The sequence below is a fragment of the Oncorhynchus gorbuscha genome, linkage group LG16 (genome assembly GCF_021184085.1).
Source record: "Oncorhynchus gorbuscha isolate QuinsamMale2020 ecotype Even-year linkage group LG16, OgorEven_v1.0, whole genome shotgun sequence".
Classification (NCBI taxonomy): Eukaryota; Metazoa; Chordata; class Actinopteri; order Salmoniformes; family Salmonidae; genus Oncorhynchus; species Oncorhynchus gorbuscha.
The window spans coordinates 68,820,401-69,108,758 of record NC_060188.1 but is presented as its reverse complement, the minus strand read 5'-3'; the positions used below and the strand labels follow the sequence as shown (position 1 = coordinate 69,108,758).

Here is a 288,358-nt window from a genome sequence, read left to right as displayed (position 1 = left end):
ATGTGCACCACCAAGTCAGAACAGTAGGCAAAATTAGACCAAATTATTAGGGTGAGGCACATGGGCTACTAACAGCTTACTACACAACATACACTTATTACTTTTTTAACTACAGTAAACATATCTCCTTGGCATAGAACATCATTTATGCAGCAGCATACAGAACATTTTTGGACTCACCTTGTTGTGCTGTGCTCACTTGAACAGGAAGGTGGCGCAGCGGTCCTTCGTGGGCAAATTTTGTCATCAAACTTTGTCATCAAAGTCTGGTACTCTCTGGATTTATGGTGTTTTCAAGACAACTGGGAACTCTAAAAGAATCTGGGTCGAATCAGGTTGCCTTCGGGGATCTTCAGGTCGTAGCTCTAGAAAGAGGCCCAAGTTCCCAATTTGCAATTCCGAGTTGGATGAAAGTTCAAAACATATTTCCTAGTCGTAGCTTGTTTTTCCCAGAGTTCCCAGTTGTCCTGAAATCACTAAAGTCATATTTTGCAGTTCTGAGTTAAATTGTTTTGATCATGGCACAAATCATGCTTCATTGACAGCATGTCCATGTTGAATGTTGATAATTTTAAACTAGGAAAAAAGACCCTTAATCTTAGACTTGGCTAATGATTGCTTTGCAATGCTTGCAGTTAGCCACTGGTTCCTTCCAAACCACTCATTGTTGAATTTGCGATTTCCAACTTGTTGTGCAATGTTTGTCCAATGGCCGATAAGCACCGATACGTTTTATCTATAATTTCTCTTCATATGACAAGTATTAAAAAAAGGATTTGCCAGTAGATTGTTGACTTGATACATGACTGCTAGCTTAGATTTTGAAAGTATAATGTTGACATGATCAGTCCAATCAAAGGGACTGTAGATATAACGTAATTTGACGTGATTTTCTGTGGTCAATGACCTTGAGCCTTCTTGGATGGGCACTTCTAATGTAACTCTATGGCAGCACCCAAGGGGCTAGAATTGTCAAGCTCTACGGTTGGACTTGGCGGTGACGTAGTGTCCCCATAAGTGACAGAAACTGAACCAATCACAGCGCAATGCGCCATATTTTCTACTGGCTTGCCCCATCATCACTGAGCTAGGCTGAAACAACTGCATTTTGGAGGTCCCTTACTCAAGAAAACAAAAGAGACCATGTTTGTATGCGGCTTTATTAACTCAACATATTTTTTACATTGTTTGCACGTTGATATGTGACACGTATTAATGCCAAAATAACATGCAAAACAGGCAAGCTCAAATGTTGGTCTCAATGAACATAATGGGAGACAGAGGGCTGGTTTCAATCGCAGGGCGCAGCCGGTGTTTATTTGCAAAGGACCACAGGAAGAGGCAGATAACTGGGTCCAGGGGCAGGCAGAAGGTCATACACAGGGGGTCCAAAAAGGCAACAGTACAGGCAGGGAATAGGCAAATGGCATCGTTAGTTTTGGCCTGCCTCACTATCATACACGGGAGGATTAAGTCACAGGAAAAACAGAGCTCCGAATAGAAGTGTGTCACAAAACAAACAATACCTCACAATGATGGGGTGCAAAGAACTGAACTAAATAGTGTGTGATAATGACATACAGGTGTGTGAACAGGTGATCAGATTTCAGGTGATTGGGATCTAGAGAGTGAGCTGCGTTCAGGGGATCTACATGTTTGAGAGTGTGAGTTGGAAGCAGACGTTACAGTAGAATAATAGTGAAGACATCAACACTATGAAATAACACATGTGGAATCATGTAGTAACCAACAAAAGTGTTAAACATGTCAATCTATTTTGGATTGTTTAAAGTAGCCCCCCTTTGCCTCGATGACAGCTTTGCAGAATCTTGGCATTCTCTCAATGATCTTCATGAGGTAGTCACCTGGAATCCTTGAAAGAATTCACACATATGCTGAGCACGTGTTGGCTAATTTACCTTCACTCTGCGGTCCAATTAATCCAAAACCATCGCAATTGGGTTAAGGTAGCGTGATTGTGGAGGCCAGGTCATCTGACACAGCACTCATCACTCTCCTTCTTGGGAAAATAGCCCTTACACAGCCTAGAGGTGTGTTGGTCATTGGCCTGTTGAAAAACAAATGATAGTCCCACTAAGTGCTAACCAGATGGGATAGCATATCGCTGCAGAATGCTGTGGTAGCCATGCTGGTTAAGTGTGCTTTGAATTCTAAATTAATCACAGATAGTGTCACCAGCATAGCACCCCATCACCATCACACCTCCTCCATGCTTCATGGTGGGAACCACACATGCGTAGATCATCCGTTCACCTATTCTGCATCCTACAAAGACATCTTACAAAGATATCAGACCAAAGGACAGATTTCCACCTATTTCACCGATTTCCATCGAATGTCCATTGCTTGTGTTTCTTGGCCCAAGCAAGTCTCTTATTCTTATTGGTTGGTGTCCTTTTAGTAGTGGTCTCTTTACAGAAATTCAACAATGAAGGCCTGATTCACAGTCTCCTCTGAACAGTTGATGTTGAGACGTGTCTGTTACTTGAGGTCTGTGAAGCATTTATTTGGGCTGCAATTTCTGAGGCTGGTAACTATATATGCCATTTTAGCAGACACTTTTATCCAAAGTGACTTACAGTCATGTGTGCATACATCCTACGTATGGGTGGTCACGGGGATCGAACCCACTACCCTGGCGTTACAAGCGCCATGCTCTACCAACTGAGCTACAGAAGGACTCTAATGAACTTATCCTCTGTAGCAGAGGTAACTCTGGGTCTTCCATTCCTGTGGCGGTACTCATGAGAGCCAGTTTCTTCAAAGCGCTTGATGGATTTTGCGACTGCACCCCTCCACCTTGTTACAACTGATTGGCTTAAATGCATTCAGAAGGAAAGATATTCCACAAATTAACTTTTAAGAAGGCACACCTGTTAGTAATTGAAATGTATTCCAGGTGACTACCTCATGAAGCTGGTTGAGAGAATACTAAGAGTGTGCAAAGCTGTCATAAAGGCAAAGGGTGGCTACTTTGAAGAATCTATTTTGATTTGTTTAACACTTTTTTTGGTTACTACATGATTCCATTTGTTATTTCATAGTTTGATATCTTCACTATTATTCTACAATGTAGAAAATAGTAAAAAATAATGACAAACCTTTGAATGAGTAGGTAGTGTGTCCAAGCTTTGACTGGTACTGTACACTATCTTTTTTTGCCCCACCAAGGTTTACATGCTAATATCGCTTGCTGTGTCACTGTCACTTGTACACTCAAGCTTAACATATCTGACAACAATCGGCCACCAGGTGCCCTTAGAGTTCTTCAATGAGCTTGACACCTTGATAAGACCATTTCCAGATGATGGCTCGTGCTCTTCGTACTTAACGACTTCAACCTCCTGACGTCTGCCTTCGATTCATTTCTTTTTTCCCCTCCATGCCTATTGTGACCTAACCTTTTTCCAGTCCCCTCCCAATCACAAAGCAGGCAATACCCTTTTCCAGTCCCCTCTATTTGCCTACTAATCTTACTGCTAATGCCCCCTCCCAGGTCTTTGATCACTACTTTGTTTCCTTTTCTGTCTCCCTTTCCTCCAACCCTAGCCACTCAGCCCCTACCCCGCAATCTTCACTCGCTCTCTCTCCACTTCTATCCTGTCAGCTCTACCTTCTGCTAAATCCTTCGCCTCCCATCTCCTGACGTCCTCTTCAACCCTACTCTCCTCCCTTTCTGGATCCTATGACTTACACTGTCCCCTTTCCTCCCGGCCGGCTCGGCCCTCCCGTCCTGCTACGTGGCTGAGTGAATCATTGCAAGCTTACAGAACAAGGCTGTGGGCAGCTGAGCGAAAACTTGAGGAAAACTACACTTCCAGAGGACCTATCATCCTTTCACTCCCTCCTCTCTACCTTCTCTTCCTCTATATCCACTGCTAAAGCCACTTTCTGTCACTTTAAATTTCAATCTTCTGCCTCTAACCCTAGGAAGCTCTTTTCCACCTTCTCCTGCGTCCATAATCCTACACCCCCTTCGTCATCCCTCTCTGCGGACGACTTTGTCAACCACTTTGAAAAGGTTGGCGACATCCGCTCCTCATTCACTCAGTCTATTGCGTTCACTGGTCCCACTCACACACAACTGCTCTACACCTTGCCTTTTTCTCCCCTCTCTCTCCAAATGAAATCCTGTGACTAGTGAGGTCCAGCCATCTGACGACCTGCCCGCCCGACCCCCGTCCCCTACTCCCTTCTCCAGACCATCTCTGGAGACCTTCTACCATTCCTCACTTCTCTCATCAACTCATCCCTGACCAGTGGCTGTGTCCCCTCTGACTTAAAAATGGCCCGAGTCACTCCCCTCAAGAAACTAGCACTGGAATCCTCTGATGTCAACTACAGACCGATATCCCTTTTCTTTCCAAAATGCTTGAGCATGATGTCTCTGACCAACTCTTTGGCTTTCTCTCTCAAAACAATCATCTTAACCCAGCCAGTCAGGCTTCAAGACGGGTCACTCAACTGACACTGCTCTTCTGTGTCACGGAGGCTCTCCGCACTGCCAAAGCTGACTCTCTCTCCTTTCATAGATAATTAAGTGTTTTATTTGCATAATATGCTTATGTGAGATACTTGTCATTAGAATGGACTATAGTGTTGGCAGTTGCACTTTGCCCTTAGCTGAGGCTCAGTCACTTGGGGCCCAGAGAGGGGAGAGGTCAGGCTTGTCTTTCACATGTCCCTGGTGCTATGCAGAATATCAGAAAGGGAAGAGAACAGAATGGAACATTGTCTTCATATGTGAATGTGTCTTTACCTATTCTTAAACCATGTGAAGGGATGGCGTGATTAATGGGGAACCAATTACTTTTCGCCACAATGTCTGTGTGCCAGTCACTCCCTCCTTTTCCCATTGGGGGGAGGTGTATGGCAGTGTCTGGAAACATTGTATGTCCTCTCTGATCTTACACTTATCCTGGGATAGTGTATGACCTAGAAGCTCACTCCCCTCAGTGAGTTTGTCCAGGAGTGGGGGTCAAGAGGGGGTTTACTTGAGATGGGAGTATCTAGAGTTGATCATTGATATATGCCATTGGATGAGTTGGTGTTTTCGTACTATGAAATACCAGGAACGAGATTAGAACCTCGTCTGAAAGACCAAACTGAATGATAATTTATAGCGATTGTTATCTGGCTAAGGGATACTCCTTTCTCAAGAAAAAAGTCTTTATTTGTGAACAGTTCCTAAGATCTGTGGTTCGTCATGTAAGTTGAGAAGGGTGTATCTTGGCTATAAAAGATCTTTGTATTTTTCTGACGTCTATTTTCAATGGTTCATTGGAGATAGCGCATCATTGAAAGTCAAAAAGGCTATTGCAAAGCTTATTATTGAAAAATATGTAGTATAAGTATAACTCTGACTGGTGTGTGAAGTTTGTAACTCTCTCCTCATTTGGTAAAGCAGGAATATGCCACCACATACCTTGCACAACACCCTGTCAGTCTTTGCAAACATCAAAGTAGTGACTTGTTCATGCTTTACAACATCCGACCCTACCTCACACACAGGAAGCGTCACAGGTCCTAATCCAGGCACTTGTCATCTCTCGTTTGGACTACTGCAACTTGCTGTTGGCTGGGCTCCCCGTTTGTTCCATCAAACCCCTGCAACCTATCCAGAATGCTGCAGCCCACCTGGTGTTCAACCTTCCCATGTTCTCCAATGTTACCCCACTCCTCCACACAATCCACTGGCTTCCAGTTGAAGCTCGCATCGACTACAAGACCATGGTACTTGCCTACAGAGCAGCAAGATGAACTGCCCCTCCCTACCTTAAGGCTATACTCAAACCTTACACCCCAACCCGAGCACTCCATTCTGCCACCTCTGGTCTCTTGGCCCTCCCACCCCTACGGAGAGCAGCCCCTGCTCAGCCCAGTCCAAGCTTTTCTGTCCTGGCACCTTGTCACGACTTCCGGTGAAGTCGACTCCTCCCCTTGTTCGGGCAGCGTTTAGCGGTCGACGTCACCGTCTTTCTAGCCATCGCCGCTCCATTTTTCATCTATCCATTTGTTTTGTCTTGTTCCCTGCCCATTCGGGCAGCCGAGCGGAAATGGAGGAAAACTCGCCTCCCTGCGGACCTGGCATCCTTTCGCTCCCTCCTCTCTACATTTTCCTCTTCTGTCTCTGCTGCTAAAGCCACTTTCTACCACTCTAAATTCCAAGCTTCTGCCTCTAACCCTAGGAAGCTCTTTGCCACCTTCTCCTCCCTCCTGAATCCTCCTCCCCCCCCTCCTCCCTCTCTGCAGATGACTTCGTCAACCATTTTGAAAAGAAGGTCGACGACATCGGATCCTCGTTTGCTAAGTCAAACGACACCGCTGGTTCTGCTCACACTGCCCTACCCTGTGCTCTGACCTCTTTCTCCCCTCTCTCTCCAGATGAAATCTTGCGTCTTGTGACGGCCGGCCGCCCAACAACCTGCCCGCTTGACCCTATCCCCTCCTCTCTTCTCCAGACCATTTCCGGAGACCTTCTCCCTTACCTCACCTCGCTCATCAACTCATCCCTGACCGCTGGCTACGTCCCTTCCGTCTTCAAGAGAGCGAGAGTTGCACCCCTTCTGAAAAAACCTACACTCGATCCCTCCGATGTCAACAACTACAGACCAGTATCCCTTCTTTCTTTTCTCTCCAAAACTCTTGAACGTGCCGTCCTTGGCCAGCTCTCCAGCTATCTCTCTCAGAATGACCTTCTTGATCCAAATCAGTCAGGTTTCAAGACTAGTCATTCAACTGAGACTGCTCTTCTCTGTATCACGGAGGCACTCCGCACCGCTAAAGCTAACTCTCTCTCCTCTGCTCTCATCCTTCTAGACCTATCGGCTGCCTTCGATACTGTGAACCATCAGATCCTCCTCTCCACCCTCTCCGAGTTGGGCATCTCCGGCGCGGCCCACGCTTGGATTGCGTCCTACCTGACAGGTCGCTCCTACCAGGTGGCGTGGCGAGAATCTGTCTCCTCACCACGCGCTCTCACCACTGGTGTCCCCCAGGGCTCTGTTCTAGGCCCTCTCCTATTCTCGCTATACACCAAGTCACTTGGCTCTGTCATAACCTCACATGAATCGCATCTCTGCATGTCTGGCAGACATATCAGTGTGGATGACGGATCACCACCTCAAGCTGAACCTCGGCAAGACGGAGCTGCTCTTCCTCCCGGGGAAGGACTGCCCGTTCCATGATCTCGCCATCACGGTTGACAACTCCATTGTGTCCTCCTCCCAGAGCGCTAAGAACCTTGGCGTGATCCTGGACAACACCCTGTCGTTCTCAACTAACATCAAGGCGGTGGCCCGTTCCTGTAGGTTCATGCTCTACAACATCCGCAGAGTACGACCCTGCCTCACACAGGAAGCGGCGCAGGTCCTAATCCAGGCACTTGTCATCTCCCGTCTGGATTACTGCAACTCGCTGTTGGCTGGGCTCCCTGCCTGTGCCATTAAACCCCTACAACTCATCCAGAACGCCGCAGCCCGTCTGGTGTTCAACCTTCCCAAGTTCTCTCACGTCACCCCGCTCCTCCGCTCTCTCCACTGGCTTCCAGTTGAAGATCGCATCCGCTACAAGACCATGGTGCTTGCCTACGGAGCTGTGAGGGGAACGGCATGTTATGCAGGTGAATGAGGACCCAAAAGCGACTTGGCGAAAACAGAGTCTTTAATCCAGTAAAGTAACTTTACAATCAAAAGGCATAATTCTACTCGTAATGACGAGAACAGACTAGAGACTTGATCAAGAACTGCAGGTTGCCTCGGGAAGGCACTTGAACGTAGCAGACTCAGACACCTGCTCACCACGCAGCATCTGAGGGAAACACGACACGACAGGGCGATACATAGACACAGAACGGTGAACAATAGACAAGGATCCGACAGGGCAGGAACGGAAAACAAGGAGAGAAATAGGGACTCTAATCAGGGAAAAGGATCGGGAACAGGTGTGGGAAGACTAAATGATTGATTAGGGGAATAGGAACAGCTGGGAGCAGGAACGGAACGATAGAGAGAAGAGAGAGAGGAAGGGAGAGAGAAAAGGGGAACGAACCTAAAAAGACCAGCAGGGGGAAAATGAACAGAGGGAAAAGCAAAATGACAAGACAATCTAAGACAAAACATGACACGGCACCTCAGTACCTCCAGGCTCTGATCAGGCCCTACACCCAAACAAGGGCACTGCGTTCATCCACCTCTGGCCTGCTCGCCTCCCTACCACTGAGGAAGTACAGTTCCCGCTCAGCCCAGTCAAAACTGTTCGCTGCTCTGGCCCCCCAATGGTGGAACAAACTCCCTCACAACGCCAGGACAGAGGAGTCAATCACCACCTTCCGGAGACACCTGAAACCCCACCTCTTTAAGGAATACCTAGGATAGGATAAGTAATCCTTCTCACCCCCCCTTTAAGATTTAGATGCACTATTGTAAAGTGACTGTTCCACTGGATGTCATAAGGTGAATGCACCAATTTGTAAGTCGCTCTGGATAAGAGCGTCTGCTAAATGACTTAAATGTAATGTAAATGTATTTATTCCTCTATTCCCCATCATGTCTTTGTGTAGGATTGTTTGTGTTACGTGTATTTTGATATTGTGGATATTGTTACGCACATTACTTTTTGTCTATGTTCCGTGTTTTGGGCACGTTTTATGTTATTTTGTGCTGCATTTTGACTGGAATAAAAAGTGTGCCTGTTCACTACACTCTGCTCTCCTGCACCTGACTTCGCCTCCAATACACACTCCTAACAGAATCCTACACCAAACATGGAGTCAGCAGAAGCAGGTACCCCAGTCAGAGGAGTCGAGGAACGTGTCCAGGAACACGCGGCTATGCTACATCATCTCGGTGTCATGATGGATCGGGTTTGTCCAGACCATGGACCGCTGGGAGAGACAGGAAGTCTCTTTTGCGCCTAGACCAGCTCAACCGGGGTTATCTCTACCTGTCCCGTCCAGATCCAGCTCCAGTGGAATACGTGTCTCCCTTCCCAGGGAGTATGATGGGACAGCCGCACAGTGCCAGGGATTCCTTTTACAACTGGACCTATACCTGGCCACTGTTCACCCAGCTCCCTCAGGAAGGGAGGGAGTATCCGCCCTCGTCTCATGCCTCTCGGGGAGAGCTCTGGAGTGGGCAAACGCCGTGTGGGGAGAGGAACACGCGGCATGGACCACTTAGAGGAGTTTACCCGACGTTTCTGGGCCGTCTTTGACCATCCGCCCGAAGGTAGAGCAGCGGGTGAACGACTCTTCCATTTGAGGCAGGGGACGAGGAGTGCACAGGATTTTGCGCTGGAGTTCCAGACCTTGGCTGCCGGAGCAGGATGGAACAACAGGGCCCTCATCGACCACTATTGATGCAGCTTACGTGAGGACGTCCGATGGGAGTTGGCCTGCAGGGATGCCACCACCACCTTTGACCAACTGGTGGATATGTCCATCCGGTTGGATAACCTGCTAGTCATCCGTGGACGTCCTGAGGGGGCTCTGTCGGTTCCATCTCCCAGCACTCTCACTCCGGTGCCCATGGAGTTGGGAGGGGCTTCGCGTAGGGGGGCTGTAGGAGGGGCCTTCACGTGCACCATCTGTGGCTGCAGAGGGCACACTGCCGGTCGGTGCCGGGTTGGTCCCTCTGCGAGTCGAGGCAGCAGGCAGGGCACTCTGACGTCACCCCAGGTGAGCATGCACCACTCTCATCCAGAGTCCTCTGTTGTCCACCTGTTTGTTTCCCCGAGTTCTCCCCACATTCCCAGGTTAAGGCGCTTGTCGATTCAGGCGCAGCAGGGAATTGACAGAGTGTTAGCACTTACGTTAAGGATCCCCATTATTCCTGTGGATAGACCTTTTCCGGTTCACGCTCTAGATAGTTGATCATTAGGGTCCGGAAAAAATCAGGGAGGCCACTCCCTGGCCATGAAGACACAGGGGGGACACAATGAGAGAATCCGTCTCTTTCTCATTGACTCTCCTGCATTTCCCATGGAACTAGGCCTTCCCTGGTTGGCTCGTCATAACCCCACCATTTCCTGGCAACAGAGGGCTGTCACGGGGTGGTCGTGCATATTAATTACTTAAAAATCATATAATGTGATGTTCTGGATTTTGTTTTCGATTCCGTCTCTCATAGTGGAAGTGTACCTTTGATAAAAAATTACAGAGCTCTCTCTACATGCTTTGTAAGTAGGGAAACCTGCAAAATTGTCAGTGTATCAAATACTTGTTCTCCCCACTGTATATTAAAGATGTGAAAAAGATTTTAGCATATGCCAACAGCTATACAAAGCTTGGATTAACCGTTGAATTCCTGGACTGCCTCCGATTATGACATGTAGGAGACATCTGTCATGGTGCCTTAATCCAGGTCAACTCTCTGCTCCGTTTGGTGTGCTTCTGTGTCTAGTGGATGCAGAGAGCTACACAGTGCACACCCACCTCAGGCAGTCCATCTCCCAGGGCTGTGATTTACAGCCAGAAGAAAGAGTCATAGGCCGGTTTAAAACACTCTGTTAACAGACCAGCTTCCCAATGCCACATATAACTCAGCCTAGCAGTTATTCAATAAGACTCCTAACTGCCGTGACTCTCATAGATATTCTAAAGACTCCTACTGCTGTGACTTTCAGAAATATTCAATAATATCATTACTGCAGTGATGCTCATATATTCAATAACAGCTATTTCCCCAGACTCCTGGTACATTATCTCTCAGAGGTGACATACAATAACATTGGCTCTCATAAATATTCTAAATACTCCTACTTCTATGACTTTCAGAAATATTCAATAATATCATTACCGCAGAGACGCAGAGACGATCTTCAACAACATCAATTTGCTAGACTCCTGCTAGAGATACAATAACAGTTTCCAGTGGTGTAAAGTACTTAAGTAAAAATATGTTAAAGCACTACTTAAGTAGTTTTTGGGGGTGTATGTACTTTACTGTACTATTTATATTTTTGCCTACTTTTACTTCACTTACATTCCTAAAGATAATAATGTGCAGTACTTTTTTACTCCATACATTTTCCCTGACACCCAAAAGTACTCGTTACATTTTGGTCCAATTCACACATTTATCAAAAGAACATCCCTGGTCATCCCTACTGCCTCTGATCTGGCGGACTCACTAAACACACATGCTTCGTTTGTAAATGGTGTTGGAGTGTGCGCCTGGCTAACCGTCAATAAAATTCAATACAAATTGCTTAATATACGGAATTTGAAATGGTTTATGCTTTTACTTTTGATACTTAAGTACTTTTTAGCAGTTCAATTTACTTTTGATACTTAAGTACTTTTTAGCAGTTCAATGTACTTTTGATACTTAAGTATTTTACTGGGTGACTTTTACTTGAGCCATTTTCTATTAAGGTATATTTACCTTTCGTCAAGTATGACAATTGAGTATTTTTTCCACCACTGATCGTTTCTACTGTGACTCTTACAGATAATACACTCTACAGTAGTGTCGTTCATACACACATATATACTTGGTGATATTCAATAAGGGAGCACTTCGGGCCAACACAAATGGTCTCAAAGTTCTCACCTTGAAGAATTTGTTTTCGCAAGTAGTCTTGATTCCCAAAAAACCTGTCTCCTGTCCTCCATGCTTGATTTAAGGCACATCTGGGGAGTTAATTTCAAGTTTGCTAGTGCCTAAATGAATCAAAACACAGAAGGACTGAGCAGTGTAGAGTCAGTTACAGTAGGAGCACATACATGTATATCCTTCATCACATTCAGTTTCAGAGGAGAGGTCAAACAAAACCTCACAAGCATGCACGCACGCACACACACATCATATTGGTTTAGAGCAGATGAGCACCACTGTAGAACTCAGTAGTCTGTTAGTACTGCTGTTAAAATAGTAAGTGCTTACTTAAAGGAGAAGTTAACTTTATTTGAACAAAATGTCTATTATCGATATAAATGGCCTGTTTATAGAAGTGCCCAGACACTTGTTTTTGAGAAACGTACCTCATCAGCAATATACTTCATGCTTGTTCAGCAGTTGAAGGGGCACAGAAAAACACAAACAAAGGCTCCAAAAACACCAACATACATCATTTTAAGAAATGACAACGCTCTCAGTATAGTGATGCAGGTCTTTATGAAATGTTGTACACATGAACGTGTATAATGCTAACTTTATCAGCAACGTTATATTCCATTTTGTGCTGGAAAAGTATTGTGGGCTACACAGAGAAGTATCGCTCGAGTTGCACAAAATGGAATATAACTTACATTTACATCGCAAATAGATTTGGTTAAAATAAAGTCAACTTCTCCTTTAACCTCTCTATCTCTCCTGTAAGATCTTCCACTGACTGTAAATGAGATCACCACAGTGATCTGGGGAAAAGGTGGTCGAGGTAGGATGGATGGGTGGGGAGGGGATTGGGTGGGTGGGTGGGGTGGGGAGGGGATTCTTGTGCTGCTGCCAGCACTGAAGAATGTCCACAGAAGAGCACAGGCCAGCACTTTTCAGAGAGATGCTGTAGTGTTGATCGGTGATCTCTCCCTCCCCCATCAGCACCAAATCATGGGCTTCCCATGGGAAGAGCCTCCTCTCCCCTCACATACAGAGCAGGACGACCAGGCTGAGCTCAGCTCCCATGCTAATTATCCATATGTTAATCTGCAGCAGCAGTTCATCTTTGGCACGGCCACATGCTGCTGTGCTGTGCTGAACTAAACCCTGCTACCTCCAGCATCTCTACCCAGTACACACGCCTTTCCATGGGCCACTAGCTGGTTGAAATTCATTTACTTTGCCATTTTTTCTAAAACCTTTCCCTCCAATCACTAAAACCATCCCCCCCACACCAGAGGAGGCTGGTGGGAGGAGCTATAGGAGGACAGACTCATTGTAATGGCTGAATTGGAATAAAGGGAAAGTATCAAACATATGGAAACGACATGTTTGACTCCATTACATTTATTCCATTCCAGCCATTACATTTACATTACATTTAAGTCATTTAGCAGACGCTCTTATCCAGAGCGACTTACAATGAGCCTGTCCTCCAATAGCTCTTCCCACCAGCCTCCTCTGCCCCATACATTCACCTTCCAAATCAGTACATGGATGGAAGCTGGCTGCATAAATTAGATGCGGGCTAATCTTATTTCCTAATTTTCCTTGACAGCAGGTTGCTGCCACCCACCAGCCCTGTGCTACTGCTAGCAGTACCATTAGCACGGGCAGCAGACGGAGCAGCACAGAAGGACCTGCCAGGTTATGCCAGGTTATGGCAGTGGTTGGTCCTCTTTCTTCTTCAGACTGACACAATGTCCGTCAGACCATGTCATTTTCCTCTCTATCACTTCTTTCACCTCTGTTGGATGGTGATGCTGGAGGTGAGAATTCATTAAGGTGTTATGATTTGAGTGTCTCTCTCATTCATTCATATACACACAAACACACACACACACACACACACACACACACACACACACACACACACACACACACACACTTGGCGAAAACAGACTTTAACACACACACACACACACACACACACACACAAACACACACACACACACACACACACACACACACACACACACACACACACACACACACACACACACACACACACACACACACACCTTACTCACCTTCATACAATCCTCTGCATTCTCTGACACACAGTTATTCCTTAAGTTTCTTTGAACACCTTTTCACACAAAATGAACCATGAAATACAATAATCATGTCTTGTAAGCATCTTTCTTTGCTGAATTTCCTTATTTTCCTTTTGGCCTTTTTCTGAAATTGAATATTTCATACCGTTATTGCATTCAACAAATTAGTTGCAGTTAGTAATGAATCCTGAGAAATGATCTGCTTAAAGATTAAAAAGAGGAATTTAAACGTGGTTTTCGTGTACACCTCTGGCGCCATCCTGTGGATATGGATATGATATCCTTCTAAAATCCATCTGACTTTTAGTGTTGTTGTTTTTTTACACCAGATCTTTGTTCATTCAGTGATTATAACAGTTAATACAATAAAATGAATTGATGGTGGTATCAAGTATTAAGATCATTTGGACTATTATCCGCTTAAGAAGACACACACATGCAATTTAAAGCAGGCTTTCAGAGCAAACCCAGCAATTGTCTGTAAAGTAATATATTTATTGAGATGAATAAAGCCAAAAATGAAATGAATAATGTATTATCTGACTATCTCGCTGTACATATGAAAAGGCCATGTACAGTATTTGAGCTCTGCTGGTAACTAACCAGGTTTCCCTTTTTGTCTGTGGTAGTACAGTAATGAAGGACCAATTGGATATGCAATTACACGCATGCGCGCAGAACCTACTTTCACTGTATTTTGATCCTTCTAACATTAGACTGGAGTGGCTTGGGAATTCCCCAGGACAACTATTTTAGCAAGGCGCCTTGACTTGAAACAGCTTAAGACGGTAACATTTATTTTACTCCTTAAATAACCTTTTAAAATATTAACTTTATCAGTTAGAGTTTAGGTGCAGCGCCCTGCGCTGTTTTCTTAGCCTGGTCCTAGCACTTTAGCTTGCAAGCTAGCCAACTGCTACTGTCAAGCTGCCCGCTTGACAGCACAGCTAACGTTAGCTTGTTACTTTTCTTTAGACAGTTTGCTATCAGGATAGCTACTAAAAGTAAATATATATCCATTTTAACCAGCTGTTATTGCCATTATTGCAGAGGAATCTTTTTTTTAAAAGTGCATAGCTAGCTAGCAACGGTATTCGTAATGGCTGGTATTCAGCCCAGGTGCGATTCTGGAAAGCCGCCTACACGGCCTGAACTTCACTTCGGGCTTGAAAAACACGACGCTCTGTGTACTTCTACACCGGAGGATTGGTGCGACAGTGGGTTAGATTGTCTGAGTGGAGCAGCGCTGAGTCTGGATGACCCCTTCAGCAACGAGGTCTCCCAAACATGGGTGCCCGGGTCCCCTCCGTACACGACCTCCTACCCATCACTGGATGACACTGACAAGCGCCCCATGGACTGTAGTTCACCGGGGGGTGAAGAGAGGTTGGACTCTGCTATAGGGGACTCAATTACAGATGAGACTATGGGGAGTATATCACAGGGGCTGGGGACCATGCACCTGAATGAACCAGTTATCAGTGACACAGTGGATGACAGTGGGAGGCAAGCGTCACTGATCCCAGAGGAGGAAAGACGGAGAAGAGAGATATTCAACACACTGAACTTTGTGTCTGAGGATGGAGACACGTGAGAAGCCTCTCCTTACTATTCACATGGTGAACAGCAGTTTGTTGGCTATTTGTACTTCTCTCAAACACCTCCTTTGCTTATAGGGCTCTTCACTTGGCTCTTATCCACGAGCACTGGGCCTTCGTACAGTACCTTCTGGGGGTGATAGCGCTGGACAGGAGCTGGGTGCCTTACCTGGACATCCAGAACCACTTGGGACAGGTAAGCACAAGGACACAGCTGCATTTGCAACACTGGAGTATTTACGGGGAAATTTGTGACAAAATATCTAAAGAAACGTATTATTAAAGACTTTCCAAATGTAGGTCTGTTGTAGACCCACTTCTTCTCTGCGAACCTCATGTCAAAATACAAGTCCTGCCAGTATGCCATATGTGGACAAAAAATCTAATAAAATTGTATTGGTCACATACACATGGTAAGCAGATGTTAATGCGAGGGTAGCGAAATGCTTGTGCTTCTAGTTCTGACAGTGCAGCAATGTCTACAACAACTACCTAATACACACATTTAAGTAAAGTGATGGATTAAGAATATATACATATATGGATGAGCAATGACTTAGCAGGCATAGGCAAGATGGTATAAAATACAGTATATACATATGGGATGAGTAAAGCAAGATATGTAAACATCATTATTAAAGTGACTAGTGATCCATTTATTAAAGTGGCCAACCTATACTGACCTCGCCTTCTGGATGGTATCGGGGTGAACAGGCAGTGGCTCGGGTGGTTGTTGTCCTTGATTATCTATTAGCCCTATGGTTGCAGGCAGTGCAGTTGCCGTACCAGGCGGTGATACAGCCGACAGAATGCTCTCAATTGTGCATCTGTAAAAGTTTGAAAGGGTCTTAGGTGACAAGCCAAATTTCTTCAGCCTCCTGAGGTTGAAGAGGCCTTCTTCACCACACTGTCTGTGCGTGGACCATTTCCATTTGTCTGTGACGTATACGCCGAGGAACTTAACTTTCCACCTTCTCCACTGCTGTCCTGTCGACGTGGATAGGGGGATGCTCCCTCTGCTGTTTTCTGAAGTCCACGATCAATTAATACCTTGGGGGATTTATTTTGACATGATGTAAGCAGAGAGGAAGTGGGTCTACAACAGACACACATTTGGAAAGTCTGTTAAGTAATAATAATATGTTCCTTTCAGATGTTTTAACAAATTCCCCCCCCCCCCTTTTAATGACCTGCCCACTAGCACAGTAAGTTGAAATGGAATTTTATTTAACTTCTGGCTTCCCAAAGACTGTTATTGTGCAACTCAATACAATAGGGAGCAACGCTGTAGGTTAAATCTATTTGAATTCAATCACTTGACAGCACCTCTTTTGATTTGAACAAAACCTTCTATACATATTTGCCCAGTGTAGAAGTGCTCCGAACACTGACTTTTTGGACCTGAATGTCAAAACATTCAAGAGACAAAGGTGTTTAAAGTTGACCCATTTTTCCATACCCCACCATACCATGAAACATCCATGTCTTCACCACTGTAATGGATAAACAGTTGAGATTCATATAATTTAAAAGCTTACAAACAGGGTTGTCAAATTATAAAAAACAATCTCTTACAAAATAATATACACACACTACTGGTCAAAAGTTTTGGAACACCTACTTAAGGGTTATTATTTTTACTATTTAATACATTGTAGAACAATAGTGAAGACATCAAAATGATGAAATAACACATATGGAATCATGTTGTAACCAATAAAGTATTAAACAAATCAAAATATATTTGAGATTCTTCAAATAGCCAAATAACGACAACAGCGTTAAACAGTTTAAAATATATTTAATATTTTGGATTATTCAAGTAGCCACCATTTGCTTTAATGATAGCTTTGCACACTGTTGGCATTCTCTCAACCAGCTTCATGAGGTAGTCACCTGGAATGCATTTCAATTAACAGGTGTGCCTTGTTAATTTGTGGAATTTATTTTCTTAATGCGTTTGATTCAATCAGTTGTTGTGATGTGGTGGGGGGGTATACAGAAGATAGCCCTATTTGGTAAAAAAAACAAGTTTGTATTATAGCAAGAACAACTCAAAAGCAAAGAGGAATGACAGTCCGTTACTTTAAGACATGAAGGTCAGTCAATACAGAACATTTCAACAAAATTTAAAGTTTCTTCAAGTGCAGTCACAAAAACCATCAAGAAACTGGCTCTCATGAGGACCGCCACAGGAATGGAAGACCCAGAGTTACCTCTGCTGCAGAGGATAAGTTCATTAAAGTTACCAGCCTCAGAAATTGCAGCCCAAATAAATGCTTCATAGAATTCAATTAACAGACACGTCTCAACATCAACTGTTCAGAGGAGGCGGTGTGAATGAGGCCTTTGTGGTTGAATTGCTGTGACGAAACCACAACTAAAAAGACACCAATGAGAAGAAGATACTTGCTTGGGCCAAGAAACACCAGCAATGGACATTAGACCGGTGGAAATTTGTCCTTTGGTCTGGAGCCCAAATGGGAGATTTTTACTTCCAACAGCTGTGTCTTTGTGAGACGCTGTGTGGGGGAATGGATGATCTCTGCATGTGTATTTCCCACCGTGAAGCATGGAGGAGGTGGTGTTGGGGTGCTTTGCTGGTGACACGGTCAGTGATTTATTTTGAATTCAAGGCACACTTAACCAGCATGGCTACCACAGCATTCTGCAGCGATACGCCATCCCATCTGGTTTGCGCTTAGTCCCACTATCATTTGTTTTTCAACAGGACAATGACTCAACACACCTCCAGGCCGTGTAAGGGCTATTTTACCAAGAAGAAGAGGGATGGAGTGCTGCATCAGATGACCTGGCCTCCACAATCCCCCAACCTCAACCAAATTGAGATGGTTTGGGATGAGTCGGAGCGCAAATTGAAGGAAATGCATCCAACAAGTGCTCAGCATATGTGGGAACTCCTTCAAGACTGTTTGAAAAGCATTCCAGGGGAATCTGGTTGAGAGAATGCCAAGAGTGTGCAAAGCTGTCATCAAGGCAAAAGGTGGCTACTTTGAAGAATCTCCCATATATATTTTGATTTGTTTAACACTTTGTTACTTCATGATTCCATATGTTATTGTATGTTATTGTTTTGTCTTCACTATTATTCTAAAATGTAAAAATAAAGAAAAACCCTTGAATGAGTAGGTGTTCTAAAACTTCCGACAGGTAGTGTGTGTATACACGCACACACACAGTGCATTCAGATAGGATTCAGACCCCTGGACTTTTCCCACATTTTGTTACATTACAGCCTTATTCTAAAATTGATTAAATTGTTTTTTCCCGACCTCAATCTACACACAATATACCATAATGACGAGCAAAAACGTTTTTCTAAATTTGAGCAAACGTATTAAAAAAATACAACTCAGTTACATAAGTGTTCAGACACTTTACTCAGTACTTTGTTGAAGCACCGACCCTGACTAGTCTCCCAAGCACCTTCGGCAGTGATTACAGCCTAGAGTTTTATTGGGTATGACACTACAAAATTGTATTTGGGGAGTTTCTCCCATTCTTCTCTTCTCTGCAGATCCTCTCAAGCTCTATCAGGTTGGATGGGGAGCGTTGCTGCACATCTATTTTTCAGGTCTCTCTAGAATTGTTCGATCGGGCTCAAGGACATTGAGAGTTGTCCCAAAGCCACTCCTGTGTTGTCTTGGCTGTGTGCTTAGGGTTGTTGTCCTGTTGGAAGGTGAACTTTCACCCCAGTCTGAGGTCTTGAGCACTCTGGAGCAGATTTTTATCAAGGATCTCTCTGTACTTATTTGCCTTGACCCTGACTAGTCTCCCAGTCCCTGACACTGAAAAACATCCCCACAGCATGATGCTGCCACCACCATGCTTCACTGTAGGAATGGTGCCAGGTTTCTTCCAGGTGTGATGCTTGGTATTCAGGTCAAATAGTTCAATTTTGGTTTCATCAGTCCTTTAGGTGCCTTTCGGCCACTCCAAGCGAGCTGTCATGTGCCTTTTTTTTATTAAGGAGTGGCTTCCGTCTGGCCACTACTAAGGCCTGACTGGTGGAGGGCTGCAGAGATGGTTGTCCTTCTGGAAGGTTCTCCCATCTCCACAGAGAACTCTAGAGCTCTGTCAGAGTGACCATTGGCTTCTTGGTCACCTCCCTGACCAAGGCCCTTCTCCCCCGATTGCTCAGATTGGCTGGGCGGCCAACTCTCGGAAGAGTTTTGGTGGTTCCAAACTTCTTCCATTTTAAGAATGATGGAGGCCACTGTGTTCTTGGAGACCTTCAATGCTGCAGAAATGTTTGGTACCCTTCCCCAGATCTGTGACTTGACACAATCCACTCTCGGATCTCTAAGGACAATTCCTTCGACCTCATGGCTTGGTCTGACATGCACTGTCAACTGTGGGACCTTTATATAGACAGGTGTGTGCCTTTCCAAAACATGTCCAATCATGTGAATTTACCACAGGTGGACTCCAAGTTGTAGAAAAATCTCATGGAAAATCAATGGAAACAGGATGCATCTGAGCTCAATGTCGAGTTTCATATCAATGGGTCTGAATGCATATGTAAATAAGGTATTTCTGTTTTTTTTCTATATAAATTTCAAAACAGTTTTTGCTTTATCAAGGGGTCTGAATACTTTCCAAAAGCACTGTATATGTTTGTAAAGTACATTATTGCACCTACACTGTATTCAAAAGTATGTTCTGTCTCAACTGATGGCGGTTACAACATAACCTCAGATGATGTAAACCAGGGTCTAAGTAAGCTAAAACATATGAAAAAAATCAGTTTACACATTTTTGGACAATTGATGTTAAAGGTTACTTTATTATTACAAAATATTTTACAACCCTGTTTGTAAGCATTTAGATATCAATCTCAACTGTTTATCTTTTCCAGTGATGAAGACATGGATGTTTCATGGTATGGTGGGGTATGCTAAACTTTGAGCACCTCTATCTCCTGAATACTTCGGCAATCAGGTCCAAAGAGTACATTTCTGAACATTTCTTCCATGGGTAAACGCATATAGAAAGTTTTTGTTTAAATCAAAAAGGATGCTGTGAAAAGTGATTGAATAAATACACCAGCATTGCTAATGGCTAAGGGTTACACTGCTCTACTGAGCCTAGATCCACCACGCCAGCATATGGGGATTTCACAATGGGGGATTTATTACTGCTAAATAGCTAACAAAATGGCTATATGGACTATCTGCATTGATCCTCACATTGACACGCCAACACACACACTTGTGTGCACACTTCATTTGTTCACACACAACACTCTACACACACACACTATACACACATGCGCACACACTCTCATACAATCATCATACTCTGCTGCTACTCTGTTGATCTTATATCCTGACGCCAGGTCACCTTACCCCTATACCAGCGGAGGCTGCTGACGGGAGGACGGTTCATAATAAATGCTGAAACCATGTGTTTGATGTATTTGATACCATTCCACTAATTCCTCTCCAGCCATTACCATGAGCCCATCCTCCCCGATTAAGGTGCCACCAACCTCTTGTGTCCTCTCCATATCTAGCCCTACCACGCCAGTATTCCTGCACATTGTAAATATGGTATTGGTACTGACCCTGTATATACAAAAGTATGTGGACACCCCTTCAAATATGGATTTGGCTATTTCAACCACATCCATTGCTGACCGGTGTATAAAATAGAGAACACAGCCATGCAATCTCCATAGACAAACATTGACCTTACTGAAGAGTTCAGTTACTTTCAACGTGGCACTGTCATAGGATGCCACCTTTCCAACAAGTCAATTTGTCAAGTTTCTGCCCTGCTAAAACTGCCCTGATCAACTGTAAGTGCTGTTGTTGTGAAGTGCAAACCTCTAGGAGCAACAACGGCTCAGCCACGAAGTGGTAGGCTACACAAGCTCACAAAACGGGACCGCCGAGTGCTATAGTGCATAAAAATTCTGTCCTCGGTTTCAAAACTCACTACCGTGTTCCAAACTGCCTCTGGAAGCAACGTCAGCACAATAATTGTTTGTTGGGATCTTCATGAAATGGGTTTCCATGGCCGAGCAGCTGCACACAAGCCTAAGATCACCATGCACAATGCCAAGCGTCGGCTGGAGTGGTGTAAAGCTCGCTGCTATTGGACTCTGGAGCAGTGGAAACGTGTTCTCTGCACTGATGAATCACACTTCACCATCTGATAGTCTGACGGATGAATCTGGGATTGGCGGATGCCAGGAGAACACTACCTGCCTCAATACATAGTGCCAACTGTAAAGTTTGGAGGAGGAATAATGGTCTGGGGCTGTTTTTTCATGGATTGGGCTAGGTCACTTTGTTCTAGTGAAGGGAAATCTTAACGCTACAGCAAACATTGACATTCTAGACGATTCTGTGCTTCCAACTTTGGCAACATTTGGGGAAGAAACTTTCCTGTTTCAGCATGACAATGCCCCCATGCAGAAAGCGAGGTCAATACAGAAATGGTTTGTTGAGATTGGTGTGGAAGAACTTTGACTGGCCTGCACAGAGCCCTGACCTCAACCCCATTGAACACCTTTGGGATGAATTGGAACGCTGACTGCGAGTCGGGCCTAATCGCCCAGCATCAGTGCCCACGGCAATGTTCCAACATCTAGTGGAAATCCTTCCCAGAAGAGTGGATGTTGTTTTTAGCAGAAAAGGGGCGACCAACTCCATATTAATGTTCTTATTTCTCATGTTCTTATTTATGTTTCTTGTGTGTTCTTGTTCTACTTTATTTTATAGTATTTATTTTTAATTTTTACTACTGATATTGATTACTGCATTGTTGGGAAAGAGCTTGCGCACGAGACAATAAAACTTGAAACTAACATGTAATTAACACTTCACTTTCCATTTTCTTGTCCCTCTCGTCCTTTCTTTGTCCACTTTTCTTCCTCTGTCAGACTGCCCTTCACCTGGCTGTCATAGTGGACCAGTCTCAGTTTGTGCAAGGGCTGCTGTGGGGTGCTGCAAGCGCTGAGCTCCAGGAGAGGGGAGGGAACACACCGCTGCACTTGGCTGTCAGGGAGCTGAGGCAGGACTGTGTACGAGAGATCACCTCCAACTGCCAGAGCACTGACTACCTGCATGTCACCAACTACTCGGGTACACGGATCACCCCGAGGACATGGAGCCAGTTATTTTAACGTTAGAAACTCTACATCCCTGCTTACCTTTGTTTCTCTATTTGTAATGTCAACCTCCCTTCTGCTCTCTCTTCTCTTTCAGGGGTGAGTGCACTGCATTTGGCAGTACAGAGGGGCAAAGAGGACATAATCAGCATGCTGATTGATGCAGGAGCCAATGTTAACCAGAGGGTGAGTAGCCCACATTAGTTACTGTATCAGACTGATGAAGACAGGGTGGGTCCTCTATGCCCGCTGGGTTCCAACATGCCTCAGTACTTCATTAATCAAACTCATTATTAAAGGTCCCCTTACCTAATGAGCAAGATAATTACACTTAAAGGTTATGATGATGCCTCTCTCCCCTCCTGCCCCCCCAGGACCTAGGCTCAGGCCGCTCCCCTTTACACTGGGCTGTGGAGTCCCAGAGCCCCAGGCTGGTGCAGCTACTGCTGCAGGGGGGGGCCAATGTAGACCAGCCCTCCTATGCAGGCCACACGGCCCTCTACTGCGCCCTGCACAGGCCCAACAAGGAGGTACAGGCCCTGCTCAAGGCTAGAGGGGCCTCTGACACACAGGTCCGGGATGAAGAGGATGAGGAAGCAGAGGAGAGGGAGAGCGAAAATGTGAGGGTGGTCTGGGGCAGTTACAGTTAGCATTGTACATGTTTGATCACACATTGTCTATCATGGCTGTAAGTGTTATTATTGGGTTTATGACTCCATCATGAAGATTAACACTGCTGTTCTGTTTTCCTCCTGTAGGAAGAGTTTGATGACGTTGTTATCAATGGACAACGAGTGCACTAACCATGAACATGGACACTAAGCCACATGGAGTCATGGCGCTGCTGTTGGGCTAAGCTATAGATGTAGATTGTGTGTGTGGTTCGTGTATGTATGTGTGCCTGTAAATTGTAAATATCAAGGCTGCTGGGGAACTCCAGTTCTCAACCCAGTCAGGAACTAAGTTGTTTGAATTAGCTGATCACAGTTGTTCCTGCTTCAAATTAGTTCCCTTAAATTGTGCAGAGGGCAAGCTAATATTAGTTGGATCACATGGGTTTTAATGTCTGTCTGGAGCTAAAAGCTTGCCAAGACTAGTGTTGTCTACTCTAAGCATGGGAGAATGATCCAACCATGGACTCAGCTGTGTGCTGTCAAACTCAAATCATGGCCCCGCCCACTAGTGGCCACATCTTTTGTTCATGTCCCACCCCACCGTTCGCTCACATTCAACTCCACTGCTCAGATGGGCTGCTGATACCCATCTTCAGGGTAATCTATGGTGCAACGTCAGAAACGGTTTTGATGTCTAAATACCCAGTAACACATTGATACTGCAGTGTGCTGTAAAACAGACCAGTTGGATTTGATTTGTTTATTTTTTATTTTTAAATATGTCTCTATAAGCTAAAGAATTGCAGCTCAATTTAACTTCTCAAATAACCCATACTGTATGTTTTAAATTCAAGCTATTGCTAAGGGGCAGAAATAGCTGGCATTTTGGGACTTTAAAAAAAAATCCCCCTTTGTTTAAATAACCACTTGATCATGATTTTCTTGCCTCTGATGGTGATCTTTCGCTGCATGGATATTTTTATTTTACATTTCCAATGCTAATCGTGAAATTAGGCTATAGATAAGAGATGTGGGTTTGGGATTAAAGTAGTTGGATTATCTGAGGTGTTTGCATTATTAACAGTTCAGGGTTAAGGGAAGATGTGAATGTACATCAGGTAGAGGTTAATGCATGCCAAGGTAAGTAGTTCATTTGGGATGGAAAGAGAAAGGAGGGGCAAACTCAACACATTGGTACTAAATCATCTTTGCTTCCAGTTGAAAAATAAATGATAATTTCACGTATTCCAGAACCTCTGCAAATCCACATGAATTAATATTTGACCTATCACATGGGTGACGTGATCCAACTATTTCAGTAATTGATCAATTCCTGAATAGGAGTGCTCTAACCAGGGCCTGATTGTCCCTGGAGTGATGTTGTCATTTAGTCCATTTTATGTACAGTTCACCAATTAAAGACGGAACTACAAGAAGCAAACACAGGGACCCACCCAGAACAAGGTTTGGAGATCCCTGGTCTAAAAGAATCTGGTGTATATTTGCTTTGTGCATTTTGATTATTTTGAAGGATTGACTGTTGATTTGACAGGTTAGGATGCCTCTGTTTGCTCATCAGCAGGAGCATGGTGTCTACATGATTATTGTAATTAAAACTAAAATAAATACAGTATTAAGAGGCTATGCAGTGTCTGCTGTTTATTCTCACTAAACACGCAAAAGTATAGATTCTGAATCAGTTGTAGTTTAACTTGCATGCACTACTTTGATACAGTTACAGCATCTGGAAGCCGAGGCTACGTTATACATACTTTCATGGTTTAACTTGCAAAGAGTTTGACGGTTTTGCAGGCTGTTGTACAATCCATTCGGCTGTTTCTGATCATCTATCATCTTTACAATCTCATATGGTACCTGCACTCACATTTGTCACACTCGTCAGGGACCCTTTGTCCATGGACCAAAAATGGAGTCTGTGCTTATTAACATTTTAATTATGGGGAAGCTGGTGTGGTAACCCTGGCTCAAAATGTTGCTAGATTCATTTGGAGAATAAATCATGTGCACTCAAGTAAGCCTGATGTTTTTAAATGTTTATTGTTGAAATGTATTGTCATTTAGTTAGCTGAAAACGGCAACATTCAGAGTAAACCAGGCGAACACCCTATAACTTAAATTCATAATTTCACAATTTTTGTGAAAACGGCGTGTTTCAATGTTTTATAGTAAAAAAAGATGCACGCCAGATGATATCAGAAATACTTTTGAAATAATCTGGTGTGCATTGTGATTTTAACCAACTACGAGCAGGCAAAGGTTTGTAAAAAACTAAAAATGTTGTGTTATAGCCTGAATTGTTTTTGCACTGGCCCTACCCTACACACAATACCCCATAATGTCAGAGGAATTATGTTTTTCTTCTTTTTGTTTTTCAAATTAATTTCAAATGAAAAGCTGAAATGTCTTGAATCAATAAGTATTCATCCCCTTTTTCATGGCAAGCCTAAATAAATTCAGGTTAAGCAAATACTTACTCAAGTCATATAAGTTCCATGCACTCTGTGTGAAATAATAAGTTTCACATTATTTTTGAATGATTACCTCATCTCTGTAACCCACACATACAATTATCTGTAAGGTCCCTCAATCGAGAAGTGCATTTCAGCCACAAAGATGAGGGAAATTATCCAATGCCTCGCAAAGAAGGTCACTTATTGGTAGATGGGTTAAAAATAAAAAAGCAGGCACTGAATAGAAATGTGTGCATGGTTAAATTAAAAATTACACTTCGGATGATCAATACACCCAGTAACTACACAGATACAGGCGTCATTGCTAACTCAATTGCCGGAGAGGAAGCAAACCGTTTAGGGATTTCACCATTAGCAACTTAAAAACAGAGTTTGACAGAGATTGAAGAATTTTTTAAAGAATAATGGGCAAATGTTGCACAATACAGATGGGGAAAGCTCTTTCTTTTTTCTTTTTTTCACCTTTATTTAACCAGGTAGGCTAGTTGAGAACAGGTTCTCATTTGCAACTGCGACCTGGCCAAGATAAAGCATAGCAGTGTGAACAGACAACACAGAGTTACACATGGAGTAAACAATTAACAAGTCAATAACACAGAGAAAAAAAGGGGAGTCTATATACAATGTGTGCAAAAGGCATGAGGAGGTAGGCGAATAATTACAATATTGCAGATTAACACTGAAGTGATAAATGATCATGTACAGGTAGAGATATTGGTGTGCAAAAGAGCAGAAAAGTAAATAAATAAAAATGGTGGGGATGAGGTCGGTGAAAATGGGTGTGCTATTCACCAATAGATTATGTACAGCTGCAGTGATCGGTTAGCTGCTCAGCTAGCTGATGTTTGAAGTTGGTGAGGGAGATAAAAGTCTCCAACTTCAGCGATTTTTGCAATTCGTTCCAGTCACAGGCAGCAGAGTACTGGAACGAAAGGCGGCCGAATGAGGTGTTGGCTTTAGGGATGATCAATGAGATACACCTGCTGGAGCGAGTGCTACGGATGGGTGTTGCCATTGTGACCAGTGAGCTGAGATAAGGCGGAGCTTTGCCTAGCATGGCCTTGTAGATGACCTGAAGCCAGTGGGTCTGGCGACGAATATGTAGCGAGGGCCAGCCGACTAGAGCATACAAGTCGCAGTGGTGGGTGGTATAGGGTGCTTTAGTGACAAAACTGATGGCACTGTGATAAACTGCATCCAGTTTGCTCTTAGAGACTTACCCAGAAAAACTGCTTCTGTGAAGCATTGACTCAGATGTGTGAATACTTATGTAAATGAGATATGTCTGCATTTATTTGCAAACATTTCTAAAAACATGTTTTCACTTTGTCATTATGGGTGTAGATGTGTGAAAATATACAGTGGGGCAAAAAAGTATTTAGTCAGCCACCGATTGTGCAAGTTCTCCCACTTATAAAAAGATGAGGCCTGTAATTTTCATCATAGGTACACTTCAACTATGACAGACCAAATGAGAGAGAAAAAATCCAGACAATCACATTGTAGGATTTTTAATGAATTTATTTGCAAAATAAGTATTTGGTCACCTACAAACAAGCAAGATTTCTGGCTCTCACAGACCTATAACAACTTCTTTAAGAGGCTCCTCTGTCCTCCACTCGTTACCTGTATTAATGGCACCTGTTTGAACTTCTTATCAGTATAAAAGACACCTGTCCACAACCTCAAACAGTCACACTCCAAACTCCACTATGGCCAAGACCAAAGAGCTGTCAAAGGACACCAGAAACAGAAATTGTAGACCTGCACCAGGCTGGGAAGACTGAATCTGCAATAGGTAAGCAGCTTGGTTTGAAGAAATCAACTGTGTGAGCAATTAGGAAATGGAAGACATACAAGACCACTGATAATCTCCCTCGATCTGGGGCTCCACGCAAGATCTCACCCCGTGGGGTCAAAATGATCACAAGAACGGTGAGCAAAAATCCCAGAACCAAACGGGGGGACCTAGTAAATGACCTGCAGAGAGCTGGGACCAAAGTAACAAAGCCTACCATCAGCAAGGGCATTGAAGATGAAACGTGGCTGGGTCTTTCAGCATGACAATGATCCCAAACACACCACTCAGGCAACGAAGGAGTGGCTTCGTAAGAAGCATTTCAAGGTCCTGGAGTGGCCTAGCCAGTCTCCAGATCTCAACCCCATAGAAAATCTTTGGAGGTCCGTGGTGCCCAGCAACAGCCCCAAAACATCACTGCTCTAGAGGAGATCTGCATGGAGGAATGGGCCAAAATACCAGCAACAGTGTGTGAAAACCTTGTGAAGACTTACAGAAAACGTTTCACCTCTGTCATTGCCAACAAAGGGTATATAACAAAGTATTGAGATAAACCTTTGTTATTGACCAAATACTTATATTTTCCACCATAATTTGCAAATAAATTCATAAAAAATCCTACAATGTGATTTTCTGGATTTGTTTTTCTCATTTTGTCTATCATAGTTGAAGTGTACCTATGATGAAAATTACAGGCCTCTCTCGTCTTTTTAAGTGGGAGAACTTGCACAATGGGTGGCTGACTAAATACTTTTTTGCCCCACTGTACATTTTTGATGTTGGGGTGGTACTGGAGATTAATATGAAGGTCAACAATTTCGAAAAGTCCCTTTTAAACAGATGTGTATTTATTTATTTGGGAACAGATGAAAACTTATATAGTTACAAAATATGGAATGCTCCGAGTAGGCTGGGCAAACCCAATTTGTTGATTTCTTTCATATCATCAAAATGAATCAATTGCAGCATGTTTTTTGACTCATTCTGCAGTTTACCTGCTTAAGTACAATACCATTAGAAATTAATGTTGAAAGTTATATTAATATTACTAAAACGCAAATAGAAAATTATGCTTTCGCTGCTTCCTGTTGACAAGACATTTTGATAAATAGACCAATGTCAAAACACAGCTTTAAATGCCTCTTAGATGTAAAGTCCCCCTATTTAGGGGACCTACGTGGTTTCTGGTACTGGTTCCATTCAACATTTTCACTTATAGATCGATCTGTGAACACCATCGATCAATAGCCATCGATCAATAGCCCTGGTTCCCACGGACACAGTAGTACTGTATATTTTTTGTGCCTGAAATCTGAAACAACTTGACGGCTGGGATGACCTTCCTACCGTTTCATTCGCTCTTCCGACTCTCCTTCAACTCCTTTGCTGATCCCTATGTCACAGCCACTGACAAAGCACATGCCTGCAATCCTTTATTGCATGAATAAAAACTAATTCATAGATTTTAAGACCCAAAAAACACGTTCTGTTTGTCATAGATGGACAAGATTAATATGATATGAAAGGAACGTTCCTAACGAATTCAGGAAGCCACACTATAGCTCTGTGTGACATTCACAGCGGTGGGGGCAGATGTTTTGATCAAGAGAGACCTCTAGAAAATATGTACATTTTCTCTAACACTAAATATATATGTATTTTACAATTATAAGCATGGTGAAATCTTATAGTTATGAGTTTTATAATTGTATTATACTATATTTAGAAAGAATATGTCATTTTAAGCCTTATTCATACAGTTTATTTTAAAGGAAATGCATCATTAAAAAAATCATATTTTTTATCATATTTGTACTGTGTACTTGAGCTTGTGTCCTCAAAAGTCACTACACCTCAGCAATTTATAACTATTTTTTTACCAGAAAGGTGAGATTTTTTAACCTCTCGGAGTATGCAGCATTACTAGTTATTGTTCATAGTCCTCTCATTATAAGTAATTACTTTCAAGGGTAATGTAGATTACATTTTAAATTACATGTAGTTACAATTAAAAGGTTTTAACGTGTCCAAATCAATAACAAATATGCAGAAATGGTTTGTGATATTGAAAACCTAAACATAAAATGTACTATCTATACAGACTGTACATGTGCAAAAGTAGTACTGTTGACCGATCACCGATGAAGGGGCATAGACTTTGGCTACCGAACTTCGACTTGCCTCAAGAAAAATGGTTGTGTGCTCAAACAGCCAGGAAAAAAAACTGCCGAAGACCAAAACTAAATAAAAATAAATACATGCTCAAACTGTTTAGAGTAGTATGCACACGGTAAAGCTTACTGTATGCCTACCACGCTCAAACTGTTTAGAGTAGGATGCACACGGTAAAGCTTACTGTATGCCTACCACGCTCAAACTGTTTAGAGTAGGATGCACACGGTAAAGCTTACTGTATGCCTACCACGCTCAAACTGTTTAGAGTAGGATGCACACGGTAAAGCTTACTGTATGCCTACCACGCTCAAACTGTTTAGAGTAGGATGCACACGGTAAAGCTTACTGTATGCCTACCACGCTCAAACTGTTTAGAGTAGGATGCACACGGTAAAGCTTACTGTATGCCTACCACGCTCAAACTGTTTAGAGTAGGATGCACACGGTAAAGCTTACTGTATGCCTACCACGCTCAAACTGTTTAGAGTAGGATGCACACGGTAAAGCTTACTGTATGCCTACCACGCTCAAACTGTTTAGAGTAGGATGCACACGGTAAAGCTTACTGTATGCCTACCACGCTCAAACTGTTTAGAGTAGGATGCACACGGTAAAGCTTACTGTATGCCTACCACGCTCAAACTGTTTAGAGTAGGATGCACACGGTAAAGCTTACTGTATGCCTACCACGCTCAAACTGTTTAGAGTAGGATGCACACGGTAAAGCTTACTGTATGCCTACCACGCTCAAACTGTTTAGAGTAGGATGCACACGGTAAAGCTTACTGTATGCCTACCCTGCTCAAACTGTTTAGAGTAGGATGCACACGGTAAAGCTTACTGTATGCCTACCCTGCTCAAACTGTTTAGAGTAGGATGCACACGGTAAAGCTTACTGTATGCCTACCCTGCTCAAACTGTTTAGAGTAGAATGCACACGGTAAAGCTTACTGTATGCCTACCCTGCTCAAACTGTTTTGACTGGGAAGCATACGGTATGGTATGCTTCCCAGTCAAAATAGTTTGCACAGATATTATGACAACATTTTGTGATGTTTTTGTATGTTTTGGTCTAAAGCAGGTTTTTTTTTTTTACAACTGTTCATGATTTATTTTTGAGGCAAGTCGAAGTTCGGTAGCCGAAGTCTACCTCCCTTTGTCATTATTGGTCAACAGTCCTACTCATAGCAGGAGTGGAAACATAATGAAGTGTTTGTTGTCATTCAACGAGAGACTAGTTTTCATGCATTTTTTCATGCTAGTAGATACCATAGACTTCCAGTCATTGCGCTAACTCTAGTTAGCATTGGCTCGCGAAACTACCTCTAACTCATGAATACATACAAATGGTATCCATGAGTTCATCTGACTCTGGAAAAGTAGGTAAAGTGCTTAATTGACAAAATCCTGTAGTGTCCCTTTAATTAAAGGATGACAGTAAATGAAGCAAACATACTTTTTTCAATAATCACATATTTCTTAATTTAACCATTTTTAAGATTAAAAAATGATCTTTTGCACAATCTAACCGGGCGCTCTAGAAAGAGCTCCCATAGTGACTGTGCATCCGCCCATTCATTCCACTTTCCTACTCTGAGGGTGGTACTGACTTTCTTTGCAACCAATTATTTTAACTAGATGGTAACTTTAGATTAAGTAAAGTTGTGGGACTTGTTTTAGCTCTTTAAAAGTATTTTTGTGGAATTGGAAGAAGTTTAAAAAAAGTTTATTTAAAGCAAAGCAGTTACATATAGTCAGTTAAATTTAGTAAAATAATTGGTCTGAATACTTCGATAGACTACTACAGTATATCAGCCTTATAACTTAGGGTTGTGGGACAGTTAAATCGCCAAAATGTCTGAGTTACAGTTGTTGCGTGTGAAAATGGAAAGAAGAAAGACATACAGCTGGACAAAGCAAGCTTCTGTCAGAAGATGGGCGGCAATAAAAGGCAGGATCATGTGGACCACAGAAATAGAATTAATTCCATTTCTATAACACTTAAGAAAGCAAAGCAACTCTGAATCATTCATACTGGGCGGCAATAAAAGGCAGGATCATGTGGACCACAGAAATAGAATTAATTCCATTTCTATAACACTTAAGAAAGCAAAGCAACTCTGAATCATTCATACTGTGGGTCTCATCTAAATAGATGCACACTTCACTTTTTTATTGTTATGTTCTAGGTAAATAAAGTTTGATTTTAGTTGAATGATGATGTAATGATCATTCATAGGTCTGCTGCTCAAGGTCAGATAGAAACTAACATTTTAGTATAGTTTTTCAAGTTAAGTTTTTAATGTAAAATGCACAAGTACAGTGAAATGCATTTATTGCAAGCTCTAAACCCAACAATGCAGTAATCAATATCAATGTAGCACTAAAAATAACACAAGGTAGAACAGAAAGACACAAATAAAAATAAGAACATTAGAAAGTAAGAAGCTAGATACAGGGTCAGTTTAAATACCATATTTACAATGTGCAGGAATACTGGAGTGATAGAGGTAGATACACTGTATATGCAAAAGTATGTGGACACAAATTAGTGGATTCGGCTATTTCAGCCACACCTGTTGCTGACAGGTGTATAAAATCGAGCACACGCCATGTAATCTCCATCGACAAACATTGGCAGTAGAATGGCCTACTGAAGAGCTCAGTGACTTTCAATGTGGCACCATCATAGGATGCCACCTTTCCAACAAGTCAGTTTGTCAAATTTCTGCCCTTCTAGAGCTGCCCCGGTCAACTGTAAGTGCTGTAATTATGAAGTGGAAACGTCTAGGAGCAACAACGGCTCAGCCGGGAAGTGGTAGGCCACACAAGCTTACAGAACGGGATCGCCGAGTGCGGAAATGCGTAAAATTGGTCTGTCCTCGGTTGCAACACTCACAACTGTGTTCCAAACTGCCTCTGGAAGCAACATCAGCACAAGAACTGTTCGTCTGGAGCTTCATGAAATGGATTTCCATGGCCGAGCAGCCGCACACAAGCCTAAGTTCACCATGCGCAATGCCAAGCGTTAGCTGGAGTGGTGTAAAGCTCGCCACCATTGGACTCTGGAGCAGTGGAAACGCATTCTGTGGAGTGATGAATCACGGTTCACCATCTGGCACTCCAACGAACAAATCTGGCGGATGCCAGGAAAACACTACCTGCCTGAATGCCTAGTACCAACTGTAAAGCTTGACGGTGGAGGAATAATGGTCTGGGGCTGTTTTTCATGGTTCGGGCCCCTTAGTTCCAGGGAAGGGAAATCTTAACGCTACAGAATACAATAACATTCTAGACGATTGTGTGCTTCCAACTTGGGGAAGGCCCTTTCTTGTTTCAGCATGACAATGCCTCTGTGCACAAAGCAAGATCCATACCGAAATGGTTGTTGAGATCGGTGTGGAAGAACTTGACTAGCCTGCACAGAGCCCTAACCTCAACTCCATTGAACGCCTTTGGGATGAATTGAAACGCCGACTGCGAGTGAGGTCTAATCGCCCAAAATCAGTGCCCGACCTCACTAATGTTCGTGGCTGAATGGAAGCAAGTCCCGGCAGCAATGTTCCAGCATCTAGTGGAAAGACTTCCCAGAAGAGTGTAGGCTGTTATAATAGCAAAGGGGGACCAACTCCATATTAATGATCTGATCTGGCAGACTCACTAAACACATGCTTTGTTTGTAAATTATGTCTGAGTGTTGGAGTGTGCCCTTGGCTATCCGTAAATAAAAAAACGTGGCGTCTGTTTTGCTTAATATAAGGAGTGTGCAATGATTTATACTTGTACTTGTACATTTGAAACATTAGTATATTTTAGCAATTACATTTACTTTTGCTACTTAAGTATGTTTAAAACCATATACTTTTAGACTTTTACTCAAGACGTATTTTACTGGGTGACTTTCACTTGAGTCATTATCTATTAAGGTATTTTTACTTTTACTCAAGTATGACAAATGGGTACTTTTTCCACCACAAAAGTGTCCACATACTTTTGGTCCTATATAGAGTATGTATCAGGTAAGGTGACTAGGCATCAGGATATATGATAAACATAGTATCAGCATAAATTATGATTGTATGGGAGTGTGTGTGTGCATGTTATGTTATGGACTGTCAGTGTGCATAACTGTGTAGAATCCTGTGAGTGCATAGAGACAACACAAATAAAATACAAGGGTCAACGCAGATAGTCCGTGTAACCATTCTGTAAGGTATTTAGCAGTATTATGTTTTCGGGATAGAAGCTGTTCAGGAGCCTGTTGGTGTCGGACTTAATAAACCGGTACCACTTGCCATGCAGAAGCAAAGAGAACAGTCTATGGCTTGGGTGGCTGGAGTCTTTAAAGATTTTCCGGGCCTTCCTGTCACACCGCCTGATATACAGGTCCTGGATGGCAGGGGGCTCGGCTCCAGTGAAGTACTGGGCTGTCCACAACACTCTGTAGCACCATTGCCATCCAAACAAAACATTTTGCTCATTAAAATTCCTAGAATGTCTCTTTATAATAATATGTAAACTACCTAAATATTGCTCACACATTATTATAAAAATACATTTTAGGAATTTTAATGAGCACATTTTTTTCTGAGCTGGGGTTGAGTGACTTGGGGATTGTGTCAAATATCACTGATGTGGATCAGGCCCTTAACCCTTATTTTTTAAATATCCCTGTTTAAGGGTAAAAGACTGATGTAATCCTTGGTTTACGCATGAATTGTCGGAGAAATTACAGGAAAGAAATGTAGCTTGGGCTAAGGTTAGATGGAATGATTCTACATCTGATTGGCAGTCCTTCAGAGATTTGAGAAACACATGTCTATCCCTGGTTTCAAAAGCAAAATCATTATATTTCTTGAATTGTTTTTCAGAGTGGTGGCAGCCAAACTCTGGAAAGTGGTCAAATCCTTTAAACAAAACTCCACCCCCTCGTTGCCTCAGCAGGTTGACAGCCTCTGGTCCCATTCTAGACAAAATTGACATTTATGATGCTTTTAATAACCATTTTGCTTCAACTGGCCAACTGTTTGAAAGGATCATCTCTGAAAATGAATCTCATCCCACTAGAGGGAGTCCTTTAGTCACCTCAGAACAGATTGTAGAGAATGATGCACGAACAGACTCATACTTTATTTTCATTTCAACCCTTTGATGTCTATGATGTACTTTGCTAAAAAACATAGAGGCTGATTCACTTGATTTCTTCTTATTGCAGCTCTCTGCCCCACTTATTGCAGAACCACTGACCTATATGTTTTACTTGAAAATTGTTTCTGGTGTTATCTCGAAGATATGGCAAGCGGCAAATGTTCTCCCACTACATAAAGGAGGAGATCCTTCTGACTTAGTTAACTCCTGTCCAATTTCCAAATTATGTTGCCTTTCCAAAGTTTTAGAATCCCAGACTAACTTTCAGCAAAAACTTTAACTTCTCCCTCTATTTTTAATGTGCACCAATCCTGTTTTAGATCTGGACATAGCACAGTTTCAGCTGCTGCACTTGTTTATGATGATGTGTTAAAATTGTTAAATCATTGTGCTGCCTTATTTATAGACCTTTCCAAGTCATTCAATACTGTTGACTATCACATTCTTATTCAAAGGTTGACTGAATAGGCCTGGATCAAGCTTCTTGCAAGTGGTTTGAAAACTTTCTGTCAGACAGGACTCAATGTGTGATCTCTGGTGGTGTTAAGTCTAGTTTTCTGGATATTACACAAGGTGTACCGCAGGGGTCCATACTAACACCTGTTATCTTTACTATTTATTTAAATAATAGTCTATCTGTTAAAACGTGTAATATTAATCTGTACGCAGATGACACTGTTATGTATGACATTGCCCCAAACTGTTGAACAGGCTATATTAGAGCTGCAATCTGACCTTGTTACCATTCAGAAAGCCCTGGTTGGTTTAAAACTTGTACTTAATGCGATCAAGATGAAATACATGTTGTTCTCTAGTTCTCGCAAGAATATTTCAGATGGACTACACATTTATTCATTGGATGTTTCTCCCATTGATCACGTTCCCACCTACAAATATCTGGATTGACAAAGTATTTCATGTTTAAAAAACATACGGATGACCTAGTTAAAAAGCTAAGATTTAATGTGGGCTACTTTTTTATAAATAGATTGGCTGGTCCTCATTAAAGTCACGTAGATCAATGTATTACTCCCTTTTTGTTCCCAAAGTCCTCCTACACAAGCTTCCAAAGGACCTAACTTCGTTGCTGACGTATTACAGAATGAGATTAGCAAACCAGTTTACAGGGTTGGTTATCTTCAGAATCCTCAGATCTCCACAGAATTAGGTGAATCTGCTTTTAGTTTTCACACTCCACATTTTTGGAATCAATTACAAAATTCATTACATTTGAATTCCCTGGTGCTACTAAGGCATTTTAAAACCCAGATGATAAATGAGTTTGAGGTGTACAATTGTTTTGATTGATTTAGTAACCTGCTTATGATGGCTGTGATTTTAGTGATGTTCTGGTGTAGTGTAATATTTTTTTAGCTTTGTGGTCTCAGTGCACCATTGAAAATGAAACACTGGTCTCAATTGGGCCCACTGATTAAATAAAAGTTTACAGTAAAATAACAAGCAAGCAGGTAAAATAACAAACAAGCAGGTCCTAAGCTTGGTGATGAGCTTGGAGGGGACAATAGTGTTGAACGCTGAGCTGTCATCAATGATCAGCATTCTCACATAGAAAAATCTCTTCTTATCTAGGTGGGTGAGGGTGGTGTGGAGCGCAATTGAGATTGCATCGTCTATGGATCTGTTGAGGCAGTATGTCTGGTGTCTGGGATGAATAACCTTTCAAAGCACTTCATGATTACAGATGTGAGTGCTATAGGGCGGTAGTCATTTTGGCATAAAGCTTTAAGAGTTTTTGGAAACAGGAATAATGGTAGTTATCTTAACACATGTGTGGATTACAGACTGGGACAAGGAGAGGTTGAAAATTACAGTGAATATGCCTGCAAGCTGATCTGTGCATGCTCTGAGAACAGGCCCGTAAGCACTGTGAGTGTTGACCTGAATAAAGACCTTCCTCACGTAAGCCTCGGAGAACAAGATCACCCAGTCCTCTGGGTTGGTGAGGGCCCTCAAGCACAGTGTTGTTATTGTCAAAGCATGCATAAAATCCATGGAGTTTGTCTGCAAGAGAAGCATTGTTGGGCAGATCACGGCTGTAGCCCCTGCCACCTGCGGTGGGCGTCGGAGCCTGTGTAGTATGATTCCACCTTATTACTATATCATTGCGGGACTTGAACTTGTTCCTGTCCTTAGCCGTGGCCTCAGGGTTGTCTGTGATAGCCCTGTGTGTGGTAGCCCTGTCCTTTAGTATAGCACCAACCTCAGTTTTAATCCAGGGTTTTGATTGAGGAAGAATATTCACCGTGGGGACAATGTCACCGATGCATTTCCTTATGAAGCTAGTGACAGCGGTGCTTAACTCCATGTTATTGGCGGAGTCTGGGAACATATTAGAATAGCAGTGTAGAGGAAGATGTCATACACTAAGTGTCTGTCAAGCCTGATGGGAAAGTGGTTAGAAGTTTGAAAGAAAAAAAAGCAGAAACCTACCCATGGCGTCGACGTTCAGGCCCTACCCTACCCTGGCCCAATTGCTCAACCCGAAATTAGAAATACAATAACTTTCTCCGCTAGTATCCATAGCAGAATTGTCTCCGTCTGTCCTTTGCTTCCTGCGATGCCCCATGTGCTCCTCTGCATGTGTGAGTATCCATAGCAAAAGATATCTCTAGCTTGAACGGTTCAACAATTACTGTTGGTGGGTTATTTTATGCAAATGTATATAGTTATGCAAAGATTTAAAATTTAGGATAGCCTGAACATGCGAAAGTTGGTTGTTCTCTCTAGCTTAAATGGTTCAATAGTTATTTTATGCAAATGAATAAAAATGTATGTAGTTAGACATTTCAAAGAATTTGAAGTTAGGATAGCCTGACTGTCTTGTAGCTTAATTGGCCAGAAGCGAAACCATTTTGAATATCTACCTCTGTATTTCTATGGTTCTCATTAAAACCCATGTAATTTATGCACATTTAATGGTTATAGTAAAAAAAAAAAAAGTATGTATATAGTAAAAAAAATATTTTGACAAGCAAATCTAAGTATGGTCAGACTGAACATCTCATCGTTGATTTGATGTTGACAGCTTAAACAGTGAAAAATGATATATTTTTTTCATTGTAGTCTATGACCCCTTTTCAGCCAATGAAATGCATTGGTATCCATAGCAACGACTCTGTTTGGGCTGAGAGAGCTTTTAGCTGATGTTAGCTAGCTACTTTGTCACTAAACTCTGACAAACTGCAGAAACTCAGTAACTATTGATTGGTAGAAGATCGTTCTGTTCTTATTCCAGATTTAAATAGCTGAGTCCAAGATGTTATACTCTCTACGTTTTTGCGAGTATCCATAGCAATGGCTCCTTTTGGTCTGCTACATTTTTTAAATTTTACCTTTAGGGAGTCCCCAATGACCCCAGGGTCTCTTTCACAATGGAGCCCTGCATATACAATTTGACGTGGCATGAGACAGCTGTTAGTTGGCGTTAACTAGTTACTTTTCGCCACTCAACTCAGACAAACAACTAACTTTTGATTGGTAGAAGATAATTATGTTCCGATTCCAAATGTGAATAGCAGAGATGTAGACCAGATGTCATAACCTTTAAGTTTTTGCAAGTTTCCATTGCAATGGCTGTTTGGGCTGCTCAATGATGAAACAGAGAGCTGTTAGCTGGCTGCTTTTCATCACACTAAACTCAGACAGCTGTAACTTTTGATTAGTAGTAAATAATTTGTTCTGAGTCCAGATTTGAATACCAAAGAAGTAGACAAAGATCTCATACGCTCTAACTTTTTGTCTAACTGGGAAAGTGGTCCAAATTTAGGTTGTTTATAAAAAGTTAATAGAAATGTAATTGATGCAGTTAGTAAAACAGCTGTATTGTTTGATCGGTATGATATTTTTGTTCCAATTTCAGATTTGAATAGCAAAGTAGAGGAAGATTTCATATGCTCTAACTTTTTGTCAAAATGGTTGAGAAAGTGGCATCAGGTTTGTGTCAAAAGTTTAATTGTTCACGGTAAATGGAATGCTGGAGGTCTGGGAGTTGATGTCACAATGGGACATTTAGAATGTTGAAGAAATCACATGAAAGTGAAAAAGGACAAAAAAGCTTAATAGTTTAAAAATAATAAAATATATCAAAAAGTTGAATGCAAGCACACTGGTCTTGACTGTTCTGCACGTTTTAAAGTTTGAATGATGTTTCTAGCTTAAACAATGTAAGAGAATGCTTCACAAGCCCCACTAATAATAATTATGACGAAGATTTAAACTGGGACGTCGCAAGTCTCACCAATAATAAGAAGTATGTTGAACATTTTAAGTGGGGACTTTTTTAAAATAAGAGTCAATTCCAAAAGGGCCTAGGTGAAATGTCTCCATTCTTATGAAAACTCTGATCTCCATTGAGGTACATGCTTTCATCATGCACCGTCCTCAGATGCCTTAGCAAGTCGTCATTTAGTTTAAAACTCTTTCCACAGCGAGTACAGAGGAAAGAGTCCTGGGAGTGAAGAAGCTTATGTTTTGTTAGGGTGTGACTGTGGTGGAAGCCCTCCCCACACACACTGCAGTGGAATGGCCTTTCTTCTGTGTGGATGTTCCTGTGCTCCTGCAGCCCTTTCAGCTGAGCAAAGACATCCCCGCAGTCTGTACAGGTATAAGGGGACTCACCTGTGTGGGTTCTCATGTGACATTTCAGATTATACTTGTCCCTAAACTGCTTTCCACACTCCGAGCAGCCTAGAGCCTTATTATGGCTCCTGCGGTGGTGGGTCAGGCATTTCTGAGAGGCAAAGACTTGGGCACAGTCAGGACAGATGAACTTAGGGAAGGCACTGCAACTGTGTTTGCTGAGAAAAGCAGCCCGTTTGTAGCTCTTACCACAGTCATGACAGCAGTGGCTTGGTCTATGGAAGGGATCTTCTTTGTTTTTCCGCTTCAGGCAGCAGGGTGTTCCTCCCTCTTTCTCGGCTGTGTTAGGGCTGGACGAGATGACAGGAGCAGATACACCTCTCTTGGCCCTTCCAAAGACGGGCATCTGATTTGCTATGTTTCTAAACTGACTTCTCTCAACATTATCAGTATTTCTATCCACATCAGTAGACTGTCCCATCTCAGAGGCTGACCTGATCTCATCCTCTACCTCAGCCTGGTTATTGTATTTTATCTCCTCCTTAATCCAGTCCTCATGTTCAGAAAAATTGTCTTCCTCAACCAAATCATCTTCTCCATCAAGTCTCCTCTCCTCACTGTAAATGTCCTCCAGATGTCTGGCATCTATATTGAAAGTACTGGACTGACAGACTTTAGAAAATTCTATCCTCTTCAGAAACAACCCTGGTCCTGTGACTTTCATCTTCTCACTGTTAACTTGATGTTCAGCAGGTCTGAAAATAAACGGAAATAGACAGCATAATCAACAAATGCATTCCAATAAACACACACTATTTGTCGTCAACATATTTAACACTTCCTTAATATCTTTGGATGTGCAAGAAAGAAACACTCAAAACATGATCTGGCCCTACCCTGCTTCTTCCTCTCTCAGTTGGTCTGCAGGGTATCCCTCTCCATCAGTGTGGTTGTCCATCTCACTGCACTTATCCCCAGGTGTGTTGTTCAGGTACTCCTCAGCCATGTAGATAGCCTCCTCCATGTCCTGGGGGCACTGTTTCAGCACACAGTCTCCAACATGTGTGGGCAGGAGTGACACAAACCTCTGCAGGGCCACACACCTCACCACCTCCGCAGCCGTTCTCCTCTCAGGCCGAAGCCAGTGCTGGGCAGCACTTTCCAGTCCCTGCCCCAACTCCCTGGGCCCTCTCTCAGGGTCGTACCTCAGATAGCTGAAGTCCTCCTGCCGTCGGCTCTCTTCTGCCCTGACTTGGCTCTGCAGGCTAGCCCTCAGTGTCTCGTAGTTTGGCTCTCCTGATCTGAGGCACTCCCCACCAAGGAGCCCCCACTTCACATTAGAAAGCCTGGAGTTGGAGTCTGCCTCCTCCAAAAGCAGCAGGTAGGCCTCAGGATCCTTCACCTCCTCCAGCTTCACATCTGGCTCCATTCTCCTGAGTTCCTCCCTCTCCAGTAACTGTGCCAGAGCCTCAGTCTGGATCTCCCCCTGTACAGCCAGAGCCTGTAGCTGCTGTCTGTGCACTGCTAGTAGGTTTGTAAATAACCGCACCACATCCATGGTTCCACTCTTGGAGTCTCTAGCAACGGCCTGTGAAATATGAAATTATTATAAAAATTTGGTAATGACAGTACCACTGGGCAATGACGATATCAATTTGGGTGTATAATAAATCCTGTGAAAACAAAATATGTTGATCGCCCAACTCTCAATGACGTTTCTAACACGTGATCCAAGAGGTAGTGTTTAATGTGTTTATAAGGCTGTACATGTAGCTATGATCTAAATTATAGCGTCTAGCTAGCTTGTTAATCTGTCTGGCACCACATTCAGATGTGTGCCTCATTTTCTCTCTGGATGAGGGCTAGCTGGCTAGCTAACGTTTGGTCAGTTAGGTGGGCTAGCTAGCCACGTTAGCTGACAATCCAGGCAAAATAGGCAAATTCCACCATAAAATGTGATTATCAAGCTGAACAAAACCACAGGTAGAAAAATAACGTTACTTACAGAGCGACTGGGCGTCTTTTTGTCTTTTACTCGTATTGTATTTCTTGCAGGTTAGCTAGCTAGCTACGTACACAGTACGTACACAGTTTTTATTGTTGTTTCCAGGGGTAACATTTGATCGTGACAACGTCTGAGTCTGCTGTGTGTAACATGATAAGAATTCCCGTCGTCTATTGTCCAAACGTTATATGTAGCTAGCTAACGTTAGCAAATTGAAACGTCCACGGCAAGTAATTAATCATCACAGGTAACTAGTAATTTATTCGTTATTTTCCATTCTTTGATAATCAATTTTGAGATAATATGTTCATTTTGATAGCGTTTTTTATTTTAAATCACCCACCAAGCTAACAACTGAGTCCTGGAACGTTTGTCCACCTTGCTGACGTTAGCTAGCTACATGGCTAAGTTTCAGTGATGGTACTGGGAATTTGACTCAAATAATTAGCTAACAATTATTTTTCAGTGGTATTAGATGCCTTTGTGATCGAGCTGGCCATTCTGACCCTGCCAGCTAGTGAAAAGTATTCGTTTTTACTGCCATCGCCATTGGCACCTGCAATCATTATGGATGTGGTTGAGTTCCTGGTGTCCCTGCTGGATGTGCATAAACAACAGCTGAAAGCGCTGACCAGACAGGGGGAGATCCAGGCCAAGGTCCTCAGCCAGCTTGTCAAGGATGGTTTGACCAGAACCCTTGACGGGCCTTCACCCCAGGATGTAGAGGAACAGAGAAGGCATCGGTTGACACCAGGGAGAGATAAAGACCCAGAGGACTGGGGTGCTAGGCTTGATGGTCTGCTGCAAGAGGAGACACAGAAGAAGATTCAACTGATCAGACCCCAGGGGTTGTCCAATGTATTCCAGACCAGGGTACTGGGACAGATGTGGACTGTGGAGGACCAGAGCAGGCAGGACTTCTTGTCTCTGCGGTATGAACCCCAGAAGGGAGCCAGAGAGCTGGGGCAGAGGCTTGACTCAGCTGCTAAGCACTGGCTTCGGCCTGACCTAAGAACTGCTGCACAGGTAGAGCAGTGTGTTGCCATCGAGCAGTTTCTGTCCCTCTTACCAAAGGAGGCTGGTGCCTGGGTGCAGAAGCAGCAGCCCAGGGATATGGAGGAAGCGATCAGCATTGCTGAGCAGCGACTTGGGTCTGGTGCCTTCACCGTCTCCTCGCCTTCCCCTGACCGTACACAGACAAACACAGCACAGGGCTCAACAGAGACACAAGAACAAGGGTAGGTAAATGTGTGGCAGCTATTGAACTTATCATATCTGCAGTTATTCTATCATCCTCAGTGTCTTTAGTTTAATTGTTCCGTCACATGCAGATCCTAAGAACGATTCACTATGATTAATCTCATTTTAATTTACAGGAGTGTCAAGATGCAGAGCACCAGTGATCACCCAGATGCTTTGACCAAGTCATTTCTCAACCAGCTGGAGACTGTTAAGTCTGCCCATTTCAGTCTAGAGATTCCAGACATGGGAGTAGCCAGCTACCAGGAGGAAAAGGATGAGCATAAGGTGGTCCCAGAGGAAGGGTCCATCTTTGTGTGTAAGCAGGAAGTGGAGGACCCTGACTGGCATCAGGAGAGTGCTCCTCCAGAGCCTATCCAAATGTATGGGAGCACAACAGGACATGAGAGCATGTCAGTGGACACACCTTACATCTCCCCTCCCAGACACAACTCTATCTCCTCCACCATGTACACTCATCCAACACACAGAGTGTCCAGTCAGATCCCCTCCCCACAGTCGCCTCCATCCCTTGCTCCTGATGTCTATCATCCACAAGTTCAGGACAGCCCAGTGACAGACAGACTGCAGAGTAACAATCATTCTAGTGACGAGACGGAGCTTACTGCCAGGTACACAGGGCTTATCTCTGAAGATGGACAGCTGACCTGGGGGACCCTCCCGAGGGTTCCCTCACCCTCCTTCCATGCTCGCCCGCCCTCCCCCTCACCCTCCCACCAGTGCCCAGACTGTGGCTGCTGCTTCACCCAGCAAAGGAGCCTGGAGGAGCACAGGAACATTCACACGGGGGCGAGGCCCTTCGTCTGTGGGGTTTGTGGCAAGGCCTTCTGCCACCGCCGCACTCTGAACAAACACACACGTATCCACTCCTGGGAGAGACCCTTTCAATGTACTGACTGTGGACAGACCTTTAAACTCAAAGACACCATGAAGAGGCACCAGGTGTCCCACAGCAGGCCAGGGACAGGGCCAGGGGCACGTCAGCTCTCTCACTCACCCTGATACTCTATCTAGCAGCTAGCTGCTCACGCAGCACTTCACCTGGCTGAGAGGAGGCCTCGTAGTAATCAGTACACAACAAGGACTTGAAGTAGGACTGGTCAGATGGCTTTCTCTGTAAATGTCCTAAATAGGCAGATTTGTGTGAGAACGCTAACAGTGTTTTCTGTTGGCGTGTTCCATAAACAGAGGACACTGCTTTGGATTTTGGTTGGTGGAACATCTCTCCCATGTTTCCATGTAAACAAGCTCAAATTACTTGTGCTTCATTGCTCCCTTTTTGTTTTTGTAGAATGCCCTGCCATGGTTCAAGTGAGAGGTGTTTCATGCATTTGGATATTGTGATAGTTACTCTTGAATAATTATTTGTTATGCAGAATCATTTTTTTTGTATTTAATTTAATTCTTCAGAAGAGCAGAGATCAGAACATTGTGTAACAATGTACTGTACTGCTTTATGTATTTGTTGTTTTATGCATAGGATATATATGTATATATATATTACACACAGTTGAAGTCAGAAGTTTACATGCACTTAGGTTGGAGTCGTTAAAACTCGTTTTTCAACCACGCCAAAACTATAGTTTGTTAACAAGAAATTTGTGGAAAGTTGGTTAGGACATCTACTTTGTGCATGACACAAGTAATTTTTCCAACAATTGTTTACAGACAGATTATTTCACTTATAATTCATTGTACCACAATTCCAGTGGGTCAGAAGTTTACATACACTAAGTTGACCGTGCCTTTAAACAGCTTGGACAATTCCAGAAAATTATGTCATGGCTTTAGAAGCTTCTGATAGACTAATTGACATCATTTGAGTCAATTAGAGGTGTACCTGTGGCTGTATTTCAAAGCCTACCTTCAAACTTAGTGTCTCTTTGCTTGACATCATGGGAAAATCAAAAGAAATCCGCCAAGACCTCAAAAAATACATGTAGACCTCCACAAGTCTGGTTCATCCTTCTGCGCAATTTCCAAACGCCTGAAGGTACCACGTTCATCTGTACAAACAATATTACGCAGGTATGAACACCATGGGACCGCGCAGCCGTCATACCGCTCAGGAAAGAGGCGAGTTTTGTCTCCTAGAGATGAACGTACTTCGGTGCGAAAAGTGCAACTCAATCCCAGAACAACAGCAAGGGACCTTGTGGAGAGGAATCAGGTACAAAAGTATCTATATCCATAGTAAAACGAGACCTATATCGACAACCTGAAAGGCCGCTCAGCAAAGAAGAAGCCACTGCTCCAAAGCCGCCATAAAAAAAAGCCAGACTACGGTTTGCAACTGCACATGGGGACAAAGATCGTACTTTTTAGAGACATGTCCTCTGGTCTGATGAAACAAAATAGAAATGACCATCGTTATGTTTGGAGGAAAAAGGGGAAGGCTTGCAAGCCGAAGAGCACCATCCCAACAGTGAAGCACGGGGGTGGCAGCATCATGTTGTGGGGGTGCTTTGCTGCAGGAGGGACTGGTGCATTTCACAAAATAAATGGCATCATAAGGAAGGAACATTATGTGAATATACTGAAGCAACATCTCAAGACATCAGTCAGGAAGTTAAAGCTTGGTTGCAAATTGGTCTTCCAAATGGACAATGACCCCAAGCATACTTCCAAAGTTGTGGCAAAATGGATTAAGGACAACAAAGTCAAGGTATTGGAGTGGCCATCACAAAGCCCTGACCTCAATCCCATAGAGAATTTGTGGGCAGAACTGAAAAAGCGTATGTGAGCAAGGAGGCCTACAAACCTGACTCAGTTACACCAGCTCTGTCAGGAGGAATGGGCCAAAATTCACCCAACTCATTGTGGGAAGCTTGTGGAAGGCTACCTGAAATGTTTGACCCAAGTTAAACAATTTAAAGGCAATACTTCCAAATACTAATTGAGTGTATGTAAACTTCTGACCTACTGGGAATGTGATGAAAGAAATAAAAGCTGAAATAAATCATTCTCTCTACTATTATTCTGACATTTCACATTCTTAAAATAAGGTGGTGATCCTAATTGACCTAAAACTGAATTTTTACTAGGATTAAATGTCAGGAATTGTGAAAAACTGAGTTTAATTGTATTTGGCCAAGGTGTATGTAAACCTACAACTTCAACTGTGTGTGTGTGTGTGTGTGTGTGTGTATGTGTGTGTGTGTATATATATATATATACTACCGTTCAATAGTTTGGGGTCACTTAGACATTTCCTTGTTTTCCATAAAAACATACCTGAAATGAGTTGCAAAATGAATAGGAAATATAGTCAAGATGTTGACAAGGTTATAAATAATTATTTTTAATTGAAATAATAATTGTGTCCTTCAAACTTTGCCTTCGTCAAAGAATCCTTCATTTGCAGCAATTACAGGCTTGCAGACCTTTGGCATTCTAGTTGTCAATTTGTTAGGTAATCTGAAGAGATTTCACCCCATGCTTCCTGAAGCACCTACCACAAATTGGATTGGCTTGATGGGCACTTCTTACGTACGATATGGGCAAGCTGCTCCCACAACAGCTCAATAGTGTTGACATCCGGTGACTGTGCTGGCCACTGAATTATAGACAGAATACCAGCTGACTGTTTCTTCCCTAAATAGTTATTGTGCTGGGCTTTAATTTGGTGCTGTGCTTTAGGTCATTGTCCTGTTGTAGGAGGAAATTGGCTCCAATTAAGCGCCATCCACAGGGTATGGCGTTGCGAAATGGAGTGATAGCCTTCCTTCTTCAAGAATCCTTTTACCCTGTACAAATCTCCCACTTTACCGCCACCAAAGCACCCACAGATCATCACATTGCCTCCACCATGCTTGACAGATGGTGTCATGCACTCCTCCAGGATATTTTCATTTATTCTGTCTCTCACGTATGTTCTTATTTGTGATCTGAATACCTCAAACTTGGATTCGTCTGTCCAGTGTCTGTGTTCTTTTGCCCATCTTAATCTTTTATTTTTATTTGTCAGTCTGAGGTAGGGCTTTTTCTTTACAACTCTGCCTAGAAGGCCAGCATCCCGGAATCGCCTCTTCATTGTTGATGTTGAGACTGGTGTTTTGAGGGGTACTGTTTAATGAAGCTGCCAGTTGAGGACTTGTGAGGTGTCTGTTTCTCAAACTAGACACTAATGTACTTGTCCTCTTGCTCAGTTGTGCACCGGGGCCTCCCACTCTTTCTATTCTGGTTAGATGCCGTTTGCGCTGTTCTGTGAAGGGAGTTGACACAGCGTTGTACGAGATCTTCAGTTTCTTGGCAATTTCTTGCATGGGAATAGCCTTCATTTCTCAGAACAAGAATAGACTGATGAGTTTCAGAAGAAAGTACTTTGTTCCTGGCCATTTTTATCCCGTAATCGAACCCAAAATGCTGATGCTCCAGATACTCAACTAGTCTAAAGAAGGCCAGTTTTATTATTTCTTTAATCTGCATAACAGTTTTCAGCTGTGCTAACATAATTGCAAAAGGGTTTTGTAATGATCAATTAGCCTTTTAAAATGATAAACTTGGATTAGCTATAACAACATGCCATTGGAACACAGGAGTGATGGTTGCTGATAATGGGCCTCTGTACGCCTATCTAGATATTCCATTAAAAATAATCTGTTTCCAGGTACAATAGTAATTTACAACATTAACAATGTCTACACTGTATTTCTGATCCGTTTAATGTTATTTAAATCAAGAAAAAAAAAAGATTTTATTTTAAAAACAAGGACATTTTTAAGGGACGCCAAACTTTTGAACAGTAGTGTATATAGCAGATACTATAGCTGGAGGATATGCATATTTCTTAACTTGCACAGTTTTGAAAGAGAACCTTTGACAGATATTGTCTTGCAATGAACATGTCATGTTATAAAATTGTCTGGAGAGATGGATAATTCATCACAAATATATATTTTTTTCTCAGATTGGTCAAGATAATTTATTGGACACATTTCCAACATAGGTAAACATTTTTACAAAAATCACATGTCACAGTACTGAAGTCAAAGGCATATTCTCATTATGAATCATTACTAACTTCATTCATGCAGTTTATATTTTTATTGAAGTCTATTGAATTTAAATTATTCATAATGATTGTGTGCAACATTAGCATTGTGTAGTTTACATAGTCCTATTTACATTGAGTAGATTCCCCTCAGTCTGTTGTCACCGTGCTCAGTAAGGTTGGAGGTTCTCCTTTAGTTGGCAGAGGGACACAGAGGAGCCCACTCCAAAGCCTGCATACAGAGGCTCAGAGAACTGGGCCTTGAATTTGTGGATCAGCTCCATGGCCTCGGACACAGAGTAGAAGGCAACCGTGTTGGCAGCGTAGTCCAGGTATACTCCAATCCGTGTGGCCCGCGGGGCCTCTGGCAGGTCTTTGTCCATCTTGTTGTGCCATGCGGAGTAGCCCGAGTCAGAGCAGAGCAGGCTCCAGGACTTGTCGTTGTAGCCCAGCAGACTGTAAGAGTTCTTACCCTTGCGGCTGATGCTCTTATAGGCCACTCCGATGGAGAACTCCCCACTCCACTCTGCTTCCCAGTAGTACCTGAACCCACCCAGGCACTCCTTGCATAGAACCTGGGAGAAGCCATCGAAGCGTTCGGGGTGATCTGGGTAAAACTTGACTGTCTTCTTCCGCATCACTTTGTGGTTCCCCTCAGACAGAACCAGCTCTTTGTAGGCTGTGTTGGGGTCAAAGGTGAGCGGACAAGAATCTGAAGAAAAAAAAAATTTATTGGCATTATCAGAAAATTATATGATTTGAGTTGGTATAAAGAACAGACAAGAACAGACCACTCACATCTCAAGAAGTCTGCTCTAGTTTTGGGTTCCTGAAAATCTGCCCTGGTGGGAGCTGTATTAGAACAAAATATGGATTCTATCACCAGAGATATTTGGATTACAAACATGTTTTTTCACAGATAATAAACCAATGTAAACTTCATCAATATGTACCTTTGAATCGTTTGTCTCCTCCTCTTGGTGAAAGTATGTATACAGGGATATCACTTACTGTAAATGTAAATTTACAGTTGGTTATCGCAATACTAAACTCTTGCTGTACATAAGCTATGTTGTAGGCATTTTAGTCACATTAATAGACTAACCTAACTTGGAGATTTTGCTCAGCTCCTTCTTACAGATGTCATCTAGATGCTCCTTCATGCCGGTGACAGTCTTGGTGACCTCTCCGAAGGAGAACTGAGGGTTGATTAGGACTTTGGGAACCATGGGCTCAGGAGGAACACACAGTGTGGGGAAGTTCTACACAGCACAAAATAAATGGATCAGTATCGTAATGCAAATGCTGGATTCATATTTCTACCAGTCTATTATCAGTACGGATCCTGGTTCTTGTCTCAGCCCAATGTCTCTCCCCCCTCCAGTCCAGTACCTGTAGGAAGTGGATGTTGTCCTCTGTGTCGAGGATCTGGCGCAGCTCGACGTCTCTGCGCTGCAGCTCCAGAATCTCCTGCTCCAGCCGCTCCACATATCCCTCGGCCTGTGACATGGCTGCCTGCATGTTGGCCTTTATCAGCTGGCTCACTTCAACATGCCAGCGCTCCACCGCCTGTAGCATCTCACTGAAGATCTTATCACTGTCTGACATCGCCCGCTGGGCATTGCTCTGAGGTTAGGGGAGGGAGATACTACAAATTACACAATTATCATTGTGTTATTATATAATTAAAATCAAAACATTGCAAACACAATTGTAATGATTGATTTAGTGCATCTATGGCAATATATGGTCCAAAAAATGTATAATGAATGATACTATGGTGCTAAATTGAAGGGATGTAGTCTCATAAAAAGTACCAGAAATTGACCTAGGAAATGGAAATGGACCTAACCTTGAGAACGTCAACATTGTGTCTCAACTCCTGCAGTTCCTTCATCCGCTCCTGAATGATGTGCTGGACCTCAGACTGGGTCACCAACAGGTTTTTCTGTTAAAGGAGAGGAAGAGATGGTTAGTAAACTGAAGGGCCATAATACCCCGTTGTCTTTAGAAGTTCCAAATGAGTTAAGCTGTATCATTGCAGTTGTCATGTACTGTTAGAGCAATTAGTGAGGGTAGGTTGTTCCAGTGTGTATGAGCAGTCGTGCCTGTTTCTCAGCGCGCTCCTCCTCAGCAGAGATTATGTTGTGGCTGCGGTGCTCCCTGACGGTACACAGCACACAGATACACATTTGGTCAGAGCGACAGAACAGCTCCAGGCCCTTCTCGTGCTGCGGACAGATCTTCCTGTCCAGGTGACCCGTCTCATCCACCAGCTTGTGCCTCTTGAAGGTGGCCGACTCGTAGTGGGGCTTGATGTGTGTCTCGCAGTAGTAGGCCAGGCACATCAGGCAGGACTTGACAGCCTTACTGCGGCGTCCCACACAGAAGTCACACAGCGAATCCCTCTGGAGGTAAGGGAAGGGCTGTAGCTCGGGCAGCTGCCGGCGCACCTGGGTCACATTGGGCACGTTGCGCCTAAGGACGGGGCGAGGGGTGAAGGTGGCCCGGCATTGGGGGCAGTTGTACACCCCCAGGTGGTCATACTGGTCCCAGTAGACCTTGATGCACTCCAGGCAGTAGGTGTCTCCACAGGAGATGGTGACAGGGTCTAGCAGCACATCGGCACACAGAAGACAGGTGTAGCCATCTGGAGGCAGGGGGAAGTTCGGCTCAGCCATGGTCCTGCTGGGTCAGACTGAGACACAAGGAGATAACCAGTCAGTAGAAGTATAGAATCACACCCCACTGACCTGTATTAAACGGGAGTGAGACTAAAGCAAGAGTGCAGTCCCCTTCCACTGATATTTAAAGGTGAGGCTGTGTTTTAGTGTAAACAGAAAAGACAACCTGCATGAAACTGGGAAGTGAATGTGACCATAGAGGAATGAACCCACATACCACCCAGCAACAGACACTCTTGGTTGGTTCTCTTTGCGAAATGTCTGCGATCATAGTCCTAGACTGTTCTCTCTGCTACCGGACAGCTAGCTGTACCGGAGTGCCAAGTCTAAGACCAAGAGGCTTTTTAACAGCTTCTAACCTCAAGCCAAAGCCCCCCCCCCCCCCCCCACGCTGTTGCTACTCTCTGTTATTATCTATGCATACGGTAGTCACTTTAATAACACTACCTACATGTACATGTTACCTCAGTCATCTTGACTAACCGGTGCCTCCTTTATATAGCCTTGCAATTGTTATTTTACTGCTGTTCTCTAATTCCTTTTTCTTTGTTACTTTTTTAGGTATTTTCTTAACTGCATTGTTGGTTAGGAGCTTGTAAGTAAGCATTTCACCAGCTGTATTCGGCGCATGTGACAAATATGATTTGAATTTGATTTGATCATCATGATGAACTTGCCATTCATTGAAAGCATGTAATGGAACATTGATTGTAAACAGGGATACAACTTAATATTGCAGTATATTCAAAAGGCAAGTTGGTACAGCATTTTTGTTGACACAGCAGTAGTAGGTTTCATGATGGCTGATGATGTCGAAACAGCCTGTCCTGCTTCTTCTCCGTATAAGAGATAAGACACTACACCACCATGTGTACATCATATACAGTCGTTGGTATATACCCACACAACATGGGGACAGGGCCTTACAGTAAACATATCCTAAAGGTCAAATCCCTGCAAGTTCCTCTGGTTGGAAAACATGCCCTCTGTGTCACAATATCAGTTAATCACTCCATGTGTGGTTATCTTGTAAATTCTCTAGAATAGAACATTATTGACACAATATTAGTGGTGCTAGTACCAGATTAGCCACTACTGTGTTTCCATCAACATCCTTTCTTGTAGAACTGATGGGTTTCACTTCTTCAATGATTATGTCAATTTGTTTCTAAGATGTATCACACATGAGGGAAGGGTTATGAATGAGTGAGTAAAAAAAGTACTATGCTTCATATTAAAGACATGCACAGAATATTAGACAAAAAATGATGTGGTCGCAAATAGATATAAACATGGAATCCATATCATGGAATTCTTTCAGATGTTAACTGTTCATGTATAATGCTGTCCTCATTTATGGGCTTTTCTTCATGTTCGTTAATACAAAAAGCCTTTAGTCTCTGGACAGACAGAGGATAGGGCGTTGCAGCACCAGCTGTGAGCCAATCATAAAGGATGGAGGGGGAAGGAGCCAAGAAGGAGGAGAAAGGGAGGGGGTAGGGTTGAGAGAAAGGGGGGAGTAAACAAGAACACATGCTCACGAGAGAGGCAGCAAATGATGTCATGGCTTGTGCTGGTCTGTGCTCACTCTTTTCCTCCCCACCTTCTGCTGTCCATCTCCCACTCTTCTCTGTACATCACTATCATCATTGTGAAGGTGGTGTGAGTGGCAGGGCTAGGAGGAAGACACGCAGCATCAGCACAGGCATCCCCAACATCATCGTCACTCAGAATTCCTTCACCTAACAGGTAAGCATGTCTACACTTAAAGTTATCCTGTACTTTAGTCTATGTATTGACCAGTAAGAAAGAGGTCAAAACACAATACATAACACCAAATCATAGAAATGAGCTAAGCCATCTATTTGACATAATTTATTACGCTCACTGTCCTCTTTTTGGTGTACTTTTATTTTGTGCTGCATCATACTATATTTGAATGTACTGTACATATATCATGGGGCACTATTGCATGATGTTTGTGTTTAACTTGTGGAATGTATGTTAAATATGAATTTACATATGTTAATGTTTCTTTACATTTTGAGTATCAGATGCTGCATGGCCCAGTGTCTTTCTCTGGTCTGTTAATAATTCATGCAAGTGTGCTGAATTAATCTATTTGATCCAAGCCTTCATTACTTTATTGATCGATTCCTTTACTTGATTAATCTCACAGCACCCCCCTCCCCTCGCCCCCACTTAAAAGCAATAACAACTAACACCCTTGCCTTTCTTGAACTTTTTGTACTAGCACTGACTTTGCTGATAGCTACTTTTTGAGGACAAATGTACTGACTATGACTGAGATATGTGGTTGTCTCACCGAGCTACAGTTTACAGTGCATTCACAAAGTATTCAGACCTCTTAACTTTTTCCAGCCTTATTTTAAAAATGGATGAAATAAAACAATTTACTCATCAATCTACACACAGTACCCCATAAAGCCAAAGTGGAAACATGTTTTTAGAAAGTTTTTCACATGTATTTAAAATTAAAACAGGAATACCTTATTTACATAAGTATTCAGACCATTTGCTATGACACTCGAAATTGAGCTCAGGTACATTGATTATTCTTGAGATGTTTCTACAACTTGAAGTCCACCTGTGGTAAATTCAATTGATTGGACATGATTTGGGAAGGCACACACCTATCTATGTACGGTCCAACAGTGGACAGTGCATGTCAGAGCAAAACCCAAGCCATGAGGTCGAAGGAATTGTCCGTAGAGCTATATATATATATATATATATATATATATATATATATATATATATATATATATACAGTGGGGAGAACAAGCATTTGATACACTGCCGATTTTGCAGGTTTTCCTACTTACAAAGCATGTAGAGGTCTGTAATTTTATCATAGGTACACTTCAACTGTGAGAGATGGAATCTAAAACAAAAATCCAGAAAATCACATTGTATGATATTTAAGTAATTAATTTGCATTTTATTGCATGACATAAGTATTTGATCACCTACCAACCAGTAAGAATTCCGACTCTCACAGACCTGTTCGTTTTTCTTTAAGAATCCCTCCTGTTCTCCACTCATTACCTGTATTAACTGCACCTGTTTGAACTCGTTGCCTGTATAAAAGACACCTGTCCACACACTCAATCAAACAGACTCCAACCTCTCCACAATGGCCAAGACCAGACAGCTGTGTAAGGACATCAGAGATAAAATTGTAGACCTGCACAAGGCTCGGATGGGCTACAGGACAATAGGCAAGCAGCTTGGTGAGATGGCAACAACTGTTGGCGCAATTATTAGAAAATGGAAGAAGTTCAAGATGATGGTCAATCACCCTCGGTCTGGGGCTCCATGCAAGATCTCACCTCATGGGGCATCAATGATCATGTGGAAGGTGAGGGATCAGCCCAGAACTACACGGCATGACCTGGTCAATGACCTGAAGAGAGCTGGGACCACAGTCTCAAAGAAAACCATTAGTAACACACTATGCTGTCATGGATTAAAATCCTGCAGCGCACGAAAGGTCCGCCTGCTCAGGCCAGCGCATGTACAGGCCCGTCTGAAGTTTGCCAATGACCATCTGAATGATCCAGAGGAGGAATGGGAGAAAGTGATGTGGTCTGATGAGACAAAAATAGAGCTTTTTGGTCTGAACTCCACTCGCCAACCGTGAAGCATGGAGGTGGAAACATCATTCTTTGGGGATGCTTTTCTGAAAAGGGGACAGGACGACTGCACCGTATTGAGGGGAGGATGGATGGGGCCATGTATCGCGAGAACTTGGCCAACAACCTCCTTCCCTCAGTAAGAACATTGAAGATGGGTCGTGGCTGGGTCTTCCAGCATGACAACGACCCAAAACACACAGCCAGGGCAACTAAGGAGTGGCTCCGTAAGAAGCATCTCAAGGTCATGGAGTGGCCTAGCCAGTCTTCAGACCTGAACCCAATAGAAAATCTTTGGAGGGAGCTGAAAGTCCGTATTGCCCAGCGACAGCCCCGAAACCTGAAGGATCTGGAGGTCTGTATGGAGGAGTGGGCCAAAATCCCTGTTGCAGTGTGTGCAAACCTGGTCACGAACTACAGGAAACATATGATCTCTGTAATTGCAAACAAAGTTTCTGTACCAAATATTAAGTTCTGCTTTTCTGATGTATCAAATACTTATGTCATGCAATAAAATGCAAATGATAAAAGATTACAGACCTCTACATGCTTTGTAAGTAGGAACTCCTGCAAAATCAGCAGTGTATCAAATACTTGTTCTCCCCACTGTATATATATATAAATAAAATGCCCAGAGGATGTGGTGTGCTGAATGTATCGCCTTAATGACCACATCTCTCCCAATACCTCCTCATTTCCTGTCTCCATGGACTCGGTGTTTCAACATTATGGCAGTGTAGTTTCAGAAACTACAGCAGTCTCGACTGTATACCTTTCTCTTGCATCCCATCCTTAGTGTTTTACCTCTCTCTCTATCTCCATCTCTCTATCTATAGGACAGAATGGCAGAGGGCTCCGTATCAGTAGCAGAGGTGGAGACATCCTTCAAGAAGTTTGCCATTCATGGGGACACCAAAGCTACTGGGAAGGAGATGAACGGGAAGAACTTTGCCAAACTCTGCAAGGACTGCCGGGTCATCGACGGCAAGAACGTCACTGCCACCGATGTGGACATTGTCTTCACTAAAGTCAAGTGAGACTCGGTCCAGTTTCAAACCTCCACACTGACAGATCCGCAGTCATCTTTCTAGGAAAGAGGGAATACGGCCAGAGGCCCTCAGAATACTATATCATGAGTAAAGGTAAAACTCTCAAAAAGTTTTTCTGTGTATTTTAGGGCGAAGACAGCTCGTGTGATCGCCTTTGAGCAGTTCAGCCAGGCCCTGTCAGAGTTGGCCCCGAAGCGTTTTAAAGGGAAGTGCCAGGAGGAGGCGCTGCAGCAGCTCTATGGCCTCATAGCAGGGAGGGAGCCTGCCAACGCTGGCGTCACTGTGAGTGTCTACCTGTCAGCAACACACCGCCTGATAATATTACAGTCTCAGAGAGAGCGTGTGTTTGTGTGTCCGCTGTGTGTGTGCATATCTGTTTGGTGGGTAAGCTCTTACTTTGTATCCTCATCTCTCATTCTCCCTTTCTCTTTCCCTCGCTCTTTTCCTGCTCATAGAAAGTGGCCAAGGCAGCGGCGGTGGACAGACTGACAGACACCACCAAATTCACAGGGGCACACAAGGAGCGGTTTGACGAGTCGGGCAAGGGGAAGGGCAAGGCCGGGCGAGTAGACATTCCAGATGCCAGTGGCTATGTGGGTGCCTACAAGGGCAAGGGCACCTATGAGGATAAGGTCAAGGAAGCATAGGCAGGACAGAGGGAGAGAGAGCGAGATATGCTCAGTCAGATCCCACTATTTACCCCAAAGACACCCCCCTAAATAGTGTAATTTAAGTGAGAACTTATGTATATTAATGCACATACTGCGCAGGTAGGATGGGCTGGTCAGTCACTGAGTCAAAGTATTATATGTCCTTTAACGTTGCATGTTGGGGTGGTGGTTGTTATGATGGAGAGGGGAGGTGTAATGGTGAGGAGTAAACCTGGATAGAAAACAAAACAGTGACCAAATTCTATGTCAATAAAAACGTGAATAATATTTAGATATATTCACCTTCCCAAGCGCTCAAACCCCTGACCCTATCCCTCCCAGCTTCACTAGATGCCTCTGTATGAGTCGTTTTTTATTTGTTTATGTGTTGGGTATAATATATAATGAACAGAAATATTAACGCATCATGCAACAATGTCAACAATTTGACTGAGTTACAGTTCATATAAGGACATCAGTCAATTGAAATAAATTCATTAGGCCCTAATCTATGGACAGGGGCGCAGCCATGCAGCATTTCTCCTTTGCCAAGATAATCCATACACCTGACAGGTGTGGCATATCAATAAGCTTATTAAACAGCATGATCATTACAAAGGTGGACCTTGTACTGGGGACAGTAAAAGGCCACTCTAAAATGTGCAGTTTTGTCACACAACACAATACCACAGATGTCTCAAGTTTTGAATGAACATGCTCCAGAGCTGTAGCCCGGGAATTTAATGTTCATTTCTCTGCCATAAGCCACCTTCAATGTCGTTTTAGAGAACTTGGCAGTACATCCAACCGGCCTCACAACCGCATACCATGTGTATGGGGTCGTGTGGGCGAGCCATTTTCTGATGTCAACTTTGTGAACAGAATGCCCCATGGCGGCAGTGGGGTTATGGTATGGTTAGGCATAAGTTACAGGTAACAAACACAATTGCATTTTATCTATGTCAATTTGAATGCACAGAGATACGGTGATGAGATCCTGAGGCCCGTTGACGTGCCATTCATCCGCTGCCATCACCTCATGTTTCAGCATGATGTCATAAGGATCTGTACACAATTCCTGGAAGCTGAAAATGTCCCAGTTCTTCCATGGCCTGCATACTCACCAGACATGTCACCTATTGAGCATGTTTGAGATGCTCTGGATCTACGTGTACAACAGTGTGTCCCAGTTCTTCCATGGCCTGCATACTCACCAGACATGTCACCCACTGAGCATGTTTGAGGTGCTCTGGATCTACGTGTACAACAGTGTGTCCCAGTTCTTCCATGGCCTGCATACTCACCAGACATGTCACCCACTGAGCATGTTTGAGGTGCTCTGGATCTATGTGTACAACAGTGTGTCCCAGTTCTTCCATGGCCTGCATACTCACCAGACATGTCACCTATTGAGCATGTTTGAGATGCTCTGGATCTACGTGTACAACAGTGTGTTACAGTTCTTCCATGGCCTGCATACTCACCAGACATGTCACCCACTGAGCATGTTTGAGGTGCTCTGGATCTACGTGTACAACAGTGTGTCCCAGTTCTTCCATGGCCTGCATACTCACCAGACACGTCACCCACTGAGCATGTTTGAGATGCTCTGGATCTACGTGTACAACAGTGTGTCCCAGTTCTTCCATGGCCTGCATACTCACCAGACATGTCACCCACTGAGCATGTTTGAGATGCTCTGGATCTACGTGTACAACAGTGTGTTCCAGTTCTCGCCAATATCCAGCAACTTTGCACAGCCATTGAAGAGAAGTGGGACAACATTCCACAGGCCGCAATCAACATTCTGATCAACTCTATGTGAAGGAGATGTGTCAGGCGGCATGAGGCAAATGGTGGTCACACCAGATACTTACTGACCGGTTTTCTGATCCACGCCCCTACTTTTTTTTAAAGGTGTCTGACCAAAAGATGCATATCTATCAAATCAAATGTTATTTGTCACATGCGTCAAATACAACAGGTGTAGACCTTACCATGAAATTATTAATTACAAACCCTTAACCAACAATGCAGTTAAGAAAAATAAGAATGAAGAAAATATTTACCAAATAAACTAAAAGTTTTAAAAAGTTAACAGTAACAAGGCTCTATATACAGGGGTACCGGTACCGAGGCAATGTGCAGGGGTACTGGATAAGAGCGTCTGCTAAATGACTTAAATGTAAATGTAAATGGGTACAGGTTAGTCGAGGTAATTGAGGTATGTACATGTAGGTAGGTGTAAAGTATTCCCAAACATGTGAAATCCATAGATTAGGGCCTAATGAATTTATTTAAATTAACTGATTTCTGTAATATTGTAACTCAGTAAAATCTTTGAAGTTGTTGCATGTTGCGTTTATATTTTTGTGACCAGTAACCCATGACCCAACATTTTGTGCCCTCTAGTGTACAATACAAGTTAAAACATCCCTAGACAGAACATATACAACACATGAAATGATATATAGGCAGGCCAAATGCCTCCTACAGCCTCAGTCATCACTCCTATTACTGCAGGAACTCACTTAGTTCTCTACTACTACTACCACACATTTTGCCTTATCATTGAGGTTGCTACTAACACTAATAGATTTATACACTGCTTTCACCCAGCCTTCTCTACTGATGTCCTTATCTTTCATCTGCTCTGCTATAATAACTGTATATTGTAAATAGAGATAGTTGAATGAATGAATAAACAAATGGATAGATGATGTAATAGATTAATGAATGGTGAATGAATGAGAAGAGATTTCCACTGTATCTGTACAGTGTAGCACTTTGCCTGTGCTTTGCCTGTGCTTTGCCTGTGCTTTAGAAATGAAGAGAGAATAAGAGACCGATGAGGACATTCCTCCACTCCTCCAGTGAGGAATGACTAAATGAATTGTTCTGTTGGAGGACTGGGAGCCGCCTGACTGCACTGCATTGTCTCCTATTGGGTTGTTGTTCTGTCCCTACTGATCACGGTCTGTTGTGTTTTGTATAGTTTAGCTGTGTCTCCCTCTATTCTGAAAAGCTATAAGAGTATGTACATGTTCAAATAAATAACTGAGCAGCAATTCAGACCATGTGAAAGAGTATTTTTCTCACACGCACGCATGCATGCGCACACACACACACACACACACACACACACACACACACACACACACACACACACACACACACACACACACACACACACACACACACACACACACACACACACACACACACACACACACACACACACACACACACACACATACTTTATCAAATTATATCAACGTAGCAGGGAAACGTAAAATTCCATGGGGTACTGCACACCCAAAAACACAGTTTCTGTCCCTAATACCCTTACAAAGCCAGTCTGCCTCATACATTGTCACAGTTACCAGCCCTTTCAAGCTTAACATCCTTATCATTTATCGCCCTCCAGGTTCCCTCGGAGAGTTCATCAATGAGCTTGATGCCTTGATAAGCTCCTTTCCTGAGGACGGCTCAGCTCTCACAGTTCTGGGCGACTTTAACCTCCCCACGTCTACCTTTGACTCATTCCTCTCTGCCTCCTTCTTTCCACTCCTCTCCTCTTTTGACCTCACCCTCTCACCTTCCCCCCCTACTCACGAGGCAGGCAATACGCTCGACCTCATCTTTACTAGATGCTGTTCTTCCACTAACCTCATTGCAACTCCCCTCCAAGTCTCCGACCACTACCTTGTATCCTTTTCCCTCTCGCTCTCATCCAACACCTCCCACACTGCCCCTACTCGGATGGTATCGCGCCGTCCCAACCTTCGCTCTCTCTCCCCCGCTACTCTCTCCTCTTCCATCCTATCATCTCTTCCCTCTGCTCAAACCTTCTCCAACCTACCTCCTGATTCTGCCTCCTCAACCCTCCTCTCCTCCCTCTCTGCATCCTTTGACTCTCTATGTCCCCTATACTCCAGGCCGGCTCGGTCCTCCCCTCCCGCTCCGTGGCTCGATGACTCATTGCGAGCTCACAGAACAGGGCTCCGGGCAGCCGAGCGGAAATGGAGGAAAACTCGCCTCCCTGCATCCTTTCACTCCCTCCTCTCTACATTTTCCTCCTCTGTCTCTGCTGCTAAAGCCACTTTCTACCACTCTAAATTCCAAGCATCTGCCTCTAACCCTAGGAAGCTCTTTGCCACCTTCTCCTCCCTCCTGAATCCCCCCTCCCTCTCTGCAGATGACTTCGTCAACCATTTTGAAAAGAAGGTCGACGACATCCGATCCTCGTTTGCTAAGTCAAATGACACCGCTGGTTCTGCTCACACTGCCCTACCCTGTGCTCTGACCTCTTTCTCCCCTCTCTCTCCAGATGAAATCTCGCGTCTTGTGACGGCCGGCCGCCCAACAACCTGCCCGCTTGACCCTATCCCCTCCTCTCTTCTCCAGACCATTTCCGGAGACCTTCTCCCTTACCTCACCTCGCTCATCAACTCATCCCTGACCGCTGGCTACGTCCCTTCCCTCTTCAAGAGAGCGAGAGTTGCACCCCTTCTGAAAAAAACCTACACTCGATCCCTCCGATGTCAACAATTACAGACCAGTATCCCTTCTTTCTTTTCTCTCCAAAACTCTTGAACGTGCCGTCCTTGGTCAGCTCTCCCGCTATCTCTCTCTGAATGACCTTCTTGATCCAAATCAGTCAGGTTTCAAGACTAGTCATTCAACTGAGACTGCTCTTCTCTGTATCACGGAGGCGCTCCGCACTGCTAAAGCTAACTCTCTCTCCTCTGCTCTCATCCTTCTAGACCTATCGGCTGCCTTCGATACTGTGAACCATCAGATCCTCCTCTCCACCCTCTCCGAGTTGGGCATCTCCGGCGCGGCCCACGCTTGGATTGCGTCCTACCTGACAGGTCGCTCCTACCAGGTGGCGTGGCGAGAATCTGTCTCCTCACCACGCGCTCTCACCACTGGTGTCCCCCAGGGCTCTGTTCTAGGCCCTCTCCTATTCTCGCTATACACCAAGTCACTTGGCTCTGTCATAACCTCACATGGTCTCTCCTATCATTGCTATGCAGACGACACACAATTAATCTTCTCCTTTCCCCTTCTGATGACCAGGTGGCGAATCGCATCTCTGCATGTCTGGCAGACATATCAGTGTGGATGACGGATCACCACCTCAAGCTGAACCTCGGCAAGACGGAGCTGCTCTTCCTCCCGGGGAAGGACTGCCCGTTCCATGATCTCGCCATCACGGTTGACAACTCCATTGTGTCCTCCTCCCAGAGCGCTAAGAACCTTGGCGTGATCCTGGACAACACCCTGTCGTTCTCAACCAACATCAAGGCGGTGGCCCGTTCCTGTAGGTTCATGCTCTACAACATCCGCAGAGTACGACCCTGCCTCACACAGGAAGCAGTGCAGGTCCTAATCCAGGCACTTGTCATCTCCCGTCTGGATTACTGCAACTCGCTGTTGGCTGGGCTCCCTGCCTGTGCCATTAAACCCCTTCAACTCATCCAGAACGCCGCAGCCCGTCTGGTGTTCAACCTTCCCAAGTTCTCTCACGTCACCCCGCTCCTCCGTTCTCTCCACTTGCTTCCAGTTGAAGCTCGCATCCGCTACAAGACCATGGTGCTTGCCTACGGAGCTGTGAGGGGAACGGCACCTCAGTACCTCCAGGCTCTGATCAGGCCCTACACCCAAACAAGGGCACTGCGTTCATCCACCTCTGGCCTGCTCGCCTCCCTACCACTGAGGAAGTACAGCTCCCGCTCAGCCCAGTCAAAACTGTTCGCTGCTCTGGCCCCCCAATGGTGGAACAAACTCCCTCACGACGCCAGGACAGCGGAGTCAATCACCACCTTCCGGAGACACCTGAAACCCCACCTCTTTAAGGAATACCTAGGATAGGATAAGTAATCCCTCACCCCCCCCCCCCCTTTAAGATTTAGATGCACTATTATAAAGTGACTGGTCCACTGGATGTCATAAGGTGAATGCACCAATTTGTAAGTCGCTCTGGATAAGAGCGTCTGCTAAATGACTTAAATGTAATGTAATGTAATGCCTCCTCTGCTAAGTCTCATACAATGGCAGGTGGGGTGCAGCAAGGTTATAAAGTGAAGTATAAAGTTCCATGTGACATTCTCAGCCACGTTCAGTGGAAGTGGAAGTGTGCTTTGGTGATGTTCAGAACAGTTCAATGCACTGTAGCGCTCTGAAAGCACATGACAGTGCCGTCCTTGTATGTGAGGGTGTATCTGTGTTGTGTTTTGTCCTTTCTCCCAGGTATCGTGCTGCTGTGTGTGTTTAGGACGGCCCTGGGACATGTGGGACCGGAGAAGTGAACCTACTCCTGGAACGGCCCGGGACAACCCTGCACCACCAGAACACTGAGAGAGAGACAGTACAGAGGAAGAGTCTATATTTCAGTGTTTGTAATAGTCTGTTTGAGTCTCAATGAGGATGTGTGTGTATAGTGTGTATGACAGACCCAGTATCCCGTGGCTGCTGTGTGATGCAGAGACTGGTAGGGCAGCTGCATAAATATTTTGACACTACTCTGACCCAACTAGAGAAACACCTGGATACAGCCCCGAATGCACTGATTGACATTAAAGGTTAGTCCTATCTGTGTGTTTTACTATCAGATTATTGATGATCCAAGTCCCTATAAATGTGACTAGACCCTATTGTAACTGCTCTAGTAGAAATAATAAACAACCCACTGGGCACAATTCAACGTCTATTCGACGTTGGTTCAACGTAATTGAGTTGAAATGACATAGAAACCATGTTGATTCAACCACTTTGTGCTCATTGGGAACTTAACTACTGAAATATGACCCTTTATAGTTTCTCAGGTCCTACACAACTCATTCTTCCCTGTATATCTCTGACCATTTTTCTACCCTCCTTCCTCTCCCTCCCTCTCTCTCCTGTCTAGAAAGCCGTACAGTGTTCTTGGTGGCGTTGACACACTGGCGTTGGTGCGTGGGAACAGTGAGGAAAAATCATAGTTGCATACGAGCACGTGTTCATCAACCTGGGCCATGCTCACAACGTGTCCTCAGGGGTGTTCACTGCACACTTCTCTGGGGTCTACAGTCTGGCCCTGATGATGTGGAGCGATGCAGGCTCCCCGGGGGCCCTGCTGGCAGCCTGTAACTTAATGACCAGAGCCTGGCCACCACTGCAGGAGAAGAACCACAAGGACCAGGAGGACACAGCCAGCACCGTGCTGGCCCTGGCCCAGCCTGGGGATATTGTGTCCGTCTGCCTGCCCCCTTGCTTCCTCTGTGATGACAGAGCCACTACAACAACTTCAGCAGCTTCCTGATCTACTCTCTCTCTCTCTCTCTCTCTCTCTCTCTCTCTCTCTCTCTCTCTCTCTCTCTCTCTCTCTCTCTCTCTCTCTCTCTCTCTCTCTCTCTCTCTCTCTCTTTGTTCTTGTCCCACTCTAACTTTTTTCTTGTCCCAGATTCTGCTTGTATTAGCTCTATCACCTGCTCAACAAGGCCTGTGGGATTCAAAATATTGTTAACGGCATATTACCCTAATAATGTTCACCAGACTTGGGGTTTCAACTAATCATTGGTAAAATACACTGAGTACCGTATACAAAACACCTTCTCTTTCCATGACATAAACTGACCAGGTGAAAGCTACGATCACTTATTGATGTCATTTGTTAAATCCATTTCATTGAAGGGGAGAAGACCGGTTAAAGAATACTTTTGTAGCCTTGAGACAATTGAGACATGAATTGTGTGCCATTCAGAGGGTGAATGGGCCAGACAAAATATTTAAGTGTCTTTGAACAGGGTATGGTAATAGGTTCCAGGTGCACCGGTTTGTGTCAAAAATGGTCTACAACTCAAAGGACATCCAGCCAACTTTACACAACTGTGGGAATCATTGGAGTCAACATGGGCCAGCATCCCTGTGGAATGCTTTCGACACCTTGTAGAGTCCATGCCCCGACGAATTGAGGCTGTTCTGAGGACAAGGGGGGGTGCAACTCAATATTAGATAGGTATTCCTAATGTGTGGTATACTCCGTATGAACACAGCCCTTCCCTTATAGACCCACAGTGTAGAAGTACATACAGGTTGCTGGCTGACTGAAGAGAAAAGTAGACCTATAGACCTATACAGTGTGTCAAAACTTCACATTGTTGTTACACCTTGATGACCTATACAGTGTGTCAAAACTTCACATTGTTGTTACACCTTGATGACCTATACAGTGTGTCAAAACCTCACATTGTTGTTACACCTTGATGACCTATACAGTGTGTCACAACCTCACATTGTTGTTACACCTTGATGACCTATACAGTGTGTCACAACTTCACATTGTTGTTACACCTTGATGACCTATACAGTGTGTCACAACCTCACATTGTTGTTACACATTGATGACCTATACAGTGTGTCACAACCTCACATTGTTGTTACACCTTGAAAGGTGACACCAGCAAAGTCACTCTTGGGTTCACAGAGAACTATTTGACCTGTGGTCAGTGCCAGCAAGAAAGATCAGATATACAGATTAGTGATTGGAAAACCACAAGACTAAACCATGTGATAGAGGAATATTAACAATACGTACTGCCTTCTCAGGCTGAGATGAAGCTGATATCAAAGCTGTGTTGGAGCTTTTGCTCTGGTGGTTATAGAAGACATCACCAATCAACCTCATGTGACTCAACTCTTCTGTCTGTCCTGTGTTCTCATTTAATGATAAGGGGATTATAGCGCAGAGAGCTTAGTGTCCATAACTTTGAATTTGCCCCAGAACAAGCACTCTTGTACTAGCGCAGGCTGTGCCAGCTTTCAGAAGATCCCAATCTCAGAACAATGTGTCACTCAGAACCGTTTTGATGTGAATCGGATGTGGTGACACTGATTACGACAATGGCCCATGAGAAAGGAGATGAAAAGCCAATGGAGAGATTACCTGCTCACACACACCATGACACCTTCACTGGCAGGTTCACTACCTAACGTATGTCACTACACAATGACCGAGGAGGACAGGAAAGGGGGAAGGACAATCACCCAAACTAAGCCTCCCACTGATCAGGTATTATCAGTCTCCTATTGAATTCCAAGAGCACTCGGGCAGAGACACAACCAGGAAGAATAAACAACCTTACCGATGCCATCAGTCCACCTGACACCAGTGGCCTAATAATACACACGGATTGCTACAGTCGCTGTATGTACACATTACACACTTGGGTTGATAATCTCGGTGGACCCTGCAGGATCCTGCCTTCACACCTAGTGTGGGTGTCCTGCCCAGGGACCTGGAATTGGAATTGTGTGTGGGAGAGAGTTTGGGGAATTGTGCTGGCAGTGTCGGGGTGTGTCGGAGAAGATCCCCCTCTCCCTCCCCCCATAGGGTAGTCCACCTACAATAAAACTCACCTGGAAGAAGCTGAGTGTTGGCTTTGCTGGTACTGTACATCCTGTCTCTCTGTGTGTCTGTTAGCGCTGGTTCCTGTTAGTGTTGGAGTGTTTGAGCACTGGAGTTTGCTGCTGCTGCCTATCGTTTACAGGGGCGAGGGCTAGAGCACTTGGGCGTGGACCAGATGATTAGTTTGTTCTTGCTGACACAGTCAGTACAGTGATGACAGACATATGAGATTGGGATCAAAACAGTATGTACAGTACTTAGAGCTGTTGTTTAGCTAGTTCATCTCTGTCACAGATATATCTATCTGGACTACTGATGTGGAGTGAGGAGATAAACTATGATTGCACAATACAATTATTAATACCCTTACAACACCAAATAAAAATGGACACTGGGTGAGTAAAATATATGAAACGATGGAAAGTAATGCCCATAATCAGAAGTGGATAATGTATGGTATAAATTAAATGGACTTTTACCAGTCTCAATTGATTAATTAAAATGTTGCTGAACATTACTTGTGATACTGTTTTTGTTGTGTTGTACATGTTAAATGGATGCTGTGTTAGTGGCTATTCTACTCTATATTATAAGGAAGTTCACATTGTATTCCAGGGCTATAAAATTGATATTTATCCCCTCAGATTTCCCAGTGCTGTCCGTCTCCTTCCGGTCTGGATCCTGCCTTCACACCTAGTTTGGGTGTCCACTCTGTTCCTCTTGGGGCACTGTATCTCAGTGTGACAGTCCATACCTCCCTCCTGAGGGAAGCAGCAGGTAGGGCATTCATCATCATCATCTTCATACCCATGAGAATCTCTAAGCCTTTACAATACACACTGTACAATATTAGTACTGAAATTGCTCGCAGTCTGACCTTTATTGTCATGAATCTTGCCCTGAAGGTAGAACTGAGCGATTTCTGTTAGATGGGCCAGTTGCAAAGTCTAAATTTGATATATCGCAAAAATTCCTGAAAACAAAAATGTTTGGTTAGGGTTAGCAGTGTGGTTAAGGTTAGGGTTAAGTTTTTAAAAGATTGTATGAATCTGTGGCTGTGCCAGCTTGTCACCACTCTGCAGAGCTGCCTCCAGGGCAAGATTCATGATAATAAATGCCAACCTGAATTGAAATCACTGTAACGTCAACAAAGGAGTACTGCCTTTGTGTGTGCTGCCGTGCGGCCGCTGGGACTGTTAGTGTGCGTTTAAGCGCCAGCGGGGATGCTCCATGAACTGAAGGAGCAGGTGTCCACCAGGATGATGACCCTGTGGCACAGCCTGTCCCAGCTGGGCAATAGCATCCAGGAGGTCACAGGTACCAACATTATAGAAACATTATATCTGGTACACAGACAGACCAGGGAGGAGTGACCTCATTCTAATTCTATGGATAACTTCTCTGCTAACAGAGACCAGGGATTCTAATAATATATGCCTCAAAACACGTACTTCCCACTGTGCACAGATGTCAGTTTAATGTCTAATGTTTTGATTTACATTTGATTGAGCTCACGCAGTTCAACGAGAACTCAATATGAAATTAACAAAACATTAACCATGTCATTGGAATTTAAAGTTGGGTGATAAAAAGACAAGCATTCCAGAAATTCCTTTCCACGTTGACTCAACATCACATAGCCTTTTTCTTTAGATGCCGTGGAATTAAAGTTGATACGACCAGTTTGTGCCCAAACTGTTATCTCTGTCTGACTGAAAAACGGACTCTCTCTCTCTCTCTCTCTCTCTCTCTCTCTCTCTCTCTCTCCAGGAGGAATGCGGGTGGCATTCACGGCCACCATGAGTCCCAAAAGCCACTGCTTCGGCCCCTTCACCAGTAACGTGCCGATTCCCTACACCGAGATCTCCCTCAACCACGGAAACTGCTAAAACCCTGCCCTGGGTATGCATACACACCAACCTTAAACCCACTACACATGTTCCACAGACAATACACTCAATAATAGTCCTATCCTGGACATGCAGTCATACATTTCATTAACTCCATCCCTCTGCTTCCTCTCACTCCATGTGTGCGGCGGACCAGAGGCTGAACCACAAGCTGCGGCTGATGAGGAATGGGGAGATGGTGGTGTCCACGTGGGAGGATAACGGGGAGGACTCGGAAGACAGACCGCCCTGGTCCTGCTGGACAGAGGCAGCCAGACGTACGTGGAGCTGCTCTCTGGAAGACAGCTGTGTGGAGGCGGAAACCCATAGACAGACATATTGTACATCCAATGAGACATACAACTGTACTGAACAGTTAAAAGCACATGAAAATTGTAGTCAACTCTGATCATTCTCCTTAAAAAGCAATCTATGTATTTTTTTAAATAAAAAAGGTTTTCTCACTGAAGCAGAATTCGACTATTAATATTGTTTAGTTTCACAGTCATCACCAAAGTGATTGCTGTGTTTTTAGGCTAAAAGGTTGTGGTGATTTATTATGATATACTGTGTAAAATGTTCATCATTAAACTGAATCATTAACTTGCAGAAACCCTCTTTTACCAACAGCTCAGAAGAACTGTGTGTGTGAAAGGACTGTTCACTATCTTCTCCCTGACTCAGGTCTCATACACACATTGGTATGCTCTGGGACCACACACAGTTTCACAGGTTAATTGACCATGTTCACACAAACTGGTTTGCTTCTCTCCTCTAGCTGGGCATTTTCATTGAACCAATTCAGTTTAGGACATTAAACCATGTTGTGCTTTAGTGGAGACTAAACCCTGCAGATTCAATAGCTATGTGTGTCTAAGGTTTACAAGTTCAGTAGCCCAAGGTCTGGTGGCTAAAGAGATATCCTTGTTGCCAGGGGTAACGAGTCCAGTCTGGTGCCCTTGGATGGAGAACAACTGACAATAAAGACACAACACAACCTGGCACCTATAAACAGAATAGCCTAGAGGCTAATATGACACTGATACAACATTACCCAATGCCTTTCATTGGAACGACCTTTGGGGTCAGACAGTTACTTCATTCTAATGCTGACTCCTCTCAGTGATGTCATCTGTGATGTCAATGTTTAACCTCAATGGCCTCTCAAGCTATGGCATGCCCCGCTTTTGCTGTCAATGTAATGATGTCATGTACCATTAGCATGGGTGTGTTTATATGCGAGGGGGTGTATGTTCTTTAGAGCCAAGAGGAAAATGTAAAAAACAAAAAAGGATGAGGAATTTAACTGAACACCCAACAAAGCAAAACAAATCAGCATTACTTGCACTTTGGCTGACGCACTTGCATTCTACTTCCTCTCATTCACTCATGCCCTCACATACTTATCTTACTGTACTTATCTCATGGAACAAAAGTGATTTCATGGCTCCCAGACATTTTATTTGAATGTTTGTAAAACAAACAACGTAATAAATAACCAAAAACAGACAATTAATATAGAGGCAATAAATTCAACTTCCCTATAGCAGTGCCTCCTTCCTTATCCTCTCTAATTACTGAAAGCATCTCCCTCCCCCTGGTCCCCTTAAACCATCGTACTCTCTACTTTCGCCCTCCCTCTCTCCCTCCCCACAGAGCACGCACTGGTTGAATCAACGTTCTTTCCACGTAATTTCAGTGAAATTACATTGAACCAACATGGAATAGACGTTGAATTGACGTCTGCGCCCAGTGGGTCCCTCCTTATGTTCTCTAGACAAAGTGGTAGAGGAAGATATTTGGAGAATTCCTGACCAAACCAAGCCCTTTGGCAGTGGTTCCTCATTCTCTCTGTCCTGCTCCCAAATAAGGAGATACACTTACAGGGGGATAAAGAGAGAAAGAAAAAAAGGGTGTGTCATAGAATGAAATAAGAAGACTAGAAGCTCTAGAAAAATCGAGAGGAAAAAAGCCCATATCCTTTTAAGGCTGTGGTTTCCTCCCTCCCCTTCTTTCCTTTCCTCTCCTCCCCTCTCTCTCTCACTTGCTTTTTCTCTTGTGGTGAAGTAATTTCAGAGAGCGTGTTTGTTCTTTTTAAGCTGGCACTCCCTGAGAGCAGACTCTGTACTCTGTTGTAAAGGGGAAGAGAGGAACTCTTTCACACCAGCTCACAGAAACACAGGTCCGAAGCCACCTGAACTTATCTCAACAACTACCGCTGCTCCCAACTAAACACTGTAAGTACATGCCTGGCTACTTCTTAACACCTTTTTCTCTGTCAGAGTGCACTTTGTTACTATCAGGCTCTACCTGTTATTCATACGGTTGAATTTCCAGTGCCAAGTTTTTCAAAAGTTATCTATCTGGAATTCGACTATTGGTTAGGATGAAACGTATAGAAATCTAATTAATATAATGGACAAATCATTGACTTGAATGGGGACTCTCGTTCTATTTATTTCTTTGCACTTAATCCTATCCAATAATCGATCCGAATAGATACTTTCTGAAAAACTGTGCCCTGGTGTGTCAGACAGTGTAAAAATGGTGTCTAGTAGTTTCTCTGGCATGCCTGGAAAGTTGCTACTGACAGTGTTCTATTGTTTAGAAAAGTATCTTTTAGGTTAACATGGATGAGTGAGGGCGAAAAGGGTGTAGACAAATTGACATGGGGGATAACCTGACCTATTTTATATTCAGTCTCTTAATTACACACACACACAAAAACACACACACACACTAAACACACACACACACCTGCCCTCTCACACTCAGTCACTGCATGGCATGTAACTAATTTATTAATTTCATAAAATGTTAAGAAGCCTCAATGAATGACGCTGTGGCTTTTAGGTTTTCCTAAAAGTCTCTCTGTAAGGCTCCATTCTCTCTTCACTCTGCCCAGAGAGACTTTTACATTTACATGGACCATTTGCTTTCGGAACACTGCATGATGGATATTTTGTGAAGTAACCCCAGTATCTATCACACGCTGTTTCACATCTCTGTAATAATGTAATCTGTAACAATAGAAAATTAGTCATGTATTAGTGAGGGCACAGAGCACATATTGGGTAATAGGAAGTCAAGATGGCTTTACAGGCTGATTAAGGGAGATCTGGTCTGGACCTGTAGCAGCAGGCCTGATCCTCAGAAGAGCAGCTGTCAGGAGCCAACAGGTCTATCCTGCCCCACTCCTTCCCCTCCATGCACATCAAGCAGGTTCACTCCTATACATATCAGGGTTTTTGGATTGACAATAATTTGTCATGTAAAAACATAGGGATGTGCTAGCAAGAAACTGAGATTAAAGTAGGCTTATTTTATAGAAATAGATCATGCCTCTTCCTAAACAGCAGGAAGCAGATTGTACAGTCAACTTTCCTACCAGTTCTTGACTATGGTGACATCATTTATCGGAATGCAGCAGCCACTAATCTTAAACCTTCGGATATCGTCGACCAAAGCGCCCTTTGCTTTATCACAGGTGACAGTTTTAATACGCATCACTGCCTCCTGTATCAAACAGTTGGCTGGTCCTCGTTGACGTCCCGTAGATCCCTTCACTACTCCACTACTTTTGTTTACACAAGCTCTACTACACAAGCTTCCGACCTTCCTCACTTCACTGTTGAAATACAAAAATATGACATACCAAACCTGTTCACAGGGATGGTTAACTGCCTCTAGGGCAGTTTAGGACTTTAATGTTGAATGAAATTGAAGGAGAATTGCAACTGTTCGGATTTAATACAAATAATTGTATTTGTGGTATTTGAAGCTGAAGTGTTGATTCTGGAACTTGCAGTTTATTTTATTTGTATTCCTCAGCGCACCATTGTAAATGAGACCCTGGTCTCAGTGGGATCCCATGAATAAATACAAACTTAATAAAACATTTAAATACAATAGTAGACTATGCTTATCCCCCCTCCTCCTTCCCCTGTTCCATTCCTGGGGAAAAGGGCAGTAAACAGATCTATAAACTCTCAATCACACATGGATGTATTCGGTTCTGTGACGCAGCACACAGACAGGTTTAACCTAAGTTTTTTCACAGTTTATCGAGCCCGTTAGACACTTGATATAAGGCTAGAGTGAGGTTGGGAAAGGTTAGTGTAATATATGTAGTGATCTTATGGCCCCTGTCCCTTGTTGACCCATAACAGTCCTCATATACCCAATCAAGAGCCTCCATGTTCAGATAAGGCCTGATCCAGCCAGTGATGTGCTCTGTACTGAGGTGGGGATTCTCTCTGGGCATGCTAACAGTGCTTGGAGGCAGATCCTCAGATTATAAAACAGCCCTTCAGATTGGTTAGAGCAAAATCTGGTATTTATGATGGTTTTTACAAGGGTTGTTGTTACAAACTGTTTCTGGTTGTGACAGAGGAGAGTGGGGTAAGTTGAGCCATTTTTTTTACATTCAGCATCACTCCTTCAAGGTAAATATAGTATTTTCTTCTAACCAAGATATCTACATATATTTCAGGATGTTGTGTAGCCCTGGAAATAATGAGAATTCATGTAAACATTACAATTTTGAAAACATAGTTTGTCCCCAAAAAACTGGTCACTTGGCACAACTTACACCGGTATGGGGTAAGTTGAACTGCAGGACAGGGTAAGTTATGTCGCTTACAAATTTCTGTACTGAATGAAATATTATCGTTACCTTTTTAAAACCATGTATATCTTTATTTCCCAAAGACAATTCAACTCAATCCCAATTGCTTTTTGTCTGTTTATCATTTTAAGCATATTTTAACACAGGCTTAACACCTAACAAACACTTTGTACTTTTTAAAACACTTTTCAAATAGGCTAAATCAAATCAAATGAATTTATAAAGCCCTTCGTACATCAGCTGATATCTCAAAGTGCTGTACAGAAACCCAGCCTAAAACCCCAAACAGCAAGCAATGCAGGTGTAGAAGCACGGTGGCTAGGAAAAACTCCCTAGAAAGGACAAAACCTAGGAAGAAACCTAGAGAGGAACCAGGCTATGAGGGGTGGCCAGTCCTCTTCTGGCTGTGCCGGGTGGAGATTATAACAGAACATGGCCAAGATGTTCAAATGTTCATAAATGACCAGCATGGTCAAATAATAATAATCACAGTAGTTGTCGAGGGTGCAGCAAGTCAGCACCTCAGGAGTAAATGTCAGTTGGCTTTTCATAGCCGATCATTAAGAGTATCTCTACCACTCCTGCTGTCTCTAGAGAGTTGAAAACAGCAGGTCTGGGACAGGTAGCACGTCCGGTGAACAGGTCAGGATTCCATAGCCGCAGGCAGAACAGTTTAAACTGGAGCAGCAGCATGGCCAGGTGGACTGGGGACAGCAAGGAGTCATCATGCCAGGTAGTCCTGAGGCATGGTCCTAGGGCTCAGGTCCTCCGAGAGAGAGAAAGAAAGAGAAAATTAGAGAGAGCATACTTAAATTCACACAGGACACCGGATAAGACAGGAGAAGTACTCCAGATATAACAAACTGACCCTAGCCCCCCTGACACATAAACTACTGCAGCATAAATACTGGAGGCTGAGACAGGAGGCGTCAGGAGACACTGTGGCCCCATCCGATGATACCCCCGGACAGGGCCAAACAGGAAGGATATAACCCCACCCACTTTGCCAAAGCACAGCCCCCACACCACTAGAGGGATATCTTCAACCACCAACTTACCATCCTGAGACAAGGCCGAGTATAGCCCACAAAGATCTCTGCCACAGCACAAGCCAAGGGGGGGTGCCAACCCAAACAGGAAGATCACATCAGTGACTCAACCCACTCAAGTGACACCCCTTCCTAGGGACGGCATGAAAGAGCACCAGTAAGCCAGGGTAGCCTAGTGGTTAGCGCATTGGACTAGTAACCCGAAAGGTTGCAAGTTCATATCCCCGAGCTGACAAGGTTCAAATCTGTTGTTCTGCCCCTGAGCAGGCAGTTAACCCACTGTTCCTAGGCCGTCATTGAAAATAAGAATTTGTTCTTAACTGACTTGAATAGTTAACATTTTTAAAAACTCAGCCCTTGTAATAGGGTTAGAGGCAGAGAATCACAGTGGAACCGGCCAGGCAGAAACAGCATGGGCGGTTCGTTGCTCCAGAGACTTTCCGTTCACCTGCACACTCCTGGGCCAGACTACACTCAATCATATGGCCCACTGAAGAGATGAGTCTTCAGTAAAGACGTGGGTAGGCAGACCATTCCATAACAATTTAGCTCTATAGGAGAAAGCCCTGCCTCCAGCTGTTTGCTGAGAAATTCTAGGGACAATTAGGAGGCCTGCGTCTTGTGACCGTAGCGTACGTCTAGGTATGTACGGCAGGACCAAATCAGAGAGATAGGTAGGAGCAAGCCCAGGTAATGCTTTGTAGCAAGCCCATGTAATGCTTTGTAGGTTAGCAGTAAAACCTTGTAATCAGCCCTTGCCTTAACAGGAAGATAGTGTAGGAAGGCTAGCACTGGAGTAATATGATCCAATTTTTTGGTTCTAGTCAGGATTCTAACAGCCTATTTAGCACTAACTGAAGTTTATTTAGTGCTTTATCCGGGTAGCCGGAAAGTAGAGCTTTGCAGTAGTCTAACCTAGAAGTAACAAAAATGAATTGTTCTGCATTATTTTCGGACAAAAAGTTTCTGATTTTTGCAACGTTACGTAGATGGAAAAAAGCTGTCCTTGAAACCTGTCTGTGATATGTTCGTCAAAAGAGAGATCAGGGTCCACAGTAACGCCGAGGTCCTTCACAATTTTATTTGAGACAACTGTACAACCACTAAGATTGATTGTCGGATTCAACAGAAGATCTCTTTCTTGGGACCTAGAACAAGCATCTCTGTTTTGTCCGAGTTTAAAAGTAGAAAGTTTGCAGCCATCCACTTCCTTATGTCTGAAACACAGACTTCCAGCGAGGGCAATTTTGGGGCTTCACCATGTTTCATTGAAATGTACAGCTGTGTGTCATCCGCATAGCAGTGAAAGTTAACATTATGTTTTCGAATGACATCCCCAAGAGGTAAAATATATAGTGAAAACAATAGTGGTCCTAAAATGGAACCTTGAGGAACACCGAAATTTATAGTTGATTTGTCAGAGGACAAACCATTCACAGAGACAAACTGATAACTTTCCGACAGTTAAGATCTAAACCAGGCGAGAACTTGTCCGTGTAGACCAATTTGGGTTTCCAATCTCTCCAAAAGAATGTGGTGATCGATGGTATCAAAAGCAGCACTAAGGTCTAGGAGCATGAGGACAGATGCAGAGCCTTGATCTACTTTGGTTTAGATACAAGCATCATAAAACCTTTAACATAATAAATTCATTTGACTTGAAAATCAGTTTTTTTTGGACCTAACTTGCTTTTTCCATGTGGTTTCTTAGTTCACAGACTCCATGAAATGATGACCTCTTCCTAAATATTTGGTCAAATGATTAATTTTGTGTTTGATTTCCTAGAAACACGGGTGACTCAACTTATCTCTTTGGCTCAATTTACCCCACTCTCCCCTACAATAACTTGGCTGGCAGATAGAGAACAACAGGTCCCTCCGCCACATTCCATATAACATATGTAGTAAGAACTGTAGTCTGCTCTGCTGTGGGTGAGGAAAGATACTGACATGGAACTATGATGTATTACAGTAGCTCTAATAGCTCTGGTCTAGGAGTCATTCACTACTGGATGACAGTTGATGTATTAGGTTTAGGAAGTAAAGCATTCTCTGTGTTAGAGCTGAACAACATAAACAAGTGCTAACAACTGACACAAACATAGCAGTGCACGCAACCATGCATATTGAGAAACATTGACAAAAACCCTCTGAGAAAGAATTGAAGTACGTGTTGCCGGGCCAAAACAGAATTATAACACAATGGATCGCAAAAATACTATGCAAGCATGGCAAATCTGAATCGCCATCTTGGATTCTATTCTAGACACAATCTATCTGTCTGCGTGTGTGTGTCGCATGCGCAAGGTTGGGCAGTAACTGATTACATGTAATCTGATGACATTTTTAATGTAATCAGTTACGTAACGTTACCAGCAAAATTATTGTAATCCGACACGAGACTTTTGAAAAACTCGATCATTATTACTTCTTGGATTACTTCTCGATTCAGAAAGGATGTTTGTGAAAAAATACATTGAGACCTTTCTATTTTCTCAATGACATTCAAAGGCTTTTTTCTTTTTATGTTTACCTTTATTTAACTAGGCAAGTCAGTTAAGAACAAATTCTTATTTACAGTGGCGGCCTACCAAAAGGCAAAAGGCCTCCTGAGGGGACGGGGGCTATGATTTAAAAAAATTAAATAAATACAATGTAAATATAGGACAAAACACACATCACAACAAGAGAGACAACGCTACATAAAGAGAGACCTAAGACAACAACACAGCAAGGCAGCAACATATGACAACACAGCATGGTAGCAACATAAAAACAACATGGTAGCACACAACATGGTAGCAGCACAAAACAGTGTACAAACATTATTGAGCACAGACAACAGCACAAAGGGCAAGAAGGTAGACAGCAATACATCACACAAAGCAGCCACAACCGTCAGTAAGAGTGTCCATGGTTGAGTCTTTGAATGAAGAGATGGAGATAAAACTGTCCAGTTTGAGTGTTTTTTGCAGCTCGTTCCAGTCGCTAGCTGCAGTGAACTGAAAAGAGGAGCGACCCAGGGATATGTGTACTTTGGGGACCTTCAACAGAATGTGACTGTTGTATGTGGAGAATGAGGGCTGCAGTAGATATCTCAGAGAGGGGGAAGTGAGGCCTAAGAGGGTTTTATAAATAAACATCAACCAGTGGGTCTTGCGACGAGTGTACAGAGATGACCAGTTTACAGAGGAGTATGGAGTGCAGTGATGTGTCCTATAAGGAGCATTGGTGGCAAACCTGATGTCTGAATGGTAAAGAACATCTAGCCGCTCGAGAGCACCCTTACCTGCCAATCTATAAATGATGTCTCTGTAATCTAGCATGGGTAGGATGGTCATCTGAATCAGGGTTAGTTTGGCAGCTGGGGTGAAAGAGGAGCGATTACGGTAGAGAAAACCAAGTCGAGATTTAACTTTAGCCTGCAGCTTTGATATGTGCTGAGAGAAGGACAGAGCACCGTATAACCATACTCCCAAGTATTTGTATGAGGTGACTACCTCAAGCTCTAAACCCTCAGAGGTAGTAATCACACCTGTGGGGAGAGGGGCATTCTTCTTACCAAACCACATGACCTTTGTTTTGGAGGTGTTCAGAACAAGGTTAAGGGTAGATAAAGCTTGTTGGACACTAAGAAAGCTTTGTTGTAGAGCATTTAACACAAAATCTGAGGAGGGGCCAGCTGAGTATAAGAGTGTATCATCTGCATATAAATGGATGAGAGAGCTTCCTACTGCCTGAGCTATGTTGTTGATGTAAATTGAGAAGAGTTTGGGGATTGAGCCTTGGGGAACTCCCTTGGTGACAGGCAGTGGCTGAGACAGCCGATTTTCTGACTTTATACACTGCACTCTTTGATAGAGGTAGTTAGAAAACCAGCCCAAAGACCTCTTAGAGACACCAATACTCCTTAGCCAACCCACAAGAATGGAATGGTCTACCGTGTCAAAAGCTTTGGCCAAGTAAATAAAAATAGCTACCCAATATTGCTTAGAATCAAGGGGAATGGTGACATCATTGGTGACCTTGGTGACCTTTAAGGTTGCAATGGTGACCTTTAAGGATGCAGTGACACATTCATAACCTAAGTGGAAACCAGATTGCATACCCGAGAGAATACTATAGAGATCAAGAAAGCCAGACAGTTGATTATTGACAGGTTTTTCCAACACTTTTGATAAACAGGGCAAAATAGAAATGGGCCCAGTTAGGATCAGCTTAATCTCCCCTTTTAAATAAAGGATGAACCGTGGCTGCCTTCCAAGCAATGGGAACCTCCCCAGAAAGGAGAGACAGGTTAAAAAGGTCGGAGATAGGCTTGGTGATGATAAGGTCAGCAACCTTAAAGAAGAAAGGGTCTAAACCATCTCACCCAGATAGTTTTTTGGGGTCAGGTTTAAGGAGCTCCTTTCGCACCTCGGACTCAGTGACTGCCTGCAGGGAGAAACTTTGTAGCGTGGCAGTGGAAAAAGAGGGAGAAGCATCAGGGATAGTCGCATTAGAAGGGGTGGGAGATGAGGAAATGTTGGACGGGCAAGGAGGCATGGCTGAGTCAAATAGGAATCCTGACTTAATGAAGTGGTGATTAAAGAGCTCAGCCATGTGCTTCTTGTCAGTAACAACCACATCCTAAACATTAAGAGACATGGGCAGCTGTGAGGAAGAAGGTTTATTCTCCTGGTCTTTAACCATTTTCCAGAATGTCTTGGGGTTAGACCCACAGAGAGAGAACTGCTCCTTAACTAACTTTGGCCTTCTGGATAGCCTGAGTGCACTTATTTCTCATTTACCTGAACGATAGCCAGTCAACCTGAGTATCTGTGTGCCGAGCCTTTCGTCAAATGCAATTCCTGAGGTGGAGTAACTCTGCAAGATCATTGTCGAACCAGGGGCTGAACCTGTTTTTAATTCTAATTTACTTTGTGGGGGAGTGTTTGTTAACAATACCACTGAAAAAAAAAGAAGGTCCAAGCATCTTCCTTTTTGTCTTCTTCTAATGCCTCTTATGGGGAAAGTAACTGGAAGTAATCAGATTACGTTACTGAGATTTGGTATTCCAAAAATTACATTACAGATTACAACACAGACATTGACGCATGTACACAAGCAGTTCCTCCACCTCTTTTCCAAACACATGACTATTGCAATAACATGAATCAATGTGGATTTTTAACTGATACCTGAATGTAGACTTTTGAGTCACCCGTAAAGAGGAGAGGAGCATGTTGCTGTTAATTCTAGCTCCTACTTATAATATTTTATCTTACTCACCATGCAGCAACATGGTATTTGGTATTTTATTAGTATCCCCATTAGCTGTTGCAAAAGCAGCAGCTACTTTTCCTAGGGTCCACACAAAACATAAAACATAATACAGAATGACATAATACAGAACATCAATAGACATTTACATTTACATTTACATTTAAGTCATTTAGCAGACGCTCTTATCCAGAGCGACTTACAAATTGGTGCATTCACCTTATAACATCCAGTGGAACAGCCACTTTACAATAGTGCATCTAAATCTATTAAGGGGAGGGGGGTGAGAAGGATTACTTTATCCTATCCTAGGTATTCCTTAAAGAGGTGGGGTTTCAGGTGTCTCCGGAAGGTGGTGATTGACTCCGCTGTCCTGGCGTCGTGAGGGAGTTTGTTCCACCATTGGGGGGGCCAGAGCAGCGAACAGTTTTGACTGGGCTGAGCGGGAACTGTACTTCCTCAGTGGTAGGGAGGTGAGCAGGCCAGAGGTGGATGAACGCAGTGCCCTTGTTTGGGTGTAGGGCCTGATCAGAGCCTGGAGGTACTGAGGTGCCGTTCCCCTCACAGCTTAGGCAAGCACCATGGTCTTGTAGTGGATTGACGAGCTTCAACTGGAAGCCAGTGGAGAGAGCGGAGGAGCAGGGTGACGTGAGAGAACTTGGGAAGGTTGAACCAGACGGGCTGCAGCGTTCTGGATGAGTTGTAGGGGTTTAATGGCACAGGCAGGGAGCCCAGCCAACAGCGAGTTGCAGTAATCCAGACGGGAGATGACAAATGCCTGGATTAGGACCTGCGCCGCTTCCTGTGTGAGGCAGGGTCGTACTCTGCGGATGTTGTAGAGCATGAACCTAAGGAACGGGCCACCGCCTTGATGTTGGTTGAGAACGACAGGGTGTTGTCCAGGATCACGCCAAGGTTCTTAGCGCTCTGGGAGGAGGACACAATGGAGTTGTCAACCGTGATGGCGAGATCATGGAACGGGCAGTCCTTCCCCGGGAGGAAGAGCAGCTCCGTCTTGCCGAGGTTCAGCTTGAGGTGGTGATCCGTCATCCACACTGATATATCTGCCAGACATGCAGAGATTTGCCACCTGGTCATCAGAAGGGGGAAAGGAGAAGATTAATTGTGTGGTCTGAGCAATGATAGGAGAGACCATGTGAGGTTATGACAGAGCCAAGTGACTTGGTGTATAGCGAGAATAGGAGAGGGCCTAGAACAGAGCCCTGGGGGACACCAGTGGTGAGAGCGCGTGGTGAGGAGACAGATTCTCGCCACGCCACCTGGTAGGAGCGCGTGTCAGGTAGGACGCAATCCAAGCGTGGGCCGCGCCGGAGATGCCCAACTTGGAGAGGAGGATCTGATGGTTCACAGTATCAAACATAGGTCTAGAAGGATGAGAGCAGAGGAGAGAGAGTTAGCTTTAGCAGTGCGGAGCGCCTCCGTGATACAGAGGAGAGCAGTCTCAGTTGAATGACTAGTCTTGAAACCTGACTGATTTGGATCAAGAAGGTCATTCAGAGAGAGATAGCGGGAGAGCTGGCCAAGGACGGCACGTTCAAGAGTTTTGGAGAGAAAAGAAAGAAGGGGTACTGGTCTGTAGTTGTTGACATCGGAGGGATCGAAGGTTTTTTCAGAAGGGGTGCAACTCTCGCTCTCTTGAAGACGGAAGGGACGAGCCAGACGGACAGGGATGAGTTGATGAGCGAGGTGAGGTAAGGGAGAAGGTCTCCGGAAATGGTCTGGAGAAGAGAGGAGGGGATAGGGTCAAGCGGGCAGGTTGTTGGGCCCGTCATAAGACGCGAGATTTCATCTGGAGAGAGAGGGGAGAAAGAGGTCAGAGCACAGGGTAGGGCAGTGTGAGCAGAACCAGCGGTGTCGTTTGACTTAGCAAACGAGGATCGGATGTCTCGACCTTCTTTTCTGAAGTCATCTGCAGAGAGGGAGGAGGGGGGGGGGAGGATTCAGGAGGGATGAGAAGGTGGCAAAGAGCTTCCTAGGGTTAGAGGCAGATGCTTGGAATTTAGAGTGGTAGAAAGTGGCTTTAGCAGCAGAGACAGAGGAGGAAAATGTAGAGAGGAGGGAGTGAAAGGATGCCAGGTCCGCAGGAGGCAGTTTTCCTCCATTTGCTGCCCGGAGCCCTGTTCTGTGAGCTCGCAATGAAGACGGAGCGGGAGGGGAGGACCGAGCCGGCCTGGAGGATAGGGGACATAGAGAGTCAAAGAATGCAGAGAAGGAGGAGAGGAGGGTTGAGGAGGCAGAATCAGGAGATAGGTTGGAGAAGGTTTGAGCAGAGGGAAGAGATGATAGGATGGAAGAGGAGAGAGTAGCGGGGGAGAGAGAGCGAAGGTTGGGACGGCGCGATACCAAGTAGGGGCAGTGTGGGAGGTGTTGGATGAGAGCGAGAGGGAAAAGGATACAAGGTAGTGGTCGGAGACTTGGAGGGGAGTTGCAATGAGGTTAGTGGAAGAACAGCATCTAGTAAAGATGAGGTCGAGCGTATTGCCTGCCTTGTGAGTAGGGGGAAGGTGAGAGGGTGAGGTCAAAAGAGGAGAGGAGTGGAAAGGAGGCAGAGAGGAATGAGTCGAAGGTAGACGTGGGGAGGTTAAAGTCGCCCAGAACTGTGAGAGGTACTCAGGAAAGGAGCATCAAGGCATCAAGCTCATTGATCTCCGAGGGAACCTAGAGGGCGATAAATGATAAGGATGTTCTGAAAGGGCTGGTAACTGTGACAGCATGGAATTCAAAGGAGGCGATAGACTGATGGGTAAGGGGAGAAAGAGTGAATTTGGGAGAGATGAGGATCCCGGTGCCACCACCCCGTTTGACCAGAAGCTCTTGGGGTGTGCTAGAACACGTGGGCGGACGAAGAGAGAGCAGTAGGAGTAGCAGTGTTGTCTGTGGTGATCCATGTTTCCGTCAGTGCCAAGAAGTCGAGGGACTGGAGGGAGGCATAGGCTGAGATGAACTCTGCCTTGTTGGCCGCAGATCGGCAGTTCAGAGGCTACCGGAGACCTGGAACCAGATTCAGATTAGCTGTTTGTATGGTCTGTGCAGAGAGGAGAGAACAGGGATAGACAGACACATAGTTGACAGGCTACAGAAGAGGCTTAATGCAAAGGAGATTGGAATGACAAGTGGACTACACGTCTCAATGTTCTTTAGCAAGAATCTTATTGACTAAAATGATTAAAATGATACAGTACTGCTGAAGTAGGCTAGCTGGCAGTGGCTGCGTTGTTGACTTTGTAGGCTAGCTGGCAGTGGCTGCGTTGTTGACACTACACTAATCAAGTCGTTCCGTTGAGTGTAATAGTTTCGACAGTGCTGCTATTCGGGGGATAGCTGGCTAGCTAGCAGTGTTGATTACGTTACGTTGCGTTAAAAGAACGACAATAGCTGGCTAGACAAGAACAGCTCAAGGACAGAACTACATAAAAAAATGTAAAGGCACAAGTAGATATCAATACATACACACAAACTATCTAGGTCAAAAAGGGGAGAGACGTTGTGCCACGAGGTGTTGCTTTATCAGTTAAAAAACGGGTTGACTGTTTATTTGAGCAATATGAGATGGAAGGAAGTTCCATGCAATAAGGGTTCTATATAATACTGTAAGTTTTCTTGAATTTGTTCTGGATTTGGGGACTGTGAAAGACCCCTGGTGGCATGACTGGCGGGACAAGTGTGTGTGTCAGAGCTGTGTGTAAGTTGACTATGCAAACAAAATTTGGGATTTTCAACAACGGGGTTTCTTATAAAAAGTAAAAGTGATGCAGTCAGTCTCTCCTCAACTCTAGCCAAGAGAGACTGGCATGCAAAGTATTTATGTCAGCCCTCTGATTACAATTAAGAGCAAAACGTGTCGCTCTGTTCTGGGCCAGTTGCGGCTTAACTCTTTCCTTGCGGCACTGGACCACAAGACTGGCCAACAATCAAGATTAGACAAAACTAGAGCCTGCAAAACTTACTTTTCGGAGTGTGGTGTCAAAAAAGCAGGGCACCTCTTTATTACCGCCAGACCTCTCCCCATCTTTACAACCATTGAATCTGTATGTTTTGACCATGACAGTTTACAAGCTAAGGTAATGCCAAGTAATTTAGTTTCCTCAACTTGTTCAACAACCACACCATTCATTACCAGCTTCAGCTGAGGTCTTGTACCAAATACAACGCTCTTTGTTTTAGAGATATTCAGGACCAGTTTATTACTGGCCACAGACTGCATTTCTTTGTTAAGGGTTTCAGTGACTTCATTAGCTGTGGTTGCTGATGCGTATATGGTTGAATCATCAGCATACATGGACACACATGCTTTGTTTAATGCCAGTGGCAGGTCATTGGTCAAAATAGAAAAGAGTAGAAGGCCTAGAGAGCTGCCCTGAGGTACACCACACTTTACATGTTTGACATTAGAAAAGCTTCCATTAAAGAAAACCCTCTGAGTTCGATCAGATTACCATATCGTGGATTCAGAGCTGAGGTTGAAAAACCACAACACGTTTTTTCAACAACCGGTTATGGTCAATAATATCAAAGGCTGCACTGAAATCTAACAGTACAGCTCCCACAATCTTATTATCATTTTTTTCAACCAATCCTCAGTTATTTGTGTCAGTGCGGTACATGTTGAGTGGCTTCTGAGCAATGTCCTGTTAGGGGGAAATATTCACTATGCCAGACTTGGACTCATACAGTAAGATCATAAGGTAATTTTGGATGTATACATTTGTCCCAACAATCTCATCTAGCTGGCATAATTCCCTGTGCATTTACTTACATTGCATATTATACATTGGGCCATATGGTTTTCCACTTGCAGGGGACTTTGATGGGCTCTAATACACAGAAGAGTGTGAGCAGGTCTGTAAAAGTTTACTCTAACAGCTACCTCAGTGAGAAAGGAAGGACGTGACAGAGAGCCAGCTGGGAGGACTATGCCAAACAGGATGTAGACAGCAGAGTGTGGCTGTGGAGGAGGACAGGAAGCAGCTAGAAGTCAATGAGAGCAGCAGGCTCACAGAGAGATGACATCAACCTTTGACCCCCAGCTCTGAGAGGTTCTGTGATAGTTATGGTTCAAGATCGCAGCACAGGTGTTGAGACTTTTTGATTGTACTGTGCAAGAATTGGGTCTAAATCTGAAGTCTCCATCTGGTGGTCCATTTGTCCATTTGCATGCTCTGATCTACATGTGCCCCCCTGGCAGTGGTGGAAAAAATACTCAATTGTCATGCTTGAGCAAAAGTAAAGATACTTAATAGAAAATGACTCAAGTAAAAGTAAATGTCACCCAGTAAAATACTACTTGAGTAAAAGTCTAAAGGTATTTGGTTTTAAATATACATAAGTACAAAAGTAAAAGTATAAATCATTTCAAATTTCTCATATTATGCAAACCAAACAGTTTAACGGATAGCCAGGGGCACACTCCAACACTCAGACATACTTTACAAACAAAGCATTTGTGTTTAGTGAGTCCGCCAGATCAGAGCCAGTTGCAATGACCAGTGATGTTCTCTTGATCAGTGTGTGAATTGGACCATTTTCCTGTCAAAATGTAACGAGTACTTTTGGGTATCAGGGAAGATGTATGGAGTAAAAAGTACATTGTTTTATTTATTTAACCATTGTTTAACTAGGCAAGTCAGTTAAGAAAAAAATATTTTTTTACAATGACGGCCTACCCCAGGCCAAACCCTATCCCAGACATGTAGTGAAGGAAAGGTTGGCAAAAATATAAAGGGTAAAGTAAAGTACAGATACCGCAAAAAACAACTTAAGTAGTACTTAAAGTATTTATATTTAAGTACTTTACACCACTGCCCCCTGGCATAGTATTCTTCAAGTTGGGAGGCATTTATGCTCTCTGTTATAAGTTCTGAACCCGAACTCAAGATCAGATCAGAGTTCAGATCTATATCATAGGACTGCAGTCACATTTGCGGACCTACTGTACTTGTGTTGACGCATTGCCAGTTTGGAGGGCTTAGACAGGCCAGGGACATGAATGTGAGCACTGTTCCGTCTATTAAGTGGGTCTGTTGAGCCAAGACAAAACGAGAAAGAGTTAAGCTGCTGCTGTTACACATATGGACAATCTATCACAGTATTCATGGAATTTTCTATGTGAGGAAGAGGCTCCTCACCTACAGACATTCTGATTCATCATATTAACTCAAAGTATAGATTTTTTTTGTGTATTTATTAATTCAATCAGCCCAATTCTGATATTTTTTCCACTAAGGCTGCATTTACACAGGCACCCCAATTTTGACCGAAATCGCATCAGATATTTTTCAGAGCTGATCTGATTTGAGCCCATTAAGTGAAAAACATCATAATTGAGCTGCCTGTGTAAATGCAGCCAAACTGGTCTTTTGACCAATTACATCAGATCATTTCAAATCAGATCATTTTAGAGCTGATCTGATCGGTCAAAAGACCAATTAGTGGAAGAAATATCAGAATCCACATTGTGGTTGATAGTGAGGCATGAGGAAACGGTGGAGCATTGTGTTGATATTTTGTGAGCTGTATGATGAAGATAGGGAGAGATTGTGTAAAAGGGTTAGAGAAGTTGGATGGGGCTGGGGTGGCGTAGTGGGGGAGGGAAGTGATGTCTAGTGTTCTATTTTACTTAATTAAACGAACAGGAGTAATGAAGAGAATTTCATGTACGTAGGCTATGACTGGCCTCACACTCCAGTATAGCAGATGGCGGTGAATTCACCTTAAAAGTTGGATGTGATCCGCCTAACCCAATTACAAAGAAGAAAAGATCAGAATTGAGCTGCCTGAGTAAACACCACCCAACGGTTCTAAGTTTACTTATACATCATCTCAAACCTCTACAGTAAATTGTGTTTATGTGGGGTGTATTCATTAAGTCAATTATGTTGCAAAACGTTTCTTAAACAGAAGCAAATTGAACTAAACTGGGCGGGACCTACCTGAATTTGTCCATTAGAAACTCTTGGACTAATGATCACACCCGTGTTTAATTGTTTCTCTTAGCCAAACTCTAATTATGGGGCTAATTGACAGCTGATTTTTAACCCTGGTAATTAGGTCGCCTGCCATTTTAAATAGGTGTGCCCAAATATTTGTCAGTAGGATGTCCTTTAACCTAGGTGAGCCACAGTTTTAAGCTGCCAATGTAGTTATGGATAAAATACATATGATGCCTTTGAATTTTTAAATATTTGATTTTAAAGCCTTAAGGGTTAAGCCAGCTCTTTCACTGTTTTCTATACTTTGGTTAGCTTCTATGCAACTTAAATTTATAGATGGTCAATACAGTATGCAACAGAACAAACCAATGTTTGCTTGCCTTATCTGAAACTATATCACTCTCCCTGTAGGAACAGCAATGGCAAACAAAGGTCCCTCCTACGGTCTGAGCCGTGAGGTACAGAATAAAATCGATAAGAAGTATGACCAGGATCTGGAAGAGAGGTTGACTGAGTGGATCATTGCCCAGTGCGGCGCTGGAGTGGGCCAACCTGAGGCAGGCAAGACCGGCTGGCAGAACTGGCTCAAGGACGGATGTGTGAGTGCCTGTGTGACTGGGAGACAAAATCTAAGACAGTCTTGCACAGGTAGTACATTTCTCACACCTCTCGCTCTCTTCAGGTGCTGTGTGAACTGATCAACAGCTTGTCCAGTGGGAACAAGCCCATCAGGAAGATCCAGAGCTCAGGCATGGCCTTCAAACAGATGGAGCAAATCTCACAATTCCTTAATGCAGCTGAGAAGTATGGTATCACCAAGACTGACATGTTCCAGACAGTTGACCTCTGGGAGGGTACGTCCAGCCAGCTGCGATCAGCTGTACACACACACACATATTACATGTCATGTCATGTCATACACATCACTTCTCGGCTCAACTAGCATGCTATACAGATGGATATGTTTAAAAATGTTATCGTTGCTTAGTCACCCGGTCTAGTCATGAATGCTACATGCACTGTTCTGCTATACAGTAGCTGAACTTATTAAACATATCTGATGTGCAGTACTGTGTATTAATTGTCTGTAGGGAAAGACCTGGCTGCTGTCCAGAGGACCCTGATGACCCTGGGAAGTCTGGCTGTCACCAGGGACGATGGGACTTACCGCGGTGACCCCAACTGGTTCCATAAGTAAGTTATCGCCTCTGTCCTTTTCTCTGTAGAAACAGTACTGTCGTTTTCGGAGCTCGTAGTTCTCTGCATACTCCCATTTAGGTAAAGGGTAACATTTGCTTAAAATGATGGACATGACTTTGTCTGTGCAGGAAGTCAGTGGAGAACAAACGCGAGTTCTCAGAGGACCAGCTGAATGAGGGAAGGAGTGTCATCGGCCTGCAGATGGGCACCAACAAGGGGGCATCTCAGGCTGGCATGACTGGATACGGGCGACCTAGGCAGATCCTGAACAACAACCCCTAAAACATGACGACGCTCAGTCACCCTACACCTGAGTACGCTCCCTTTCTCAGCCAATCACTTAAGACTGAAACGCTATGTCTTAACTTGAACAAACAGGAGCGACCTGAACTTCCAAGACCGAACTGGACCAAAGAACTCCTACTCACTGCACAGATGCACACGATCATAACGAAACATGGTGACCAAAGTCTGTACAATCATGTTTTGTTAAAAATGTTGAACAATGGACACGGTGACATAGCAATGGGAAACGGTCCATTTAGATACTGCTTAAACTGCACTCCGTTTGGTAATACGTTGGGAAAAGATGTTGCTAGAATATGCTGCGATAATGGGAAAGATGCAGTAAGGTGTCCTTTCCAGAGCTCAGTATTTTTGTATATTATATATTGATTATGAAATAAAGTTCAGTTTAATTTTAAATTATTCTGTGTTTAATGTCTTATTGATATTGAGTGCCAGTATAAGGTTAGTTTAACAGGCAGGGACAGAACAAGAAACCTCCCGAGGGATCCAGTGGAGGTGTGACACCTCTCTCGCCTGGCAACTGTTTGTTCAGCTTGAGTGCCCACTGAACTGCTCAATATGAGGTTAGGCAGTAACTGGCTGGGGGGGGGACAATGGCTATGGGGAGACTTCTAGGGTGAGATGTAGGAGTGTGATAGTGCTCTCACCACTGGGGTACAGTGTCTGGAATCAGAACATTACCTGAAAAGGACTGCTCACACCAGGGAGAGGTATCACTTTTCATTCATAGATGGCATACAGACAACTCAAGTGAGGGGAATGGTCTCACCTACTCTGACAAGCAAAACAAGTGAGTCATCAACTCTGACATGGCTGGAGATCCCACAAACAGTAACTGGATCAACTTGCAGCTAAAAATGAGGGAGCTGTCTGACTAAACTAATTAATCCATTAATCACAATACAATGGTAAAGGATTTTTATTTTATTTCACCTTTAACTAGGCAAGTCAAGAATGTTCTTATTTACAATGACAGCCTACCCACTAAAACCATGTAACCCCTGAATGGAATGACACTGCCCTCGTAGACACCTTGTTTACAGCCAAAATATACACACTTTAACATGTTTTGACATGTTTACCATCGGAACACGAGGCATAACGGTCTGACTGATTTCCCTCTAGCTGTGGTTGAATGTAACGTTTGTGTGAACTAACCTAACGTAGCAGGGGTAAAAAGACACCTGAATGGAGTCCCCACATTTGTTTTTAATGGTAAACGAGCTAGTTTGAAAATACTTTATTCCTGAAAAACGGAAACATGTCCTGATGCTTTCTCTGACTGCGGCAAAGTTCTGAAGACTGGCTTCTCCTGGCTCTCTGTCAAGTCAGCAACATTTACACTGGCCTCACGCTCCTGCCTCAGTTCATACGGAGGGCACTATGGTGGGGTCTTGTACAGCTGTAAGGAGTTAGGATTTTAAAAAGGTGGGAAGTGTATGTTGATAAGTCTCTACTTGAAGAGGGAGGGGTCTGGGAGTGGTGTAGGAAGCTTATATTATGACCTAGTTAAGGACAGTATTTACGATATCAGCGTCTCTCACACACCCTCGCAGCCATGACATCATCAGATATGGCTTGGTCACCAGGGAAACAGCAAACAGAAAGCAAAGCAGTCAGTGCATCTCATATCTTCCTTCCTGCCTCCCCTCCTTCCTTTCTCCTCTCTGGTGATCACTAAACAGCATTTATTTTAGCCTATCACAGCAGAGCACCTATGAACCCCCCATGTATTTTAAACCATTGTATTGAAGGGGTACGGTTTTCAAATGTTGTTCAGGTCACATTTATGAACCAGCAGTCTCCTCCCTATTATGGTGTTGGTGTCTACCTACACAGTAAATTTGAAAGTGTTAAATCAACACTTTAAGTGTTCAATTTAACACTGTCAGCGAGTACATATGGTCCCACTCTACACAGAGTAAAAAGTACACTGATCAAAGTGTTACATTTCTAGTGTTTTAACACAGAGTGCAGAAAGTTAACACTGCACTACACTGGCCGGTGTTGATCAAAATGAACACTGAGGTATTCAACACTTTAAGTGTTAAATTGACACTATTCGAGTATTAGAGTAAAAATGTGTTTACTCTATTCAGTGTTAATGTATTTACTCTTCTCCCATGTAAATGGAAATTAGATGTTATAAAGGCACTAGGAATTTCACAATAAACTCAATCAAAGCTGTTTCAAGATTAAAATATGTTCATTATGACCAAACCATAAGTCCCAGCCCTGGCTTAAACTGTTATCAAGTGAGAGTAGAATCTAGTCAAAAGAATCCCTTGCTCCATATAACATGAGCAAATCAATAGGTTTGTTGGAAAATGCTAACATTTACATTCAAAACAAATATGTTTTTCACAACCTAACCATAAGTATCAGCCCTGGCTTAAACTGTTATCAAGTGACAGGTGGGGACAATGTAGTCAAAAGAATCCCTTGCTCCATTTGACATGAGCAAATCAAAAGGTTTGTGGTACATGATGTCATTTATATGAAATACCTTGCATGGTGGACTTGGCTTCAAAACAACTTCAAATGCATGCAAATGATCAACAAAACATAAGATTTCAAGAGCTGACCTAACCAAAAAATCATTTTCCTCTTTCAGAACAATAGCCTTACTTTTGTAAAATACTGGCACTTCAATGACTACTTCACCACATATGGCCAAATCAAGACGATATTCTGTACCATGGTGCTTAACCCATTTAACTGACAAAACATTTGTGTGCACTGAGACATTCAACTTGGTAGCAATCTCTTGGCTTTCATTCAGGTCATTGAGCCTTGACATCTTTCCTGGACCTATAGTTAGTCTACCCTGGCTGATAGCTAGTCTACCCTGGCTGATAGCTAGTCTACCCTGGCTGAACGTTTCCCAATTATATGCCATGACATTTTGTTGTTTCTTGGCTAAGGTCATAGTGAAATTCTTAAAACTCTTCAGTTGCTTTTTAAAGAAATTATGTTTTGCCTCTTAGCGCATACAACGGGGATAATGTATCATGAAGTGGTGTTTCGGTAACCATCAGCATTCGTGTCAGCTCCCTCATCCCTCAGCTCCCTCATCAACTGCAGATTCTGCCTTGCTTAGGGTCTTGCTTAGAAGGATGATATTTTGCTTGAATGTAGTTGGCCACCTCTCCAAAAACTTGACTGATGTTCCTTCTCCAAACAGCAGCACAAAATCATGTTCAATCTGAAACAAATAAGACAAAAACATTCCACTTTAACCTCCAAAACAGAGTTTGTGTAAATCCCCAGCCTACACATTCATTGAACTACTATTACTGGTCAAACTGAACTGGCATCTGGACATTAAACTCACATCAAACCCTTCACATCAAGAAAGCGTGGAAATTCGGTTAGGATGGTGGAGCATTTACTCGGGTCGTAGGTCATCTTCCTGTACTCAAAGGTCAATTTCATCTTCTGTTTTGACTGTTTCTTCATCAGAAGAATGCTTCATAAGATAAATGGCCTCTCTGCACTGGTCTTCCCTCAGGGTAGCCAAAGTGGATGGACTGGACTCCCTCTAAGCAGTTGGCCCTCCAGAGTATAGTTGAGTGGGCCGTTTCTCTGATGAAGCCAAATTCCTCTGAATTCCTCAAATTCCTCTGAATTCCTCTGAAGGTACCCTTCTCCACTATTAGGGTCGTAGTAATGTTCCTTAAGAAAATTAACATGGTTACTAATCTTGAAAGAAAAAACAAATAATCAAGTCCCATTTGCTCAGATAGACGAATTAAAAGCAGATGCCCTTTATCAGTTGTAATGTATACTTACATATCCATTTGTTGTGTAGGAATCCTTTAGGTATAGGGACAAGGAGATGATGCCTTGTACAAATGTTTCTCTCACGCGGTGATGATGGCCTGACAAGAATATAATGTTATGTTTAGGCGGCAATCAGAATCTCCACAAGCAGCATTGGTCCCCAGTCAGCTTAATATTAGGAGTGATTTTTTGATTCAGTATCATGCCCATCGAGTTTGATACAAGAAAAATATTCTACCAATAGCAGTGGATGGTCAGCAGTAGCCTAACCAATTATGTGACTGAGACACTAATACAGTAGTCATTTTTGACATTCAGCAGATATGGGAGCAAGTAATGCTCAACAATTTTCATTATGAATCCTTCCTTTAAACTTACCCATGAGTCGCCGTCATCGCCGAAACAAGAATGTTGATCCTCTTTAGTCTGGTGCAGTCAGTTTTGGAGTATTCCTTGATGACAACCTCTCCACCAGGCTTTTTCTTCAGTATGCTCTCTATTACTTGTATAAAAAAAACAGCAGTGAAAAATCCATTTGATGCCACTTGAATGGAAGAATGAATTACAAACGTACATGTTTTGCTTCGTCATCATATCTTTGACGCTTTCGTGAGGGGCTTCCATCCCCGCTCAATATGATCGTATCAACTGACTCATGGTCTGAACCACCCATCACAGTACTGCCAGAGACATCTTAAATACACAAAGATGTCAATACAGGCATGTCAAATGTATGGTTATATTGAAAGTGATGCCACAAGTAACCAAGACTTGAAAACCAGCACATACCTTTAGCATCATTGGTCAGCGTGAGCTTGAAAACACCAAGGTCTGGCCGTGTCACCACCTCCTCATAATATAATATATAATATAATCAACTTCAGTTCCAGACCCATCACACAGCTTTGCCTCTGAAACTAGTAAATGGGATCTCAAATTTCAGGAAAACTGTGACAAACATTAAAACAACCTACAAATAGAACTGCAATCGTAATGGTAAGAGTAATCAGATTGACTGGTATGAAAACAAAACATTTATTTCCAATCACAAATTAAAACTATACCCCCAATCAAAAGATTTTAAAGTGTCAGGTCAATGATCTTCACATATTTTCGTTCACCATGATCAGCATGACGAGGTCTGAAAGCAGTTAATGGTAGAAGATAACTCCAAACATGGATGAAAAAGCATTACATTTGTATTTCAATCATGACACATTATATAAGGATGACTACAAACATTTTCACCAACACACCTGCAATGCTAATTTCAAAGTATATTATGAAAATATTGGATCATGACCACAACTTGTCTGATATTACTTGAAGCAGATCCCAAACTACAGCAGACTATTCAACTCAAATCCACTGTCCCGAAATATTGACAGCCTAATTAGTCCAGTAAAATACACTGAGAATTCCAGCTAGTTGTGTTGTCATGTTCTAGGAGCAGTCTTAAAAGCCCGCCAAAATCAACTGGTGATAAAGCGAGAAGGTCCACGACAATCTTCTCTCTTCGGGATGTTTATTGTATTTAAGCAATAATACCCAAGGGGATGTGGTATATGGCCAATATACCACGGCTACGGGCTGTTCTTATGCACGACGCATCTCCGAGTGCCTGGATACAGCCCTTAGCAAGGATATATTGAGCATATACCACAAACCCCAAAGGTGCCTTATTGCTATTATAAACTAGTTACCAACGTAATTAGAGCAATAAAAATACATGTTTTGTCATATCAGTCAGCCAATCAGTATTCCCTGGGGCGGCAGGGTAGCCTAGTGGTTAGAGTGTTGGACTAATAACCGGAAAGTTGCAAAGTCAAACCCCTGGGCTGACAAGGTACAAATCTGTCGTTCTGCCCCTGAACAGGCAGTTAACCCACTGTTCCTAGGCCGTCATTGACAATAAGAATTTGTTCTTAACTGACTTGCCCGGTTAAATAAAGGTAAAATTTAAAAATAATTGTGCACGTATTTACATGGTTATGCTACTAGAGATTCTGGGTTCGAGTCCAGGCTCTGTCGCAGCTGGCCGCGACCGGGAGACCCATGGGGCGGCACACAATTAGCCCAGCGTCGTCCGGGTTAGGGGAGGGTTTGGCAGGCAGGGATGTCCTTGTCCCATCGCGCACTAGCGACTCCTGTTGCGGGCCGGGCGCAGTGCATGCTGACACGGTCGCCACTGTGCGTGTTTCCTCCGACACATTGGTACGGCTGGCTTCCGGGTTAAGTAGCCCTTGTGTCAAGTAGCAGTCCGGCTTGGTTGGGTTGTGTTTCGGAGGACGCATGGCTCTCGACCTTAAATATGAGTAGGTGTGTCCAAACTTTTGACTAGTACTGTATATTTGCGCCCATCTCAGTAAACTAATCGATTGCGTAGACTAGAATGTGGTCGGAGGCTCCATATGAAGGGTGTGAAGCCTCCAGAAACGTGTAGAGGACAAGTCTAGCTCTGTACCACATCGCCATGTGCCTCCCAAATGTTGTAACAATGCAGAGCAGGGTTGCCAGGTCAAGCTAAAAACAAATGTACCCAATGACCATTCAAAACCCGCACAAAAGGCCTGACACCTAGCCCAATTTGTTTTTGTCACAGCAAGAGAAGAGTTGCCGTATATTTTCAATAAAGACCTAACGTATCCATAACGTTATCGAGCCAATTAAGAAGGAATATCATAATAACGACGTTAGAAGCTAAATTCGAGTTTCCTCAAAATAATAATTATTGCAAGCTATTACATGGCGCCCTTATTAAACTCGCCAGAGCATTCAATTGGTGTCGATTTAACTTGTTTAAGCAATAAGGCTACAACAACAATAAACTGAAGTTATAGGCTATTTATTAAATTACTTTGCCAGCTCCAGGTAGGCTACGCAAGTGGCACAAATTGATTTGCTATGACTCCAGTGATATCATTTCAACATATTTATCAAATGGTAGGCTAAAACAACAATAAACTGGCTACTTGATCGCCAACAGAGGCAAATGTAAAATACTCCACATTTAGCCTAATGCCAGTGTCATTGAGGACTTAAAAAAAGAAAAAAATAACCACGCGAGGGAGTTCCATAATTTCCATTAAAAATTTCCACTCGAAAGCCATAAACGCGAGAAATGAGCATGCATAAAGAACTTCGCTTGATACCGTTTTCTTTAAGCGGTCAACATTATAATGCAGTTTAAACCCCCGTGGGGGGATATATGTAATGTTCTCCGGTGGTGCGCCCAAAGTCTATTTCCACTGCTTTGTCTACATTATTTATTGATGTTTTATTTTATCTTAATTTAACTAGGCAAGTCAGTTAAGAACAAATTCTTATTGTCAATGACGGCCTAGGAACAGTGGGTTAACTGTCTTGTTCAGGGGGAGAACGACAGATTTTGTACCTTGTCAGCTCCGTTACCTTTCGGTTACTAGTCCAACGCTCTAACCACTAGGCTACGCTGCCGCCCCAACTGTGCATCAGTTCTAGAGTATTAATATGTTTAATATAAATGTTTTAGGAAATAGGTGTCTCCATAATGACAATGTAAATAGCCTACCTACAAATGGTAAAAAGTAGCCAACGTGCGTGCTCGCTGCTCTCCTTCTCGCTCACGTGACTCAGCCAATAACTGTAGAACACACACACACACACACACACACACACACACACACACACACACACACACACACACACACACACACACACACACACACACACACACACACACACACACACACACACACACACACACACACACACCTTCCGGCCCTCCCTCCCACTCCACACCCTCAATTCAATTTAAGCGGCTTTATTGGCATGGGAAACATATGTTTACATTGCCAAAGTAAGTGAAATAGGTAATAAACAAAAGTGAAATAAACAATGACACATTTACAGTAAACATTACAGTTCCAAAATAATAAATACATTTCAAATCTTATATTATGTCTATATACAGTGTTGTAATGATGTGCAGATAGTAGTATGAAAGGGGAAAAGTACAAAAGGGAAGATAAATCAAGATAAATATAGGTTGTATTTACAATGGCGTTTGTTCTTCACTGGTTGCCATTTTCTTTTGGCAACAGGTCACAAATCTTTCTGCTGTGATTGCACACTGTGGTATTTCACACAATAGATATGCAAATGTATCAAAATTGGATTTGTTTTCAAATTCTTTCTGGGTCTGTAATCTGAGGGAAATATGTGTCTCTAATATGGTCATACATTTGGCAGGAGGTTAGGAAGTCTCCCCCCCTTGTTTTTACACCGCTGCTACACACGGTTTATTATCTATGCATAGTCACTTTACACATTGCCTTGACTAACCTGTACCCCGGCACATTGACTCGGTACCGGTACCCCCAGTATACAGCTGTATATATCGATATTGTTATGTACATTTGTTGTGTTACCTTTTGATTGATTGGATTTTTTAAAACTTTCGTTTATTTAATAAATATTTGATTAACTCTATTTCTTGAACTGTATTGTCGGTTAAGGGCTTGTAAGTAAGCATTTCATGGTAAGGTCTACAGTACACCTGTTGTATTCGGCACATGTAAAAAATACAATTTGATTTGATTTGCCTTCGGTGGCCTTTCTCAGTAGTCAAAAATTTCCTTCATTTTGGATCAGTCACAGTGGTCAGGTATTCTGCCACTGTGTACTCTCTGTTCAGGGCCAAATAGCTCCGTTTTTTTGTAAATTCTTTCCAATGTCTCACGTAATTATCTTTTTGTTTTCTCATGATTTGTGTAGTGTCTTAACACTTAGTACTTATTTATGTAATAAGAAAGACTCGGAATACAAGCAATTGAACTGGAGCTTCACATTTACTCAAACGAGTTAGTACCAGAATAACATAGAACAACTTGCGCATGACCAAGGGTGCTCCATCCTTAAAGGGGACATCAGTAATTAACAGAACATAACAATTTGGTTGGGTCAAATTGGGTTGCTGTCCTGGGGCTCTGTGGGGTCTTTTTTGTGTTTGTGGACAGAGCCCAGGACCAGCTTGCTTAGGGGGCTCCTCCAGGTTTATTTCTCTGTGGGTGATGGCTTTAAGGAAGGTTTGGGAATTGCTTCCCTTAAGGTGGTTGTAGAATTTAACGGCTCTTTTCTGGATTTAGATAATTAGCGGCCCTAATTCTTCTCTGCGTGCATTATTTTGTGTTTTACGTGAAATGTATATATATATTGAAGAGAAATGCCTTGGCGGCCGCGGTGCATCTTTGAAATAGTCCAAAAACCCGCGACCAATACATTTTAACCCGCGACATTGTTTTCAAAGTTGTCCAATGACAGGAAAATCACGAACATGGCAACACTGCTGCGCTGCGTGAGCTTACCCGGAAGTGTATGTCAGCAAACGTGTAATGTTTATAATTTTCTAACGTGGTTTGTCGATGAGGTAACACACAACTCAACATCTTCATTTACCGTTTTTGATTACTAATAATGCACCTTGTCATTTAAGCTACAGTTTTCCAACACGTTTACCGCTGTTTAATTCCAATTTCTAGTCATAGAAACTAGCTAACTAACGTTATGGACTGGGGATTGGCGCTCGAGGAGGACATGGCGCGGTAAGACCAGTGACTGTTATCTTGGGAGCTTGTGTTTTTTATGTGGAGTGGGTGATTACATGCTGTTATATTAGCTGAGTACGCCTACCTAACGAATTATTTACCCTAGCAAAAACAATTCTGCCCCCCCCAGCGAAACCTCCGCCACGGGAAACCCTGAGCAGCAATACAACCCCTGGTCCAACCAGTCCAACCCATGGTCAGATCCAGGCTGCACCTCGGGATCTATAGGGGAGCTGGAAAAGCTGGCCTCAGGGGATGGACATCATGGCACTCACTCGAAGAAGCAAGGCGTCCAGGTAGAATGAGTTTGTATAGGACAGCAGTAATTTCCCAGACAATTGTGGGCATGTGACAGAAAGTAATCTTATGTGTTGTCTCTTGCAGACAGATGCGTGGACAGCAGACAAAGATGTTAACACAGATCAGGATTGGGAGTCACTGATGGTAATGTGTTCACTCTGGGGGCATGACTGGGGTATGGTGAATCAGTGTAGTAACTCACACACACTATATATATCTGTCCATGTGCATGACACAAGTTAACCTCTTTCATTCTTATTCTGTGGTTACATTTTCCATTTTCCCCTCTTTCTCCAACATTTCCTCCTTCCCTTCCTATTTCTTTCACTCTCTCTTTCTCTCTCTCTCTAGCGGTCAGTGGATGAGTACAGCACTCACCTGGCCCTGCAATATGAGGAGCTGATGAAGCAGCAGCAGGAGGAGGAGGCTGATCATGGCAACCTCGTAGACAGCCTGGTTCAGAAAAAAGATGAGGGGATCCACCAGCAGCAGGTCTGTGTTCAAACACACATCTCTGTGCTGTAGGCTACGTATAGGCCTACTTGTCTTTTCATCAGCTTGAGATGTTGTCCATCTTTGCTCTAATTAACTGCTAGTGACAATATTTTCAGATGCTGCTGGACAAAATCGAGTCTCTGCGTGTGAAGCTTCAGCTGAACTGCTGCAAGACCACCCGCAAGAACTTTGCAGTCAAGAAGCAAGACCTCAGCGCGGAGAAAATCAAAATGGAGGAGGAGAGGAACAGGTAGAGATATTGAGAAGAAGGGGGAAAAGGAGAAATTGGGGAAAACCCTTTGAGGTGTGGGAAAGACTGTATGCTAGGTGGTGGCCACCAACAGAACTGTGACAAGATATCCTGTCAGTCAGCCATGTTCCTCTGTCTGTCCCTCTACTAGACTGTCTCAGGAGCTGAAGGAGACCACCAGGAAGCTGGCTTTGCTGATAGAGGAGCAGAACCTGGAAAAGTAAGACTACTGAGCCACACTCCTACACTTCACCTAATCATAGACAACGTATCATATACATTATCATGCTACACAACACATCTTGTCCACAATATAATGCTATACAACACACCTACTGTGCTCATCTATAGGCTTATGTGGGAGCGGGAGCTAGCAGACTTGAACACTGAGATGGAGCGGCTACAGAAAGAGTCAGAGGAGGCCACCCAGACAGCTCTACGGGATGAGGTCAGTCTCTGTCCATATTTATCATCTCTACATCAGTCAACCATCACAACCCTATGACACTGAATGTTCACTCTGATTCACCTATCCACATGGAGTTTGATTTGAAGACAATCTGGGATTAACCCTGATTTGTATTCTGATTTATGTTCAACAGATTGCAGCTCTGGAAATGCAGAGAGATGTGACCATGTCTGAGGTGGACGACTGGCTGAAAGAGGCTGACCAATACATCAACACACTTAGGTACTATACTGAGCATGACCCTATGACTGAAGCTGGATGTAGCCTACATATTGTAGCTTCTCCCATAAAGGCTGTGCTTCAGTGATTGGTGTTTCCTCTGTCTGTAGATTTGACCCCTCTCAGCAGCACATGCAACAAAGACTGGAGTGGGAGAACAATGTGGCTGTTGTTCACAGCAGTTTGGTGGGACTGCAGGTGAGTGACAAGAGGGATGGTAGAACACTGCTTCTCACTGGATAAATGTAGGCTTTAAGAACATGACTAGTGGGGATTTTATTATTGTCTCTCTCTCACTCACTCAGAATCAGTTCAAGGAGCACCTTCACCTGCTGCAAAAGGGCCAACCGATGGAAAGCCTCCCTGGAGTCACATTACCACACTTACCCCAAGTCCCCACGGTCTGTGTGTGATACATGTGTGTAGTTGATTCTGACGAAGACAGTCGATGCCAGTGATTAATGTGGATACAGTATCTGTTGTTAATGGAACCATTCCTCTGCAGGTGGACTTGGTGATGAGTACGATGATGTACGCTCCACCCCTCCCCCCTTTTCAAAATTTCCAGATGGGCCCTCCTAACGCCGTGGGGATGCCCTTCCAACCCCAGCAGCACCACCCAGCTGCCTTCATAGCCCCAGCCAGATTAACTCCCCCACCTGTCCCCTCTACTCACCCTACCTCCGCTCTACCGCTCCACCCAGCCACCCCACCTGTTTCCCTGCCCACCACCGTGGCCTCCGCCCAGCCCCTGCCTTTCAGTAACCCTCCTGCTGCTGGCAAACTGGACAACCTGCTGAAGAGACTGGGGGACACATTTCCACAGTGCAACAGGTGAGCTGTCTGTCACTTACTCTGAATTTACTAGTCAGTAAAAGATCTTGCAGACTACAATCAATAAATATTGATTCTAGTCTCATTCTTTCCATTTACCTTCGTCTCTTTCTACTCTCCGTCCCTCTCTCTCCAGAACTCAACTCATGTCAGTGCTGCAGCAGATTAAGAATTCCCGTGGCACCATGGCTGGCATGTCTATGGATGAGGTCACACAGCAGGTGGCACAGAGACTGGCACAGAGTGAGAAACCGGTAAAACAATCACACAAACTCACACTGAGACACATACACACAAAGTGTGCACACACACCAACACAGTCTAAACCTTAATCTAACCTTTATCCTCCACAGGCTCCAGGGCCCATCAGGCCTCTTTCTGCTGCCAGGGGCATTCCTGGTCTTCCAGGCCCAATCCATCGTCCTCCAGGTCCAATCCAGAGGCCTCCTGGCCCCATCCAGAGACCCACAAATCCCTCTCAGAGACCTGCAGTAACTCAAGTCTTCCAGACAAGGCCCCCACAGGTACAAACCACTACCAACCCTCAGAAGGCACAATTGAGAATTTTAGGCTTGGGTGACTATGTACATAATTAATGTATTTCTGAGGTGCTGCTTCTCTCTCTCTCTAGCCTGTGGCTCCCAGTAATCGTAAACTGTGCTTGATGTGCCAGAACCATGTGGAAGTAGACAGCCAGCACCCCATGAGCTGCGCCCACACTGTTCATAAGGATGTAAGTCCTACACTGAATTAAAAACGTATAGATTACTGAAAACTGTATGGTTGAGTTGGTAGAGAATAGCGCTTACAACGCCAGGATTGTGAGTTAAATTCTCAGGGCCACCCATACGTAATATGTATGCACGCATCACTAAGTCGCTTTGGATAATAGCGTCTGCTAAATTGACACTATCAGATGATACTTTGCTATAACCCTAACTATGCTTAAACTAGTTAGGCACCGTTAGCTGATGTAAAGCTGATGATTTGCCTCTGTGTTTCAGTGCATCAGTGTATGGCTACAGTCCAGCAAGAACAACACCTGCCCCTTCTGCCCAGCCAAGTGAAAGGAGTAGCAAAAAAAGACCGAAGGAGAAGACATGAAGGGAAAGAGGAGCTGAACACTGATAGTGTTCTGTTCAGCGTCACAGAATGGAAGAAAGAGATGGTGGAATATGATTCACATCAACTATATACACAGAGCAGACATGGTGACGTATTACTATTCCCCTACAGTGCATTCAGAAAGTATTCAGATCCCTTGACTTTTTCAACATTTTGTTACGTTACAGCCCTATGCTAAAATAGATTCAATTAAACAAGTTTCCTCATCAATTGACACACACCATGATGACAAAGTGAAAACAGGTTATTTAAGTATTCAGACCCTTTGCTATGAGACTCGAAATTGAGCTCAGGTGCATCCTGTTTCCATTGATCATCCTTAAAATGTTTCTACAACGTGATTGAAGTCCACCTGTGGTAAATTCAATTGATAGGAAATTATTTGGAAAGGCACACAACTGCCTATACAAGGTCCCACAGTTGTCAGTGCAAAAACCAAACCAGGAGGTTGAAGGAATTGTCCGTAGAGCTCTGAGACAGGATTGTGTTGAGGCACAGACCAGGGGAAGGGTACCAGAAAATGTTTGCAGCATTGAAGGTCCCCAAGAACACAGTGGCCTCCATCATTCTTAAATAGAAGATGTTTGGAACCACCAAGGCTTCCTAGAGCTGGCCGCCCGGCAAAGAACGCGATGGTCACTGTGAAAGAGCTCCAGATTTGAGAGAACATTCCAGAAGGACAACCATCTCTGCAGCACTCTAACAATCAGGCCTTTATGGTAGAGTGGCCAGACGGAAGCCACTCCTCAGTAAAAGGCACATGACACCCCACTTGGAGTTTGACAAAAGGCACCTAAAGGACTCTCAGACCATGAGAAACAAGATTCTCTGGTCTAATGAAACCAAGACTGAACTCTTTGGTCTGAATGCCAAGCGTCACCTCTGGAGGAAACCTGGCAACATCCCTACGGGGAAGCATGGCAGAGACTAGTCAGGATTGAGGGAAAGATGAACGGTGCAAAGTATAGAGATCCTTGATGAAAACCTGCAAAGGTTCACCTTCCAACAGGACAACGACCCTAAGCACACAGCCAAGACAACGCAGGAGTGACTATGGGACAAGTCTCTGAATGTCCTTGAGGGGCCCAGCCAGAGGCCAGACTTGAACCCAATTGAACATTTCTGGAGAGACCTGACAATAGCTGTGCAGTGACACTCTCCATCCAACCTGACAGAGCTTGAAAGAAGAATGGGAGAAACTTTCAAAACACAGGTGTGCCAAGCTTGTAGCTTCATACCAAGAAGACTTGAGGCTGTAATCGCTGCCAAAGGTGCTTCAACAAAGTACTGAGTAAAGGGTTTGAATACATATGCAAATGTGATATATCAGTTTATTTTAATATAAAAATAATAAATTTGCTTATGCTCTGTCATTGTGGGGTAGTGTGTAGATTGATGAGGAGAAAACAATAATTTTATCCATTTTAGAATAAGGTTGTAACATAACAAAATGTTGAAGTCAATGGGTCTGACACAATAAACATAAGTCTTTCATATTATGCATCCCTATATTGATACAGCTGACTAAATACTTTAATACCTTTTTAAAGGCTGACCAAAAGCACATCAGTTAACTGCAATGATAATCTGGCACCATAACTTATTTTTTGTTTTCACATTACTGTTGTGTGTTAACCCATAGGGATATCATGTTTGTTATGTATGCCTTTTTATTTATTGTAAAATATACTTCTTATACCCTTTGACATAATTATAACAACTTTGACATGTTATTTTGTAAGTATGATATTTCTAATTTCCATGCATTTGGTATGTTCATTTCTAATTTTAATGATTCTATGTTGAAATTTTTTATAATTTGTATGGCAAAAAAAATACACTAGTGTTATGTTAAGTGCCTTATTAAAAGTCACACTGAAGTATGACTCATTGAACTTAAAACTGCCCAATTTGAATGAGCAGAATGTTGAAGTTGGAAGTTTACATACACCTTAGCCAAATACATTTAAACACAGTTTTTCCAAATTCCTGACATTTAATCCTAGTAAAAATGCCCTGTCTTAGGTCAGTTAGGATCATCACTTTATTTTAAGAATGTGAAATGTCAGAATAATAGTGATTTTATTTCAGCTTTTTTTTTCTTTCATCACATTCCCAGTGGGTCAGACGTTTACACTCAATTAGTATTTGGTTACATTGCCTTTAAATTGTTGAACTTGGGTCAAACATTTCTGGTAGCCTTCCACAAGCTTCCCACAATGAGTTAGGTAAATTTTGGCCCATTCCTCCTGACAGAGCTGGTGTAACTGAGTCAGGTCTGTAGGCCTCCTTGCTTGCACACACTTTCAGTTCTGCCCACAAATTTTCTTTAGAACTTAGGTCAGGGCTTTGTGATGGCCACTCCAATACCTTGACTTTGTTTGTCCTTAAGCCGTTTTGCCATGACTTTGGAAGTATGCTTGGGGTCATTGTCCATTTGGAAGACCCATTTGCCACCAAGCTTCAACTTCCTGACTGATGTCTTGAGATGTTGCTTTAATATATCCACATAATTTCCTTTCCTCATGATGCCATCTATTTTGTGATGTGCACCAGTCCCTCCTGCAGCAAAGCACCCCCACAACATGATGCTGCCATCATCATGTGTCCTTCGTCTGCAAGCATTCCGCTTTTTCCTCCAAACATAATGGTCATTATGGCCAAACAGTTCTATTTTTGTTTCATCAGACCAGAGGACATTTCTCCAAAAAGTATGATCTATGTCCCCATGTGCAGTTAGTTGCAAACCGTAGTCTGGCTTTTTTTATGGCGGTTTTGGAGCAGTGGCTTCTTTGCCGAGCGGCCTTTCAGTTTATGTCGATATAGGACTTGTTTGTACTGTGGATATAAATACCTTTGTACCTGTTTCCTCCAGCATCTTCACAAGGTCCTTTGCTGTTGTTCTGGGATTGATTTGCACTTTTCGCACCAAAGTATGTTCATCTCTAGGAGACAGAACGCATCTCCTTCCTGAGCAGTATGACGGCTGCGTGGTCCCATGGTGTTTATGCTTGCGTACTATTGTTTTTACAGATGAACATGGTACCTTCAGGCGTTTGGAAATTGCTCCCAAGGATGAACCAGACTTGTGGAGGTCTACAAATTGTTTTCTGAGTTCTTGGCTGATTTCTTTTGATTTTCCCATGATGTCAAGCAAAGAGGCAGTGAGTTTGAAGGTAGGCCTTGAAATACATCCACAGGTACACCTCTAATTGACTAATGTCAATTAGTCTGTCAGAAGCTTCTAAAGCCATGACATCATTTTCTGGAATTTCACAAGCTGTTTAAAGGCACAGTCAATTTAGTGTATGTAAACTTCTGACCCACTGGAATTGTGATACAGTGAATTATAAGTTAAATCTGTCTGTAAACAATTGTTGGAAAAATTACTTGTCATGCACAAAGTAACTGACTTGCCAAAACTATAGTTTGTTAACAAGAAATTTGTGGAGTGGTTGAAAAACAAGTTTTAATGACTCCAACCTAAGTGTATATAAACTTCTGACTTCAACTGTATAGAGAAGTGAGATGGCATTAACTATTTGGACTGTTGTATTAACCTGACAATAAACATGTTTAATTACCATCTGTGATAAACGATCAAAGAAAACCATCACCGCAGTATTTTGAAGACCTTATGCATTTTACTGACAGGATGTCATCTCTGGAGTAGAGAGCAAGATGTTAGGAACTCAGCAAAAAAAGGAACATCCTCTCACTGTCAACTGCATTTATTGTGAGCAAACTTAACATATGTAAATATTTGTATGAACATAAGATTCAACAACTGAGACATAAACTGAACAAGTTCCACAGACGTGACAAACAGAAATGGAGTAATGTGTCCTTCCACTGAGGCACCTGCAAGTTCCCGGACATTTCTGGGGGGAATGACCCTAGCCCTCACCCTCCGATCCAACAGGTCCCAGACGTGCTCAATGGGAATGAGATCTGGGCTCTTCGCTGGCCATGGCTGAACACTGACATACATGTCTTGCAGGAAATCACGCACAGAACGAGCAGTATGGCTGGTGGCATTGTCATTCTGGAGGGTCATGTCAGGATGAGCCTGCAGGAAGAGTACCACATGAGGGAGGAGGATGTCTTCCCTGTAACGCACAGCATTGAGATTGCCTGCAATGACAACAAGCTCAGTCCGATGATGCTGTGACACACCGCCCCAGACCATGACGGACCCCCCCACCTCCAAATCGATCTCACTCCTGAGTACAGGCCTCAGTGTAACGCTCATTCCTTCTACGATAAGACCATAACTCCCAGTGAGACAAAACCGTGACTCGTCAGTGAAGAGCACTTGTTGCCAGTCCTGTCTGATCCAGCGACGGTGGGTTTGTGCCCATAGGCAATGTTGTTGCCAGTGATGTCTGGTAAGGACCTGCCTTACAACAGGCCTACAAGCCCTCAGTCCAGCCTCTCTCAGCCTATTGTGGACAGTCTGAGCACTGATGGAGGAATTGTGCGTTCCTGGTGTAACTCGGGCAGTTGTTGTTGCCATCCTGTACCTGTCCCGCAGGTGTGATGTTCGGATGTACCGACCCTGTGCAGGTGTTGTTACACGTGGTCTGCCACTGCGAGACCGATCAACTGTCCATCCTGTCTCCCTGTAGTGCTGTCTTAGGCGTCTCACAGTACGGACATTGCAATTTATTGCCCTGGCCACATCTGCAGTCCTCATGCCTCTTTACAGCATGCCTAAGCCACGTTCACACAGATGAGCAAGGACCCTGGGCATCTTTCTTTTGGTGTTTTTCAGAGTCAGTAGAAAGGCCTCTTCAGTGTCCTAAGTTTTCATAACTGTGACCTTTAATTGCCTACCGTCTGTAAGCTGTTAGTGTCTTAACGACCGTTCCACAGGTGCATGTTCATTAGTTGTTTATGGTTCATTGAACAAGCCTGGGAAACACTGTTTAAACCCTTTACAATGGAGATCTGTGAAGTTATTTGGATTTTTACAAATTATCTTTGAAAGACCGGGTCCTTTGAGGTGTAATCATTACTCCAAACATTTGCAAAGCTAGCATTTCTATTGGACAGGTTCAGCAAACAGGGAAGGACCAACCTGAATCTGTCCAATAGAAATGCTAGTTTTCATTTGGAGTAATTACACCCCAGGTACACCAAGTTCCTTTCACCAAGCAATAGCAAGCATGAAGCTGAGACAGGCCATGTTCATGTGGATGGAATCACACAGTGAAGGTGGCCACTACATGGAGACATTCACCAGTTAGTGTATCTGTGCAAGTCTCAGCCGTTCTTGTTGTAATGTGCTGTTGCGAGGAGGCTGCCAGTTAGTGTGTTGCATAGTTGAGGGGAGGTGGAGTCCTAACTGACCAGGGTCACAGGTTCTTATGCCTTTATGGCTGTGAAGATGGTATCTTAGAAGTCCATGACCCTGCTCTTTAGGACCTCTAAGTAGGGCTCCACCTTGCTTTGGAGGTCAGGAGGTCAGGGGTGTATGTGGACACCTCCTTCACTTCACAGATTGACTTCACAAGCTGCTCCTTGTACTCATCAGCGTAGGGGCGTCAGCTCCTCCAGTCACTCGGTCAGCTTGGTGCGGACAACATCAACTATGGGTATCAGCTTGAACTTGGTCTCCTCAACCTTGGCGCGCATCTCATCAACCAGGGTCTGCAGCTTGGCCTTCAAGGTGTCCATATCCTCGCGGCGCTTGGAGACGTACTCCTGGAAGACGGGCTCCAGCTTCTTGCGGTACTCCTTAACGTGCTTCTGGAGGACCTGCTGCAGCTTCTTACGCTTGGGCTCGAGCTGGGTGTGGAGGTCCTCGACATCAGCTATCACCATCCGATGCACCTGCTTGGAGGTATCAAGGTACTGGGTGCTGAAGGCATCGCCGTAGGGGGCCAGGGTCTGGGAATACTCATGCAGCTTGTCGAAGCTCTTGGACAGCTTCATCCTGGGGGTACAGAGAAGTGGAGGGTAAAATGAGGGAGAGACCAGAGCAATCCATTGCTATTATGGAAAGAAGGATGAGGGTTTGTAGGGAAGAGGACATGAAGACAAAATAATCTGATAGAAGTTAACTATGAGTGGAGATATTTTTGTCTCTTACTTGTACTCAGCTAGCTATAGAGTTCAGGCCTCTACACAAAACAATGTACTATGTCATATAACATTAGAGCTAATACTGACCTACTGCCAACAAGAGAGTCAGTGCAAGAGCAACAAACTTTATGGTGAGGGACTGAGAGAGGAGATGAGATAAAAAGGGAGAGGGAGATGGGTCAGATAAAAATATTGAGAAGCAAGCAACTTAACATTCAATGTTTCACACAACCAAACACATTTGAATCTAACACCAAACATTCATCCTACAAAATGCCACTGTTAGACACATTAATAACCTTTAAATTACTTTTGATGAATATGATCCATATTTCAAATGGCAAACATTTCATTCTTACATTTCTTTCCAATAAATAATATCTGCTGTCTTTCAGCAACTTTACGCCTGGTCATTCAATTCCTCCATTTTCCAATGTTGGCTATATCCTATGCTTTCTTTATAAGCCCCATACCTCCCTTCGAGAGTTTCAGTGAGGCTGGATGTCTGTTAGCTGGGGTGGTGCTGCTCTTTAAGTGAGGCCGATACACAGCACCAGGAAGCTTTTATAGGTCTCTGAGCAGGTGTGTGCGTGCTGTCTCAGACATGGACCTCCACCCCTTACAACTCAACTGGAGGAGCAAGTTCAAGGGTCAGAAACAAAGAGATTTTTTTTAACGAAGTACAGTTAGATGAGCAAACAGACAAATATACCTACATGTACAGTACCAGTCAAAAGTTTGAACACCTACACAAATACTTAAAAAATTATTCATTTGTAAACATTTCTAAAAAGCGGTATTCACTTTGTCATTATGACATATTGTGTGTAGTAGACTGATGAGGTAAAAAACATTGAATCAATTTTGTGTTATTATGCAATTATTAACTGCCATGTTTAGTAAATTCAATTGGAAATTCTCAAAGCTCTATTGCAATTGCCGATCAGTTGTTAGAATGCATTTGATTGATGATAACAGTAGTCAGATTAGGCTACAGGTAAAACAAATTTAAAAAATCAACAATGGTTGTTGTTGACTAGCATATTCAGTTAATATACAGTACCAGTCAAAAGTTTAGAAACACCTATTCATTCAAGGGTTTTTCTTTGTTTTTACTATTTTCTACATTGTAGAATAATAGTGAAGACAAACTATGAAATAACACATGGAATCATGTAGTAACCAAAAAATATATATTTTGGATTCTTTAAAGTAGCCACTCTTTGCCTTGATGACAGCTTTGCACACTCTTGGAATTATCTCAACCAGCTTCAACTGGAATGCTTTTCCAATAGTCTTAAAGGAGTTCCCATATATGCTGAGCACTTGTTGGCTGCTTTTTCTTCATACTGCGGTCCAACTCATCTCAATTGGGTTAAGGTCAGGTGATTGTGGAAGCCAGGTCATCTGATGCAGCACTCCATCACTCTCCTTTTTGGTCAGCCTGGTGTGTTGGATCATTGTCCTGTTGAAAAACAAATGATAGTCCCACTAAGCGCAAACCAGATGGGATGGTGTATAGTCATGGCCAAAAGTTTTGAGAATGACACAAATATGAGTTTTCACAAAGTCTGCTGCCTCAGTTTGAATGATGGCAACTTGAATATACTCCAGAATGTTATGAAGAGTGATCCGATGAATTGCAATTAATTGCAAAGTCCCATTTTGCCATGCAAAAGAACTGAATCCCCCAAAAACATTTACATCTGCACGCACAGTGAGGTGAATACTTAATCCAGGAAAAACATCAGAGACAGACTGATATTCTGCAAAAGGTACAGGGATTGGACTGCTGAGGACTGGGGTAAAGTCACTTTCTCTGATGAATCCCCTTTCCGATTGTTTGGGGCATCCGGAAAAAAGCTTGTCCAGAAAAGACAAGGTGAGCGCTACCATCAGTCCTCTGTCATGCCAACAGTAAAGTATCCTGAGACCATTCATGTCTGGGGTTACTTCTCAGCCAAGGGAGTGGGCTCACTCACAATTTTGCCCAAGAACACAGCCATGAATAAAGAATGGTACCAACACATCCTCCGAGAGCAACTTCTCCCAACCATCCAGGAACAGTTTGGTGATGAACAATGCCTTTTCCAGCATGATGGAGCACCTTGCCATAAGGCAAAAGTGATAACTAAATGGCTCGGGGAACAAAACATCAATATTTTGGGTCCATGGCCAGGAAACTCCCCAGACCTTAATCCCATTGAGAACTTGTGGTCAATCCTCAAGAGGCGGGTAGGCAAACAAAACCCCACAAATTTGGACAAACTCCAAGCATTGATTATGCATGAATGGGCTGCCATCAGTCAGGATGTGGCCCAGAAGTTAATTAACAGCATGCCAAGGCGGTTTGCCGAGGTCTTGAAAAAGAAGGGTTAACACTGCAAATATTGACTCTTTGCATCAACTTCATGTAATTGCCAATAAAAGCATTTGACACTTATGAAATGCTTGTAATTATACTTCAGTATTCCATAGTAACATCTGACAAAAATATCTAAAGACACTGAAGCAGCAGACTTTTGTAAAATTAATATTGGTGTCATTCTCAAAACTTTTGGCTATGACTGTATAGCTGCAGAATGCTGTGGTAGCCATGATGGTTAAGTGTACCTTGATTTCTAAATAAATCACTGACAGTGTCACCAGCAAAGCTCTCCCACACCATCACACCACCTCCTCCATGCTTCACGGTGAGGACTACACATGCTGAGATCATCCATTCACCTACTCCGTGTCTCACAAAGACATATCCTCTGCAGCAGAGGTAACTCTGGGTCTTCCTTTCCTGTGGCAGTCCTCATGAGAGCCAGTTTCTTCATAGCGCTTGATGGTTTTTGCTACTGTACTTTCAAAATGTTCCATATTGACTGACCATGTCTTAATAAGGATCGGCCCCTTTTTTTTCAATTTTCTTCTAAAATGACATACCCAAATCTAACTGCCTGTAGCTCAGGCCCTGAAGCAAGAATATGCATATTCTTGGTACCATTTGAAAGGAAACACTTGGAAGTTAGTGGAAATGTGAAAGGAATGTAGGAGAATATAACACATTAGATCTGGTAAAAGATAATGTTTAGGTATTTTTTGTACCATCATCTTTGAAATGCAAGATAAAGGCCATCATGTATTATTCCAGCCCAGTTGCAATTTAGATTTTGGCCACTAGATGTCCGCAGTGTATGTGCAAAGTTTTAGACTGATCCAATGAACCATTGCATTGCTGTTCAGAATTTGGTATCAAGACTGCCCAAATATGCCTAATTTGTTTATTAATAACTCTTCATGTTCAAAACTGTGCACTCTCCCCAAACAATAGCAACCATGTCACAACACAACTGATTGTCTCAAACGCATTAAGAAGGACAGAAATTCCACACATTAACTTTTAACAAGGCACACCTGTTATTTGAAATGCATTCCAGGAGACTACCTCATGAAGCGAGCGGCAGGGTAGCCTAGTGGTTAGAGTGTTGGACTAGTAACCGGAAGGTTACAAGTTCAAACCCCTGAGCTGACAAGGTACAAATCTGTCGTTCTGCCCCTGAACAGGCAGTTAACCCACTGTTCCTAGGCCGTCATTGAAAATAAGAATTTGTTCTGAACTGACTTGCCTAGTTAAATAAATATTTTGATTTGTTCAATACTTTTTTGGTTACTACATGATTCCCTATGTGTTATTTCATAGTTTTGATGTCTTTACTATTATTTTAAAATGTAGAAAATAGTACAAATAAAGAAAATGGGTGCATGCATGGGTTACTGGATTTGCCTGATGTTATGTACTGGGGATACTATCAATCCTCTGAATGTCAAAGTATTAACATTTTTCTGGAACGGCAGATGACACTTATCTATGTGTTGTTAATGACACGCAAAATCTTAGTAAATAAATTGTATACATTAATACTGACATACTTTACGTACGTAACTGGATATATTCAATATCACTAAACATGCCCTAGTGTTGGATGTCATGATAAACAATATTTGTTAGATCCATATACAGCAGGGGTATCAAACAAATTTTGCCCAGGGTGCCACATTCGTTCTTCAACGACGTCCGGAGGGCCGCACTGAATTTCTAAAACATTTCCTTGCTGTCAAAACTTGCAAAAAAGTTTTCTATTGTTTAAAAAAAAATCTTGATGCTCCCTGACTATCTATCTTTCATTACGTGATTATTAGCGAGATGGACACAGTCAATGAACGGTATACATGTTGGTTCATTATAATTTCTACACAGTTTCAATTTGGTTTTAGTCATTTTAAATTATATTGAGTTTGTTTCCCCCAACAACATCAAAAAATATGTATACAGTGCATTCGAAAAGTATTCAGGCCCCTTGACATTTCCCACATTTTCTTACGTTACAGCCTTATTCTTAAACATTTTTTAAAAATTCCCTCATCAATCTTCACACAATACCCCATAATGACAAAGCTAAAACAGGTTTTTAGACATTGTACTTATTCATAAAAAATAAAAAACATACCTTATTTACATAAGTATTCAGACCCTTTGCTTGGAGACTCGAAATTGAGCTCAGGTGCATCCTGTTTCCATTGTTTATCCTTGAAATGTTTCTGCAACTTGATTGGAGTTCACCTGTGGTGTATTCAATCGATAGGTGTGTGCCTTTCCAATTCATGTCCTGTCTATATAAGCTCCCACAGTTGACAGTGCATGTCGGAGCAAAAACCAAGCCATGAGGTCAGAGGAATTGTCCGTAGAGCTCCCAGACAGGATTGTGTCAAGGCACAGGGCTGGGGAAGGGTACCAAAACATTTCTGCAGCATTGAAGGTCCTTAAGAACACAGTGGCCTCCATCATTCTTAAATGGAAGAAGTTTGGAACCACCAAGACTCTTCCAAGAACTGTCCACCCGGCCAAACTGACCAATCGGAGGAGAAGGGCGTGTTTGTGTTTCAAAAAAGGACACCTAAAGGACTCTCAGACCATGAGAAACAAGATTCTGTGGACTGATGAAACCAAGATTGAACTCTTTGGCCTGAATGCCAAGCGTCACATCTGGAGGAAACCTGGCACCATCCCTACGGTGAAGCATGGTGGTGGCAGCATCATGCTGTGGGGAAGTTTTTCAGCGGCAGGGACTGGGAGACTAGTCAGGATCAAGGGAAAGATGAATGGAGCAAGAGCGCTCAGGCCCTCAGACTGGGGCGAAGGATAATGAGAAGGGTGTGTTTGAAAGGATGCACATAACTCTGCAATATTGGGTTGTATTGGGGAGAGTATTGGGGAGAATTCATTTTCCACACAGTCGGTGCCTGTATTTAGTTTTCATGCTAGGGAGGGCCGAGAATCCATTCTCACATAGGTACATGGTTGCAAAGGGCACCAGTGTCTTAACAGCGCAATTTGCCAAGGCAGGATACTCTGAGCGCAGCCCTATCCAGAAATCTGGCAGTTGCTTCTGATTAAATGACATTTTCATACAACCGCTTGTTACAATTTCAATGAGGCTTTCTTGTTCAGATATCGGTAAGCGGACTGGAGGCAGGGTATAAAAGGGATAACGAATTCAGTTGTTAGTGTCGTCCGTTTCGGGAAAGTACATGCGTAATTGCAAACCCAGCTCACGCAGGTGCTTTGCTATATCACATTTGTCATTCTCTGTAAGTTTGAGTTCAATGATGGAAAGACTTGTGTGTTGTTCTCGTTGCTGCAGACAGTGTCCCGCAAATTGAATATAGTTGCAGAGTCCCTGTAATCCTAGATTCAGATCATTCAGGCAGTCACCCAGATAGGCCAGTCGTGTGAGAAACTCGTCATCATGCAAGCAGTCAGTCAAGTGATAATTAAATGTAACCTTTATTTAACTAGCAAGTTAACTTTAAGCCTGTCTCTCAATTTTAAAAAATGTGTCAATACTTTGCCTCTTGATAACCAGCACACATCAACTCTACTGGTAGTACTGCTACGACCAGCAGTACTACACCTGCACCTGTCGACGACACAAGTTGTTCTGCTTCCACGAGCACATCCAATGCTAGTATCAGTAATTCTACATTTGTTGCTAGCCCAGCTAGCATGGACATTGACAGTTGTGAATCTAATGCAGCCGAATAGCTACTGCCCCCTTACCAGGGAAAGCCCCGAACAACAGACAGGGACGTTTGACCATCAGAAATCTGCAAATATGATGAGAACTACATTCATTTGGGGTTCACTTATATCGGGAGTAATGCCATTCCTCAGCCACAGTGTGTTATATGTGCAAAAGTACTATCTCACAACTCTATGAAACCTTCAATCTTGCGCAGACATTTAGAAACGAAACACGCCAATTTGAAAAATAAGCCACTGGAGTTTTTTTGAGTGAGAATTAAGACGACTTTCGAGTGAATCACATTTTAATTTGGCATACCCCTGACGGGATTGCGTACCCAAAGTTTGGGAATAGCCGCTCTAGAGGTTAAATGGGAATCCCGCAAGTTAGTAATGCAGTGACTGAATCACAGATAGGCTAGCTAATCACAAACCTTGATGATAAAATAACTTTTCACACTTACACCTTAAAATCAAGTGAAATGAAGCAACACCACAAATGATGTACATTCATGGTCCTTTATTGGAACACTTAAGCATGTGAGAATATAGCATAGTTTTCACCAAATACAGATACTCGCTATCGTTAATTATCTTACAAACACTACCACATCCGCAATACAAGGCCATCTATCCAAGCTTCACATATATGTATTATATACAACTGGGTCACTTCTAAACAGTCATACAACCAACCATAAGTGACACATACTGTACACACTTCTCACCCAAGCCAGTGTTGAAGGTTCACACACACACACACACACACACACACACACACACACACACACACACACACACACACACACACACACACACACACACACACACACACACACACACACACACACACACACACACACACACACACACACACACACACACACGAAGAATATGTGTAGAGCTTAAAGGACAATTTAGCTTTTTACAACCAAATCATTTTTTTTAATGATTATGGCATTTCCAGACACTTGGAGATTTCACTTGTTTTTGAGAAACTTACCCCAACCAGCGATTCATTTTCGTTATCCTCGATGTTGGCTCCGAAACACCCAAATACATCCTTTAAAAACAGAAAAGCTCTCAGTATAGTGATGCAGGTCTTTAGATGAGATGTTGTACACATGAAACAGACAACTCGAGTGATATCTCTCCGCCCATTCTAGCAGCAGGCTACATAGAAAATGGAACAGCTGGATAGGGGCTTGACGGCTTGAGTCAAGTTGCGCATAAAGTTAATTTGTTCAGAGCCCCAGTACTGCACAACGAGGACGAGGAAATGATGGCTGGGGTAAGTTTCTCAAAAACAAGTGAAATCACACAAAACAAAAACAAAAAGTGTTTGAAACCTTCTATAAATTTGCCATCGACAACAAAACAGAGATTTGGTTGTAAAAAAAAAGCTACATTTCCTTAAAGACAGTAGCTAGTAACATGAGAGCAAGAGGACCTCAGAAACCACTTCAGTTCAACTGCACCAGGAAGAGACAAAACAGGATTGTGACCTGTGGTTGGGTTTTAGTGTGGTAGTGGACTATTAAATCTATGTAATTCCATGTCAGTAGCTTTATCATGATGCAACTGTTTAAGACGTCCTGCAACAATGTCATATGTTAGGAGGCAGGTGGTAGTGTGGACTGGGATGGATCAGAGTTCTGTATACTACACACAACGAGACAAAATAGGGACAGAATGAAGAGTAGGCGAGAGACAGAGTAAGCAGGTATTAAGGGAGAGAAAGCCAATGTGTGTGTGTGTGTGTGTGTGTGTGTGTGTGTGTGTGTGTGTGTGTGTGTGTGTGTGTGTGTGTGTGTGTGTGTGTGTGTGTGTGTGTGTGTGTGTGTGTGTGTGTGTGTGTGGCAGAAGGCAGGTATGGAAGGATAGCTGGACTTCACCGTTTTGTGTGTCAAGGCACAGAGTGAGGGAGGGAGGAGAGAAGATTACAGTTGGTACTCATATGGCGGTTTAGAGCTTTTAAAGGGCTGTTGGTTTAGACTGGGGCATATGGAGCCAACTCAAACAGATTTCTGAGAGGGAATATATAGGAGTGTTTATTACTGTGCTGTTAAGCTGTGCCCAAGTAGGAAGCTAATTTACATAACAATTGGCAAAGCTGACATTTTAAAGTCTAATACAGTGTCTGTGTGTGTCTCTCTCTTCTCTCAGAGTCTATGCATGTTTGCCATTAGCCTCTCTATACAGCTTGTGCAGGTGTCGGATCGCCCTCTATCCTCTGTTGCTGCTACAGCGTGTACGATGTCTCTGGAAGTATTGTTGTCGCTCTCTTTTTCACTTCTCCACACCGTCAACTATGTCTCCCTGCACACATGCACATGAACCCATGCACTCCCCCTCCTCTCCTGCAGTTCCAGTTCCACTCAAATGAGTGCCCAAGCTCTCTGCTTGGCCCAGCAAGTGACATCTTGATCTGACCCCATCTCAATAGACAGGAGCATGCCTCACCTCTGACTACTCCCCCCCATTCCCTGTAGAGGTAGAAGTTGCCACAGATCTTGCCCCTAACAACAGACCTAGGACCAAATCAGATCTAGGATATATCTAGGAACAGATCAGATCTAGAACAGATCTCGGACCAGATCCTGGATTAGTGGTTTTAGGCAAATTCCAGCTACTCCCCAGCAGAGTGAATGAGTGAGGCATGCCCCTGGCTGTGTGGGTGTGTGGCCCCTGGGCCGTGGCTCTCAGACCAGCGAGGCCCTCTTCTCCTCAGGCGTCCCCTCCAGTATCTGCAGCAGCAGGTCAATGAGGGGCTTGGCGATGGCCCGGTAGCCCGCCGCTGTCAGGTGCAGGAAGTCAAACATGTCCCCGGTGGAGATGGTCTCGTCAGAGTGCACGAAGCCCGCCCCCACATCCAGGAACTGGGTATGGCCTAGCCGTGGCAGCCAGGAACGCAGGAAGCTGTTCACCGCCACGTTCTTCTCCCGCAGCGGGTTGGGCCACTCGCCCCGTGCCAACAGACCCTGAAACGGACAGACAGCAGAGGTTGGTTACTACTGGGAGCTAAGGACACATCTGTAAATGCATGCATCCTCATATACATATCAGACCTGGGTTCAAATACATGTGTATTTGAGTAACTGGTATTTTTTGTGTCTGTGTATGCGCTTTTTTTTAAATACACAAGAGAGAAATAAAGTACTTTTACTTGAGAAAATGTATTTGAATTCCATCATTCTGAAGTTGTATTAGGATATTGCATTTAAAAATATATATTTTTGAAATCATTGAATTATTAAATTGAACCTTTTCATTATTTGAAACTGAATTGAATAAATATTGCATTCAATTTTAAAATTCAAAATAAATGTAATTCAATATTCTGTTTCAATATGGTATATATGGCATTCATTGTCCATGTATCAAGTTAACCTCTTCAGTCGACCCTCTACTTTTTCGAACATTCTGTTAAAAATCGCGCAACATTTCAGCGCCCTGCTACTCATGCCAGGAATATAGTATATGCATATGATTAGTATGTGTGGATAGAAAACACTCAGACGTTTATAAAACTGGTTTGTGTAGCGCCGACTATGCTAATTATTTTGTTTACGTCCCCTGCGGGTCTTTTGGGGTGTTACATGCTATCAGATAATAGCTTCTCATGCTTTCGCCGAAAAGCATTTAAAAAATCTGACTTGTTGCCTGGATTCACAACGAGTGTAGCTTTAATTCAATACCCTGTATGTGTATTTTAATAAACGTTTGAGTTTTAACTAATACTATTAGCATTTAGCGTAGCGCATTTGCATTTCCAGAGCTCTAGATGGGACGCCTGCGTGCCAGGTAGGAGCAAGAGGTTAACAAACTATCAAGTAGATCAAAGTTTAATATATTAAACTTCTCAGATGCATTCAGATCAGTGTTAATTTTGGCACTTTTTTAAAATTTAGATTTAGTCTAGGCATAGTCATTTTGACTAAAATATCATTAAGTCTTAGTCACATTTATACCATTTGAATAAGGATTTAGTCTAGTTATTGTCAAAATTAGGAAAACTGAATATCCTTTCTTTTTTAGTCACATTGTGTTTGTATTGCCTCTATAACCTATAGCAAATATTCATATTTTTATTTAACATTTAACCTATATTTAACTAGACAAGTCAGTTAAAAAAACGTAAGGATCGGCGTTCCGTCAACGGAACAGTTGTAAATCGTTCAGCGCGTTATGTCAAGATCGCAGATTTTAGAGTAACAACAAATGTCAGTAAATATAAGGTTCTTATATCGGCTGAAAGCTTACATTCTTGCTAATATAACTACACTGTCCAATTTACAGTAGCTATTACTGCGAAAAATGCCATGCTATTGCTCCTAACAACAAATTTGTTTTTTCAATAGGTTTGATTATTTCACCTCTGGTGAAATGTGTACTTTCATTCTGAAAATCGTCCAAAGGGTCCCAGATATAACATGAAGTGTCGTTTTGTTAGATAAAATCCTTTTTCATATTCTAAAAAGGTCCATATATCATGCACAATCGATTTTGTATTTCCACTCGTTCAATTTGCAAAGAAAGGAATCTGTGAAAATCTCACCCTAAACGTTGTTTCAACGAGTCAAATCACGTTCGTATCTATTCCTCACAGATCCTAGAAGGTAACGAGACTTCACTATTTCATTAGGGTGTAGTACAGTGCCTTGCGAAAGTATTCAGCCCCTTGAACTTTGCGACCTTTTGCCACATTTCAGGCTTCAAACATAAAGATATAAAACTGTATTTTTTTGTGAAGAATCAACAACAAGTGGGACACAATCATGAAGTGGAACGAAATTTATTGGATATTTCAAACTTTTTTAACAAATCAAAAACTGAAAAATTGGGCGTGCAAAATGATTCAGCCCCTTTACTTTCAGTGCAGCAAACTCTCTCCAGAAGTTCAGTGAGGATCTCCGAATGATCCAATGTTGACCTAAATGACTAATGATGATAAGTCTCCGTATAAATGCACCTGCACTGTGATAGTCTCAGAGGTCCGTTAAAAGCGCAGAGAGCATCATGAAGAACAAGGAACACACCAGGCAGGTCCGAGATACTGTTGTGAAGAAGTATAAAGCAGGATTTGGATACAAAAAGATTTCCCATGCTTTAAACATCCCAAGGGGCACTGTGCAAGCAATAATATTGAAATGGAAGGAGTATCAGACCACTGCAAATCTACCAAGACCTGGTTGTCCCTCTAAACTTTCAGCTCATACAAGGAGAAGACTGATCAGAGATGCAGCCAAGAGGCCCATGATCACTCTGGATGAACTGCAGAGATCTACAGCTGAGGTGGGAGACTCTGTCCATAGGACAACAATCAGTCGTATATTGCACAAATCTGGCCTTTATGGAAGAGTGGCAAGAAGAAAGCCATTTCTTAAAGATATCCATAAAAAGTGTCGTTTAAAGTTTGCCACAAGCCACCTGGGAGACACACCAAACATGTGGAAGAAGGTGCTCTGGTCAGATGAAACCAAAATTGAACTTTTTGGCAACAATGCAAAACGTTATGTTTGGCGTAAAAGCAACACAGCTCATCACCCTGAACACAACATCCCCACTGTCAAACATGGTGGTGGCAGCATCATGGTTTGGGCCTGCTTTTCTTCAGCAGGGACAGGGAAGATGGTTAAAATTGATGGGAAGATGGATGGAGCCAAATACAGGACCATTCTGGAAGAAAACCTGATGGGGTCTGCAAAAGACCTGAGACTGGGACGGAGATTTGTCTTCCAACAAGACAATGATCCCAAACATAAAGCAAAATCTACAATGGAATGGTTCAAAAATAAACATATCCAGGTGTTAGAATGGCCAAGTCAAAGTCCAGACCTGAATCCAATCGAGAATCTGTGGAAAGAACTGAAAACTGCTGTTCACAAATGCTCTCCATCCAACCTCACTGAGCTCGAGCCGTTTTGCAAGGAGGAATGGGAAAACATTTCAGTCTCTCGATGTGCAAAACTGATAGAGACATACCCCAAGCGACTTACAGCTGTAATCGCAGCAAAAGGTGGCGCTACAAAGTATTAACTTAAGGGGGCTGAATAATTTGCACGCCCAATTTTTCAGTTTTTGATTTGTTAAAAAAGTTTGAAACATCCAATAAATACAAAAGGTCGCAAAGTTCAAGGGGGCCGAATACTTTCGCACGGCACTGTATATCCTACAGAACACCATATTTGGTCAGAGAGCGACGCCTTCATGGCACACCAATGACACGGGCGGCCACTGTATCTTTTTCAAATAAGCAACAATCGGGGTCAAACAAAGCTAGCTAGATAGCCAATGAGCTGGGCTTTACGGGAGTATCCGGAAACCATGTCAAATGTGGAATGTAGCTTCTAACCTTGTACGACAGCATACCTTTTCATTTTGGACAAAAATGATAAGGATATTCAGAGTTATAAAGTTCTGAAAACTGGTTGTTTTGAAAATGTTGAACTTATAATATGGCTACTAATACTTGGAACGCTAAATCAAAGTCCATGTATACAGATTTGAAGATATTCTTGCAGAAAAATGGAATATGAATGCAAATGTCTCCTTCACGATTTGCCCAAATGTACCTGGGGACTTCACACTAAAAGGCTTGAGGATCAGTCAATACCCCAAGTTATCCATCTGAAACTTTGCACACACTGCTTCCATCTTGTGGACACTATCGGAATTACAACCAGAGTGATGGCTATAACTATGACCTTTCGCTTGCCTTTCAAAGATGGTGGTACAAAAACACTGGTTGGTTTTTTCTTTGTATTTTCTTCTACCAGATCTATTGTGTTATATTCTCCTACATTCAATTCACATTTCCACAAACTTCAAAGTGTTTCCTTTCAAACGGTACCAAGAATATGCATATGTTTGCTTCAGGGCCTGAGCAGTTAGATTTGGGTATGTCATTTATGCGAAAATTCAAAGAAAAAATGAGTTTTAAGAACAAATTCTTATTTACATTGACAGCCCACCCCAGCCAAACCCTAACCCGGATGACGCTGGGCCAATTGTGCGTAATTGTGTGTGGGTCTCCCAATCATGGCCGGTTGTGATACAGCTTGGAATCGAACCAGGGTCTGTGGTGACGCACCTTGCACTGAGATGCAGTGCCTTAGACTGATGCGCCACTTGGGAGCTCAAATAGAGGCAGAGAGCATGATGCTCCTTCATTGTCTCTGTGAGTCAATTTGCAAGTCCCATATAATGTGATAACGATGAGTTGAAATCCACTTAGCCTATTGTTTTTTGGCACATTCATTTATTTTCTTATGCTGTTTCATATTTAGCCACGTAGTGGTGGTGCATAGGCTTACGCTTCAGCTCCACTATAAGTGTTGCTTTGCCAACAGTGTGTTAATGTGGCATTCTACCTGCAAAACAGAGCACATTGTTTTGAGAGCAGAGTGGAAGAGCATCTTTACTCTATTTTTACCTACTGAACCATATTCATCGATTTTGTGTATGTACAACAGCTTTGATCCAGTTTTTTGGAAGTACTCTTAAATTGTTGCTAGAAATTGTACTAAATTATGCTCTAATTCCATGTTGCTTTTGTTTTGTTTACATTGTAAACATAGTCAACGTAGCTAGCTAGAATTTCTGCTAGCTAGAAGATTCCTTACTTCAACCAATTCTTGAGCTTGGACGTTGAACGTGATGCAACGGGGGCAGCATCTTTCATTGATTTCAAAGGAAGCATTCCCTCAACGGCTGATGTCTGATGGCAACGCCGGATGAATGATGGCTGTAGGGTAGCAGGGCTGCTTCTGTGCTTTGATTGACAAAATGCAAGCTTCACTAGTTTATAAAAGGTGTTGAACTGACTGAATAAAGTTGATCTCGTATAGCCTTGCCATTGAGAAATCATTTAACGTAGTTATATATCCATGGTATCGCATTGGGACAAGTAAACTAAAGACCTTGATTATATTTTAAGAACATAAAGGGAACACTAAAATAACACATCCTAGATCTGAATGAATTAAATATTCTTATTAAATACGTTTTTCTTTACATAGTTGAATGTGCTGACAACAAAATCACACAAAATTATCAATGGAAATCAAATTTATCAACCCATGGAGGTCTGGATTTGGAGTCACACTCAAAATTAAAGTGGAAAACCACACTACAGGCTGATCCAACTTTGATATAATGTCCTTAAAACAAGTCAAAATGAGGCTCAGTAGTGTGTGTGGCCTCCACGTGCCTGTATGACCTCTCTACAACGCCTGGGCATGCTCCGGATGAGGTGGTGGATGGTCTCCTGAGGGATCTCCGCCCAGACCTGGACTAAAGCATCCGCTAACTCCTGGACAGTCTGTGGTGCAACGTGGCTTTGGTGGATGGAGCGAGACATGATGTCCCAGATGTGGTCAATTAGATTCAGGTCTGGGGAACGGGCGGGCCAGTCCATAGCTTCAATGCCTTCCTCTTGCAGGAACTGCTGACACACTCCAGCCACATGAGGTCTAGCATTGTCATGCATTAGGAGGAACCCAGGGCCAACCGCACCAGCATATGGTCTCACAAGGGGTCTGAGGATCTCATCTCGGTACCTAATGGCAGTCAAGCTACCTCTGGCGAGCACATGGCGGGCTGTGCGGCCCCCCAAAGAAATGCCACCCCACACCATGATTGACCCACCGCCAAACCGGTCATGCTGGAGGATGTTGCAGGCAGCAGAACGCTTTCCACGGCGTTCCCAGACTGTCACGTCTGTCAGTGTGAACCTGCTTTCATCTGTGAAGAGCACAGGGCGCCAGTGGCGAATTCGCCAATCTTGGTGTTCTCTGGCAAATGCCAAACGTCCTACACGGTGTTGGGCTGTAAGCACAACCCCCACCTGTGGACGTCAGGCCCTCATACCACCCTCATGGAGTCTGTTTCTGACCTTTTGAGCAGACACATGCACATTTGTGGCCTGCTGGAGGTCATTTTGCAGGGCTCTGGCAGTGCTCCTCCTGCTCCTCCTTGCACAAAGGCGGAGGTAGCGGTCCTGCTGCTGGGTTGTCGCCCTCCTACGGCCTCCTCCACGTCTCCTGATGCACTGGCCTGTCTCCTGGTAGCGCCTCCATGCTCTGGACACTACGCTGACAGACACAGCAAACCTTCTTGCCACAGCTCGCATTGATGTACCATCCTGGATGAGCTGCACTACCTGAGCCACTTGTGTGGGTTGTAGACTCCGTCTCATGCTACCACTAGAGTGAAAGCACAGCCAGCATTCAAAAGTGACCAAAACATCAGCCAGGAAGCATAGGAACTGAGAATTGGTCTGTGGTCACCACCTGCAGAAACACTCCTTTATTGGGTGTGTCTTGCAAGTCCTAAAGTGAGTGACTCGTCAGTAGCCTACTGAGCTATACTCACAAAACCATCATGGGACTCGCATCTGAAGTCTGTAACGCTGATTTGCCAACGTGTCTCTGTTGCGGCCAAATGGTTTGGGCTACACACTAATATGACTCTCACGGACACGATTGTATTCTTTGTTTTACTCTACGACACCCACAAGTGTCACAGGACTCGTCTGAAGGTAACCCGGTACCTGGACGAAAAATGTATGTAAGTGAATCGAGCATTTCCACAATAGGGATATGCTTAATTCCACTATAAAAGAAATCTCATATCTCTCAGATATAAACTCAGCAAAAAAAGAAAATGTCCCCTTTTCAGGACCCTGTCTTTCAAAGATAATTTGTAAAAATCCAAATAACTTCACAGATCTTCATTGTAAAGGACTTGTTCAATGAACCATAAACAATTAATGAACATGCACCTGTGGAACGGTTGTTAAGACACTAACAGCTTGCAGACGTTAGGCAATTAAGGTTACAGTTATGAAAACTTAGGACACTAAAAGAAGCCTTTATACTGACTATGAAAAATACCAAAAGAAAGATGCACAGGGTCCCTGCTCATCTGCGTGAACGTGGCTTAGGCATGCTGCAAGGAGGCATGAGGATTGTAGATGTGGCCAGGGCAATAAATTGCAATGTCCGTACTGTGAGACGCCTAAGACAGCGCTACAGGGAGACAAGACGGACAGCTGATCGTCCTCGCAGTGGCAGACCACGTGTAACAACACCTGCACAGGATCAGTACATCCGAACATCACACCTGCGGGACAGGTACAGGATGGCAACAAAAACTGCCCGAGTTACACCAAGAACGTACAATTCCTCCATCAGTGCTCAGACTGTCCACAATAGGCTGAGAGAGGACTGAGGGCTTATAGGCCTGTTGTAAGGCATGTCCTCACCAGACATCACGGTGGGCACAAACCCACCGTCGCTGGACCAGACAGGACTGGCAAAAAGTGTTCTTCACTGACGAGTCGCGGTTTTGTCTCACCAGGGGTGATGGTCAGATTTGCGTTCATCGTCGAAGGAATGAGCGTTACACCGAGGCCAGTAGTCTGGAGCGGGATCGATTTGGAGGTGTAGGGTCCATCATGGTCTGGGGCGGTGTGTCACAGCATCATCGGATTGAGCTTGTTGTCATTGCAGGCAATCTCAACGCTATGCTTTACAGGGAAGACATCCTCCTACCTCATGTGGGGAAGACATGACCCTCCAGCATGACAATGCCACCAGCCATAATGTCAGTGTTCTGCCATGGCCAGGTAAGAGCCTGCATCTCAATTGATCCCATTGAGCACCGTCTGGGACCTGTTGGATCGGAGGGTGAGGGCTAAGGCCATTCCCCCCAGAAATATCCGGGAACTTGCAGGTGCCTTGGTGGAAGAGTGGGGTAACATCTCACAGCAAGAACAGGCAAATCTGGTGCAGTCCATGAGGAGATGCACTGCAGTACTTAATGCAGCTGGTCGCCAAACCAGATACTACTGATACTTTTGATTTTGACCACCCCCCCATTGTTCAGGGACACATTATTCAATTTCTGTTAGTCACATGTCTGTGGAACTTGTTCAGTTTATGTCTCAGTTGATGAATCGTGTTATGTTCATGCAAATATTTACACATGTTAAGTTTGCTGAAAATAGACGCAGTTGACAGTGAGGAGACACTTCAAAACATAATTCCTTATGATTTATTTTTTAACTCTTTTTCCCATCTACACTACCGTTCAAAAGTTTGGAGTCACTTAGAAATGTCCTTGTTTTTTAAATAGTTTTTTGTTCATTAAAATAACATCAAATTGATCAAAAATACAGTGTAGACATTGTCAATGTTGTAAATGACTATTGTAGCTGGAAACAACTGATTTTTTAAATGGAATATCTACATAGGTGTACAGATGCCCATTATCTTCAACCATCACTCCCGTGTTCCAATGGCACGTTGTGTTAGCTAATCCAAGTTTATCATTTTAAAATGCTAATTGATCATTAGAAAACCCTTTTGCAATTATGTTGACACAGATGAAAACGGTTGTGCTTCTTTGGACTAGTTGAGTATCTGGACCATCAGCATTTGTGGGTTCCTTTACAGGCTCAAAATGGCCAGAAACAAAGGACTTTCTTCTGAAACTCGTCGGTCTATTCTTGTTCTGAGTTATTAAGGCTATTCCATGCGAGAAATTGCCATGAAACTGAAGATCTCGTACACCGCTGTGTACTACTCCCTTTATAGAACAGCGCAAACTGGCGCTAACCAGAATAGAAAGTGGAGTGTCTACAGTAGTTTGAGAAACAGCTTCATTAAATAGTACCCGCAAAACACTAGTCTCAACGTCAACAGTAAAGAGGCGACTCCGGGATGCTGGCTTCTGATGAGTGTGTAATAAATAGTTATCCTGTGCCTGTTAATTTACCTCCCTGCAATGGCTGTTAGTTCCAATGTTGAAACTACTGTTTTTTGTCAATAGTTTTGATGACAGTTATCTTTTGATTGCTGACCTAAATTTCACAAATAGTTATGTTAGCTACAATAGGGAGACCACTATTAGCCCCTCCGATACTATCAACAGGCTTGTATCTAGCTATCATACTGCATGTGCTCACAAGCATAGAGGTGTTGTATATGGCAATATTGGGCCCATTTCCTTGAAATCTTCTGTTAGGTCTGAAACAACAAATCCAATATGTAATGATCTGGATTGTATTGATAAACCACTGGAATACAAAGACAGTAAGAGTTAGAAAATATACACTTAAACATACGTAGCCTATTGTCTAAAATAGAAGATATTAAGATCTGGGCCTTTCACAAAAATCCAGAAAAAATAGAAAGAACTGGATTCTGAGATTGCTATTGATGGTTACAGAGTATTTATGGCAGATAGGAAGGGTACAGGGGGCAGTGTAGACATATGTAAAATATCACCTTTCTGTTCAATGTTAAAATCTGTCACCATCCCAAATCAATTAGAATTTTTGACCTTAAGTCTCCAATTAGGAAGTAACTCACAATAACAATCATGGGAGTTTACTGTCCACCCTCTGCTAAGAAATGTGTGCTAATAGAACTCACTGACTTAATAGCCTTCTTTTCAGCCTCTGATGTGTTAATCGTTGGGACTTTGCCTGTGGAAACCTTTACTCTGATTGTTTAAAGGATATTTGTGCTTAATTAAATCTGACCCAGTTAATTAATAAGCCCATGCGTCCAAATCTGATGGACCCTACAAAATCAACCTTGATCCACCACATATTTACAAATACCCCAGAAAAATATGTTGTAAGTGGGGTGTTTTCCTTAGATATAAGTGACCATTGTCCTAGTGTATGTATCAGGGATGTGCGAATACCTAGATCCAAACCATGTATTATCAGAAAGAGGAATTTTAAACATTTCAATGAACAGGCCTTTTTACATGATCTTCAATGTAGTGACTGACATTGACTGTATCTCATCTATTCATGATCCAGAGCTGGCTCTAAAAAACTTCTCAAATGTCTTCAATATTTGGGTTGGCAGGTAGCCTAGTGGTTAGAGTCCTGGGCGTGTAACTGAAAGGTTGCTGGATTGAATCCCCGAGCTGACAAGGTAAAAATCTGTTGCGCTGCCCCTGAACAAGGCAGTTAGCCCACTGTTCCCCGTTCGGCCGTCATTGTAAATAAGAATTTGTTCTTAACTGACTTGCCTAATTACATAAAGGTTCAATAAAAATGTTGTCGATGAGCATATTCCCTTAAACACTGGAGCTAGACAAAGTTATACATTCATAATAGAGATGCTGTCTGGGCCAAAACTAGCTTTACGGACTCAAACCCAGATTGGCAATCATTTAGGGGATTGAGAAATCTGTGTAAAACTAGTTAGAAAAGCTAAATCTGATTATTTTGTTAACGCACTGATTGTGCAGGGAATCTGGTCCTGGAAAAGCATTAATCTCTGAAGGGTTGTAGCTCTTCTTCTCTTCCCCATCAAATTCATCTCTCAAATCAAATCAAATTATGTCACATGCGCCAAATACAACAGGTAGACCTTAAATGTTATATGCTTACTAACAAACCCATAACCAACAATGCAGTTAAGAAGAATATGAGTTAAGAAAATATTTACGAAATAAACTAAACGTTTTTTTAAAGTTACACAATAAAATAACAATAACGAGGCTATATATACAGGGGGTACCGGTACTGAGTCAATGTGCAGGGATACAGGTTAGTCGAGGTAATTGAGGTAATATGTACATGTACAGTACCAGTCAAAAGTTTGGACACCTACTCATTCAAGGGTTTTTCTTTATTTTGACTGTTTTCTACATTGTATAATAATATGCTGTTTTTCAAACGGAATCAAGGCATTAAAATGTACCAGAGGCCAACAAAACACAGCTTGTTTGGCAAAAATATCTTAACCCACTATTTTTTCTACGGTGCATCCAGAAAGTATTCAGACCCCTTGAATTTTCCACATTTTGTTAGGTTACAGTCTTATTCTAAAATGTATTATATAAATGTTTTTCCTCATCAATCTACACACAATACCAAATAATGACAAAGTGAAAACAGGTTTCTAGAAGCTTTTGAAAATGTATACAAAATGAAAAACAGAAATACCTTATTTACATAAGTATTCAGACCCTTTGCTATGAGACTCAAAATTGAGCTCAGGTGCATCCAGTTTCCATTGATAATCATTGAGATGTTGCTACAACTTGGAGTCCACCTGTGGTAAATTCAATTGATTGGACATGATTTGCAAAGGCACACACCTGTCTATATAAGGACCCACAGTTGACAGTGCATATCAGAGCAAAAGCCAAGCCATGACATTGAAGGAAGTGTCCGTAGAGCTCAGAGAAAGGACTGCGTCGAGGCACATATCTGGGGAAAGGTACCAATCTCTGCAGCATTGAAGGTCCCCAAGAACACAGTAGCCTCCATCATTTTTAAATGGAAGAAGTTTGGAACCACCAAGACTTTTCCTAGAGCTGGTCGCCCGGCCAAACTGAACAATCGGGGAAGAAGGACATTGGTCAGGAAGGTGTCCAAAACCTGATGGTCACTCTGACAGAGCTCCTGAGTTCCTCAGTGGAGATGAGAGAACCTTCCAGAAAGACAATAATCTCTGCAGCACTCCACCAATCAGGGTTCTATGGTAGAGTGGCCAGACGGAAGCCTCTCCTCAGTAAAAGGCATACGACAGCCTACTTGGAGTTTGCCAAACGGAACCTAAAGGACTGTCAGACCATGAGAAACAAGATTACCTGGTCTGATGAAATCAAGATTGAACTCTTTGGCCTGAATGCCAAGCATCATGTATGGAGGAAACCTGGCACCATCCCTAAGGTGAAGCATGGTGGTGGCAGCAACATGCTGTGGGGATGTTTTTCAGTGGCAGGGACTGGGAGACCAGTCAGGATCGAGGGAAAGATGAACGGAGCAAAGTACAGAGAGATCCTTGATGAAAACCTGCTCCTGAGCGCTCAGGACCTCAGACTGAGGTGAAGCAACACCTTCCAACAGGACAACGATCCTAAGCACACAGCCAAGACAGCGCTGGAGTGACTTCGATACAAGTTTCTGAATGTTCTAGAGAGGCCCAGCCACTTGAACCCGATCAAACATCTCTGGAGAGACCTGAAAATAGCTGTGCAGCGATGCTCCCCGACCAACCTGACAGAGCTTGAAAGGATCTGCAGAGAATGAGAGAAACTCCCCAAAAACAGGTGTGCCAAGCATGTGGCGTCATACTCACGGCTGTAATCGCTGACAAAGGTACTTCAACAAAGTACTGAATTAAAGGGTCTGAATACTTATATAAATGTACTATTTCAGTTTTTTATTTATTTATACATTTGTATCAGGTATTGTGTGTAGATTGATGAGGGAAAAAATACATTAATACATTTTAGAATAAGGCTGTAAAGTAACAAAATGTGGAAAAAGCCAAGGGGTCTGAATACTTTCCGAATGCACTATTTGGCTGGCTACTCCATGTGCATGTGTAAAACACTGTATTCACTCAATTCAGTTTCAAATCATGAAATCAACAATTCAATAAAAAAAATATTACATTCCAATTCAATATCCTAACACAAATTCAAAATTATGGAATTCAAATGCAATCTCTGTTGGCAATGAAATCACTCCATATTTTCAAATAGTTTCAAAGTGTATTTCATTTACATTTACATTTAAGTCATTTAGCAGACGCTCTTATCCAGAGCGACTTACAAATTGGTTAAAATATTAAACTACTTGTCTTTTAAATAAAATATATCTGAATACTTACTTTGTATGTACAGTATTGTGAAAGCAATTGAGATATTTGAAATAGTATCAGAACCCAGGTCTAGCTCATATAGTACAGTATTGACACTGAGGTGATAAAGCAAACCAAATTACCAAAGGGACAATTACACTTTCTGAATCTGAATGCAAATCCTGCATGAGATTGCATAATGGTACACTCCACTGTACACAAATAACAAAAACTTTCACTTACCAGAACAACAACCTTAGTCTTAGGAAGACGGGAGGGAGGTGAGCAAGGATTCCCCCTGCAACTTGCTCTGCCGAATGCTCATGATTGTTGGTTCCTACCCACACCACCGTCACCTGGAGGGGACCAACGAGGTATTGATTAGCTTAATCATATGTTATAGTTCTGATCTGAATGAAAAGCACTCCAGGACCACAACTGTCCACCTGTGGACTTGATTAGTGTAGTGTCAACAACGCACCCACTGCCAGCTAGCCTACTTCAGCAGTACTGTATCATTTTAATCATTTTAGTCCATAAGATTCTTGCTACGTAAGCTTAACTTTCTGAACATTTGAGACGTGTAGTCCACTTGTCATTCCAATCTCCTTTGCATTAGCGTAGCCTCTTCTGTAGCCTGTCAACTATGTGTCTGTTTATCCCTGTTCTCTCCTCTCTGCACAGACCATACAAACGCTCCACACCGCGTGGCCGCGGCCACCCTAATCTGGTGGTCCCAGCGCGCACGACCCACGTGGAGTTCCAGGTCTCCGGTAGCCTCTGGAACTGCCGATCTGCGGTCAACAAGGCAGAGTTCATCTCAGCCTATGCCTCCCTCCAGTCCCTCGACTTCTTGGCACTAACGGAAACATGGATCACCACAGACAACACTGCTACTCCTACTGCTCTCTCTTCGTCCGCCCACGTGTTCTCGCACACCCCGAGAGCTTCTGGTCAGCGGGGTGGTGGCACCGGGATCCTCATCTCTCCCAAGTGGTCATTCTCTCTTTCTCCCCTTACCCATCTGTCTATCGCCTCCTTTGAATTCCATGCTGTCACAGTTACCAGCCCTTTCAAGCTTAACATCCTTATCATTTATCGCCCTCCAGGTTCCCTCGGAGAGTTCATCAATGAGCTTGATGCCTTGATAAGCTCCTTTCCTGAGGACGGCTCACCTCTCACAGTTCTGGGCGACTTTAACCTCCCCACGTCTACCTTTGACTCATTCCTCTCTGCCTCCTTCTTTCCACTCCTCTCCTCTTTTGACCTCACCCTCTCACCTCCCCCCCTACTCACAAGGCAGGCAATACGCTCGACCTCATCTTTACTAGATGCTGTTCTTCCGCTAACCTCATTGCAACTCCCCTCCAAGTCTCCGACCACTACCTTGTATCCTTTTCCCTCTCGCTCTCATCCAACACCTCCCACACTGCCCCTACTCGGATGGTATCGCGCCGTCCCAACCTTCGCTCTCTCTCCCCCGCTACTCTCTCCTCTTCCATCCTATCATCTCTTCCCTCCGCTCAAACCTTCTCCAACCTATCTCCTGATTCTGCCTCCTCAACCCTCCTCTCCACCCTCTCTGCATCCTTTGACTCTCTATGTCCCCTATCCTCCAGGCCGGCTCGGTCCTCCCCTCCCGCTCCGTGGCTCGATGACTCATTGTGAGCTCACAGAACAGGGCTCCGGGCAGCCGAGCGGAAATGGAGGAAAACTCGCCTCCCTGCGGACCTGGCATCCTTTCACTCCCTCCTCTCTACATTTTCCTCCTCTGTCTCTGCTGCTAAAGCCACTTTCTACCACGCTAAATTCCAAGCATCTGCCTCTAACCCTAGGAAGCTCTTTGCCACCTTCTCCTCCCTCCTGAATCCTCCTCCCCCCCCTCCTCGCTCTCTGCAGACGACTTCGTCAACCATTTTGAAAAGAAGGTCGACGACATCCGATCCTCGTTTGCTAAGTCAAACGACACCACTGGTTCTGCTCACACTGCCCTACCCTGTGCTCTGACCTCTTTCTCCCCTCTCTCTCCAGATGAAATCTCGCGTCTTGTGACGGCCGGCCGCCCAACAACCTGCCCGCTTGACCCTATCCCCTCCCCTCTTCTCCAGACCATTTCCGGAGACCTTCTCCCTTACCTCACCTCGCTCATCAACTCATCCCTGACCGCTGGCTACGTCCCTTCCGTCTTCAAGAGAGCGAGAGTTGCACCCCTTCTGAAAAAACCTACACTCGATCCCTCCGATGTCAACAATTACAGACCAGTATCCCTTCTTTCTTTTCTCTCCAAAACTCTTGAACGTGCCGTCCTTGGCCAGCTCTCCCGCTATCTCTCTCTGAATGACCTTCTTGATCCAAATCAGTCAGGTTTCAAGACTAGTCATTCAACTGAGACTGCTCTCCTCTGTATCACGGAGGCGCTCCGCACTGCTAAAGCTAACTCTCTCTCCTCTGCTCTCATCCTTCTAGATCTATCGGCTGCCTTCGATACTGTGAACCATCAGATCCTCCTCTCCACCCTCTCCGAGTTGGGCATCTCCGGCGCGGCCCACGCTTGGATTGCGTCCTACCTGACAGGTCGCTCCTACCAGGTGGCGTGGCGAGAATCTGTCTCCTCACCACGCGCTCTCACCACTGGTGTCCCCCAGGGCTCTGTTCTAGGCCCTCTCCTATTCTCGCTATACACCAAGTCACTTGGCTCTGTCATAACCTCACATGGTCTCCTATCATTGCTATGCAGACGACACACAACTAATCTTCTCCTTTCCCCCTTCTGACGACCAGGTGGCGAATCGCATCTCTGCATGTCTGGCAGACATATCAGTGTGGATGACGGATCACCACCTCAAGCTGAACCTCGGCAAGACGGAGCTGCTCTTCCTCCCGGGGAAGGACTGCCCGTTCCATGATCTCGCCATCACGGTTGACAACTCCATTGTGTCCTCCTCCCAGAGCGCTAAGAACCTTGGTGTGATCCTGGACAACACCCTGTCGTTCTCAACCAACATCAAGGCGGTGGCCCGTTCCTGTAGGTTCATGCTCTACAACATCCGCAGAGTACGACCCTGCCTCACACAGGAAGCGGCGCAGGTCCTAATCCAGGCACTTGTCATCTCCCGTCTGGATTACTGCAACTCGCTGTTGGCTGGGCTCCCTGCCTGTGCCATTAAACCCCTTCAACTCATCCAGAACGCCGCAGCCCGTCTGGTGTTCAACCTTCCCAAGTTCTCTCACGTCACCCCGCTCCTCCGTTCTCTCCACTGGCTTCCAGTTGAAGCTCGCATCCGCTACAAGACCATGGTGCTTGCCTACGGAGCTGTGAGGGGAACGGCACCTCAGTACCTCCAGGCTCTGATCAGGCCCTACACCCAAACAAGGGCACTGCGTTCATCCACCTCTGGCCTGCTCGCCTCCCTACCACTGAGGAAGTACAGCTTCCGCTCAGCCCAGTCAAAACTGTTCGCTGCTCTGGCCCCCCAATGGTGGAACAAACTCCCTCACGACGCCAGGACAGCGGAGTCAATCACCACCTTCCGGAGACACCTGAAACCCCACCTCTTTAAGGAATACCTAGGATAGGATAAGTATTCCCTCTCACCCCCCTTTAAGATTTAGATGCACTATTGTAAAGGGACTGTTCCACTGGATGTCATAAGGTGAATGCACCAATTTGTAAGTCGCTCTGGATAAGAGCGTCTGCTAAATGACTTAAATGTAATGTAATGTAAATGTAAATGGGTGCCCTTTCCTCTCTCAGAGCCTGTGCTGGCCCGATTGAGTCTCACCTTAGGCCCAATGTTGTCCAATTCTCCATTCTGCAACCTCCACAGCACATTACAGGTGGTGTCTCCCCCGATGCCAAAGTTGAGCGCATGCAGAGGAGAGAAGAGTTCCCGCCAGATCTGTGGAGTGAGTGATGTAGCAGGTTGAGATCCAGGACAAGGATTAGTGTAAAATATCAGTGTCATAGCAAAAGGTAAACAACTAACACATGCACAGAGGTCCACACACACAGTATTATAACTGATATAATGCACAGCAACATGTATTACACACACACACACACACACACACACACACACACACACACACACACACACACACACACACACACACACACACACACACACACACACACACACACACACACACACACACACACACACACACACACACACACACACCAGGACACACACACCAGGACACACACACCAGGACACACACACACCAGGACACACACACACACACACACACACACACGCACACACACACACACACACACACACACACACACACACACACACACACACACACACACACACACACACACACACACACACACACACCAGGGTTTCCGTTGTGGTGCTGGACAGTTGACCTGCAGCATTCTAATTTAACAGACCTTTAAGAAATTTACAGGACCCTTATGCATTGGGTGCATAACCAGATTAGGGAATCCACCTACAGTGCTCAAAATGACAGCAATCACATTTAGTTCATGGTAAATAATCTTAACAGAACATAAAACTCAAGGATGCAATGGCGTCTGTCCTTCTTACTGAATGCACAATTTGAAGTTGTTCATATTTTCTTTTCCGAACAGCAAAATCACTAGCCGATGCCAATGTACTATGCCCCATAGTAGAACAGTTAACCTATTCTATTGGTCAGCTTGTCGTGCAAGAAAGAAATAGCCTATTCCAAACACACAATAGATCCCAAATTCATACAACCTGTAGGCCTAGGCAACAGTCAAAAAAATGAAAATGCAATGAGGCTAATGCAACAGATCAGAATGTTTAGCTTAAAATTTTGGTAAACTATTATTTAGGCACATTATAAGCGCAAAAATGTGCACATGGCAGTAGGCTACACACAACTGTTCCTTCCCTAGTGCAATCCCCTGAAAAACATTGTCAAAAGCACATCGCACATTTGAGTGGTTTCAAGAGACAGATTAAAATATCCATTACAAATTTTGAAAGAGGGGAGATCTAAAGATGCAAAAACTAGCATGAATTGCTAATATGACTAGGATTGTGCATTTGGCTGCTGGACAATGAAAGAAAGTTGATTTGAAAACCAATAAAACATGAGAGAAATAGGCTACTGTTTTCAATGGCATATGAAAGTCTATAAAATAACTGCCTGCACGTTTGGTTGGATTTTTGGCTAAGCTACTTTGAAGCAAGGTAAAAAAAAATGCCTGATTATATGCAGTAAAACATTCAGGTTTCAAACAATTAGGTATACATTTTCAAAATGGATACGCCTACTGACTCCAGCTCATTGCAAAGTGGTGAGTGACCTGCTGAGGCTTGCCTAGTTGCCTATGTACTTGATTGGCAAATGGTAAACTCGCTTTAATTACCAGTTGAGAAATAAAAATAGTAGCTCTTTTTAATCTTGGCCATCGTTTTTAAACATGCGATTGCATTAAGAATTGTAGTGGGCAGGTTTCACTCCAGTACCAACCAACAGCTAGCTGTTTGATGAGCTGTAGCAGCAGCTCTCATGCTACATTGACTGGGATCAATCAAAAATGTGTTATTTTGCCGGAGCCAAATTGTATTTATCGCCTTTTCATTGATATTTTTGGGGGCCAAAAGCCAGCTATTACTGGCTAACGGAAACCCTGACACACACACACACACACACAATGTTGTATACACAGGCATCTGTCCTCTCTCACCTCGTACTGCTGCATTAGCTGCACCATGGAGTCTCCAATAAACAGCACCTCTGGCTCTGCATCCTTACACTCCTGAACAAACCGCGTGTGCTGCAGAAACACAACACGTCATCCCCAGGCAGACACTCTACAGCCAAAAAGTTCTACAGCTGCCCCATCGAGAGCATCTTGACTGGCTGCATCACCGCTTGGTAAACTCCAGCCACCAAAGACATAAGATTGTTCACTCTGCTACCCTCTGGCAATTGGAGACAGCTTCTACTCCCAGGTCATAAGACTGGGCGGTATACCTCATATACACTGTATACAGGGGTATTTGGAAAAAGCCACGGGATGGTTTTTTCAATACCATTGAAACAATTTATTTTAATACATTTGAATACTTGTAACTACTTAAGTAAATCCCTGCAGTCAACTTGTGCAATTCGTTTGGAGATAAAGACTGCGTTCTTAATTTCATATAATTTTCATTATGAAGCTAGCTGGTATTTATTATTACTTATTATGGATCCCCATTAACCGCTAAAGCAGCAGCTAATCTTCCTGGGGTCCAGCAAAATTACGGCAGTTTATACAATTTTAAAAACATTACATTCACAGATTTCACAACACACTGTGTGCCCATACTCTCCCCCTACCACATATCTAAAGTAGTAATTCAATGTGAATGTATAGTGCGTATGTTATCATGTGTCTGTGTGTGTGTGTATGCATGTGTCTGTGCCAATGCTTGTGTTGCTTCACAGTCCCCGCTGTTCCATAAGGTGTTTATCTGTTTTTTAAATCTAATTTTACTGCTGGCACGAGTTACTTGATGTGGAATAGAGTTCCATGTAGTCATGACTCTATGTAGTACTGTGTGCCTCCCATAGTCTGTTCTGGTGGCATGACTTGTGGGGTATGCATATATATGGGTGTCCGAGCTGTGTGCCAGTAGTTTAGACAGACAGCTCGGTGCGTTCAACATGTCAATACCTCTGGTAGTCCCCAGTCACGTCACCTGGTGCTTGTTTACAAGCACACAACAACGAGTATATTAACTGTCTAAAATGTGCTAAATGCTCTGCAGTTTAGATTTAGTTTCTAATTTACTGTCTTCCGAAATCAAGCGTTCCCTTGGTAACCGCAGAGAATATTTGTTTTGTGCGTGCAACAAACTCTGAGAAGCACTTGAGTTACTTGTATAGTTTAGGTCAGACACTGTATGAAATGTTTGCAATGCGCTCGTTAGCATTCTCTATGGGATTTGACATGCACTTGTTAGCATTGCTAACCTTAGGATTACAGAGTATGAGTGGGCTTTGAAAACAGCAGCCCTTGTGTTCAGTGCCAGTATTACCAAATATTCCGGTATGGCACAAAGTCGGTATGAAGGTATGATAAACTGGATATCTCCCAAGCCTAAAAGGCGCTGCATGTGATACGGCCTCAGCAGAAGTCAGGGCATTCATACATCTTGCGCTTTGTTGAGCAGAATATTAAGTAGCAGCCTGCCAGTTCGATCTTGATCGTTGTACCAGATCCTTCTCCTTTAACTTTTAATTCCATTGTTTAGATATCTCCTAACTTTTGCCAAACAGAGGCTCTATGACTGTAACCTATTGCCGCTTTGATGACTTATGATTGGCCGCCCAACAAGAACAATTTACACACGCCACCCTCCACTATTGTGAAAAGCAAGAGCAGCAACATAAACGTCTCTCGCTCTCAAAATTACACATATCCGAGACCCATGACAATCATATCAGAACCAACCGAGACCCGAAACATTATTTAGAATTCGGGTACAGGATCGGGTATTCGCGTACAGGTGGATCCGTGAAGGTCTCTACCGACAACTCGTGGGTGATTCTCATGAACTTGGTACATTTTGAAAATTCAAAACACTTTTTATTTTGTAACGCCTAATTGCCTAAGATATAAAAATAAAAAATAAAAAAATGGTCTTTTTAAAATATATATATTTTTAAAGAATATTTTCATTTTAATCCGTTCTCATTACCGTAACATGTGACATGTTCATAACCTGGATTTTTATGTATTATTTCTGTTTTAAACTATTATTAATGTTTCAAAAGTAAATACATATAATGAGCTAAATGTCATTTTAATTTTATGGACAGCTCAAATATTTTGAATTCTGTAATATTATTCTAGGAATATTTTATCATTGATGATGCAATTCGGTAATGAGATCCATGTTACAGTAGATGAGACCGAATTACAGTAATGAACAAACAGTATTTCATCATGAGCAAAAAATATATAATTTTTAACCATATTACCCATCTGAAGCATTAAGAACAACAAATAATTAACTACACACCACTGCCCAGCTCTATCCGCCCCCCTCCCAGTACTTCACATTTTTTCTGTGTTCTTTAGGAGTTAAGTCTGCCACAGACTTAAGTCCATTTCTCTTTTGTTTTTGGTACCTGTGAAATATAGAATGATAGCCACTCTCTTTATGAACAGTCCCTTCCTATTCCTTGTGTAATAACAAACAGCTAAACTCCATTAGTATGCAATTACAATGCAAAAACATGATTAAAGTGTTACTAGTGTAAGCTAACTACAGTGTTATAACCAGTGCCTAAAATATTGCTAATCACAAATGATAATCACTATCTAAACTCAGCAAAAAAAAAAAAAGTCTTCTCACTGGCAACTGCATCTATTTTCATCAAACTTAACATGTGTAAATATTTGTATGAACAACTGAGACGTAAACTGAACAAGTTCCACAGACATGTGACTAACATGTGACTAACAGACATTGAATAATGTGTCCCTGAACAAAGGGGGGTCAAAATCAAAAGTAACAGTCAGTATCTGGTGTGGCCACCAGCTGCAGTAAGTACGGTAGTGCATCTCCTCCTCGTGGACTGCACCAGATTTGCCAGTACTTGCCGTGAAATGTTACCCCACTCTTCCACCAAGGCACCTGCAAGTTCCCGGACATTTCTGGGGGGGAATGGCTCTAGCCCTCACCCTCCGATCCAACAGGTCCCAGACGTGCTCAATGGGATTGAGATCCGGGCTCTTCGCTGGCCATGGCAGAACATTAACATTCCTGTCTTGCAGGAAATCACGCACAGAACGAGCAGTATGGCTGGTGGCATTGTCATGCTGGAGGGTCATGTCAGACATTTTGTACAGTTTACTCACTGTTAGTCAGCACCTCTAACTTTTTTGGGATGTGTGCCAGTTCATGCTTTTCACAAGATAAATACACATCCCAAAAAAGTTAGAGGTGCTGACTAACAGTGAGTAAACTGTAGGCTATTGGCTATTCGGTTCTCTTGTGGTGAAGGAGAGTCGGACCAAAATGCAGCGTGTAGATTGCGATGCATGTTTAATGAACAAACGTAAACACGAATCAATACAAACACTACAAAACAATAAACGTAACGAAAGTAACAAAAGTATTAACTTAAGGGGGCTGAATAATTTTGCACGCCCAATTTTTCAGTTTTTGATTTGTTAAAAAAGTTTGAAATATCCAATAAATGTCGTCTCAGTCTTCTCTGCAGATCCTCTCAAGCTCTGTCAGGTTGGATGGAGTGTGTCGTTGCACAGCTATTTTCCGGTCTCACCAGAGATGTTCAATTGTGTTCCAAGTCCAGTCTCTGGCTGGACCACTCAAGGAGATTGAGACTTGTTTTGAAGCCACTCCTGCATTGTCTTGGCTGTGTGCTTAGGGTCATTGTCCAGGTCCTGAGCACACTGGAGCAGGTTTTCGTCAAGGATATTTCTGTACTTTGCTCCATTCATCTTTCCCTCGATCCTGACTAGTCTCCCAGTCCCTGCCGCTGAAAAACATCCAAACATCATGATGCTGTCACTAAGCTTCATCATAGGGATGGTGCCAGGTTTCCTCCATACATGATGCTTGGCATTCAGGCCAAAGAGTTCAATCTTGATTTCATCAGACCAGGTAATCTTGTTTCTCATGGTCTGACAGTCCTTTAGGTTCCGTTTGGCAAACTCCAAGTAGGCTGTCGTATGCCTTTTACTGAGGAGAGGCTTTTCCTCCAGACGTTTGGCATTCAGGCCAAAGAGTTCAATCTTGGTTTCATCAGATCAGAGAATCTAGTTTCTCATGGTCTAAGCGTCCAACTCTCGGAAGAGTCTTGGTCGTTTCAAACTTCCATTATAGAATGATGGAGGCCACTGTGTTCTTGGGGACCTTCAATGCAGCAGAAATTTGATGGTACCCTTCCCCATATCTGTGCCTCGAAACAATCCTGTCTCTGAGCTCTACAGACAATTCCTTTGACCACATACGCAAGAAGACTCAAGGCGTTTTGCTCTGACATGTGGGACCTTATATAGACAGGTGTGTGCATTTCCAAATCATGTCCAATTAATTGAATTTACCACAGGTGGACTTCAATCAAGTTGTAGAAACATCTCAAGGATGATTAATGGAAATAGGGCGTACCTGAGCTCAATTTCGAGTCTCATAGCAAAGGGTTTGAATACTTACGCAAGGTATTTCTGTTTATTATTTTTAAGACATTTGCAAACATCTCTAAAAACCTGTTTTTGCTTTGTCATTATGGGGATTCGTATGTAGATGGGTGGGGAAAAAATATTCCATCCATTTTAGAATAAGGCTGTAACATAACAAAATATGGAAAAGGGAAGGGTCTGCACTGTAAGCTCCCAGTAATGTAATGTATTGGGTAAACCACCAGTTTTGGCATCATCTTCTATTCATAATGAAAATTAATGTTGGAATTTGAGTGTAATGTCCCCTTAACACAATTCATATCAAAGTTTGTCAGTTGCTTTCAGATCTCAAAAGTAGTGTAATCTCAAGAAATGTCTAAATCGCATGCCAACAATTAGAACATCATACTATATGTCTCCACCCAAATGGTTTGTATTGCTTTTATTCAGAACCCCATTAGCTGTTGAAGAAGCAGCAGCTATTCTGCCTGGGGTCCACACAAAACATGAAAAATACAGAACACTAATGGACAGGAAGACAAATATTAACTAACACTAAAGAACAATATGACTATTTTAAAAAGTAATAAGAAGAACTCGAAAATAAAGAAAAATACATGAATAATACTACAAATAATGTGTGGGTGTCTCCTCATTGTTCCTTGAGGTGTTATCTTCTTTTATTTTATTTTAAAGAGATTGTATTGTTTGCCTGAGTCAAGCGAAGTCCATGTAGTCATTGCTCTATACAGTACTGTGCATCTCCCAACCTCTGTTCCGGACTGAGAAGAGACCCTGATTGCGTGTCTTGTGGGATATGTATAGGTTTTGAGCTGTGTGTTAACTGGCTGAAAATACAATTCTGTACTTTCAGCATGTCAATACTTCTTACAAAGAACAGCAGTGATGCAGTCAATCTCTCACCCACTCTGAACCAGGAGAGTCTGACCTGCATGTTATTGACATTGGCCCGCTGTGTACATTTGAGGGCCAGACGTGCTGCTCTGTTCTGGGTCAGCTGCAGCATTCTCTGTCCTTTTTCCCCCACACATGACCATACAACTGGGCAATAGTCAAGATGCAACAAAACCAGAGCTTGCAGGACTTTTTGGTTGCATGTGATGTTAAAAAAAGCAGATCATCTCATTATCACAGACAAACCTCTCCACATCTTTACAACAATATAATAAATATGCTTTGGCCATGAAAGTTTACAATCTAATATAACACCAAGAAGTTTAGTCTTCAGTGGAAAAGATAACCACCACAAATCAGGAAAAATTTTGGTGCTCAACTTTTCCATTCATTTTGGATTGTTTGCATACAGCTGAGCTGAATCTACAAAACAGATGGTCTAGGATGGCCGAAGACCACTTTTGAGTTGTGAAAACAGACAAAATGTAGATTTTTAAGTGTAATGTGTCTTTAAAAAACAAAGTGTTTCCCCTATATTTTATTTTTGCAGTGGTGGGAAACGAAATAGTCCTGGAAGGGGCGGTGGTTGGTCAGAATATTTTCCTCCAGGTTTCCCCTCTTAAAAATCACTTTTCTAAAAGAAAAACAACAAAATTGAATGTGATAACAATGCTTAAACCACACCAGGAGACCAATCTGCACTCCAAAAAAATCTATTCATGCACTTTCTAATCTAATATACTGTAAATAGTTTAATCAATAATATTGCTCAGAGTATTACACAGTTATGGTAATGGTCATGTAAAATGGCTAAATTGTGTTAAGAGGATTTAAACATAATAAAAGAGACCAGCTTACCTTGTAGCCATCTTTGATCTTCTCTTCTTAGTAATGCATTATGGGTCAAAATAAATAAACCAAAACACTGTACTTTGTACAGGAACATCAAGAAATAATATGGTAATGTGAAACACGTGCTCAGACATGTTTGGTCTAAAATATGAATAGTTTGTAATGGGAATATCTAGAAATGATAACTGTCTTTGAATATGTAGCACTTTAAACAATATTTCATAGGTTTTAATTAAATATGTTAGTTATTTTGGTAACACTTTACTTGACACCCAGCGTAAAAACACATTATGACATGGACATAACCATGTCATAATATGTCATAACAGCTGACAGGTTATAATCTGTCATAATGTGGTCAAAACACTGTCATGACCCATATATACACCTGTTGTGACATATATTGCGTTATTTTATGGCTGGTTATAACATAAGCATGTCAAAACCCACGTTTATTCAAAGATTTTTTCCCTGCCAAGAACTTTCCTTTCGTCATATTTTAAATAACTTGTAGAAAATACACTTTATGACGAATATCATAAGGCATTATGACCATCCTGTGTCACTTACGACTAAGAAAATACACTTTATGACACAGTCAAGAAGCATTACGACCATCATAATCTTATAAACTAGATAGGCCTATCAGGTACACGCCCTTATGTCAGTCATCAGTCCTGCCACTGAAATCTGTTCCTACATTCTCATCAGAAACAGAGCACTGGGGTAGGTGCATGTCTGACATCAATGTGTGCACAATTACTATGATCATATAATATGGTCAATTTCTGAAAATGTAATATAACATAGCCTACTTGTCAACAGTATGTTTATGGTGTAATGGAATGTTTTGCCTTGTGTAGGTTGACATTTATGTAGGTGTCATAGTCAGCCACAAAATAATGCAACATATCACAACAGGTCTAAATATATGTGTAACGACAGTGTTATGTCAGCTGTTATGACATATGACATGGATATGACCGTGTCATAACGTGTTATGATGCTGTGTGTCAAGTAAAGCATTACCGTTATTTTTAGCAATTAAATGCATGTAAAGTCCTTGGACCCGAAAGTATTACAGAAATTAGACTATTATTAAAAAGTGTTACACTTAAGATTTAAGCCCAAAACAGATTAAAGAGCCAGAAACCAAGCATAGTGAGCCTTAATATGAAAGTAAATTATTTACGATTCCCTTTAGAAAGTATTCACACCCCCAGCCTGAATTGAAAATGGATTAAATTGAGATTTGTCATCACTGGCCTACACACAATACCCCATAACGTCAAAGTTTAACTGTTTTTTTTTTTTTACGCACTACGCACTTCAGCACTTGGCGGTCCCGTTCTGTGAGCTTGTGTGGCCTACCACTTCACAGCTGAGCCATTGTTTCTCCTATACGTTTTCATTTCACAATAACAGCGCATACAGTTGACAGGGGAAGCTCTAGTTTAGCAGAAGTTTGACAACTGACTTGTTGGAAAGGTGGCATCCTATGACGGTGCCACATTCAGTCAATGAGTTCTTCAGTAAGGACATTATACTGCCAATGTTTGTCTATGGAGGTTGTGTGCTCGATTTTACACACCTGTCTGCAACGTGTGGCTAAAATAGCCAAATCCACTAATTTGAAGGGGTGTCCACATACTTTTGTATATATAGTGTAGCTCCATTCTTGTGTATTTTATTCCTTGTGTTACTATTTTCTTTTCATTATTTGTTTTAAACTCTGCATCGTTGGGAAGGGCTAGTAAGCAAGCATTTCACCGTTAAGTCTACACCTGTTGTATTTGGTGCATGTAACAACTAGAATTTGATTTTTTACATATTGGTGGAGATTGAATTTAAGATGGACATGATTCTTCTGTTCCATCCATGTTAGGTTCTCTCTATGTGTTCCACACACACACACACACACACACACACACACACACACACACACACACACACACACACACACACACACACACACACACACACACACACACACACACACACACACACACACACACACACACACACACACACGCGTATTACCATGAATCAGTGACCTTAGGTTTTGCAGAGTCTGAGTCCTTCAGGTCAGTTACTGACAGGACAGTATGGTGTAGTTAGAGGCAGTAGGGTCGACTAACCTGGGACATCCAGCGGTCGTCTCCCTGTATATCCTCCACTGCCTGGGCCACTGCTGCTGGGTTCATCTCATCGCCACTCATCCTATCAGACACACATCACAGAGGAATTAACATTACAACACACACACAATAAAAAATTATATGTCCATTAATATGCCCTGAAGAATAACACCTGGTAGGTTTTTATTGACAGAGTTGTTGAGGCTAGCTTCTGGCTTTCGGTTTATTCACAGAGTGGGTGGTGAGACAACATTGCCTGCTGGGAGGCCTCACAGACAGCCAGGGGTGGGATGGTAGGGAGAATCTAATGACAACACCGATGCGAGGGCAATGAAGGCAAAGGGCTGGAATTTCGCACACATCGTATCTACTGATAACAACAACCCACTGTCTTTAGCGCTAGCTGTTCAGCAAGTTTAATTTGAGTTTGAATTATGAAAGGACAATGCTAGACGACCCAAGAAGCAGCGTTAATAAATGCGGACTGTCGCTGTTGTCTCTCCCGACAAACACACACGGCAAGCCCGCGAGTCAGTCAGCCCTACCCCTTGTACCTTAAAGCTTCTGATGATGGTTAGTTCTTGTCAATATAACCAGAATATTTCCTCGCGCACGGATGCTGCACGGCTCAGATGTTTTGCATCCAATGATGATAGTGCGTCGGTGCAGATTCTGCTCTCGCGCTTGGATGCTAGCAAGCTAACGTTAGCTGGCTAGCAACTCACCCTGATAAAGTAGCTCCTCGTTTCCTGTCAATAAAGAACTACGATATAGCTTTTCTATTACTCTAACAATTAACTATCTGCAAAATAAATGTCTAAGAGATTGTTCTAAATGTGAAACTTATCGGTCGAGTCGACCCAACCTCCCGCTCTTCAGCATCCGACGTTTCCTTTTTTTGCTCCCTCCCTTTCGCTCTCCAGCAGGGTTGCCAGGTCAAGTTAAAATGTCTAGCCAAATTACTACAGAAAATGTTCACAAAAGACCTGAACTAGCCACACCATTTTCACAGCAAGAGATGAGTTTCCATTAATACAATATAACTTTTTCCCATAACGTTATCGAGCCAATTAAGAAGGAATATCAGAGTAACTTCAAACGACTTCTAACGACGAAAATTCGTGTTTCCTCAAAATAATAATTATTGCAAGCTATAACATGACGTAATAAAGAAATTTGAACATGTGGCAAGATAAAAGATAATTCACCATTATTAAACTCGTTAGATCATTTGCACAAGGGGGTATCGTATATGGCCAACATACCAGCTAATGGCTATTCTTAAGCATGAGGCAACGGCAGACGTTAACCGTGGAATATTGGTCATATACCGCAAACACCGGGATTCCTTATTGCTATAATAAACTGGTTACCAAAGTAATTCCAACAGTAAAAAGTAATGTTTTGTCATACCCGTGCTATATGGTCTGATATACTACGGCTTTCAGCCAATCAGCATTCAGGGCTCAAACCAGGTATATAATTAAGCAATGAGGAGGATGTGGTATATGGCAAATGCTAAGAGGAGGGGCTCCAACCACCTGGTTTATAATTGTACATTAATCCCCTTTGCGCATGTATTTGTATTTATTATGGATCCCAATTGACTTGTGCCAAGGCAGCAGTTACTCTTCCTGGGGTCTGACAAAATTAAGGCAGTTATACAATTTTAAAAACATTACAATACATTCATAACAGATTTTACAACACACAAAATGTGTGGCCTTAGGCCCCTACTCCACTACCGCAATATCTACAACACAAAATCTATGTTTACATGTGTGTATAGTGCATATGTTATCATATGTGTGTATGCATGTGTCTGTGCCTATGTTTGTGTTGCTTCACAGTCCCCACTGTTCCATAAGGTGTATTTTTATCTTTAAAAAAAAATCAAATAGCCCTTACACACCCTGGAGGTGTGTTTTGGGTCATTGTCCTGTTGAAAAACAAATGATAGTCCCACTAAGCGCAAACCAGATGGGATGACAAATCGCTGCAAGGTTCTGTGGTAGCCATGCTGGTTAAATGTGCCTTGAATTCTAAATAAATCACTGACAGTGTCACCAGCAAAGCTTCCCACACCATCACACCTCCTCCATGCTTCACGATGGGAACCACACATGCGGAGATAATCCGTTCACCTACTCTGCGTCTCACAAAGACACGGCGGTTGGAACCAAAAATCTAAATTTGGACTCATCACACCAAAGGACAGATTTCCACTGGTCTAATGTCCATTGCGCGTGTTTCTTGGCCCAAGCAAGTCTCTTCTTCTTATTGGTGTCCTTTAGTAGTGGTTTCTTTGCAGCAATTCGACCACAAAGGCCTAATTCACACAGTCTCCTCTGAACAGTTGATGTTGAGATGTGTCTGTTACTTGAACTCTGTGAAACATTTATTTGGGCTTCAATTTCTGAGGCTGGTAACTCTAATGAACTTATCCTCTGCAGCAGAGCTAACTCTGGGTCTTCCTTTCCTGTCGTGGTCCTCATGAGAGCCTGTTTCATCATAGCGCTTCATGTTTTTTATGACTGCACTTGAGAAACTTTTCCGGATTGACTGACCTTCATGTCTTAATGTACCTTGTCACAACACAACTGACTGGCTCAAACGCATTAAGAAGGAAATAAATTCCACAAATTAATTTTTAACATGGCATACTTGTTACTTGAAATGCATTCCAGGTGACTAACTCATAAAGTTGTCTGAGAGAATACCAAGAGTGTGCAAAGCTATCATCAAGGCAAAGGGCTTTGAAGAATCTGAAATATAAAATATATATTTTGATTTGTTGAACACTTATTTTCCTACTACATGATTCCATATGTGTTATTTCATAGTTTCGATGTCTTCACTATTGTTCTACAATGTAGAAAACAGTACACTTGGGTGAAGGTTCACCTTCCAACAGGACAACGACCCTAACCACACAGCCAAGACAACACAGGAGTTGCATCGGGACAAGTCTCTGAATGTCCTTGAGTGCCCCAGCCAGAGCCCAGACTTTAACCAAATCGAACATCTCTGGAGAGACCTGAAAATAGCTGTGCAGCAACGCTACCCATCCAACCTGACAGAACTTGAGGAGATCTGTGGAGAAGAATGGGAGAAACTCCCCAAATACAAGTGTGTCAAGCTTGCAGCATTATAACCAAGAAGACTCGAGGCTGTAATCACTGCCAAAGGTGCTTCAACAAAGTACTGAGTAAAGGTTCTGAATACTTATGTAAATGTGACATTCCTTTTTTTTTTTTTCCCCCACAACACTTACTTTGTCATCATAGAATATTGTGTGTAGACTGATGAGGGGAAAAAACTATTCCATCCATTTTAGAACAATCCTGTAATGTAACAAAATGTGGAAAAAGTGAAGGGGTCTGAAAACTTTCCAAATACACTTTAGGTCTAACTACAGTATACATGTTTGAGGGTGTTATGCAGGTGAATGAGGACCCAAAAGCGACTTAATGGAAAACAGAGTCTTTATTCCAGTCTTAAACAAAAGCGATAATCCTGGATATTAATCTAGGTAAATGCAAAAACAGGAAAACTGAAATCCACTCGTCAGTAGAGAGGAACGACTGGAGACGCGACCACAGACTGCAGGTCGCTTCGGGAAGGCACCGGCCGTAGCTGACATTGACACCTGCTCACACGCAGCATCTGAAGAAGGTAAAAACACGACAGGGCGGAACAAGGACACAGAACAGCGAACATCAAACAAGGATCCGACAAGGACAGAAGCGGAAAACAGAGGGAGAAATAGGGACTCTAATCAGAGGGCAAAATAGGGGACAGGTGTGAAAAGAGTAAATGAGGTAGTTAGGAGAATGAGGAACAGCTGGGAGCAGGAACGGAACGATAGAGAGAGAGAGCGAGAGAGGGAGAGAGGGAGGGGGAGAGAGAGGGATAGAAAGAGGGAAAGAACCTAATAAGACCAGCAGAGGGAAACGAATAGAAGGGAAGCACAGAGACAAGACATGATAATCAAAGACAAAACATGACAGAGGGTTACTACTACAATACATAATTCAAAACATGAAAACATTACTACATAAAACCATTAAATACAGTTGGAATGTAGTTTCCATCAACCAGAAAAACAACAACATGGATAAATACATTTAGATTGTAAATACTGCACATTACTTTTGCATTACCCATATATACTGAACAAAAATAGAAGCGCAACATGCAACAATTTCAAAGACTTTACTGATATACAGTTCATATGAGGAAATCAGTCAATTGAAATAAATCTTTAAGCCCTAATCTATGGATTTCACATGACTGTGAATACAGATATGCATCTTCTGGTCACAGATACAGTACCTTAAAAAAATGGGCCTCACAATGGGCCTCAGGATCTTGTCACAGTATTTCTATGTATTCAAATTGCCATCGACAAAATGTTAATTGTCCGTAGCTTATACCTGCCCATACCATAACCTCCACCATAATGTCAACATTGTTCACATCAGCAAACCACTTGCCCACACGACGCCATACACGTAGTCTGTGGTTGTGAGGCTGGTTTGACGTACTGCCATATGATCTAAAACGACGTTGGAGGCGGCTTATGGTAGAGAAATGAACATTCAATCTCTGGCAACAGCTCTGGTGGACATTCCTGCAGTCAGCATGCCAATTGCATGCTCCCTCAAAACTTGAGACATCTGTGGCATTGTGTTGTGTGACAAAACTGTACATTTTAGAGTGTCTTTTTATTGTCCCCAGAACAAGGTGCACCTGTGTAATGGTCATCGGTTTCTTGATATGCCACACTTGTCAGGTGGATAGAATATCTTGGCGATGGAGAAATACTTACTAACAGGGAGGTAAACACATTTGTTCACAAAAATTTTAAGAAATAAGCTTTTTGTGCTTTTTTTCAACCAACACTTTACATGTTGAGTTTATATTTTTGTTCTGTGCAGTTGTTTAAGGTCATTCAAAGGCAGATTGCAGTATCTGCATTTTATGGGTCATAGGTGAAATCAGTGGTTATGATTGATATGAATACAAATGACTACATAATAAGATGATACATCAGTGCATGATCAATGATCTACCTACAATATATTTGTCTGGCTAGCAAAACAACTTTGAAGCTATTTTTCTGTTTCACTTTGTAGGGCAGCATAGGTACGCTATGCTTAATGCGTTGCCTCTGCGCAAATGACGGGGGTAGAAAACGGAAAATGTTCAAGATGATTTTGCCTCAGTAGCCTATTTTTTTAAAGAAAAAAAAGACGTTTGAGCAGCAGTGGACAGTCTGGACATATCCTAATTGCATCAAGTCTAGGATACAAGTAAAGGTAGGCCAGCAGTATTAATACTTTGCACAGATTTGGGGGGATAAAAACAGGTTTTACTCAAACATGCTTTACAACAGCGTTCGCCTCCCACCAGTCCGCCAAAGGCAAAAGGTGTGTAATGCTGACTCCGCCTACAGCCCGAGTGCACGCACACAGCCTTTGAGTTTCAAACTTCCGAGTCCTAGAGCTATGATTCTTTATCAAAAACCTGTCGATGTATTCGCCTGAATTATCCTTAAAACGTTCACTTTTGGAGGTTTCTAGTAACTCTTTGAAAGTTTGTCGGTGTATTTGAGGCCTGGACAAACTGACAATCCAATGTATCGGACATGGCAACAGTTCCTCGCGCTTATGGGTTTATTCGCAGTGCCAGGTGAGTTCGAAGTTACTTCATTAATTTCTGCGTTCAGTCCTATGGCAATTAGTCGCTATTCTGTATGATCAAGTAAATCATATGAATATTGTTGATAATTTATAGCTTTACATGAACACTTAGGCCTATTATTATTCAGTCAAAACATTGATCAGAGGCTCCAGCAGTCATCTTGCTCACGAATCACATTGACACCACTGTCCAGTTGTGGACTCGAGTCACACATTTGATGACTTGAGACTCCACTTAATAGAACATAAAATTACTTGAGACTTGAAATGATCTTGCCAGGTTTTGTAATGTTTTGTCACTCATTTTGTGGTACAGAGTCTTGTGGATTAAAGCCAATTCAGGGTACTAGGAAGTAACTACCTCCCCTAAGAACAATGTCTAATTTCTGACACAAAGCAATGTTTAGAAAAAGTATATATAGGAAGAAGGTCATGTTAAGGCGAATAAACTATAAAGAGAAACAAATGGCTACAATTGACACTTTTTTTGCCATTTCATAAAATATTGCTTTTAGAAAAGGGGTGTTTTTCTTTTTAAGTACCAGGGTAAATGGCCCTCCCATGGGATGCCTGGTAGAAGATTATGGCATAGGGTTTCACGCAAATGTATTAAAATCCATTTAATCAGTTTGATTTAGAAATTCTTTAGTAAGTAATACTTAAAAGCTAAGTCTAGTGGTCTTATTTTATTTATTTAAATAAAATATTGGGGGAAATGGTGCTGCACATGTCGCTATTAATATCCAAACTCTGAGGAGATTTGATGTTTTATTTTTTATTTTATTTTTATTTCACCTTTATTTAACCAGGTAGGCTAGTTGAGAACAGGTTCTCATTTGCAACTGCGACCTGGCAAGATAAAGCATAGCAGTGTGAACAGACAACACAGAGTTACACATGGAGTAAACAATTAACAAGTCAATAACACAGAGAAAAAAGGGGAGTCTATATACAATGTGTGCAAAAGGCATGAGGAGGTAGGCGAATAATTACAATATTGCAGATTAACACTGGAGTGATAAATGATCAGATGGTCATGTACAGGTAGAGATATTGGTGTGCAAAAGAGCAGAAAAGTAAATAAATAAAAACTGTGGGGATGAGGTAGGTGAAAATGGGTGTGCTATTTACCAATAGTTTATGTACAGCTGCAGCGATCGGTTAGCTGCTCAGCTAGCTGATGTTTGAAGTTGGTGAGGGAGATAAAAGTCTCCAACTTCAACGATTTTTGCAATTCGTTCCAGTCACAGGCAGCAGAGTACTGGAACGAAAGGCGGCCGAATGAGGTGTTGGCTTTAGGGATGATCAATGAGATACACCTGCTGGAGCGCGTGCTACGGATGGGTGTTGCCATCGTGACCAGTGAGCTGAGATAGAGTGTTGGAAGCAATTTTGTAGATGACGTCGCCGAAGTCGAGGATCGGTAGGATAGTCAGTTTTACTAGGGTAAGCTTGGCAGCGTGAGTGAAGAAGGCTTTGTTGCGGAATAGAAAGCCGATTCTTGATTTGATTTTCGATTGGAGATGTTTGATATGGGTCTGGAAGGAGAGTTTGCAGTCTAGCCAGACACCTAGGTACTTATAGGTGTCCACATATTCAAGGTCGGAACCATCCAGTGTGGTGATGCTAGTCGGGCATGCGGGTGCAGGCAGCGATCGGTTGAAAAGCATGCATTTGGTTTTACTAGCGTTTAAGAGCAGTTGGAGGCCACGGAAGGAGTGTTGTATGGCATTGAAGCTCGATTGGAGGTTAGATAGCACAGTGTCCAATGACGGGCCGAAAGTGTATACAATGGTGTCGTCTGCGTAGAGGTGGATCAGGGAATCGCCCGCAGCAAGAGCAACATAATTGATATATACAGAGAAAAGAGTCGGCCCGAGAATTGAACCCTGTGGCACCCCCATAGAGACCGCCAGAGGACCGGACAACATGCCCTCCGATTTGACACACTGAACTCTGTCTGCAAAGTAATTGGGTGAACCAGGCAAGGCAGTCATCCGAAAAACCGAGGCTACTGAGTCTGCCGATAAGAATATGGTGATAAACAGAGTCGAAAGCCTTGGCAAGGTCGATGAAGACGGCTGCACAGTACTGTCTTTTATCGATGGCGGTTATGATGTCGTTTAGTACCTTGAGTGTGGCTGAGGTGCACCCGTGACCGGCTCGGAAACCAGGTTGCATAGCGGAGAAGGTACGGTGGGATTCAAGATGGTCAGTGACCTGTTTGTTGACTTGGCTTTCGAAGACCTTAGATAGGCAGGGCAGGATGGATATAGGTCTGTAACAGTTTGGGTCCAGGGTGTCTCCCCCTTTGAAGAGGGGGATGACTGCGGCAGCTTTCCAGTCCTTGGGGATCTCAGACGATATGAAAGAGAGGTTGAACAGGCTGGTAATAGGGGTTGCGACAATGGCGGCGGATAGTTTCAGAAATAGAGGGTCCAGATTGTCAAGCCCAGCTGATTTATACGGGTCCAGGTTTTGCAGCTCTTTCAGAACATCTGCTATCTGGATTTGGGTAAAGGAGAACCTGGAGAGGCTTGGACGAGGAGCTGCGGGGGGGCCGGAGCTGTTGGCCGAGGTAGGAGTAGCCAGGCGGAAGGCATGGCCAGCCGTTGAGAAATGCTTGTTGAAGTTTTCGATAATCATGGATTTGTCGGTGGTGACTGTGTTCCCTAGCCTCAGTGCAGTGGGCAGCTGGGAGGAGGTGCTCTTGTTCTCCATGGACTTCACAGTGTCCCAGAACTTTTTGGAGTTGGAGCTACAGGATGCAAACTTCTGCCTGAAGAAGCTGGCCTTAGCTTTCCTGACTGACTGCGTGTATTGGTTCCTGACTTCCCTGAACAGTTGCATATCGCGGAGACTGTTCGATGCTATTGCAGTCCGCCACAGGATGTTTTTGTGCTGGCTGAGGGCAGTCAGGTCTGGAGTGAACCAAGGGCTGTATCTGTTCTTAGTTCTGCATTTTTTGAACGGAGCATGCTTATCTAAAATGGTGAGGAAGTTACTCTTAAAGAATGACCAGGCATCCTCAACTGACGGGATGAGGTCAATGTCCTTCCAGGATACCCGGGCCAGGTCGACTAGAAAGGCCTGCTCACAGAAGTGTTTTAGGGAGCGTTTGACAGTGATGAGGGGTGGTCGTTTGACTGCGGCACCGTAGCGGATACAGGCAATGAGGCAGTGGTCGCTGAGATCCTGGTTGAAGACAGCGGAGGTGTATTTGGAGGGCCAGTTGGTCAGGAAGACGTCTATGAGGGTGCCCTTGCTTACAGAGTTAGAGTTGTACCTGGTGGGTTCTTTGATGATTTGTGTGAGATTGAGGGCATCTAGCTTAGATTTTAGGACTGCCGGGGTGTTAAGCATATCCCAGTTTAGGTCACCTAGCAGAACAAACTCTGAAGCTAGATGGGGGGGCAATCAATTCACAAATGGTGTCCAGGGCACAGCTGGGAGCTGAGGGGGGTCGGTAGCAGGCGGCAACAGTGAGAGACTTATTTCTGGAGAGAGTAATTTTCAGAATTAGTAGTTCGAACTGTTTGGGTATGGACCTGGAAAGTATGACATTACTTTGCAGGCTATCTCTGCAGTAGACTGCAACTCCTCCCCCTTTAGCAGTTCTATCTTGACGGAAGATGTTATATTTGGGTATGGAAATCTCTGAATTTTTGGTGGCCTTCCTGAGCCAGGATTCAGACACGGCAAGGACATCAGGGTTAGCAGAGTGTGCTAAAGCAGTGAGTAAAACAAACTTAGGGAGGAGGCTTCTGATGTTGACATGCATGAAACCAAGGCTTTTTCGATCACAGAAGTCAACAAATGAGGGTGCCTGGGGACATGCAGGGCCTGGGTTTACCTCCACATCACCCGCGGAACAGAGAAGGAGTAGTATGAGGGTGCGGCTAAGGGCTATCAAAACTGGTCGCCTAGAGCGTTGGGGACAGAGAATTAGAGGAGCAGGTTTCTGGGCATGGTAGAATATATTCAGGGCATAATGTGCAGACAGGGGTATGTCCTTCTTTAAGTCACCTGTACATACAATTTATTTGATCTTTTCGTTGTTCCTTTTCCATAATATCCATTATGTATAATTGCACTAAATATTATTTGAATAATACAATATTTTATATCACAGTAGTCTTTAAAATGACATGCAGGAGCAAAAGGTTTTCAATAGTTGTTTATAATTAATTAAAAAAAAGATGAATTGGAATATAATATTGGAATGGAATATAACATGTTAATAACTTAGCGCATTAATTCAGTGTAACATTGATGTGGCAACTGTCTTATGCTCTGCTGAGGGTGTGCCCAACATGCCCCCATTCACATCGACGGGGCTGTAGTGGAGAGGGTCGAGAGTTTCAAGTTCCTTGGTGTCCACATCCCCAACAAACTATCATGGTCCAAACACACCAACAAAGTCATGAAGAGGGCACGACAATGCCTTTTTCACCTCAGGAGACTTGAAAAGATTTGGCATGGGTCCGCAGATACTCAAAAAGTTCTACAGCTGCACCATCGAGATCATCCTGACCGGTTGCATCACCGCCTGGTATGGAAACTGCTCGGCATCCTACTGTGAGGTGCTACAGAGGGTAGTGCGTAGTACATCTCTGGGGCCAAGCTTCCTGCAATCCAGGACCTATATACTAACTAGGCGGTGTCGGAGGAAGGCCCCAAAAAATTGTCAGACTCCAGTCACTGAAGTTATTAACTGTTCTCTCTGCTACCGCACGGCAAGCAGTATCGGTCTAGGTCCAAATAGCTTCTAACCCCAAGCCATAAGACTGCTGAACAATTAATAAAATGGCCACTGGGACTATTACACTGCTGCAACCCGCGGATTATTATCTATGCATAGTCACTTTACCCATACCTACGTACCTTGACTAATCTGTACACCCTTATAGTGATTCAGTACCGGTACCCCCTGTATATAGCCTCACAATTGTTATTTTTTTTGTTGCTTTTAATTAGTTTATTTAGTAAATATTTTCTTAACTGCAGTGTTGGTTAATGGCTTGTAAGTAAGAATTTCGCAGTAAGGTCTACTACACCTGTTGTATTTGGCACGTGACTAATAAAATGTTGATTTATTGCACAATTCTAATTTGTACATAGGTCACAAATATAGCTATTCCCAGTAAAATTGGAGCACAACTCATTAGCCTACCTCCTGCACTGCTCACACCTAATCCCCAGTGACTGAAAACAGGGGAGAGATGCCAATTGAAAAGCTCTCTCTTAAAAACATAGTTGGCTATATGACATAAAATGCTGTGTAAAATAAATCACAGAAACAATGAGAAAATATGGAAAAATAAATAAATAATAAAATGTTATAAAGCAGTCCGTGTAATCATCTGCCAGAGAGTAGCCCCAATCGGCTCGAGACCCAAGTAATACATTTGGGTCAGATAACTCACATCGGAATCTGCCTGAGCTCAATCCCCGCATCCTAGCCACAAGTAATACTGCTTAAGGTGGCCCAGACTCGGGCCACATGACGTCGGCCGAGTCTGACTCTCAGCCGGAATCAGCCCAGATCCACTGTGCTAGCTGGGGTGGCAGCCAGGGAAAGCGTTGGGAAAATAATTTGGTGACATCTTGTGGTCTTAATCTGAATTACAGGGGGATAGTTACCTAGTACCTTATACTTGATCTGAAAATGTGGTTGGAGGCTCCATATGGAGGGAGTGACGCAATTGTGAAGCCTTCGGAGGCATGCAGAGTCCAAATCAAGCTCCTTACCGCATTGCCCTTCTCTTTAAATGTATAACACCGTATAGCTCTGCATTGACGGTAGGTGGGGGCGGTAGGTCCTGTATAAACACAAACTCACTTCGTTGACAACTTCCTTCACAACAGCTCTACTCCGTGAAGAGCAAGAAGTATGAATGCCCTGACTTCTGCATAGGCTCTATCACAGTAAATTCTGTAAGGCCACTGTAAATTTCGGATTGACCATGCAGCACCTTTCACTCTACACGCAGCCAGAGACAGTAGCCTCAGCATCGCACTTGGAGAAAAAAAACCTGCAACAGATTGGTTAGTGAAACGCACACTCCGCACTCTGATTTGACCAGCAAACTGTCAATCAACAAAGGTTGAGTGGTGAGCGAAAGGATTGCTGATTTGCTGTACAGCTATAGGATTGGGTGCAGTGCGAACGTCAAATTATGAGATATGTTGGAGATTCCGGTTGAAATTTGGAAAAGACGGCGGAAGTGGATGCTGAGTTTGAATCAAGCAGCGTGTTGAGCACAGTTGGTGAAGTCGAGTGTTCTGACAGGACAATAGTAGTAGCGAAAGCTGGAACAAAAAGGAAATAGTCTAAAATTGGAGTGGAGGATACATGTATGAATGATAATAAATCGCTTCTTGTCGGGATGCGTTTGCGTAAGGATTAGAGGTCGACCATTTAATCAGAATGGCGATTAATCAGGGTATTTTTGGGAGCCGATTTCCGATTATAATTTTTTTTTTTAACAAAAAATGTTTTCATTTTTATACCTTTTATTTAACTAGGCAAGTCGGTTAAGAACACATTCTTATTTTCAATGACTGCCTAGGAACTGTGAGTTACAGTGCCTTGCGAAAGTATTCGGCCCCCTTGAACTTTACGACCTTTTGCCGCATTTCAGGCTTCAAACATAAAGATATAAAACTGTATTTTTTTTGTGAAGAATCTACAACAAGTGGGATACAATCATGAAGTGGAACGAAATTTATTGGATATTTCAAAAAAATGTAACAAATCAAAAACTGAAAAATTGGGCGTGCAAAATGATTCAGCCCCTTTACTTTCAGTGCAGCAAACTCTCTCCAGAAGTTCAGTGAGGATCTCCGAATGATCCAATGTTGACCTAAATGACTAATGATGATAAATACAATCCACCTGTGTGTAATCAAGTCTCCGTATAAATGCACCTGCACTGTGATAGTCTCAGAGGTCCGTTAAAAGCGCAGAGAGCATCATGAAGAACAAGGAACACACCAGGCAGGTCCGAGATACTGTTGTGAAGAAGTTAAAGCAGGATTTGGATACAAAAATATTTCATAAGCTTTAAACATCCCAAGGAGCACTGCGCAAGCAATAATATTGAAATGGAAGGAGTATCAGACCACTGCAAATCTACCAAGACCTGGCCATCCCTCTAAACTTTCAGCTCATACAAGGAGAAGACTGATCAGAGATGCAGCCAAGAGGCCCATGATCACTCTGGATGAACTGCAGAGATCTACAGCTGAGGTGGGAGACTCTGTCCATAGGACAACAATCAGTCGTATATTGCACAAATCTGGCCTTTATGGAAGAGTGGCAAGAAGAAAGCCATTTCTTAAAGATATCCATAAAAAGTGTTGTTTAAAGTTTGCCACAAGCCACCTGGGAGACACACCAAACATGTGGAAGAAGGTGCTCTGGTCAGATTAAACCAAAATTGAACTTTTTGGCAACAATGCAAAACATTATGTTTGGCGTAAAAGCAACACAGCTCATCAACCTGAACACACCATCCCCACTGTCAAACATGGTGGTGGCAGCATCATGGTTTGGGCCTGCTTTTCTTCAGCAGGGACAGGGAAGATGGTTAAAATTGATGGGAAGATGGATGGAGCCAAATACAGGACCATTCTGGAAGAAAACCTGATGGAGTCTGCAAAAGACCTGAGACTGGGATGGAGATTTGTCTTCCAACAAGACAATGATCCAAAACATAAAGCAAAATCTACAATGGAATGGTTCAAAAATAAACATATCCAGGTGTTAGAATGGCCAAGTCAAAGTCCAGACCTGAATCCAATCGAGAATCTGTGGAAAGAACTGAAAACTGCTGTTCACAGATGCTCTCCATCCAACCTCACTGAGCTCGAGCTGTTTTGCAAGGAGGAATGGGAAAACATTTCAGTCTCTCGATGTGCAAAACTGATAGAGACATACCCCAAGCGACTTACAGCTGTAATCGCAGCAAAAGGTGGCGCTACAAAGTATTAACTTAAGGGGGCTGAATAATTTTGCACGCCCAATTTTTCAGTTTTTGATTTGTTAAAAATGTTTGAAATATCCAATAAATGTCGTTCCACTTCATGATTGTGTCCCACTTGTTGTTGATTCTTCACAAAAAATACAGTTTTATATCTTTATGTTTGAAGCCTGAAATGTGGCAAAAGGTCACAAAGTTCAAGGGGGCCGAATACTTTCGCAAGGCACTGCAACTGCCTTGTTCAGGGGCAGAACGACAGATTTTCACCTTGTCAGCTCAGGGGTTCCAATCTTGCAACCGCACAGTTAACTAGTCCAACGCTCTAACCATTGCACTCCACGAGTAGCCTGCCTGTTACACGAATGCAGTAGAAGCCAAGTTAAATTGCTCGCTAGCATTAAACTTAACTTATAAAAAACAATCAATCATAATCACTAGTTATAACTACTAATCCAGTTTAGCAGGCGATATTAACCAGGTAAAATTGTCATTTCTCTTGCGTTCATTGCATGCAGAGTCAGGGTATATGCAACAGTTTGTGCTGCCTGGCTCATTACGAACTAATTTGCCAGAATTTTACTTAATTATGACATACATTGAAGGTTGTGCAATGTAACAAGAATATTTAGACTTAGGGATGCCACCCGTTAGATAAAATACCGAACGGTTCCGTATTTCACTGAAATAATAAACGTTTTGTTTTTGAAATTATAGTTTCAGGATTAGATCCTATTAATGACTAAAGGCTCGTATTTCTGTGTGTTATTATGTTATAATTAAGTATGATTTGATAGAGCAGTCTGACTGAGCAACAGCAGGCCCGTAATCATTCATTCAAACAGCACTTTCGTACGTTTTGCCAGCAGTTCTTCGCAAGCACAGCGCTGTTTATGACTTCAAGCCTATCAGCCTAATGGCTGGTGTAACCAATGTGAAATGGCTAGCTAGTTAGCTGGGTGTGCGCTAATATTGTTTCAAACGTCACTCGCTTTTAGATTGGGAGTAGTTATTCCGCGGCTTTTGTGGGGCGATGGGTAACGCTGCTTCGAGTGTGGCTGTTGTCGATGTGTTCCTGGTTCGAGCCCAGGTAGGGGCGAGGAGGGGGACGGAAGCTATACTGTTACACTGGCAATACTATAGTGCCTATAAGAACATCCAATAGTCAAAGGTATATGAAATACAAATGGTATAGAGAGAGAGAGTCCTATAAATACTATATTAACTACAACCTAAAACCTCTTACCTTGGAATATTGAAGTCTCATGTTAAAAGTAACCACCAACTTTCATATGTTCTCATGTTCTGAGCAAGGAACTTAAATGTTAGCTTTTTTACATGGCACATATTTTACATGGCACATATTTTTACATGGCACATATTACTTTCTTCTCCAACACTTTGTTTTTGCATTATTTAAACCAAATTGAACATGTTTCATTATTTATTTGAGGCTAAATTGATTTTATTGATGTTTTATATTAAGTTAAAATAAGTGTTAATTCAGTATTGTTGTAATTGTCATTATTACAAATAAAACAATCGGCGGATTAATCTGTATCTGCTTTTTTGGTCCTCCAATAATCGGTATCGGCGTTGAAAAATCATAGTCGGTCGACCTCTCGTAAGGATGCTTTTGAAACCCGTTTGGGGTGTCAAATGGTGACTTATGCGCTGGAAAAAATTGAGTCTGTCAGTGGCCAGGAGTGGGCTTATTTTGATTAATTGTATTTCTGAAGAACAGAGGAAGATTGCAGTGGGCCTCAAAAGAATCAGAACAAAAGTTTTGTGTTTTGAACTTCGGAGGAGAGCACCCGTTTAAAGGAGTCTTCACAGGGGTAACAACGGATGTTCAGGTTGAATACCTGAAGAGAATTCGTGGTGTGATTGGTGCCCATCGTCTGACCCACTGGGTGAATGGAGAAAAATAAAAAAGTCATTCGGTCCTGTTGTTTTTTAATAAAGAGCAAATACCTGTGTGATTGCCAATAATCCATAGAGGAAGAATGTCAAATTATAGGTAGAGAGTATTGCCATAATAAATAAATATGCAGCTCAAAACAATGTTGGTGATCAAGAATATTAACTGTTTACTTTGCAAGCTCATCAGCAGTGGGGAAACAAATACTAGTATAGGCCTACTGGTATTTTGGTATGTAACAATTGCTTGAAATTGATGATTTACTTATGAAGCTTTCATTTGTAATTTGTTTAAAATGAGTTATTACTGTGGAAAAGACTCAGCATAGGCGCCTCTCTCCAAACACCAGCCAATGGAGGTTTTTTTTCTCTTGTTGAAATGTTTGCTCTTGCTTTCACATGTTTAAATTCATTGGCCCTGTGTGGTAAATCTATATCTAATACTAAAATAACTGCTAGCGTTTCATTCCATCCTGGTACCGTTTATTACAACATGTAGACATTTCGTTCCCTTTGAGTGGACGCAATGTTTATTGTGCACATGACCGTTCATAAGATTCATGGGGTAGGAGTTCTGTTTATTTAATTCAATATATGGTTTCCTTTTGTTCATATTTCCTGGGTTATGTCGGAGTACCGTGCCTCTGTTATCCTCGTTGTGCGTAATAGGAGCACGCGCGCCTATGTGCGCATAGAAATAGGCTACATGGCCTGCACCCTTCACTTTGGAGTCAGAACATGGAATAGAAGAATGTGTTTTTCCATGTATGCATTGTGTTGAACCATCATTAATAATCATTAAGTTTGGTTAAGATTAATGTACCAATGTAACAATGGATGTGGAAATTGCCTTTTTGTATGAAATGGCACTTTCACCATTGGATCACCAAGACCTATAAATAAATCTACTCTCTGAGCACGTCAACCTGCCTTGCCTTCTGCTGATTTTATGCCCCTACGACTGCTACAAGTTTTACAATTACAAATGCTAATCAAAATGTGTTGTAGACAAAATGACAAAAAGGGCTGTCTTAATACATAGACAAAGATTTGTAGTTGAACAAGTCGCTGCATGGATTGATTTTTATTTTTACTTGACTTGAGTCTCGATTTGACTTGCTCATAGAATGCACGACTTGGACTTGACTCGACTTGGTCAAGAGTAGACTTGGTCCCACCTCTGCCACTGTCAGGCTCCGATGGCTACCGGTCAGGTGACCAGAAACCCAATCTAATTTCCACAATCTTGATAATAAGTAGTCTACTCTTGATTTATACTTTATCATTATATTGGACATGCAGTATATGTTGACATTTCTGACATGTTTCTCAGATTGATCAGGCCAAAGCTCATAGTGATCATAAGTTATTGTCCTCCTGGATAATTGTTAGATGGATATGGAAGGCCAGGTATTGATATACCCATACGTAGAATGTATGCACACATGACTGTAAGTCGCTTTGGATAAAAGCGTCTGCTAAATGGCATATATTATTATTATTATTATATTATATATGAAAGTCTATACTGTGAACCTATCCGATGTGTATAATACGCCCTATAGCTCTGTCCGATATCAGGAAGCAGGGGAGTGTCTTTAGTGCTGCAGATTGTATTTATTCTTTGGATCTGACTCTGACTAGCTCTGCCGTGAGGCAACTCGGCCAAGAGTTAGTGGATCACACCCAGTGTTTTATATGAAAGCATCCGGTCTGTAAATGTCTCTGTTTTGTTTGTGTGGGTTATACTTTCAAGGACATGGGAGGACTATCTCTCCTCCCTGTACTCAAAGTACTAACGTGTTGCTGCTCTAGTTTGAATAATACAACACATCTGTCATCACGTGAATTCCATCCAATCAGGGAGCGCAGAGAGGGGCCTTTCTGAAGTCTGTCTGGGAAGTGAAGCTCAGCCATCGGGTTGACTGATTTTAGTGCTGTCATGTCTACTCTAGGGTAGTGAATGTAGTTTGTTACCATACAGCGATTTGCCAGGATGGTTTCCTCAGCTCAGATACTTTCTACAGTGTTTTTTACTGATCTTTTGCTTGTCTGCCCATGGACATGACAGGGTGGATAGGATTTAGAGTGACTGACTGTTTTAATCCATAACACAGGGCTACCAGGGCAATGAGGCAGAGCATGAAGGAAAAAGGAATGCACATGGCTGGTATTAATCCCTGTTTGTCTCGAGCCCCTACCCTGCCGAACTCCTGAAGGAGATAAATCTAATCGACACTTCAGAGTGGTGCCAATGGGTACAGATGGAAGATTTCATGTTTGCCAGACCACTTGATGTTTAAATTTTTTTTTTTTAACCTTTATCAGAATCCTTTTATACTTCCTGGCTGGTTCAGGCTCTCATACGTGGACCTCTGGACTGAAGACCTACAATCATTAACCAGCCACCTGCCGGTATCATTAACCAGACAGTGACACACACGCACACACACAGACTGCCAAATATAAACACAATGGAATGCTGAGTAGAGGTCTTCACGGGTCCAAAAGTTGGACCTGTCCGTGGGTTTTCCACCTGACCCTATTTCTATTAAAAAAAAAATTAAACGGAGGTCTGTAGCGAGTGGACCCGAGGATAGTCAGACCCGTTCCGAAAAGGCACGTGGGGAAAAAAGGACCCAAACAGACCAGTGCTGGTTTGGGACTGAGTGAGTAGAGAGAGAGAAAGACACCTCTGACTGGGCGCTGTCAGTGCCATAAATAAACAAGCGATAGGCCTATTGGCCAAATGATCCACAGTTACGTGCCCTTAAAATCTGCCTGAAACCAATTACAAAAATAGTTTTGGTTGTGTTTTGATGTGCAGCATATTAAAATCATCACCGTTCAGCTGTCGGCGATCAGTCCTTTATGGTAGAGTGGCCAGATGGAATCCACTCCTCAGTAAAAGCCACATGACAGCCCGTTTTGGAGTTTTCAAAAAGGCACCTTAAGACTCTCGGCCCATGAGAAACAAGATTCTCTGGTCTGATGAAACCAAGATTGAACTCTTTGACCTGAATGCCAAGCGTCACATCTGGAGGAAACCTGGCACCATCCCTACGGTGAAGCATGGGGTGGCAGCATCGTGCTGTAGGGATGTTTTTAAGTGGCAGGGACTGGGAGAATCTAGCAAAGTACAGTGAGATCCTTGATGAAAACCTGCTCCAGAGTGCTTAGGACCTTAGACTGGGGTGAAGGTTCACCTTTCAATAGGACAATGACCCAAAGCACACAGCCAAGACAACACAGGAGTGGCTTCGGGACAAGTCTCTGAATGTCCTTGAGAGACCTGAGAATAGTTGTGCATCGATGCTCTCCATCCAACCTGGCAGGGCTTGAGAGGATCTTCAGAGAAGAATGGGAGAAACACCCCAAATACAGGTGTGCCAAGCTTGTAGTGTCATACCCAAGAAGACTGTTTTAATTAGTTCTCCGCATCCAGTGCAGGTGGGAGGGATTGTTAGTTGCGCTAGGGGGGCACTTGAACATTCGTAGTGTCATTCCAAAAAGTGATCAAATTCAACATCTACTCACAGACATGGCTCCATAAAAACTCTCCATATGCTGATTTGATTGTGATTGGCTACAATGTTTTCAGGAGAGACAGGATTGAAGGAAGAGGAGGGGGTGTGATGATTTACATTAAAGAACATATCCGATGTAAACAAATTGGTCCTGTGATAATAAACTAGAATGTATTGGCCTGAATGTATTGGCCTGAATGTTACACTGTCTCCCCAAATGTCTTTTACCCTTATTGGAATGTACAGGCCACCTTCCACCAAAAGTGTGTTATTTGATCAGTTTAATAACATGCTTAGGGAATGTGATTTTGGGAAAGAGGTTATCTTAATGGGAGATTATAACATTAATTATGAAGACAAGTTTTGTAGGAAAACCCTCAAACGGATCACTAATACCTTTGACCTTACACAGCTAGTTAAAGGACCAACCAGGGTGACTTGTTGCTCTAAAACACAGATTGATTTGGTGTTCAGTAATAAACCAGAGAGAGTGACTAAATCATTCAATATGGTTACTGGGCTATCTGATCATAATCTGACACTTATAGCCAGAAAGCTGTCTAAGAGCAGGTTTAACCTCTCTACTGTTAGAAAGCCGGATCAACTAAGAATACCTAAGAGTGAATTAAGCTATTTTGAAAACGCAATTAAGGGAATTAACTGTAATGATCTCTTGTCCTATACAGATGTGGAAGCTGATAATCAGGTTTTTCTATCCACAATCCAGACTACAATAAATGGTTTCCTAAAGAAAATCAAATCCAAACCTGGCCAAAAGAGCACTCTTCCTTGGCTAAATGGAGAAATCTGGAAATTGTTGAAAGAACGAGATTATGCTCTAAAAATAGCCCTAAGATCCAAATTAGAGCATGCCAGATGTAGGTTTATCACGTTTAGAAATAAGGTGATGAAAGAAATCAGACAGGCCAAGGCAAACTTTTTTATTAACATAATTGGTGAAGCAAAGGGAAATTCTAAATTGATCTGGGAGAATCTAAACATGTTAACAGGGAAAGACAATCATGCAGCAATCATGGTGAATAACAATCTAACACAGGATGCAGTCGAAATAGCAATAGCCTTCAATTCCTACTTAATTGACTCTGTCAGGGTACTGACACAGAACCCCTCCACTGGTTTCTTGGGCTCAGTGCTAGTAAATGATGCTCAACCTGCTCAACCTGTCTTCATCAAAGGTGAACAAGGTGATTAGCTCACTAAAGAACTCTAAAGGCAAAGATGTGTTTGGGCTGGACTCTACCTTTTCTTAAAAACTACAAAGAGTCACTCATTGGCCCCATTACTAAGGTCACCAACACGTCTATTGGTCTCCGGTTTTTCCAAGGGTATGGAAGTCGGCCATAATAACGGCCGTCTTTAAATCAGGCGACCCTGCTAACGTGAGTAACTACAGGCCCATTAGTATACTACCTGCGGTGTCAAAGGTTGTTGAAAATTGTGTAGCACGACAACTGATTTCCCACCTCAACAACAGCCCTTTCACATTACACTCCATGCAGTTTGGCTTCAGAGTGAAACACTCCACAGAAACCGCCAACTGCTTTCTTCTGGAAAATGTGACATCCAAGATGGACAAAGGGGGCATTGTTGGGGCTGTGTTTCTGGACCTAAGGAAGGCTTTTGATACTGTTAACCATGAGATTCTCATCACAAAATTGTCCAAGTTCAACTTTTCCCCTGATGCCTTGAGATGGATGAAATCATACCTTGAAGGCAGAACTCAGTGTGTCAGAGTGAGCAATGAGCTGTCGCCCACTCTTAGCTATGATGTGGGCGTGTACGTTTTTTGCATCTCACTCCCTCTTTGGTTTTACATTTTTATGGTTTGAGTGCTTGTTGCCCTATATTGCGCCAAACACAACATTACAGTTGGAACCTAATTTGGCCAAAGAAAATGGCTCAAAACAAAGTAAAAGTGCAATATGTGCCATGTAAAAAAAGCTAACCTTTAAGTTCCTTGCTCAGAACATGTGAACATATGAAAGCTGGTGATTCCTTTTAACACGAGTCTTCAATATTCCCAGTTTAGAAGTTTTAGGTTGTAGTTATTATAGAAATGTCTAGGACTATTTCTCTCTATACCATTTGTATTTCATATACCTTTGACTATTGGATGTTCTTATAGGCACTATAGTATTGCCAGCCTAATCTCGGGAGTTGATAGGCTTGAAGTCATAAACGAGCCTGCTGCTGCCTACCACCTCTCAGTCAGACTGCTCTATCAAATATCAAATCAAAGACTTAATTATAATCTAATAAACACACAGAAATACTAGCCTTGTCATTAATATGGTCAAATCCGGAAACTATCATTTTGAAAACAAAACGTTTATTCTTTCAGTGAAATACGGAACCGTTCCATATTTTATCTAACTGGTGGCATCCATCAGTCTAAATATTCCTGTTACATTGCACAACCTTCAATGTTATGTCATAATTCTGTAAAATTCTGGCAAATGAATTACGGTTTTGGAAGAAATGGTCTTCACACAGTTCGCAACGAGCCAGGCTGCCCAAACTGCTGCATATACCCTGACTCTGCTTCACAGAACGCAAGAGAAGTGACACAATTTCTCTAGTTAATATTGCCTGCCAACATTAATTTCTTTGAACTAAATATGCAGGTTTAAAAATATATAATTGTGTATTGATTTTAAGAAAGGCATTGATGTTCATGGTTAGCTACACCATCACCAGTTTGGCGAAGTAGGCTGTGATTCAATGATGAGTTAACAGGCACCACATTGATTATTTGCAACGCAGGACAAGCTAGTTAAACTAGTAATATCATCAACCATGTGTAGTTAACTAGTGATTATGTTAAGATTGTTTTTTTATAAGACAAGTTTAATGCTAGCTAGCAACTTACCTTGTCTACTTGCTGCACTCACGTAACAGGTGGTCAGCCTGCCATGCAGTCTCCTCGTAGAGTGCAATGTAATCGGCCATAATCAGCGTCTAAAAATGCAGATGACTGATTTGTTATGAAAACTTGAAATGGGCCTAATTAATCGGCCATGCCGACCTCTAATAATAATCATTATAATGAATACGAAAGCAAGTGAAATTGCTTCTAACCTTAATAGTGCTCGCAGTCCATTTGGCCATGCCAACGGTCTTCTCATCTTAATCCACTACAATATCAAAACTGTAAAATTAATAAGGACTCAATAATCCATGACTTCAGGGAGTGTTATAAAGTCCAAAAGTTATGAGTGGAGTTATAAAGTTGGCTGTCAGAAGGAAATGTTTTTATAAAATTTTTACAATGTCAATTGCCTTTTAATCCGCCTGTTTGCATTTCAAGACCTGGCATATGAGGGTGAAGTGAGATACCCGATGGGTTGGACAATACTTATCTCGTCAATCATCTTAAAAGCAACATATATACTTAACTGGAAATCAACCAATCCTCCATCATTCACACAATGGAAAAGTCCAATGCTTTATCTAAAAATTGAAAGTGTGTGGGCTACGGAGAGAAACAACAAAATGGTACAGTTTGAGGCCATGTGGCGTACAGCGATGCAGAAGCTGGAGATGTGGGGTGCTAGTGGGTCTGGGCAAGTGTGATGTAGTTGATATTTGTATGATGTCATGTGTACAGTCGTGGCCAAAAGTTTTGAGAATGACACAAATATGAATTTTCACAAAGTCTGCTGCCTCCGTATGTATGATGGCTATTTGCATATACTCCAGAATGTTATGAAGAGTGATCAGATGAATTGCAAAGTCCCTCTTTGCCATGCAAATGAACTGAATACCCCAAAAACATTTCCACTGCATTTCAGCCCTGCCGCAAAAGAACCAGTGATTCCATCATGTCAGTGATTCTCTCGTTAACACAGGCGTGAGTGTTGACGAGGACAAGGCTGGAGATCACTCTGTCATGGTGATTGAGTTTGAATAACAGACTGGAAGCTTCAAAAGGAGGGTGGTGCTTGGAATAATTGTTCTTCCTCTGTCAGCCATGGTTACCTGCAAGGAAACACACGTGCCATCATCATTACTTTGCACAAAAAGGGCTTCACAGGCAAGGATATTGCTGCCAGTAAGATTGCACCTAAATCAACCATTTATCGGATCATTAACCTCTAGCGTCGAGCAATCCCGTATCCGGGAGCGTAATCATAGCCTCAAGCTCATTACCATAACGCAACGTTTCCTATTCATGAAAATCACAAATGAAATGAAATAAATATATTCAAACACAAGCTTAGCCTTTTGTTAACAACACTGTCATCTCAGATGACTAGACAAGCATTTGTGTAAGTTTAGCATGGCATAATGCTATGCTAGGCTGTGCTGGCAGCAGGCAACATTTTCACAAAAATAAGAAAAGCAACCAAATTAAATAATTTACCTTTGAAGAACTTCGGATGTTTTCAATGAGGAGACTCTCAGTTAGATGATGGGAAATTATGTAAAATATATCACTAGCCACTTTAAACAATGCTACCTAATATAATGTTTACATACCCTACATTATTCATCTCATATGTATACGTATATACTGTACTCTATATCATCTACTACATCCTTATGTAATACATGTATCACTAGCCACTTTAACTATGCCACTTTGTTTACATACTCATCTCATATGTATATACTGCACTCAATACCATCTACTGTATCTTGCCTATGCCGCTCTGTACCATCACTCATTCATATATCTTTACGTACATATTCTTTATCCCCTTACACTTGTGTCTATAAGGTAGTAGTTTTGGAATTGTTAGCTAGATTACTTGTTGGTTATTACTGCATTGTCGGAACTAGAAGCACAAGCATTTCGCTACACTCGCACTAACATCTGCTAACCATGTGTATGTGACAAATAAAATTTGATTTGATGTTAATTTTTTCCAAAAATATTATTTGTGTATTAGAAATCGCTCTGTTTTGTTCATCACTTTTGGCTAAGAAAAAAAAACTAAAATGCTTTCACTACAACGCCAAACTATTTTCCAAATGAACTCCATAATATCGACAGAAACATGGCAAACGTTGTTTAGAATCATCCTCAAGGTGTTTTTCACATATCTATTTGATGATAAATCCTTCGTGGCAGTTGGGTATCTCCTTAGTAGCAAATGGAAAAGTACTGCAGCTGGAGATTACGCAATAATTGCAACGGAGGACACCAAGCGACCACCTGGTAAATGTAGTCTCTTAGGGTCAATCTTCCAATGATATGTCTACAAATACCTCACAATACTGCAGACACCTTGGGGAAAACGTGGAAAAGGTAAGCTGACTCCTAGCTCCTCCACAGCCATATAAGGAGTCATTGCCATGAGGCAGTTTCAAAAAATGCGGCACTTCCTGATTGTATCCTGATTGTATTTTTATCTGGGTTTTTTCTGTAACATCAGTTCTGTGGCACTCATAGACAATATCTTTGCAGTTTTGGAAACGTCAGTGTTTTCTTTCCAAAGCTGTCAATTACATGCATAGTCAAGCATCTTTTCGTGACAAAATATCTTGTTTAAAACGGAACGTTTTTCATCCAAAAATTAAAAGAGCGCCCCCTATATCGAAAAAGTTAAGAACTTCATGGAGAGTGGTTCAATTGTTGTGAAGAAGGCTTCAGGGTGCCCAAGAAAGTCCAGCAAGCGCCAGGACTGTCTCCTAAGGTTGATTCAGCTGAGGGATCGAGGCACCCCCAGCACAGAGCTTGCTCAGGAATGGCAGCAGGCAGGTGTGAGTGCATCTGCAGGCACAGTGAGGCGAAGACTTTTGGAGGATGGCCTGGTGTCAAGAAGGGCAGCAAAGAAGCCACTTCTCTCCAGAAAAAAACATCAGGGACAGACTGATATTCTGCAAAAGATACAGGGATTGGACTGCTGAGGACTGGGGTAAAGTCATTTTCTCTGATAAATCCCCTTTCTGATTGTTTGGGGCATCCGGAAAAAAAGCTTGTCCGGAGAAGACAAGGTGAGCACTACCATCAGTCCTGTGTCATGCCAACAGTAAAGCATCCTGAGACCATTCATGTGTGGGGTTGCTTCTCAGCAAAGGGAGTGGGCTCACTCACAATTTTGCCTAAGAACACAGCCATGAATAAAGAATGGTATCAACACATACTCTGAGAGTCAGTTCTCTCAACCATCCAGGAACAGTTTGGTGATGAACAATGCCTTTTCCAGCATGATGGAGCACCTTGCCATAAGGCGAAAGTGATAACTAAGTGGCTCTGGGAATAAAACATCAATATTTTGGGTCCATGGCCAGGAAACTCCCCAGACCTTAATCCCATTGAGAACTTGTGGTTAATCCTCAAGAGGCGGGTGGACAAACAAACCCCCATAAATTTGGACAAACTCCAAGCATTGATTATGCAAGAATGGGCTGCCATCAGTCAGGATGTGGCCCAGAAGTTAGTTGACAGCATGCCAGGGCGTATTGCAGCGGTCTTGAAAAAGAAGAGTCAACACTGCAAATATTGACTCTTTGCATCAGCTTAATGTAATTGTCAGTAAAACCTTTGACACTTATGAAATGCTTGTAAATATACTTCAGTATTCCATAGTAACATCTGACAAAAATATCTAAAGACACTGAAGTAGCAAGCCTTGGGAAAATTAATATTTGTGTCATTCTCAAAACTTTTGGCCACAACTATGTTTTGTATTGTTTATAAAATATCAAATTAAGTATATGTTTTGTATTGTTTATAAAATATCAAATTAAGTATATGTTTTGTATTGTTTATAAAATATCAAATTAAGTATATGTTTTGTATTGTTTATAAAATATCAAATTAAGTATATGTTTTGTATTGTTTATAAAATATCAAATTAAGTATATGTTTTGTATTGTTTATAAAATATCAAATTAAGTATAACATTTTTAAAAAACCAATACAAACTTGTCTCTGGGTTTTCTTTTCACTATACTCTTTCTCCTCTTACTTTTGTTTTAATTCAATGAAAAATGCTGCCATATTCTCAATCAACAGTAGCCACGGCTCCTTTCACTCGCTCTCTCTCCCTCCTCGGCAGCAGGCACATGTGAGGTGAGCAGCCGGAACCAGTTTCAGCTGGACATAAGCTATACATTTTATTGAGTTGCAAATGGCTGACACGGATAACAAGCTTGCGCAGTTCTCATCACCTCACACACATTCCATTAACTGAGGATGAGTCCAATCGGGTCCAGTAGGCAATTTTAATTGCAAATTAAGACCCATGGAAATTATATTTGACCCGACCCAGATCAGAGACAGAAGTCTGAATTTAGGACCCGGACCCAACCCGGGCCGAATCTCTGAATTTCGGGTCTGTGAAGACATCGTGCTGAGTGAATCAATGGAGGGCCAAACCACCTGCTTTCTAATTTGATATTTTTTAAATAGTTTATATGTTCATTCAGTTTGTTTGACTCGGGTGTGATTTATAACTCTAGCTCAGCTCATTATGGTGATTCACACTGGACTGCACAAAGTACTGTAGGCGAGATAACACGCTTGAAGGGTTTGACTGAGTACAGGTTAAAGCGTTTGAGGGAGGGTACACATATTACTGAGCTACGCTACAGCTCCAGGGATTTGAAAAGTGTAGTCAACGAACAACTTCACTTTTTGGAAGTCGAGGCTGTGTTTACTGAAGAGAGCGGACCAATGAAGATGTGTAAACAGACATGGTTGTTGCGGAAACCACTATCAACCTTTTCATGGTCATCATGTGTACACATGAGTCTGCGAAATCAATTTTTCTGTGTTTAATAGTGTGCTCTAAAAGTTCTGTGAGGACATTGATAAGGTGCTTGCTCATGCTACTCTCAGGGTTATTGTGTATATAATGTAGTGTTAACACAGTAAGCTGTGCTTACGTGTCTCATTGGGTCCACTCTGTGTGTCAGGTGTGCTGCGAGTCGTTGGGATGGAGATTTTCACATCCAAGGAGGTGGAGGCGTTGAACGGGACAGAAGTGAGATTGAAGTGCACCTTTAAGTCCAAACACCCAGTGTCCCACTCCTCTGTGGCTGTCTCCTGGAACTTCCGTCCCCAGAACCAGGGAGCTGAGGAGTCGGTAGGTGTCCTTTCCACACTGGAAGCAGAACTAACAGTTGTCAATTAGGAGGGAGACTGGATTAGCCTCGTAAACCAGCTTAACTACTGGATAGACATGGAGGCTTTTTTTAGCAGAGTATTACCTAAAACATCAACATTTTAGAGCAGTGCCCAATTGTGTGTGTGTGTGTGTCAGGTGTTTTACTACCAGGAGATGGCATACCCCCCTACAGAGGGGCGTTTTAAGGGCCATGCAGTGTGGTCAGGGGACATCCTGAGACAGGACGCCTCCATCAGTCTGCATGAAGTCCCCTTCACCTTCAACGGGACCTACACCTGCCAGGTCCGCAACCTGCCTGACGTCCACGGCATCAATGGAGAGGTCACCCTCAGGGTTGTCCACAAAGGTCAGTCAGTCACTCACTCACACTGGCGTGTTGCATAGAAACCTTAGCATGGACTAATGTATTGTTTTGTGTGTGTGTGTGCTGGCTGTGCTGCTCCTTCCAGTCTCCATCTCTGATATAGGCATCCTGGCTGCAGCCATCGGGGGATCCATCGCCATAGTCCTGGTGCTGCTGGGTCTCTTCATGGTGTTCAAGTACCGCAACCGCCATGCCAACACAGACATGGAGCTGCAGGGGAGGAAACTGCAGGAAACCAGAGAGCTGCAGGAGAGAGAGCTACAGGCCAGGGTTCTACAGGAGAGAGAGTTGCAGGCCAACATCCTACAGGAGAAAAAGCTGAAGGCCAGTGAGAAGGAGCGTAAGGACCCTACAGTGTGGTGATGGGTCAAGGGTCAGGGGCGTGTCTCCCTCTCTACCTCTGCTGACTGGTGTGGGGAGGCGTTCTGTCAGGACGGACTGGTCTCTGACTGGAGGGGATGGCCAGTCCAGGACCACTATTTTGGACCACTATTTTGTATGGACTGATGCATTTCTTCTACCCTCCACTCATCCCTCCCTCAATATGAGTATCAGGGATCTCTGTACATTCCACTAGTTTTAATGTCAGGTACTGTTTCATGAACTTAATGTTTTTTACAGACAACTATGTGATTGGGTTGACTGTGCCATCCCAGGATATACAGTATTTTCTTTTCAAATGTAACCCCCCCCAAAAAAACATCACTTATCAGAATGCTAACAAAATGCAAAAAGTACTAAGGAATCCCCATAGTGGATGCTAGGTAAATGCTAACGAACGCTTGCGAACATTTTACTATTAACAACCCAGCTCCTAAAGTTATGCAAGTATCTCGAAATGCAGCATGCACACAATATATATTAGACAGCAGGGATCTTATTTCAGGACGGGATCGTGTCTGCTGCTGTTACCAAGAAGCTTGATCTTGCAAGCTAAGGGTAGCCACTTAGCTGGCATTAGTAGAGTAGCAGGACCCAGCTGGAAATAATTTATTTGGTACATCTTAGATAGTTAACTTAGTAGTTATAAGATGCATAGCTTGCAAACAGCTGTAACTTGATCACTTCACTTAAGTTGTGCTGTAGGGGTGACTCACCTCATGAAGCTCCCATTTTGCTCATCGTCTATCTTTGTAAACAAACACACTTGACTTGCTCAAACAATCATACTGATGATGTTTCGAAATACCCCGGGATACGGTATATACGGCGTACCGCCAAATCCTACTATGTGATTGTATTTTGACTATGCAGTATGATGACTACTCTTATTAGATATGGCTGAAATGACACCAGCAGCAGTCTCTTGATGTGGTGGCATCTGTTTCATTACATTTGGTTTGGTAGCCATTTTGTTCTAAATTCATTTACAGAATTATTTTAACACTTTAATAATCAACATTATAACTGAGCTAATGGCCCATACATTCATTTGGGAATAATGTAAATGTATTTGGCAGCAGATTTGTGAGTGTGTTCTATGGTTATGATTAAGGTCCCGTTGTGAATTTAGTCAGTGAAACCCTAATTTATCTGGGGTAGGCTACAGTAAGGGCTAGTGCTGGTGGAAGCCCTGTATCTAGGGGTGGCTAAGGGCTAAGCTCAAGGTAAATAGGGCTTGTGGAAGCTTTCCTGGGCCAGGAGCTTTCAGTGATTAACACACTCCTGCTTCCTGCAACAATGACAGCATAAATGACTGCCTATTACTGCTGGACATAAAACTGTCAATCACCTTTGAATGCAGAAGAAGAACCCCACAATTCCAAGAAGCCTGTTTTCCATGTGTTATGTAGTTTTTGTGATCTGATGTGCCCAACGTGTCCATTGAAGGAAGCCGTTCCATCTGTCTCTTTCTGGGTCCATGCTGAGGATCATGGGTGTTGTGGTCTCAAAGGTTTCCCCCTCTTTCTTACTCTGCCTATGGAAATCTGGTACATCAATGCAGGGCCCTCGCTACTGTCCAAATCCATACACTATCGCGTGTGTGTGTGTGTGTGTGTGTGTGTGTGTGTGTAGAGGATAACTAAGCCAGGTACAGATAGGGCTGGAAAAGCCCGAGCAAAGAGGGTGGAATGTTAGCAGTAAAGCTTTTATTGGCCACAATTAGACCAAATATCAATATTGGCAGGATCAATGAGTCTATAGTACTCAATCCTTTTATTTTAACCATAATGACGTAGTTATTGATTTTGGTGGTTAAATTGATTATGCGTCTTCACCTACTGATGAGACTGGAAGAGCTATGTGATTCTGAATGACACTGGAGGTCAAGGCTGTATTATGTTTGAATCTTCCTCATCTGATGCACATAGACATGGATTGTGACTGTGATGGCCATGTTGTATCCCACTGTGCTGAGAGAGAGAGAGAACGAACACTCCTAACAGTGTTTGAGAGATGGTCATATGGTCCTACCCGGTGGATCCTGCCGCTCATTCCTACAGTACACAAGTATGGCTTTCAGTTTAGGAGAAACATGAAGATGTCACTGGCCCAAACATGGAAGACATCATCAGTCCATTCTAGCCGGAGACGAGGTGCTGGTTCAGGTCTCCTGACTTTTGGCTCTACAGTTATCTGATGTCTGTCCTATCTGATCAAATCCTGCCTCCAGCCAGCCCCATGACACCCTTTGGTGTTGACTGGAAACTGCGTTCTCCTGATCAAATCAAATGTTATTTTTCACATGTTTAGTAAACAACAGGTGTAGACTAACAGTGAAATGCTTACTTATGGGTCCTTCCCAACAATGCATAGAGAAGAATAATAGAAAGATAACATGAAGGATAAATACACAATTAGTGATGATAACTTGGCTATATAGACGAGGTACTAATACAGAGTCGATGTTCAGGGGTTCGAGGTAGATGCTGTATGTACATATGGTGTGTGTGGACCTGCGTTGGTGTGTGTGGACCATGTTAATTCTTAGTGATGTGGACATCGAGAAACTTGAAGCTCTTGACCCGCTCCACTACAGCCCCATCGATGTGGATAGGGGCGTGCTCGTGCTTCATTTCCTCTAGTCCATGATCAGCTCCTTTGTCTTGCTGATGTTGACGGAAAGGTTGTTGTCCTGGCACCACACTGCTAGGTCACTGACCTCCTTATAGGCTGTCTAATCATCATTGGTGATCAGGTCTATAGACGTATATCATTACATGTACTTGTAAACACATTTTATCGCATGTCTTATAAGGTAGAGATTTATTTAATTTACTCATTTTCAATAATGGATGTTTTTAATTGTATTATTTGCACCAAATATAAACGCAACATGCAACAATTTCATAGATTTTACGGAGTTACAGTTCATATGAGGAAATTGGTCAATTGAAATCAATTAATTTTGCCCTAATCTATGGATTTCACATGATTGGGAATACAGATATGCATTTGTTGGTCACAAAAAATGGGCCTCACATTGGGCCTCAGGATCTCATCACGGTATCTTTGTGAATTCTAATTTCGATAGATAAAATGCAATTGGTTCATTGTCGGTAGCTTATGCCTGCCCATACCACAACCCCACCGCCACCATGGGGCACTCTGTTCAGAAAACCGCCCGCCCACACGACACCATACACACCATCCCCGTTTGTGAGGCCAGTTGGACATGCTGCCAAATTCTCTAAAATGACGTTGGCGGCGGCTTATAGTAAGGAAATTAACATTAAATTCTCTGGCAACAGCTCTGGTGGACATTCCTGCAGTCAGCATGCCAATTGCACACTCCCTCAAAACATGAGATATCTGTAGCATTGTGTTGTGTGACAACTTCACAATTTTAGAGTGGCCCTTTATTGTCCCCCAGTACAAGGTGCACCTGTGTAATAATCATGCTGTTTAATCAGCTTCATGATATGCAACACCTGTCAGGTGGATAGATTATCTTGGCAATGGAGAAATGCTCACAAACAGGAATGTGAACAGATTTGCGCACACAATTTGGGAGAAATAAGCCTTTTGTGTGTATGGAAAAGTTTGGTATTTTATTTCAGCTCATGAAAAATAGGACCAACACTTCACATGTGCTTTATATTTTTGTTCAGTGTATATATACATTGTACATCAGACTTGCCTGTAAGACTTTGAAGTACAATTAAGCACAGGCTTAACTGAATGACAACAGAGACAGAATACCATATGGAATTTTATGGAATAGTTTGGGGTAGGCCTCGTCTCTGAGAAGTGCACCTCAGAGCCAGATGCTGATGACTGGTTGCCTCCCCCACTAGGAGAATGGGAATCTGTTTACGGGCCTTCAGTTGGTGGAGGTGGAAGGTCGTTGGAAGATTGTTGCTACAAAACAAGTGGGAGACTCAAGGTTTGAGTTGACATATACCCCCCTAGATTTATGCCCATTGATTGAAAGAAAGGAAAGTGTTTATTGCATGAGTGAGCCCATAGGTTAATCAGCAAGAGTGGTGAAGTTGCCTTAGCGTGCCATGCTTATAGGCTGAAGTTAATAGGTGTGTGACAGTCGGCACATTTGCTACAAATAAAGGTGTGATGATATGTGAATGAGAACATGACACTATCAATAAATACCTGCTATGCTGATTAGGGTAACATTATAAACATTACGATAGATACCTTCAATGCTTAAGGGGTAATACTATAAATGCTACCAAATAACTACCTGCTATGCTAATGAGATAGGAAGCAATGTGAATTATTATTTTTACTAGTGACAAGCCATTCAGACCAGCCTTCTTCATTGAACTTTCATAACAAGATAGATACAGTATAGAGATTGGGAATTTAAAGGGAGAGATGACAGTGATACAAAGGGAGTATGAGCCATGGTTTATCCTATCATTCCCCCACACCTTGTCACCGCCCACCCACAGAATCCTGCCTGACTGTGTGTCACTCATTCACTCAGATCTAACTTCCTAAACCAGAAAACACAAGAATGAATGGCAACAATGACACGCTACACTACTGTTAACCTTGGAGATGGATTGAACAATGTCACTTCCTGTAGTGTGGTGCAGGATTTGAAGGCATATAAACATTCAAGGCAGTGGGTGTGTTAATGTAGTGATGGAGACCCACCCGTACACTGTCGATAATGATCAGTTTTCTGAAAGAGGGCGCCCCCTTGTGTCATGTTGCGTGCCATTTTAAACACCACCAGAAGTATAATTTGTACTTTTTACTGTACACATCTTTCATGTGTGTAGCTTTCATGTTGTAGAGACAACCGCATCAACAAACTGGGTTCAGGCCAGGCTTGGATGTGTCAGCAAGCAGGTGTTGTGTAATAGCGAAGAATATGGAGAAAAGCTGGTTTAGTGTGTCTTTGACTAGCCCAGTGACGTGAGGACCTGCTACTGGCTCTGTGACTGCAGGGCTTTGTTGAGCTGAAATAAAAGCTGCTGCCAATTGATACGCACTCTGATTCAGTAGACACTTCACACACTGGAGGTGGAATAGAAGACTATTCACACAACACCATAAACCAGGGATCATCAACTAGATTCAGCTGCGGGCCGATTTTTTTTTCTTGGGTTGATGGTCGGGGGGCCGGAACATAATTACATCAGAATTACAAATAGACTGCAAATTGACCGCAAGAACCCTAAACAAATATATTTGTCTAAAATATAATCATTTCAAACCTTGCTTACATTTGCATACGATCACTTGCATCTCTAGCATGCGTGGGAATACTTGAGAACAGATTTCCAAAATTATAATCATTTGGAGCTGATTTCCTGGTGTTTTTACAGTATATAAATGCTACCAAATAAATACCTGCTATGCTAAAGAGGTTACATTATGAACAGTACCCTATAAATACCTGCTATGCTAAAGAGGTTACATTATGAACAGTACCCTATAAATACCTGCTATGCTAAAGAGGTTACATTATGAACAGTACCCTATAAATACCTGCTATGCTAAAGAGGTTACATTATGAACAGTACCCTATAAATACCTGCTATGCTAAAGAGGTTACATTATGAACAGTACCCTATAAATACCTGCTATGCTAAAGAGGTTACATTATGAACAGTACCCTATAAATACCTGCTATGCTAAAGAGGTTACATTATGAACAGTACCCTATAAATACCTGCTATGCTAAAGAGGTTACATTATGAACAGTACCCTATAAATACCGACTAAGCTGATGAGGTAACTTTAAGGACTCTCCCTTATAAGATTGAATCCCTGAGCTGACAAGGTAAAAGTCTGTTGTTTTGCCAAGGAACAAGGCAGATAACCCACTGTTCCTAGGCTGTCATTGAAAATAAAAAATTGTTCTTAACTGACCTGCCTAGTTAAATAAAGGTTTTTTAAAAATGTCATGCTCTTTATGACCAGACATTGTCAGATAGATGGTCTTAACATACAGAGACAGAGGGCCACTGTTTCGCTCACCTGGATGCTTTCTCCAGTCAGAAACAATCAGCCTCTGACAAATGAGGCTGATTGTGACAAATTATTTTATATGTTTTTTGTTATTTTCTTCTTTGTACATTTGTTTGAGGGAAACCTGGCTTCCTTTGGCATCCACGAATACATGCCACAAGCAAATAAAACCAACCTCGTGCCAAAATAATCTTGAGGGCTGCCTGTTGGTGAACTCTGCCATAAACTTTGATTTACCTTATACATACAGTACACAGTCAGAAATACATTTATACATCATTATAAATACATTACACAGGAAGCCATCAAGATAGAATATTTGAATCAGTCTACACTGAATATACTTTTTAAATGTGCTTGATATACTGTGACATTCACTTTTCCTGATTATTGTGAGTTACACTAAGTGTAGGTTCTTGTGTTTTTTTGTTGAGAACTGAATCATTTATAAAGTTGAAGCAAATGAGTCAGTGACCTTGAGTAAAGGGCAAAGAGAGGAAGAGGGAGCGAGAGACAGAGAGAGGAAAAGTGGGAGGAAGGAGGGAATCAGTGATCTGTTGCAACACTTTAGGTCATGCATTCATCTTGTGAGCGTCTTGAATCATATTTGTCACAATCTGTTAATGGCTTACCCTTACTTTAATGTTAACATTGCAGGTACTTAGCTAGTAATGCTAACGTTGTCGGTACTTATGCTAAAGTCTATGCGTGTGCAGCTGTGCATGTGTGTGTGTGTCCTCAAGATGGAATGCCTGGTTTGCAGTTGCATGTCCTAAGCCCAAAGTGATATACTTCGTATTTGTAAGTAGGCATCTAGAATGTGCTTATAATAGTGCGTGTGTATACGTGAGGGTGTGTGTGTGTATGTGAGTGTATACGTGTTTGTGCGTGCTCTTTGGCTGCAGTAAATCGGTGTGTGCTCATCTCCTCCCTCTGGAGCAGACGCCGTGCTGCAGTAACGGCAGACGACACCTACTCATCCAAGGATGTGTGTGTTTTAGACTGAGGGTGCCTCTTGATGCTGCATGGTTGTGAATATAAGTATGTTGAATGTATACGGTATGAGGGATAAATGTGGTGCATGTGAGTGTGTGCATGCGTGCATATTTGATGACTGTAGACCCAGGCTGAGATCTGCAGCACCCTTCTCTTTCTGCAGTAAAATAGTTTTTTTTCCCCCCTCAGGTCTGGAAGCGTTCCCAGCACTGCTGCAGTTATTCTCTGGGGAGGAGACCGGACAGCAGAACACACACACACACACACACACACACACACACACACACACACACACACACACACACACACACACACACACACACACACACACACACACACACACACACACACACACACACACACACACACACACACACACACACACTTTAATTCCCTCCACTTCCTATTGCATTGATCTTGCTTTTAACTGGGATGAAGTTAAAGTACACCTCTCTCTGCTCTATCCGCTGCATCTTGGACCACATCTACTTGTCCCAGTCCCAACACACTGATGTGTCCCAGTACTTCTTGAAAACTTCCCTATTTCAACAGATTTTCAGAACATACACTTAGCAGAAGTTTTAGACCAAAAGCAGAAAGTACTTTAACTGACAGATGAAAGGCAAAAAAACATATACATACAGTACGTCGTGTGTCTAATACATTTTATCCGAAATGGAAATGTGTAGATGGCTAATGAAAAGTTCTCCACACCCCCTCCTAAAGACTTTCCATAAATAGTTCATGACGCAGGAAATAACATTCCTAATGAATAATAGATCACAATGCAACTAAATTGCAACAGAAGCAGAAATATGCTTTACTGGCCATTACCTGCAGCTGCCTACTTTTGAATGTCCAGTCACTATTTTCAAAGTAAGGTCAGTCAGGTACCCATCCGGTTAGCTAATAATTACAATAATAAAGGTCCAATTGAGCCGAGCAGCTGAAGTAGAAGAGTAGAGACCTTTTAGGTCCACTCCTGATTCCTGACATGAGCTGTGAGGTCCAGACTTGTACTGACTCCCCACACTGCAATCCCAAAGTACAGGAACATAATGGGAGAGAGAGAGAGGGCAGGCAAAGGAATGATAGAAAAAAGACAAGAGTACGGATGTGTATAAAAGAGAGAGGGGGGGATAGCTCTCTCTGATCTTTAGCTGTGTGTCTTCTCTTCTCCTGTAACTGTAGACCGGCTCAGGTGGTTTTAGTTTTTTGCTTCATCATCTAATTTCTCCCCGCTGTTGTAAGAATGTCTCTCTCTCTCTATCTCTCTACATCTCAATATCAATACCATTCCATAAAGGGCTATTCTCAGGTTTTAATCATTTAGAATAGATTATCTTATTGCTTAATTTTTTGTTTGCCACAAATGAACAAGTCCTGACAGTCTAATAGCACATAATGGGGGGTGTCTGAAAGCTGTAATTGTATTCTGTAATATGTTTATGAAAATAATGTAGTGATCCCTCTACTTTTACAAGTTGCTGACTAATCACTGATAAAAGGAAGGATCGAATCGGAAAATGCAGTGGCAAGCAGTTTTCTAGAGTATAATGACTCCCAATAATGACTCCCAAGTAATAATATAATAATATATGCCATTTAGCAGACGCTTTTATCCAAAGCGACTTACAGTCATGTGTGCATACATTCTACGTATGGGTGGTCCCGGGAATCGAACCCACTACCCTGGCGTTACAAGCGCCATGCTCTACCAAATGAGCTACAGAAGGACTCCCATAATGACTCCCAAGTACTCCCATAATGACTCCCAAGTACATACAGTGGGGCAAAAAAGTATTTAGTCAGCCACCAATTGTGCACGTTCTCCCACTTAAAAATATGAGACGCCTGTAATTTTCATCATAGGTACACTTCAACTATGACAGACAAAATGAGAAAAGAAATCCAGAAAATCACATTGTAGGATTTTTTATGAATTTATTTGCAAATTATGGTGGAAAATAAGAATTTGGTCAATAACAAAAGTTTATCTCAATGCTTATATACCCTTTGTTGGCAATGACAGAGGTCAAATGTTTTCTGTAAGTCTTCACAAGGTTTTCACACACTGTTGCTGGTATTTTGGCCCATTCCTCCATGCAGATCTCCTCTAGAGCAGTGATGTGTTGGGGCTGTTGCTGGGCAACACAGACTTTCAACTCCCTCCAAAGATTTTCTATGGGGTTGAGATCTGGAGACTGGCTAGGCCACTCCAGGACCTTGAAATGCTTCTTACGAAGCCACTCCTTCGTTGCCCGGGCGGTGTGTTTGGGATCTTTGTCATGCTGAAAGACCCAGCCACGTTTCATCTTCAATGCCCTTGCTGATGGAAGGAGGTTTTCACTCAAAATCTCACGATACATGGCCCCATTCATTCTTTCCTTTACACGGATCAGTCGTCCTGGTCCCTTTGCAGGAAAACAGCCCAAAGCATGATGTTTCTACCCCCATGCTTCACAGTAGGTATGGTGTTCTTTGGATGCAACTCAGCATTCTTTGTCCTCCAAACACGACGAGTTGAGTTTTTACCAAAAAGTTATATTTTGGTTTCATCTGACCATATGACATTCTCCCAATCTTCTTCTGGATCATCCAAATGCTCTCTAGCAAACTTTAGACGGGCCTGGACACGTCTGGCACTGCAGGATTTGAGTCCCTGGCGGCGTAGTGTGTTACTGATGGTAGGCTTTGTTACTTTGGTCCCAGCTTTCTGCAGGTCGTTCACTAGTTCCCCCCGTGTGGTTCTGGGATTTTTGCTCACCGTTCTTGTGATCATTTTGACCCCGCGGGGTGAGATCTTGTGTGGAGCCCCAGATCGAGGGAGATTATCAGTGGTCTTCCATTTGCTAATAATTGCTCCCACAGTTGATTTCTTCAAACCAAGCTGCTTACCTATTGCAGATTCAGTCTTCCCAGCCTGGTGCAGGTCTACAATTTTGTTTCTGGTGTCCTTTGACAGCTCTTTGGTCTTGCCGTTAGTGGAGTTTGGAGTGTGACTGTTTGAGGTTGTGGACAGGTGTTTTATACAGATAACAAGTTCAAACAGGTGCCATTAATACAGGTAAAGAGTGGAGGACAGAGGAGCCTCTTAAAGAAGAAGTTACAGGTCTGTGAGAGCCAGAAATCTTGCTTGTTTGTAGGTGACCAAATAAATCATTTCTGGCCAGAAATCATTAAAAATCCTACAATGTGATTTTCTGGAATTTCTTCTTATTTTGTCTGTCATAGTTGAAGTTTACCTATGATGAAAATTACAGGCCTCTCTCATATTTTTAAGTGGGAGAACTTGCACAATTGGTGGCTGACTAAATACTTTTTGCCCCACTGTACATTAGTCAGGCACTAGTGGTCCTCTCTCATTGACATGTGTTGGGTACATCTATCATAGGATGTCTCATCTTTGCACCGCCAGCCACATTACGTCAGCATAACATTCTCATAATTCTGCAGTGACACTATGTTCACTGGTTTGACCTTCTGAGGCACACATCACATCCCTCACACATACTCCCTGGCTCCTTGATTGCCAGATGGTGTACTCATGGTTATAGAACATAATTATCCTGATGTACGGAAATATGACACTGTCGTTAGAACTGGTTTGGCCAGGCAGGGCTGGGAACAGCAACTAATCCAGACACCAACACCATATCCATATCATCATGTGAAAACCTGGGAAGGAGAGAGAAGGGAGGGAAGAGGAGGGGAGAGAAATATAGTCAGAGGAAACTCAACTCTGTCATAGTGTAAGGATGAGAACAGACAGAGATGGGGAGGGAGGAGAGAGCGGGAGAGCTCTCAAAGTCACATTCACATTGCAGATAAACACACACCCTCATTTATTCAGGTGTAGACGTCAGATATAACAGGAGTGAAATATGTTCACATTTAACATCCTCACTCTAAATTCTGTGATTTGAAGCTATGCAGTGTAACTCAAGGGAGTGGTTGACGAACGTATAGTTTTTTTATTACCAGGACATTGTCACATACCATAGATCATTGTTAGAACATGTCATATCTATTTCTACATCCAGGATGTTTATAAATACAAGGTAGTGCGTAGAGGCTGGCGTGTCCCTGGCGCTCTGTTACAGAACCCCCTCCAACCTGCACTGCAGAACTTTCTCTGATCTCCACAAGCACTATGGCAAAAGTGCCTGCGTCTGCATTCACAGTCAGGAGAGGGGAGGGGGAGAGAGAGAGGGAGGCAGACAGGGAGGGGGGTAAAGAGGAGGAGAAGGCTATGAAAGAGAGAGAGAGTGTGGGGGAGGGAGAGAGAGAAAGAGAGAGGGACAGGCAGGCACTGAGCCAAGAGAGAGAGTGCAGGGGAAAGTTGAGAGCGAGCCAGAGGGGCAGGCTTGCAGGCAAAGGGAAGAAGAAACTGGGGCTCTGCTATCCAGGAAGAAGAGAAAGGACCGTCCGAACCAGCAGCCAACAGCCACCAGGGTTACTGCAGCAGCATTCCTCCTGTCCATTCTCTACCTTGTTCTCTCTTCGCTCTCTTCTCTCACTCTCTCCCCCCTCCTCTTTCTCTCTCTCTTTTTCTCTTCTCCCTGTCCTTTCTCTTCCCCCCCCTCTCTCTGACTGGGACTGCATCGTGCCTTTCTCTGCAGAGGAATCGCTGGCTGGTGGAATCTCCTTGACTGCACCCTGACTGGCTGTGCGCAGTGATTCTCCCCTGGCTCAGCTCCTCTGCTCTGCCGTGTGTTCTGACTCAGCTGTGCTGTGTAGTCAGGCTGCTGGTCCGGCTTCTCAGGGAATACAGCCACAGGAAGAGGTACGGTGCAGTACTGTCTCACGCTGCGCACACATCCCATTTACTCTCTCTCTTTTTCTCTCTCCTCTCTCTCCTATCTCTCTCCTATCTCTCCTATCTCTCTCCTATCTCTCTCTCTCTCTCTCTCTCTCTCTCTCTCTCTCTCTCTCTCTCTCTCTCTCTCTCTCTCTCTCTCTCTCTCTCTCTCTCTCTCTCCCTCTCCATCTCCCCCTCTCTATCTCGTGTCTCTTCTCTATCTCTTAAATCCTCATTATTTCTGCTCGTCTTTCTCTGTTTAGGAGTGCTCTCTTACTGAAGGATTATAGCTGATTGACTTAGTTCGCCTTGAGTTTGTTTTTAAGTCTGTACCCTCTTCCCTTACCCACGCACATGCTCCCTCTTTCTCCCCTCCTGTTCGCCCTCTGTCTAACCTACAGTCTTCATGACAGGAGTGTCGGGGTTGGCAGGCAGACACACCGCTACCAGGACTGGATAACAACACAGTGGGACGTGGTGCCTCGGTTGTGACCAGATCAGTTGCCCAGGCACAACAAACAACCAGACCAGGGGGATTCAGGTTTACACAGGCCTGACCAGTTTCTGAGGGGGTAACTCCAGCCCAACGGACCCTGGGCTGGATCCCACAGCAGGAGGTGTTTTGGACGGGATCGGAGTGCCATGGAGGTTCAGGGGAGTGGGCCTGAGGAGCCCAGGTCCAAGTATCTGTTGTCCTCACACACCACCTGGCCCCGGACCAGCCTGATCATCACTTTGCTGCTCAGTAAGATGTTCTGTCTGTCATATATCACTTCCCTTTCATCCGATCCCTCTCTCTCTGCACCTCTCACTCCCAGGTTGTCCTCTCTCTCTTTCTGTTGAGTAAAGTTTTAGTAATTTCCCCAATTCCGCAACCCCAACTGCCCTGTAGTGTGCTATGAAACATTTACTGCATTTGGGATCGGATGTCATTTTGCAGATTCTCCAGTTCCATAGAATTGACTCGTTACAGTTAAAATCTTGCGCTCACTTTGGTCGGCAACATTGTGGCAGTTGGCTTTTGATTGTGTGGATTGATTGGTGAAATTGTATCAGTTTCATTTGTGTGGTGGCTAGAAACTGCTGTCAGTTTGCGTGCTGAAGTATGTTTGATGGATACCTAAGCATACGTCACCATATAGAATGGTGATTTTATCATTTCCGTGTACATAACACCCCTCTGTTTCACAGCCTGAATCAGAGTTCAGAGGTTTGTCACTAAATACGTCATCCAGAGTATTATTATGCAGGACCTATCAGTGGCAGCCTATTGGACAAGCATTCTATCAAAGCAATAGTATTCATAAGAATTAAAAGGACTAACATAATATATAGTGCATTTGTGAAGTATTCAGACCCCTTGACTTTTTCCACATGTTGTAACAATACAGCCTTATTCTAAAATGGGTTAAATGAAAAAAAATATTCATCCATCTACACACAATAACCCATAATGACAAAGGGGAAACATGTTTTTTTTGTGTGTGCAAATGTATTACAAATAAACAGAATTACCTTATTTACATAAGTATTCAGACCCTTTGCTATGAGACTCGAAATTGAGCTCCGGTGCATCCTGTTTCATTTATCATCCTTGAGATGTTTCTACAACTTGATTGGAGTCCACCTGTGGTAAATTAAATGGATTGGACATGATTTGGAAAGGCACACACCTGTCTATATAAGGTCCACAGTTGACAATGCATGTCAGAGCAAAAACCAAGTCATGAGGTCGAAGGAATTGTCCGTAGAGCTCCACGACAGGATTGTGTTCGACACCATCCCTACTGTGAAGCATGGTGGTGGCAGCATCGTGTTGTGAGGATGTTTTTCAGTGGCAGGGACTGGAATCGAGGAACAAATGAGTACAGACATCCTTGATGAAAACCTGCTTCAGAGCGCTCACGACCTTGGACTGGGGCGAAGATTCACCTTCCAACAGGACAACGACCCTAAGCTCAAAGACGAGACAATACAGGAGTGGCTTCGGGACAAGTCTCTGAATGTGCTTGAGTTGCCCAACCAGAGGCCGGACTTGAACCTGATCGAACATCTCTGGAGGTACTTGTAAATAGTTGTGCAGCAAAGCTCCCTATCCAACCTGACAGAGCTTGAGAGGATCTGCAAAGAAGAATGGGAGAAACTCCCCAAATACAGGTGTGGCAAGCTTGTAGCTTCATACCCAAGAAGACTCGAGGCTGTAATCGCTGCCAAAGGTGCTTCAACAAAGTACTGAGTAAAGGGTCTGAATACTTATGTAAATGTAATGTTTCAGTTTTTTATTTCTTATACGTTTGTATAACATTCTAAGAAACAGTTTTTGCTTTGTCATTACGGGATATTGGGTGTAGGTAGATGAGGGGGGGTAAACAATTGAAATCATTTTAGATTAAGGTCGTAAGGGTAACAAAATGTGGGGGTCTGAATACTTTCTGAATGCACTAAGTTTTTTATTGATATCAGACATTACCATTTTAACACGTTTTATTTTGCCTTTACAGTAAACACAAAACCAATAGCTTTTGTGCAACATTGAGTTACTTTATTGATTTTTCTTTAGCTTTTAACTCTGAGTCAATTTTATCCTGGGTAACAATATTTCAGTGTGATGAGAAGCTCCTCTGTAGGCCCAGGTTAATAGAGTAATAATGCAGTTGGCTGGTATCAGTGGAAGTGCAGTGGGGTAATGGGGACTGGTCTGAGATGCAGTCAAGACAGCAGCATTTGCTATGTGAAATATCATGGTCATATTATTAACAGCTAGACAGACCAGGAGCAGTCAGTCAGGCTCCGTCAGGCTCAGGTTCAGGCTCTGAGGTTCTCACGCTCAGAGTCAACAGGACTGTAAGACAAGTCCACCCTGTCCCTCCCCTCCAGCCAAATTATGCCTCGGTGCCTGCAATTCAACTATTTAATATCCACACGATTGCTGGGTCATTTAGGAAACACGGTAGGCTCATAGTTTAGAGGAGTTTCTTAGTCTATCAACATTTTTGTCTAAAATGTTGATAGTGTTCATGATGTGTGCTCAGTTCTGGTTCTATGGATGGTGTAGTTGTACAGGTAGGTCTATGAGGTTCCAGGATAGAATTGTTCTTGAAAGAGACACATGTAGGTTAGAAAGTAGAGCATCACTGTTCCAGTTAGAGGCCTAGCACAAGGGAGAGCCTCACAAAGGACAGTTTGGAAACAAAGTAATTACATAAGCAACCCAGTGGAGACGGCTTCTGACAGAATCCATAGGAGGGTCTAGGGTCAGGGTGCCTTTATTTTTCTGGGACAATCACCATGTGAAGTGTCCTGGGGTATGATGTCCTGGTTTGGCTCTGATTGGGATTTGGTATGAGGATTTGGTATGAGGATTTGGTATGAGGCTTTGGTATGAGGCTTTGGTATGAGGCTTTGGTATGAGGATTTGGTATGAGGCTTTGGTATGAGGCTTTGGTATGAGGATTTGGTATGAGGCTTTGGTATGAGGATTTGGTATGAGGCTTTGGTATGAGGCTTTGGTATGAGGCTTTGGTATGAGGCTTTGGTATGAGGCTTTGGTATGAGGCTTTGGTATGAGGCTTTGGTATGAGGATTTGGTATGAGGATTTCGTATGAGGATTTCGTATGAGGCTTTGGTATGAGGCTTTGGTATGAGGATTTGGTATGAGGCTTTGGTATGAGGATTTCGTATGAGGCTTTGGTATGAGGCTTTGGTATGAGGATTTGGTATGAGGCTTTGGTATGAGGATTTCGTATGAGGATTTGGTATGAGGCTTTGGTATGAGGATTTCGTATGAGGATTTGGTATGAGGCTTTGGTATGAGGATTTGGTATGAGGATTTGGTATGAGGATTTGGTATGAGGCTTTGGTATGAGGCTTTGGTATGAGGCTTTGGTATGAGGATTTGGTATGAGGATTTGGTATGAGGATTTGGTATGAGGATTTGGTATGAGGCTTTGGTATGAGGATTTGGTATGAGGCTAAGTCTTTGTTGGATTATCTCAACATCACTGGATTTCTCTCTTGCCTTTTATTTTTCCACTAAAGTTAATGGCCATATCCTGTAGAACCTGCACCATCTTCAGTTACAACTATATATCAATGGTCACCAAACAGCCGGGAAAATATATAGACACAGATGCAGGGTTGTCACTAGTTTCCACAGCCACAAAGTCATAAATATGACTAAACTCCTTAAAATCTGATTTTCAACCTTACCATAACCTTAAATTAAGACCAAAAAGCACATTTTTGTAGCCGATTTTGACTAAGCTGTGGAATGTGATATTGTGGCTGTGGTATCTAGTTGAAAACCAGATGCAGAGTTACAGAGAAAGACAACAAGCGAGGAAAAAGGAGAGCGGACCAAATAACAGTGTAAGAAATGAAAAGTGGAGAGAGAGAGGGAGGTGCATCTGCCATGTGGGTCATTCCATTTCATTTCAGCAAGTCATGACACCCACTATTTCTGATTATTCTGAAATTATTTCTGTATTTAGAAACTAATAAGATTAGCATTCCTGCAACGTTATTTTAATGAAAAATCATTTGAACTCTGAGAATTTAAGGTAATTGATTGCATCCAAATTGGCCATTTAAATTGATAGGATTAAAATAATATTCAATAAATATAGTACCTAACATTACTCTAACAATGAGCAAAACATGAGGAATCCAAAGACATTGTCAAAAGACAGCCACGGACCCCCCCACACCCCACACCAATCCCACCCTAACAATAAGTATACAGTAATAATTTCTCTGTCTGACAAGTAGTATGCTGCTGCAGCAGCTCCGAGTATTGTTTCTTCATCCTAGGCAATGTGTTCTCAGTGAATTTGTTGCCCCCCCCCCCTCCTTCAGAGAAATTAGTCATTGGAGTTAGAGTAGATTTATGTTCCAACCTAAACTACTGTTGAAAAGTTTGGGGTCACTTAGAAATGTTCTTGTTTTTGAATGAAAAGCAAGTTTTTTTTAAATAACATAAAATGTAACAGATACAGTGTAGACATTGTTAATGTTGTATGACTATTGTAGCTGGAAACAACAGATTTTGAATGGAAATATATATATATATATATATATATATATATATATATATATATATAGGAGTACAGAGGCCTATTATCAGCAACCATCATTCCTGTGTTCCAATGGCGCTTTGTGTTAGCTACTCCAAGTTTATCATTTTAAAAGGCTAATTGGTCATTAGAAAACCATTTTGCAATTATGTTTGCTGAAAACTGCTGATTTTAAAGAAGCAATAAAACTGACCTTCTTTAGACTAGTTGACTATCTGGAGCATCAGCATTTGTGGGTTCGATTACAGGCTCAATATGGCCAGAAACAAAGATCTTTCTTCTGAAACTCGTCAGTCTATTCTTGTTCTGAGAAATGAAGGCTATTCCATGCGAGAAATTGCCAAGAAACTGAAGATTTCATACAACACCTTTATTTAACTAGGTAGGCAAGTTGCGAACAAGTTGTCATTTACAATTGCAACCTGGCCAAGATAAAGCAAAGCAGTTCGACACGTACATCAACACAGAGTTACACATGGAGTAAAACAAACATACAGTCAATAATACAGTAGAAAAATGAGTTTATATACAATGTGAGCAAATGAGGTGAGATAAGGGCCATGGTGGCGAAGTAAATACAATATAGCAAGTAAAAAATAAATAAAAAACTGGCAGACCAGAATAGAAGGAGGAGTGCGAGGCCACAGTGCACAACTGAGAAAGGGGACAAGTACATTAGTGTCTAGTTTGAGAAACAGATGCCTCACAAGTCCTCAACTGGCAGCTTCATTAAAAAGTACCCACAAAACACCAGTCTCAACGTCAACAGTGAAGAGGCGACTCCTGGATGCTGGCCTTCTAGGCAGAGTTTTAAAGAAAAAGCCATATATCAGACTGGCCAATTAAAAAAAAGATTAAGATGGGCATAAGAACACAGACACTGGACAGAGGAACTCTGCCTAGAATGCCAGCATCCCAGAGTTGCCTCTTCGCTGTTGACGTTGAGACTGGTGTTTTGTGGATACTATTTAATGAAGCTGCCAGCCGTTTCCAGCTACAATAGTCATTTACAAGATAAAAAAATGTCTACTGTATTTCTACTCAATTTTATGTTATTTTAATAGACAAAAAATGTGCTTTTTCAAAAACAAGTACATTTCTAAGTGACCCCAAACTTTTGAATGGTATTATCAGGTTCTAACCACTAGATGGTGTTGTATCCCCCCACCCTCAATGTTAAATGGATAGTTCACCCAAATTACAAAATGACATATTAGTTTCCTTATCCTGTAAAGGCGTCAGCATGCTTCAGTTAGGAGCATCTGCGTCCCTGTACATGTCATGACTAAACAAACTCTGTTATTATTATTTTTGTATTTTAACTGCTTTTTCTCCCCAATTGTGATCTTGTCTAATCACTGCAACTCCCCAACGCGCTCGGGAAAGGCAATTGTTGAATCATGCGTCCTCCGAAACATGATCCGCTAAACCTCGCTTCTTAACACCCACCCCCTTCACCTGGAAGCCAGCCACACAAATGTTTCGGAGGAAACACTGTTAAACTGATGATCGAAGTCAGCCTGCAACACAAGGGGTTTCTAGAGTGTGATGAACCAAGTAAAGCCCACCCGGCCAAATCCCCCCCTAACCAGGACGAAGCTGGGCCAATTGTGCGCCGCCCTATAGAACTCCCGGTCACGGCCGGTTGACATAACCTGGGATCGAATTTGGGTCTGTAGTGATGCCTCGAGCACTACAATGCAGTGCCTTAGACCGCTGCGCCACTCGGGAGGCCAACAAAATCTAATCTAAACCTAGTAATTTCAGGATGTAGTATGGAACGTAAACCTAACAGCTTCAAATACATCAAATTAATTGGAAATAGATTACAGAGGATGAAGAAACAATTCTCAATACTTCAGCGTCATACTACTTGTCAGACATAAAGAACTGATACTATATCATTTTTGTTTGGGTGAGATGAGTGTGGGTTGTGGGAGGTAGCTTTTGGCCATTTCTTTGGATTCCTTATGTCAACAAAACAATGTTGCAAAAATGCTAATCTAACAGAAACCATTTCTGAACAATCTGAGATGTGTGAGAGTTTATGCTGCATCACTGTGCTGCATTGGGACTGTGTGTGTATGTGTGTGTGTGTGAGCGAAAGAGAAAAAGAGGGAAGGAATCTGAGTGAAGGAGTCATTTTCCTCCCTGTGCAGCCCTCCCTGGAGTTTACAGCCATGTATTATCCCAAACTGCTTGTCTAAATCTGACCTTGAGTCGGTTATTGACGATGTGTCACACAGCTGAGGTGTGATGTAAAAACAGAGGGAGAAAAAATATTTAGGAATGGGGGCTGCAGAGGGACAAACAGAGCAAGAGAAAATGGGATAGCCAGGACAGTTAATACTATTGTTTAGTGAATTTGAGGAGAGAACAGACTGGGCAGAGGTGGAAAGTATGTGAGCAGCATTACTGTATTGTCCCAGTGATGGCATGTAACCAGACTAACCATCCATCATCTTTAGGTCCACTTGAGAAGTGTTGGTGTTGGCATTATCTGGATCGTGTTAGAGGTGGTGGGACCTGCGTTATTTGGATTCCCTTAAAGGGGAGATGAGCCCAAACTAATTAGCTAATTACTGAATTTAATGAGCCTGCATTGAGTTAAATGGCCTCACAACATCCCGAACACTGTAATAAAATACTACACACACAACTGTACATACAGATGTAGGATCTTAATTTGAGCAGGTTTGTTACAGCAGAAAAATAATCCTGCATCAACAGGAAATGTAAATGTGGATAATAATTCATGTTAATGGACATTTTTGTAGGGGTTGATACTTTTATTTCAAAGGGGAAATTACACACTTTATACGCCTTTTTTAAACCTCACAAGTTAAACATTTCCTGCTTGTTATTTTTAGTATTACATTGTTGCGTTTTGCAAGAAAGGCATTTCACTGTAACATTGAAACTTGAGTTCTCCTGCAACAGGGTGATCAAATGAAGATCCTACATCTGTAATATGTAGGAATAGCTCTTTTTTCCCCCTGTCCCATCCTTCTTTCTCCCTCACACTACCTCTAGACTGGGAGCTGTGCCATAAGATTACTGCATACCTAAGTGTGTGTGGTCTGTGAATTGTGTGTGCCAGCGTGCGTGCATGCAAATGAAAGTACGGAAGTGTATATCCTTGTCCTGTCTTATTGCAATATGCACATTCTCTGTACAATAGTTAAGCGTGCAGTTTTTTTCAATTGCTAAGAAGTGTCGGTCAATACTGAAGCTACTTCAAAACTCTACAGTCTGCATTACCAACATGAATCTTGGCCAAACAGTTAATCTCACCTCCAAAACTCAAAACACTTCATATTGTACATGTCTCAAAATAAGCTCGTTCGACCATAACTGGCATCAATTCTCACTCAGAATACACTGACCTTAAAAGCACTAACAGGGAGCATTACATAAATTAACTTCTCTCTTTGAATGATTTTTACATAAATCAATATTTCATTATAGAATAAGAATAACAGCTTTTCACTTTGACTGTACTAAAATATATGTAACAAGAATGAATCAGAAATGCTGCAATTTGCGTCAATAGCCTTTATTTTTTTCTATATCTTAGTAATTTACTTAAATAAGTTGAAACAAAAAACATTCCTGAAATTCCAGGGCTGCAATAATAATAAAAACATGTCTAGTATAATCACTCATTGTACAGTACTGTGAGGGTTCTAGTTCTCATCAACATGTCTAGTATAATCACTCATTGTACAGTACTGTGAGGGTTCTAGTTCTCATCAACATGTCTAGTATAATCGCTCATTGTACAGTACTGTGAGGGTTCTAGTTCTCATCAACATGTCTAGTATAATCGCTCATTGTACAGTACTGTGAGGGTTCTAGTTCTCATCAACATGTCTAGTATAATCGCTCATTGTACAGTACTGTGAGGGTTCTAGTTCTCCCTCTCTCCTGCATTTGGCCACAAGTTCTCATCAACATCACATCTTATATCTTCTCTGGCATCTTTGAAATCTTCTGGAATGTCTAATCTAACCCTGGCAGTCTTCAGGAGAAGTGTCTCCACACCCTGGCAGTCTTCAGGAGAAGTGTCTCCACACCCTGGCAGTCTTCAGGAGAAGTGTCTCCACACCCTGGCAGTCTTCAGGAGAAGTGTCTCCACACCCTGGCACTCTTCAGGAGAAGTGTCTCCACACCCTGGCAGTCTTCAGGAGAAGTGTCTCCACACCCTGACAGTCTTCAGGAGAAGTGTCTCCACACCCTGACAGTCTTCAGGAGAAGTGTCTCCACACCCTGACAGTCTTCAGGAGAAGTGTCTCCTCACCCCACAGTCATGGCATCCAGTAAGGACATCTGGTCATGTGGATGGTGGTTATAAACCTTCCACCTCCACGCAGAGAAACTCCTCTATGGGGTTTAGGAAGGGAGAGTATGGAGGCAGGAATAGTACTGACATCCTGGGATGTGCAGCAAACCAGTCTGTGACTGCAGCAGAAGGTAGGAGTTTCTTTCCCTTCTTTCCTCCGCTGGCACAAGTCGATTATGCAGGTCATCCAGAAAAGAAATGAGCCTCTCTGTATAGTAGGGGTCAATGAGTAGTTTGTGTAACAGCAAACCATCATTAGACAGTGCTGCACACATTGTGATGTTAGCTCCTCTCTGGCCTGGGATATCCATGGTTGATCTATCCAATCAAATATCATTCCTCTGCAGCATGTCTTTGCCAGGTTGAATCCAGCTTCATCCACAACGAAGAACGAATGTGAAGTTTGTCTGAATTCCATCTCATTTACTCTAAAATACAGTACAGCCACAGGTTTACAGTACTTTACATTATGCATAGCTGTGTATGTACCCTCTTTGGTTATTGAACATCTTACCTGGACATATTGATACCAGAGTTTTTTCAGACGTTCACCGTTTCTCTCAAACTGCTTCATCCTTATTTTATGTTTCTCTGGGACTTTCTCTGGGACTTGCAATTGTCGTTGTGCTGACCGTATTCACATTCCCAAAAGTGATATTGTCTGCCAGCACTCTGTCCCAAATTTCCCGTAGTTTTATTGCATCGTTGCCAATTACCATGTCAACAATAGCAATTTCCTGCTCATCTGATAATATTTTGCCTCTCTCTCCTGAGGGAGTCAACCGTTGGATCCTACTGAAAATCACAACAATCCGCATATTTCAAAATGTCAGTATAAGTTTAAAAAATACTGTATTGTACTGTAATATGTAGTTATGTGTAGCAAAGGTACAGGTTGGCAGGCAGGCTCAGAGTCAGGACAGGGAAGGTTCAAAACCAGGAGGGTGTGAAAAAGAGAGACTGGGAAAAGCAGGAGGGCAGACTGTGATGGCGCCGACAGAGATGGACGCCTCACTTTGCTTTCTTAGGAAACTATGCAGTATTGGTTTTTTTCATGTATTATTTCCTACATTGTTACCCCATGAAATCTTAAGTCTTATTACATACAGCCGAGAGGAAGTATTGGATATAAGAGAAACTTCAACTTTACGACCAGGAATATGACTTTCCCGAAGCGGATCCTCTGGTTCGACCACCACCAAGGACAATGGATCGGATCCCAGTAGGTGACCCAAAATAATGGCGCAGACGGAGTGGTCTTCTGATCAGGCTCCGTAGATGTGCACATCGCCCACCGCTCCCGAGTATACTACTCGCCAATGTCCAGTCTCTTGACAACAAGGTAGATGGAATTAGAACAAGGGTTGCCTCCCAGAGAGACATCAGAGATTGTAACATTCTCTGTTTCACGGAAACATGGCTCACTCTGGATACGTTAGTCGGTACAGCCACTTGGTTTCTTCACGCATGTCGCCGACAGAAATAAACATCTCTCTGGTAAGAAGAAGGGCGGGGGTGTATGCCTTATGATTAACGAGTCGTGGTGTGATCATGACAACATACAGAAACTCAAGTCCTTTTGTTCACCTGACCTAGAATCAGATAGATAATAGATAATGCCGACCGCATTATCTACCAAAATATTTGGTGAGCGAGTTTAATAGCAAATGCATCGGTGATGTTGTACCCACTTTGACTATTAAAACCTTCCCCAACCAGAAACCGTGGATTGATGGCAGCATTCGCACAAAACTGAAAGCTCGAACCACTGCTTTTAATCATGGCAAGACGACCGGAAACATGACTGAATACAAACAGTTTAGCTATTCCCTCCGCAAGGCAATCAAACAAGTTAAGCATCAGTATAGAGACAAAGTAAAATCGCAATTCAACGGCTCAGACAGGAGAAGTATGTGGCAGGGTCTACAGTCAATCACGGATTACAAAATGAAAATCAGCCCCGTCGCGGACACCGATGTCTTGCTCCCAGACAAACTAAACAACTTCTTTGCTCGCTTTGAGGACAATACAGTACCACTGACAGGGCCCGCTACCAAAACCTTCAGGCTCTCCTTCACCACGGCCAACGTGAGTAAAACATTTAAACGTGCTAACCATCGCAACGCTGCCGGCTCAGACGGCATCCCTAGCCACGTCCTCAGAGCATGCGCAGACCAGCTGGCTGGTGTGTTTACAGACATATTCAATCCATCCCTATCCCAGTCCGCTGTTCCCACATGCTTCAAGAGGGCCACCATTGTTTCTGTTCTCAAGAAAGCTAAGGTAACGAGCTAAACGACTATCGCCCCGTAGCACTCACTTCCGTCATCATGAATTGCTTTGAGAGACTAGTTAAAGATCATATCACCTCCACTCTATCTGACACCCTAGACCCACTCCAATTTGTTTACCAAATCAAATCAAATGTATTTATATAGCCCTTCGTACATCAGCTGATATCTCAAAGTATAGCCCACAAAGATCTCCGCCACGGCACAACCCAAGGGGGGGGGGGGTGCCAACCCAGATAGGATGACCACAACAGTGACGCACCCCCTCCAGGGACGGCATGAGAGAGCCCCAGCAAGCCAGTGACTCAGCCCCTGTAATAGGGTTAGAGGCACCTCAATAGGTCCACAGACAACGCAATCACACTGCCCTAACCCATCTGGACAAGAGGAATACCTATGTACGAATGCTGTTCATCGATTACAGCTCAGCATTTAACACCATAGTACCCTCCAAACTCGTCAAAATCGTCACTCGTCAGACCCTGGGTCTCGACCCCGCCCTGTGCAACTGGGTCTTGAACTTTCAGGTAGGAAATATCTCCACCCCGCTGATCCTTAACAGTGGGGCCCCACAAGGGTGCATTCTCAGCCCTCTCCTGTACTCCCTGTTCACCCATGACTGTGTGGCCATGCACGCCTCCAACTCAATCATCAAGTTTACAGACAACACTACAGTGGTAGGCTTGATTACCAACAATGATGAGACGGCCTACAGGGAGGAGGTGAGGGCCCTCGGGGAGTGGTGTCAGGAAAATAACCTCACACTCAACGTAAAAAAAACAAGATGATCGTGGACTTCAGGAAACAGCAGAGGGAGCACCCCCCCTATCCACATTGACTGGACAGTGGTGGAAAGTTTTAAGTTCCTCGGCGTACACATCACGGACAAACTGAAATGTTCCACCGACACAGACAGCGTGGTGAAGAAAGCGCAACAGCGCCTCTTCAACCTCAGGAGGCTGAAGAAATTTGTCTGCTCCGACCGTAAGGCTCCGTAAGGCTCTCCAAAAGGTAGTGAGGTCTACACAACGCATCACCGTGGGCAAACTACCTGCCCTCCGGGACACCTACACCACCCGATGTCACAGGAAGGCCAAAAAGATCATCAATGACAACAACCACCAAGCCACTGTCTTTTCACCCCGCTATCATCCAGAAGACGAGGTCAGTATAGGTGTATCAAAGCTGAGACCGAGACACTGAAAAACAGCTTCTATCTCAAGGCCATCATACTGTTAAACAGCCATCACTAACATTGAGCGGCTGCTGCCAACATACTGACTCAAATCTCTGGCCACTTTAATAATAAAAAAATGGATGTAAATAAATGTATCACTGGTCACTTTAAACAATGCCACTTGGGGCAATAAAGTATCTAGTCAGCCACCAATTGTGCAAGTTCTCCCACTTAAAAAGATGAGGCCTGTAATTTTCATCATAGGTACACTTCAACTATGACAGACGAAATGAGAAGAAAAAAATCCAGAAAATCACATTGTAGGATTTTTTATGAATTTATTTGCAAATTATGATGGAAAATAAGTATTTGGTCAATAACAAAAGTTTATCTCAATACTTTGTTATATACTGTTTGTTGGCAATGACAGAGGTCAAACGTTTTATGTAAGTCTTCACAAGGTTTTCACACACTGTTGCTGGTATTTTGGTCCACCACTCTTCTCTTCTTCTCCTTTGTCCTCCACGCATTCTCCCTCTCCCTGCCACTCTTTTTTCCCCCACCAACCTGTCTACCTTGATCCATGTCTCCAACCTAAATCATTCCGAAGCCTTCCTCTTTTGTCTGTTTTGGTAACGAGACTAAAAACAGGACACTTGGGTAGACTTTTAGCTGAAATTGCAATCAGCTGTGTTTGGAATGATTAAATATTCTGCTGAGATGTTCTACATGTTTCAGTCTGGTTACTGCAGAAATGCACGACATTTGCCATCATTCTGTTTTGAATGTGTTTTTAACAGTTTTGGAAACAGTGTGTTAGTATTTGAAAACGTGCTGCAAATATAGTTTTGCAGGTGGTGGAGTATGAATGAGAAAAGAGTTCATTGATTTCTGAGAATGTGGTCATTGGATGCATTTTGTGTGAAAGCAATGGAAAATGATTCACAGTTTGGTCCACATACACTTCTGTTTCACTGACTGTGAAGAGTTTTGACAATGTGACTTCAGTTTTGACCAATGCATGTTAACGATTGAAAAAAACTAAATCTATGTTCCATTAGTAAAATGGGTTATCGTTCATATTTTGCTGCTCCTATCCTTCTGTCAGTAACTATCTGGGTTAAGGTCAAAGGGAAGACATCAGAACCAGATATGATATTGACCCTCAGTTTAGGTCAGACGTAGGGCTCTATTTAATCTGTATTGCTATTCAGTATTACAGCGCGATTGAAATTTAAAGGCAATGTTCCCTCGTTAGCGGAGACTGCATTCACAGTAAACATTGCAGATGTCTGCTCAATAGGACATGTACTTTTACATTTCCTTCAGCGATACAGGTTGAATAGAGCCCGTAGTTTTCAAATCCCTGATAGTTTGCAGGATAAGTTAAGAAGGGATAGGGGTAGAGGGGATTACAATAGACATCAGTCAATCATTATTTGACAGCTCTACAGTATGTCAATGGATGAGCTATAGTAACCTGGGAATGGGCCATTTCTCACTCAGGTGTGTGTTGTCTTTTCCCTTTCTGTATTTCTTAGTAGTATTGTGTACTACCTTTTACATTTCCCCCTGCCCCCTCCCTCCCAGGTGTGTGGTCTGCTCAGGGCCTGGAGATGTCCACAGGGAAGGTCCCGTTCCTGGAGGCGTTGAACGGCAGTACTGTGATTCTACCCTGCACCTACGCCAGCTGTATCGGTATCAAAAACCTCTACTTCAACTGGCAGTACAACGACAATGGCACTATGCAGAAGGTGGGTCAGAGTTGCCCGCACAACAACTACTGTCATTTGTCAGCTCAAATCTCACACAGATAGCGGCAGGGATGTTCAAAGTCAGTGTGGGGAGATCCTATTTTCAAGTGTTCTAATTTGTGGTGAAGAACCAATGGTTTTCCTGCATCAGTAAGTGATATCTCCATTGTGAGTGTTTTGATTGGAGTTGTGGTCAGATATTGTGAGTGTCAGATGATTGTCGACTGCCTGGTCCTCTCAGGTGTGTGAGTCTGTGATTCCGTTAGACGGGATGGATCCCCATCCAGTGAGTATCTTCCGGGAGCGGGTGGATTTTATCGGCACCGGTGATCACAACAACATCTCCATCCTGCTTTGGAACATCACCTTTGAGGACGAGGGCCAGTACACCTGCTTCGGACGCAACCCCAAAGAGAAGGGCAAGAACCACAGCGCTATCTTTACCCTTGTCGTGGTGGACGAGTGTGAGTATTAACTAGCGTTCTCTTTGCTTTATTGCAGGCAGATCATATACTGTAGGTCCTCTGGTGCTGCCAACGGGCAGGGCGAATACTATATGGACCACAAAGTCTAGATGTGTTGTGCTGTAGACGATGCACTGTAGGTAGGTACTGTTTGTCTGATCAGCCTCTACCTTCTCCCCTCCCTGGTTCCTTCTCGGCAGTACGAGTGGTGGACAACACTCTCACCATCATAATTGCTTCTGCAGTGGGCGGAGCCATCGCCCTGCTGATGACTTTCATGCTGGTGAAGAACTTCATCCTCTTCGTTCTCTTCAAAATCGAGGAGAAGAAGTGAGTAAGACAGATGGGGCCACAGAGAGTAGCCAACTGGCCATCCACACAGAGAAACACCTTCAGCTCATCTTGGTGCTTCCAAACTGTAGTAAAGCATCAATAAAGTCGGGGTACAATGTCAAATACGTAGAAAACGCAGGTGTCTCTTCTAACCCTCCTCTCTCCTCTGTTCCTCTCCTCCACAGAAAGATCGAGTGCCTTGTACAATCTTCTTCAGCAGATGAAACAAACAATGTCTCAGGATCCAAAACTTCGAAACCAACGACACCAAAGAAGAAATGAGAGTACTTGCATGTATGTACAACCATATATAAATATACAGTTATATCTATGCATATATTTATATGCACAAACATGTGTATGCACTCGTGACTCCATGGGCAGGTTTCTTGGGCAGGTTTTTTGGACTGAGAAGCACGTCTGATGGAGATTCTTCATTGAAAGTGTTTGTTAGTCCAATAAGCTTAGGCTGTGTCTGGGAAACCACCCCCATATGTTCAAGTTGGTATATTGTTTAAAAAAAATCTTAAACCTAGGACCGTTTTTCATATGATAATAAAAAACAAAAAAAGAGATGAATTGAATATACGCTTGAGACAGGGAATAACGCGATGTAATAATGTTGTTTAAACTGTGCTGGATCCTCCTCTCTTCACCAACCGTACTACTCTGGGCTTAACTGAAACAGTCTACAATTTAAAACATTGTGTTTTGTAGAAACACACAGTCTAATTCAATCTCCAGTGACATTTTGCCACGTCAGATTCAGCTTATTCAGTAATGCTCTGATTCACATAGAGTTGGGTTTAGTGTTGTTTAGATAGAATACAATGAGATTAACTCTGCCTATCCAAAAGTGATTAATTAAGCTTATTTTATAATATTTAGAAACTAAGGTCTTTAAAAGGGTGATGCTGTGGTGAGACGTGAGAAAGGATCCAGTTCAGAACTTAATACACTTTCTTTGCTTGATATAAAGCACTGGTGCCTGTTAGCGCTTCTATCTTCCTCTGCTGATAGGAAGACTAAATACTGCAAAACCATTTACCAAACGCAGAAAAACGCAAGTGAATAATACTGCAAGCTGATGAATGAAATTATAGACAATCCCTTGAAACCAACCCACTAGAAAAAAATGAACCTCTACTAATGCTGCTTTTAAGACAAATAACCTTTTTAATGCATTTATAAGCATGTGAAACCCCAGGGCAGATTTAGAGACACAATGCTTGACAATAGACATGTACTCTCTCTTATGTTCCTTTCCGGGATCCAAGATTTAACCACAAATAATGTGGTAAGTTCTGTCTGCTTTGAACCTGGATCTAAATCTCCTAATATCATGCCAACCCCTGCTACATCCAGTGTGCCAAGGCTATGCACACTATTTGGTAAAGTGGGTCTTCTGGCATGAACATTACCCCCACCCCCCCACCCCCAACAGAAATATCCGCCACATTTCTTATAGTAAGTCATTTACAAATGGATCTCTCTTTGCTGTACAGAGCACATTCACACACATTCATGTTTTTACACACTGCAATAAGTACCCAGCAGAATTTATGATGGTTCATTCATGGCTCATGATTCAACACAAATTCACCATCTGCAAAAAAACAGATATCGATCAGCTAGTCATTACGGAAACCTCCACTAACTACACCATAAAGAGATGCATGGAGCAGCATTTAGGTTGCAGGTAGCGTGAAAGACTGGAACCGATCTTTACTGGACAGTGTAGAATAGACACACAACTAATATCTCATATTCAGCCCATTTATTTTGCCAATAACCCTGAGAAACCCACGTCTGATCAGGAATGGACTGGGATAACCCTGACAAACCCACGTCTGATCAGGAATGGACTGGGAGAAACCCATATCTGATCAGGAATGGAATGTCATTGACTAGCAATGGAAACCCATTACTAGTGAACTACAATGTCAAGATACAATAGTTGTTTTGAAGATACTTCCAGTGTGTGACAGAATTGTGGAAAAATCATGTTCAGGGAAGAAGTTCACGTCTATGTCCATTGTCCAGGAACTTGCTGAATATGTCATTGTATAAACGTAACAAATATACCTCCCTCAATCACTTGCTGAACCTGTTTCTAATGTGGACAACCCCTGGTGTTGCTTTTCCCATAGCATAGCCCTTCAAATAAATGCACTGGCTTGTAAGCAATAGCAGGAGGATATTTTGGGCACTTTACCGTAGATATGTATATTCTTCGGCTGTGCTAGACATGTGTGTAAACAGAGATGTGTTGTATCGGTGGAGCAGTGAGTAAATGAACCTAAATGTATATTTAACATGAGGGTAAAGTTGAATGAATGATCTTTGCTGTCTTAGATGAGAACAGACCGACACCATGGTTTGGCCATCGACAGTAGTACATGTACTATCTCTGGTTGGACATGGCTTTGAGCTTGTGGCACTGAATCCCTGGCTGATTCATACTCTCCTAAGATAACAGTGATACTATGCAAACACAAACACCACTACGGAGAGGAAGACATCCACGCACTGTAGGACAGGCTGCTGCAGTTCCCTCAATGGGATTTGCTTTCGCAAAGCTGCCCTGACATCACATCAACATAACTATACTGTAGCTACTGCAGGATTCCAATAAACCATTTTGAGTTCCTTTTACTGTGATAATGTAAGCAATAAAAATGACAAGTGCAACAGTAATCAAAGTGGCATATGGGATATGGAGTTGATCCTGGGTAGATGAGGAACATAGGCTTATAGTGCAAGGGTATTCAGTCCTTGAGGTCTGCAGCACTGCTAGTTTTCATTGTTTTTAAACGGAGACTGTCTGGTTCAAACCTGTGAAATCACCTGTATAGAGATTCTGGCCAATTAAGTACAAAGGAGAAGTACATAGTGCAGACCTTGCTGCTCAGATTTGTATACTTATTTAGCCTGTAATGCACTGATGTATAAGCTTTCCCTTCTCACTCTGGGAAGCTAGCCTCTTTTTTTCTGTTACTACAGTATGTGGCCCTTTTTGTCAGTTTGGAAGGCACATAGTTGTGTCTTCTCTCATGTCAAGTTTACGTCTGTTGTGATGTGTGAAAAGACCTTCAAAGGTTCCTGAATGTTAGAACCTATGGAGCTATGCAATATACAGTGTAATTTCAAGGAGCAACATGTAAGATGTAAGCCATAAATCCAATTGCATCATGTTTTTTTTAAAGGCAACTGCTTACAAATGCTTACAAATGACAGTACAGCTTACCGTATCACAATCTGAAAAAGATTGTTACAAGGACGAAGAAGTTTTGTACTGCTAATGTTCTTGCTATTGTTGTCAACCTCACAAACGAGAACCAATCGTAATGCAGGAAGTTGTACACAACTAATTTGCAGCGTCACGCAGCTTTCTAAAAAGTAGATTTTATTCTTGTGATTTCTATTCCTTTGCTTCTACTGGTATGTAATTGACATTTGGCGCTAGTTGCAGGTGGAAATGTTACATGTGTAACCTCTAAACAAAGCCGAACTGTGAAAGTGACTCACGTGTTCTGTTGAAATGCCCTGACACAGTTCTGGATGACCTAGTACCGTCTTCCTTGTTCCCTTTATTTTGACAACTGTACTGAAAACTGGATAGGTGAAGCAAAAGTTCAATCTTTGTGGTTTGGAAATTCTGAGAACACTTTGTTGTGCCAAGTTGTAGTAGCGGAAATAGTGACCTCATCCATTATTGCACTTAAGACAACAGAATGTTTGAATCTATAATGTACCCAGACATTACTGACCCCTTAGTCCCACATTCCTCTTCCAACTAATATGAATGTACAGCCATGTTTCTCCTATTCCCTCAAATGATGCCTCCCATGTAATCTCTCCATCATGCAAATCTGCTCAAATATGATTTATTATAAAAAGCCACAAGAATCCAATAAACTTTTGAATATAACAGTACATTGTCTTTTTTTGCCTGTCAAAATTGCACAAATCGTTAATCAACCAGAAAATATTTGAAAAAAATGAAATACATAACTCATAAAGTACTTACATCTCTAAGATAATATAAAATAAGAACACAAAGAAACTTTACAGGTCAGTATTGTGAGTCAGTGCAGTATGCATGTCTTTTGACTGTGTGAATGTTTTCCAGAACCACTCAGCGCTCATCGAGAGCGAATACCAGTCAGTTTACAGTAGTTACCGCTGAGAGAAACTGGATTTTCAGCAGTACTTCTGAAACAAAAAAGGAGAAACAAATCATATCAGGTAAGGAATTTCATCGACACCTGTAAAAGTGGGAATGCAACACAATGAGGTATCGGTTATCCATCACATACTCTGCAGTAGACCCCAGGGTGCCCCGGCGGGCACAGCTCACCCACCAACTCACCACCCCCACCAGCTGCCAAAACCAGGATAGGAACGCACTGTCACCCTGGGAGAGAAAGCGGAAGAAATGGCATTAGAAGACAGCTTAATGCAAAGTATGACTACATTGCCAGTGTGATAGTCTAGCAAACTTACTAAAGGTAGACATTTTGTAGGCCTGCGTGTAATGGTGGAGGAGCGTCACCTGACACGCATCCACTTTGCCCTCCATCAACCACACTGAGCAGAGAAAGAGGATGAGTTAGAGGCAATCGGGAGTTGAAACAATAAAAGCCAATTCCCCACCCGTTTCAGTAAAAAGCTGAGGGATGGGGCTGACCTCCATGATATCAAAATTGTATTTTGAACCATGTGAAGACTATATGTTTGTGTATATTTACTTTGTCAACAACGATTAAGCTTGTTTTAAGCCAAAGTATATTATGTTCGGATGGGGTAAAACAGTTCAACTCAGTTTGAGGCATTGATATATTACATTCTTCAAGAATCAATGGATATATATATATATATCTTTATCTCGTTCATTTATAAGTCCAAAAATGTATGTAGCAACTGCAGATTGCCTCTTTAAGAGAAAGTAGAGGCAGAGATGAGAGGATGATGATAGAGAAAAGATAAAACAGACAGTGGAGTGGGTGCTGTTGGTTTTGCTTGGGAAGGTGGCATTGGCTGGATACAGGTGAGCTCAGCCTCTTTACTGGCACAGTCTGCTTTCCAATCACACGCCATCGCTGTTGATGAACTTCAATGACTGGGAGCAGAAGAACTTGCTGTCGACAAGATGCCAGACTGCAGGAGACGAGTGGAAGACATAGAATGGAGAAGGGTACATTGGATGAAAAGGGAATCTGAAGGTGCAATTCTACAGGAATATGATTGAGAAACTCAATCAAAGTTTTTGGAGACATGAGATGGAGGGGAGAAATCCTGAAGTGAGCGCCCACGGCCAATATCCCCAGTGTGAACAGTACACAACATACAGTGATAGGGGTCATCTTCTTAGGCTTCTAGTTTCCTTGGTCCCTCCGGTCCACCATAATCTGCTTCTTCTGGCGTTGAGGCATGATCAGAGCCATCGGTGTGAGAGAGGTGAGGACAGTTAAAGAAGTCAGTTGTAAAAATAAAAAAGATAAAAAAACGTTCCTCTTATTTGTCACTACTACTACTACTACTAATAATAATAATAATCATAATACACAGGTGACAGTATGATGTGGTACTCCAGGCAATATTCAGCAATCTGTTTGAACTCACCTCGAGACAGATCTAAATGTGTGGGCTTGGTGCTCTTAACAGTAGTGTATGTGAATCTAAAGGGAGGGGGGGGTACAGGGGCTCAACAGTAGAAACAGTATCTTAACCTCTTAACATCTATGAAAATCTATATTTTTCATTATATACACACTTGTAGAGTGAAACACACTATGTTCCGTTCTCATATCTTACTATGTGCCCACCAAGCAGTCCTCCATCAGCTTCTCTCCAGAGGAGTCAGGTGGGGCTTCTGCCAAGCTCTAGAAAATAGCCTTCAAACAGACAGATGCCACAATGCCATTACTCTCACAACCACTTCATGTGATCAATCAGTAGTCAGGGCAGGACCTTAGTTGATCAGCTAATTGGTTTGGTGTAAGGAGGTGAGGTGATTAGTGGAATCAGGATTTTTTTTGTGCCCTGGCCTGGATAATACCAGGCAGAAGAAGACGAAGCGGAGACGTCACACTCGCTCCTTTTTTTCTGGTTCATATACAGTCAATTAGCTAAGCAGGCCAGACCCAGCTGCTAATGAGGGGGTTTGATTAATCACACCTGTGTAGGTGTGTTTTGCATCATCTGGAAAATGATTGCATTTGATTTGGAATCGGGCTGCCTCCTGGGCGTGATCCAGGTGCCTGCTCCGTCCGACGGCAAAGTAGTTTCAAAACAAAAGTAATTAAGCATATGTAGTGAATATGATACATTTTGTTATAAAAACACTGTATTAAATTATCACATGTATTTGATGGAAAAGAGATTCTGGATGATGCAGCATGCTTGTTGACATGACCGACTGGTGCAGATTACTGTTTGATTTGAGAAGGGTACTCCTCCCTCCACGCTTTCGCCCGATGACGTGAAGAGCCTGGATTAAAAAACCAGGCCAGTGTAAAATAACTCACATTGGTGCCTACGCAAGAGCCAACTGTTAAAGAGAAACTACCCCTAATAAAACCATTTCTCATTTAGAAAACGGGGTGTGGCATCTACAGTATGAGTCAAACATTTATTATTCTGTCAAAATGTCCTACAATTTGTAAATAGGATCATTTTGGTGATAAAGTCAGTCTTTTCCAAAACAAGAGTTTTGCGGTAGTGACTGCATCACAACGTAAATGAAGGTTGGGTTTGTTTCAATCCTGCCCATGTAACAGTATACATTTTAAACCGTCCCCTCGCCTATACCCGGGCGCGAACCAGGGACCTTCTGCACACATCAACAACAGTCACCCTCGAGCGGCCCTTGCAGAGCAAGGGGAACTACTACTTCAAGGTCTCAGAGCAAGTGACGTAACCGATTGAAACGCTATTTAGCGCACACCGCTAACTAAGCTAGCCGTTTCACATCCGTTACACCCACAGCTGGCAGCACACAAATTAAAAGCTCTGCATGGTCAATCTGACATCTGCAGTGGTAGTACTGCATTTACTGTGATGGGGTCTCCTCAGAAGTTAGAACAAACATACTTTTTGCGCATCACAAAGCTGTTGTGAAGGAAGTGAGTGTGTTTACACAGAACCTCCCACCCCACCAAGCAATCATGTCAATGCGGAGGCCTCCACATTATTACAAGATTTGAGAGGTGCACGGCAATGCATATGCAGTACGGAGCTTGATTTGGCTCTGCAATTGTGTCACACTCTCCATACAAAGCCTCCACCACATTTTCAGATCAAGCGTAAATTGGCTTTAAATCATCAATTTGGAGTGCAGCTGCACAATGCCAGTGATATATTCAGGTTGACTTTGGATCTCTATGGGGCTAGTTATGGACCATCATTAAAATACATAATGTACATGGGACAACATAAAAATCCCAATAGCTCCAAATTTCAATGACTTAAACCTCAAAGCATCTATAAATGGTAATTTACATTGTGTAAATTGACAGTTACCAACTAACCTTGGAGATGGTTAGACTTTGGATAGTCTAACCAACTCTGCCACAGCTGAAGCAAATTAGCGCAATAATTTAGCTAACTTTTTCCACCTGCAAACACCTACATCAAACCACACCCCGAAACCAACTCACGTTTGAATTCAGTCACAGCCGCTATAGCATTTCTTAATTAACCAAATCTAAAACAAGGCCAAATCAGGAACTGCGGTAGCCCTTTAATAAAGGTTACCCCTTACTTTTTCGAACATTCTGTTAAAAATCGCGCAACATTTCAGCGTCCTGCTACTCATACCAGGAATGTAGTATATGCATATGATTAATATGTGTGGATAGAAAACACTCTGACGTTTCTAAAACTGGTTAAATCACGGCTGTGACTATAACAGAGCGTGTGTTTCATCAAAAAGCGCAAGAAAAACTGATCACCGAAAACTGGGAAAAATATCCATGTGCCACTTGCATGTATTGTCTATGGGAAAGCAAATTACATGGGGCTGAGATTGCAAGTCCTACAGCTTCCACACGATGTCGCCAGTCAATTGCCTGGGCTTTGTTTCTTGGTCAAACGAGTAAGAGAGAGCCCATTCCTTCCGGTCTCCGACAGGATGTTTTGGAGGAGAAATTTTCGACCATGATTTCAAGACGTGGAGCTATTGAATACACATCGCCCCGTGATCAATTTGATAGATTATTAACGTTTACTAATACCTAAAGTTGGATTATAAAAGTATTTCGAAGTGTTTTGTAAAAGTTTATCATTGACTTTTTTAATTAAAAAAAATGACGTTGCGTTTTAAAACGGTGTTTTTTCCTGGATCACACACTTTTCATAGATCGATATTTAGGGTATATATGGACCGATTTAATCGGAAAAAAGACCCAATAGTGATGTTTATGGGACATCTAGGAGTGCCAACAAAGAAGCTCGTCAAAGGTAATGAATGTTTTATATTTTATTTCTGTGTTTTGTGTAGCGCCGGCTATGCTAATTATTTTGTTTATGTCCCCTTCAGGTATTTCGGGGTGTTGCATGCTATCAGATAATAGCTTCTCATGCTTTCGCCGAAAAGCATTTTAAAAATCTGACTTGTTGGCTGGATTCACGACTGTAGCTTTAATTCAGTACCCTGCATGTGTGTTTTAATGAATGTTTGAGTTTTAACGAGTGCTATTAGCATTTAGCGTAGCGCATTTGCATTTCCAGATGGCTAGATGGGGCGCCTGCGTGTCGGGTGGGTTTAAGATTAACAGACCAGAACTGTGACCATTCAACAACAACAAAAAATAACAGCCTAAGCGGTGGGCCTCCCGAGTGGCGCAGCATTTAAGGCACTGCATCGCAGTGCTGGAGGCATCACTACAGACACGGGTTCTCCCAGCCGCAACCGGGAGACCAATGAGGCGGTGCACAATTGGCCCAGCGTCGTCTGGGTTAGGGGAGGGTCTGGCCAGCTGGGGCACGCTGACACGGTCGCCAGTTGTACCACCTTCCCTCTGACACATTGGTGCCGCTGTCTTCCGGGTTAAGCGAGCAGTGGGCTTGGCAGGGTCATGTTTCGGAGGACGCATGGCTCTCAAGCTTTGCCTCTCCCGAGTTCGTATGGGAGTTGCAGCAATGGGACAAAATTAACTACCAATTTGATATCACGAAATTGGGGAGCAGAAAAGAAAAGCGGGATGTCTTCATTGAGAAACCTGAAATCATGAATTATACTACAGCACTACTGTGCGGTTACATTCCTCAGCGAGAACCAAAAATGTCACTCAAACAGAAGGGGAAACTAACAAGTGTCGTGGAATATTCTAATCAAGTGAGAGACTCATTTCTTCAAACATGCATCTTTATTTAATATTGATTAACTATTGCAATAATGAAGCTGGTCGATCCCACACTCTGAAGTGTGATGCCGAGAGCTCAACGAGTAGAACTTAGCCACAGTATTTTATAGTTAAGACACATCCTCCTGAATATGTGACAAACAGATGTCTGGAAGAGGTCAAAAGGTTACGATTTGTATGTGAGAAAGGAGTATCCCCCAGCCAGATAGCATTTACTGTGAAGACTGTTCCAATTGTATAACAAACAGGGTTTGGCCCGTAAGACAAGATTCCTCCCATCAGCCGTCCACACCAGAGACATCTCCTCCCTGGCACCTCACAGTATACAAACACCAACTCATTCTATGGAATGCAGGCTTGAGGTTATATCACCAAGCCATCATAAAGCAATTGCTAACATCAAGCCCCAGAAGCCCAACTCAGTCCCACAGATGAGAGGGTAGTCATCAAACCTAATTTGATGCATTAAATAGTATTAAAACAATCTTGTAATTTTTCTACATACAACCAAAACTCAACAGGAGGGGTTCTGAAAGACACTCATGGGGGTGTCCACTGAAAGTTGACCCACTAAAGAAGAGGCAAGCAAAATAAAAACCCACATCAAACTTAAAGACAGGAAACAAGTCAAATGGTGGCGCAAAGAGAAAACAAAGCCCAGACAAATGATTGTTTTTCTCGAAAGATAAAATGGGTCTCGCCAACTAAAGGACAGCACAGGTGAAACACCTTCACACTAACGAGATGGCAACCAACACAAGTGTAACACATACTGACTAACGAGGTGCGCCCTACATGCTAACTTTCAACCTCAAAATATACATTTAAAATACAAAGCCTGTAACAACTGCTTGTCTATTTTTGAAAATTTTATTTCACCTTTATATAACCAGGTAGGCTAGTTGAGAACAAGTTCTCATTTACAACTGCGACCTGGCCAAGATAAAGAATAGCAGTGTGAACAGACAACAACAGAGTTACACATGGAGTAAACAATAAACAAGTCAATAACACAGTAGAAAAAGAGGGGAAAAAAGAGTCTATATACATTGTGTGCAAAAGGCATGAGGAGGTAGGCGAATAATTACAATTTAGCAGATTAACACTGGAGTGATAAATGATCAGATGGTAATGTACAGGTACAGGTAGAGATACTGGTGTGCAAAAGAGCAGAAAAGTAAATAAATAAAACAGTATGGGGATGAGGTAGGTAAATTGGGTGGGCTATTTACCGATATACTAGGTACAGCTGCAGCGATCGGTTAGCTGCTCAGATAGCAGATGTTTAAAGTTGGTGAGGGAGATAGTTGTCAAAATACCTTATTGATCTCTACTGTGATGATTCTAGTATCCCATTTGAGTAGACTACTGTACATAAGGCTTATTGACTGATCTGTGCGAGTACATCACCTCCCACTGTAAATGATCTGGATTTGGACATATAGACAGTACATGGTGAGGGGATGTGGTGTGCTTACTGTAAATGTGCTTACTGTATATTACTGGGATGGCCCATCATTATCTATATTATTGGTTTATTTGACAGTATATCCCTTTTCATGAACTACTTGACTTATGTTCTGACAGGGTTGTCAAAAGCACACTTATTTTACATCTAGGGCTGTTATTCACCTGCCAACATAGCTTTATCACACAACAGCCCAAGACAAAAAAAAGGGAGAACCTTACATGTGTTCATGTGGGCTCTTGAGTGGTGCAGCGGTCTAAGGCACTGCATCTCAGTGCAAGAGGTGGCACTACAGTCCCTGGTTCGAATCCAGGCTGTATCACATTCAGCCATGATTGAGAGTCCCATAGGGTGGCGTACAATTGGCCCAGCGTCGTCGGGTTTGGCCATGGTAGGCCGTCATTGTGAATAAGAATTTGTTCTTAACTAACTTGCCTAGTTAAATAAATGTTCAATTTAAAAATAAAAAAGCATACTGTACAATACAGACTGTGGTTAACACTGCCCTCCCCCATCCCGCCCATATATCCCAGTGCAGTCCTCCTGGCCCTAGAAGAGCAGAGTCAATCCCACATGTACAGTAGCCTACTCATCAATATCACGCCTCTGTTCCACTGTAGCCCCAAACCCTCTGAATGCTTGGGCAGGTAGCAGCTCCTGTAGAAACACATGAGAGCCTGTATCTGGTCTTACACCTGCTCCCCCCAAGGGTTGATTAAAAACTATAGACCCTCCTATTCAACTGCCATTTCCACCCCCCTCTCCAATGTGCTGGTCTTCTCTCAGAACAGTATCTACTTGTTAGTCCAATGAAGGCTTCCCTCCGTTGCGTGGGACTGACTGAGGTCCACATTCTTATAGTAAAGCCCTGAATGACAATGTAGGGTGTAATGTAATTATTTGGTGAATGATGGCACAGAATATTTGTTGTTTATGTATGACATCTCTAATTTAATTCAACATTCATTTTTTATTTTCCTCATTGATCATTCCTGAAGTTATGGTTATTTTGTTATGTCATATGTGTAATTCTCAGCTGAAACAGCAGATGAGCCATTGAATGGTCACTGTAGGTCAGGGCTCTCCAACCTTGTTCCCGGAGAGCTACCCTCCTGTTGGTTTTCGCACCAATCCAAACCTGATTATTAGAATCAGGTGTGCTAGATTGGGGTTGGAGCGAAAACCTACAGGACAGTAGCTCTCCGGGAACAGGGTTGGAGAGCCCTGCTGTAGGTGTAGTAAAATGTGGCCACTTGGAGGTGTACAGAGAAGAGAATACTACCATTGTCTTTGTTATATGCTTTTATAATATTCAAATGTACATTCACAAATATATTTGTCTGAGCTATCCAAACACAATCTCACACACACACACACACACACACACACACACACACACACACACACACACACACACACACACACACACACACACACACACACACACACACACACACACACACACACACACACACACACACACACATGTTTGGTTTACTATACCTTTTGGGGACCAAACAATTGATTTATATTCAAAATCATATTTTCCCTACCCCTAAACATAACCTGTAACCCATAAACCTAACCCTAATTGTAGTCCTAAACCTAAAATAGCCTTTTTCCTCATTGGGGACAGGCAAAATGTCCCTACTTGTCCAGGTTTTCCTTGTCCACACTCATAGTCATACAGTCATACCCTCCTTCTCTCTATTTGTCCACAGAAACAGCCTCTGGCCAGGCACCATTGAAACTTCATACTGTCTTGTTGACCCATTGAGCACAAATGCCCCTCCTTTGTTGTCATTTGAAAACTAAATTCCACTCAATGTAAAATACAGAGAACAATGTCATCTGGACTCTTTGTAAGCAACTGTAGGCAACAATATACTTTTAGTTTGTTATTCTCTTTCTCTCACAAGGAGAGCTGCATGTACATGAATGGTTTTGGTAGAGCAGTGATAGTAATTGTTCTACTCTAAAAGGAAATTTTCCTTGTTTGTACAAATTACCCTCCTACAGGACCTGTCACACTGACATAAATCACTTGATCCAGAATGTGACAAGTGTTGAAAAAGTACATGTTTTGTCTATTTCAGATCCATAACAGCAAACATGTGACTTCATGTGGGGAGCATACTCAAATAAGCTATTTTAGTTGTGGCGTCGTTGATAGAGGTAGAAGTGGCTTTTTGTGTGTTATTCTTTCTTTGTTTTTGACTGGTGTTTAACATTTTCGTAAGCTATAAATACTGTTGTGCAATGCATCGGATGATTGTTTGTTCAATGTGTACATGTCTTCATCTAAATAAACATTCAATAAAAAGGTATAATAATCTTACTAAACATTGATGGATTGAATTTGTGTTCAATCTTCATAGATAACACAAGATATTGCATTGTAATTGTATTTAGTCATTCCAATTATCTCGTTAGAAAACAACATTTAAAACAACAAGTTAAGTGTGTCTGGCTGCTGTGCGCGTGTCACCCACTTTCCATGGTGGAACCTGTTGGGACAGTATTGAAGAGGAAAGGGGGAGGTGGAGGGAGAGGGTTGGATTCCAATGCCTGTGGAACAGACAGAGACTGGACAGAGACTCAAGAAGCTATAGGATTTCTCCTGTAGAAGTGGCCCAGACCCCAGTGAGACCACCTCAGACCACAGGCCTCCACACACAGATGGAGCATGACCAGGTTATTGGATTTACTCTCTTCTATAACTCATCGGCCATGTCTATTGGATAATATTGATCTTTTTACTTTTGTTCCTACTTGGTTTGGGAACAAAACATTGCCAGATCTAGTTTTGTGCCTGGTATGGCTGATAGACCTTGCATTTTTTTTATTTAAATGTGAGATTAGTAGAAGTTTGAGGCATATAAATGAGTATTTATGTAATTGTATCTTGGCTTTCAATGTTTGCTAGTAAATTCAGTTGTGTTTCACTGACTAGTAATTTGCCATTCGGGTTTGGATCCACTGAATAGATTGTTGGTTTGGATCCACTGAATAGATTGTTGGTTTGGATCCACTGAATAGATTGTTGGTTTGGATCCACTGAACAGATTGTTGGTTTGGATCCACTGAATAGATTGTTGGTTTGGATCCACTGAATAGATTGTTGGTTTGGATCCACTGAATAGATTGTTGGTTTGGATCCACTGAATAGATTGTTGGTTTGGATCCACTGAATAGATTGTTGGTTTGGATCCACTGAATAGATTGTTGGTTTGGATCCACTGAATAGACGTATTGGTGCAACACTTCTCAGCATTGCTCACACTACCATAACAACACTTACAACATGCTTGTGATGCTGATGGGTGTGTGTGTGTGTTAGAATATTGTGAAGAACATGCCATGGACTTATAAAAACACCTTCCACATATCAATGTTTGTCTAACAGATGTTGGATCTTAACTTGATCACTCAGGAAATTCAAATGATCCTTGTGAATCCCTGAAAAATATAATTTTGCTTTCTCTTCATGCAGGGCAATCGAGTCAGTGGGATCAGGGCTTGCTATCAAAATTATTATCACTCAAATGCTGGGCCTAAGTCATATCACTGCAACATTAAAATGTTCAAAAATCTATCTGAAATGCAGCCATATATACAGTGCATTTGGAAAATATTGAGACCCCTTCACTTTTGACACATTTTGTTACGTTACAGCCTAATTCTACAATGGACTTTAAAAATAAAAAAATGTCCCTCATCAATCTATACACACAATACCCCATAATGACAAAGCAAAAACAGGTTTTTATAAAAATAATTATCATATTTACATGCGTATTCAGACCCTTTACTGTGTACTTTTGAAGCACCTTTGGCAGCGATTGCAGCCTCAAGTCTTCTTGGGTATGACACTACAAGCGTGGCACACCTGTATTTGGGGAGTTTCTCCCATTCTTCTCTGCATATCCTCTCAAGCTCTGTCAGGTTGGATGGGGAGCGTCGCTACACAGCTATTTTCAGGTCTCTCCCGAGATGTTCGATCAGGTTCAAGTCCATGCTCTGGCTGTGCCATTCAAGGAAATAAACCACTCCTGTGTCGTCTTGTCTGTGTGCTTAGGGTCATTGTCTTGTTTGAAGGTAAACCTTTGTCCCAGTCTGAGGTCCTGGGCGCTCTGGACAAGTTTTCATCAAGAATCTTGTAGTGTAAAATTCTTTATTAAGTGAGAGAGACTTATTATTTCTTCAAACAATCAATATTTTTTATTGATTAAGAATTGCAACGGTGATCGTTGAGAGCCCAACTTTACAGAGGAATCATGGTTCTTATATAGCTGACACTAAAAATGCATAGTCGTGGCTGGTTCCACCCCTCCCCAGCAGCTTGGGGCATCATAAGCTATCTTGGGTTCATCTTGTGAGTTATGTGCACCAGGTGTTGTTTTTACCCCCCAGCTTAGTGTCTCGGATGCAAAGATGATTAGAGACAAAGAGGGGTTTGTTCTACTACTTCAGGCTATCTCTATCTGGGGCCACACAGAGGCCAACTCATTCTATTGAATGCAGGCTGTAGGTTTTACCACCAAGCCAGCACAAATCAATTGCTAGCGCCAAGCCCCAGAGGCTTGAGTACTCATCGATGCTTAAACAGTATTCTAACATAATCTTGTAAATGTTCTACCATAATCTCTCTGTACTTTGTTCCGTTCATCTTTCCCTCAATCCTGACTAGTCTTCCAGTTCACGTTGCCATTATGGGGAATTGTGTGTAAATTGAGGAGGTAAAAAATAATTTAATCCATTTTAGAATAAAGCTGTAACTGTACATACAGTGCATTCAGGAAGTAAGGGGTCTGACTACTTTCCGAATGCACTGTATGTTTCATCAGTTGTGTCTTTTATAGTTCAGGGTCGTGTAGGATTTTGGGCTAGAGTTAAACTTCAGATGTAATCATAGAAGTCCTGCCTGTGTTTAGAATTTGATCACGTACGTAGCCTACTAATGCCCATGAAAACCTACCTGACTCCCTTCTCTCCACAGAACAGTGACCATCCACCCCCATACTACTTAGCAGTAGTGCCCACCCAGCCTCCTCCAGAGTATGGAGAGGTGGTGGGAACAAGAGGGTGGTCTGACACCCCCTCCCAACTTTACCACATCAACCAGCCGATGCCACATGCAAATGTCATCCATGTCTCTGAGAGTGCCCGTAAGTTCCTCACATTCCCTTTAACTTCTTCAATCCTCAATATATATTCCTTCCCCTAACTATAACTGCAACTCTTTCTATGAGAGGGCTCCATCTTTCTCTCTCTTTCTAAACCTAAAATGTCTCTGTTTCTCCCCCCTGCAGCCCCTCGTCGTAAGAAAAGCTTGTCGTGTGAGAACAGTTCCCGCTGTTACAGAGGATCAGGAGAAGCCACCCTACTGCTTGTCTTCCTCGTTATTGCTTTCTGGCTGGGGGGTAACTGGACCAATAACTTACAGAGAACCCATACAGTACAATTATGTGGACATAATATAACATAATTTAACACTGACATAATGTAACAATACAATATGTCAGAATTTATGACAGAAACATCTATTTCCAAAATCATAAATTCCATATTAAGGGTATGATGTGAATGTAATATACCTGGTATGATATTGCATTGTTTTAGCATACTAACATGGGGGCTTCCATGGCTCTGGATATCCTCTGGCCTCTCTCTTTGACCTCTGTCCAGTATGTTATGGTCCATCCCTGGTGTCTGGCCACCAAAGCAGCAGTGAAGCCTACCAGCCCAGCGAGATGGAGAAAGACAGCTGTCCCTCCAACACTGTGGAGTGTGATGGCCGACAGGAATGCAAACTGGGCAGTGATGAGACCAATTGTTGTCAGTACTCCAATAGCTATCACCTAGTTTTTATTGTCAGTAACAAAAACAGAAGGATCCTTTCTGGATCTGTAATGGATTTGTAATGTTCTAACTGAGTGATGCATCTGTGTGATCCAGTGATGTTCTAACTGAGTGATGCATCTGTGTGATCCAGTGATGTATCTGTGTGATCCAGTGATGTTCTAACTGAGTGATGCATCTGTGTGATCCAGTGATGTTCTAACTGAGTGATGCATCTGTGTGATCCAGTGATGTATCTGTGTGATCCAGTGATGTTCTAACTGAGTGATGCATCTGTGTGATCCAGTGATGTATCTGTGTGATCCAGTGATGTTCTAACTGAGTGATGCATCTGTGTGATCCAGTGATGTATCTGTGTGATCCAGTGATGTTCTAACTGAGTGATGCATCTGTGTGATCCAGTGATGTATCTGTGTGATCCAGTGATGTTCTAACTGAGTGATGCATCTGTGTGATCCAGTGATGTATCTGTGTGATCCAGTGATGTTCTAACTGAGTGATGCATCTGTGTGATCCAGTGATGTATCTGTGTGATCCAGTGATGTTCTAACTGAGTGATGCATCTGTGTGATCCAGTGATGTATCTGTGTGATCCAGTGATGTTCTAACTGAGTGATGCATCTGTGTGATCCAGTGATGTATCTGTGTGATCCAGTGATGTTCTAACTGAGTGATGCATCTGTGTGATCCAGTGATGTAGCTGTGTGATCCAGTGATGTTCTAACTGAGTGATGCATCTGTGTGATCCAGTGATGTATCTGTGTGATCCAGTGATGTTCTAACTGAGTGATGCATCTGTGTGATCCAGTGATGTATCTGTGTGATCCAGTGATGTTCTAACTGAGTGATGCATCTGTGTGATCCAGTGATGCATCTGTGTGATCCAGTGATGTTCTAACTGAGTGATGCATCTGTGAGGTTCTAATTGAGGGATGTATCTGTGTGATCCAGTGAGGTTCTAATTGAAAGATGTATCTGTGTGATCCAGTGAGGTTCTAATTGAGGGATGTATCTGTGTATTATCCAGTAAGGTTCGGGTCGAACGGGGCTCTCCAGGTGAAGACAAACAGCGCTGGTAGTTTCCTCCCTGTATGTTACAGTGGCTGGAACAAGGGCCTGGCTGACCAGACCTGTGCACAACTAGGCTTCAGAGCGTAAGATCCTCCACTGTTTTGCTGCCCTCTTTTGGTCTAAAGATTGAACTGTGCAAACCTGTGTGACCATACCCATCAAATACATCTAAATCAAATCACATTTTATTCATAATGTACACAGGTTAATGAATGTATAAAAGGTGCATGAAATGCTTGCGTGCTAGTTCCCTCAATATTGCAGTACAATAATCAATAATCAATGGGTTTAGTGGTGTGAGGTAGTGATGTGGGGACGTGTATCTGAACTTCTCCCTGCATCTATTTATTTAGGAGTCATAGCACTAGCAGTGTGAAAGATGGGTCCTCTACCACTCTCACTGTGACAGGGCAGATCTGCAACACCATCCAGGGAAAGGTGTCAGTAAAGTGAGTGCTCCTGGACACACTCAACAGCCCTTTGCATATGTCACACACTGAGTAATCATTTACATGCCAGGTTGTGTACATAGCTGTGGGAAGTAGGGATGCTGCATCACCTCCTAAATAATCAGAATATATACACACACAAACAAATATATAAATAAATAATACATCATTGTTATTTATTTATATATATATATTTTGTTTGTGTGTGTATATATTCTGATTATTTATCAGAGCCAAAAATGTCACCATTAGACCATTAGAAGGCAAATAAAACATGTGACCTCATTGGTGATCTGATTGAACTGTGCGTTTCTGTCTGTGTTCAGTAGCTCATCTTGCCTCAACAAGGACACTGTATCCCTGCAGTGTATCAGTGAGTAACTGTCTTTACATTCTCACAGTTCATACACAAAGGCAACCAGGGGTGTTTTAAGGCTGGATAGAGCTTCATCTAGCTCTCCTGATGAACAGAGGACCAAATACAAATCCCCATACTGTATTAGGACTACAGACTTACTCCCTCTCTCTGTCCCCATGGTAGACTGTGGCCGGCAGCAGTCGTCCAGAATCATAGGGGGCTCTGCAGCGAATCTGGGTGATTGGCCTTGGCAGGTCAGCCTCCACTTTCGGGGTTTTCACACCTGCGGAGGCACCCTGGTGGCTACTGACTTTGTGGTGACAGCAGCCCACTGCTTCCCCAGGTCAGTGCGGCAGACACCACAGCAGACAATGACAAGGAGCTGTGCTGAGACAATGTAAAACAGAACAGTAATGACATTATCAAACAGAACATATAGAATAGCCATGAAATGTAACAATGCTAAGACAAAAGAACTGGGCTATAACAGAACAGATGCAAAGACAGAACAGATCTGGAAGTGAACAAAGCTAACCGAAGTGAGCTAGCGAAGACTGAACAGATCTGGAAGTGAACAAAGCTAACCGAAGTGAGCTAGCGAAGACTGAACAGATCTGGAAGTGAACAAAGCTAACCGAAGTGAGCTAGCGAAGACTGAACAGTGCTTACGACGAACATAACTAAAACCGTTATCAGTGAAGAGGTAAATTACCTAACAACTCTTCTATCTCTAGGAAAGACTCATCGTACCTGGTGCCCAATAACTGGCGTTTGTACATGGGCATGGTTTCTCAGACGATGCTGCCTGTCCCTGGGATGGTGGAGAAGATCATTGTCCATGAGAGCAATGATGACAACACCAACAACTATGACATTGCCCTGCTTAAACTCACACAACCTAACAATATTACGTGATTAATGATGCACATTACACCATACTGGGACACTATCTTTGATAGTCATAATTAATGTGTGTGTGTGTTGTTTCAGACAGCATCCAGCCTGTGTGCCTGCCTGCGTATGACAAGACCGTCTCCCCCGGGACAAAATGCTGGACCTCTGGATTTGGGACAACAGAGGGGACAGGTGAGGCACAGGGGGGCGGCTGTTAGGTTCTGTTTGCCATTGGGGTGAACATGAAGAGGAAATAGAAATGCAGCATGATGTAATTAAGGACTAGAAAACAATCTGGTGTGATATTCTGTATGGTTGACATGCAGGTGAAAGAGGACCCAAAAGCGACTTAACAGAAACAGAGTTTATTCAAGTCCAAACAGGGAATAACAGAAATCCTCTAGTCTGTAGAGGGGAATAACAGGAGAAGCGGCCACAGACTGCAGGTCGCTTCGGGTAGGCGCAGGCCGTAGTTGACAGAGACACCTGCTCACACGCAGCATCTGATGAAGGCAAAAAACACGACAGGACAGGGCGATACACAATCACAGCACGGTGAATTCTAAACAAGGAACCGACAGGACAGGAACGGAACACAAAGGAATAAATAGGGACTCCAATCAGGGGAAAGGATCGGGAACAGGTGTGGGAAGACTAAATGATGATTAGGGGAATAGGAACAGCTGGGAGCAGGAACGGAACGATAGAGAGAAGAGAGAGCGAGAGAGTGAGAGAGGGAGGGGGAGAGAGAGGGATAGAAAGAGGGAAAGAACCTAATAAGACCAGCAGAGGGAAACGAATAGAATGGGGAGCACAGGGACAAGACATGATAATAAATGACAAACATGACAATGGTGATATCTGTTTGATTTTGTTGCTTTATGTTCAGCCCGTGGATCCACAAGTCTTATGGAGGTGACTGTGGACATCATTGACTCCAGTGTATGTAACAGAAACACAGTCTACAATGGCCAGGTCTCTCAAGACATGTTGTGTGCTGGAGATATGAAGGGAAGCAAGGACTCCTGTCAGGTGAGTAAAGAGGACACTAGGACCCATCAGAGAACCACAGACAGTAGCTACTTCCACACAGCTTCTTACATGATGTCCACAAATCTCATCCTGGGTTGCTCTATTCCCCCCTTCCCTTTTCTTCTCTCCCTCTCCCTCTTCCTCTCATCTCCATTTCCATCTCCCACTCCCCCTACCGCCCCCTTCCTCCACTAGAGGGACAGTGGAGGCCCTCTGGTGTGTAAGGACTCAGACCAGCGCTGGTACCTGATGGGGGTGACCAGCTGGGGGGTAGGCTGCGGCAGGAGGAACATGCCGGGGGTCTACAGTCGTGTCAGCCTCCTGTTGCCCTGGGTCTACAGTAAGATGCAGGTAGGGAAAGGAGCACCCAGGACCACTGGGAAGACACATGCTCAGACAACCTCAGCACTGGGGTGGAATTCTATCAATAATTCAATTCATTTTCATCTGTACTGCTTCAGAGGGCACTTATATTCATTTTGATATTTTACATATAGTATCATTAGTTCAACTTAGAACTGTGAAACCTAATTGTAGTTAGCTGTCAGAATAAGGATTGAGTAGGATGGTGTTATTAGTAATGTGCCTCCTGAACATGTTCCTTCTACTCTCCATCTCCCAGCAAGCAAGACCGTGATATGATCACAGCTGCTCTCATCCAGGGATGCTCAGCATGTCTTTTGGACCTGACAATGAGACTGGTGTGAACCCTACAACACTGGCAGGGAATGGAAGGCTTGCAAGAAAGGTTTTTATATGTGATATCTGCTGTCATTGGACTGCTGTCATCTTAACGTGCGTTGGATCATTGTTTCCCTGAAACAGTATTGAGCATATCTATATTTGTGACATATTTTATGAAGAATGTCTTTTACTCACACTGCAACCTCTTATGAAGCTATAAACCTGTCTCAGGATATACTCCAGGTTCACATGGACCTTACTGATGCTACAGTGAACTACACTTGCTGTTTTCTATGGCTGAGAGTTGTGAAACGGAAGAAAATGTATCAGGAAGATTTTTCTAATCACTTTAACGTAACACTAATTACCTTTTTGGCACTGATGATTCCTAGATTGTTTGTCGATTGTTTCAACTTATGTACCCTTTTGTGTGATGTGTGTGAATTATCGATTCTGCTTTTCCATGTCTATCACTGTGTGTCAATTGGAATTATAATTTATTTTGTCATTATTTGAGTCAGAATGTATTACTCAAACTAGAAACGCCATGATTCAACTTCATGAATGATATTGAATATCATTCTTCTGCTGTTAATCAATAGCTGACTAGAGCACGAGGGTGTAATTGTCTATTGACTGCAGTGGAGAGTATGGATTTACCAGTGACCTCAGTACATGAGTGTAGTTGAGATGAATGGAAGTTGATGGCTGCAGGCCTGTAAGTAGGTATTCTCCCACTGGGAACACACTGGTTGAATCAATGTTGTTTCCACGCCATTTCAACACAATTACGTTGAACCAACGTGGAATAGACGTTGAATTCACTTCTGTGGCCAGTGGGCTGTTAATCCTCCAACAGGCATCATTGACAAACTGGGTCCAGAAAATGTTGAGTAATCACTGTGACAGACAGGTATGTTTGTCCCTGTTTCGTTTTGTTTGCTTCTGTTTAAGAAATGTTTTCAACAGAATCAGCACAATGAATACACCCCTGATCTGATGCAAACACAGTTTATTTTCATAGCAGCCACATACAAAGAACTCATATGTGTGTGTGTGTGTATATATATACTGACCAAAAATATAAACGCAACATCCAACAATTTCAAAGATTTTACTGAGTTACAGTTCATAAAAGGATATCAGTCAATGGAAATACATTCATTAAGTCCTAATCTATGGATTTCACGACTGGGCAGGGGCGCAATCATGGGTTTGCCTGGGAGGGCATAGGTCCACCCACTGGGGAGCCATGCCCAGCCAATCAATCAAATGTATTTATAAAGCCCTTTTTACATCAGCTGATGTCAAAGTGCTGTACAGAAATCCAGCCTAAAACCCCAAACAGCAAGCGATGCAGATGTAGAAGCACGGTGGCTTGGAAAAAAATCACTAGAAAGGCTGGAACCTAGAGAGGAACCAGGCCCTGAGGGGTGGCCTGCCCTCTTCTGGCTGTGCCGGGTGGTGATTATAAGAGAACATGGCCAAGATGTTCAAACGTTCATAGATGACCAGCAGGGTCAAATAATAATAATCATACTGGTTGTAGTTGGTGCAACAGGTCAGCACCTCAGGAGTAAATGTCACTTGGCTTTTCATAGTCGATCATTCAGAGTTAGAGACAGCAGGTGCGGTAGAGAGAGAGTCCAAAACAGGAGGTCCGGGACAGGTAGCACGTCCAGTGAACAGGTCAGGGTTCCATAGCCGCAGGCAGAACAGTTGAAACTGGAGCAACAGCATGACCAGGTGGACTGGGTACAGCAAGTACTCATCAGGCCAGGTAGTCCTGAGGCATGGTCATAGGGCTCAGGTCCTCCGAGAGAAGAGAGGGAGAAAGAGAGAGGGAAAAAGAGAAAGTGAGAATTAGAGAGAGCATACTTAAAATTCACACAGGACACCGGATACTCCAGATATAACAGACTGACCCTAGCCTCCCGACACAAACTATTGCAGCATAAATACTGGAGGCTGAGAGAAGGGTTCGAGAGACACTGTGGCCCTGTCCGATGATACGCCCGGACAGGGCCAACCAGGCAGGATATAACCCCACCCACTTTGTCAAAACACGGCCCCCACACCACTAGAGGGATATCTTCAACCACCAACCTACTACCCCGAGACAAGGCCGAATATAGCCCAAGAAGATCTCCCCCACGGCACGAACCCGAGGGGGGCACCAACCCGAACGGGAAGATCACGTCAGTGACTTAACCCACTCAAGTGACACACCCCTCCTAGGGATGGCATGGAAGAGCACCAGTAAACCAGTGACTCAGCCCCTGTAATAGGGTTAGAGGCAGATAATCTCAGTGGAGAGAGGAGAACCAGCCAGGCAGAGACAGCAAGGGTGGTTTGTCGCTCCAGCGCCTTTCTGTTCACATTCACACCCCTGGGCAAGACTACACTCAATCATAAGACCTACTGAAGAGATGAGTCTTCAATAAAGACTTCAAGGTCGAGACAGAGTCTGCGTCTCTCACATGGATAGGCATAAAAATTTAGCTCTATAGGATGAATGAGTTTTTCCCAACAAAAGGGCTTTATTACAGACAGAAGTATTAATTAATTAAATCAAAAGCTTACCTTGACTTGGAAGAGTTCCAGGACATCCCTCTCTGTTGGGCTAAACTAGCTAGCTGCAATCGACGCTAACTAAGTAAATGAAAATGAAATAAATATATATTACGAAATATAGCTTTCTCTCGCGTGCACTTCTTCTTAATTTATGAAGAAATTAATTTGTTCAACTATTGTCTTTGTCTCCGAGGTAAGTACTCACCAAATGTTATGCACTGCAGTGCTTGATAGCTGTAGTTTATGCTTTCAGTACTAGATTCATCCGCCGATCCTTTGATTGGGTGGACAACATGTCAGTTCATGCTGCAAAGATCTAATAGGTTGAAGGACATCCTCCGGAAGTTGTTATAATTACTGTGTAAATCTATGGAAGTGGGTGAGAACCATGATCCTACTAGGTTTTGTATTGAAGTCAATGTACCCAGAGCAGGACAGAAGTAAGCTGTCCTCCGGCTACACCATGGTGCTACCCTACAGAGTGCTGTTGAGGCTACTGTAGACCTGTTTTTATCAATAATTTGGTGATGTGAATATATTTAGTATAGTTTTATTTTAAAAAACAAACACTTATTTCACTTTTTATTATCATGAAATTCACTGAGGAGGAAGTTCCTCCCCTTCCTCCTCTGAGGAGCCTCCACTGGTGCAGGAGCGTGTGTCACATGACTGCGTGTGTGTGAACGTAGTGTGTGTGTTTGCGTGAAATAACACACTATACAAAAAAAACCCACAGGCAATAAACGTGTATTTCTCCATGACCAAAACATTCATTCCTAGAGAGTTGTTTTTTAGCCCGGTGTCCTAGTCCTCTTCACTAATCTCAGAGGATATGGATGTGTTTGCACTGCCTTTACTCTGTCCTTCAAGGCTCAACCTCTGGTCTCTGGCTCTGGTATGTTGAGCATTCTGCCTGATACATTAAATAGTACAAATTCCCGTTTTATCTTATCCACACTCGTAAAACCATTAACTTTCCACGGAGGAAAGTGTCTAATCTAGAGCTGTTTGTCAGGGTGACATTAAGACAGAGAATGTGTCTCATCTTATCATAGATGACCCGAGCACAGATTGCCTATTACTTCATAGTTATCATTGTGGGCTTAAATGTTTAACTAGCAGAGTTTTACTGTGTATTATGCATTTTTAATGATTCAGTCAGTATTAGAAGTCAACTTTAACACTGGTGTTTGACCCTAGCTACAGATTCAAAATGAACTATTCACTCACCCACAGCTACACTGCCTTGCAGCAGTGGATAATGTGAGGTACAGTATTGATCCACTACCTGGCTAAGGGAGTTACACTGTCTTGTGAAAGTATTCACCCCCCTAGGCATTTTTCCTATTTTGTTGCATTACAACCTGTAATTTAAATATATTTTTATTTGGATTTCATGTAATGGACATACACAAAAGAGTCCAAATTGGTGAAGGGAAAAAAAAATACTTGTTTCAAAAAATGCAAAGAAATGTAAAACTGAAAAGTGGTGGCTGCATATGTGTTCACCCCCTTTGCTATGAAGCCCCTAAATAAGATCTGGTGCAACCAATTACCTTCAAACGTCACATAATTAGTTAAATAAAGTCCACCTGTGTGCAATATAATTGTCACGTGATCTGTCACATGATCTCACTATATATACACCTGTTCTGAAAGGCCCCAGAGTCTGCAACACTACTAAGCAAGGGGCACTATGAAGACCAAGGAGCTTGCTAAACAGGTCAGGGACAAAGTTGTGGTGAAGTACAGATCAGGGTTGGGTTATAAAAAAAAATATCTGAAACTTTGAACATCCCACGGAGCACCATTAAATCCATTATTAAAAAATGGAAAGAATATGGCACCACAACAAACCTGCCAAGAGAGGGCCGCCCACCAAAACTCACGGACCAGGCAAGGAGGGCATTAATCAGAGAGGCAACCAAAGGACCACTTTAAGCTGTACACCCCACAGAGCTGGACTTTACAAAAGAGTGGCCAAAAAAAGAATAAGCAAACACATTTGGTGTTCTCCAAAAGGCATGTGGGTGACTCCCCAAACATATGGAAGAAGGTACTCCGGTCAGATGAGACAAAAATGTTGCTTTGTGGCCATCAAGGAAAACACTATGCCTGGTGCAAACCCAACACCTCGAATACCATCCCCACAGTGAAGCATGGTGGTGGCAGCATCATGCTATGGAGATGTTTCATCAGCAGGGAGTGGGAAACTGGTCAGAATTGAAGGAATGATGTATGGTGCTAAATACAGAGAAATTAGTTTGTCTTCCAGAGATTAAAAAAAATATATTTTAACTTTATTTAACTAGGCAAGTTAATTAAGAACAATTTCTTATTTTCAATGACAGCCTAGGAATAGTGGGTTAACTGCCTTGTTCAGGGGCAGAATGACAGATTTTCACCTTGTCAGCTCGGGGATTTGATCTTGCAACCTTTCGGTTACCAGTCCAACGCTTTAACCACTAGGCTACCTACCGCCCCATTTGTCACATGATCTCAGAGGGTTGTCAAAATATTTTAGAATTTCTTGAAAAAATGTTATTTGAATAAGAATGGACTTTTTTTAACCTTTAAAGTCAGTGATCTAAAAACGCGTAAACTCAGATTTTGTTTTTGCATATGTTTTATACAACTGTTCTGAAAGGCCCCAGAGTCTGCAACACCACTAAGCAAGGGGCACCTTGCTGAGACTGGGATGGAGGTTCACCTTCCAGCAGGACAATGACCTTAAGTATACTGCTAAGCAACACTTGAGTGGTTTAAGGGGAATGGCCTAGTCAAAGCCCAGACCTCAATCCAATTGAGAATCTGTGGTATGACTTAAAGATTACTGTACACCAGCAGAACCCATCCAACTTGAAGGAGCTGGAGCAGTTTTGCCTTGAAGAATGGGCAAAAATCCCAGTGGCTTGATGTGCCAAGCTTATAGAGACATACCCCAAGATACTTGCAGCTGTAATTGCTGCAAAAGGTGGCTCTACAAAGTAGGGTTGTTCCATTTCATTTGTTCCATTTCATTTGAAAAGCTTTTGGACCGCACACATTTTGATTTGAACACAACTTTCTATATGTATTTTCCCATGGTAGAAGTGGTCAGAAAGTAACTTGGTGGACCTGAATGCCAAAACATTTAGGAGATAGGTGGTCAAAGTTGATGCATTTTGCATACCCCACCCTACCATTAGACATCCATGTCTTCATCACTGGAAACAAAGACAGTTGTCAAACTATTTTAGAATTTCTTGATTTTTTTATTTGAATAAGAATTGACATTTTTTTAACCTTAAGTCAGTGATCTAAAAACGCGTAAACTCAGATTTTATGTTTTTGCATATGTTTTAGTTTAGACCCTTTTTATATAATCTACTTTCCGAATGCACTGGAAGTTGATTACCAACGGTGTTTGGCCCGGTGGGCCATTTTGTGGTAGTAATTGGAAGTAAAAATGTCAATTCAATTTAGCAATTCAGCTGAATTGCAGTGGTCTGTCACCCACCCTGTATTCAAGAGTATGCTGTGTTTCAACCAATTGCGGGCACAACACAAATACCTCAGATTATGTCAAATAGGGTCTAAGATACAAAATATGCAAATATTACAAAAATCGAAGTTGACACAGTTTCAGATAATTGACATTAAAGGATAATTTTTTAAAAGTTATTATTTTAAAATTGATAAAATAGTTTGACAACTCTGTTTGTAAGCTTTTTAAATTATATCAAACTCAACCGTTTATCTTTTCCAGTGATGCAGACATGTATGTCTCATGCTAGGGTGGGGGTTGCAAAATCTGTCAATTTCACACCTCTTTCTCCTAAATGTTTTGCCATTCAGGTCCAGAAAGTAACTTTCTGACCACTTCTACACTGGGCAAATATGTCCAGAAAGTTTCATTCAAATCAAAAGGGGTGCAGTCAAAAAGTGATTGAAATCAAATGGAACGTCCCGATAAAACATACACTGTCTCACTGTCCATGTTTCAATGGTTTGTCTTGTTTTTGTCTTGTCTACAGGCCTGTGAACACAGCTGAATCTTGAAACAAGGTAATGTAATGTTGTATTGACTGAGACAACCAGACCATCTGACCCAGCAACCCTTTGTTTTGTTATATAACCCATCTATTGGCTTTAGAGTATAGACATATTATATCCAGACTGCTCATGTGAGCTATGAGAGATCTCTAATGTGTTCTAATAGGTTTTGTTCCAGACATTAACTAGAGACAGCCATGACATGGCCCAAGGACAACCCTATTACGTCAATATCGTGTCAAGATGAGAGACCACCATCTTTGATTACTAATGTAGAAATAATAGGTGTGATGTGTGTTAACTGTCAGATAACAATAAATAATTAAAACATTTTTGCCATTGTTTGTTTCTTTGATGTTGAGGATTGAGGCAAGGTCAATCCAAGTGGTATAGACCTAGGCTTACTACAGAATTTGCATTTTGCCCTCGACACAATATGCTGGTCTTAAATTCAGTATATGGTTTATTTTAATTGGATTTCTGCGTGAATTTGGGGCATTGTCGAAAAAGTATGTCGAAAAAGAGGATCAATTGACTGATGCCAAAACAACAGAATGTATGTTCCAGGTGCAATAGAGATTTCAACCAGAGGGCGGCAGCAATAATGCATTAATTCAAACGAATTGTCTCAAAGAAGCTCTCGTCTCAGTATAGCCTACTGCCAGGCTGGCAACTGCCACCAACTAGAACCCCAGGAAGCTTTTGGATGCGAGTCCCAAGAGGCAATTTATGCACATTCCAAATAGTTAAACACTTAAAAGTCACACAGATAATCTGTTTCAATTAGTTGAGTAAAATTGCAATCACAACGAACAAACTTGAATTCAAAATATTTAAGTCCCCCCCCCCTTTCACAACAAGCCTAAAGACTTGATCTGACTGATACAGGTAAAATGCAGTGGAGTTTTTTTCTTTCTACAATTTCTTTAAAAAGAAACCAATCTTGGCAACAGGTCAAACACTGACTAGCCTACCAGGCTATCTCACTTTGACCCCTGCAATATACGAGACTAGGGAGATGCTGAAATGCATATTGATTAATATATTCCATTTGAATTCATTGGGAAGAAGGCTATTCGCCTATTCTGTTGAAATATTTGGCCTAGTAACGGCGTGTCTATTTTCAGGTTAAATCTAGAGGGATTTATAAATAAGGTCACAGTTTCATAATCGGACAGCATCGGCATTAGGCTACATACAATGCAAACTTCAGCCATGTAGCAGATTTTGTTCAGGAAGACATGAATTAGAAGGCCTAACCTGGGTAAGTGAGTTATTGGGGAAAATTGCTTATTTTCTTTACCTTCTATGGTGATACATTTATGATGTAGGCTTATCTCGTCCATCAGACACCGCCAACCAGGGGCAGCATGCACCCCAAAAAATCTGAAGAGGCACAAAGTACGTGGGGATGGGTGGAAGTTGGAGAATTAAAAATGTTCTCAAACACCTGAAACAGATTTTCCCTGGAATCTAGAGCCATAATTATTACGCTTAATTCTATGTCAAAAATATGTTTATTTTTCTGCATATCTAAGCGTACATCTTGAACTGTCTGTATCCTCCTGACTGGTGGCTATTTTTTTCAAAGAAACTAAATATGTTTCTCTGCATCTCTGCTAAAATCTGGGTAAAAGATTTCAAGAAATGTGAGTCCTATTCAGTATGTTTAGTAATTGCTTGCTTTTCTGTGCCAGCTAAGATAGTTAGACAAGCTAGCAACTCTAACTTTATTGATAGCCTGAAATGGCTTCTTGGTAGCTAGCTATGAGGTTGGGAGATTTGGAACCTATCTGGGCTAGCTAAATCCATCTTCAAAAAATGTGTAGGTGGCAAGTAGTGTCACAGAGAAACAACAATTATAATGTATTTTAAATACTTTAAAAAATATTACAGTAGAAATCTGATGGGGCTTGGCCACTGAGTCCCTTATGGGCATGAGACCTCTGCCTTCTCCCATGCACAATTAGCCTGGGAACAAAGTTACTGTTTGAGGGGATGGCAGCTTTTGAAGCAGAGGAAGAAGGCATTTGAGCAGGTGTAGTGTACAGTAGGTAGGGGGAGCTGGTTTGATGAGGTGGGATAAAGTTGAATGATTGATCTCCATGCAAGAGGTTAGTGGAGTGCAGCTTCGGGTCTGGTGTTATTGTCAGGTACAGGATGAGGTGGGGATGATATGGAAAAGATGCAGGTGTGGCAAAAGCAGGCCACAGCAAGGATGCCCGCTGACAATGCAGACAGGCTTACGGGACAGGCTGACAATGCACATTCATCAATGAATGAGACTGCTCTGTGCTTGGTTAAATATTCCTGAGTAAATAAGTTATCATGGAGGACCCAGGGGCTGGAAAGAACACTCCCTCTCTTACTTTCTCTGTGAGAAATATTCTCTGAAAGGCACAGTACCCAATTGTCATAATTGAGTAAAAGTAAAGATACTGTTACCAGCCTCAGACTGAATCTGAAGGTGGCCTCTTTAGTGAGGAAGAGAAACGGACACAAACGTTATCGTCTTGACAGTTCTGGCAATCTATTTTCTAATATGCTTTTTCTTATTCAATTATCTCATTTCCAAAATGTAGTTATTAATTAATTTCCATAGATTGATAAGTAATGACAACAAAACATTAATTCACATACAAGTGCATATTAACTTACACAATATAAGTGCACTTTAGCTATAGTAGATTTCCTTATTCACACAATAGAAACACATAAAGATAAATAACTGACATGTCTGAATATTGCTACACATGTAGAAAATTGATAAAAATTTACATTCAGCTTCAAAACAATTGTGCATCCGTGAAATGATCTCCCTCTCTTGCACCTGCACTGCCTGCACTAAAGTCCATGCATGGTGCCATTTTACCAACTTGTGAGTACAATTTTACACAGAACCAATAACATGTCAAACAAACTCAGAGACCTCAAATAAATGGATTCTTTATGAAATTACTTCCAGGAAATCATGTACATTTACTCTGAAAAACCCAGTGTCTGTGACTTGTACATTTACTCTGAAAAACCCAGTGTCTGTGACTTGTACATTTACTCTGAAAAACACAGTGTCTGTGACTTGTACATTTACTCTGAAAAACCCAGTGTCTGTGACTTGTACATTTACTCTGAAAAACCCAGTGTCTGTGACTTGTACATTTACTCTGAAAAACCCAGTGTCTGTGACTTGTACATTTACTCTGAAAAACCCAGTGTCTGTGACTTGTACATTTACTCTGAAAAACCCAGTGTCTGTGACTTGTACATTTACTCTGAAAAACCCAGTGTCTGTGACTTGTACATTTACTCTGAAAAACCCAGTGTCTGTGACTTGTACATTTTTTTTTAACCACAGCTAGCATTTTTTAAATGTATTTAACGAGGCAAGTCAGTTAAGAACATATTCTTATTTTCAATGACCGCCTAGGAACAGTGGGTTAACTGCCTTGTTCAGGGGCAGAACGACAGATTGTTACCTTGTCAGCTCGGGGATTCAATCTTGCAACCTTTCAGTTACAAGTCCAATGCTCCAACCACTAGGCTACCTGACACCCCAAAGGGTAAAGCATAAAATGAACATACCCTCAATCATGTTCTTCACTTACTCAGTTTGACACAAAACATATAGCTGTAGAAGAGAAACGCACACAAAAGTCAAACTTTCTGAGGATTGTTAAACTCGCTTGGCCATAACTTGTTACCTCCCCCCACTACCACAGTACAACAGCACCATCTATTGGACTGATGGACTAACTACTGCTAATATATGTAGAAAAAAAGTACTATTTAAGTTAATTTTTTTGTGACTTTGTTTTTCAACCCATTACAAAAGAAAATTACTAAAGTAAAAGTGAAAGTCACCCAGTAAAATACTACTTGAGTAAAAGTCTAAAAGTATTTGGTTTAAAATATACTTAAGTATCAAAAGTAAAAGTAATAATTAAACATTCCTTATATAAAGCAAACCAGATAGTGCCGTTTTCTTTTTTTTTTTTTTTTTTTACAGATAGCCAGGGGCATGATCCAACACTCAGACATCATTTACAAATGAAGCATGTGTTTAGTGAGTCCGCCAGATCAGAGGCAGTAGGCATGACCAGGGATGTTATTTTGATAAGTGTGTGAATTAGACAATTCTCCTGTCCTGCGAAGCATTCAAAATGTAACAAGTACTTTTGGGTGTCAGGAAAAATGTATGGAGTAAAAAGTACATTATTTTCTTTAGAAATTTAGTGAAGTAAAAGTTAGTACAGATAGTACAAAAGTCAAGTGCAAATACCACCAAAAACAACTTAAGTAGTACGCTAAAGTACTTTACACCACTGCACACACATTTTATAACACTCCAGTCACTCCGGTCACACACACTCTCTCTCAAATAGGCACACGCACCTTTTTGAAGAGTCCACTGTACCTCCTCTGCCCCTGTATTCTTTTCAACATTGAACATAACATGAGGTTTTTCCGTCCAACCCCTACTCAGACTCGGAAATGGTGGATGCAGACGACACAACAGTGTTTGCTGACGACACAACAGTGGTAGGCCTGATCACCAACAATGATGAGACAGCCTACAGGGAGGAGGTCAGAGACCTGGCCGTGTGGTGCCAGAATAACAACCTATCCCTCAACGTAACCAAGACTAAGGAGATGATTGTGGACTACAGGAAAAGGAGCACCGAGCACATCCCCATTCTCATCGACAGGGCTGTAGTGGAGCAGGTTGAGAGCTTCAAATTCCTTGGTGTCCACATCAACAACAAACTAGAATGGTCCAAACACACCAAGACAGTCGTGAAGAGGGCACGACATAGCCTATTCCCCCTCAGGAAAATAAAAAGATTTGGCATGGGTCCTGAGATCCTCAAAAGCTTCTACAGCTGCAACATCACTGCCTGGTACGGCAATTGCTCGGCCTCCGACTGCAAGGCACTTCAGAGGGTAGTGCGTACGGCCCAGTACATCACTGGGGCAAAGCTGCCTGCCATCCAGGACCTCTACACCAGGCGGTGTCAGAGGAAGGTCCTGAAAATTGTCAAAGACCCCAGCCACCCCAGTCATAGACTGTTCTCTCTACTATCGAATGGCAAGCGGTACCGGAGTGCCAAGTCTAGGACAAAAAGGCTTCTCAACAGTTTTTACCCCCAAGCCATAAGACTCCTGAACAGGTAACCAACCCGGACTATTTGCATTGTGTGACCCCCCCCCCCCCCCCCAGCCCCTCTTTTACGCTGCTGCTACTCTCTGTTTATCTTATATGCATAGTCACTTTAACTATACATTCATGTAAAATCCTACAATGTGATTTTCTGGATTTTTTTTTCTCATTTTGTCTGTCATAGTTGAAGTGTACCTATGATGAAAATTACAGGCCTCTCATCTTTTTATGTGGGAGAACGTGCACAATTGGTGGCTGACTAAATATTTTTTTGCCCCACTGTATACACAGGAAGTGGATAGAGGATGATGTTCCCACTGTGACGATAAGAACTTATCCAAACCAAAAACCGTGGCTAGATGGCAGCATTCGCGCAAAGCTGAAAGAGCGAACCACGGCATTTAACCATGACAAGGTGACTGGGAACATGTACAAACAGACTAGCTGTGACCTCCGTAAGGCAATCAAAGAGGCAAAACGACAGTATAGGGACAAATGGAGTCACAACTCAACGGCTCAGACACGAGGCGTATATGTGGCAGGGACTCCAGACAATCACGGATTACAAAGGGAAAGCCAGACATTGCAGACACCGATGCCTAGCTTCCGGACGAGCTAAACACCGTTGCCTGTTTCGAAGAAAACAACATTGAGCCGCCTATGTGTGCCCCCGACGCTCATGAGGACTGTGTGGTTTCGTTCTCTGTGGTTTCGTTCTCAAGGTGCGTGGGTAATTTAAGCGTGTTAACCCCCACAAGGCTGCCGGTACAGACAGCATCACAAGCGGTGTCCTCCGAGCATGTGCAAACTAGCTGGCTGGATCGTTTACAGACATATTCAATCTCTCCATATCCCAGTCTGTTGTCCCCACTTGCTTCAAGATGTCCACCATTGTTCCTGTGTCCCAGGAAAGTGAAGGTAACTGAACTAAATGACTATCGCTCCATAGTACTCACTTCTGTCATCATGAAGTGCTTTGAGAGGCTACTTACGGACCATATCACCTTCACCTTCTCCGACACCGTAGACCCACTACAATTTGCATATCGACCCTAAAGATCCACGGATGATGCAATCACCATTGCACCTGGACAAGAGAATACCTATGCAAGAATCCTGTTCATCAACTACAGCTAGGCCTTCAACACCATAGTGCCCTCCAAGCTCATCACTAAGCTCAGGGCCCTGGGTCTGAACCCTTCCCTGTGCAACTGGGTCCAGGACTTCCTGACGGGTTGACCCCAAGTGGTGAAGGTAGGCAACAACACCTCTGCCACACTGATCCTCAACACAGGGGCCCCACAGGGGTGCATGCTCAGTCCCCTCCTGTACTCCCTGTTCACCCATGATGGCGTGGTTACACACATCTCCAGCTTAATCATCAAGTTTGCTGACAACAAAACATTGGTACCAACAACGATGAGACAGCCTACAGGCAGTAAGTGAAAGTCATGGCGGAGTGGTGCCAGGAAAATAACATCTCCCTCAATGTCAACAAACCTAAGTAGCTTATCGTGGACTACAGGAGACAGCAGAGAGAGCACACCCTCATCCACATTGACAGACTGCATTAGAGAGGGTCAAACGCTTCAAGATCATCAAGGACCTCAGCCACCCGAGCCACGGCCTGTTTACCCCGCTACCATCTAGAATGCGGAGACAGTACAGGCGCATCAATGCTGGGACCGAAAGACTGAGAAACAGCCTCCATCTTCAGACCATCAGACCGTCACCACTAGCCGGCCTCCGCCCAGTACCCTGCCCTTAACCTTAGTCACTGTTCTAGTCGTCTACCACCCGGTAGTCTACTCTGCACCTTAGAGACTGCTGTCCTATGTACATAGTGTCATTGAACACTGATCACTTAAATAATGTTTACATACAGTTTTACCTACTTTATACATATGTACTGTATTCTAGTCATGGCTCATCCCATATAACTACTGCTGTACACACCTTTTCTATTCATATACTGTTGATAATGTCTTTACACGCCATTATATGTACAGAGCATTCTGAAAGTATTTAAACCCCTTCACTTTTTCCACATTTTGTTACATTACAGCCTTTTCCTAAAATGGATTAAATTGATTTTTCCCCTCATTAATCTACACAAAATTTAAATAAGTATTCAGACCCTTTACTCAGTACTTTGTTGAAGCATCTTTGGCAGCAATTACAGCCTTGAGTCTTCTTGGTAAGAAGCTACAAGCTTGGCACAACTGTATTTGGGGAGTTTCTCACATTCTTCTCTGCAGATCCTCTCAAGCTCTGTCAGGTTGGATGAAGATTATTGCTGCACAGCTATTTTCAGCTCAAGTCCGGGCTCTGGCTGGGCCACTCAAGGATATTCAGAGACTTGTTCCCGAAGCCACTCCTCTGGGATGCTGCCTAGAAGGCCAGCATCCCGGAGTCGCCTCTTCACTGTTGACGTTGAGACTGGTGTTTTGCGAGTACTATTTAATGAAGCTGCCAGTTGTGGACTTGTGAGGTGTCTGTGTCTCAAACTAGGCACTCTAATGTACTTGTCCTCTTGCTCAGTTGTGCACCGGGGCCTCCCACTCGTCTTTCTATTCTGGTTAGACCTAGTTTGCTCTGTTCTGTGAAGGGGGTAGTACACAGCGTTGTACGAGATCTTCAGTTTCTTGGCAATTTCTCACATGGAATAGCCTTCATTTCTCTGAACAAGAATAGACCGACGAGTTTCAGAAGAAAGTTATCGAACCCACAAATGCTTCAAATCAAATCAAATCAAATCAAATTTTATTTGTCACATACACATGGTTAGCAGATGTTAATGCGAGTGTAGCGAAATGCTTGTGCTTCTAGTTCCGACAATGCAGTGATAACCAACAAGTAATCTAACTAACAATTCCAAAACTACTGTCTTATACACAGTGTAAGGGGATAAGGAACATGTACATAAGGATATATGAATGAGTGATGGTACAGAGCAGCATACAGTAGATGGTATCGAGTACAGTATATACATATGAGATGAGTATGTAGACAAAGTAAACAAAGTGGCATAGTTAAAGTGGCTAGTGATACATGTGTTACATAAGGATGCAGTCGATGTTGTAGAGTACAGTATATACATATGTATATGAGATGAATAATGTAGGGTAAGTAACATTATATAAGGTAGCATTGTTTAAAGTGGCTAGTGATATATTTACATCATTTCCCATCAATTCCCATTATTAAAATGGCTGGAGTTGGGTCAGTGTCAATGACAGTGTGTTGGCAGCAGCCACTCAATGTTAGTGGTGGCTGTTTAACAGTCTGATGGCCTTGAGATAGAAGCTGTTTTTCAGTCTCTCGGTCCCAGCTTTGATGCACCTGTACTGACCTCGCCTTCTGGATGATAGCGGGGTGAACAGGCAGTGGTTCGGGTGGTTGATGTCCTTGATGATCTTTATGGCCTTCCTGTAACAACGGGTGGTGTAGGTGTCCTGGAGGGCAGGTAGTTTGCCCCCGGTGATGCGTTGTGCAGTCCTCACTACCCTCTGGAGAGCCTTACGGTTGAGGGCGGAGCAGTTGCCGTACCAGGCGGTGATACAGCCCGCCAGGATGCTCTCGATTGTGCATCTGTAGAAGTTTGTGAGTGCTTTTGGTGACAAGCCGAATTTCTTCAGCCTCCTGAGGTTGAATAGGCGCTGCTGCGCCTTCTTCACGACGCTGTCAGTGTGAGTGGACCAATTCAGTTTGTCTGTGATGTGTATGCCGAGGAACTTAAAACTAGCTACCCTCTCCACTACTGTTCCATCGATGTGGATAGGGGGTGTTCCCTCTGCTGTTTCCTGAAGTCCACAATCATCTCCTTAGTTTTGTTGACGTTGAGTGTGAGGTTATTTTCCTGACACCACACTCCAAGGGCCCTCACCTCCTCCCTGTAGGCCGTCTCGTCGTTGTTGGTAATCAAGCCTACCACTGTTGTGTCGTCCGCAAACTTGATGATTGAGTTGGAGGCGTGCGTGGCCACGCAGTCGTGGGTGAACAGGGAGTACAGGAGAGGGCTCAGAACGCACCCTTGTGGGGCCCCCGTGTTGAGGATCAGCGGGGAGGAGATGTTGTTGCCTACCCTCACCACCTGGGGGCGGCCCGTCAGGAAGTCCAGTACCCAGTTGCACAGGGCGGGGTCGAGACCCAGGGGGGTTTAGAAATGTCAAAAGTTTAGAAATGTCCTTCTTTTTGAAAGAAAAGCAAATTTTTTGTCCATTAAAATAACATAATATATATAATTTTTCCCCCCTTTTTCTCCCCAATAGGTAGTATTTACTGTCTTCTGAATATATACACTGAGTGTACAGGTCAGACTGACCAGGTAAATCCAGGTTAAAGCTATAATCCCTTGTTGATGTCACCTGTTAAATACACTTTAATCAATGTAGATGAAGGGGAAGAGACAGGTAAATAAAAATATTTTTAAGCCTGTAGGCAATTCAGACATGGATTGTGTATGTGTGCCATTCAGAGGGTGAATGTGCAAGACAAAATATTTAAGTACCTTTGAATGTGGTTTGGTAGTAGGTGCCAGGCGCACCAGTTTGAGTATGTCAAGAACTCCAGCGCTCCTGGGTTTTTCAGTCTCAACAGTTCCTGTGTGTATCAAGAATGGTCCACCACTCAAACGACATCCAGCCAACTTGACACAACTGTGGGAAGCATTGGAGTCAACATGGGCCAGCATCCCTGTGGAACGGCTTTGACCCTTGTAGAGTCCATCCCCTGACGTGTTGAGTCTGTTCTGAGGGAAAATGGGTGTGGAACGCAATATTTAGGAAGGTGTTCTCAATATTTTGTTCACTCAGTGGATTATGTGTGTATTGTGTTTATTTTTTTAATCATGCTAGGCAGTACTGCACTGTTGGAGCTAGAAACACAAGCATTTCGCTGCACCTGTGATAACATTTGCAAATCTGTGTACACACCAATAAACTCTAGGCCATAGTGTGCCGCTGAGCCTCTTTAGACTGGAATGTCCTTCGTTGGTCATCAGTCATATGAGCATATTGGTCCTATGATGGCAAGAGTGCAGTGTAATCAATCATTTGAATTTATGCAAGCAAGTCGATATCAGCACGTGTGGGGGTGGTGATATGGTGAAAGCCAAAAAACAAGGCTTTTGGTCTGTATGTACTGAAAATAAGAATTTGTTCTTAACTGACTTGCCTAGTTAAATAAAGGTAAAATTAAAATAAATTAAATTTAAACGTTCAGTTGGCTCAACCAGACAGAGGGATCTCTCCATCTCTCTCTCGCTATTTTTCTCTGTCTCTCGGTCTCTCCGTCTGTCTGTGTGTGTGTGTGTGTATTTGTTTGTTCGTGCGTGCATGCATGTGCGCGAGGGAGGGGGAGAGAGAGCTTTCAGTTGCATGAATTTGCGCCTTGCTCCGTTGCCGGGGAGAGGAAAGATGAGAGAGACGTGCATTCATTTTATTAAGTCACTGTGCGATTCAGGAGTCCTATATCCAACCGTCACTCAGCGACTGAGTGAATGCAGAAATAAACAGACAAGTAATATTGTTGATTATAGTGATTTGCTTTCAAAGTATCCAACGGTGTCTGGAGTAGATCCATCCAAAGCGGAGAGAAAAAGGCCAGGTCATTTCGTGTGTTGCACAGGTGGGTGCGCTCACCTGTGTCAGAGACAGTAGCCATCCACCTGTCCGCGTCAATCCGGAGCACACTCCCTCCTTTCCACCGAAAAGTGACCGAATATCCACTCCTCAACTCAACTCGACCCTTTGTGGTTCCATTTGGCGTGTGACGTATATTTTGACCGTATCTCATTAGACTACGAAGGGAGGCTTCGCTTGCACGTCGAAGGGAGGGGACGTGGGCGGGGCTCAGGCGCTTCTCATTTCCCTGCGATGGTTATCCGGGCAGCAGGGCTGGAGAGACCGCCAGGGAGCATAGTCGCCAGTCCAGCACCGAGACTCGCCTGGCCAAAGACTGCGCCGCACACTTGCCAGGATTGCCAAACATTCCTGAAAAATATACCTGCTATTTATGGCATGTGGCTTGTAACTTTACTCCTGCTGTACTCTCTCCGGGAAGGTAAGAAACACTGTTTTTATGTATTACCTTAATAAATTAAATCCAGTGAGTGTCTCACTTATTCTATCCTGATCAAAAGTACTGTAATAATTACCAATAATTGTAAAGAAACATGGAGATGTAGAAGGAGAACAACTGCATTGATGTAGCCATCATTGGAAGCCATGCAATTAGGAGAGATTGGATTTGAAAATTAAGTGTAAATGACTTTGTTTGTCTACAAAATGCATAGGCATACTGTAAAGATGCATGTAGAGGTGTTTTAGGTGTGAAATATATTTTTTGTCGATGTGTGGCCGTGTGCACTGGTCGGTGATGCCGGAGATGGTGCTGATAGCACGGTTTGTTTTCGCATTATACCAACGAGAGTTATGAATATGTAAAATGGCTGGATAGGCAGAACAAGGTGGGAGAGGGAGATGAAAACAGGTCTTGAAATGCCTGAATTGTTGACTTTTTTTAGAGGTCAAAACTTGAATGGGCACATGTTGTGCAAAGTATTTCTTGAAATCGATTCTTATCATTTTATTTCAGTGTTAGTTTATCATTTTGCTGTGGTTGTTTGGCCTATAGGTGTCGGTTTGTGGGTATGTCTGTGAATGTGTTTTAAGCGCTTGGCTGTGGACACAGGCGCACTATTCTGGAGGTGTGCTGTGGTGATTTTTGGGAGGTGATCTTGAGGAGATTTTTGGCAAGATTCTGTGTCTGTCCATGAGTAGTTGCCATGTTGAAAAATGAAGTAACAAACCAAAGGCTTCTTATTAGACAAATGATTACACCCAAATTAATTACCCCATAATGAAAATACAAGTAATATTTTCAGAATTTCTTTGTTTATTTTGTGGACATTATGAGTTTAATTTTCGTTGAATGATGTATCTGTATAAGGTGCTTTCTGTTTTTGACGAGGAAAAATCCTCACATTTCAAAGGCTGATTCAATATGGCTGCAAATCCCGAACGAATTACCAAACTGATCTCTCTTGCTATTACAGTGTATTATAATAATCCTGCAAATCTGCGTTGAAAATAACACAGAAACTCAACAGCATCTTAGTGTGTAGTCCTTTGTTTAGCCTGACTGTTTGGAGTTATGTATATGCATATTTACGAGTTATAATGTCATAAATGGCATGGGCCTGGAGGATGGGTAGATGTGTTTTTGTTCTTCTTATGTCTTGATATATAGGCCTATCTGACATGTCTGTCAATACTGGAAGGGCAAACCCACGATACAAGCTCACATTGGCGCCTACTTTTATTTAGGCTGTTTTGTGTTAATAATGATTTAATTGGGTAATTGGGTGTAAGTACATGTGGACCATTCAAGCATTTGAATGTCTCCCTGAATGCATATCAATTAAAATAATATGAAAAGTCAAGTTAATAAGTAAAGGCACAATGTTCTCATACCAGCATCCAAATGTCTTTTTAAATCTATTTAATTCGATCTTAATTTATTTGACCAAAGAAGACCCCAGATGCGTGGGTGAATATGGACAAGCCCAGGCGTGTTTCCCTCTAATAGCCCACCTGAACCCTGGCTGCTCTCGGTCTCGGTCTCTGTCTCTGTCTCTGTCTCGGTCTCTGTGTCTGTCTCGGTCTCTGTCTCTGTCTCTGTCTCTGTCTCTGTCTCTGTCTCTGTCTCTGTCTCTGTCTCTGTCTCTGTCTCTGTCTCTGTCTCTGTCTCTGTCAGTCTGTCTGTGGGAAAGGGGACAGCCCTCCCTCTCTGCATTGCATTGGGACTGTTTGCCACAAAGTTTATGTTTATAATTGAACTGTGACCATTTATTTGAAGGCTATTGTTAAATGGTTCATTTTAATATGTTGCATTTAAACATCTAATTTTTGTTTAATATTTTTCCGTACATACTTGGACCCATTTTACAACGCAAACACACCCAATTCAGTGGGCTAGTGAATGACTTACAGCGAGACATGGGTTACATAATTGGTCAATTAGCCTAAATAAATGAAAGAAACAAATCAAAGAGACCTTATTTTAGTCCAAATGGCTGTGTAATTAATTAGTATTCATTTTCTATATCTTTAGGTGATGAACAGTCATTACATCTTTAGGCTTAAAACCAATGAAGCTAAATTAAATAGGATATTTTATGACTATTATAGCACTATATTTCATTATTGAAGATGGGAAATAGACAATTTTGTCAATATGGAATTTATTTACCTGACCACCCGTTTGCTATTTTTGACCAAATACAAATTATGATAATCCAACACAGACACACACATTTCAATTATTTATTGCCTAGAATGATTAACAATTAATTATGTATTGATTTCAGAAATGCTATAATTGTTGTAAAGCAGTTTGTATTTTCAGTGTAATTTCTAAGGATTTATTGGCCTTTGATTTTTTTTATAATTATGAAATTAAAATAAAATATATATAATAAAATGGTCCCGTCAATGGCATTTCGAAATTGAGCTTAATTAATCAAAATATATGTGGTTATAAGGCATTCCCTCCCCTGTCATAAGCTCCTAGGCTACTGTCACCGTCTCCCCCTCCACACCCAACCCTCCCTCTCCTGTCCTCCCTCGTAGAAAATAGAAACATTCAAAATTGGTCTCTCTCAATTTTAGCCCAAATCCCCAGCTGCCTTCTCCCCTCAGCTGCGCAATTAGTGTTGCGATCTGCCGCATCACCCAATGACAGAGCAGCAAAGCGGGTAACAGGACAGAAGAGTGCCAATATATAATTGCATGGTTTTATTTTTCTAGTCAAATATGCTCATAAATCACTTTTTTAAATATTGAATAATGCTGAAAGAATAAATGCACTGCTTTTATTTGAAACTTCGCCTTGGCTTATGGCCCAGGCTGTAACATACGCCTAGGCCTACTCACTTCATTTTCTTGTCAAATTGCATTTGTACATTTAGAATCAATCACATTTTCGTTTCGGTTATCTGTTGTAAGCTATATGCTAATTCTAACACGTTTATTTGGCTCCTTGAATAGCCTAAGCCTGTGCTGTGTGTGTCCTGGGTTCATTAATGAGTCAATATGATTAACCTATTCATAATATGGTGTATACAGTTTTGCACTATTGCTTTTGATATTGTTTTCATTTGAGGCCAAAGAATCCTTCAAACTTCAACCCTTTAAAATCATCCCGCAAACTTTTTCAATGGAGTGCATGGGAAAAAAAATCGATTTCTATGGCATTGGCCGGGGTTGCCCTTGCCTCTAATGAGGAACTCATAAATGTACGTTTTACCGCCGTCTAATGGTGATTAAGCCTACCTAACTTTGTAATAGTATTGTGAGATGTGAACGTTACTGCAGCTGGTGTAAGTGGCGCGTTGCAGTGGTGAGGCTGGCAGGGCGAGCGCAGCGGATCTCAGAGCGCGCTGAGCGGAGCCATAGAGCGTTCAGCGATAGGATCTTACACGTCTATCATGGCACATCTGCTTTCCTATTCGTCTCAGTCCCCCTGCATCCTCCCGCTCCTCTCTCAACCCGTCGTCACAATGTAGCCTACCCGAATGGGATAAGTTATGTCGAATAAAAATGCATTAGATGATTAGAATGGATAAGGAATGGATAGGCTATGTTTGAAAAAAGGGATATGAAATATGTCAATTACATGCGTCCTGATGGATGACAGGTGAGGTGTCCACGCCTTTTATCACCTCGGGTCTTACAGTATTTGGGGAAATGTTTATGTTCTGGCAGGTGGTTGTCGAAGGTATGCTCTCTTTCTCTCTTTCTCTCTCTCTCTTTCTCTCTTTCTCTCTTTCTCTCTTTCTCTCTCTCTCTCTCTCTCTCTCTCTCTCTCTCTCTCTCTCTCTCTCTCTCTCTCTCTCTCTCTCTCTCTCTCTCTCTCTTTCTCTCTCTTTCTTTCTCTTTCTTTCTCTCTCTTTCTCTTTCTCTTTTCTTTCTTTCTTTCTTTCTTTCTTTCTCTCTCTCTCTCTCTCTCTCTCTCTCTCTCTCTCTCTCTCTCTCTCTCTCTCTCTCTCTCTCTCTCTCTCTCTCTCTCTCTCTCTCTCTCTCTCTCTCTCTCTCACACTCCTCCTTCTACCCCTCATCACTAGGCAGAATTAAAGGCTGGGGGAGGGGCAGTTTTATGCAGACTGCTGGGACTTGTGATCTACAGATTTGATATTCACATTAAGAGAGAAACTGGCTGCTTTGATGTAAGGGGGAGCTGGTCCCAGGGGACTGCTGAAGTAGCACGCTTTTTCACTGACGCAGCACGGGCCTGGGGGGTGATGGGGTATATGGTGTACAGAAAGCAGGGGGGCAAAACCCCTGCCTTGATTAGATATAACCCCCAACAACCCACCAGCCCAGCCCTCACATCTTCCCACCCCACACCAACCACCTACTTATGCCAGACCCCTAAGGATTATTCATAAGCTTACACCTACCTCCATCACAGGGAGATGGAGGGAAGGAGAGGTAGGAAGTGGAGTTCCAGGCAGTCTGAAAATGATCCTACATCTGTCTCCATGGGAAGAGGTGCTCCATGATGTGTGACAGAGAGCGAAAAGAGGATGGGGGTTGAGACAGAGGGAGCACTGATGTGTATGCACATGAGCAGAGGGTTAAAGAGAGAACGAGGGAGAGAGAGAGAGAAAAAGGGGGAAGATGGAGAAGAGGAGAAAGCATTATGCATTTCGTTTGGTTCAGGGACTGCGGGTTTGATGGTTTGTATATGAAAGGGAATGTGGGGGTGTGGGCATTTATTTACCAGCTCATCAGTGTGTGGATTGTGTTTAACACATGATACGATTGTGTGCGTGTGTGTGTGTGTGGAGTGAGTGTGTGTGTATGTGCATGCGCATGCGCGCTCACACCGGAGAGGCGTAGACCAGCTGTATTATGCATAATGAAGTCTTGCATAGGCAATGGCTTCTGCCTCTCCGACATACATATTCATGGCTCGTTCTCAAGCAGGCTGCATAAAATAGTGGCTCAGTGTGTTCTGCGCACACTCACTCCTGCAGCCAGCAAGCCAGGGCTCAGTTCTACCAACACCATTAACAGGCTCCAATGCACTGCAATGAAAACACCTCACAATGAATGAGGGGACATGGATGTGTTTCATTATACATATTTCCTATTGTTTTTCCTCATTGTGTTTTATTAGGACTGAACTCCCAGTTCTACTGGTGTCCTCAGATATCAGGTCAACACTGAACTCAGATGCTCTTGACTGAATTTGATTGAAAGGGGGTTTGTTGATGTGTTAACATGACATAGTACATTAATGGCTGGCAGTCAATGCACAGTCAAATGGGATGCTGGAATGTTTTTGCTGAATGATTTGATCCATTCAGACTGACTCTTTTTCTGAGAAGCAGCTCATAATTCCACAAAATGGAGATGGGAAGGCCATTTGAGCCATTAATTAACAACCAGCTCTCACAGTCTCACGTCAGAATTAGACGTTTATCCATGGTTATCTAATATCAAATTTCGTTGTTACAAACGTTGTTACAAACGTCAAATTTCAAGGTCTTTAAGGTTAAGTTTAGGCATTAACTCAGGTTAAATTTAGGTATTAATGGGCCTCCCGAGTGGCACAGTGGTCTAAGGCACTGCACCGGGTTCGATCCCACGCTGTGACCGGGTGTCCCATAGGGACACAATTGTCCCAGCGTCGTCTGGGTTAGGGGAGGGTTTGGCAGGGGAGGCTTTACTTGGTTCATCGCGGTCTAGCGACTCCTTGTGGGGAGCCAGGCGCCTGCAGGCTGACTTATGTTGTCAGTTGAACAGTGTTTTCTCCGACACAATGGTGCAGCTGGCTTCCGGGTTCAGCGGGTGGGTGTTAAAGAAGCGCGGTTTGGCAGGTCATGTTTCGGAGGACGCATGACTTGACCTTCATCTCTCCCGAGCCCATTGGCAGTTGCAGCGATGAGATCCTAAATGAAAAAGGGAGTAAAATACAACTACAACAAAAAATACTTAAAAATGAAAAGTTTAGGCAATAACTCTGAAATCTTAAGGTTAGGCATTAACTCTGTAAGGCTTAAAAACAAAAATCTCAAAAACTGCCTTGCAACCTTTGGAATCAGTCAGATAATTACGCCCATTTGCCATCCCCGCCCACAACACTAAACCTACTTGAAGGTAATAGCGCTAACTGTTGACCCCAGTGGCCGGTGTCCACTTTATCTCCTGGCGTCCTCAGACATGGATGGACATCGAATACTGAATTGTATCACAGGTGACCTGGCTCTTAATTAATAGTCCGGATGGTTTCTCCTTCCATTGACTTGGATGGAAGTCACTTGCCCCCAGTTCACACCCTCAAAATACAACCAACACACTGTATTCACACAAGGTATGTTGTGTATATATTTTTTTGTCACATGCCAGTGCCACCATGGCAACCCCTCTGTCTCCACCCAGTGTGAGCGTTCCCGAAATTCCGCTTGTGGCATGTTTATGTGGTGTGTGTCTGTTTGTGACAGGCTTTGAGTGGGCTGGTTGACCCCCCCCCCCTCACCCACTCCCCACTCGATCCTGCCCAGTACCCCTCTTTTAACCACCCTCACCCCTCCAGCCTCAGGCCCCTAATCTAAAGAGGGGTGGTCCTGCTGCCCAGCCCCCCCCCCCCCAAACCTCTCAGCCTGCCTTTCCCCCCTCCACCACTCCACCCCTCCACTTTAGTCCTCTCCCCATTGGGAGATTATAGATATTGTCATCTTTAATATGGGCTTTATGCTCGGGGGCCATTATCAGTAATCTGCAGAGGGGAGGGAGAGGAGGGGGGCATGGCTCGTGCATTGGGGTGGGGGAGCATGTCTGACCTGGATTCTGCAGTCCACCATCAGATGAACGGCTGGAGTTCATATTTACCATCTGTAGCATGCTGCCCTCACTTCACATCTAACATCAATGTTATGTTGAGCCCAGACCATAGAGACAGGAGCGAGTGCTACTGTTCTTTCAAGGGGACATGACTCGTGGCATTATGAACTAGCCCTTAGGTGGGATTATATAGCCTATGGAAGCATCACTATCCATAGGAGGAGATCTTACTCCAGGGTTAATCTCAAGACTCTGTGTGTGGATCTGATCTTACTCTTGGGTAAATGTATAGAATCTGTCCATAGTGCTAATCCTGTGAGAAAAAGCTTCATAGTTTAATGTGTTGCTATCACCACCATCTGAAATCTTAACCTACAAATGTAACCAACCTGTCTGTGAACAGCACAACGTACACACTAGCATACACAAATTTACATTAAATTAGCCTAAGTGTTTACTCTAGGGGTACTAGAGAGCCTGGTGCAGATGGTTTGGACAGTAGTGTTGGAGGGGCTGGACAATAGAGAGAGAGTCTAGAGGTAGAGGTGAATGAACCCTCGCAAGGCTGCCGGCCCAGACGGCATCCCAAGCCGCTTCCTCAGAGCATGGGCAGACCAACTGGCTGGAGTGTTTAAGGACATATTCAATCTCTCCATCTGCCAGTCTGTTGTCCCTACTTGCTTCAAGATGTCCACCATTCTCCCTGTACCCAAGAAAGCGAAAGTAACTGAACTAAATGCCTATCACTCTGTAACACTCACCTTTGCCATCATGAAGTACTTTGAGAGGCTAGTTAAGGATCATATGACCTCCACCTTACCTGGCACCCTAGACGCACTACAATTTGCATACTGCCCCAACAGATCCACAGATCACTCAATCACCAATGCACTGCATACTGCCCTATGCCATCTGGACAACAGGAATACCTATGTAAGAATGCTGTTCATCAACTACTGTATATCTCAGCCTTCAAAACCATATTGCCCTCCAAGCTCATCACTAAGCTCAAGGCCCTGGGTCTGAACCCCGTCCCTGCGCAACTGGATCCTGGACTTCCGGACGGATCGACCCCAGGTGATGAAGGTAGGCAACAACACCTCCGCTATGCTGATCCTCAACATGGGCGCGTGCTCAGCCCCCTCCTGTGCTCCCTGTTCACCCATGACTTCGGGGCCACGCACATCTCCAACTCAATGATCAAGTTTGCAGACGACACAGCAGTGTTAGGCCTGATTAACAACAATGACGAGACAGCCTACAGGGAGGGGTTGAGGGCCCTGGCAGAGTTGTACCAGGATAATAACCTTTCCCTCAACGTCAACAAATCGAAGGAGCTTGATTGTGAACTTCAAGAGACATCAGAGAGAGCATGCCCCCATCCACATTGTCGGGACTCAGTGGAGAGGGTGAAAAGCTTTAAGATCCTCGGTGTGCATATCACTGGCAACCTGAAATGGTCCATCCACAACCTCAGGAGGCTGAAGAAATTTGTCCTGGCCCGTAAAGACCCTCACAAACGTCTACAGATGAACCATTGAGAGTATCTTGTCTGTATCACCACCTGGTATGGCAATTGCACCTTCCGCAACTGCATGGCTCTTCAGAGGGTGGTGTGGTCAGCCCCACGCATTACCGGGGACACATTGCCATCCCTCCAGGACATCTACAGCACCCGGTGTCACAGGAAATCCAAGAAGATCATCAAGGACCTCAGCCACCCGAGCCACGGGTCTGTTCACCCTGCCACCATCTGGAAGGCGGAGACAGTACAGGTGCATCAAGGCTGAGATCGAGAGACTGAAAAACAGCCATCAGACTGTTAAACAGTCACTACTAGCCGACCTCCACCCAGTACCCTGGCCTGAACTTAGTCACTGTTACTAGCCAGCTACCACCCGGTACTCTACCCTGCATCTTAGAGACTGCTGCCCTATGTACAGTGCCTTCAGAAAGTCTTCACACCCCTTGACTTATTCCACATTTTGTTGTGTTACACCCTGAATTCAAAATTGATTAAATCAAACAAAAATCTCACACAACTACACATATTACTCCATAATGACAAAATGAAAACGTGTTTAGAAATGTTAGCAAATGTATTCAAAATGATAGTCAGAAATATCTAATTTACATAAGTATTTGGGAGTCAATACAGTGATTACAGTTGTGAGTCTTTCTGGGTAAGTCTTTAAGAGCTTTGCACACCTGTATTGTACAATATTTGCACATTATTCTTTAAAATATTCTTCAAGCTCTGTTAAGTTGGTTGTTGATCATTGCTAGACAAACATTTTCAAGTTTTGCCATAGATTTTCAAGCCGATTTAAGTCAAAACTGTAACTAGGCCACTCAGGAATGTTCAATGTTGTCTTGGTAAGCAACTCCAGTGTATATCTGGCCTTGTTTTAGGTTATTGACCTGCTGAAAGGTGCATTTGTCTCCCAGTGTCAGACTGAACCAGGGTTTCCTCTAGGATTTTGCCTGTGCTTAGCTCTATTCTGTTTCTTTTTGTCCTAAAAAAACTCCCTAGTTTTGCTGATGACAAGCATACCCATAACATGAGGCAGCCACTGCCATGATTGAAAATATGGAGAGTGCTACTCAGTGATGTGTTGTGCTGAAATAGCCCCCAACATAATACTTTGTATTCAGGACAGTTTTTTCTGTTTTACTTTAATGCCTTTTTGCAAATAGGATGCACACTTTAGAATAGCATGCATCCATTGTTCCTTCCTTTAACTCTGCCATTTAGGTTAGTATTGTGTAACTACACAAGCCATTAAACTCTGTAACTCATGGTGAAATCCCTGAGCGGTTTCCATCCTCTCCGGCATCTGAGTTAGTAAGGATGCCTGTATATTTGTAGTGACTGGGTGTATTGATACACCATCCGAAGTATAATTAATTCACTTCACCATGCTCAAAGGGATATTGAATGTCTGCTTAAATGTTTTTATTTTTACCTATCTACCAATAGGTTCCCTTCTTTGCTAGCCATTGGAAAATCTCCTTGGTCTTTGTGGTTGAATCTGTGTTTAAAATTCACTGCTTGACTGAGGGACCTTACAGATAATTGTATGTGTGGGGTACAGAGATAATGTAGTAACAGATTGAGTCCATGCAACTTATTATGTGACTTGGTAAGCACATTTTATATACTGTATTCTAGTCAATGCTCATCCTATATAACTACGGCTGTACACACCTTTTCTATTCATATACTGTCCATACTTTCTATACACACCATCCTCTTTTTAAAAAAATATCTCAACTTTATATAACAAGGTAGGCCAGTTGAGAACAAGTTCTCATTTACAACTGTGACCTGGCCAAGATAAAGCAAAGCAGTATGACAAAAACAACAACACATAGTTACACATGGGATAACAAACATATAGTCAATAACACAATAGAAAAATGTATGTACAGTGTGTGCAAATGTAGTAAGGTTAGGGAGGTAAGGCAATAAATAGGCCATAGTGGCGAAATAATTTAACATTAACACTGGAGTGATAGATGTACGGATGATGATGTGCAAGTAAAATACTAGGGTGCAAAAGAGCAAAAAAAGAAATAACAATATGGGGCTGAGGTAGTTGGGTGTGCTATTTACTGATGGGCTGTGTACAGGTACAGTGATTGTTAAGCTGCTCTGATAGCTTAAAGTTAGTGAGGGAGATATGTCTCCAGCTTCAGATATTTTTGCAATTCGTTCCAGTCATTGGCAGCATAGAACTGGAAGGAAAGGTGGTCAAAAGAGGTGATGGCTTTGGGGATGACCAGTGAAATATACCTGCTGGAGTGCGTGCTACGGGTGGATGTTGCTATGGTGACCAGTGAGCTGAGATAAGGTGGGGCTTTACCTAGCAAAGACTTGTAGATGACCTGGAGCCAGTGGGTTTGGCGACGAATATGTAACGAGGGCCATCCAACGAGAGCATACAGGTCGCAGTGGTGGGTAGTATATGGGGCTTTGGTGACATAACAGATGGCACTGTGATAGACTATATCCAATTTCCTGATTAGAGTGTTGGAGGCTATTTTGTAAATGACATCGCCGAAGTCGAGGATCGGCAGGAGAGTTAGTTTTACGAGGGTATGTTTGGCAGCAAGGGTATGTTTGGCAGCATGAGTGAAGGAGGCTTTGTTGCGAAATAGGAAGCCGATTCTAGATTTCATTTGTATTGGAGATGCTTAATGTGAGTCTGGAAGGAGAGTTTACAGTCTAACCAGACACCTAGTTATTTGTAATTGTCCAAAGTAGTGATGATAGATGGGCAGCAATCGGTTGAAGAGCATTCATTTAGTTTTGCTTGCATTTAAGAGCAGTTGGAGGCCATGGAAGGAGTTTTGTATGGCATTGAAGCTCGTTTGGAGCTTTGGTAACACAGTTTTCAAGGAAGGGCCAGATGTATACAGAATGCGTAGGTGGATCAGAGAATAACCAGCAGCAAGAGCGACATCATTGATAAATACAGAGAAAGAGTCGGCCCGAGAATTGAACCCTATCCTATGGCACCCCCATAGAGACTGCCAGAGGTCCGGACGACAGGCCCTCCGATTTGAAACACAGAACTCTATCTGAGAAGTAGTTGGTGAACCGGGCGGGACAGTCATTTGAGAAACCAAGGCTATTGATTGACAGAGTCAAAGCCTTGGCCAGGTCGATGAAAATGGCTGCACAGTACTGTGTTTTATCTATGGCGGTTATGATATCATTTAGGACCTTGAGCGTGGCTGAGGTGCACCCATGACCAGCTCAGAAACCAGATTTCATATTGGAGAAGGTATGGTGGGATTCGAAATGGTCGGGGATCTGTTTGTTAACTTGGCTTTAGAAAACTTTAAAAAGGCAGGGCAGGATGGATATAGGTCTATAACAGTTTGGGTCTCAAGTGTCTCCCCCTTTGAGGAGGGGGATGACCGTGGCAGTTTTCCAATCTTTAGGGATCTCAGACGATACGAAAGAGAGGATGAACAGGCTAGTAAATAGGGGTTGCAACAATTTCGGTAGATCATTTTAGAAAGAGAGGGTCCAGATTGTCTAGCCCAGCTGATTTGTAGGGATCCAGATTTTGCAGCTCTTTCAGAACATCAGCTATCTGGATTTGGGTGAAGGAGAAGCGGGGAGGGCTTTGGCAAAATGCTGCGGGGGATGCAGAGCTGTTGGCCAGGGTAAGGGTAGCCAGGTGGAAAGCATGGTCATCCGTAGAAAAATGCTTATTGAAATTATCCATTATCGTAGATTTATTGTTGGTGACAGTGTTTCCTATCCTCAGTGCAGTGGGCAGCTGGGAGGAGGTGCTCTTATTCTCCATGGACATTAGTGGCACAAAACCTTTTGGGATTAGTGCTACAGGATGCAAATTTCTGTTTGAAAAAGCTAGCCTTAGCTTTCCTAACTGACGGTTTATATTGGTTCCTGAATTCCCTGAAAAGTTGCATATCGCTGGGGCTATTCGATGCTAATGCCGTACGCCACAAGATGTTTTTGTGCTGGTCAAGGGCAGTCACGTCTGAAGTGAACCAAGGGCTTTATCTGTTCTTAGTGACACATTTTTTGAATGGGGCATGCTTATATAGATGGTGATGAAAGCACTTTTAAAGAACAACCAGGCATCCTCTACTGACGAGATGAGGTCAATATCCTTCCAGGATACCCGGTCCAGGTTGATTAGAAAGGCCTGCTCGCTGAAGTGTTTTAGGGAGCGTTTGACAGTGATGAGGGGTGTTCAAACCACGGGCCCATTACGGACGCAGTCAATGAGGCAGTGATCGCTGAGATCCTGGTTGAAGACAGCAGAGGTGTATTTAGAGGGAAAGTTGGTCAGGATGATATCTATGAGGGTGCCCATGTTTACAGATTGTAGAACAACCAGGGTGCTAAACAAATCCCAGTCACCTAACAGTACGAACTCTGAAGATAGATGGGGGGCAATCAATTCACATATGGTGTCCAGGGCACAGCTGGGGGCTGAGGGGGTCTATACCAAGCAGCAACAGTGAGAGGCTTATTTCTGGAAAGGTAGATTTTTAAAAGTAGAAGCTCTTACTGTTTGGGCACAGACCTGGATAGTATGACAGAACTCTGCAGGCTATCTCTGCAGCAGATTGCAACTTCGCCCCTTTTGGCAGTTCTATCTTGATGGAAAATGTTGTAGTTGGGGATAGAAATTTCCGAATTTTTGGTGGCCTTCCTAAGCCATGATTCAGAAACGGCTAGGACATCAGGGTTGGCAGAATATGCTAAAGCAGTGAATAAAACACATTTAGGGATGAGGCTTCTGATGTTAACATGCATGGGTTTTATGTTTACAGAAGTCAACAAATGAGAGTGCTTGGGGAATAGGTGTAATGCTGGGGGCTGCAGGGCCTGGGTTAACCTCTACATCAACAGAGGAACAGAGGAAGAGTAGGATAAGGGTACAGCTAAAGGCTATAAGAACTGGTCGGCTAGTGCTTTGGGAACAGAGAATAAAAGGGGCAGATTCCTGGGCATGGTAGAATAGATTCAAGGCATAATGTACAGACAAGGGTATGGTAGGATGTGAGCACAGTGGGGGTAAACCTAGGCATTGAGTGATGATGAGAGAACTTGCAACTCTGGAGACACCAGTTAAGCCAGGTGAGGTCTCCCCATGTGTGGGATGTGTGACAAAAGAGCTATCTAAGCCATGTTGGGCTGGACTAGGGACTCTACAGTGAAATAAAACAATAATAACTAACCGAAACAACAGAAGACAAGACCTTAGAGAGAGGCATGTGTAGCTGAGTGATCATTAGGGTCCAATGAGCAATAGTAGGTGAGTCAGGGAGCTGTTGGTAGTCGCTACTATGCTAAGCGAGCGGGAGGCACGAAGTTCAGAATGCTAGCGGGCCGGGGCTAGCAAAAGAGGAATTGTAGCCCACAAATTAGCGGGTATACCTCTTCGGCTAGCCAGGAGATGGGCCTAGCTCGAGGCTAACTGGTGCTTGCTTTGGGACAGAGGCGTTAGACAGCAGTAGCCACTCAGTTACAGCTAGCTAGCGGCCATGATCTGGTGCAATGGCTTAGAGCTTGCAGCAGGAATCCGGTGATGTGGTGTAGAAAAGCAGTCTGATATGCTCTGGGTTGATATCGCTCTGTGCAAACTGGCAGGTATTGACCGAGCTAAAGCTGGCTGGTGTCCGAGCTAAAGGTGAGCTAGTTATCTGGCTAGCTTCTGATGGAGGTTCCAGTTATAACGTATACAAATAGCAGATCCGTACCACATTGGGTGAGGAGGATTGCAGGAAAGTGTATTTAGATCATAGTGAGATTGAAATATATAGAGTTGAAGTCAGAACTTTACATACACCTTAGCCAACTACATTTAAACTCAGTTTTTCACAATTCTTGTAATCCTAGTAAAAATTCACTGTCTTCGGTCAGGTAGGATCATCACTTAATTTTAAGAATGTGAAATGTCAGAATAATAGTAGAGAGAATTATTTATTTCAGTTTTTATTTCTTTCATCACATTCCCAGTGGGACAGAAGTGTACATACACTCAATTAGTATTTGGTAGCATTGCCTTTAAATTGTTTAACTTGGGTCAAACATTTTGGGTAGCCTTCCACAAGCTTCCCACAATAAATTGAGTGATTTTTGGCCAGGTTTGTATGCCTCTTTGCTGCACACGCTTTTTCAGTTCTGCCCAGAAAAGTTCTATGGGGCTTTGTGATGGCCACTTCAATACCTTGACTTTGTTGTCCTTAAGCCATTTTGCCACAACTTTGGAAGTATATGGTTGGGATCATTGTCCATTTGGAAGACCCATTTGCGACCAAGCTTTATCTTCCTGATTGATGTCTTGAGATGTTGCCTCAATATATCCACATAATTATCCTGCCTCATGATGCCATCTATTTTGTGAAGTGCACCAGTCCCTCCTGCAGCAAAGCACCCCCACAACATGATGCTGCCACCCCCGTGCTTCACGGTTGGGATGGCGTTCTTCGGCTTACAAGCCTCCCTCTTTTTCCCCCAAAGATAATGATGGTCACAGTTCTATTTTTGTTTCATCAGACCAGAGGACATTTCTCCAAAAAGTACGATCTTTGTTCCCATGTGCAGTTTCAAACCGTTGTCTGGCTTTTTTATGGCGGTTTTGGAGCAGTTGCTTCTTCCTCGGTGAGCGACCTTTCAGGTTATGCAGATATAGGACTCATTTTACTGTGGATATACATACTTTGTGCCAGCTTCCTCCACCATCTTCACAAGGTACTTTGCTGTTGTTCTGGGATTGATTTGTACTTTTCGCAACTAAGTACATTAATCTCTAGGAGACAGAACGCGTCTCCTTCCTGAGAGGTATGACGACTGCATACTCCCATGGTGTTTATCCTTGCGTACTATTGTTTGTACAGATGGACGTGATAACTTCAGGCGTTTGAAAATTGCTCCCAAGGATGATCCAGACTTGTGGAGGTCTACAATTCTTTGGCTGATTTCTTTTAATTTTCCCATGATGTGGGGCGGCAGCGTAGCCTGGTGGTTAGAGCGTTGGACTAGTAACTGGAAGGTTGTGAGTTCAAACCCCCCGAGCTGACAAGGTACAAATCTGTCGTTCTGCCCCTGAACAGGCAGTTAACCCACTGTTCCCAGGCCGTCATTGAAAATAAGAATATGTTCTTAACTGACTTGCCTGGTTAAATAAAGGTTAAAAAAAACAAAAACAAAAAAAACATGTCAAGCAAAGAGGCATGAGTTTGAAGGTAGGCCTTGAAATACATCTACAGGTACACCTCCAATTGACTCAAATGATGTTAATTAGCCTATCAGAAGCTTCTAAAGCCATGACATAATTTTCTGGAATTTTCCAAGCTGTTTAAAGGCACAGTCAACTTAGTGTATGTAAACTTCTGACCCACCGGAATTGTGATAGAATGAATTATAAGTGAAAGAATATGTCTGTAAACAATTGTTGAAAAAATGTGTCTTGCACAAAGTAGACTTGCCAAAACTATAGTTTGTTTAACAAGACATTTGTGGAGTGTTTGAAAAACGAGTTTTAATGACTCCAACCTAAGTGTATGTAAACTTCCGATTTCACCTGTTGAAAAAAAAAAACGAGTAAACCGACTGTTTACATGGGACAAGACAAACACACGTCCGACTGCTACGCCATCTTGGATTGGGTGTATATTTATATATATATTTATATTCCGGACTCTGACATCGCTCGTTCTATTATTTCTTAATTCCTTGCTTTACATTTTTAGGATTTGCGGGTTTTGTTTTGTATTGTTAAGTATTACTGCACTGTGGGATAAAGGATCTATGCGTTACATATTTTGAGGAATGGTGAGATGGATTTGTGCATCCACATATGTCCATCTAGCATATAGTCCTTTTTCTTCTAATCGTCCCCTCCTTGATTCTGAATTGTGGGTACTCTCCCTTTATCTCTCTGATGGGGTTGTGTACCCCTAATCTGAGTGCCCAGTAGGAACACTCCTGGTGTGTGTGTGTGTTAGTGTGTGTGTGTGTCTGTGTGATAAATATGAAAGAAGATTAAACAGACTTAACTCTGTGTCTGGCATACAAATTCCAATCACATAACTGTGTTTTTTCTCTTGGTGTGTGTCTGTGTGTCTGTGTGTCTGTGTGTGTGTAGAGGTAGAGGCCTCCTCCCCCATCCACGTAACCCACCAGAGGCTTTAGCTCAAATCCCTGGCTTTCTGCATCACATGACTGATGTTTGCAGCTGGGCATTTGACATACATTTGTTCTGATTATTTTGCTATACTTTTGAAGGGCATTCATGTTCCTCCCCTTTTGTTTTATTACATCTGATTATGTGTCATTACTTTTCAATCTCCCTTTTACTCTTATTGTAATTTTTTATTGAATAACACGCGGGTAGAGTTCCAAATATGTATTTTGAATATGGAGCTCAACAGTGTTTTTCATGCAAGTCGTTATCTGTTGTTTTGCAACAGTGACATTTAGCTTATATAGTTCTACATGTCACTGACTTTTCTCTACCCTACCTATTACCTAACTATCCTATCTCTCTCCCCATGCAGTACACAGTGAGGATGTGGGCTCTACCAGGCTGTACTTTGTGAACGCGTCCCTGCAGAGGCTGACCTACTCCAGCTCGGTGGGGGTGTCTCTGCCCTGCCCGGCGGGCGGCACCCCCACCGCCATCCTGCGCTGGTACCTGGCCACCGGCGATGACATCTACGACGTGCCCCACATCCGCCACGTCCATGCCAACGGCACCCTCCAACTCTACCCCTTCTCACCCTCCGCCTTCAACTCATACATCCACGACAACGACTACTTCTGCACCGCAGAAAACCAGGCTGGCAAGATCCGAAGCCCCAATATCAGAGTCAAAGCTGGTGAGGAGAGGGGAGAAGGGGGCGGGGGGAGAACATAAAAAGCAGAGGGGAAAAGAGTGAATAGGAGAAGAGAGGACAGAATGAAGGGACAGGTGAAGAAGGGAGGGGGAGAGGAAGTAGAGAGGTGAGATAATAGAGGGTGTTGATGCAGAGTGACAGAAGTAACTAAGAGGGCAGCGATAGAGGTTCGATGGCAGAAGGGAGGGGAATGATGGAGAGAGAAAATGTAAACAAGCAAAAGGCAGGGAGTGATTGACAGCTGCCAAAAGCATGCTGGCCACAGCACAAGCCACTCAGAGGCACCTGTACAAACCCTGGTCCCAAATCCAGACCGACCTAGAACACAGTCTACTCTGCTGGGACAACAACTGTAACACAACAACTGTAACAACTGTAACACTGAACTTTGTTACACACGACACAACCATTTAACCCCATCACCATGGTGAATTGGGGCCACCAACCTGTACCCCTAGTTATACTCCACAACCTTCATCTAATCCCTTATGCTTCAACTGGTTTGAACTGTGGCCCACACACATAGGTATGTACATGTGCAGTATGAGTCATATAAGCACCAAAAAACAAATCACTAATGACAGTATCTATGCAGATGTTGCTGATACTGCTGCTGGTTGCTATGCTATTCCTAAAGCATCAGCTGACTTGCGTGATGTTCTCCCTCCATCTTTGTATCTCTATTTCCATCCGTGTCATTCCTTCTCCTCCTCCTCCTCCTCTCTCCTTCCTCCTCTCACATTGTCCTCTGGTACCATGCTAAATATAACCGCAGCAGAACACTTCATTCATTATCTCTCATTATGAAACATAATTGGTGCACTCCATTGATTAGACTTCATGCCAGTGCTATTTAACAAGGTGGACCTCTTATAAAACAACACAGGTTATTGCTGATGTGGGATATATTGTAGATAGCTCTGTGCCTGTTCATCCATTTGATCTATTTCATACAGTATCATATACTGGACAAACTAAGTGGAGGTGAGATGGTCAGTTGAATCAGTTTGTCAAGTGGTCACCTTTACAGTTCTCCTGGACTGTAGGTTCTTCACAACCTCTCTTGTTCCACCTTCCTTCCTAACTCTCCCACTCTCTCTCTCCCTCCCTGTCCATCATTCACATCAGGGCAGACAGTCTCTTCCCCGTCCCTCCTGCTGTCAACATCTGTTTTCATATTCTGCCTCCCAACACCGACCTGCACTAATACATATTCCTACTAATACTAGCTAGCCAAGCCAGTGGAGGATTATGGAGGGAGAGAGAGAGAGAGAGAGAAGCGAAAGAGAAGAGAGAGAGAGAGAAGCGAGAGAGAGAGAGATTGATCTGAGCCGCACGGCAGCCGGTCGGTCTCTCCTCGTTGCTGCTGCTGCCATCATTCCCTCATGACCCCTAAGCCCACCCCCAGGAGACAAGGGATTAGCATTTACAAAACCTTAGCAGCCACGTCCCATATCTAGGGAATTATGTATGGTCAGGGCGTTATGTATGGTCAGGGAGTTATGTATGGTCAGGGAGGTATGTATGGTCAGGGAGGTATGTATGGTCAGGGAGGTATGTATGGTCAGGGAGGTATGTATGGTCAGGGAGGTATGTATGGTCAGGGAGGTATGTATGGTCAGGGAGGTATGTATGGTCAGGGAGTTATGTATGGTCAGGGAGTTATGTATGGTCAGGGAGGTATGTATGGTCAGGGCGTTATGTATGGTCAGAGAGGTATGTATGGTCAGAGAGGTATGTATGGTCAGGGAGTTATGTATGGTCAGGGAGTTATGTATGGTCAGGGCGTTATGTATGGTCAGGGAGTTATGTATGGTCAGGGAGTTATGTATGGTCAGGGAGGTATGTATGGTCAGGGAGGTATGTATGGTCAGGGAGTTATGTATGGTCAGGGAGTTATGTATGGTCAGGGAGCGGTTATGGTCAGGAGGGATGTGGTTCAGAAGTTATAGTCAGGGGTTTCGGGTCACAGTGCTGTGTTAGAGTTAGGTAATATATAATAATAATAATAATATATGCCATTTAGCAGACGCTTTTATCCAAAGCGACTTACAGTCATGTGTGCATACATTCTACGTATGGGTGGTCCCGGGGATCGAACCCACTACCCTGGCGTTACAAGCGCCATGCTCTACCAACTGAGCTACAGAAGGACCACCTTTAGGTCAAAGGGTAGTGTAATGGGGTAACTTGGTTTGTAGTCAGAGTATTTGGAGTATAGGTGTCATATGTTTCACTCTCACTCCTGGTGCTGATGCTGTAGTTACAGTAGAGGAAATAAACCAACCCTAGTCTACTTTCTAGATATCCATCATATTATCTACATTTGTCATTTCGGTGAACAATCTCTTCACTGCATAGCTGCAGTGCGCAATTATTCAAATGTAGATGATACAATTTCCATCTGAGCATATTTTATATGTCTAATCCCTGTTCCTATATCATAGTATTATTTAGACATATTTTATATGTCTAATCCCTGTTCCTATATCATAGTATTATTTAGACATATTTATATGTCTAATCCCTGTTCCTATATCATAGTATTATTTAGACATATTTATATGTCTAATCCCTGTTCCTATATCATAGTATTATTTAGACATATTTATATGTCTATGTATGTCTATGTTTGTCTATGTAGAGTGGATGTAGTGATGTGTATTGATGTGTCGTTTTACTGCACTAGGATCCCAAGTTAATGCAACGCTGCCTGTTCGCTACACTATAATGCTGTTACCAGGGAGGGGGCTTCCAAAGCAGTTTCTTAGCAACCTTCAAATATGTCCTAGCTTCTCCTGATTTCACTAATTAGTTAATGCCCATTCAGGAGAGTGTCAAATATTGCATGAACATGCATGAACAGTGCACCAGCACTACTCCACATCCCAATGGTTTTATTAAGCTGGGGTGTTCTCTCTACTGCAGGTGCTTTAACAGAATCCACTTATTCTGGCATATTTGTTATATTGAGTTGTATACACGACAATAGATTAGTTTCTGGTGTTGATTGTAGCGAGCCAATAATGTTTCTCTTAATCCTTCTCAGAAATTGAGTTGAAAACAGATGTACGATTAGTGTTATTGATGTGTTCAAACAATATCCAAAACCGAATCTGAATTGTTCCCAATATGTTTGCACATTTAATATTATTAGTAGATTATTTTGCAATCCAATGAATGATTCTTACAATATTGACTGCCAGAATACATCTTATGTGTTCCACTACAACTCTGGTATTCACTTTTTCCTAAACCAAAATAAGACTTTTAGATCCTCACACCACCTCCTTAACACTTTGTCTCTCTCTGTATAATAGTGTTCAGGGAGCCGTATACGGTGCGTGTTGCAGACCAACGCTCCATGCGGGGCAACGTGGCCGTGTTCAAGTGCCTCATTCCCACCGCCGTGCAGGAGTACGTCAGCGTGGTGTCCTGGGAGAGAGACACTGTCTCCATCGTCCCAGGTAGGACATCATGGGACAGAGAGGGCTTGGGGGGGGGGCAGGACAGGACAGGGCTGGGTAAATGGCTGGGTAAAGGGTAGGGTTATTAGTCTGTAAGTGTTGTGTGTGAGTTTGTGAGTAAATGTGTCCATATGGCTGCTATTTACAATGCATTCAAAACAAAAGCAAGGGTGAAGCAAGATGCAGTTGTGGTTGTTGTTTTTGAGTGTGTGTGTGTGTGTGTGTGCACGTGTCCTTCTGTATGTTAATGATGTGCTGCTGCTTTGCTCTTTGTATCTCCTGACCTAACTCTAACTCCTGTCTGCTGTTTGTCTGCTCACTGTTCTGGATCACTGATTCTTCCTCCTGCAACTCTCTCCATCATTTCTCCCTCTCGTTGACTTTCTCTCTCTTCATCTTTCTTCTCCCTTTTCTTTTTTTTCTCTCCCCAATTTTGTGCTATCCAATTGGTAGTTACAGTCTTGTCCCATCGCTGCAACTCCTGTACGGACTCGGGAGAGGCAAAGGTCGAGAGCCGTGCGTCCTCTGAAACACAACCCATCCAAGCCGCACTGCTTCTTTACACAAGGCCCTCTTAACCCGGAAGCCAGCCGCACCAATGTGTCGGAAGAAACACCGTACACCTGGCGACTGTGTCAGCCTGCACTGCGCCAGGCCCGCCACAGGAGTCGCTAGTGCGCGATGGGACAAGAACATCTCTGCCGGCCAAACCCTCCCCTAACCTGGCCGACACTGGCCAGTGCCTTAGACCACTGCACCACTCGGGACCACCCTCTCCCTATTCTCTCTCTCCTCTTGCCTCCATCCCTTTCACTCTCGAGCTCCATTGCTCTCTTCCTACATATTCCCCTAACTTTTGACCTTTTGACCTCTCTCTCCACCTTAACCACTCCCTCTCAAACCTTGTCTCTAGCCAACTATCTTCATTTACCTGTCCCCCGGTCTAAACTGATTGACTCCATTGTTTGTTCATTTCTATTTATTCCCTTCTGTATTGTTATCCTAATTTAGATCCATTGTGTCTTTTCCTGACATGCCAACGAGCCTTTGACCTTTTTACAACTTCTACAGTATGTCTCCTGTATTTTCCTCTCTATTGTGTACATTTCTACATTCTCCTTGGATCCCTCCCTGTCCCACATTCATCTTCATTAACCTCATTCGTGTGTGTGTGTGTGTGTGTGTGCACATGTTAGTGTGTTTATTTGTTGTTTTTGTTATATGTACAGTACCAGTCAAAGGTTTAGACCCAAGGGGTTTTTCTGTATTTATACTATTTTCTTCATGGTTGAATAATAGTGAAGACATCAAAACTATGAAATAACACATATGGAACCATGTAGTAACCAAAAAAGTGTTAAACAAATCAAAAATATATTTTAGATTTTAGATTCTTCAAAGTAGCCACTCTTTGCCTTGAACTCGGTGAAGCATTTATTTGGGCTGCAATCTGAGGTGCAGTTAACTCTAAGGAACTTGTCATCTGCAGCAGAGGTAACTCTGGGTCTTCCTTTCCTGTGGCGGTCCTCATGAGAGACAGTTTTATCATAGCGCTTGATGGTTTTTGCAACTGCACTTGAAGAAGTTCTTGAAATTTTCCGTCTTGACTAACCTTCATGTCTTAAAGTAATGATGGACTGTCATTTTGTCTTTGCTTATTTGAGCTGTTCTTGCCATAAAATGGACATGGTATTTTACCAAATAGCGCTATCTTCTGTATACCATCGCTACCTTGTCACAACACAACGGATTGGCACAAACACATTAGGAAGGAAAGAAATTCCACAAATTAACTTTTAACAAGGCACACCTGTTAATTGAAATGCATTCCAGGTGACTACCTCATGAAGCTGGTTGAGAGAATGCCAAGAGTGTGCAAAGCTGTTATCGAGGCAAAGGGTAGCTACTTTGAAGAATCTCAAATATATTTTGAACACTTTTTTGGATACTACATTATTCTATATGTGTTATTTCATAGTTTTGATGTCTTCACTATTATTATACAATGTAGAAAATAGTACATATAAAGAAAAACCCTGGAATGAGTAGGTGTGTCCAAACTTTTGACTGGTACTGTATATATAGTCGTCTATATTTGTGTGTTTAGGGGAAGTTATTGCATTAATAGTGTACATGTGTTAAATATCCTTAGTTATCATGGATAATGGCGCCGACTGAGATGGCCGCCTCGCTTCGCGTTCCTAGGAAACTATGCAGTTTTTTGTTTTTTACGTGTTATTTCTTACATTAGTACCCCAGGTCATCTTAGGTTTCATTACATACAGTCGAGAAGAACTACTGAATATAAGATCAGCGTCAACTCACCATCAGTACAACCAAGAATATGTTTTCCGCGACGCGGATCCTGTGTTCTGCCTTACAAACAGGACAACGGAATGGATCGCATGCAGCGACCCAAGGAAACGACTCCGAAAAAGAGGGAAACGCGGCGGTGTTCTGGTCAGACTCCGAAAAAGGGGCACATCGCGCACCACTTCCCAGCATTCTTCTTGCCAATGTCCAGTCTCTCGACAACAAGGTTGACGAAATCCGAGCAAGGGTAGCATTCCAGAGGGACATCAGAGACTGTAACATTCTTTGCTTCACGGAAACATGGCTTACTGGGAAGACGCTATCCAGGGCGGTGCAGCCAACGGGTTTCTCCACGCATCGCGCCGACAGAAACATACATCTCTCTGGTAAGAAGAGTGGCGGGGGCGTATGCCTCATGACTAACGGGACATGGTGTGATGAAGGAAACATACAGGAACTCAAATCCTTCTGTTCACCTGATTTAGAATTCCTCACAATCAAATGTAGACCGCATTATCTTCCAAGAGAATTCTCTTCGATTATAATCACAGCCGTATATATCCCCCCCCAAGCAGACACATCGATGGCTCTGAACGAACTTTATTTAACTCTTTGCAAACTGGAAACCATTTATCCGGAGGTTGCATTCATTGTAGCTGGGGATTTTAACAAAGCTAATCTGAAAACAAGACTCCCTAAATTTTATCAGCATATCGATTGCGCAACCAGGGGTGGTAAAACCTTGGATCATTGTTACTCTAACTTCCGCGACGCATATAAGGCCCTGCCCCGCCCCCCTTTCGGGAAAGCTGACCACGACTCCATTTTGCTGATCCCTGCCTACAGGCAGAAATTAAAACAAGAGGCTCCCACGCTGAGGTCTGTCCAACGCTGGTCAGACCAAGCTGACTCTACACTCCAAGACTGCTTCCATCACGTGGACTGGGACATGTTTCGTATTGCGTCAGATGGAAATATTGATGAATACGCTGATTCGGTGTGCGAGTTCATTAGAACGTGCGTCGAAGATGTCGTTCCCATAGCAACGATAAAAACGTTCCCAAACCAGAAACCGTGGATTGATGGCAGCATTCGCATGAAACTGAAAGCGCGAACCACTGCTTTTAATCAGGGCAAGGTGTCTGGTAACATGTCCGAATATAAACAATGCAGCTATTCCCTCCGCAAGGCTATTAAACAAGCTAAGCGTCAGTACAGAGACAAAGTGGAATCTCAATTCAATGGCTCAGACACAAGAGGCATGTGGCAGGGTCTACAGTCAATCACGGACTACAAGATGAAATCCAGCCCAGTCACGGACCAGGACGTCTTGCTCCCAGGCAGACTAAATAACTTTTTGCCCGCTTTGAGGACAATACAGTGCCACTGACACGGCCTGCAATGAAAACATGCGGTCTCTCCTTCACTGCAGCCGAGGTGAGTAAGACATTTAAACGTGTTAACCCTCGCAAGGCTGCAGGCCCAGACGGCATCCCCAGCCGCGCCCTTAGAGCATGCGCAGACCAGCTGGCCGGTGTGTTTACGGACATATTCAATCAATCCCTATACCAGTCTGCTGTTCCCACATGCTTCAAGAGAGCCACCATTGTTCCTGTTCCCAAGAAAGCTAAGGTAACTGAGCTAAACGACTACCGCCCCGTAGCACTCACTTCCGTCATCATGAAGTGCTTTGAGAGACTAGTCAAGGACCATATCACCTCCACCCTACCTGACACCCTAGACCCACTCCAATTTGCTTACCGCCCAAATAGGTCCACAGACGATGCAATCTCAACCACACTGCACACTGCCCTAACCCACCTGGACAAGAGGAATACCTATGTGAGAATGCTGTTCATCGACTACAGCTCGGCATTCAACACCAAAGTACCCTCCAAGCTCGTCATCAAGCTCGAGACCCTGGGTCTCGACCCCGCCCTGTGCAACTGGGTACTGGACTTCCTGACGGGCCGCCCCCAGGTGGTGAGGGTAGGCAACAACATCTCCTCCCCGCTGATCCTCAACACGGGGGCCCCACAAGGGTGCGTTCTGAGCCCTCTCCTGTACTCCCTGTTCACCCACGACTGCGTGGCCACGCACGCCTCCAACTCAATCATCAAGTTTGCGGACGACACAACAGTGGTAGGCTTGATTACCAACAATGACGAGACGGCCTACAGGGAGGAGGTGAGGGCCCTCGGAGTGTGGTGTCAGGAAAATAACCTCACACTCAACGTCAACAAAACTAAGGAGATGATTGTGGACTTCAGGAAACAGCAGAGGGAACACCCCCTATCCACATCGATGGAACAGTAGTGGAGAGGGTAGCTAGTTTTAAGTTCCTCGGCATACACATCACAGACAAACTGAATTGGTCCACTCACACTGACAGCGTCGTGAAGAAGGCGCAGCAGCGCCTATTCAACCTCAGGAGGCTGAAGAAATTCGGCTTGTCACCAAAAGCACTCACAAACTTCTACAGATGCACAATCAAGAGCATCCTGGCGGGCTGTATCACCGCCTGGTACGGCAACTGCTCCGCCCTCAACCGTAAGGCTCTCCAGAGGGTAGTGAGGACTGCACAACGCATCACCGGGGGCAAACTACCTGCCCTCCAGGACACCTACACCACCCGTTGTTACAGGAAGGCCATAAAGATCATCAAGGACATCAACCACCCGAACCACTGCCTGTTCACCCCGCTATCATCCAGAAGGCGAGGTCAGTACAGGTGCATCAAAGCTGGGACCGAGAGACTGAAAAACAGCTTCTATCTCAAGGCCATCAGACTGTTAAACAGCCACCACTAACATTGAGTGGCTGCTGCCAACACACTGTCATTGACACTGACCCAACTCCAGCCATTTTAATAATGGGAATTGATGGGAAATGATGTAAATATATCACTAGCCACTTTAAACAATGCTACCTTATATAATGTTACTTACCCTACATTATTCATCTCATATGCATATGTATATACTGTACTCTACATCATCGACTGCATCCTTATGTAATACATGTATCACTAGCCACTTTAACTATGCCACTTTGTTTACTTTGTCTACACACTCATCTCATATGTATATACTGTACTCAATACCATCTACTGTATGCTGCTCTGAACCATCACTCATTCATATATCCTTATGTACATATTCCTTATCCCCTTACACTGTGTATAAGACAGTAGTTTTGGAATTGTTAGTTAGATTACTTGTTGGTTATCACTGCATTGTCGGCACTAGAAGCACAAGCATTTCGCTACACTCGCATTTAACATCTGCTAACCATGTGTATGTGACAAATACAATTGGATTTGATTTGATTTGATTTGATAATGCAACAGATAACAATAAACATCTCCAATGCTGTGACGTGAAACTCTTTTACAATAACAAAGTGGAAGGTGGAGAGGGAGAGAACAGAGAGGAGAGAAAGAGGCAAAGAAAGAGAAGCAAGGAGGGTAGTGGGGCAAGAACAGCCTCAGGACCTGGCAGATGGCGTTCTATATACATGCATAACACACACACACACACACACACACACACACACACACACACACACACACACACACACACACACACACACACACACACACACACACACACACACACACACACACACACACACACACACACACACACACACACACACACACACACACACACACACACACACACACACACACACACACACACACACACACACACACACACACACAGACAGACTGTGCGAATGAATGTTTGGTGTATGTTTGAGACACATTATGCTTATGTCAGTTACGAGGAGCTTGGACAGACTACCTGGCATTTTATATCATTTTATTTCTTATCAGCCTGGTTTGACTGTATCTATTTCTATTTCTTGTAGTATATTTCCGTGATAATGCCCATGAAGACGGAGGAGGATATATTGGCGCAGGTGTTGTTAGGCCCGAAAACAGTCCCACATAAACACCGGCTTTCCATTATCCCTTTTCCCAACATCTTCAAACAATGATTGACATATTTTCATTAAAAAACGTTATTTTGATGAATTTATTCATACTATTTAATTCTTCCACAAGATATACAGTAGTCCCGACACAAATATTGGGTTGCTACCCAAGCCGGGATGACTTACAGTCAAGTCAAACAGTGCAACCAGAATAACAACAAAGTAGCTGCATTTGCATTTGTTTGAGCTGTTTTCTAGTGACATTTATTTGGATACATCCATAACAATGAGCTAATGAGGCACGATTTCACCTGGCATAGAAAATGTGCTCACCAGTCAGTACACTGTTGTTCAGTGGAGCTAGCCAACAACACAGCTAACACAATCACTTGTGTGGGGCGGCAGGGTATCCTAGTGGTTAGAGCGTTGGACTAGTAACCATAAAGGTTGCAAGTTTAAATCCCCAAGCTGACAAGGTACCAATCTGTCGTTCTGCCCCTGAACAGGCAGTTAACCCACTGTTCCTAGGCCGTCATTGAAAATAAGAATTTGTTCTTAACTGACTTGCCTACTTAAATAAAGGAAAAATAAAACTTCAAACTGAAGCTGGAAAGACTCTAAACTAGATGCACTTCAGTTAGTTTGACCTGTTTTCTCTTGATAGTTCTTTGTATATATCCATAAAAATGATGCTGATTCATGATTTCCACTGGCTGAGAAAAGCTGCCTGTCTGTCTGTCTCATCCTGTCTGTCTCATCCTGTCTGTCTCATCCTGTCTGTCTCATCCTGTCTGTCTCATCCTGTCTGTCTCATCCTGTCTGTCTCATCCCGACTCCCGAAACGTTCATTACTATGGGACAGCTGGAAATCAGATTTGAATATTGAAACAATGTTGCAAATGTCAGAGAGACAGACAGCAAGGTTTATACAAATCTCTGCTGTTGAAAACACTAAATGTTAGTCTAAAAGAAATGTGAGATAATATCTGGATGCTTTTTATAATGGACATCAAGTTAATAAAATGCCTAGCTAGGCTGACAAGACAGTGGATTGCATAGTCAAATGGAATAGAGTAAACAGGCATTTTAACATCATAGATTTAGCCAGAGGTAACTTGTGAAATAGACTAATCAGAATTCAGGATTAGTGCTGTACTGTATTGTAATGTGGCTGTATCGTGCTGTACTGTGGCTGTACTGTGTTGTACTGTACTGTGGCTGTACTGTACTGTTATGTGGCTGTACTGTACTGTACTGTGGCTGTACTGTGCTGTACTGTGCTGTACTGTGCTGTACTGTGGCTGTACTGTGTTGTACTGTACTGTGGCTGTACTGTACTGTTATGTGGCTGTACTGTACTGTACTGTGGCTGTACTGTGGCTGTACTGTGCTGTACTGTGCTGTACTGTGGCTGTACTGTGTTGTACTGTATTGTGGCTGTACTGTGCTGTACTGTGGCTGTACTGTGGCTGTACTGTGCTGTACTGTGGCTGTACTGTGTTGTACTGTACTGTGGCTGTACTGTACTGTTATGTGGCTGTACTGTGGCTGTACTGTGGCTGTACTGTTATGTGGCTGTACTGTGGCTGTACTGTTATGTGTCTGTACTGTGGCTGTACTGTACTTTGGCTGTACTGTACTGTTATGTGGCTGTACTGTACTGTGGCTGTACTATGGCTGTACTGTGGCTGTACTGTACTGTTGTGTGGCTGTACTGTACTGTACTGTACTGTGTCTGTACTGTACTGTTGTGTGGCTGTACTGTACTGTACTGTGGCTGTACTGTACTGTTGTGTGGCTGTACTGTACTGTACTGTGGCTGTACTGTACTGTACTCTACTGTACTGTACTGTGGCTGTACTGTTCTGGTCTGGTCTGTACTGTACTGTACTGTACTGTACTGTACTGTACTGTACTGTACTGTACTGTACTGTACTGTACTGTACTGTTGTGTGGCTGTACTGTACTGTACTGTACTGTGGCTGTACTGTACTGTTGTGTGGCTGTACTGTGACTGTACTGTACTGTGGCTGTGCTGTACTGTACTTTACTGTGGCTGTACTGTACTGTTATGTGTCTGTACTGTACTGTACTGTGGCTGTACTGTACTGTGGCTGTACTGTACTGTACTGTGGCTGTACTGTACTGTTGTGTGGCTGTACTGTACTGTACTGTGTCTGTACTGTACTGTGGCTGTACTGTACTGTGGCTCTACTGTACTGTACTGTGGCTGTACTGTACTGTTGTGTGGCTGTACTGTACTGTGGCTGTGCTGTTCTGTTGTGTGGCTGTACTGTACTGTGGCTGTGCTGTTCTGTTGTGTGGCTGTACTGTACTGTACTGTGGCTATACTGTACGGTACTGTGGCTGTACTCTACTGTTGCGTGGCTATACTGTACTGTACTGTGGCTGTACTGTACTGTACTGTACTGTGGCTGTGCTGTTCTGTTTTGTGTCTGTACTGTACTGTGGCTGTACTGTACTGTTGTGTGGCTGTACTGTACTGTTGTGTGGCTATACTGTACTGTACTGTGGCTGTACTGTACTGTTGTGTGGCTGTACTGTACTGTACTCTGGCTGTGCTGTTCTGTTGTGTGGCTGTACTGTACTGTACTGTACTGTGGCTGTGCTGTTCTGTTGTGTGGCTGTACTGTACTGTTGTGTGGCTATACTGTGACTGTACTGTACTGTGGCTGTACTGTGACTGTACTGTACTGTGGCTGTACTGTACTGTGGCTATACTGTACCGTGTATAATTAGTGTAATTAGTGTGGATATCAGATGGTGAACACGGTGAGCTGCTCACTGAAATGAGCATTCAACATTCCTCTACACTAAACAGCACAGTTAAATACACCACACAGCACAGTTAAATACACCACACACCAGGTAAAAACACCACAGTGCAGCAGTCAAATAAACTAAGTAAACACTAAATAGACCAGTATACAATATACAGTATTGTACACAGCAGCACAGTACACATTATACACAATACAGAGGTCAGTGCAATACAGTTAAATACACTACAAAGCACAGAAAATGCACTCTGCAGTTGTTCTTCTAGCCCAGCACTAACACAAATGATTCACGCCTAATTAACTAATCATCAAGCCCCTTATTATCTGAATCAGGTGTGTAAGTGCTGTGCTGGGACAAAAATTTGCACCCTTCTGTGACCACATGCGGGACCAGGATTGAACATAATTGCACTCCAGGACAGCATTGTTTAACCTTGACCCAGGACCACCCCAATCAACAAAGGAGACAATGACCTCATCATAATAACAGCACAGCAATCTAGTAATCTCTCTCTGTGCATTGCGGCATCGCTCTGAAACACACCACATCTGCCATACCAATCTATAATCTGCCCATAGCGCTATACAATCTGAGCAACGCAATCTCTCCCACTCACACACACACGCAAACACATACACACATACATACTTCCAGCCACACAAACATACATGTATAGCTAGCACACATAAACACATACACACTTTGAATGATTGGGGAATACTGAGAAACATGCATTATATAAAGGCTCAGGTGGGTCAGTGAACTCTGATGTCCTATTGAATGACAGCCCTGCTCCTGTTCAACTAATAAGCTGTCCCCTCATTCAGCCAATCAGCTATCTGCTCACCTCTCTATTTCAGACCCTCTTACCTGCTTGCTCTGTCCATTCCATGATCTGCTCACTTTCTCCATCTTTCTCACTATCCATCCTCTCTCTTTCTCTACCATAGACAGATCAGAGAGGAGACAATGAGAGAGAGAGAACCCAGGTCTAAAGACTGCTCAGATAGGCCTAATGAAGACAGGGAGATTGAAATTGATTTTGTGTGTGTAAGCTCTCTGGCTATCTGGTTATCTGAGCACAGCCCAGTAATTGGATGGTCATTGTAAACAATGGCAGGCATCTTTCTCAGGAGAGTGTGGGTGTGGTAGTGTGTGTTAGTGTGTGGTAGTGTGTGGTAGTGTGTGGTAGTGTGTGGTAGTGTGTGTTAGTGTGTGGTAGTGTGTGATAGTGTGTGGTAGTGTGTGGTAGTGTGTGTGATGGAGCTGAAGAAGATGTATCTTGGTCTATTTGCAGCTGTGTGTTTGAGCTGGTTGTAACTGAAGGACAGTCAGGATCAACCCTGTGTTAGGAATTGAGTTATCATTATGAAAATGGGTTGTATTTTCTATCTGTATTTAATATGTAAACTGTTTCAGATGACAAAATCAATTTCCCTGAATATATTTCAGACTGACTTAGTTCATATAATGGTTTCATATGGTTTATGGTCATGGTGTGTGGATGGAGACAGTTACTGTAAGGTGTGTGGATGGAGACAGATACTGTATGGTGTGTGGATGGAGACAGTTACTGTATGGTGTGTGGATGGAGACAGTTACTGTATGGTGTGTGGATGGAGACAGTTACTGTAAGGTGTGTGGATGGAGACAGTTACTGTAAGGTGTGTGGATGGAGACAGTTACTGTAAGGTGTGTGGATGGAGACAGTTACTGTAAGGTGTGTGGATGGAGACAGTTGCTGTAAGGTGTGTGGATGGAGACAGTTACTGTATGGTGTGTGGATGGAGACAGTTACTGTATGGTGTGTGGATGGAGACAGTTACTGTATGGTGTGTGGATGGAGACAGTTACTGTAAGGTGTGTGGATGGAGACAGTTACTGTATGGTGTGTGGATGGAGACAGTTACTGTATGGTGTGTGGATGGAGACAGTTACTGTATGGTGTGTGGATGGAGACAGTTACTGTATGGTGTGTGGATGGAGACAGTTACTGTATGGTGTGTGGATGGAGACAGTTACTGTATGGTGTGTGGATGGAGACAGTTACTGTATGGTGTGTGGATGGAGACAGTTACTGTAAGGTGTGTGGATGGAGACAGTTACTGTAAGGTGTGTGGATGGAGACAGTTACTGTAAGGTGTGTGGATGGTGACAGTTACTGTACGGTGTGTGGATGGAGACAGTTGCTGTAAGGTGTGTGGATGGAGACAGTTACTGTAAGGTGTGTGGATGGAGACAGTTACTGTATGGTGTGTGGATGGAGACAGTTACTGTATGGTGTGTGGATGGAGACAGTTACTGTATGGTGTGTGGATGGAGACAGTTACTGTATGGTGTGTGGATGGAGACAGTTACTGTATGGTGTGTGGATGGAGACAGTTACTGTATGGTGTGTGGATGGAGACAGTTACTGTATGGTGTGTGGATGGAGACAGTTACTGTAAGGTGTGTGGATGGAGACAGTTACTGTAAGGTGTGTGGATGGAGACAGTTACTGTAAGGTGTGTGCTAGGAGATATTTCCAAAGAGTTAGTCCTTAATTCTTTCATTTGGCATAAATAATTCCACTTCCAAACAAAACACCCCTCTCTCTCTCTTTCCCTATTTCTCTTTCCCTCTCTTTCTCCTCCCCTCTCTTCATATCAGTTAATTTAACATAGGGCTGCCTGATTGCTTTTAGCATTAATATTCTAATAAGGTTTGTGTATAAATTAGTAATGCAATCCGGCAACCAGCGTACTTCTCCCCTCTCTTTTCCCCTCTCTCTCTCTCTCGCTCTCTCACACACACACACACACATACTCTCTCTCTCTCTCTCTCTCTCTCTCTCTCTCTCTCTCTCTCTGTCGTGCTCTCTCTCTGTCGCGCTCTCTCTCTCTCTCTCTCACACACACACACATACTCTATCTCTCTCTCTCTGTCGCTCTCCGATGAAAATATAAAGTGATGCATTGGGAACTAAAACTGATTAGATGAGGGAGATCATGGAAAGGAGGGAAGGTGGAAGAACAGGTGAGAGAGAAGATGAGAAACCACACAGGAGAGTAGGTTAGGAAAAGCCAGGAAGGAACAGATGCTGTAGGGGAAGGAGGGATAGAGAGGAGAAAGAAGAATGAAGAAGGATAATGAGTGTGTGTGTGTCGCCTGGCCCACTTTACTGTCCGGCCAGGACAGCGGGGGGTGAGAGGGGAAGGGGGTGGGGCAGTCTGACCTATTTCCCCCCACCACCACCACCACACATCTCATGCCATCCCATCCCTTGTCGCCAACTCCATCGGACACATGAGAGCCTGTGATACGCTAATCACTTAGTTAGATGAGTGAGACGATGGAGAGGGAGCATGGATAGAGGAGGGAAGAGATGGGAGCTAGATAGAGAGAGAGGGGAGTGGGGTTGAGAATAAAGAGAGACACAGAGAGATCTTTGCATGCAGATTTAGCCGGTCTCTCTTTCTCCACAGAAAGCTAATGAGTGTGTCTGATGAATAGAGGCAGCGGCAACAGATGGCTACGGCCACATGGTGGCCCAGGGAAGATGCCCAGCGCCTCCACCTAGCCCACCTGGCTCACACATTACCCCCTCTCCTCCTCTCTCACCCCCTCTACTGCATTGTAGCATCATACCTCACTGCAGCACAACCAACAGCTGACAGTGGACATCATCTAGGTTGTTGTCATACACAAATACCTGTAATTATGATACCGGGATATTAGCTGGCCCTGTAGCTGAACCTGTTGACTGTAGTGGGATCTGGGCCTAGCTGGCCCTGTTGACTGTAGTGGGACCTGGGCCTAGCTGGCCCTGCTGACTGTAGTGGGACCTGGGCCTAGCTGGCCCTGTTGACGGTAGTGGGACCTGGGCCTAGCTGGCCCTGTTGACTGTAGTGGGACCTGGGCCTAGCTGGCCCTGTTGACTGTAGTGGGATCTGGGCCTAGCTGGCCCTGTTGACAGTAGTGGGACCTGGGCCTAGCTGGCCCTGTTGACGGTAGTGGGACCTGGGCCTAGCTGGCCCTGCTGACTGTAGTGGAATCTGGGCCGAGCTGACCCTGTTGACGGTAGTGGGATCTGGGCCTAGCTGGCCCTGTTGACGGTAGTGGGACCTGGGCCTAGCTGGCCCTGCTGACTGTCGTCGGACCTGGGCCTAGCTGGCCCTGCTGACTGTCGTGGGACCTGGGCCTAGCTGGCCCTGCTGACTGTAGTGGAAAGCTGACCCTGTTAAAGTGATGGGATCTGGGCCTAGCTGGCCCTGTTGACGGAAGTGGGACCTGGGCCTAGCTGGCCCTGCTGACTGTCGTGGCATTGAAGTGTGTCCTGCGCATGGCTCTGGCATGGCTGTCCTGATATTTTGATGTGCACTTCTTCTCAGTGCTCCCCGTCATCCCCTGGCCTAATGGATGTAAGCAGGCCCTGGGTCATTTACAGGCTACATTACAGATCGATCCCCAGCCCGTCCCACCCCTGGGACCCTGCTGGGAGCAGCCTGGTCACTCCCCCTCACATACACCTTCTTGTTCCCCCCTGGTCCAACTTGTCCTATTGTGGCTCGCCGTGCTGCCCTGTCACAATCATATCTCCTCACTATGCTGCCCTCTCACAATCATATCTCCTCACTATGCTGCCCTCTCACAATCATATCTCCTCACTATGCTGCCCTCTCACAATCATATCTCCTCACTATGCTGCCCTCTCACAATCATATCTCCTCACTATGCTGCCCTGTCACAATCATATCTCCTCACTATGCTGCCCTCTCACAATCATATCTCCTCACTATGCTGCCCTCTCACAATCATATCTCCTCACTATGCTGCCCTCTCACAATCATATCTCCTCACTATGCTGCCCTCTCACAATCATATCTCCTCACTATGCTGCCCTCTCACAATAATATCTCCTCACTATGCTGCCCTCTCACAATCATATCTCCTCACTATGCTGCCCTCTCACAATCATATCTCCTCACTATGTCATCAACCCTGCTGCCCTCTCACAATCATATCTCCTCACTATGTCATCAACACTGCTGCCCTCTCACAATCATATCTCCTCACTATGTCATCAACCCTGCTGCCCTCTCACAATCATATCTCCTCACTATGTCATCAACCCTGCTGCCCTCTCACAATCATATCTCCTCACTATGTCATCAACCCTGCTGCCCTCTCACAATCATATCTCCTCACTATGTCATCAACCCTGCTGCCCTCTCACAATCATATCTCCTCACTATGCTGCCCTCTCACAATCATATCTCCTCATTATGCAGATTTGCCCTCTCACAATCATATCTCCTCACTATGCTGCCCTCTCACAATCATATCTCCTCATTATGTCATCAACCCTACTGCCCTCTCACAATCATATCTCCTCACTATGCTGCCCTCTCACAATCATATCTCCTCACTATGCTGCCCTCTCACAATCATATCTCCTCACACTCACCCTGCTCAACCCTCTGACAATCATATCTCCTCTATGAAGATGCCCTCTCACAATCATATCTCCTCACTATGCTGCCCTCTCACAATCATATCTCCTCGCTATGCTGCCCTCTCACAATCATATCTCCTCACTATGCTGCCCTCTCACAATCATATCTCCTCACTATGCTGCCCTCTCACAATCATATCTCCTCAGTATGCTGCCCTCTCACAATCATATCTCCTCACTATGCTGCCCTCTCACAATCATATCTCCTCACTATGTCTCAACCCTGCTGCCCTCTCACAATCATATCTCCTCACTATGTTGTCAACCCTGCTGCCCTCTCACAATCATATCTCCTCACTGTCGTCAACACTGCTGCCCTCTCACAATCATATCTCCTCACTATGTCATCAACCTGCTGCCCTCTCACAATCATATCTCCCTATGTCATCAACCCTGCTGCCCTCTCACAATCATATCTCCTCAGCTGGCCCTGCTGCCCTCTCACAATCATATCTCCTCACTATGCCCTCGTCAACCCTGCTGCCCTCTGACAATCATATGGGACTCTGGGCCTACTGCTGCCCTCTCACAATCATACACTATGTGGGACCCTGGGCCCTCTCACAATCATATCTCCTCACTATGACAACCCTAGCCCTCTCACAATCATATCTGGGCCTAGCAATGGCCCTACTGCCCTCTCACAATCATATCTCACTCTAGCTGGCCCTCTCACAATCATATCTCCTCACTAGTGTCAACCTGCCCTCTCACAATCATATCCCTCACTATGTGCTGCCCTCTCACAATCATATCTCCTCACTATGGACACTGGCCCTCTCACAATCATATCTCCTCAGCCCTCTCACAATCATATCTCCTCACTATGGTCAACCCTGCTGCCCTCTCACAATCATATCTCCTCACTATGTCATCAACACTGCTGCCCTCTCACAATCATATCTCCTCACTATGTCATCAACACTGCAGCCCTCTCACAATCATAGTGGGATCTGCCCTCTCAATCATATCTCCTCTGTCAACACTGCTAGCCCTCTCACAATCATATCTCCTCACTGGGCCTGCCCTCTCACAATCAACCCTGCTGCCCTCTCACAATCATATCTCCTCACTATGGGCCCTCTCACAATCATATCTCCTCACTGGCCCTCTCACAATCATATATCCTCACTATGTCATCAACCCTGCTGCCCTCTCACAATCATATCTCCTCACTATGCCCTCTCACAATCGTCAAGTGCCCTCTCACAATCATATCTCCTCACTATGTGTCAACCCTACTGCCCTCTCACAATCATATCTCCTCACTATGTCAATCAACTCCTGCTGCCCTCTCACAATCATATCCCTCACTATGTCATCAACCCTACTGGCCCTCACAATCATATCTCCTCACTATGCTGCCCTCTCACAATCATATCTCCTCACTATGCTGCCCTCTCACAATCATATCTCCTCACTATGCTGCCCTCTCACAATCATATCTCCTCACTATGCTGTCCTCTCACAATCATATCTCAATCATATCTATCAATCATATCTCCCCTGCCCTCTCACAATCATATCTCCTCATCTCCTCACTATGCTGCCCTCTCACAATCATATCTCCTCACTATGTCATCAACCCTGCTGCCCTCTCACAATCATATCTCCTCACTATGCTATCTCCTCACTATGCTGCCCTCTCACAATCATATCTCCTCCTCATCTACCACTGCTGCCCTCTCACAATCATATCTCCTCACTATGCTGCCCTCTCACAATCATATCTCCTCACTATGCTGCCCTCTCACAATCATATCTCCTCACTACCCTGCTGCCCTCTCACAATCATATCTCCTCATCTCATGCTGCCCTCTCACAATCATATCTCCTCACTCACATACCACTGCTGCCCTCTCACAATCATATCTCCTCACTATGTCATCAACCCTCTGCCCTCTCACAATCATATCTCCTCACTATGTATCTGCCCTCTCACAATCATATCTCCTCACTATGCCCTCTCACAATCATATCTCCTCACTCAATGCTGCAATCCTCTCACAATCATATCTCCTCACATATCTCCTCACTATGCTGCCCTCTCACAATCATATCTCCTCACTATGCTGCCCTCTCACAATCATATCTCCTCACTATGTCTATGCTGCCCTCTCACAATCATATCTCTCACATGCTGCCCTCTCACAATCATATCTCCTCACTATGTCATCAACCCTGCTGCCCTCTCACAATCATATCTCCTCACTATGCTGCCCTCTCACAATCATATCTCCTCACTATGTCATCAACCCTGCTGCCCTCTCACAATCATATCTCCTCACTATGCTGCCCTCTCACAATCATATCTCCTCACTATGTCCTCAACACTGCTGCCCTCTCACAATCATATCTCCTCACTATCATCAACCCTGCTGCCCTCTCACAATCATATCTCCTCACTATGCTGCCCTCTCACAATCATATCTCCTCACTATGTCATCAACCCCTGCCCTCTCACAATCATATGTCCTCTCACAATCATATCTCCTCACTATGTCATCAATCTCCTCACTATGCTGCCCTCTCACAATCATATCTCCTCACTATCTCCTCACTATGTCATCAACCCTGCTGCCCTCTCACAATCATATCTCACTATGTCATCAACCCTACTGCCCTCTCACAATCATATCTCCTCACTATGTCGTCAACCCTACTGCCCTCTCACAATCATATCTCCTCACTATGTCATCAACCCTGCTGCCCTCTCACAATCATATCTCTCACTATGTCATCAACCCTGCTGCTGCCCTCTCACCCTCTCACAATCATATCTCACTCACTATGCTGCCCTCTCACTGCCATCAACCCTACTGCCCTCTCTCACATGCTGCCCTCTCACAATCATATCTCCTCATTATGTCATCAACCCTACTGCCCTCTCACAATCATATCTCCTCACTATGCTGCCCTCTCACAATCATATCTCCTCATTATGTCATCAACTATGCTGCCCTCTCACAATCATATCTCCTCACTATGCTGCCCTCTCACAATCATATCTCCTCACTATCTCAATCATATCTCCTCACTATGCTGCCCTCTCACAATCATATCTCCTCACTATGCTGCCCTCTCACAATCATATCTCCTCACTCATATCTCCTCACTATGCTGCCCTCTCACAATCATATCTCCTCACTATGCTGCCCTCTCACAATCATATCTCCTCACAATCATCACAATCTCCTCACTATGCTGCCCTCTCACAATCATATCTCCTCACTATGCTGCCCTCTCACAATCATATCTCCTCACTATGCTGCCCTCTCACAATCATATCTCCTCACTATGTCATCAACCCTGCTGCCCTCTCACAATCATATCTCCTCACTATGTCGTCAACCCTGCTGCCCTCTCACAATCATATCTCCTCACTATGTCATCAACCCTGCTGCCCTCTCACAATCATATCTCCTCACTATGTCATCAACCCTGCTGCCCTCTCACAATCATATCTCCTCACTATGTCATCAACCCTGCTGCCCTCTCACAATCATATCTCCTCACTATGTCATCAACCCTGCTGCCCTCTCACAATCATATCTCCTCACTATGTCATCAACCCTGCTGCCCTCTCACAATCATATCTCCTCACTATGTCAATCATATCAACCCTGCAATCATATCTCCTCCTGCTGCCCTCTCACAATCATATCTCCTCACTATGTCATCAACCCTGCTGCCCTCTCACAATCATATCTCTCACTCATCTCCTCACTATGCCCTCTCACAATCATACCCTGCTGCCCTCTCACAATCATATCTCCTCACTATGTCATCAACACTGCTGCCCTCTCACAATCATATCTCCTCACTATGTCATCAACCCTGCTGCCCTCTCACAATCATATCTCCTCACTATGTCGTCAACCCTGCTGCCCTCTCACAATCATATCTCCTCACTATGTCATCAACCCTGCTGCCCTCTCACAATCATAACCCTGCTGCTGCCCTCTCACAATCATATCTCCTCACACTATGTCATCAACACTGCTGCCCTCTCACAATCATATCTCCTCACTATGTCATCTCCTCAATCCCTGCTGCCCTCTCACAATCATATCTCCTCACTATGTCTCAACCCTGCTGCCCTCTCACAATCATATCTCCTCACTATGTCGTCAACCCTGCTGCCCTCTCACAATCATATCTCCTCACTATGTCATCAACCCTACTGCCCTCTCACAATCATATCTCCTCACTATGCTGCCCTCTCACAATCATATCTCCTCACTATGTCGTCAACACTGCAGCCCTCTCACAATCATATCTCCTCACTATGTCGTCAACCCTGCTGCCCTCTCACAATCATATCTCCTCACTATGTCGTCAACACTGCAGCCCTCTCACAATCATATCTCCTCACTATGTCGTCAACACTGCAGCCCTCTCACAATCATATCTCCTCACTATGTCGTCAACACTGCAGCCCTCTCACAATCATATCTCCTCACTATGTCGTCAACACTGCTGCCCTCTCACAATCATATCTCCTCACTATGTCGTCAACACTGCAGCCCTCTCACAATCATATCTCCTCACTATGTCGTCAACATTGCTGCCCTCTCACAATCATATCTCCTCACTATGTCGTCAACACTGCAGCCCTCTCACAATCATATCTCCTCACTATGTCGTCAACCCTGCTGCCCTCTCACAATCATATCTCCTCACTATGTCGTCAACACTGCAGCCCTCTCACAATCATATCTCCTCACTATGTCATCAACACTGCTGCCCTCTCACAATCATATCTCCTCACTATGTCGTCAACCCTGCTGCCCTCTCACAATCATATCTCCTCACTATGTCGTCAACCCTACTGCCCTCTCACAATCATATCTCCTCACTATGTCATCAACCCTGCTGCCCTCTCACAATCATATCCCCTCACTATGTCATCAACCCTACTGCCCTCTCACAATCATATCTCCTCACTATGCTGTCCTCTCACAATCATATCTCCTCACTATGCTGTCCTCTCACAATCATATCTCCTCACTATGCTGCCCTCTCACAATCATATCTCCTCACTATGCTGTCCTCTCACAATCATATCTCCTCACTATGTCATCAACCCTGCTGCCCTCTCACAATCATATCTCCTCACTATGCTGCCCTCTCACAATCATATCTCCTCACTATGTCATCAACCCTGCTGCCCTCTCACAATCATATCTCCTCACTATGCTGCCCTCTCACAATCATATCTCCTCACTATGTCATCAACCCTGCTGCCCTCTCACAATCATATCTCCTCACTATGCTGCCCTCTCACAATCATATCTCCTCACTATGTCATCAACCCTGCTGCCCTCTCACAATCATATCTCCTCACTATGCTGCCCTCTCACAATCATATCTCCTCACTATGCTGCCCTCTCACAATCATATCTCCTCATTATGTCATCAACACTGCTGCCCTGCCTCTAGCCCTCTGTCCCAAACACACAGCAACGACTGTCAAAGTCTGTAGCTAGTGGTGCGCTAGAGCAGCTGTTCTACCTATCTACCCCAGAGACAGAGGAGTACTGGAGTAGAATGCTCCTGCATTCATCCTAGGAGAGAAGGAAGGAGGAAGCAGATATACATAGTAAAGGAAATGAGCGAGGGAGGGGACATAGAGAGTTTGTCAATCTGTGTATGTGCTCTCAAAGCAGGAATACATGAATTGCTACATTTGTCTGTGACTGCGCTGGATCTTGTAAACACTGGTCTGACACACACACCATCGCTATCACAATGTAGCAAGCCACTTAACCACCATCTTTTTCTCACACACACGCACACACTCACACACACACACACACACACACACACACACACGCACACACGCACACACGCACACACGCACACACGCACACACGCACACACGCACACACGTACACACGCACACACACACACACACACACACACACACACACACACACACACACACACACACACACACACACACACACACACACACACACACACACACACACACACACACACACACACACACACACACACACACACACACACACACACACACACACACAATAAACCCATTTTCTGATTTTCTGAGAGTATCTGAACATGGGGAGCTCATTAAACATTAATACAGTGTGCATTAACGCTGTGTTCAGTGCTGAGCTGTGTTGTGTGGTGGCTCTATTGTCATGCTCAGGCAAGGTGGGACAGGGACAGAAGGGTGGAGGGGGACACACACACGTGAGACCTCTGAGGGCCTGTGGAACTAAACCCCATCGACTGTCACAGACAGGCGACAGGTCACCCCCCTTCTTTCTCTCTCTCTCCATCCCTGCTTCCATTTCTCCATCCCTCCACACTCACCCCTCCCTCTCCATCCCTCCCTCCATTGCTGCCCCGTTCCATGTGGCACATGGCAAAGCCATGGGGGGGTAACATCAATGACAATGAGCAAATCAGCCAGCCAACCATACCAACAACACACACATATACACACACTCACTACTATCACATGCAGCCTTTGCTATGTCACACACTACATTACTGAAACATGAAAACATCCACCCTTTAGAACAGCTGTTTGGATTAACAACCAGAGTTACTGGCTACAGTAGCTAAATAACCCCAGAGCCTTATCCTACTGCAGAGTATTGTTTGGTACATTTTGTACATTGGTACAAAATGTTTCCACAACAGATCAGATCATTACAGTCTGTTGCCTCTAAAAGTCTGGAGGATATTGTAGAGACATCTCTTACTTTCTATTTTCCTCTGTCTGTCTGTCTCCCTGTTTTACCCCTTTCATGTTCGCCCCTGCGTGGTGGGAGGGTAGAGGTGGGTAGAAGAGGGTAAGGGGGGTAGAGAAAGAAGAGGGGGCAGAAACAGATGGGGCGCTGGCAGCCATGTTTGACTCTATCAGACTGACTATATGCACATGGGCGGGTGTGTTATTTGGCATGAATAAGCTTGTGTGTGTGTGTGTTTGTGTGTGAGGGGCACAATAAGGGTAATTATCTCTGCTTGAGAGGCCCAGGGAGGGGGAGAGCAGAGAGACTGAGTCATACAATACCCTGACCACAGGCCTTTGTGTGTATAAAGCACAGGGCTGACAAGTGTCAGCTATTATTGACTATTTACCCACTGCACTCACACACACGCACGCGCACGCGCACACGCACACGCACACGCACACACACACACACACACACACACACACACACACACACACACACACACACACACACACACACACACACACACACACACACACACACACACACACACACACACACACACACACACACACACACACACACGCACATCTTTCTCTCCCAATCTCTCACTCTCTCTCTCTCACACACACACACACACACACACACACACACACACACACACACACACACACACACACACACACACACACACACACACACACACACACACACACACACACACACACACACACACACACACACACACACACACACACACACACACACACACACACATGCACACACAGTATTTGTCTCCCTCCACTACTGTGTAAGTGTTAGTAGTGTGTATGCTACAGCAGTGTATCAGTGTCAATCAGTGTAACAGGGAGAGATGGGACAGGCCCTGTGAGCACATCACTCTGACAGATAGCTGGCCCACTGTCTTACCCTCCAACCCTGGCCCGGCTCACTGTAAGAGAGAGGAAAGACTGTGTGTGTGTGTGTGTTACATCAGAGACATCCTAAACTGCACCCAGAGGCTGTATACCACCAGTCTCCCCCTTCCCACCTCTATTTCATTCACAACACTAAAGTCGTGTCTTCTGGCCTGGTACAGCACATACTGTAGGAACGTGAGAGAGGTCTGCATTAGTGTATAGGTCAAGGATCATCGAGGAAAGATCAAGAGCCCTGCTACGGTCTATAGGGGGTTAGGGTTTAGAAGGGTAAAACTACTTTGGGCAAAGAGGGATTTCTCCTTTCTCCCCCTCTCCTCTCTTCTTTTGTTTAGGCTATCTAAAGAGGGATTAGCCCAGGGAGATTACAGCAGACTCTGCTAAGAAATCGTGTTTGAGGAAACAGTTATTCACTTACTAACCAGCTAGCCGCACTGGATAGACCTACCCCCATTCTCCTCCCCACTCTCTCCTTCTCTCCGTCTTAGCACCCCCCCCCTGTCTGATGTTTGAGGGCTAGACAGATATTCCACATAAACTGTATCCCAGTATACAATACATATACTACAGTATACAATACATATACTACAGTATACAATACATAAACTACAGTATATGCACAATAGAAACACTTTGATGTAAAGTACATTTAATTCTGAGAATGTACATTGTACAATGAGGTCAGGATAGGAACCCAGTTAAATCTAGAAAATAACATTTATGGAAGTAAATGTGGTGTGCTTGCCAGTCTTGAAGTATTTATGGTTGTGAAATCGTAGTAGTAATGGTAGTAATAGTGTTTTCATATGCTATGCGTTAGCTATGTAGATCTATTGTGAGGGGTTTTGTAGGTGTGTTGTTATTATAGTGAATTAGTGCAGTAGACTAGAGTGAGTACTATATCATCAGAAGCCATATTGTGTGTTTTTAAGCTCTGAAGACGTTTTAGTTTGAACATTCAGAAAGATTTGTGGCAGTGTTTTCAATTTAGAATGCCATTGAAATGAATGGGGATACGACAAGCTTTATAGTTGAAGTAGGAATGCTGGCAAAAAATCTGTATTGGAGCCATCTAAGTTGAGTCTGCACATGTCAACACTGGTGTGGGTTTGTAGTTTAAACGGATCAAGAATCCACATTTTGCCTTTGAAGTCTATGGAGCTTTTATGCAAATCTAAAACGGTTATAGTTCAAATAGCATCAACAATCTTTTGACAATTGATCTAAGTTGAGTCAATCTGTATATGTCTGTATACAAGCACACTGTTCCAGGCTGGTCTGCACGTTTTCTAGCGTAAACGGTTGAAGACTAGTTACAGTGGCCATTTATACTGTTCGGGTCTTTGGCAATTGAAATGCATTGGGATTTATGAAACATGTAAGTATTATCAAGAAGTATTTTTCAAGCGGACTGTTGACCAGGGAAGACCAAAAAAAACATATTTGGGGATCTATCAAGATCACTGGTGGTCAGCCAAGTGCCATGTTCCTACAAGACCACTCAATCAGGTGTATTGATTTCCCTGCCCAGGCAGTCTATTAGCTGTTCAACTCTACATAGAGGCCATGACAACATGGCAGCGAGCTGATTGATGTGAGTGTGTGGGAGAGCACTGGGAAGTGAGGACAGAGGACAAGTGCATGAGAGATCACACAGGAGGAGGGAATGCGAGGGAAAGTGAGATTGAGTGTGTGTGTGTAGTTAGTTATGGATTAGTGTGTACATTGGGTTTGATTTGTGGTTTGTGTGTGGTTTTGTTAGTTTGTGTGTGGTTTTAAAATGGCGTGTGCATGTGTGTGTGAGTGTTCTTGCGCACGTGCGTGTGTGTAAGCGGGTGAATAATTGAAGGTATCTGAGGTGTGTTTGTGTTCTCTTTAACCCCAAACCACAGACAAGACGGCTCTCAATAATTCAGGGTAAGGAGAGATGATACTGAGCAGCTGGTTAGGCAGGTCTTTAGTGACTCTAGAACAGTGAACACTCCCAGTCTCTAACCTCACATGCAGTCCGTGTTTGTGTGTCCTGTTGTTTACACCTACTGTAGACAGTAGCACTTTCTCTGAATGTCCTACGGTATGTTGGAGTTGTTGTCTATGTTTTGCTCCACTTATTCTATGTCCTAGTTGTGGCCTGTGTGTGTGTGTGTGTGTGCTCAGACGGTTGTGCTGTCTGTGGGGGATGTGAGGTCTGTCTCTGGTCGGTGAGTGCCTCGCACCGATGTCCATGCAATCTCAATTGACCTACTGTGTTTTTGCGTTTTGTGTGTGTGAGAGAGAGAGAGAGAGAGAGAGAGAGAGAGAGAGAGAGAGAGAGAGAGAGAGAGAGAGAGAGAGAGAGAGAGAGAGAGAGAGAGAGAGAGAGAGAGAGAGAGAGAGAGAGAGAGAGAGAGAGAGAGTAAGAGGGAGAGAGAGAGAGGTAATGGGGGAGAGAGAGGTAATGGGGGAGAGAGAGAGGTAATGGGGGAGAGAGAGTATAGAAAGGGGGGAAAAGAGAGAGAGAGAGAGAGAGAGTATAGAAAGGGGGGAAAAAGGGGAGAGAGAAGAGAGGTAATGGGGGAGAGAGAGAGGTAATGGGGGAGAGAGAGAGGTAATAGGAGAGAGGAGAGAAAAAGGGGGGAAAAAGAGAGAGAGAGAGTATAGAAAGGGGGGGGAAAAAGAGGGAGAGAGAGAGAGAGAGTATAGAAAGGGGGGAAAAAGAGGGAGAGAGAGAGGAGTATAGAAAGGGGGAAAAAGAGGGAGAGAGAGAGAGAGAGTATAGAAAGGGGGAAAAAAGGGAGAGAGGGGGGAAGGGGGAAAAAGAGGGAGAGAGAGAGAGAGTATAGAAAGGGGGGAAAAAGAGGGAGAGAGAGAGAGAGAGTATAGAAAGGGGGGAAAAAGAGGGAGAGAGAGAGAGAGTATAGAAAGGGGGGAAAAAGAGGGAGAGAGAGAGAGAGAGTATAGAAAGGGGGAAAGGAGAGGAGAGAGTATAGAAAGGGGGAGAGAGAGAGAGAGAGTATAGAAAGGGGGGAAAGAGAGAGAAAGGGGGGAGAGAGAGAGAGTATAGAAAGGGGGAAAGGAAGAAGAGAGGATAGAAAGGGGGAAAGAGAGAGTATAGAAAGGGGGGAAGAGAGAGAGAGAGAGAGAGAGAGAGTATAGAAAGGGGGAAAGAGAGAGAGAGAGTATAGAAAGGGGGAAAGAGAGAGAGAGAGAGAGAGAGAGAGAGTATAGAAAGGGGGAAGAGGGAGAGAGAGAGAGAGAGAGAGAGAGAGAGAGAGAGAGAGAGAGAGTATAGAAGGGGGGAAGAGAGAGAGAGGGGGGTAGAGGGAGAGAGGGGGGGGTAGAGGGAGAGAGGTTGGGGCTGTCCCTCCTGGCTGGGTTGAAACACTCCTCTGCCACCAGTGCTCTAATAGGGAGGGACCAGTCAGCTCACTCAGTGCAGCTATTGCAAACAACTGCCCCAGTCCGTGGGCTACGCCAGAGCACAGTGCAACACACTGACACACACACACACTGACACATACCATGTGGCCATCTCTCTCTGTTTCTCTTCATTTAAAACAAGAAGGAGAAAGGGGCAAAGGCCAGTGACTGTGGGATTATTTTAATTACTGAGATTTGTGTGTGTGTGAAAGTGAAAGGGGTACTTTACGTTTGAGGGTATATGTGCTTTTTCTACTGCTATTGCAAATATATATATGTATTGTTTCCATTTTGGTGGGTGTGTGTGTGCATGTGTTTTTTGCGTGCTGGTGTGTGTGTTGTCAACTGTTTTGTTGCTCATATAGGAAGGGAATGCATAGGTGTGTGTGTGTGCGGTCGCTCTCTCCATGGGTTCACATTAGTACTGTCATCCCAGACGTCACTAGGCACATGAAACACACATCATGAATTATGGATCCCTGTTTTCACCTCTGTCTTTCTCTGTTTATAGGTCTGCTTTATATATCCATACTATGTCTGTTACTTGGTGTTTATAAGGTCCTTGTAGTCTTCTACAGTATAGCCAGTTTGTCTGTGTCTATAGTGGTCTGCGGGGACACTGTAAACCTGTATTCCTTTTCTGTACAGTTTTCTTCTCTGTGTCCTTGATTGGGTATTTTTAACGTAGTACATACACTGAGTATACAAAACATTAAGAACACCTGCTCTTTCCATGACAGACTGACCAGGTGAATCCAGGTGAAAGCTATGATCCGTTATTGATGTCACTTGTTAAATGCATAGACGAAGGGGAGGAGACATGTTAAAGAAGTATTTTTAAGCCTTGAGACATGGATTGTGTGTGTGTGTGCCATTCACAGGGTGAATGGGCAAGACAAAAATGTAAGTGCCTTTGAACGGGGTATGGTAGTAGGTGCCAGGCGTACCGTTTTTTTGTGAAGAACTGCAACGCTGCTGAGTTTTTCATGCTCAACAGTTTCCCGTGTGTATCATCAAAGGTCCACCACCCAAAGGACATCCAGCCAACTTGACACAACTGTGGTACACATTGGAGTCAACATGGGCCAGCATCCCTGTGAAACGCTTTCGACACCTTGCAGAGTCCATGCCCCGGCAAACTGGGACAGAGCGGCAAGTGGAGCAGAAGAGACACGCTCCCAATGTAGTGGAAACAACTGGACTGTACCCTGTCCCTCTGTTTGTCCCCGTCTATCTACCTCCCTCCCTCTGTCCCCGTCTATCTATCTCCCTCCCTCTGTCTGTCCCCGTCTATCTATCTCCCTCCCTCTGTCTGTCCCTGTCTATCTATCTCCCTCCGTCTCTCCTCCTCTCCCTCCCTCTGTCTGTCTCCGTCTATCAATCTCCCTCCGTCTCTCCTCCTCTCCCTCCCTCTGTCTGTCCCCGTCTATCTATCTCCCTCCGTCTCTCCTCCTCTCCCTCCCTCTGTCTGTCCCCGTCTATCTATCTCCCTCCGTCTCTCCTCCTCTCCCTCCCTCTGTCTGTCCCCGTCTATCAATCTCCCTCCGTCTCTCCTCCTCTCCCTCCCTCTGTCTGTCCCCGTCTATCTATCTCCCTCTGACTCTCCTCCTCTCCCTCCCTCTGTCTGTCCCCGTCTATCTATCTCCCTCCGTCTCTCCTCCTCTCCCTCCCTCTGTCTGTCCCCGTCTATCTATCTCCCTCCGTCTCTCCTCCTCTCCCTCCCTCTGTCTGTCCCCGTCTATCTATCTCCCTCCGTCTCTCCTCCTCTCCCTCCCTCTGTCTGTCCCGGTCTATCTATCTCCCTCCGTCTCTCCTCCTCTCCCTCCCTCTGTCTATCTCCGTCTATCAATCTCCCTCCGTCTCTCCTCCTCTCCCTCTCTCTGTCTGTCCCCGTCTATCTATCTCCCTCCCTCTGTCTGTCCCCGTCTATCTATCTCCCTCCGTCTCTCCTCCTCTCCCTCCCTCTGTCTGTCCCCGTCTATCTATCTCCCTCCGTCTCTCCTCCTCTCCCTCCCTCTGTCTGTCCCGGTCTATCTATCTCCCTCCGTCTCTCCTCCTCTCCCTCCCTCTGTCTGTCCCGGTCTATCTATCTCCCTCCGTCTCTCCTCCTCTCCCTCCCTCTGTCTGTCTCCGTCTATCAATCTCCCTCCGTCTCTCCTCCTCTCCCTCTCTCTGTCTGTCCCCGTCTATCTATCTCCCTCCCTCTGTCTGTCCCCGTCTATCTATCTCCCTCCGTCTCTCCTCCTCTCCCTCCCTCTGTCTGTCCCCGTCTATCTATCTCCCTCCGTCTCTCCTCCTCTCCCTCCCTCTGTCTGTCCCCGTCTATCAATCTCCCTCCGTCTCTCCTCCTCTCCCTCCCTCTGTCTGTCCCCGTCTATCAATCTCCCTCCGTCTCTCCTCCTCTCCCTCCCTCTGTCTGTCCCCGTCTATCAATCTCCCTCCGTCTCTCCTCCTCTCCCTCCCTCTGTCTGTCCCCGTCTATCTATCTCCCTCCGTCTCTCCTCCTCTCCCTCCCTCTGTCTGTCCCCGTCTATCAATCTCCCTCCGTCTCCTCCTCTCCCTCCCTCTGTCTGTCTCCGTCTATCAATCTCCCTCAGTCTCTCCTCCTCTCCCTCCCTCTGTCTGTCCCCGTCTATCTATCTCCCTCCGTCTCTCCTCCTCTCCCTCCCTCTGTCTGTATCCGTCTATCAATCTCCCTCCGTCTCTCCTCCTCTCCCTCCCTCTGTCTGTCCCCGTCTATCTATCTCCCTCCGTCTCTCCTCCTCTCCCTCCCTCTGTCTGTCTCCGTCTATCTATCTCCCTCCGTCTCTCCTCCTCTCCCTCCCTCTGTCTGTTCCGTCTATCTATCTCCCTCCGTCTCTCCTCCTCTCCCTCCCTCTGTCTGTCCCCGTCTATCTATCTCCCTCCGTCTCTCCTCCTCTCCCTCCCTCTGTCTGTCCCCGTCTATCAATCTCCCTCCGTCTCTCCTCCTCTCCCTCCCTCTGTCTGTCCCCGTCTATCTATCTCCCTCCATCTCTCCTCCTCTCCCTCCCTCTGTCTGTCCCGGTCTATCTATCTCCCTCAGTCTCTCCTCCTCTCCCTCCCTCTGTCTGTCCCCGTCTATCTATCTCCCTCCGTCTCTCCTCCTCTCCCTCTCTCTGTCTCCGACTCCACTTATACACTGTTACCCCCTCTATCCCCCCATCCTCCTCCTCTTCATTGCTCATTGTAAATGTCAGTAGTGTTAGAGAAGGGAGACTGGGGGGTTTGTATGGAGGTCACAGTCTCATCAACAAACAGAACAGAACAGGACAGAACAGAGGAGAGGAGAGAGGGAGGGAGGGAGGAAAGAAGAAAGGATTGAGCAATGAGATAAACAGTCATGATTAGTTAGGGGAGAGGACAGCGGTTATAGGACAAGACGGTGAAGCGTGGCTTTTTAATGAAAATATGAGAAAAACCTTGTGTCTCTCTCTCTCTTTCCAACCCCCAGAGGGAGACAGAGGGGAGACAGAGGGGAGACAGAGGGGAGAAAGAGATTCGGATATTCCTCATTCATTCTGTAGATTTGACTGATAGTGGTTCTGCGTTACTTCCGACATTACTGAACTGTGTGGTCATGCTAACAAAGCACCTTTTGTGAGCTAGATGGAAAGGGGCGGGGCTAACACTGCACGATTAGTTGTAACACATCAGTGGTGCCAATAAAGCTGCTTTGAATGTGAATTGAGCGGAGTGAAGAGGGCACCATTGATAAATGGTGGGGGGGAGAATGGAAGCCAGGGAAGTGTAGATATTTAATTGTCTGACACCTGCTACTACTTCAGCCTTTTAATGCATGCAGGAGAAAGAAGGGAGGGAGGGAAGAGAGAGAGTGTTGTGGGGTCTCGTTTTGAATTCAGGCACAGCACACCTATTCTATTCCATTCATGGGTTAGTATAGCCTTGTGGATATGTTAACAATAAGAGTGGAGCATAGTAAAATGTGGATGAGCTGTTATCTACTCCAGCCTTGGCTCAGCTCTCTTCTCCTATTCTCTTTCCATTCACCTCTAGCTGACTAGGTGTGGCAGTCAGGGTAGAGGCCAGAGGAGTGGGCTTGAAATCACTGGATCCTCATTTTAGTGGTAGTGACTGGCTCTGATTCAGTTGCTTGATTCACTTTCTATTGAAGTGATTCTCTGTCAGTGGTGCTGATTCAGTCAGTAAATACACTCTATGGAAGTCACTCTGTGATTCTCTGTCCATGGAGCTGATTCAGTTAGTAAATACACTCTATGAAAGTCACTCTGTGATTCTCTGTCCATGGAGCTGATTCAGTCAGTTGATTCACTCTATGGAAGTCACTCTGTGATTCTCTGTCCATGGAGCTGATTCAGTCAGTTGATTCACTCTATGGAAGTCACTCTGTGATTCTCTGTCCATGGAGCTGATTCAGTCAGTTGATTCACTCGATGGAAGTCACTCTGTGATTCTCTGTCCATGGAGCTGATTCAGTCAGTTGATTCACTCGATGGACGTCACTCTGTGATTCTCTGTCCATGGAGCTGATTCAGTCAGTTGATTCGCTCTATGAAAGTCACTCTGTGATTCTCTGTCCATGGAGCTGATTCAGTCAGTTGATTCGCTCTATGAAAGTCACTCTGTGATTCTCTGTCCATGGAGCTGATTCAGTCAGTTGATTCACTCTATGAAAGTCACTCTGTGAGTCTCTGTCCATGTTGTTGATTTATTGGATCCTGTTGTTTAATAGCTGCGCTCTAAAAGCGAGAGGTTCAACAAGAGTTCTTCTAAGATCCTCAAAGTTCTTCAAATAACCTTAGGGTTCTTGGCACTGAAAATGTCCCCTAAAAGCTATTCTAAGAACCCCTTAGGAGGTGGGGTTCATCGAGAAACCTTCTTAGTCGGTGGGGGTTCTTGCAGGAACCTAACTGCCCAACTGAAACATTTGGATTTGAAAGGGCAGCAGGTTTAGCCACTTAACTGAAGAATGTTAAGATCTCCTCAATTTAAATTACTGTTTATCCCTTGTATGATCTACATTGATATTGTTTTTGATGATACCATCTATCTTTACATATTGGTGCAAATCTTTCTGAAACAGAAAATGGACACAATTCAATGGATATGACTCAACAAAGAGGTAAGAATGTGTAGGCTATATAAGATATGTTGAAGGCTAGCTGTGTTGGGTGCAGATGACTGAACTGGAGGTATACAATATGGTATGTCAATATGCATTGGTATGTTATGCAGATCACATGTACCATCCTCCTCCCTTACCTCTTGAATGAATATTCCATAGGCCTCTACATTATGGACAAGGTATGTGTATGAAAACCAATATCAAAACAGTTGATTTCTTTCACATTTACCACAGAAACTAAAGTAAAAGTACTGTTTTGTTAATAAATATGTATAATTATATTTTGGGGGGATTCCCAGACTTCACCCTCCCTACACCTCTGATGAATATAACAGGAAACCTGTTGGATCACCATCACTGCAAAATCATTGTGGCTCTGGATACAGAGAACATCATCACATTAACATCAACAGGCCAGAGGATATATCCATTGGACTTGGGGCTCTGGATACAGAGAACATCATCACATTAACATCAACAGGCCAGAGGATATATCCATTGGACTTGGGGCTCTGGATACAGAGAACATCATCACATTAACATCAACAGGCCAGAGGATATATCCATTGGACTTGGGGCTCTCAACAGGCCAGAGGATATACGGAGAACATCATCACATTAACATCAACAGGCCAGAGGATATATCCATTGGACTTGGGGCTCTGGATACGGAGAACATCATCACATTAACATCAACAGGCCAGAGGATATATCCATTGGACTTGGGGCTCTGGATACGGAGAACATCATCACATTAACATCAACAGGCCAGAGGATATCCATTGGACTTGGGGCTGTGGATACAGAGAACATCATCACATTAACATCAACAGGCCAGAGGATATATACAGAGAACATCATCACATTAACATCAACAGGCCAGAGGATATATACAGAGAACATCATCACATTAACATCAACAGGCCAGAGGATATATACAGAGAACATCATCACATTAACATCAACAGGCCAGAGGATATATACAGAGAACATCATCACATTAACATCAACAGGCCAGAGGATATATCCAGACTTGGGGCTCTACAGAGACATCAACACATTAACATCAACAGGCCAGAGGATATATACAGAGAACATCATCACATTAACATCAACAGGCCAGAGGATATATTACAGAGAACATCATCACATTAACATCAACAGGCCAGAGGATATATACAGAGAACATCATCACATTAACATCAACAGGCCAGAGGATATATACTTGGGGCTCAGAGAACATCATCACATTAACATCAACAGGCCAGAGGATATATCCATTGGACTTGGGGCTCTGGAGAGAACATCATCACATTAACATCATCATCAACACATTAACATCAACAGGCCAGAGGATATATACAGAGAACATCATCACATTAACATCAACAGGCCAGAGGATGGATACAGAGAACATCATCACATTAACATCAACAGGCCAGAGGATATATACAGAGAACATCATCACATTAACATCAACAGGCCAGAGGATATATACAGAGAACATCATCACATTAACATCAACAGGCCAGAGGATATATACAGAGGAACATCAACACATTAACATCAACAGGCCAGAGGATATATACAGAGAACATCATCACATTAACATCAACAGGCCAGAGGATATATCCATTGGACAGAGAACATCATCACATTA

The 288,358-nt window shown here is 43.3% G+C and overlaps 11 protein-coding genes, 2 long non-coding RNA genes and 2 pseudogenes across 31 annotated transcripts in view; 9 read left to right on the top strand and 6 right to left on the bottom strand.

The window, feature by feature from the left end:
- The first annotated feature begins 14,347 nt into the window (after positions 1–14,347).
- LOC123998846 (NF-kappa-B inhibitor alpha-like) lies at positions 14,348–24,667 on the top strand. The gene is made up of 6 exons (XM_046304046.1): positions 14,348–15,265; positions 15,352–15,469; positions 22,184–22,385; positions 22,509–22,597; positions 22,786–23,031; positions 23,170–24,667. The coding sequence occupies exons 1-6, from the start codon at positions 14,775–14,777 to the stop codon at positions 23,212–23,214; spliced, it is 1,191 nt and encodes a 396-aa protein (XP_046160002.1). The 5' UTR covers positions 14,348–14,774; the 3' UTR covers positions 23,215–24,667.
- A 13,921-nt stretch (positions 24,668–38,588) lies between these two features.
- LOC123998841 (zinc finger and SCAN domain-containing protein 21-like) lies at positions 38,589–41,348 on the bottom strand. The gene is made up of 3 exons (XM_046304037.1): positions 41,243–41,348; positions 40,134–40,825; positions 38,589–39,992 (listed from the first exon to the last, which is right to left on the bottom strand). The coding sequence occupies exons 2-3, from the start codon at positions 40,793–40,795 to the stop codon at positions 38,951–38,953; spliced, it is 1,704 nt and encodes a 567-aa protein (XP_046159993.1). The 5' UTR covers positions 40,796–40,825; positions 41,243–41,348; the 3' UTR covers positions 38,589–38,950.
- On the top strand, positions 40,974–44,088 carry LOC123998843 (zinc finger and SCAN domain-containing protein 26-like). Its single transcript, XM_046304041.1, has 3 exons — positions 40,974–41,489; positions 41,709–42,480; positions 42,619–44,088. Exons 2-3 carry the CDS (start codon positions 41,810–41,812, stop codon positions 43,502–43,504), a joined length of 1,557 nt encoding a protein of 518 aa, XP_046159997.1. The 5' UTR covers positions 40,974–41,489; positions 41,709–41,809; the 3' UTR covers positions 43,505–44,088.
- A 3,057-nt stretch (positions 44,089–47,145) lies between these two features.
- LOC123998840 (tripartite motif-containing protein 16-like) lies at positions 47,146–50,258 on the bottom strand. 2 transcript variants are annotated; one of them, XM_046304035.1, is made up of 7 exons: positions 49,604–50,258; positions 49,348–49,443; positions 48,888–49,121; positions 48,601–48,757; positions 48,449–48,505; positions 48,294–48,371; positions 47,146–48,207 (listed from the first exon to the last, which is right to left on the bottom strand). In XM_046304035.1, exons 1-7 carry the CDS (start codon positions 50,174–50,176, stop codon positions 47,666–47,668), a joined length of 1,737 nt encoding a protein of 578 aa, XP_046159991.1. In that variant the 5' UTR covers positions 50,177–50,258; the 3' UTR covers positions 47,146–47,665. The 2 variants fall into 2 exon arrangements, with proteins under 2 accessions (XP_046159991.1, XP_046159992.1); XM_046304036.1 differs by having other exon boundaries at positions 47,148–48,207; positions 48,294–48,347.
- A 1,530-nt stretch (positions 50,259–51,788) lies between these two features.
- Positions 51,789–56,101, top strand: LOC123998857 (tubulin polymerization-promoting protein family member 3-like). The gene is made up of 4 exons (XM_046304064.1): positions 51,789–51,928; positions 54,672–54,868; positions 55,013–55,166; positions 55,340–56,101. The coding sequence occupies exons 2-4, from the start codon at positions 54,678–54,680 to the stop codon at positions 55,529–55,531; spliced, it is 537 nt and encodes a 178-aa protein (XP_046160020.1). The 5' UTR covers positions 51,789–51,928; positions 54,672–54,677; the 3' UTR covers positions 55,532–56,101.
- Positions 56,102–68,863: 12,762 nt separating this feature from the next.
- On the top strand, positions 68,864–86,607 carry LOC123998856 (transgelin-2-like). Its single transcript, XM_046304062.1, has 5 exons — positions 68,864–69,051; positions 85,114–85,301; positions 85,385–85,556; positions 85,794–85,896; positions 86,031–86,607. The coding sequence occupies exons 2-5, from the start codon at positions 85,122–85,124 to the stop codon at positions 86,182–86,184; spliced, it is 609 nt and encodes a 202-aa protein (XP_046160018.1). The 5' UTR covers positions 68,864–69,051; positions 85,114–85,121; the 3' UTR covers positions 86,185–86,607.
- A 519-nt stretch (positions 86,608–87,126) lies between these two features.
- On the bottom strand, positions 87,127–93,637 carry LOC123998838. 10 transcript variants are annotated; one of them, XR_006832353.1, is made up of 8 exons: positions 93,545–93,595; positions 91,059–91,135; positions 90,784–90,911; positions 90,569–90,687; positions 90,373–90,496; positions 90,004–90,092; positions 89,546–89,886; positions 87,127–89,416 (listed from the first exon to the last, which is right to left on the bottom strand). It is a non-coding gene; the product is annotated as an uncharacterized LOC123998838 (long non-coding RNA). The 10 variants fall into 10 exon arrangements; XR_006832354.1 differs by having other exon boundaries at positions 93,549–93,583; XR_006832355.1 differs by lacking the exon at positions 93,545–93,595 and adding an exon at positions 91,980–91,994.
- Positions 93,638–94,972: 1,335 nt separating this feature from the next.
- Positions 94,973–99,620, top strand: rnf214 (ring finger protein 214). 2 transcript variants are annotated; one of them, XM_046305680.1, is made up of 16 exons: positions 94,973–95,401; positions 95,514–95,576; positions 95,710–95,875; positions 95,964–96,023; positions 96,231–96,371; positions 96,491–96,624; positions 96,776–96,844; positions 96,976–97,072; positions 97,227–97,315; positions 97,423–97,510; positions 97,618–97,713; positions 97,818–98,146; positions 98,283–98,400; positions 98,500–98,670; positions 98,778–98,879; positions 99,151–99,620. In XM_046305680.1, exons 2-16 carry the CDS (start codon positions 95,539–95,541, stop codon positions 99,211–99,213), a joined length of 1,761 nt encoding a protein of 586 aa, XP_046161636.1. In that variant the 5' UTR covers positions 94,973–95,401; positions 95,514–95,538; the 3' UTR covers positions 99,214–99,620. The 2 variants fall into 2 exon arrangements, with proteins under 2 accessions (XP_046161636.1, XP_046161635.1); XM_046305679.1 differs by having other exon boundaries at positions 94,974–95,576.
- A 4,622-nt stretch (positions 99,621–104,242) lies between these two features.
- Positions 104,243–105,208, bottom strand: LOC123998551 (annotated as a pseudogene).
- An 8,371-nt stretch (positions 105,209–113,579) lies between these two features.
- Positions 113,580–142,022, bottom strand: LOC123999677 (annotated as a pseudogene).
- Positions 142,023–146,292: 4,270 nt separating this feature from the next.
- On the top strand, positions 146,293–171,988 carry LOC124000268 (myelin protein zero-like protein 2). 2 transcript variants are annotated; one of them, XM_046306519.1, is made up of 4 exons: positions 146,293–146,421; positions 168,122–168,291; positions 168,469–168,679; positions 168,783–171,988. In XM_046306519.1, the coding sequence occupies exons 2-4, from the start codon at positions 168,142–168,144 to the stop codon at positions 169,058–169,060; spliced, it is 639 nt and encodes a 212-aa protein (XP_046162475.1). In that variant the 5' UTR covers positions 146,293–146,421; positions 168,122–168,141; the 3' UTR covers positions 169,061–171,988. The 2 variants fall into 2 exon arrangements, with proteins under 2 accessions (XP_046162475.1, XP_046162474.1); XM_046306518.1 differs by lacking the exon at positions 146,293–146,421 and adding an exon at positions 146,536–146,794.
- Positions 171,989–180,356: 8,368 nt separating this feature from the next.
- On the top strand, positions 180,357–200,243 carry LOC124000572 (sodium channel subunit beta-4-like). Of its 2 annotated transcripts, none has more exons than XM_046307049.1 (6): positions 180,357–180,863; positions 181,292–181,623; positions 195,352–195,515; positions 195,757–195,979; positions 196,180–196,309; positions 196,498–200,243. In XM_046307049.1, exons 2-6 carry the CDS (start codon positions 181,521–181,523, stop codon positions 196,592–196,594), a joined length of 717 nt encoding a protein of 238 aa, XP_046163005.1. In that variant the 5' UTR covers positions 180,357–180,863; positions 181,292–181,520; the 3' UTR covers positions 196,595–200,243. The 2 variants fall into 2 exon arrangements, with proteins under 2 accessions (XP_046163005.1, XP_046163006.1); XM_046307050.1 differs by having other exon boundaries at positions 181,280–181,623.
- Positions 200,244–200,313: 70 nt separating this feature from the next.
- LOC124000573 lies at positions 200,314–202,353 on the bottom strand. Its single transcript, XR_006832630.1, has 5 exons — positions 202,130–202,353; positions 201,938–201,993; positions 201,664–201,732; positions 200,632–200,729; positions 200,314–200,527 (listed from the first exon to the last, which is right to left on the bottom strand). It is a non-coding gene; the product is annotated as an uncharacterized LOC124000573 (long non-coding RNA).
- Positions 202,354–212,114: 9,761 nt separating this feature from the next.
- On the top strand, positions 212,115–217,521 carry LOC123999803 (transmembrane protease serine 13-like). Its single transcript, XM_046305826.1, has 12 exons — positions 212,115–212,316; positions 212,461–212,571; positions 212,837–212,986; positions 214,038–214,164; positions 214,435–214,530; positions 214,860–214,903; positions 215,072–215,231; positions 215,623–215,794; positions 215,881–215,974; positions 216,672–216,814; positions 217,010–217,227; positions 217,437–217,521. Exons 1-12 carry the CDS (start codon positions 212,115–212,117, stop codon positions 217,519–217,521), a joined length of 1,602 nt encoding a protein of 533 aa, XP_046161782.1.
- Positions 217,522–235,173: 17,652 nt separating this feature from the next.
- LOC123998660 (Down syndrome cell adhesion molecule-like protein 1 homolog) overlaps positions 235,174–288,358 on the top strand; it is a 103,475-nt gene continuing 50,290 nt past the window's right edge. For all 6 annotated transcript variants that reach the window (XM_046303750.1, XM_046303747.1, XM_046303749.1 and 3 more), the window contains exons 1-3: positions 235,174–235,328; positions 252,170–252,490; positions 255,829–255,975. In XM_046303750.1, the coding sequence (XP_046159706.1) occupies positions 235,286–235,328; positions 252,170–252,490; positions 255,829–255,975 (511 nt within the window). In that variant the 5' untranslated portion in view covers positions 235,174–235,285. The remainder of the gene's footprint in view (positions 235,329–252,169; positions 252,491–255,828; positions 255,976–288,358) is intronic.

Bases quoted from the DNA above. Each gene is read 5' to 3' on its own strand.
- LOC123998846 (XM_046304046.1), top strand. From the start codon at position 14,775: ATGGCTGGTATTCAGCCCAGGTGCGATTCTGGAAAGCCGCCTACACGG. The intron at 15,470-22,183 runs GTAAGCACAAGG...TTCCTCTGTCAG, and splicing joins TCCAGAACCACTTGGGACAG to ACTGCCCTTCACCTGGCTGT. The intron at 22,386-22,508 runs GTACACGGATCA...CTTCTCTTTCAG, and splicing joins GCATGTCACCAACTACTCGG to GGGTGAGTGCACTGCATTTG.
- LOC124000268 (XM_046306518.1), top strand. From the start codon at position 146,740: ATGTATCGGACATGGCAACAGTTCCTCGCGCTTATGGGTTTATTCGCA. The intron at 146,795-168,121 runs GTGAGTTCGAAG...TCTGTGTGTCAG, and splicing joins GGGTTTATTCGCAGTGCCAG to GTGTGCTGCGAGTCGTTGGG. The intron at 168,680-168,782 runs GTCAGTCAGTCA...TGCTCCTTCCAG, and splicing joins CCTCAGGGTTGTCCACAAAG to TCTCCATCTCTGATATAGGC.
- LOC123998856 (XM_046304062.1), top strand. From the start codon at position 85,122: ATGGCAAACAAAGGTCCCTCCTACGGTCTGAGCCGTGAGGTACAGAAT. The intron at 85,302-85,384 runs GTGAGTGCCTGT...CGCTCTCTTCAG, and splicing joins ACTGGCTCAAGGACGGATGT to GTGCTGTGTGAACTGATCAA. The intron at 85,897-86,030 runs GTAAGTTATCGC...TTGTCTGTGCAG, and splicing joins GACCCCAACTGGTTCCATAA to GAAGTCAGTGGAGAACAAAC.
- LOC124000572 (XM_046307049.1), top strand. From the start codon at position 181,521: ATGGAGGTTCAGGGGAGTGGGCCTGAGGAGCCCAGGTCCAAGTATCTG. The intron at 181,624-195,351 runs GTAAGATGTTCT...CCTCCCTCCCAG, and splicing joins GATCATCACTTTGCTGCTCA to GTGTGTGGTCTGCTCAGGGC. The intron at 195,980-196,179 runs GTGAGTATTAAC...CCTTCTCGGCAG, and splicing joins CCTTGTCGTGGTGGACGAGT to TACGAGTGGTGGACAACACT.
- LOC123999803 (XM_046305826.1), top strand. From the start codon at position 212,115: ATGAAAACCTACCTGACTCCCTTCTCTCCACAGAACAGTGACCATCCA. The intron at 214,904-215,071 runs GTGAGTAACTGT...TCCCCATGGTAG, and splicing joins TGTATCCCTGCAGTGTATCA to ACTGTGGCCGGCAGCAGTCG. The intron at 215,232-215,622 runs GTCAGTGCGGCA...TTCTATCTCTAG, and splicing joins GCAGCCCACTGCTTCCCCAG to GAAAGACTCATCGTACCTGG.
- LOC123998843 (XM_046304041.1), top strand. From the start codon at position 41,810: ATGGATGTGGTTGAGTTCCTGGTGTCCCTGCTGGATGTGCATAAACAA. The intron at 42,481-42,618 runs GTAGGTAAATGT...TTTAATTTACAG, and splicing joins ACAGAGACACAAGAACAAGG to GAGTGTCAAGATGCAGAGCA.
- LOC123998841 (XM_046304037.1), bottom strand. From the start codon at position 40,795: ATGGATGTGGTGCGGTTATTTACAAACCTACTAGCAGTGCACAGACAG. The intron at 39,993-40,133 runs GTAGGGCCAGAT...GTTTATTTTCAG, and splicing joins CTGAGAGAGGAAGAAGCAGG to ACCTGCTGAACATCAAGTTA.
- LOC123998840 (XM_046304035.1), bottom strand. From the start codon at position 50,176: ATGGCTGAGCCGAACTTCCCCCTGCCTCCAGATGGCTACACCTGTCTT. The intron at 49,444-49,603 runs GCACGACTGCTC...CTCCTTTAACAG, and splicing joins AGGAGCGCGCTGAGAAACAG to AAAAACCTGTTGGTGACCCA. The intron at 49,122-49,347 runs GTTAGGTCCATT...CCCTAACCTCAG, and splicing joins ACAATGTTGACGTTCTCAAG to AGCAATGCCCAGCGGGCGAT.
- rnf214 (XM_046305680.1), top strand. From the start codon at position 95,539: ATGGACTGGGGATTGGCGCTCGAGGAGGACATGGCGCG. The intron at 95,876-95,963 runs GTAGAATGAGTT...TGTCTCTTGCAG, and splicing joins CGAAGAAGCAAGGCGTCCAG to ACAGATGCGTGGACAGCAGA. The intron at 97,511-97,617 runs GTGAGTGACAAG...TCACTCACTCAG, and splicing joins GCAGTTTGGTGGGACTGCAG to AATCAGTTCAAGGAGCACCT.
- LOC123998857 (XM_046304064.1), top strand. From the start codon at position 54,678: ATGGCAGAGGGCTCCGTATCAGTAGCAGAGGTGGAGACATCCTTCAAG. The intron at 54,869-55,012 runs GTGAGACTCGGT...TGTGTATTTTAG, and splicing joins ATTGTCTTCACTAAAGTCAA to GGCGAAGACAGCTCGTGTGA. The intron at 55,167-55,339 runs GTGAGTGTCTAC...TCCTGCTCATAG, and splicing joins CTGCCAACGCTGGCGTCACT to AAAGTGGCCAAGGCAGCGGC.